The 265,340-nt window shown below is 45.5% G+C and overlaps 4 protein-coding genes across 5 annotated transcripts; 3 read left to right on the top strand and 1 right to left on the bottom strand.

The window, feature by feature from the left end:
• Nucleotides 1–897: 897 nt before the first annotated feature.
• On the top strand, nucleotides 898–6,876 carry TMEM37 (transmembrane protein 37). The gene is made up of 2 exons (XM_068969157.1): nucleotides 898–1,005; nucleotides 5,961–6,876. Exons 1-2 carry the CDS (start codon nucleotides 985–987, stop codon nucleotides 6,549–6,551), a joined length of 612 nt encoding a protein of 203 aa, XP_068825258.1. The 5' UTR covers nucleotides 898–984; the 3' UTR covers nucleotides 6,552–6,876.
• Nucleotides 6,877–9,357: 2,481 nt separating this feature from the next.
• SCTR (secretin receptor) lies at nucleotides 9,358–79,439 on the bottom strand. Of its 2 annotated transcripts, XM_068967620.1 has the most exons (13): nucleotides 79,358–79,439; nucleotides 65,092–65,197; nucleotides 47,410–47,517; nucleotides 42,736–42,839; nucleotides 36,572–36,669; nucleotides 35,228–35,360; nucleotides 33,030–33,183; nucleotides 23,691–23,751; nucleotides 22,438–22,507; nucleotides 18,053–18,144; nucleotides 16,167–16,293; nucleotides 10,807–10,848; nucleotides 9,358–9,703 (listed from the first exon to the last, which is right to left on the bottom strand). In XM_068967620.1, the coding sequence occupies exons 1-13, from the start codon at nucleotides 79,415–79,417 to the stop codon at nucleotides 9,554–9,556; spliced, it is 1,305 nt and encodes a 434-aa protein (XP_068823721.1). In that variant the 5' UTR covers nucleotides 79,418–79,439; the 3' UTR covers nucleotides 9,358–9,553. The 2 variants fall into 2 exon arrangements, with proteins under 2 accessions (XP_068823721.1, XP_068823722.1); XM_068967621.1 differs by lacking the exons at nucleotides 65,092–65,197; nucleotides 79,358–79,439 and adding an exon at nucleotides 53,979–54,058.
• Nucleotides 79,440–98,141: 18,702 nt separating this feature from the next.
• Nucleotides 98,142–220,223, top strand: CFAP221 (cilia and flagella associated protein 221). Its single transcript, XM_068969195.1, has 24 exons — nucleotides 98,142–98,280; nucleotides 101,525–101,625; nucleotides 115,200–115,286; nucleotides 115,445–115,543; nucleotides 117,515–117,615; nucleotides 142,467–142,570; nucleotides 148,203–148,362; nucleotides 153,994–154,114; nucleotides 154,198–154,309; nucleotides 154,506–154,614; nucleotides 159,413–159,500; nucleotides 164,623–164,712; nucleotides 167,674–167,772; nucleotides 174,191–174,296; nucleotides 176,177–176,186; nucleotides 180,053–180,170; nucleotides 182,315–182,395; nucleotides 186,529–186,636; nucleotides 186,731–186,865; nucleotides 200,841–200,999; nucleotides 202,388–202,479; nucleotides 210,656–210,748; nucleotides 215,775–215,870; nucleotides 220,115–220,223. Exons 1-24 carry the CDS (start codon nucleotides 98,142–98,144, stop codon nucleotides 220,221–220,223), a joined length of 2,517 nt encoding a protein of 838 aa, XP_068825296.1.
• An 11,046-nt stretch (nucleotides 220,224–231,269) lies between these two features.
• Nucleotides 231,270–232,377, top strand: TMEM177 (transmembrane protein 177). Its single transcript, XM_068969296.1, has one exon. It carries the CDS (start codon nucleotides 231,280–231,282, stop codon nucleotides 232,213–232,215), a length of 936 nt encoding a protein of 311 aa, XP_068825397.1. The 5' UTR covers nucleotides 231,270–231,279; the 3' UTR covers nucleotides 232,216–232,377.
• Nucleotides 232,378–265,340: the final 32,963 nt, after the last annotated feature.

Below are 265,340 nucleotides of genomic sequence, written 5' to 3' on the forward strand. Positions count from 1 at the left end.
GCTTTGACCATCTGATGAGAAAAGCCGACTCACTGGAAAAGACCCTGATGCTAAGAAAGACTGAAGGTAGAAGGAGGCGGCGACAGAGGATGAGATGGTTGGATGGTGTCATCGACTCAATGGACATGAGTTTGAGCAAACTCTGGGAGGTGGTGATGGACAAGGAAGCCTGCCGTGCTGCAGTCCGTCCAGTCGCAAAGAATCAAACACGACTCAACGACTGAACAACAGAAAAAGAGCCCGGGATCACACAGTACAAGATGCTGGAAGCCGCGGAGCCCAGGCGGGCGCTGCGCTCTAGACGCCTCTGCCTCCCCTGACGCTCAGGCGGACACGCTGGGGCGGGATCAGGTCCTGGGTCGCTGGCCTTCCGCCTGCGCGGTCCTGGCCGTTGGGAAATCGGTGCCGGGCGCACAGCAATCCTCAGAGCGAGGGAATAACTCCAGGCCTGGATTTCGCGGGTCCGCCGACCAAGCCTACACTTCTTGGCCTTGTCCTGGCTTCCCACCCCTCCCCAGTGGCTCCTTCCCGCGGCCCCGCTGATTCTGCGTCCACCCAGGTGCCCGGGGCGGGGAACAGCCCCGCCGGCACCGCCGCCGGCAGCCAGCCCGGCAGCACCAAGTTTGCTGATACCCAGGGCCCCTCCCCGCCCCTCCCGCTCGCCCCCGTCCCTCCCGCCCCTCCCCTCCCCTCCCCTCCCGCCCCTTCCCTCCCCTCCCCTCCCGCCCCTCCCCTCCCCTCCCCTCCCCTCCCCTCCCGCCCCTCCCCTCCCCTCCCCTCCCCTCCCGCCCCTCCCCTCCCCTCCCCTCCCCTCCCCTCCCTTCCCCGCTCCGCCCTTCGCTCGCCCCGCCCTCCGACCCACCCTGCGCCCCCGGCCCCGCCCCCTGAGAAGAGATTCCTAAGCCGCGAGGGTCTGCCTCGGCAGATCGGCGCTAGGGATCGTGGAGGCAGCTGGTGGGAGTTCGCGAAGAGCCCGGGTGCAGGATGACAGCCCTCGGCGTTCAGGTGAGCGAGCGGCCGCGGTGAGAGCGGTAGGAGTGCCCTGCCAGGGTCCAGGAGGCAGTCAGGAAGCCACCTGGGACCCCTCTTCCACCCTAGCACTGTTCTGTGGCTCGGTCTTGTCGCTCGGGTCCTTCGCACACACGAGGCTCCCAAAAGTCTCGGGGTCAGGGGGTTGTCTTACTTCTTTTTGGGGTCCTCTGTTTCCATCGGTTAGGTTTAACAGAAGGGTCCCTCTTAAAAGGGGGCGCTTTGGGGGCGGAGGATGGACGGAATCCACTTATAGAGTGAGGTTCGCTCCTCAGAGGAGGAGACATGTCTCCGGAAGCCAGAACTTCCCTGAACCCGAGCAAGGAGTACCATCTCCCCTCCGCAAAACTGAGTTTTGTGGGGACGGGGACGGGGGTGGATTCGCTGGGACGCGCGGAAACCTGGGAACACTGTAGTGAGGTGAGGGGCCGGCATTGCAGAGATGAGGTTTCTCAGTGATGCGAGGCGTTTGCTGGGGAACCTGCCCGTCTCCCTCCGCCCCTCGGGCGTGTAGTTCTACCCCGCGGCCGAGCTTCCATAGCGGACGCGTCCCACCGGCCCGTGTCCCGACCTGATGGTCCTGGCGGGCCGCACACTCAGCCCGCGAGCGCTCAGAGCGCCACAGCACTGACCCCGGAGCTCCGCCCAGTTTACAGATGCGGAGGCTGAGGCTCAGGTGAAGTGACCTGCCGGTGGCGGCCAGCTCAGCCCCAGAATCGAGTGAGAGCCAGACTAGACCCGAACAGGAGAAACTCCACCCACAAGCCTCCCGCAAACCTCCTGCTGCCGGGATTCAGCAGCTCGAGAGCGGGATGCAGCGAGTTACTCCCTACTGTTCTGGGCATAATCTGAAGTCCCGACCGGTCTGCCTCCGGACCTTATGCGTGGGGGGTGGGATCGGGTGTGGTCGCGCCTCGAGGGGCCCGCGGCCCAGCTGGGGAGAGACTTGCAAGCACGATTCAGATGGGTCCGCTAGATCAGAAACTGCGACAGGACTAAGGGGTAGGGGAGAGCTTCTTACCGGGCTGGGAGGGGCAGGAAGACTGGTAGCCGGGTTGAAGGACTTGATTTTTAGCGAAGGATGGAGAAGGGGGTTGGGGGGGGTGGGCGGAAAAGATGAAGTTAAAACCCTGGAGCGCTACTGGCTGGGTGGGAGGCTGTGCTTGAAGATAGTCGCTGACCCTTAGGAGCACTTAACCACAGGCCTGGGACTGTTCTATGCAGTTGCGGTGTTCAGAACTCGGTTCAGCTCCACCAAGAGGGCAGGAGGCAAGACTAGTTATCTCCAGGGATAAACTTGTCAAAGAGCTAAAAACCAAGCAGACTGGCTCCTGTACCTCTCTGATCAGTGTCCTGGGGTCATGCTGGCGAGAATGGGCTTACTGTTTAGGAAGCTGTAGAAGGGGTTTTGTGTGAGGCTCAGTGGTTAAAAAAAAAAAAATCCGCCTGCCCATGCAGGAGACCCAGGTTGATCCCTGGGTGGGGGAAACTCCTCTGGAGGAGGAAATAGAAAACCCATTCCAGAACTCTTGCCTAGAGAATCACAGGGACAGAGGAGCCTGGCTAGAGTGAGGTCCCAAAGAGTGGGACACGGACTCAGCGGCTGAGCACAGACGGGATTTCCAGCTGATGAGGAGAAGGGCCTGACCTGGCCTTGGGCTGAGTGGGCAATGGGGGGTTGGGGCAAATAAGGAGGGAGGGGTGATGTGCAGAATGAGTAGTGAGCAGCCCAGAGTGTCTACTTAGGGGCTGATGGAATCAGATGGGGTCTTGGGTTGTAGAGGAAGACAGGATCTTGGCAGTGGACTTAGCGGCCCAAGAGTATCGAGTGACACTGTTCTACAGGTCACTGGAAATCATTCAGGAAATGCCTCTTCCATTTTTTTTTTCTTTTTTAGTGGAGAAAGTCCAGGCCCTAAGACTAAAGTGACTTGCCCAAGGTCAAGGAGCTGGGCTGGGCAGTATCAGGGACAGGGCTCAACTGCCCTCATCCTGGGTGGTCCACAAACCTTCCACTTACCATGCTGAGGCTCAACTGACCTCCAGGAGAGGTTCAGGCCTTGGATGGCTCAAAGCTCAGGTGGGGGGGGGGGGGGGGGGAGGGGGAGTGGTGAGGAATGAGGACTCAAGATGCCTTATTGTTCCTAATGTTAGGACTAGCTGTAGTAAATCAGGACTGCTCATGTGCCAAGCATCTTTATATACATAATCTCATTTAATCCTTGGGAGTTTTATTGGTGTCAGAGTTTGAATGATGCCCTACTTTGGGATGGGAGGGGGAAAATGACCTGATGTCAGCTGTCTTTCTGAATGTCCGAGGGCCTGGAGATTAAAGTCCAGTCAGTGCCCAGGACAGGTGGGGCTGAGCGCAGGACGGCATGTGCTTTTTCTCCAGACAGCGTGATGTCCAAGGTCAAAAGGCCTCTGGGTGCTGTATTCTTGTGACTTGTTGCCTGCGTCTGGGGTTTTCCCATCCTAGAAACTTAACGACCTCTAGGGGTGTTAAAACCTCATGAGGTGCCTACATGGCTATGCTTTCCTGCAGCAGTCACTAACTCCTACAGAATGTAGATGAGAAACCAGAGTCAAGGGGGTTAAGAAACCTTGTTGCAAAGACAAGCACCTTTATGGTTTGTAATCAGAGGTTTCAAAGCTCCCTTGGTTTTCCTAGCAGTAGAGCCAAATTTTCTATTGAAATCCAGTACAGACTCAGATTCCCAGTGGCTCTGGCAGGAAAAAGGGATCTGATGGGTTGAAGTGAGGGGCCCCCCTCCCCCTGCTAAGAGACAAGGAAACTCCCACCTGAATGCTCTTTACAGCACACCAGGCTGCCTTTATGTCTGGATCTGCATCGGTGTCCTTGGGTGTCCCTCAGTCCCCTCCACTCCTTTTCCTCACCACTATACTGAGCCCCTCACAGGATGGCCCAAGTCAGTATTTATTGGCAGCGTGCATCCCCACCCCCACCTCCCCACATGATACAGCTGTTGAGCCGCTGTGTCAGACTTTACTGTGCTGTAGGTCAATGCTCTTGGGCAGGTCCCTTGGCCTCTGTGACAGTTGCTGTCTTTGCATACCCCCCATGAAGTTTCCTACTCCACCAGACTAGTTTGTTCTTTTTTTTTTTAATGAAAAAGCAGCTATTTCTTTTCTTTTTTTTAAAGTGGTGGTGAGCCTAGAGGTTACTCTTGATCACAGTGCCCAGGCATCTCACTGCAGTAACTTCTCTTGTTGTGGAGCACGGGCTCTAGGCTTAATTGTGGCACACGGGCTTAGTTCTTCTGGCATGTGGAACTGTCCAAGACCAGGGATTGAATGCTTGTCCCTTGCGTTGGCAAGCAGATTCTTATCCACTGTACCACCAGGGAAGTCCAGACTCGGGTTTAAGGGTGAAATGGGATCCTAACTTAGGCAGCAGTGCTGAAAGCAAATAGGATTCTTTCCTGTATCCCTGGGGCTGCTAAGGTGGGCAGGTTAGCAGGCAGCCTGATGTTCCTGCTGGGGCTCTGACCACAGGGTCTCCCAGGAGCGAGGCCTTGTTTTCTGCCCCTCACTGAGGGGGTGGCCCAGGCCTGCCTCTGGAAGCCTCTGTTTGCACGTGGGTAGGGCTGACCCTAGAGTCCCCTTTTGGTTGGTTTCCCTAGCAGTGATTGTCACGCTTGAGTTTTCTGCTTTGCTTACTTCCCAAACCAAGGTGTAACCTGGGCTGCCTCCACACTCACTATAAAGGACATAATTTAGGACTGGGCAGGAGATGGTTTAAAGGGAGCTTCAGGTGAAAGCGGCAGTGGTTGCAAGCTTGACGTTCGTTTATCTCATGGCTCTTGAGCACAGTGCCAGGTGCTAGGGAAAGGCCCTGGCCTCCTGGAGACCTCAGTCTCCGAGTGAGACAGACGATAACATACAACCACTATTCAGACAGAAATAGGTAACTTATCAGAACGGTTCCTCTGAGAGTGACCAGAGTCCCTTCTGGGTTGGGTGGTTACAGAGGTGGTGTTTTAGTCGAGACATGAAGAATGGAGAAAGGGGGGCAGCCAGAAGAGTCTTCCAAGTGGAGGAGCCAGTAGGTGAGGAAGAAAGTTCTAGGCTTGTCCTCAGCATGGGAAGAGGGCTGTATGCCTGAGCGGGGTGGTGGGGAGGATGCTCTGGGAGCTCTTGTGGGCCATCTAAGGCGTGCCACTCTTTGAAGCATTCTTTTTGCTTCTGGGTTGAGGGACTGTGACTGGAGGGTACCCCAGAGTTGTAACAAGAGACACCTCACTGGGCGCTTGGCCCAGGTTGCCAGGAGAGAGGACAGTGCACTTTTCCAGGGCTGAAACCAGAGACTGAAGGGGAGCCCCAGGGACTCCCCTTCCAACCCCAGAAGCTGCTGGAACACCTAGTGGTGGCATGTTCTGGGTGGGGTACAGGCTAAGCCAGACTGAAGGGTGAAGTGCAAACATCACTGAGCACCTGGGTCCTGGCAAGTTCAGAAGGTTCAGATTAGGATGAAACTGAGGGAGACCAGGAGCCAGGGGAGGAAACTATCACTGATGTGCTAATAACTCTGTGAAACTCTGTGTCGTGTTCTTGTTTCGCATATAAAGAAACCAAGGCTGTCTGCTGGCCCAAGGTCACAACAGCCAGGTCAAACAGGTTTTCTGACTTCAGAATGGGCTAAAGAGTATAGACAGGCAAATGGAATTTGGGCTTTTTATTCATTATAAAATCATTAAAGAAAGGGCAGGGAACTCTTTGCCTGATAAATAACTGGATCCACAGACAGTGCTTATAGGTCTTGAATGGAGGGTGGGCCGGGAACAGGCAGGATGGGAGAAGGGTTCCAGTGGCAGTGGGAATCTGAACCGCATGTTGTGGGTCCTCCCTGAAGAGGCTGGTGGGGTGTGAGGGGGGCCCTCCCTGACATGCTGCCCCATGCTGTCTTCCAGGCACAGAGGCTGCTGGGCCAAAGGAGGCCCCACCGGTCCTTCCTTGAGTGCTTTACCCGAGCCCTCATCATCCTGTGCACCTCCCTGGCTGTGGTCCTCTCCTCCATATCAATCTGCGATGGCGAATGGCTCCTGGCAGATGACCGCCTCTTCGGACTGTGGCGCTTCTGCACTGCCTCCAACCAGACGGAGCTGCACTGCCTCCGAGACCTGAGTCAGGCCCAGGTGCCCTGGCTGGCCTCGGGCATGGCTGTGGCCCGCGTCGTGGCCACCCTGGCCGTGGTGGTCGCCATCTTTGGCCTGGAGTTTCTCATAGTGTCCCAAGTGTGCGAGGACTCCCTCGCTTGGCGGAAGTGGGCTCTGGGCTCCACCCTCCTACTCATCTCATTCATCCTCTCCTTTGGGGGCCTCCTGAGCTTCCTGGTCCTTCTCAGGAGCCAGGTTACGCTCTTGGGCCTCACCCTGATGTTCTGGAGTGACTTCACAGCTTCCTTCCTTCTCTTCCTGAATGCTATCAGTGGCCTGCACATCAACAGCATCACCCACATCAACAACAACATGCATCCCTGGGGCCTGCCTACAAAAGTTTAGGACCCTCCTCCAAGGACATCAAGTTACCGGAAAGCCTGCCTATGAAGGGACTTTTCCAGACTTCCATGGTGATCCAGTGGTTAAGACTCTCTGGGCTTCCAATGCAGGGGACATGGGTTAGATCCCTGGTTGGGAAACTGAGTCCCACATGCCGTGCAGTGAGAGGGGTCGGAAAAGATGACTTTTCTAATTCCAACATGTGACATTCAAATTGATGCCTCTTGGCCTTGGTGTGTTTGGGCCAGTGGCCCAGGGGTCTTTGCAGCTGGTCTGCAGCCCAGAGGTCAGGTGGGAGCCTCCATGCCACCAGCTGCACCAGTTTACCCGCAGCCATGTTATATAGGATGTTGATTTTACATGAATAAACATATTTTAAAACCTTTACTTGAACACTTCCTGGGATGGGAATAGACCTGGAAGCAGCTTGGGTCACTGGTGCCCAGGCTGGCTGCACAGGGAAGCACAGTTCACACCTGTTTTATTGACCCTGCTGGGATGTGGGCTGTAGGGCCCCTGGGCCTCCTGGGAGACTAAGAGTGAATCATCCTTCCAGCAAAGGGTGTCCAATTAGTGCCTCAGACTTTTCTTCCACCAGCTCAAAGGGCCTTTGCATTTTCCCTGCTTTAGCTTTGGTCATGCCAGGGAAGCAGAGTTCAGGATTGCTTGCATATGGTAGGCTTTCAAACCATTTGACTTTATTTGAACCCTGCCCTTTGTGGGTACCTCAAAATCCCAGGATAACCCCTGCTTCCAGCAGCTGGCTGTCCCTCTGAGTACTCTCCTAGTGAGTACTGCCTGAAGCCCTTCCAGGAGAGCTGCCTAACTTATAATACTGTCCTCTTGATGTAGGGACCTCCCCGATGGCTCAAGCAATAAAGAATCCACCTGCCAATGCAGGAGACTCGATCCCTGGGTTGGGAAGATCTCCGGAAGGAGGAAATGGTAAACCACTCCAGTATTCTTGCCTGGAAAATCCTCATGGACAGAGGAGCCTGGCGGGCTACAGTCCATGGTGTTGCAAAGAGTTGGACACAATTGAACATGTGATGAATGGATCTCTGACATAGCATGTGTGTCCATCTTTGGTCAGGGCCAGATAGCCTCAGTACCATTTTTGATCCTAGAACACACTCCAGACAGCACGTATCTGGACTCCACGGGGTACAGGGAACTGGCCAAACCTTGGATAATGATTAACAACCAGCCTAGATACAGAGGCCTGCGGGTGAAGGAGACAGGAATCAGTGGAGATTTCCACCCTTTCCGGCCACTTTATATTTTTGTGCATTAAATTGCCCCCTTTTCAGTCCCTTTTCTGCCCAGTAGATGGGGTTTTTTTCTGCCCTCAGCCTATTTCATTCCATACTAGCCCCGTGCCCCTCCCTGACCTGATGAGCTCAGGCCTTCCCTGGTTCATTCTGGCCTCATGAGGTTTGGGTTTCTGCCTGCCAGGTCCTCTTTCTGGGTGCCTATACCTCATGATTTTTTTTTTTTAACTTGATTCGAATATGTACAGAGTTCATTGGGGTCTCTGGAGAAAGTTATATCAACCATACAGGCTGACATGTATTCTTAGCCCTGGAAAATGGGCAAGCTGGCCTTTTCACCCCAGGGGCGGTCTATGAGGTGAGAGAGGGTGACCTTCTTGTCTGCAGGGGTGAGATGCAGAAGTTGGGGGCCAGAGCCACTTGTCCAGGTCACCCAAAGCCAGGACTAGAGCTGGGCCCACCCACCAGCAAGATGCCCTTCCCTCTACTCTGGGGAGAGGGGTTGCCTCTGCTCCTGTCCTAAATGCTTTCTCTGAGCACATAGGCAGTGTTTTGTAAAAAGGTTCAAATATTCAGTCCTTTAATCTTCACATGTCCAGCAGAGAAGGAATGCTGATATGCGAGGGAACTGAGATCCAGACAGTTAAGGATAAGATGAAAATTCCCAGTGGGACAGGGAGACAGGCCCCCATTCATCCCAGCCTGGGAGCAGGGAAGACAGACAGCCTTGGAGCGAGCCTGGGGATTTAAAATCAAAAGTCCTGCACTGAGCTGCCACTTCCAGCTGGGTATCTTGGTCAAGTCACAGGACATTGGTGAACCAGTTTCTCTTCTGTCAAATGGATTCTGCCCCATTTTCTGCAGTACTACAGATAACTGAGGGCTTCCCTCGTAGCTAAGTCAGTAAAGAATCTGCCTGCAATGCAGGAGACCCAGGTATGATCCCTGGGTCGGGAAGATCCTCAAAAAGGAAATGGCAACCCACTTCAGTATTCTTGCCTGGAGAATCCCATGGACAGAGGAGCCTGGCAAGCTACCGTCCATGGGGTCTCATGAGTTGGACATGACTTAGTGTCTAAACCACCACCACCACCACCACAGATAACTGAAAGCAGGAATAACAGGGTGCCTCATCCCTTGTTAGGGTCATTAAAAGGTTCCCTGTAACTTGATCGAGTTGTCTTGAAGGCTCCGGGGTAAGAGCTGGATGGATGAGTTGCAATGAGGGCTGGGGAGGGTTCACCCAAGGCCAAGGGGAATTTCTCTGGTTCACTGGTTATTGTTCAGTTGCTAAGTCATGTCTGATTCTTTGTGACCCCATGGACTGCAGCACGCCAGGCTTCATTATTCCTCACAATCTTCCGGATCACTGGGCTTCTAAGCTTATTCCTGAAAACTGCAGCAGGGAGGTCAGGGAAGCCCCCTCCTCCAGAAAGTAGTGGGGGACAGCATCCTCCACCTTGTGTCTCAAGGACAAGAAGACCAACAAATACCAACCAAGTCTCATCCCAGTTACCATTTATTCCCCTGCCCTCTCCTGGAAACTCAACAGATCTGAATCTCAGGCCCTTTTGCTATCCCAGGCCCCATCATTTCTGAGGAATCATGACCACAACCCCACCCCAAGGCCAGGAGGAGGGGTGTAATAGTCACTGGAGAGACCACACAGCATCTGGCAGGAAGGCAGGCTCTCCTACTGCAACAGTCAGCCCTCAGGACCTGGGGTGACCAGCCTCAGATGACACTGGTCCTATGGGTGGCCCGACTCTGCTCCGAGGGACTGGCCTTGATGCCGTTGCTGAAGGAGGAGCTGGGGGCCACGGGCTGCAACGGGAGCTCACGGAGGTGCCACTGCCGCCACTTCTTCTGAACTTCCAGCTGCACCTGCCCCGGAGACCAGGAGTCAGTCAAGAAGGAAGGGTGATCTTTGCCCAAGTCCTGCTTTTTCCACTGGGGCCTCAGCACAGGCTCTGCCACTCCTGCCCAGAGGGCATGCCTTCCCCTCCACTCAGATTTACCATTTTCAGCCCTGACATCCATAGGTACTGAGGGGCCCCTCTTCCTTAGGACCTTTCACCAGAAACCTCAGCAAACCTATCCTGAAGAAGGGCCCTGTGATCGTTCCACAATCTCCAGATGGTCACCTGGGACAATTGGACACGTCCCCATGAAGCCACTCTAGCTCAGAACTCATCTAGGGACCAAGGGGCTACTCTTTGGAATTTCCTTCACAACCCCCAGCTGCAGCAGCAAAGCATTTGGGGCTAGGTTTGATGCTTGACTTTTGGGAAAATATCAGAGGCTACTCCCATTCAAGTGGGGTGAACCAGATGATTGACAGCCCCAGGAAGGGTTTATTTGCATGCAGTACTGTGTTCAACTAATGTCAACTGCATGGCCTCTGTGCCAGGAGCCTCCTGATCTGATCCAGATGCTCTGGGCAAGCACAGAGACTGAAAGTTAAGTGTGCAGCTCCCACAGCCCTGCTCAGCAGTCACACTCTTTGGAGGTCTCTGAGGATGGAGGGGCAGACGTTTCACCTGAGTCACTCTCTTTACAGATGGGAAGCCCGAGGCCCAGATCAGGGCAGTGACCGAGGTCACTCATCAGGCAACCAGCAGTCAGCAGCCTCTGTTAGGGTTGGGGTTCCTCCACTTTCCATTTCCTGAATTTGCCTAAGGGTTAGAATCACCTGGAGTGCTTGTTAAAACATTCTCAGCCTCCAGTCCAGACCTAAAGGATGCCTTTTTGCCTGTTTAGAAACAAGATGGGACCCAGCAGTTGTTTTAACGAGGCCTCCGGGTGATTCTGTTGATCCCATTAAGTGAGCTCAGACTCCTGGAAGACAGATTTTGAGCCAGGAGGCCCTGGTCTCCCCCACCCACACCATACCCTGCTCCCTACCACCCTTTCCAGGTGGCCCTTCTGAACCACAATCCAATGACAAGGGAGCTCCCCAGGCAGCAGAGCAACCCCAGAACACTCACCTCCCCGTTGAGGAAGCAGTAGAGGATGGCCACCACCAGGCCCTGCGGAGGAAGCAGGGGCAACGGGATTGGCGAGGGGCTCTGGCATTAGGCCTCCTAGGCCCTTGGGGTCCTTTCATCACCAACCCCAGGCTCACTTCTCCCCATGACTATTCCAGAGCCTTCCCACATCTCTGCTACCCCAGAGGGAATAGGGGCTTCCTCTTCTGGCCCTGCAGTGCACCCAGCTGTGCTGGCATCACCCACACAGACTGAGACTCTTGGGGGCAACAATGACCCCGGGTCCAGGGAGGTGCCCTGCGCCAGGGTGGTGTCAGTTACATTAAACAGAGGCTGCTAACTCAACCTCGGTGACCAGGCAGGTCATGGGAATTAGTAAGGTGGGGCATCCAGGACAAGCAGGGAGCAGTAGCACTTGAGACTTGTCCATCCCGCCCAGAGCTCTGCTCTGACCACACAGTCACAGATTTGTCTTTCTATCTGAGTAGCTATCCCTGTTTAAACCTCTCCAGATTTCTAGCTGGTCCTGCAAACAAGCCCACCCAGGCCCAGGGGTTCACATGGCTGCTCCACCTGCTCAGCTCCAGGCAGGATGGGAATGCCTCAGGTGCCACCAAGCCCTGCTTCTCCTGAATGGCCTCCCTTATTAATTCCAGTGACCTGCCTGGTCCCTGTGGCTGAGTTAGCAGCTTCTGCTTAATGCAACTAAAGTCTGAGCAGAGCTCAAGTGCAGGTCTCAGCCAGCGAACAGGGGGCCTGACTCCCCACTCACATCTCCAAGGTCAGAGGCCTCAGGGCTACGTTTGCTTTTAAGTTCCCTGGTGGGGTGGGCATTGTAACTATCAGGACCCTCCCTCTCCAGCACCTGGACTCCTCTTTTCCCAATGGAATACCCAGAATTCTGGCATGGAGCCCACCAGGCAGGGACTCCAGGCTGAGATGCGGGATTTGAGGCCTAAGGCTTGTAGGGAACCATGAGCTTTGAACAGGGTCTAGCAGTCTAGATGTCCAGCTCACCTAAGGACCCTCGAAGGCCAGCCTGCCCTTCCTAACAGGCCCTGCCCTCAGACCTCCTAGGCTGGTGAGCACCCTGCCCCACAGAGGCCTGGGTGCCACAGCCCTGACTACAGGTAGCCCAACCCCTCCTCCCAGTGCCAACCAGGCCTGCTCCTGGCTACTTAAGACATGGACAGGATTCCAAAGAGGGATGAACCAGCCCGTTTACAGTGGGTTTCATACACGTAACTGCTCTGGGATCCTGACATTCTAACAAGAGTTTTAGAGACAAACTAGAAGGATCTGCTCTGGAGTCTCAGACATGGATGATGTCACACAAAACGGGGACTATGTGGGTGGGGCAGGAACATGTACTCAGGGCAGCGGTTTCCAAGTTTGGCCGCACATGAGGATCACTTGGGAGCTCTGGCCTAAGTGCATTCTGTGCCCCGGATCCGAATGTCTGGGGTGGGACCAGCAGCAGCTCTGAAAGAGCCCCAGATGGTTCAAATGTGCATCATTGACCAGGAGCTGCTGTCAGAGAGTGTGAAAGGCAGGCTTTGCAATAAACAAGAGCTGGATTTGGGCCACAGCTTAGCCTATGTAATCGTGGCTTCTGGGTTCCAGGTGCTTCACTTAATCCTTGCCAGAGCTCTGGAAGGTAAGCAGGGAGGATCCCTGCTTCCAGGTGAGGGACCTGAGTTACGGGTTTTGGTGAGCCTGGAGCTGGAGGTCAGGCTGTTGCCCCTCTCCGGACCAGGGTTGCCCGGCCTCAGAGATGTTGAGACACAGTCTCTCTGTTCAAGTGAGGGCAGGAGCCCTGGGTGAGGGCAGGTTAGATGTGCCCCAGGTAAGTAAAGGGTGGCCTCCCATAGCCAACAAGTTTAGGAAATGCCAGTTTTATACAGTCATTAAAAATGCAGTCTCTGCAGCTTTAGTGAGCTGGGAAAATGTTCATGATGGAATGATAGAGAATTAAATATAACAAGGAGGATTAAAAAACCACACATCATGATCTCAATTACATGTGTGTAAGTGTGTGTACATGTGTATGTCTTCTTGGCTAGAAAGGAGACTTAGAAGTAAACACACCATTTTAACAGAGGTTATTACATTGGGTTATGAGAGTTTGGATGAATTTGCCTTTCTATTTTAACTTCTCCTTACTTCCAAATTTTCCTCAGTAAGCAAGTATTTCTATAATTAGGAGGAGCTGACTCTGCAACCCGTGGACTGTCGGGCTCCTCTGTCCATGGGATTCTCCAGGCAACACTGTTAGAGTGGGTAGCCATTCCCTTCTCCAGGAGATCATCCCAACTCAGGTAAGGAACCCAGATCTGTACTACAGGTGGATTTTTTACTGTCAGCCACCAGGGAAGCCCCTAATAAACTTCAGTCTTTAGAAATATATGACAGTGATAATGGTATTGTGGTTCTGCGTGTGTCCTTTAAGTTCTTGTCTTTCAGAAAGTATATACTAAAATGTTTACATTTGAAATAACATGATGGCTTGAGTTTACTTAAAATGATGAGAGATGGGGAGTAGATGGAGGTGAAATAGGACAGGTCACAGAAGGGTAAGGGCTATACGCAGGTTCATTATATTGCTCGTTTGGCTTTTGTATATGGAAAAAATTTCCATAATACAGAATTTTAAAAATATTTATTATATCACTATATGTATGTATAAAATATAATAAATGATATATATGTTTGTATTTGAACAATGGTTCTTTTTTTAAAAAAAACCCTTAAAGATCTTTTTTTTTCTTCGTAAACATTCCTATGGGCTGGAATAAAGCACAAGTTGGAATCAAGATTTCCAGGAAAAACATCAATAACCTCAGATACGCAGATGACACCACCCTTTTGGCAGAAAGCGAAGAAGAACTAAACAGCCTCTTGATGAAAGTGAAAGCAGAGAGTTTAAAAGTTGGCTTAAAACTCAATATTCAGAAAACTGAAATCATGGCATCCTGTCCCATCATTTCATGGCAAATAGGTGGGGAAACAATGAAAACAGTGACAGACTTTATTTTGGGGGGCTCCAAAATCACTGCAGCTGGTGACCGCAGCCATGAAATTAAAAGGCGCTTGCTCCTTGGAAAAAAAGCTATGACCAACCTAGACAGCATATTAAAAAGCAGAGACATTACTTTTCCAACAAAGGTCCATCTAGTCAGAGCTATGGTTTTTCCAGTAGTCATGTATGGCTGTGAGAGTTGGACTATAAAGAAAGCTGAGCGCCGAAGAATTGATGCTTTTGAACTGTGGTGTTGGAGAAGACTCTTGAGAGTCCCTTGGACTGCAAGGAGATCCAACCAGTCAATCCTAAAGGAAATCAGTCCTGAATTTTCATTGGAAGGACTGATGCTGAAGCTGAAATTCTAAGACATTGGCCACCCAATGTGAAGAACTGACTCATTGGTAAAGACCCTGATGCTGGAAAAGGTTGAAGCAGGAGGAGAAGGGGATGACAGAGGATGAGATGTTTGGATGGTATCACCGACTCAATAGACATGAGTTTGAGTAAGCTCTGGGAGTTGGTGATAGACAGGGAAGCCTGGCATGCTGCAGTCCATGGGGTCACAAATAGTCGGACATGACTGAGCGACTGAACTGAATTGAACTAAAACATTCCTATGGGAACATTTAGGAAAGTGCTTTCAGTTTTCTCTTAATAAGCACGTCCCCAGAGAGGAGCTAAATGGCCTTCCATTGGGTGTAGTCTGCAGCCCTAGCCACAAGCCTAGTTCCAGAGACAGGAAGTCCTCATCTATGCTGTCCTGGGTCTCATCGGGGTCACTACCCACTTCTGTCAGCTGGGTCAAGACCTTCCACCCATCTTTGGACAGCCCCGCCCACCTGATAAAAGGGCCATGGTGAGCCCAACTTTCCCCCATGTTACACGGAAACTTCCTAATCCAGAGAAAAAGCTCATGATTATACACAGAGACTGAGTCTCCAGGGGTCTGGGGTGCTGGCGAGAGTCTTTGGGCAGAGAACAGGCTCAGAAGAGTGCATCAGGGACAGCCCTGGGGTGGGGTCTGCAGGCATGGGTTAGGGCCAGACCCCACTCAGGAATGCGTTCTTGATGTGTCTTCCCTGGAACCTGAGCAGGACAGGGGGAGATGACTCTGGGCACACCCTGTTCCGAACAGAACTCCAGGAATGAGGGAGGCACCCAGCCTCACCCTGAGGCCAAGGCCTGCCCAGGTGAGGAAGTCTCTGTGGATGGGCTGTGTGTTGATGACAAGCTGGCTTCCTCACAAAAGCCCACAGGGAGAGATTTCTCTCAGGCCCCAAAACTATAATCCTAGGCTTTCCCTGGGAACCAGGCTGCTTACATCTAAGTCTTGAAACAGTGTTCCTGTCTTTGCTTTGGCTACTGGGAAGCTCCAGACCAAAATATATGACACACTTCTCCCCTCTTTACAGAACTGCATCAAACTTGTTTCTGTGTATGAACTCAGTTTTGGCTTTATTTTCTTTATTCACTGATCCCTCATCTGCTTATTTTTTGTCCTTTGTTATGTTTTCTCTGAAAGCTACATCATTATTTTTGGAAGGAGATAGTTATGAGTAAATAAACAAATAACATTGTGAAGTTTGGGATTCATGTTAAAAGTTTCTTCTGGCCAGATAGGTTTACTATTCTTTTTAACTACAACATCTTGTTGAATTAGTAGGTAGGTCGTTTCTCCTCTCCCCCTTTCCCCCTTTTTTTAAAGTTGGTTTTTATTTTTAGTAAATTGTGTATGTAATTTGTTTCAAAGAGTCAAATGTCTCTTGTCACCAAAACGAAAAGAAAGAAAAGAAAAAAACAGTAGCCTCCTGACCTCCTTGCCTGTGTTTCCTGTTCCTCAGACTTGGAACTCTCCTGACTGATTCTGCATAATGTGCTGATGCGGTTACTTCTGGATTTTTCAGCTCAGGGCGTTTTTATGGACTTCCCAGTGTGTAGATGAGGATATTCTTCTAAACAGCCTTCCACCCCACCCTCCTCTCCCGCTTGGCTCATCTTGCCCCCCTCCACCCCTCGATGGCTCAGCTCAAGCCCTCACTGCTCGCGTTGTTTCTAACTGCTGAGGGCTGTGTGGTCTAGTGCACCAGAGCTACATTCCCTTCTGTCTTCCCGGGAGTCAGTCTCTCTCTCCTGAGTTGCATCTCCCACCCCATATGACACGTGACTGGTGGGGAACTTGGGACCCTCTGAGGGTCACACAGCACAGTGAGGCCCTGCCCCTGCCTCTCTTGGGTCTCTGCCAGATGAGGCACTCCTCTACCTTCGGGAAGATCTGGGTTTTGGCCTAAGGAGAAAGAATGCCTCCTTTCACCTTAAAGTTGCTGCCCCTGGAGCTTACCTGGAATGAGCCAAGGGCCAGTTCAAAAAACAGCTGGATCTCCATGGCATCCTCTGGGGAGAAGGCGAAGATGATGTAGTGGATTCCGAAGAGGGGGATCAGCAGGAGGGTGGACTTGGCCAGACGCCTGGGGGCAAACAGGCACTGCAGTCTCGGGCAACCCCACACCCACAAGCACCCCCATCTTGCCTGACTACAGGAGGCTCTGCCACGGTGTCCCCACTGCTTGTTTATTTAGCTTTCATTTTGGAAAATCTCCAGCTCCCACATACCCAGTACCTGGATTCACTCTCCAAACTCTTGGATTATGCAACCTTATCAGTAAAATGCGTTGAACCTATAGCCACAGGAATTACGCTATAACATACGTGCATATGTTACTATTAAGATATCACACACTGTCTAACATATTATTAGCAAAGCCACCATTCTCATTTGTTGGTTAATGAATATCTGTAAGGAGAAGCTCTTTTGTTTTCTTCCCAGGGTAGGTTGCCAAATTTAGCAAACAAAAATACAGGATGCCCAGTTCAATTTGAATTTCAGATAAACAGCAGATAGTTTTGTGGGGGGTTTTTTGGTGTAGGTACCAAAAAAACTATTAGCTATTTATACAAGTCTCGGATTAAACTGGGCATCCTGTATTTTATCTGGCAACTTTATTCTTGACCCCAGCATGACCCTACTTCAGAGCCACTGCTCTAAAGATACCCTAGGAAAATCTGTCACCAAGTCATCCAGGCCTCTGCCAGATTCTGAGAACCCAGAACATCACAGAGAAAGCCCCTGGTGGATACTGATTTGCCTTTAACAGTCGTCATGGGCTGAAATGTATCCCCCTCCCCACAAAATATAATTTTAAGTAGAAGCTCTAACTAACCCCTACTACCTCAGAATGTGACTGTATATGCAGATAGGGACTATGAAGAGGTGATTAAGTTTAAATGAGGCCATCAGGGTGGGACTGTAGTCTAATCAACTGGTGTCCTTTTAAGAAGAGATATGGGGATTGCACATGTATAGAGAAAAGGTCATGTGAGGACCCATCAAGAAAGTGGCTGTATACAAGCCAAGGAGTGAGGCCTCCAGAGAATTCAAATCTGCCAACACCTTATTCCTAGGCTTCTAGCCTCCAGAATAGTGAGAAATTAAGTTTCTCTTTCTTAAGTCAACCATTTAAGTCACCACTTTAGTGGTGTCTTGCTATGCAGCCTGAGCAGACTAATATAGCATCTTTCTTGACCATCTCAACGATTTTAAAGTATTTTTGAATCACATTATCTTGAAAATCTGGTGAAAGTCTAGTGAAAGCTGGAAAATACACAGTCGACCCTTAGCACCCATGGGGATTGGCTCCAGACCCTCTGCAGACAATGAAATCCTTGGATGCTCAAGTCGCTTATATGAAATGGGGTATTTGCTTAAATCTATGCACATGTCCCCATATATTTAAATAATCTCTAGATTACTTATAATACCTCACACAATGAAAATGTTTTGATTTGGATTTTTTTCCCCCAAATATTTGCAATCTGCAATCCAAGGTTGGTTGAATCCTTGGTTGCAAAACCCACATATAAGGAGGGCCACTGTCCCCATAAAAACTTGAATTTGGGCCCCTGACTCCCTAGCCTCATCCCAAGGGTGAGATATCTGCCTACAGGGGTCCTGCTTAGATTTCTTTTCTCCCCACCTCCAGGGCAGTTCTATGGAGAGGGAAGGACCCACTCCTCCTTCCCTCCACCCCACTGTAAACTCCCTGGGATGAGGTCCCAGTTCTTCCTCCTCCTCTACCTCTAACAGTATCGAGCACCAGCTGGGTAAACAGTAGGTGTTCTGTAAATGCCTGCTGACTGGCTGAGTGCCTGTCTTTGCCTTCCACTTACTTATAATGGTTCACTTCATTTCCTCCTGTTTCTTGAGTTCTAAGTTTTCTCATCAGGATTCTTAGAATGTTTATAAAAAGGATGAAATTAATCTGTAAAACACAAGACAGAGGTGAGGCTAAAGATGATCTGCTTTCCAGCTACCTCTCCTGGCTCCAGCTCCAGGCAGGGAAGGCAGTTCAGCCACAGCAAGACGGCACGTCACGCCCTCCAGCACACCCAGTCCTGGAGAAACACACAGTCTTCCATGGCTCAGCCTCCACTCCTGGGCTGCAGGAGCTCTGAGGTCTGCTTAGTTGCAGGGTGGATCACTCACAATTGGAATGTTTTGGAATCTTATTAAAATGCAGGCCTGAGATTCAGCATTTCTAGCAAGCTCTAGGGGCTTCCCTGGTGGCTGAGAGGTTAAAGTGTCTACCTGCAATGCGGGAAACCCGGAAACCCGGGTTCAATCCCTGGATCGCTGGATCGGGAAGATGCCCCCTGGAGAAGGAAATGGCAACCCACTTCAGTATTCTTGCCTGGAAAATCCCATGGACGGAGGAGCCTGGTAGGCTACAGTCCACGGGGTCGCAAAGAGTCGGACATGACTGAGCGACTTCATTTTCACTTTCCAGAGAATGAATGCCAAAGCTGGGCCTTGGACTACGCCCAAGTAGCAAAGGCTTTATAAGCAGAGGTTCTCAAAGTTTAAGGTGCAGATTGCTAGGCTCCGCCCCCAACATTTATGGTTTAATTTGCTGCTTCTTCCTTTCTTTCTTTTAGCTGCAGCTTGCAGAATCTTAGTTCCCCCACCAGGGACCAGGCCCTCGGCAATGAAGGCCCGGAGTCCTAACCACCAGACCACAGGGGAATTTGCATTCTTAACAAGCTCCCTGGTGAAACTGCCAGGTTAGGGACCACATTTTGAGAATCACTGCTTCAGAGACTTACAGTCGCTCTGCAGCTCAATCACCAGCTCCAGGAAGCCTTCTGAACACCTCCTTTTCCTGATTTATTGTAGTTAGGGATGATGCTACTTGTAAGGGCACTTGAAATACTTCAAGGGGCCAAGTGCAAGCATCCACGTGTGTCCATTAACTGCCAATTCAATCCTGCCTTTCTAAAGGACAGGGACCACATCCTTTCCCCCATTCCAGTGCCCAGTGCCAGCCACACTACGAGGTTGCCCATATAGCACCCTCTCTCCTCCCCTCACCCACCAGCTCCAGAATCATTTTGCAGAAGCAGGGATCAGTGGAACTGACTGGGCGGGCAGCCTCATTTTCAGACGAGTAGCCTGGAGGCCTAGAGCCGCTTGCCAGAAGACACAGGATTAGAGGCGTGTCTAGGACCCCAGCTCAGCACCCCTGGTCAGAACACTTCTCAGCTCACTCTTTGTGCATCTTGCTCTAAGCATGGTATAAACTAACAAAGGCTCTTTGAGTTGTATTTAATAGGAAGCATTTGAAAGCGAAAGGGAAAAATTTAACTATCTCAAGAATAAATCTTAAATAGAGGAATTCTGGGCCCCGTGACAGGCTGAGAGAGAGATACTTGGCATCAGGAGTGCCCCCTCGCCCACCAATATCCTCCATCACTAGAGAGACCACAGTCTCATGAAATCAGCCTGGGCCCTGGGGCTTTCCTGGACTGGCCTGTCAAAGTCCCAGAATTATACAAGGAAACTGGCTCAGTATTTAGCAGCTATAGCACAGCAGTTGATCAAATAATTTCAAGTGACACTGGAAAGCTTACATCTACTGCTAAGGAAAAAAAAACAAACTAGGACACAAAACTGTAATAAGCATTTTGAAAAAGTACCTGCACTCAAAGAAAATTGCAGGACAGAAAAGCACAGCATCATAATGTCCATCTCGGTGCTACAAATATGGGTGATTTTAGTCCCTTTTTAAAAATACATTTTGTATTTTTCCATTTTTATATAAATTGTATTACTACTATTGTAGAAGTGAGAATGTTTTGATTTAACATAAAACAAGTACATTCTTTGTATAACATAATTAGTGATAGAATAGTCAATATTTTTCTGGCATATTATTATGCTAATAAAAAATGTTCAGAAATTATTTAAATGTGACAAGCTAGCAAAAAACAACTTTTGATAAATAATAGCAGATTTCAGTATACAGTTTTCAGTGTATTAAGACTATAATAGGAAATGAAAGCTTAATATCCTTCATTATCCCTTAAATTTTAATTTAGTCAGATTAGAAAACACTATGCTAAAGTTGGCCTAATCAAAATTATAATCAAATTATTTATTTATTAACATGAAGTAACTTTGGGTAGCAATGTCTCAGGGCAGCAAAAATAAAGTTGTGTTTAAAGCACTAGACACCCTCTGTACTGGTGATAACTGTGCATTCCGACCATATCAGTCACAGCGTTTCTAACCCTAACTCCTACCCTGAGTGGTTCCAAATTAATGAATGACCTTCACACCCTCTAAGAGAAGCAGAAATAGGGAGAAGTCATCATGCTCTCCTGAGCGAAAAAGTTGGCCTAAAGCTCAACATTCAGAAAACGAAGATCATGGCATCTGGCCCCATCACTTCATGGGAAATAGATGGGGAAACAGTGGAAACAGTGTCAGACTTTATTTTTTGGGGCTCCAGAATCACTGCAGATGGTGACTGCAGCCATGAAATTAAAAGACACTTACTCCGTGGAAGAAAAGTTATGACCAACCTAGATAGTATATTCAAAAGCAGAGACATTACTTTGCCGACTAAAGTCTGTCTAGTCAAGGCTATGGTTTTTCCTGTGGTCATGTATGGATGTGAGAGTTGGACTGTGAAGAAGGCTGAGTGCTGAAGAATTGATGCTTTTGAACTGTAGTGTTGGAGAAGACTCTTGAGAGTCCCTTGGACTGCAAGGAGATCCAACCAGTCCATTCGGAAGGAGATCAGCCCTGGGATTTCTTTGGAAGGAATGATGCTAAAGCTGAAACTCCAATACTTTGGCCACCTCATGCGAAGAGTTGACTCATTGGAAAAGACTCTGATGCTGGGAGGGATTGGGGGCAGGAGGAGAAGGGGACGACCGAGGATGAGATGGCTGGATGGCATCACGGACTCGATGGATGTGAGTCTGAGTGAACTCCAGGAGATGGTAATGAACAGGGAGGCCTGGCGTGCTGCGATTCATGGGGTCGCAAAGAGTCGGACACGACTGAGCGACTGAACTGAACTGAACTGTGGCTGCTACTCAGATTTCTCTACAATTTCTAGCTCTCCTGTTGTGAGTTGAGATAATAGGGAGGATGGTGTAAAATTCTACTCTTTTCTGTTTGTTTGTTTTTTGGCCACACCATGCAGCATGCAGGATATTCAATTCCTCGACCAGGGATTGACCCCTGCATTTGGAGCACCAAGTCTTAACCACTGGACCACGAGGGAAGTCCCAAATTTTACTATTCCCCCCCCAATTCTACTATTTTTGAAAAAAGAAAAAAAAGGAAAATGGGTTATGGGATAGCCCCTTCAACCAGACACGCAAGGCAAGCCAGCCAGCTAGTGGAAGAGGGGGTTGCTGCCCAGTCTGACCCTCCTGTGAGCCTAGGAAGGGCACTTCCTGTCACCTGGTTCTGTAGTCTTGGCATCCTTCTGAGACTGTGCATATTACTTAGGAAAAGGGCTGCCCCAGGGCACCCTCCCCACCCCATGGATCTTCCTTATCCTTAGCCACACCCACAGGCTTAGCTACAGGGCTCTGGACTGTAGAGCAGAATCACCTGGGAACTTAAAACCAAGCTGAGTGCCCAGGCCCCTCCCCAGGACAAGGAGAGCCTGAATCTCTGCTATTGGTATTCTTTTTAAAGGCTCCCAGGTGACAGGAGAGCAAAGGTTGAGACACCCTGAACTGCCCTAAGAGTCACTCCTCAATCTCGCCCCTGAGGCCACCCCTTCAGGCCTGCCCTCCTGCCCCAGCACATCACCACAGAGGACAAGACCACAGCAGCCTTGGCTTTCCCCAGGTGCTAGCCCCTCCATGATTCTGGCTCAGTGAGTCTTCCCAGTTCAACCAGAGTATGCTTAGAAAAATGATCAAGATCCAACCATCTGAACCAGTGGAGGCAGAATCTCAAGTGACCTGAGCCAGCCACTCCGGGTAAGGAGCTCTGCTTGGTACACTGAAGCTGCTCCCAGTGGACAAGGCCAAGGCAAACTTTTGCTCTGGCCTCGCTCCCCTCCCCTCTGGCAGTCTCTGGAGGCAGGGCTCCCAGACCCTCCTGCTGCTGCCCAGCCTCTGGAAACTCTGGTTTATTCCTCCACACACCTGGAGGCAGCAATGCTGGCCTTGCCAAGGCCCTCCACCCCACAAGCCTGTCACTGTTCTGGTCTCTCCCATTGGAGCCCAGATCAGGGGGGCTAGCTACTTACCAGGATGGAGAGGATCACAGGCCCTCGGATGACCCACCAGATGGATGCATTGGCATTGATGTCCCAGCACCTAGGGAAGGACAGCCAGGCATCACTAGTAGTGGGGAACTGGGCTGACTAGAAGAGATCTGTTCTCAGAGGTGCCCTTTGCAGGAAGGACTACATTGTGGTCCTGCCCCCTGGAGACTGTGGGCTTAACACCCTTAGGACTGACTGTCTTCTGCTGCCAAGAGCACCGCCAGGGCTGGGGAGCATCCAGGCTCCAGGCAAGCCCAGTGAGTGTCTAGGGAGCAAAGGCACACAGATCTGAGATGGAAGATTCTGGACCCCAGAGCCAAGTGCATGGTCAAGATCATTGGGGAGCATGGTGGCAACAGCAGCCAGGCAGGTGAAGTGTCAGGGAATGAAGTGTCTGGGTGAGTGTCATGTGACCTCAGCTCTGGGGACATCATGCCCTGGGGGCATGGGGGGACTTAGCAAATAGACAGACTGCGCTTGGTCTAAGGTGGCCACAACTCTGCCCAGCTCATTTTGCCACAGGGGACCTAGGGAATGTTGACAGAACTTTCCATTTGTTCTAGAGAAATTAAAAATCCAGATTTTTTTTTAAAGGGAATTAATTCAATTAAAAGGATTATTTTAGACTGAATTTGGACAGCAAGACACTTCTACACCTCGTCCGCCATGGCCTGGCTGTGTCATTACGTGGATGAAACATGGCCTCCCACGGGGCCATGCTGCCTCACCACCTCCCCAGCTTCTTTCAAGCTTTCCATCCATGAGCCCACTCGCAGTAGCCCCCAGGCTCACCCTGTCCCTAAGCCAAATCTGTAGAGAATGAGACTAGATCTCTTTGCACCCATCGGGGATTTGAAAGCTGCTTCTCCCCTCCTGCTCTCCTGAGTCTGTAGGACTCACACATCCCATGTCGGGAGGAGCAGAGGAGGGAGCTGCCAGGAAGAGAAAAGCTAGGTTGGTCCTTAGAGCTTCCTCCCTGAGCAGCACAGCTCTCGTCAGGCACCTGACCCAAGCACAGAGCTGATCGGGCAGCAGGAGGGTGGCTCAGCATGTCTGCAAACACACATCCAGGAGAGCTGGGCACTCAGCGGCCTGCATGGCAGAGAACCCACCTGTGGCTCCGGGTCTGAGAAATAGGCCTCTCCTAGATAACAGCTTCAGAGAAGGGTCCATCCTATTGAAAGAACTGAACCATATAAAATATACTCTTGTTACCTCTCCATCCAACAGCTTACCCGACATCTTCCAGAAAGTACCTGGTGACAGCCCACGAAGCAACAAAGATGGCTGGGGAACCTGAGGGTTAAAAATAAAGGGGGAGGGTGGGCAGAAGGGAGATGACTCAGTTTTCCACACCCTTGACTCTAGGCCAGACAGTGAGCAGATGCTGAGGTCTAGTTGCCATGGAAACCCCCTTGCCATCCTGTGTAAATGTGCAGCCTCACGCTTCAACGGTGCCAAGGAATCCTTGGGAACTGACGCAGGATCAGACATATCCTGAAGGCCACTTCAGGGCAGGGGTCTCCTTGGGCCAGACTTGGGCCAGACTCTGAAGGACTGCTGCAGGGGAGAAGGGAGGGGACCCTGACCTTGTGGAGGCCACTGGTGCAGGCCCTTTATCAAACTGGGATATTTGGGGAGGGGATTCAAGACCACAGGAGAACAATCAGTTCTATTCAAATATTGATTTGTAAGAACTTTAGCCATTTGACTGATAATGTAACCTGTCGACATCATTTAAACAAAAATAGATTTTAGACTAGAGACTTGTAATACACAAGAACTTTAAAGACAAAATACAAGAACATTTCCTGACTTCTAGTTGAACACATTAAGTTGAAGTTACACATTTATCTGTTTCTCACTGACACCCCTTCAAAATGATAGTAAAAAATTAAAATGCTACAAGCCTATAAGCCCAAAGAATGGAAAAGGAGGGTAGCGCAGATGAGAGATGTCAACACGCTTAGGAGGCTGGTAGCTGGCAGAGGAGCAGTAACTGGCTGGTGTCCCGGAGCAGAGAAAGCTGAAGCAAGAGTGCTGCACAGGGGGTGCCTCTGAGAAGGCACTTGTTCTGTGCCTGGGGGTGGGCAGCAGGATGGTTTGGAAGTCTGGACAGGAGTCAGGTAACCACTCCAGGTGGTCAGAACCACCCTCCCACAGCCAAATAGTCAGCTGCTCATCTCTGACAGAAATGAATTCTTGGGGGCAACTGAGCAGAGGGTGGGAGGGGCTCTCAGCTGAGCTATGCCTGTGCTGCCCAGTACTGCCGTCTCTCACCACGTGTGGCTTCCGAGCCCTTGCTACGTGGCTGCTCTCAAATGAGATGTGCCAGAAGCACAAGATAGCAGATGTGGAAGATCTGGCATGAATAAAAGAATGTAAAATATGTTATTAACAATTTTTTAAATCATACATTAAAAGGTTGATATTTTGGTTATATTGGGTTACATAACACATACTATTGAATTTCACTAATTAGTGAAACTAGTTTCTTTTCACTGTGTTTACTGTGGTTACTGAAAAACTTTAAGTTATATAAAATATAACTCAGATTCTATTTCTAATGGACATGCCTATCTATCCCCTAACTGAGAAGAGCCCCACCCCTAGGCTGCTCAGTTTTCAGACTTCCAGCAGCCAGGATTCTACGCTGCTCCAGCCCTCCAACCTCCACCCCAGGTGGGAGATGAAAGGGTTCCTCCCTGGAGGAAGCAAACAGCCTTAGAAAAAGGGTCTGTAGATAGCCATGCTGAGGACCCCAATACAGTGGCCATTTCCAGCCCAGTCTCCCATGAGAGATGTGACCCAACCCCCAAGCACCACCACCACCCCACACAGACACACACACAGACAGGCTTCAGTCAACACTGAAGTGACTCATTCTTAATTATGAATGGTCAAGGTCACCAACATCTGAGGAAGGCTGATTACATAAAAGACAAAGACCAAAACAAGCAGAGAAAAGGAACTCAGAGGAAATAGACCATACAGGCTACAGGAGGAACTTGAGCAAAACAGTTCTAAGGAATATCATCAGAGAGATCAGAGGGAAGATTACCTCTACAAGACACAAACAGGATGCTGAAAACAGGGAGCATTCAGAGAACGAGGAAGAGGGCTTGGAAACTAAATATATGATGATCAAGACTTTAAAAAATTCCATAGATTGCCTAGAAGATAAAGACCAGGAACTGCCCAGAACACAAAGTGTGGAATGAAAAGTATTAATAGGAGGAAAGAAAGGAGAAAATTAGAAGTCAATTCCAGGATGTGAACCATCTGATTAAAAGTTTCAGAAAGAGAGGATTAAAACCAGAGGGGGAAAAAAGATCAAAGGGACAGTGTAGGAAGACTGTCCAAGAAATGACATATGTGAGTCTCCAGATGAAAGGACCGCCACTCAGCAGCAAAAAGGATGAAAACAAACTTGCATGGGGGCACATTCCTATGACATTTCAAAACGCAAGGGACCAGGACTTCCCTGACAGTCCAGCGATTAAGACTCCATGCTTCCAGACTTTCCTGGTGGTGCAGTGGATAAGAATCGCCTGCCAATGCAGGGGACCTGGGTTTGATTCCCTGGTCCAGAAAGATTCCACATGCTGAGGAGCAACTAAGCCTGAGAGCTGCAAACTGAGCATGTGCTCTAGACCCTGAGAGCCACAACTACTGAAGCCTGCACACTCGAGGGCCCTCAAGCCCAGAGCTAATGAAGCTACTGAAGCTCGTGTGCCTAGAACCTGTGCTCCACAACAAGAGACACCACCACGACGAGAAGCCTGCGGATGGCAGCTAGAGAGTAGCTCCAGTTCTCCACAACTAGAGAAAGCCTGTGTGCAACAAAGACCCAGCACAGCCAAAGCTACATAAATAAGGCAGCGTGTGCATCTCAGGCAAGGGTTTTAAAAAAAGACTCTGCACTTACACTGCAAGGGGTACAGGTGCCATTCCTGGTTGAGGAACTAAGATCCCACATGCTGCATGGCACAGTCAAAAAGCAAGAAAAAAAGAAAAAATCACAGGGGACAGAGAGAAGATTCTGCAGCTTATACAGAGAGGTGAGTAAAAGCTTGGGAAACAGAATGACATGGCAAGTCCCATAACACCAGATGCCAAAATAGAAGACCTTCAAAATTCTGGGGAAACAATTTTCAACCTAATTTCTATGCCCAGGAAAACTATAACTTAGGTGTGAAAGCTGAACGAAGATATGTTTAGGGACTTCCCTGGTGGTCCAGGGGCTAAGACTCTCACTCCCAATCCAGGGGCCAGGCTTCAATCCCTGGTCAGGGAACTGGATCCCACATGCCACAACTAAGAAGTGGTACAGCCAAATAAATAAATATACTTAAAACAAAAAATATATGTTTAGATATGGAGTGCAAAAGAATGTACCTTCCATGCATTCTCTGTTAGACAGATACTAGAGGATGAACTCCAACACAACCAAACAGTAAACCAAAGATAGGGAAACAAGAAGTCAAGGTATAGGATTTGTGGAGGAAATGAAGAAAAACTCAGCGTGAAGGTTAAGGGAGTGAGTGAGTCTACAGAACGACCAGAGGACAGAGCAAGAGGGCAGAAAGCTCCTTTAGAAAGAACACAGGTTAGTAGATTATGTTAAATGGCATATCCTCCTCCACCCCAGAGGTTCATATCCTTAGAACCTGAGGTGTGACCTTTCCCTTTCCTGGAAACAAGGTATTTTAAGGTGTCATTAGTTAAGATGAGGTCATATTTATAGGGGCCTTAATCCAATATGACTGTTATTTTTTTAAGAAGGCACTGAGACCCACACAAAGAGAGACACAAGGGAAGAAGACCATGTCGAGATGGAGGCAGAAATTGGAGTGACGCTCCTACCCGGCAAAGAAGACCAAGGACCGCCAGAAACTGGGACAGAGGCATGGAGCATATTGTCCCTCGGAGACCTTAGAAGGAACTGGCCCTGCCAAAGCCTGACTTTGAACTTCTGGTCCCCACGGTGGGAAAGAATAAATTTCTGTTGTTTTAAGCCAGTGGCAACTTGTTACAGCAGCCCTAGGACACTAATAGAGCAGGACTAAACCAAACAAATAGGACTGATAGATTACATTCTGTTGCCTTTGATGATAGGAAACCTGGCACTGGATGGTTTTCCAGTTCTGTTGAGAATTTGGGAAAATTAATGACAGCAACATAAAACGAGCCAATTAAAATTGACTCCATAATTGGGGGATTAACATATACATACCACTATATATTGTCAGCCTACTTGTTTAACTTATTTGCAGAGTATATCATGCAAATACTCGGTTGGATGAAGCTCTAGCTGGAATCAAGATTGCAGGAAGAAATCAATAACCTGATATGCAGATGATACCACCCTTATGGCAGAAAACAAAGAGGAATTAAAGAGCCTCTTAACGAAGATGAAAGACGAGAGTGAAAAAGCTGGCTTAAAACTCAACATTTAGAAAACTAAGATTGTGGCATCCAGTCCCATCACTTCATGGCAAATAGATGGGGAAACAATGAAAACAGTGACAGACTTTATTTTCCAAAATCACTGCAGATGGTGTCTGCAGCTATGAAATTAAAAAATGCTTGCTCCTGGGAAGAAAAGCTATGACCAACCTAGACAGCATATTAAAAAGCAGAGACATTACTTTGCTGACTGTCTGTCTTTCCAGTAGTCATGTATGGATGTGAGAATTGGATCATAAAGATGGCTGAGCGCCACACAATTGATGCTTTCAAACTGTGGTGTTGGAGAAGACTCTTGAGAGTTCCTTAGACTGCAAGGAGATCCAACCAGTTCATCCTAAAGGAAATCAATCCTGAATATTCATTGGGAGGACTGATGCTGAAGCTGAAACTCCAATACTTTGGCCACCTAATGCAAAGAGCTGACTCATTTGAAAAGACCCTGATGCTGGAAAAGATAGAAGACAGGAGGAGAAAGGGGTGACAGAGGACCAGATGCTTGGATGGCATCACCGACTCAATGGACATGAGTTTGAGAAAGCTCTTGGAGATGCTGAAGGACAGGGAAGCCTGGCGTGCTACAGTCCATGGGGTTGCAAAAAGTCAGACATGACTGAGCAACTGAACAATGACATTATATAAAACAATCAACAAGGACCTGCTGTACAGCACAGGGAACTCTATTCAATACTGTGTAATAACCTATATGGGAAAAGAATCTGAAAAAAAGTAGATACATGTATATGCACAGCTGATCCACTTTGCTGTACACCTGAAACTAACACAACACTGTAAATCAACTATACTCCAATATAAAATAAAAATTAAATTTAAAAATGACTCCATAAAACATAACAAGTCAAATATTGGAAGTAAAATGATTCTATACCACTTGGCTTGGTAGTGAACAATATTTATATAGACATAATGATGTATACCAGTCCATACTAAAGGAAATAAGTCCTGAATAGTCATTGGAGGGACTGATGCTGAAGCTGAAATTCTAATACTTTGGCCACCTGATGCAAAGAACTGACTCATTTGAAAAGACCCCGATGCTAGGGAAGATTGAAGCAGGAGGAGAAGGGGACGACAGAGCATGAGATGGCTGGATGGCATCACTGACTCAATGGACATGAGTTTGAGTTAACACCAGGAGTTGGTGATGGACAGGGAGGCCTGGCGTGCTGTAGTCTATGGGGTCCCAAAGAGTCAGACATGACTGAGCAACTGAACTGAACTGAATGATGTATACATTGAATATGATTTGTGTATGTGTTAGTCGCTCAGTCGTGTTTGACTCTTTGCAACCCCATGGACTGTAGCCCACCAGGCTCCTCTGTCCATGGGATTTCCCAGGCAAGAATACTGGAGTGGGTTGCCATTTCCTTCTCCAGGGGGTCTTCCCGACCCAGGGACTGAACCCAGGTCTCCTACATTACGGGCAGTTTCTCTACCATCTGAGCTATGAGGAAAATTTATATAGACATAATGATGTATACACTGAATATGATTCAGCCCCAAATGTGAACAACTCTAATGGGAAGATGAGGTGGTAGATGAAGAATTTCATGTCCTTCCCTTCCATCACAAGGAGTCAACCAGTAATATCTCAGATGGACAAATCACGAAATAGTAGAATATCGTTTAGAAATATGAGAGTAAATATCAGGAGGAAGAACTGAAAAATGGGAAGGTATTACCTCTGAGAGGCAGAAGTGTGAGCCTTTTCAGGGCACTTTTTTCTTTTTTTTTGTTTTAGGCTGACATTTTATTTTTTAAGGAAGTTTATCCTCTTTTTAAAAATTCTAATTTATTCTTAAATTTTTGGTTGTGCTGGGTCTTTGTTGCTTGGTGCAGACTGTCTCGAGTTGCAGAGAGCTGGGGCTACTCTTTGCAGTGGTGCAAGGGCTTCGCACGGCGGTGCCTTCTCTTGTTCTAGGCGCATGGGCTTCCGTAGTTGCAGCACACACGCTCCGTAGTTGCAGCTTGGGGGCTCCAGAGCTCGGACTTAGAGGTTGTGGCACACAGGCTTAACTGCTCTGTGGCCTGTGACATCTTCCCAGACCAGGGGTCAAACCCATGTCCCCTACATTGGCAGGCAGATTCTTATCCCTGTGCCACCAGGGAAGTCCTAGACTTGTACTTCTATTTAATTCTTTAAACCAAGTGCACGTATGACATTGATAAAAAACTTCTTTACCTAAATTCTGGGTACTTTGGGCAAATATGGACTCTGAGGGCCACTTGTTTATTATTATTTGTTTTACATCTTTAACAGTGAGTCAGTGGAAAAGTTAGAAAACCTGATAACTGCTTAAATTATGGTTTTAAGTGTGGCCCTTGGGACAAGGGTGTCAGCATCACCTGGGGCCCAGTGAGAAATGCAGAGTCTCAGGCTCCACCCCTGCCCACCAGACCAAGACTCTGGCCGGGGGAGGGGCCCAGGGCCAGGTGGGTGGACATGCCCTCTGCATGATTCCAATGCAGCTCCAGCTGGAGGAGCACTGGTTTGAGTTCCCTCTGTGAGTGGGAGGGAGCTTGATTCATCTTCTACAAAAGCCTGAGGTGTCACACTTTTCTGGGCACAGACTGACATTCCAGCCACCTTGAAAAAGTAAAAGCTCTGGATAAGTATTAAAAATTTTAGATGCCTGTGCCTTCTGACTCAGGGGTCCCAGTTCCAGGATTCTCTATTACGTATGTGCTTTGCCCACAAAAGCACTCCTCACTGTGTTATTTGTCCCAGTGAAAAATGAGAAACAATCTTAACATCAAAAAAAAATAGGTATTTGGTTATATACATCCACAGAGTATTAAAAATGTTTATTGAAGATTTGAAAGAATACAGAGCATGCTTCTGTGTTCAAGGAAAGAGGCAAGATTGAAAATTCTACTTACAGGATGATTGTAACCAAGTGGGAAAAACTAGGAGTATAAAAAAGTCTGAAAAGAAACCCCAGCAAATGTTCAATAGATGAGACTATGGTAATTTTTTTTTTTTCTAATTTGAAAAAAAAGAAAGTTTTTGCAAAGTTTTATGGTTGATCACATACTCATTTAAGCAACTTATCTCAGGGCCTGCAGCAGGAAATAAGGACAAACTGAGGCAGGGGCTACTGCTTTTGCAAGAGAAAAGGTTTCACAGTTGGAAAAGTTTAGGCCTTCCTGAGTCCTTTCATGTCCCCTTGGGGCTGTGCAGGCAAAGAGGCCTGGAGAGAAGGAACCGGTGCTGTTTTATGTGAGGCTCTAACCCCAGGGCCTGGCATATGGTAGATGCTCAACAAATATTTGAGGGAGAAAAGAAGGTTCTCATCTCATTAAACCTGCTAAGAATCTGTGATGGAGATATTATCACAGTGCAATTTTGTCTCCTTGCTAGACTACAAACCCCTTCAGTGATGGAATCAGTTTTATTTTTGGAACCTCTGTAAGCCCTTCTGAGCACAAAGAAGTGCTCAAAGAAAGCTGAATAAATTACGATCCTGATACTATAGATGATGAAACTGCCCATGTTCATTCAGGAAAATCCTGCCAGATCTGGGAGTCAAGGCTCAGGGAGCTGGCTCCATATTGGGGATGTTTGGGGCAGAGTTGGCTGTATAAGGTAAGTCCCTTGTCCCAGGCCCTCTGGGACTACTGGCCAGTGTGGAAATCCAGATTAACAAGGCCCTACAGCTTCCGCTGGCCAAGGGTCATGTATTAATCAGACTGTCAAGAGTTCAGAAGCAGGAGGGCTTGGCAAACTCTGGCAGTTCAGGCAACCTCCCTGATGGTCTGATAGAGGCAGAACCCTTGCACATGATTTAGACAAGCAGAAAAGACAGTGGAGGGCATTCCTGGCAGGGACACTTCTTAATTAAAGGCACCAAGAAGAGAGTAAATGAAGCTAATGGCTGGTACACATGACTACCTCTGTAAGCCTGTGAGTCACTCACAGAAATCTGACTCTGTCTAGAATCCAGTGGGTAGCTTACATATGTTTATCAAATGAACAGTTGAAGGATGGATGGATGGGTGGCAGGTGGACAGATTGATGGACGTGTGTATGACTGGAAGGATGGATGGATGGATGTTTGTTTGTGGCAGAGTAAGAGTTAAGGGTATTTGCAAAGAGACAGGCCTTGGTTTGAATCTTGACTCTGTTCTTGTCCACAGTGTGAGCTGAGCATGTTATGTCACGTCTCTGAGCCAAGGTTCCTACGAGGCCTCTGGAGGTTGTTGTGATGATTAAAGTGCTCAGCTCAATGCCTTGCATACAGTAGGTGCGCAAGAAATCGGAATTGTTATCACCTTCACTGACCAGAAAGGAAAAGGGGGAAGAGAAGCAATGGAACCTACAGTTGGCTGTCTTAATACCATTTCTTCTCCTGCCTGGACTGAATCCTGAATTTCCTTTGAGAAGCTCTATGGTCTGAGTAGCTTAAGCCAATCAGAGGATTCCACTCCCTCAGGCCCCTGTGAGTGGTTCAAGGATGTGTATGACACAATCAGAGTGAATCTGAGTATTTGCTGGAATGCTGGGACACAGCCTCTTTCTTTCATTAGATGTAGCAATGAAGCCAGGAGAAAGCCCAGAAGCTGCTGACAGTTACACGGGGAACACCAGCCTAATGATAACACTGATGTTACAGGAGGTGAAGTAGAAAAACAAAAAGAAATAATGTTGTGCTGCTGGATTCAGCCTCACCTGAATGGTGATCCCTGGACTTGTCAGTTATATGAACCAATTAATTCCTTTTAAGTTTAAAGCCTATCTAAGTCAGGTTTTCTGATAGCTACAGTTAAAAGCACCCTACCCGAATCAGAAAGGAGGTGAGAATGAGGACATATGAATGGAATGTCTAGAGAAGATAAGGCAACAGGTGTTGGGGGTATCAAATCGTAAAAGGCTTTGGATGCCAGAAATCGGACCTAGGTTTTAGCTATTACTTCCCATTTGACAGACAAACCGAGGCCAGAGAGTTAACCATCAAGAAACTTGTCTAACAGCACACAAGTTCACTAACTTAACTAAGTGTGGAGCTGAAACTGGAACCCAAGCCCTTATTGCCTCAGTGCCCTTTCCCACCTGTCACACAGTCACCATACCCTGGAGAACATACCCCATCCGAGGGCCACAAATCCCTGGAGCCACTTCCGTTCTGAGAAGAAGGAGATGACAAGGAGCGTGTGAAGATAGAGGCCTTCCACCAGCAGCCAGGAGTAGTTGGCCATGATGCAGTACTGGAAGAAGACCATGACCAGCTTACAGCCCACCTACAAAGAGAGGCAGCTGAGTCACAGGCCAGCCATCCTGGGCTTCCCCCCAGGAGACGAGGGGTGCAGTAGGAGTCAGCAGCCAGGCCACAGAGAGCATCTCTCGGGCTCACGGCCATGCCCCCTGGCCTTCCACTATCAGAAGACCAGGCTCATAGTGTCTCTAGAGTGCAAGTCCAGAGGCCGGCAGGCTCTGTCAGCACAGCCAATGGGCTGCTGCAGCAGCAGGAGCAGCTCTCAAATTCTGGAACTGGCCGCCAGTTGTCAAACTGCGTCAGATATTGCCCAATTCCCAACAGCAAATGAGGGCATTTTTTAGAGGAGGAACCTGAGGCCTAAAGAGGGAAATGGATTGCTGAGCAAAAGGTTGATAAAATTCTTTCCTGGTTAAGTTTCCTAGAAACAGATGGAGAAGGGACAAGCCAGTACTGATGAGAGAACACAGGACCCCTGCCTGTACTACATCTGGAATGCAGACCTTGAAACATTCAAGGGGGTGCCATAGGGTGGCCTTGCCTGCCGCCGTGACTTAGGTGACAGCCGTGTCCCCCGTCAGGATCCTGGGAAGCCATGCCTGCAGGGCTGTGGGGCACGAAGCTTCCACGCCCTCACGGCTCCCACTTGCACCCTATGAGGGTCTCCCTTCCCTTCATCCTCTCTTCCTAGTCTTTCCCTGAGGACAGCTCAGGGATGACAGCTCCTGGGATGGCCAGAGGGCTGCTGACAAAGTGCAGGAGGGTCACGGCCACAGGGGAGCGCCCAGAGCCACCCTGCTGGCCAGGTGTGCTTCCTGCCTGTGGTCTCCTATCTTATTCCAGGCATGGCCCATGGCTGGATGGTGAGTCTACAGTTTAGAAGAACCTGAAAAGGTTCCCTGCTGGGCATTGCTGGACTTCACTGGTCAGTGATGAGGTGGGGTCAGAATCTTCTAACTCCAAGCTGGTACTCTTCTTTCATCCTAGAAATCTCCCTGACACACAGGAGCACAGCTTGAGGGACCTCTCAGTTTGAGTCAGAAAATACACGCACATACACATGCGTGTGAAAAACTACAAGCAATATACAAACTTAACAGAACTATAAGCAATTACAGATGTGAGTGGTGGGAAGCGACAGGCGGGCTGATTAAACCAATCTCAATCTCCAGTCCCTTCACCCTTGCTTGCCTCCACTATGGAGACTATGATAGTAAAACACTGAACTTCCCAGCTTCCTCTGCAGTTAGATGTAGTCACATGACACAGTTCTAGCCAGTGAGATGTGAACACAGTCTTGAGAAGCACATTCTTTTCCAAATGAAAAGCTAAAGTCTCCCAAAGAGAAAAATGTTTAACCTTGACTTCCCTCCTTTTTGCCTGAAACATAGATGTGAGGTGTGGGGTTGCAGCAGTCAAGTTGCTAACATGCAGTATAAAGCATGGGATCAAAACTAGCAGAGCAGAAAGGTAAAAGGACTGTGTTCATTGCCCATCTGTGGACTGCTTCTGTGGGGCACAACCCCCAGCTGTTTAAGCCACTGATGTATATACAGCAGAAGAGATTATGTTATGTACAGCGGAAGAGATTCTCAACTGATACACAGAGTGATATTGCAATGAATGAAGACTCCTCTGCTTGTTCAGAAGGAGGAAGAGGGTGAGATTATGTTCCACTGCACATCTGGGCATGCAGATGCAGACCTGTCCAGGGTGCACTCACCTTTTTCTTTCTACAATCCCAACCATCTCTAGACTTGGCCATCTGTCTACATTTGGGACTCGGCAGGAGTAGAGGAAGGAGGAGCCTTGCTATGTGCTTAATTCCCAGAGAGGCTGATGCACTCCAGGACACTGGGAGTTGAACAGTAGCCCCTCTGGCTTCTCAGCAAACTGCCTTCATAGGAGTCCCAGGCTGCACGTGTGGGGACATGGGACTCCTTGAACCTCCTATTCCAGCCCCAGTGCTGGCCCCTTTGATTCTAGGCATTAAATCCAGCCTCAATGAATGGGGTTGGGGGGAAAAGCAGGCAGGCCTGGCCACACCATGGACCATGTGGGCAAGTTACCCTGTGGGCATCACAGTGGGTGGCATCGTCGGAGGAGAAGAGCACGGCATCCTTGATGAAGTTGGACAGGGCGCGCAGGATGAAGGACACGAAGAGGTGCACGTGGATGTAGTTGCGGGTGCAGTGGAGCCTCCTGGAGAGAAAGCGCGCAGGGCCATAGGTGGCAGAGCCGAAGGGCTCAGCTCAGCACCCCCACCCCCTACCCCATGTACCAGGGAAACCCAGGGACTGGACGTGACATCTCTATGAATCTCCGAATGAGAGCCCAGGCCCCCAGTGGCCAGCCTACTCTGTTTCATGCTGCAATTGAAAAAAAAAAAAAAAAGCTGAGATTATAAGAGTGAGATTCGATTCTGCCTCGACCACCTCCTGCAGCTCCCAGAATTGTTAGAAGGGAGGGTGGGGAAGGGGGCATGTGGCACAGAAAGTACACAGGCTGTGGGGAGAAATCAGATCCAGGCTCCGCCTCTTTTCAGCTACATGACCTAGCTGAGCAAGCCTTTCAACCAGAGCCTAGGTGTCCCCCTTGCGGTAGGGGCAGAAGTCTGTCACCTGTTCCCCTCCTTCCCTACAGGGACCAGGCTTTCATATGGGGGGACCCATTCCAGCTCTGGGTACAGACAACGCCACTCCCACCCTCATGAGAGACCGGACTAATCGGAGCACTCCACAGCTGGCTGTGGTGATTGGCTCAGGGCTGGGCACGTGACCCAAGCCTGCTCGCCCATAAGAATTCCCCCAGGACTTTCATTGCAGCCAATGGAGAAAGGGGTCTCCCTGCCCCGGTGTTTCTGAGCTAGTAGAATGTGCCTCTGCAGCTGCTGGTGGTTGTCTCTACTGTCCCTGCATAAAGCCTGCCTGAAGCCAATGCAGGGCAAAGCAATGGTAGGAGACAGCCTAGTTCTGCACATACCTTTGAGTACCTAGATTCAGCCACACCTGAAGCCAGATGCCCCTGAAATTGTCAGTTAAATGCTTCAGGTCACCTTTGCTTTTCTTAAGATGTTTTAAGATGGATTTCTGTTTCTTGCAAACATGAGTCTGGCTAGTATATCTGTAAAATGAGGGTGATACCTATCTCTTAATATTGTGTGAACATCAGAAATAATACATTTAAAGCAACCAGCACAGTAAGTTCTTAGTGATGTTCAGTAAATGTCAAATGAATGAAGGGATGAAGGAGGTCACAGAAACTTCAGTGTTTTGCCACAGGTAAGCTTTAGATCTAGAGAAGACAAAGTGGCCCACCAGACCTTCCCTTCTCTGGTCTGAGCAGATAAAAGAGACCCAAAGTGCTGTGCCTGGGGAAGGCTACGGAGATGGAGAGCTGGTACCTGTTCTTACCGAAAGGCACAAAGGATGCTGAGGGCAACCAGGAGCATCACCAGGGAGGAGCTGTAGCCCACAGTGTACATGATCTTCAGCTTCAGCAGGTACTCGTACTGCAGAGAGAGAGACCTGTGTCAGCTCACCTGCCCACCGACTGAATCTGCCCTTTTACCTGCTCCAGGTGGCTTGAACCCCTTCAGCTCCAACTGCTATTCTGTTCATACCCCCAAGGACACAAATTCATAGACTCATGATATCTTGGCTTGGGAAAAGACTTTGGGCATTATCTGATGCCAGTTCAAACTTCTACCCCATATACAAGGCCCCTGATTGCCACCCTGAATTCAAGCCTTTGCTTGAATACCTCCAGGGATGGTATCTTCACTGGTTTTTGAGGAACTCACTGGGTAGACAACAGTGCAAAGTATTAGATATTTTTTTCTCAAATGAATCTAAAATCTATTACTTTAAAATTGTACCTATTGGTCTCTTTTCTGCTTCTGGAGTCACTGCAAATAAAGTGAATCTGTCTTATACCTAAAGCCTATCATTATTTTATTTTTTTCATCATTTTTTAAAGTATTTTTATTTATTTAGATTGTACTGTGCAGCATGTGGGATCTTTAGTTCCCAGATCAGGATCGAACCTGGGCCCCTGCAGTGGAAGCACAGAGTCTTAACCACTGAGCCACCAGGGAAATCCCATTTTCTTCATCATTATTTTAAAAATAACTTTTTCATGGTAGAATAGCTTTAGACTTACAGGAGAGTGACAAAAATGCCACAGAGAGGTTTGTCCTTTCTGAATACAGCTCTTCTGCCCAACTGTTCCCCGCTTACTCAGCATTCAGTATTCCCTATGTCTTTAATCTCTTTCCATTACCCATCACCATTTTCCTCAATTAATATGCTACAGTTTGTGAATGTCCTTCTTAAACAAGACACCCTGAACCGGACACTTGAAAAGCTACAGATGTACTCTCTGACCAGGGAGAAGTAGAGGGGGACCTGGTTTATACATGGCAATCCCTGTTCTACACACTGTACTCCTGTTAACGCAGCCAGGCAGTCATTGACTTATTCAGCAGCCACTACACACCACTGGCTCAGCTTTGACTCAACATCTCAATGGAGTGGAATAAAGTATATAGAAATAAATGTAAAGACCTGTATTTTTTAGGTTCAAAAAATAAATTGTACAACAGTCTCTAAAAGAACCAAAAAATAAAGAGTAAAGCAATAATGCCATACCATTTTTTTTTTTACCAACCAAATTAACTAATATTTAAAAGTACTAATATTCTATGTAGGTGAGGTCATGTGGTGGTGGTGGTTTAGTTGCTAAGTCATGTCTGACTCTTGCGACCCCATGGACTGCAGCTCACCAGGCTCCTCTGCCCATTGGGTTTCCCAGGCAGGAATACTGGAGCGGATTGCTATTTCCTCCTCCAGGGGCTCTTCCTGATCCAGGGATCGAACCCACGTCTTCTGCATTACAGTTGGTCTCCTGCATTGCAGGCAGATTCTTTACTACTGAGCCACCAGGGAAGCCTCAGGTGAGGGTACAGTGGGAGTGAAAACTGGCTCAGTCTCTCTGGAAAGTAGCACAGAGCAAAAACCACACGCGTTCCTTCTGACTTCCCTTCTACCTCTAGGAATTACTTCTAAGAATTATCAGAAATATAAAAGCATATTATATATAAAGATGTTTATCACAGAACTGTTTTTAATGAAAGACATGCAAATGCCAAACACAGAATAGTTAACTAAATTCTTTTAAATTCAAATTATTTCAAAATTAGGCTATATTAAAATGCTACTTATCAAGAGTTTCAAAAGATGTCAGGACATAACATAATGCTAAGTGAAAAGGCAGAATACACATTTTACATGTGATTTCTGATTTATGCAAAGAAAAGTGTTGTTGAATTGTATGACTCTTCCCTTTTTTGAAGATCAAAAAAGATTGAATATTGGTCATCTCAGGCAGTTCAATCTCACACATTCATAGAAACAAGATTGTAAGGAGCTGTGTTAGATACTATTAGTGATTAACTTTGGATTACAAACTGGTGGATACAGTCATTATTTCCATTTGTATTTTTTTCTGTATCTTTCACTTTTCTTCAGTGGTAAGTATTGTCTTGTAACCAGAAGAAAAGGGTAACAAGAAAACACCAGCACACAGATACTATTGAGGAAATCTGACAGGCGTTTATACAAAAACGACCTTGAGGTTTGAGTGGTCCACGCTCCATGGTGTTAAAGAAGTGTATGCCGAGGGAACACAGAAAGGCTTCATAGTCAAGAGACAAGGGTTCCAAACCAGGACCACTACTACTCACCAGCCCTGGGCAAATCGCTTAACTTCTGGGTGACCCTAGGCAAATCTCTAAACTTCTCTGGGAGCCTCAGATTCCTCATCTGTAAAATGCAGATAATATCCACCGTGCAGGCTTTTTGGAAGAACAGAAATGGTGTCAGGTAGAGTATCTAGACAATGCCTGGCCCTTAGAAGACACTCAGTCCTTGTTAATTTTCTCCATCTTCACCTTCTACCCTACTATCCACTGTTCAGTCTGAGTCAGCAGTCTAAGACTGTGGTATGAAGTATGAGGCATGAGGTAGCTGCTAGAACAATTAGGCCTCTTCTCAGTTTCCTTAATGGAGTGCTGTGGAGCAGCAAGCCACCCTGGAATGTCTGGAGTGTTCCAGGCCTGGGTATGTTATTTTAAGAGGAACATTAATGAACTGGAGCATTTCCGGAGAGGGGTGACCATGTCATCTGAAGAGTGCATTAAAATACTTGAGTGCACCACATCCTGAAGGAAACAAACTTAGGGAAGAAGGGTATTAAAATGATTGATGTATAAAAGAGTAAGACTGAATTGTAAGCTCCAGACAGGGCAGAAGTTATCAGAAAGTAGATTTGACTTAGAAGGACCAAAATTCTTCTGACAGCAGAGGGGACTTTTCACAGGTTAGCTGCCATATGACACTGCCCTTCCCCACTGCTGCTGCTGCTGCTGCTAAGTCGATTCAGTCGTGTCCGACTCTGTGCGACCCCATAGATGGCAGCCTACCAGGCTCTGCCGTCCCTGGGATTCTCCAGGCAAGAACACTGGAGTGGGTTGCCATTTCCTGCTCCAATGCATGAAAGTGAAAAGTGAAAGTGAAGTCGCTCAGTCGCGCCCGACTCTAGCGACCCTATGGACTGCAGCCCACCAGGCTCCTCCGTCCATGGGATTTTCCAGCCAAAGGTACTGGAGTGGGGTGTCATTGCCTTCCCCACTGAGGTGACTGCAATTCCAGAATCCAGGAGCCACCTCTCAGGAATGAGTGGGGGGAACCAAGAGGGCAGCAGGTTGCATTGGGTTAATGGTTTCTAGCCTTTAGGATTTCAAAGAGCAGTGATTTGTCAAAAATCTGGAGACTGATGTGCCATCCCTAGAATCTTGCCATGTGTGGGATGCACCCCAGAGCTGAGGGTATCAGCTCACTCAGGAGACACCTGGTTTTGCAGCCCTGGGTCAGGAGCAGTGGGTCAGCCTGTGGCAGCACGAGGAGGCATGAATGACAAGTGTGGAGGGTCCAGGCTGAGGATCCCATGCTGTCCTATGGCTGGGTTACTGTCTGCCAGGTGACCCTCAGGACATCCCCGCCAGCTCTGCCTTTGTCTTCGAGCTCTGACCCCAAAAGACCCCTGTTCCCCCGAAGCCAGATGTGACCTCAGTGCCCTCAACCTCTACGACACCTGCCCCCAGAGGGCTAGGGGTCCAGAAGGAAGCCTCGCTGCCATCGGTCCTAGATGAGGCTACCTGTCTCTTTGCTGTGTGTCCTGACTGGGTCCCTTCCTTCTCCATCCTCTACATTAGGAGACAGCAGACATTTTCCATAAAGGGACACACAGCAAACATGTAAGTGTAAACATTCTGTCTCTTTTGCAACTATTCAATTCAGCCCCTGCAATGCAAATAGATGTGGCTGTGTTTCAATAAAACTTCATTTGTAAAAGCAGGTGATAGGCTGGATTTGGCCCAAGGGCACTAGTTTTCTAACCTCTGCTCCGGGTAAACAAAGTCAGCTTTATGTACCCATGTGGCAGCTTTGCCTGGTCTTTCTGGTAATCTCAGTCCACTGTTGGCAACTGGTGCATGCCAAGTCAGGAAGGTGCAAAAAGACAATCAGTAAATACATACTTTCACAATCATTTGATTAAAAGATAAAAAGACATTTTAACACTCAGAAAGGATGATTCAATTCTCAGCATAAAAGACTAAGTTTGTGGGGAACTCCTTGGCAGGGCAGTGGTTAGGTAGGACTCCACACTTTCACTGCCAAGTGCCCAGGTTCAATTCCTGGTTGACGAACTAAGATCCCACAAGCCACACAGCCAAAAGGAAAAAAGACAAAGCCTGTTCTTGCCTGGAGAATCCCAGGGACGGGGCAGCCTGCTGGGCTGTCATCTCTGGGGTCGCAGAGTCGGACACGACTGAAGCAACTTAGCAGCAGCAGCAGCAGTGCTTGTCTGTGGTCTGGCATCAGGGACCAGCATATCCCATGGTCTGGAAAAACTTACACCAATCTTAGGGATTCTAATATTTTTTTACATGAGCTGAAGTTATAGTAGGTCTTCTTCTTTTTTTTTTTTTCTTTTTTTACTATTTTTGGGCAATTAATTTTCTCAGTTAAGTCCAGAACTTTGCATTTATCTTTGTTAAATCTCTGTGCCTTCTCTGGCATTTTAGAGTTTCAACCCAGCCATGAATATCATGGTTCAGGCCCTGGCCTTTGTTCTTATCCAGCTGACTAGTGTTAGCCAACAGTTCTTAAGTGTGGCTTCAACAGAGATAACTCACAAAACCAAAAGCTCTTTAGGGTCCTCAGTAATTCCTAAGGGTATAAAAGGGTTCTGAGGCCAAAAAGTTTGAGAACTGCTGGTCCAAGCCATGCATGTGTCCCATCCCTTTGCCTGGAAACGTGCAGAGGTGGACAGGCTCAAGTCACATTGGGTCAGTAAGATGTGAGGACAGGCTTACTGGCTGTTTGCATATGAAGCTTTCTTGTGGTTAGCAAGAGGTCAGGCTGTCCCTCCTCCTGGACAAGCAGGTCTGGGAGTCTGAGGCTGCTGTCACCAATGGCACACATGTGACAACAGGATCCCAGCCCCTGGATAAGTCACTAGGCTAGCAGGAAGAGAGAAGAAACCTCGTCCTGAGTGGCTTTGGGGTGCTGCTTCATTACAAGAGCCGGACGCCCGTCCACTGTATCATAGTTACATGAGCCACATTAACTTGTGAAGCCCCTTGGAAGTTTCTGTCACTTGCAGCCTACGCATCCTTCTGAACCTCCATCCTGCCATCCGTTATACATGTGATCCTTCTGAATCTTACGGACTTTACAAATGTGATCCATATAAGCCTCCTGTCTTCACATAGGTCAGAGACGGAAACGGAAATCTACAGAGGTCTGGGCCCATCCACTGGCCCTCTAAGACCATGCGTAATCCCTATTAAATTATTCCACCTGTATCTGAAGACCTCATGTATCTTCCCTAACTGAATGATAAGCTCTGGGAGAGAAGGAACTCCATCCTCCACTACCATCCCTCACCCAATCTCCTTTAGGAAGGACTCTGAACCGAATGGCCTCTTCAGGGCACCCACACACCAGCATCCTCTCTTAAACCAGGCCTGCCTGCAGCTGGCTGCTCCTGCCTCCTGGAGCCTGAATCTCCTCTGAGAAGGGACCTTTGTGAGCAGGTGCTGTGGCCCCTCACCCTTCCCAGCACTTCCAGGGCTCACTCTGCTCCTCCTGACGAGCTCAAGACTATTACCCCATTTCCCAGATGGAGAAACTGAGGCACAGAGGTTATCTTCTCCTCACCTCCACCAAGGCCACAGGGCAGGTTCAGACTCACCACTGGCCCAAGCAGTTAGCCCCAGTCACTGAGCTTTGGGTTTCATGCCAACCTGGCCACAGTGTCCCCAAGGCACGTGGCAGTTCTCACTCCGCCACGGTCCTCAAGGCCAACCCCTCCAGGCTGGTGGGCCAGGACAGAGAGCTGGGAGGGTGCGGGGCTGAGGAGGGCAGCCCCGGGTCACCTGACCTAGCCCTGGGCCGGCTTCACTGTACCTCCCCAGGCCCCTCCACCCCACAGGGAGGTGTGGCAGGCTTACCCGCTTCTCGTTGGAGGAGTCATTCACATTGACCCCACAGGCCAGGTCAGGTCTGGGGAAGGTTTCTGACCAGCCACCCTGTGTGCAGTTCCGGAACATGGAACCTGTGGGGACCAAGCATGCTGTGGTGAGTGGAGGGATGGACTGATGGCTGGGTTTCTGGGTGCCTTGCTCCCCTTAGTTGCAGGTGGAGGGAGCTTCCTTCTGTCACTCTGTCCCTTTCTCCGAACCACACAGGGCAGCTCCAATTGCTCAGTTGACCCTTGAAGGCTTTGTAACAAAGAGTCAGTCTGGAAAAGTGGCAGGAAAGGTGTGGGCAGACAGCCCGAGTGGGGATGCGCGTGTATATGCGAGACACAGAGCCGCGGTTCTAGATCCCTTGACCTGCAAACCTGGTGGGCCCTGAACTGTTAGACCCCCCTAGCCTCTGAGCACTGCTCATCTTCCCCTGGGCCCCCACTGCCTCACCCACACCCCGTGCCCCGCACGCCCTGTGCCAGGCACCAGGCTCCACAACGAGGGAGGTGACTGACACATGCCCCAGGCCCCAGGCCCAGCACAACTTCCAGGGTCACTGCTCAGCTACCTGGGTGCCCCTCAGAGAATAATAAAACCTTCCTCTGGCAGGCATGGCAATGCCTCCAATGATGAGAGAGGCCATATGCAGTGCTTAAGAACAGAAGGTTACACACCCCAAACCAAACAACACTGACCTCCCACTAATGACAGTGTGTTTATTCAACTATAAAACCACATCCTCTACTATAATGATACACAGTGATTGCTATATGCCAGGCACTGCTCTAAGCATGTGAGAGGTATTAGCTCATTCAATCCTAACAAGACTATGAGGTCGGCACTGTTACTTTTATAGTAAAATGTATTGTAACATGAAAATACTACACCCATTTTATAGCTAGGGGAACTGAGGCACACAGTGGTTAAAGAACTTGCTCAAGACCACACTCCAGTCAATGTAGAACGTGGGATTTGAACCCCAGGGCTCAGGCCTATGTTCTTAGCTGCAGGCTTTGTACTAATCCCTTTCTTACTCTGCTCTTCCTGCTCCCAGGCCCTGAAAAGTGAAAGTCACTCAGTCTTTGCAACTGATCCTGCAACCCCATGGGCTGGAATTCTCCAGGACAGAATACCGGAGTGAGTAGCCTTTCCCTTCTCCAGGGGATCTTCCCAACCCAGCGATCAAACCCAAGTCTCCTGCATTGCAGGCAGATTCTTTACCCACTGAGCTATCAGGGACAGCCATCTAATGGGTGAGTGCCCCAGAGAAATCTGCCTGCTTGGTGAGGACCTGGCCACGCCCATAATTAACTTTTTACAGGCTCCTGTTCTACTCCTGCGCTAAGAAGTTCTATTTATTTATTTATTTGGCTGTGCAGCATGCAGGATCTTAGTTCCCTGACCAGGGATCAAATGTTCCTCCCACACTGGGAGTGTGGAGTCTTAGCCATAGGACCACCAGGGAAGTCCCAGAAGTTCTACTTTATATATAACTTCACACCCTGCTCCTCAGTGTCTGAAAATCAGCAGAGCTAACACACATAACCTCCCAGGGAGCCTCTCTTCGGTGCTTCTCTGTGCTATAAACCACAAGATCACTGCAGCCCTCTCTGTCTCTCAAGCCTGCAGTGTGTACCTCTCACACGGAAGTGACCGTGGCTCCCCTGCCTCCCCTCCCAGAGATTCTCAGGGGCTCCCTAGGGCCTGCCTCCCCAGAGCCCTTGCTCATCAAACATCTGTAGGCTGGCTGGCTAGGAAAACAAATGAGGGAGGAGGAAGGGCCCGTTCTAAACGTTTTCATAAGGGAAGAGGGAAGAGCTTACCCAGGCGGAGCTTTTTAGAGCAAGAGCCCGAAGACTGGGGTAGAGGAGCTGCCAAGCCAAGACAGAAGTCTGGGAAAGCCATGCGGGGAGCTTCCCTGCCTGCAGAGACTCGCTCGGATGCATCCTCCACTCTGGGCTGCCAAGGGGGGGCCGAGTTCCAGTCCCAGGTCTGGCTGCTGTCGAGGCTGCAGGGGGCTGACCCCAGCTCTGACCAAAGGAGCCCTGCTGCTCCTTTTGCTCCAATCAGTATCCTGTCTGGGCTCCCCAGCCACCCGAGCTGGGCTTGGTGTGTTTCTCTCTGACTGGCCCCATGGTCTAGGCCACCGTCTCTCAGGGTTTATGACCAAACAGATTCCACTCAGCTGGAGAAACATGGTGGCCATTTCTAGAACCAGCCACTATGTTAACATGCTGATCCTAATGGCACTCCTCTGAAGGAGGTTTTGCGGCCTACCTCACAGATAAGAAAACCAAGGCCCAGAACTGGGCAACAGAGCCCAGCCTCAATGTGGCCCGTCATTGTCCCACCCTCCTGCCTGCCCCCTCCCTGAGATCCCAGAGGCAACTCTAGAAGGAGACCATGGCCTTTGGGCTCTAGGCATGCCAGGTCTATGACAGCTCAGGAGACCTGGAGCACAGGTCAAGAATCTGAGTTCGAAACCCAGCACTGGCTCTCAGTTGCTGCGTGCCCTTAGGTGCATCACTTTTCTGTACCAAATAGGAATAATCACCTACACTGCAGGACGGGGCAGGAAACCCAGGCTGGTGCTGGACACAGAGAGGAAGCCATAAGGCTACTTCCCTTCTGCCTCTGGCCTTTCTAAATTAGACCAGAAATGGTGGGGCCTGGAGTCTTGGAATTCAGGAGATGAGTGGAAGCTTTCTGTTATTAAATCAAGCAAGCTAGGTTGTCAGAGAGGAAAGAATGGTGGTCAAAGGGTGGCTGGTTGGACAAGAAACTGAAATAAAAGCACTCTTACTCCCTGGAATCCAGAAATGGTTATCAGACAGTGTATCCCTGGAGGCTGGGCTGTCTGTCTGGACGCCTCTCCTCACCGACACAGCAGGATTCCCATGACAACACTGCATGAGATGCAGGCCAGGTGCCCTCTGCTGACACGGCTCTTAGTAGAACCGCAGAGGACACAAGGGGTGGGCTCCCGTGGGCTCCTATCCACTCCCCCTGGGTTTAATTCCTAATATGTCAGGGGTTCTAACCGAGGTTCAGGTCAGTAAACACTTCAAGGGTCCCCAAAAGTACAGTCAGTATTTTTGTGCAAATGTGTGTTTGTGTGTGCATGCGCAGGCAAGCAGTCCAGGGAAGAGCCAGGTCAAAGCTTTTATCTGACTCTCAAAAACCTCATCAGGTTAGGACTCTCTGCTGCTGTAAGGCTCCCATCCCCCATCAAGACAGAAGGGAAAGAAAGCCAAGGCCTGACCCCACTCAGGAAGTGTGCTTTTAAAGAAGAAATACTGGAAGACCAGGGCCCTCTTAAGAATCAAAGGAATGCATCCTTTGATGCATATATAGACAGAATATTCTAGGCTCCAGCACAGACACACAAGTATCTGGGTACATAATCTAGCCTGTGGTTTTCCAGCCACACAGATACTCATTCTGCCTAGGCCCATGTAGTGGGTACCCTGAGAAACAGTTAGTTTATTCTACTTTTTTTCTTCCTTCAAAAGAAAGAGTCTGGAGCACCAGCTTGTTCTCACTGGACACACTTTCCTTTCTTGGGGTGGGGAGCCCTGGAACCCTTGAGACACTATTGTAGAGCCTTTCTTCAGACTCCAGACCCAAGGTAGATTTATGGGCAGAGAGCAGATAGAGGACAGATGGTTCTAGGTGACTTGAGGCTGGACTGCTCCTGACTTATGCTCCTGGGCTGGCCAATCCCTTGGGCCCGCAGCTGGGTACGAGCACAGTAGGCCCTAGGCTGAGATGATCCCCGCTGACCCTCATCCCCCAATCGTGCCCTGGACCCCTAGCATGGAACCCAGGGGGCAGCGCCTCTGTGAGACCGTGCAGGTGGGTGGATCCTGCAGCCCCACAGCGACACTGGGTGGCCGAGAGAAGAAACTGCAGTCCCTGCCTCTTCATCTCCCAGCTGTGAACCTGAAGCCAAGGCTAAACGCCTCCCAGACCTTGTTATTTTCACTGTTTAACTAAGCCAAGTGGAGAGAAAAGGTCTGTGGTTTGCAGGGGTTTTGTGACAACTAAAGTTTAAATCTGTAAAAATGCCTAGTACATGACAGGGTTTTGTCCATCATTAGTCCCTGTTAGTCCCTAAGTGTTCCCTGTCGGAGACAACTTCCTCACTTCCTCATCTGAAATTAAGGAAATCCTTATAAACTGAAGCTTTGCTTGGGTGAGAGATCCCCCAGGAGACCAGAAGCTTCCATAAAGGACAGAGTTCATCTGCAGGGCCTAGTAGAGAGGGCACAGAGGAAGTGAGCATCCTGGAAAGCCACCCAGGGCTAAGTGGGACCCAGACACGAGGGCTGGAGCAAGGGCCCTGGGTGCTAAGGGGCCAGAAATGTGCAAGGAAGGAGGGGAGCCCCTCAATGGGAACACAGGGCAGAGAGGAGCAAGCCTGGCCTCCTTTACCCCTTCCCTGGTACTTGGCCCTCTGGCCCCTTGCTTGGCACCGACAACTCAGCCCACCCCACATACCCCCAAGCAAGGCTTCCAGTCACCAGCAAGGACCACTCCCATCCTTCCATTCACTTCCTGTCCGCAGAGAAGTCTTGGCCTCATGTTTCCAGGCCAAGGCCCACCCAGAGGGCTGCCCCACAGCTGCCCAGTTGGGCCCCCGGGCTGAGTTGTTACCATTCCTGCCCACGAGCATCCAGAGGAACCGTGGGCATGCCACTTCCACCGTCTGTCCCAGTGCAGAGGACGGCCAGCAGCTGGTGTTGTCCCATAGCCCCCGGCAACCTGCCGAGAAGAGCAGCAGCATCAGACAGCGTCTCAACGTGGACACGGCCCCCCCACCCCACCCCCACAGCCTAGCACATCCCCAGCACCTGTGCCTGGTGTTGCCCCCCACATCCCTTCCACGGATAATCTGGTCTCAATGCAACACAAAGCTGAACTTATGGTGAACAGCTAGTATATATCTGTCCTTATAGACACTGAATTTGAGGTTGTTTCCTCTTTGTTTTGTTTGGCTGCTAGGAAGCTCAGAGCCAGATCAGTGGCCCACTTCCAGTAACTGAAAGACTTTGACATGAAAAAAATTACCGGATGTCTATAATGCAAAACTAGATGCTGTCTTAAGCACGGCCTTCTGGTTTACCTGATTCTGCAGTTCTCTGGCCTGTTGTGTCTTTGAGCTATTTCACAGCTCAATAAATTCTAGATAACTGATGGCCATGCTAACGATTCCTGTCCAGAGGCATTTGGGACCACATTTCTGTCACTTTCTTTGCATTTGCATGACTATGAATTATCTAAAACTTATGTGAAATTGTTTCCAGCCAGTTTTGCATCTATTTGCCTTATATATGCAGTACTTTGAATTCTCCTGTGAACCAGTGGTTAATGTATCACTGGTTCTCTCATTACTTAAGCACAATGTTTGGCAGGCATACTCTGTTAGAAACTATCATTTAACACAACCAGCCACCAATTCTCCCACAGTAGATCCCAGGGGAAGAAAATCAGAGAAACTGCTCCTGTGACAGACTTCTGGGGGCCCATGCCACCTGGGAGGACATCACCAGGAAGGTCTGGAGCACACTGGAAATGGAGGTGATACCATGAGGTCCGTAGTTACCTTGCATCCAGTTTGGGGAACACAAAGCAGAACACACCACCCTGGAGCCCACAGCCCTCAGAAAGAACTCAAGATTCTTGAGTCCCAGAGACCTGGGTTCCAGTCCTCTTCACCACACCTCGCTGCCCAAGCCCTCAGCTCTTTTAGGGAAACAGATGGCTTCCTCCTGAGATTGTCCAGGGGAAGAGATCATCTCCACGTGGGAAGCCTGGCACTCACAGGGTGCCAGGGAATGGCAGCTCCCTCCTGCCGTCCTCCCCAGTCCTCTTCCTCACCAAGTCCTCCGTTTCATCCTGGCATTGGGCGGGGGGACCCAGCTGGGTCCTCCGAACTGCAAGGCAATTTTTAGCTCCAGGGACTAATGGATAGGGGTCTGAAGGGGTCCCTGGATTACCCAGCTGGCTAATTCCCAGTTTTTATAAAGAGCAAGAGTCTCTTTTCAGGCATGAATAAAACCAGGCTCAAAGTTTCAGCATCATCCTGGACACTTTTGTTCCCTCCACGTGAAGTCCACCTGGCGATCTGTCCCACTTTAGAGGTATTGATCCTGCAGTAGACATCTGTGTCACTGGGGAGGTTCTGATTCAGTCGTCCTGAGTCCTAGGAATCTGCAGGCTAAGACCTCCCTACGGGTGTTCTGTATGTGGTCATTAGGCTTTGCTTTGAGAATCTTCATACTGCATCCCTCCCTTCCCACTGCAGAGGCCTCTTCTTCTGGGCTCACACCAGCCTTGGGCTCCAGGAGCCCATCCAAGATGATTGTGAGAGGCCAAGGGAGGTCATAGCTGGAGGGGGCAGGGCTCCTCCTGGTGCCTGGGTGCAAATGGCTCCCTGCCCTGGGCAGTCGATATAAAGAGCAGGAACCAGTCTGATTCATGACCGCTGGAGGCCTGTGCCCACAAGGACTGGGCAAGGCACAGGCACTCAACAACCGTCTAAGGAAAGGATGAATGCCCGAGTCTCTGGCCCCTGTTCCCCTCCTCATCACCCATTCCTTGTAAATGGGCATTCGCCGTGATACCACACATGATTTCTGAATCCCACGTCCTCTGCTTGCCAGCTCTGCTTGATGCCAGCAGGAGTCACTCTGTGCTTTACACACAGGAGAGCATTCAACCCACAGCAGCGCTGCAAGGCACCCAACTCTGCCCTCATTTACAAATGAAGCAATAAAGCAAGGAGGTGGGTACCTGGAGTCACCCAGCCAGGAAACGGAAGGGCTGTGAGGTAACTGTCCAGCCAGGCTCCTGGGTGCCACCTCATGGGCTCTGCCCACCTGCTTGTCTCCAGAGGCACCAGCCCCAGTTTCTTAGGGAAAGATGCCTGGCTGGGGCAGAGCAGCCCTGGGAGGCTGTGGCCCTGAGCAAAGTGGGGAGAGAACAGAGGAGGAGAATGCAACGAGAACTCAGAGTGGGGCCTAATGGAGCTCCCACAGTGAGAGTGGAAGCTTCCAGGGGACCAAGGACCAGTGTCTGAGTTCTTTGAGGAAAGTGGGTCATAAGAAACCCCCCTGGATGTTCCAGAGCCTTCACCCCCACTCTCACAGTGTGCACTGAAAGAGGGCAGGCTGGGCCTTCTTTCTTCTTGAACCTCCCCAGGGCACACAGGAAGGTTCTGCACTGTCTGGGCACCGGTCCTCCAGGTTCCCACCATAGACGTGGCTCACCAGGCCCCTGAGTGACTCTCGCCTCCCCAGATGCCCCTGGGACAGTGACATGGTCCTGAGAGGCCCTGGACAGAGGGGCACGGTGTGACTTCACCTGGCACGGCACCTGGAGGCTGGAGGGTGAGGCCCACCCCACATCCCGACTCCTTCTGCAGAAGCCCCGTTTACAACACGGCCACCCTTCCTCCTAGAAGCACTGGGGCTGATGGGAACACGAAGGAGCCTCTCCCTTTGGGAGAAGCGGCTTCAGGACTGAGGCTGATCAGGTCAGCCAGGGCACTGGCCCGAGTCCCTGAGGCCGGACAACCCAACCCACGTCCGGCTAGCCAGACAGATGGGAAGGGTGCCAGGGCATCTGGCAGGCTTCCTGAGCTGGGTCATGTCAGGTCTGGCCCATAGGGACAATGGCCTGGTGCTGCGGAAAACAAGGGAGGAGCAGCTGGTGGTGGGTGAGAGCGAGAGGGACACAGGTTCCCCCACAGCTGGCTTATGCCCATATCCTTCCTATTGGCCAGGGGGAAAGAAAGGCTGGGAAGGGGCTGTCCAGGCTGGCGCTGTACAATGCAGGGGTCAAGTAGGGTCTCTGCCCCAAAGCAGAGATGAGGAACCTAGGCCCCAAGAGGCAAAGTGACATACAGGGCGCTAGCAGCTAGGATCCCACCTCCAGGCTGACCGTTGGTGGCAACAGCCCTGGACGCTAACTCCACACGGTACTGCTCATGTCCCGAGCCCTGTGACACGGCCATCCTCTCCCAGCCTTGGCCTCGCTGTCAGGACAGGTTCAGCACTGGAACAGACCTGGCCCAGCATGTGAGGAGCACGTCTCACTGGTAGGCTCTGGTGGCTGGTACATGGTTGAACACTTTTAATTTTAATAGTTACACCTTTTTTAAAACAATTTAATATGCATAAAAGGTTATACAACAAGTATATCACAGCTGGGATTTTGTAGTTACTGCTGTTTAGGATGAGGCTAAGTTCAGTCCTGGGTGCTCATTGGAAGGACTAATGCTGAAGCTTAAACTCCAATACTTTGGCCACCTCATGCAAAGACTTGACTCATTGGAAAAGACCCTGATGCTGGGAGGGATTAGGGGCAGGAGGAGAAGGGGACGACAGAGGATATGGCTGGATGGCATCACTGACTCGACACACATGAGTTTGAGTGAACTCTGGGAGTTGGTGATGGACAGGGAGGCCTGGTGTGCTGCAATTCATGGGGTCACAAAGAGTCGGACACGACTGAGCGACTGAACTGAACTGACTTAAGTTAAAAAAAAAAGTCAGTTTAAAAAAGAAAACCTTCATGCACTGTTTGTGGGAATGTAAGTTGGTATAGCCACTGGGGAAAACAGTGGAGCTTCCTCAAAAAAATTAAAATAGAGCCACCAAATGATCCAGCAATCTCACTACTGGATACACATCTGAAGGAAATGAAATCACTGTCTCAAGAGCTATCTGCAGCCCCATGTTCACTACAACATTACTGCCACAGCCAAAGTATGGAAGCAACCTTAGTGTCCACTAAAGGAAGAATCGGATAAAGAAAATCACGATGAAACATCATTCAGCCTAAAAATTTTTTAATTTTTTAAAAAGGAAATCCTGCCATGTGTGAAAACATGGATGAACTTAGAAAACATTGTGCTCAGTGAAAAAAGCTAGACACAGAAAGACAAATACTGTTATCATCTCACTGGTATGCGGAATCCAAAAATGTTAACCTCATAGAAGCAGAGAATAGAACCGGTGGTTACCAGAGGTGGGTGTTGGGGGGAAGACAGAGAGGTTGGTCAAAGATTACAGAGTTGGAGTTATATATGATGGTGGTGGTTTAGTTGCTAAGTCGTGTCTGACTCTTGCGACCCCATGGACCGTAGCCTACCAGGCTCTTCTATCCATGGAGTTCTCCAAGCAAGAACACTGGAGTGGGTTGCCATTTCCTTCTCCGGGGATCTTCCTGACCCAGGGATTGAACTCGGGTTTCCTGCATTGCAGGCAGATTCTTTTCTGACTGAGACACCAGGGAAGCAGTATACGATGAGTAAGTCTAAGATCTCATGTACAGCATGATGAAAAAAAGAGTCACCCCATTGATATAAAGGAGACCACAGTACAGATGGTGCCTGGTGCAGGTGGGCTGGAAGGCCTATGGCCAGGGGAGCAGGCAGCAGAGTGGCCTCCTGGCTGCTTGCAGGGACCCCATTTGCACTGCTCCAGGGTGTGAACGGAGGGCCTTGGACCCCACTCCCTACAGGCTCCTGCTGAGCGAGGGATGGCTGCGCAGGTGGAGCACGAAAGAGAGGTGGCATGGCGTCCTGGTCTGGCCTCCCCTGGGGCTCTGGCACAGCACTCGGGTCAGTGGGTTGGGGGAGGGTTAGGAGTTTTAGACCCAGAGCTGCAAAGCTCAGTGCCTGAGTTGGGGTTGAGGGGGACCCAGGAGGTAAGAGATGGAGGAGTTTTGTAAGCAGATCTGCTGTCACTGAGCCACTAGGGAGGGCAGGGCCCAGGGAATCCCCTGACTCTCTACCATCTCTGAGGTCACCTGTCAACACTGACCACCTGGCTGGAGGGGACAGGAGGGGAAGACTGGGGAAAGTTCAAGTAGGGAAACAGGAAAAGACACCATCAGCCACTAATGCCATGTGGGCAGCAGGGGGTGCCTGCCCAACGCCGGCGGCAGAGCGTGGGGTCCTGGGCTGAGGTGAAGTGTGGTGGGGACGGAGTGAACTCTGAACACACTGCTTCCATGTATGAGCCCCACCTTCGTCATCTATAAAATTGGTCTCATCTATAAAATAATGCCCCCAAATTTTGGTGGGAAGGAAATGATGTGTGTGTGCAGTGGATCTTTTTTCCCTCCTGGCATTTTTTTTCCCTTTTTTCTCTCCTTCCTTCTCAGATTACTGGTTCACAGCCTCCTAGAAGGGCAGGAAAACTTACAATCTCCCTGACCTGTTTCCAAAGGGCCCCCAAGGCAGGAGGATAAAGAGGAATTCTGGTGCAATCACAATTCTTGAGAAAATCATAATTTTGATTTTCTTGATTGCAACGTTGCAATCATAATTCTGAAAAAACAGGAACAGAGCAAGACTTCACTCAGACTAGGGAGACAAGAGTGATGTGGTGAGCAGGGAACAGAAGGTTCCCGAGAGAGGCTCAAGGGCCCTGCTGCCCATTTGCCCCAGACAGTGGGAAAACCCAGAGGGGAAATGGCTATGGGGACACATTAGACAGGCACAGCCAGCAGCCGGCTTCCGGGCTCCATCAAGCCCCCTCTGCCTTCCTGAGCCCACCCCAAGGGCACCCTAAGGAGGTCTCCTCGGCCGGCTGTGCGAATGACCTGACCGACAGTATTTAGGTCGGGAACCGTGTTGCCCTACTTGTGATGGCTGGACCACACACAGAGGTGGTCAGGGTGGGGTCAGGGGAACTGGAGGCCCAGGCAGCAAAGGCATTAAAAAGCATAGCACAGGAGGCAGGCACAACAGAAAGCCTGGGGTGCTTCTCTTTAAACCGAGAAGCACAAGCTAGTCCTTGGGATGAACTATCCTGGGGAGAAGTGAGCTCTCCACTACTGAAAGAATCCAAGCAGAGAGGGTCATGCAGCTAGGAGGCTGCACTGAATGAGATACAGAGCCTCTGAGTGGGAGGCTGGGTGCCACTTCCCTGGGGCAGGTTGGTTCTTCTCCCTCCAAGAGACTTGCCCAAGGCAAGTGCTTCTGAGCTTGTGAGCACTGATCCTGAGCCTCCTCCTCCCCAGACTGTACAAACTGCACTGGCCCCACAGAGTCCTCCTCAACCACCCACGAGCTCTTCCTCCTCCAGCTGAAACGCTTCCTTTCATGCTCTCACTCTAATTAGACATTAATTGGCACCAACAGTCTCTCTCTTCCTCTATTTTTTTTTCAAATGCAAATCTTCTTGGGGAGAGTGAGAGTATCAGTCACTCACAGTTCAGTCTGGATTGCAAAATAAACAGTCCTCAGGATTTGCAGTCAAAAGATGTGGGCTGAGAGTCCTCTTTCAGCACTGGGTGATCCTGTGCCTCTACGAGCCTCAACTTCCTCATCTGTGAAGTGGGATGGTAACAGTACTTAACTGCATGGGTTGCTTTAAGAACTAAAATAAAATAAAATAAAATGTCTAAAGTGCTACATAAACATAAGTTTCTTGTTTCTGAAAAATGAGCCAAGGTCAGTTGTGGCAAGGAAAGGAGAGGTGAGCTCTGGGTAGGGTGAGGGTTGTCCCAGAGTGTTTGTCTGCCAGAGGCCATCAGGGGCCAGGGGAATCCAGAAAAGGACCTGGAATGTTTGTTAGAGAAACCGCATCAAAGGCCAGCATGTAAGACACACTGATACGTGCCACTACATAGATGAACCTTGGAAACATTAGTGGAAGGAGATGGACTCAAAGGTCACGGATTGTGACTCCATTCATACAAAATGAACAGAGTCAGAGAATGCACAGAGACAGGGAGTGGAGGTATGGTTGCCAGGGGTAGGGCAGAGGAAGGAGGGAGATGAGGAGCGATGGGTACAGGTTTTATTTTGGGATGATGAGATGAGAATGCTCTGGAGCTATATAGAGGTGGTGGTTGCCCTGTGAATGCACCAAATGCTATTGAACTGTTCAATAAGATGGTTAATATCATGTGAATTTCACCTCAATAAAAAGGCACACTGACCCCCCAACCCTTTAGAAGGCAGCCCATGTTCTTTGGGAGTGGGGAGCCCACTGTCAAAGAGAAGAGGGAAAGGGGATGGTGAGTTCCCCCTCTGAAGGCAAGGACATGAAGAACCAGAGAGGTCTTGCCCAAGGTCACACAGCCCCTAAGTGACAGAGCAGTGCCCCTGCCCAGATCTGTCCGACCACTAAGCCCACACCTTTCCTGCCTCCACTCTGTCTCTGGAACATTCCTCCCTAGGGTGAGGCAGAGCCCTTCCACCAGCCAGCTCTGAGGGGGTATCAGCTTCTGAAAACAAAGTAATAAATAGCCCAGTAAGGCAGGCCATGAAGCTATTAGGGTGACCCTGAAATGCTCCCAGGAAATGCTGGGAAGGCCTTACCTAGCCCAGAATAGCTGAGGAGTTAATTTTTTATCTGTGATAAGTGTGCCGAGTTTGGTGACAGCTTGGTGAGTGGCATTTCCTGTCTCTCTCTTAGCATTCAAACATTAACCTCCTCCCCAGGGAAGACCAGGCAGCTTAACCATTAACCCTGTACCCTCAACAGAGAGTCTGCCAGCCCCTCCTGGCCTCGGGCACCAGACAGATCCTTCCTGGGGATGGAAGGGCCTTCAAGAGTCATGCTCCTGAGCAGAGTTACGGGGTTGGACCCACATCCAGGCAGCCTCAGCCCAGCCCCTCCACCCACCAGGTTCTGATGGGGATGCTGGGACTGAGCCTGCCCAAGGGCTCCATGGCTTTGCTGTTTCTCCTGTTTTCTTTCTTGGAGGGACTCTTCCCCTGCAGCCACCACATCCGTTCTAAGTTCCATTATGGCTTTTCTGGCTCAGCTTTCTCAACCTCTGGGCAGAAAAGGCCTGAAGACTTTCCCAGGAGGCAGGGTCCTCACACATCTTCTGCCCCAGGGGCTTTTAAACCAGGTTTTCAGAGCAACAGACACTTTTTCCTAAATAAAAGTTGCAGAAGGCCAAAATGCAAAAGAGATCGAAGAGGTCTGAGCCTTTGTGCTAGGGTGGGGTCAACCTGAGCCCCTTTGCTCACTGGCCTGGCAGGACATAGTGGCAAACACTGTGAGTAAAGGACGGCCTCACTGCATGCAGAGAGCAAGGTCTCCCCATGAGCTCACAGCAGAACCTGGCGGGAGTCCCTAATGAGCCCTCTCAGCCCTGGATGCACAAGTAGCATTCTGGGGACAGAAGACAGTCAGACCTGCTGCAAGTCAGTCAACCTGGGTATATTCACAGCCTCCCTGGTCCTGCAATCTGAGGTCAGCGCCCACAGGATGATGGGCCAGGTCAGGCTATGGGAAGCACCTGCCATGGGCAACGTGGCCACACCACTCACCTCGGCTGGTCTGTGATGAGCTGGGCAAGCTGGGAGCACCCACATCCTCTACCACAAAGGCTCTGCCTCATCTCCCTCCGTCTCCTTCCCATCTCCTCTCTCTGTTCTCAGTTGAGGGTCTGCACTCATTCACCTTGTAAGTCAGTCAACAAACACACACCAAGTGCTCAGTCTTAGAGGAAAGGGATGCAGTCTGTCCCAGTCCAGCAAACACATGCCCACGATGCAGTGCAGACGTGCCAGGAGGGGAAGAGACGTGGGGGGTGGAGGTGGGGTGGTCCTGCAGAAGTCAGGGTGGCCAGCTATGCCAGCAGAAATCATTTCCTGGAGGAGTGGCTGACAGGACTGGAGAAGAGGAAATGGAGCTGAAGCAGAGGGATCAGAATGTGCAAATGCCCAGAAGCATGAGAGAACTGACATGGTCAGAAAGTTGTAAGCAATCTGGTTGAGCCAAGCGGAAACATTTGGAGTGGATGCATGAACAAGGGCCAAGTCAGGAGCTGACCCTCATCCTGGAGCCCTGGGGAACAATTGGCACATTTAAACACTCCAGATGCTAATTTTTAAAATAATCATCTATAACTTCTTGGTGTGAGCTGAAGTTTACCATCATCTCTCCCAGGGGCCTGACATTCTGGGCTTTATCCCTAAGGCCTGAATACAAGTCCCACTGTCACTGGAATTTTAGACATTTTCCTTGGGGACATGAGGGCAGCTGCTGTTCCTGGGGTGGCAGAGGGTGCCCAGGAATTCAGGAGCTGTGACTCAATGGTGGGCCCCCTCTGAGCCATAAGGTCCCAGTTTGGTTCCCCCGCAGCACCTTCCACAGCCAGCATAGGGGAAGGAATTTCTCATCCTGCCCACCCCTCATGCAGAGGCTAGTAACTTGGCCAGAGCACATCACAGCATCCACACTGCTTGACCTCTGCTTCCCAGGGCACCACCTTCCTCCTGTCTCTGGGTGCATCTGGAGCGTAAGTGCAGGGATCTCAAGGCCACTCCTCCTACAAGCTCAGTCTCAGTTGCCACCCAAAGAAAAGCATTCCCCAGCCCAATCCTCCTCTGAAGTCTCCATTATGTGTGTCTTGATCCGAACTCATGATTTTCATTTTTCTTCACCCAAAATACTCTCCCCTCCTCCCAAGGTGCTGCAGCCACCTTACAACCTGGCAGTGCATGTCACACATTGAGCAGAAAGAGAGGAGGAATATGGGAGCTGATGATGCCCAGGAACTCTGCATGAGCTCTGGATCTTTTGTGATGTGTGAAAAAGCAACCCCTATATCATGAAGCTTGCATATCAAGTCTCTGCCACGTGTACAAAAACATATTCCTAAGCCAGAAGAGAGGAGTCTATGTGCCAACAATCTTACCATTTTCATCTCAAAACAAGAAGTGTGAAATATTTTTGAATGAATGCTTTTATTTTCACACCAATCCCATAAAACAGATGTGGAGATTGAGGTCAAGAGACATTAAGGACTTGTTCAAGATCACACTGTCTAATTTAAAAGCCTGGGCCTCTCCTTTCCCCTCTCCTCACCTCCACTCCTCTTCCTTTTTCTTTCCTTTAAAAATTGAAATGAAATTAACATACAGAGATGGGATTGCCTCCACCTTACAGCCACCATCACTAGACTAGAGGTCAAACAGTTGTCTTCCCTGGAGCAAGGAAGCAGACAGGAAGGGAGAAGAGAGGAGAGCCTCGCAGACACAGCTTAGAGGACAAGGAGGCTGCAACACAGCAGAACAGCAGCTTGGGTGGTGGCTGGTTCCTGGGGGTGTGTGGGGTGGGGTGGGAAAGGGGTCACGGGCCTGGCCATGGGGGACAATAAGAAAGCAGATAACCAACAGCTCAAGAATTTCATGAACAAAGGCCATGACCTGGGGAGAAGAATATTGCAAAAGAATACACCTGGTGAATAAGTTAGATGAAAAGGATCATTTTCCAGAAACACTCAAACTACTAAGACGGAGGCAGGAGCAAACAAAAGTCAGAACAGACCTCTAACTAGTCAGGAGATTTAATCTGTAACAAAAAATCTCCCAACAAAGGAAAGGCCAGATGGCCACACTCATACAGTCTACCAAACATTTAAAGAATAACTAACACCAAGCCTCATCAAACACTCCCAAGACACTGTAAAGGAGGAAATACTTGTAAAATCATTCTATGAGGCCAGCATTATCCGATATCAAACACACATAAAGACTCTACAAGAAAACTACAGACAAATATCCCTGATGAACAATGATATAAAAATTCTCAACAAAATACTAGCAACTGAATTGAACAGCACTTTAAAAGAATTATACACGATAACCAAGTGGGATCTATCTTTGGGATGCAAGGATGGTTCAACATGTGAAGATTGCTTTATGTGAGGCACCACATTAACAGAAGAACAAAAAACACATTATCATCTCAACTGGTGCAGATAAAGTATTCGACAAGAACCAACATCCTTTCATGATAGAAACACTTAAACTAGAAATAGGAGGAAACTATCTTAATAAAATAAAGGTCATATATGCAAAGGCCACAGTGAACATCACATTCAGTGATGAAGCCCGAAAGCTTTTTCTGTAAGATCAGGAATGAGACAAGGATGCCCACTTTTGCCACTTATATTCAGCCTAGTACTGGAAGCCCTGTACTGTGCTGTGCTTAATTGCTCAGTCATGTCCGACTCTTTGCAACCCCATGGACTGTAGCCCGCCAGGATCTTCTGTCCATGGGGATTCTCCAGGCAAGAATACTGGAGTGGGTTGCCATGCCCTCCTCCAAGAGATCTTCCAAACCCAGGGATTGAACCCAGGTCTCCCACATTGCAGTTGGATTCTTTACCATCTGAGCCACCAGGGAAGCCCAAGAGTCTGGAGTGGGAAGTCTATCCCTTCTCCAGGGGATCTTCTCGAACCCAGGAATCGAACCAGGGTCTCCTGTATTGCAGGTGGATTTTTTACCAGCTAAGCTACCAGGGAAGCCCACTGGAAGTGCTAGTCTACAGCAATTAGGCAAGAAAAATAAATAAAAGTTGTCTAAATTGGAGGAAATAAGTAAAATTATCTGTTTTTAGACAATGTGATCTTACGTGTAGAAAGCCCCAGTGATTTCTGAAGTGGATTCAGCTAAGTGACAGGGCAGATATAAAAGCAATACACAAACATTACTAATTATCAGAGAAATGCAAATCAAAACTATAATGAGGCATTATCTCACACCAGTCAGAATGGCCATCATCAAAAAATCTACAAACAATAAATGCTGGAGAGGGTGTGAGGAAAAGGGGACCGTCCTACACTATGAGTAGGAATATAAACTGATATAGCCATTATGGAGAACAGTACGGAGAGTCCTTTAAAAACTAGGAATAAATCTACTATATGATCCAGCAAACCCACTACTGGGCATATACCCTGAGAAAACCACAATTCTAAAACACACATGTACCCCAGTGTTTACTGCAGCACTATTTACAATAGCCAAGACATGGAAGCACCTAGATGTCCATCAGCAGATGAATGGATAAAGAAGATGTGGTACATACATATAGTGGGATATTGCTCAGCCATAGAAAGAGTGAATTTAAGTCAGTTCTAATGAGGTGGATGAACCTAGAGCCTGTTATATAGAATGAAGTGAAACAAATATTGTATATTATACAATATTTGAAGAGAAAACAAATGTTGTATATTAATACACACATATGGAACCTAGAAAAATGGTACTGATGAACCTATTTGCAGAAAAGGAATGGAGATGCAGATGTAGCGAATGAACTTGTGGACACAGTGGGGAAAGAAGAGAGGGGGGTGAATGCAGAAACTAGCATCAACATATGTACACTATCATGTGTAAAATGGCTAGCTGGTGAGAAGTTCCTGTATAACACAGGGAGTCCAGTCCAGAGCTGTGGGATGATCTAGAGAGGCAGGGTGGGGTTGGAGGCTCAGGAGAGAGGGGATATGTGTGTAGTTGTAGCTGATTGCATTGTTGTGCAGTGGAAGAGAACATAAGATTGTAAAAAAATTTTTTTAAATCAACACACAAAAATTAGTTGCATTCCTATACACTAATGAGAAACAACCTACAAAGGAAATTAAGAAACAAACCCATTTATAATAGCATTAAAAAGAATAAAATACTTAGGAATAAACCTAACCAACAAGATGAAAGCCTTGCACACTGAAAACTACCAAATGTTGCTCAAAGAAATCAAAAACACAAATAAATGGAAAGACATTCTGTGTTAACGTATTGGATGAGTTAATATTTTTAAGATCTCAATACTACCCAAAGTGATCTACAGATTTAATGCCATCTGTATTAAAATTCCAATGATAAGGAGTTCCCTGGTGGCCCAGTAGTAAGGACCCAGCGCTTTCACTTCAGGGGCCCAGGTTCAATCCCTGGTCAGGGAACTGAGATCCTACAAGCCATGTGGCATAGCCGTTTTTTAAAAATCCAAAAGACAGAAATATTTCAATATTTATTTATTTAGAATTTATTTAATATAATCAGTCTTCCCTGGTGGCTCAGACAGTAAAGAATCTGCCTGTAATGCAGGAGTCTGGGTTCCATCCCTGCATCGGGACGATCCCCTGGAGAAGGGAATGGCTACCCACTGCAGTATTCTTGCCTGGAGAATTCCATGGACAGAGAAGCCTGGCAGGCTACAGTCCATGAGGTTGCAAAGAACTGGACATGACTGAGTGACTAACACTTTTCTTTCATTTTCAGAAATAGAAATATTCATCCTAAAATTCCTAATGGAATATCCAAGGATCTTGGAATAGTTAAAACCATCTTGAGAAACAACAAAGGTGAGGATGTCATAGTTCCTGACTTCAAAACCTATTTGAAAGCTACAGTAAATCAAAACAGTGTGGTACCGGCATAAAGACGGACATATACACCAATGGAATAGAATAAACATCCCACAGATAAACCTTCACATGTATGGTCAAGTGATGTTTTTTACCAGGATGCCAAGACCATTCAATGAGAAAAAGACTATCCTTCCACAAATCCTGCTGGGAAAACTGAATGTCCAAATGCAAAAGAAAGATTAACTTATACCATTTAACAATTAATTCAAAATGGACCAAGAACCTAAACGTAAGAGCTAAAATTTTAAAATTCTTAGGAGAAAGTTCTATGAGATTGGATTTGGCAATGCTTTCTTGGATATGATACCAAAAGATACGATAACAAAAGTAAAATTAGATAGATTATAATAAGTCAAACTTTAAAACTTCTGTGCATCAAAGGATACAATCAAGAGAATGAAAAGGCAAACTACAGAATGACAGAAATTATTTTCAAATCACACACTGATAAGGGGCTAATATCCCGAATATATAAAGAACTCCTGTAACTCAATAACTAAAAACTAAACAACCCTACTTAAAAATGGTCAAAGGACTTGAGAGAACATTTCTTTAAACAAGACATACAAATATAGCCAAGAAACACAGGAAAACATGCTCAGTATCACTGATCATCATGTAACTGAAGGTCAAAACCCCAGTGAGATACCATAAGGTGATCACAACAAGGCAGAAACTGTAGGAGTCCAGTTATTTGAGGTTCCTAGAACCATTTCATTCATAGAAATATAAAGTGGAATGATGGTTCCCAGTGGATAATGGAAGAAGGAAGAGCAGTTGCTGTTCAATGGGTACAGAGCTCCAGTTCTGCAATATAAAAGGTTTTTAGAGATTGGGTGCTCAGTAATGTGAACTTAACACAACTGCACATTGAGAAATGGTTAAGATGATGAAATTTATGTATTTTTTTAGATTACATTTCTTTAGAGTAAACATACAGATGGCCAACAGGCACATGAAAAGATGCTCAGCATCACCAATCATCAGGGAAATGCAAATCAAAACCACAATGAGATGTAACCTCACACCTCTCAGAATGACTATTATCAAAAAGACAAGAAATAACAAGTGTTGACAAAGATGTGGAGAAACAGGAACCTTCATGCACTGTTGGTGGGAATGTAGAGTGGTACAGCCACTCTGGAAAAACTATGAGAGTCCTCAAAAAGTTAAAAATATAATTATCATGTGATCCAGCAGTTCCACTCCTGGGTATTTATCCAAAGAAAACAAAAACACTAATTAGAAAAGATATGTTCATTGCAGCATTATTTACAATAGTCAGGATATGGAAGCAACCCAAGTACCCATCAGTAGATGAATGGATAAAGAAGATGGATATGGTGTATATATACACAACGGAATATCACTCAGTCATAAAAAGAATGAAATCTTGACAGTCGTGGCAACATGCATGGACCTAGAGGGTATTATGATAAGTGAAATAAGTCAGATAAAGACAAATGCTGTATGACTTCACTTATATGTGAAATCTCTAAAACAAAACAAATGAACAGACAAAACTAAACAGAAACAGAGTTACAGATACAGGGAACAAACAGGGAGTTGCCAGAGGGAAGCTGGGTGGAGGAAGAAAGAAATAGATGAGGGATATTAAGAGATACAAATGTCCCAGGTGCAAAGCATATGAGCTAGGGGAATGAAATGTACAGAGAGGGGAATACAGTTAACAACTATGTAGTATCTTTGTATGGTCACATATCATAACTAGATTCATCAGCGGTGATCATTCTGAAATGTATAGAATATTAAATTACTAATTATGTAACAGAAATTACATAGTTTTATAGGTCAGTTATCAGAGAAGGCAATGGCACCCCACTCCAGTACTCTTGCCTGGAAAATCCCATGGACGGAGGAGCCTGGTAGGCTGCAGTCCATGGGGTCGCGAAGAGTCAGACATGACTGAGTGACTTCACTTTCACTTTTCACTTTCATGCATTGGAGAGGAAAATGGCAACCCACTCCAGTGTTCTTGCCTGGAGAATCCCAGGGACGGGGGAGCCTGGTGGGGTGCCGTCTCTGGGGTCGCACAGGGTCGGACACGACCGAAGCGACTTAGCAGCAGCAGCAGTAGTAGCATAGGTCAATTATACATCAAAAACAATTCAGATTTGTGGTTACCAGAGGCGGGGTTAGGGGAAATTGGATGAAAGTAGTCAAAAGGTACAAACTTTCAGTTATAAGTACTAGGGATGTAATGTATATCATGATAAAGACAATTAACATTGCTGTATGGTATGCATGAAAGTTGTTAAGAGAATAATCCTAAGAGTTCGCATCACACAACTTTTTTCTACTTAACTTTGTACCTATATGAGATGACAGATGTTCACTTAACTTATTGTGATAATACTTTAATTATGTATGTAAGTCAAATCATTATGCTATATACCTTAAACTTATGCAACGCTGTATGTCAACTATATCTCAATAAAACTGGAAGAAAAATAAATAGATGAAAATTGTTAAGATAATAAAATTTGTTGTAGGTATTTTACTACAATTAAAAAAACAAAGCACAACATCAAATGCTGGCGAGGATATAGAACAACAGGAATGATCACTCATCGCTGGTAGAAATTCAAACGGTGCAGCCACTTGGAAGAGACTTTTCAATAAAGTCTATTAAAAAGAAATTCATAGAACATAAAATTAATCACTGCTGCTGCTGCTGCTGCTGCTAAGTCGCTTCAGTCGTGTCCGACTCTGTGCGACCCTACAGACGGCAGCCCACCAGGCTCCCCCGTCCCTGGGATTCTCCAGGCAAGAACACTGGAGTGGGTTGCCATTGCCTTCTCCAATGCATGAAAGTGAAAGCATTTAAAAGTGTACAGTCAGTGGCATTTAGGACAGAGTCTTGTGTGGCCAGCACCTCTACCTAGTTCTACACATTTCACCGCCACTAAGAGGCAGTGCCTATGCAAGTGCTCCACATGCCGTTTCCCCTGGGCCCCCGACAGCCACTAATCTAACTTTTGTCTCTGTGAATTTGTCGAATCTAGACGTTTCCTATAAGTAGAGTCATATCACGTGCACCTGTAGTTGGTCACTCGGTTGCGTCTGACTCTTTGGAGCCCCATGAACTGTAGCCCACCAGGTTCCTCTGTACATGGAATTTCCCAGGCAAGGATACTGGAGTTGGTTGCCATTTCCTACTCCAAGGGGTCTTCCAACTCAGGGATCAAACCCCTTGTCTCCTGCATCTCCTGTATTGGCAGGCAGATTCTTTACCAACAGCACCACCTAAGATCTATCCACATTGTGGCATGTACCAGTACTTCACTCCTTTTTAAGGCTGAACACTATTCTATTGTAGGTACAGACCACATCTTCATCTTTCATCAGCTGACAGACACTTGGGTTGTTTCTACCTGTTGGCTACTGTAACCAGTACAGTGAAGACCTTGTCTGTACAAGTCTTTGTTTGACTATTTGTGAAGGATTCTTTTCTTAATGCCACAGCCTCCACTGCCTTTAGATGAATAAAAGCTAGGAAGATAAGTGAAGGAAGGGAATAGAAATAAAATTAATATGTAAAGAGCAAATTAATAATATTGACTGTCTTGACTAATAATAATAAATATTTAAATTAATAATCTTTAAGAAGCACCTATATTTAACATCTTTATTTACATATATTTATAATTCTAACATACTTTATCACCTCTGATTTATAGATCAGGAAAGTGAGGCTCAGAACATTAAATAATTTGTTCACATTCACACAGCCAGTGAGGGTCAGCCAGCAATGGACCCTGAGTTTTCCAGACCCCACACTGCCTTTCTGTTACCTCTCCCATCAAACTATCAATGGAGGTGAGAGAACAGATAAGAGGTACACCACCATGAGAAGTAACTCTCATCAAAACACTCACCTGGGTGAAGTCATCATGCAGAAGCTAATGGTTCAAAAACCCTGGTTGTACCCATAAACTCAGAGAAACAAAGAGGGGTGATGATGCGATTTTCAGCACATGTAGACAGCTCACCAGGGTTGCTCCAGGCCCTTCCCCTCTGCTTATTCTCTGAAAGAATACAGTTGGTCCACCCCTACCTCCCACAAACCCAATGGACCTGGACACGAGCACATCCCAGAGTGGATGCAGGTAGGCACGTACCTGGGGCTGGATGCTCCGCGCTCTCCCGGGAGAGCTCCTGCAGGCACTGGTCCCTCTCCACCCGCAGTACCTGCAGCACATCACACAGTCGAGGTGGGGTACCAACCTGAAAACCCAAAACCAAGAGCACCAGTCAGCACCACAAAGCTGATTCTAGCACATAAGGCCTCTCTGTGAGCAAGACTGGGGCCAGACAGCAGAGATTCCAAAGGAGGAAGACAGAATAGCGAATGTAACAAAAAAGAAGCAGACTTCTATCCCTTCTCCAGGGGATCTTCCCGACCCAGGAATCGAACCAGGGTGTCTTGCATTGCAGGTGGGTTCTTTACCAACTGAGCTGTCAAGGAAGAAAAACAAACCAGTAGTTACCAGTGGGAAAAGGGAATGGGAGAAGGGCAAAATGGGGCAGAGGAGTAAGAGGCATAAACTGTTAGGCGTAAAATAAGCCACAAGGATACACTGTGCAACACAGGGAACATAGCCCACAGTTTACAATAACTATGAGTGGAGCATAGCCTTCAGAAATGTGAACCACTAGCCGTATACATCTGTAACCTGTGTGATATTATACGTCAACTATACTTCAACAATAGACTTGCAAGAAAAAGTAACTTAAGCTAGAGACTTTAGTTAATGTGTCAATATTAGTACACCAACCATAACCGACGCACCACTTTAATGCAAAACATTAATAACAAGAGACACTGGGGAGGAGGGATTGAGAGGGGTATATGGTCATCCTTTGCACTTTCTGCACAATTTTTCTGTAAACTTAAGTCCTCTCAACAAAATAAGTTCTATTAATTAAAAAAAAAATAACTGGGAGAAATCAGTCCACCTAATTTAAAGACTTGCTGCAGAGCTATGCTGGATCATCGAAAAAGCAAGAGAGTTCCAGAAAAATATCTATTTCTGCTTTATTGACTATGCCAAAGCCTTTGACTGTGTGGATCACAACAGATTGTGGAAAATTCTGAAAGAGATGGGCATACCACACCACCTGACCTGCCTCTTGAGAAACCTATATGCAGGTCAGGAAGCAAGTTAGAACTGGACATGGAACAACAGACTGAATCCAAATAGGAAAAGGAGTATGTCAAGGCTGTATGTTGTCACCCTGCTCATTTAACTTATATGCAGAGTACATCATGAGAAACGCTGCACTGGAAGAAGCACAAGCTGGAATCAAGATTGCCGGGAGAAATATCAATAACCTCAGATATGCAGATGACACCACCCTTATGGCAGAAAGTGAAGAGGAACTCAAAGCCTCTTGATGAAAGTGAAAGAGGAGAGTGAAAAAGTTGGCTTAAAGCTCAACATTCAAAAAACTAAGATCATGGCATCAGGTCCCATCACTTCATGGGAAATAGATGGGGAAACAGTGGAAATAGTGTCAGACTTTATTTTTGGGGCTCCAAAATCACTGCAGATGGTGACTGCAGCCATGAAATTAAAAAGCACTTAGTCCTTGGAAGGAAAATTATGACCAACCTAGATAGCATATTCAAAAGCAGAGACATTACTTTGCCAACAAAGGTCCATCTAATCAAGGCTATGGTTTTTCCAGTAGTCACGTATGGATGTGAGAGTTGGACTGTGAAGAAAGCTGAGCACCGAGAAGAATTGATGCTTTTGAACTGTGGTGTTGGAGAAGACTCTTGAGAGTCCCTTGGACTCCAAGGAGATCCAACCAGTTCATTCTAAAACAGATCAGTCCTGGGTGTGCTTTGGAAAAAATGATGCTAAAGCTGAAACTCCAGTACTTTGGCCATCTCATGCAAAGAGTTGACTCACTGGAAAAGACCCTGATGCTGGGAGGGATTGGGGGCAGGAGGAGAAGGGGACGACAGAGGATGAGATGGCTGGATGGCATCACCGACTCGATGGACGTGAGTTTGAGTGAACTCCAGGAGTTGGTGATGAAAAGGGAGGCCTGGCGTGCTGCGATTCATGCGGTCAAAAAGAGTCGGACACAACTGAGCAACTGAGCTGAACTGAACTGATAGTAGTCAAAAGAACTTGGTATTAACAGAAGAATAGGCAACAGTGTTATAGTCGCTGGACAGCTATAGATAACAAAACAAACCTAAGACTCATACCTATGATAAAAATTACCTCAAAATAATGATGGACTTGAGTACAAAAAATTCAACTAAAACTTTTAGAAAAAGGCACAGGAGAACAACTTCAAAATGCAGAGCAAGACGAAGATTCTTTATACTTGACATCAAAAGCAAGATCCATAAAAAGAAAAACTGATAAACTGGACTTTATCAAAACTAAAAACTTTTGTTCCAAGAAAAACCTTGTTAAGAGGATGAAAAGACAAGCTATAGACTAGGAGAAAATATCTGCAATTAACAAATTAGGATTAATATCTAGAATATATAAAAAACATTCAAAACCCAATAGTAAGCAAATTTTAAAAATCTAACTAGAAGATAGGCAAAATGCATGAAGAGACATTTCACAGAAGAAGATATACAGATGGCAAACAAGAACATGAAAAGATGTTCAACATTATTAGCTATTAGGTAAACGCAAATTGAAATTGCAATGTGATATCACTACATGCTTATTAGAAGATCTGAAATAAAAAAATCACAACAACGTTGGCAAGGCTGTGGTGAAACTAGTTCCCTCGCATTTTGCTGGTGGGATTGTAACATGAGACAACCACTCTGGAAAAAAAGTTGGCAAGGTCTTAAGAAAAGCTAAACATGCAACTATTAACATTACGTGATCCAACCATTGCACTCCTGGGCATTTATCCTGGAGAAGTGTAAGCTTATGTTCACACACACACACACACACAAATACTTGTATACTAATATTTACAGCAGCTTTATTCCTAATACCTCAAAACTGAAACAATCCAGATGCCTTTCAATGTGTAAGGGGTGAACTATGGAACATCCATACTATAAAATTCTGTGCTTAGTCTCTCAGTCAGGTCCAACTCTTTGTGACCCCACGGACTGTAGCCTGCCAGGTTCCTCTGTCCCTGAGGATTCTCTAAGCAAGAACACTGGAGCAGGTTGCCATGCCCTCCTCCAAGGGAACCCAGGGGTCAAACCCAGGTCTCCCACATTGCAGGAGGATTCTTTTACCATCTGAGCCAGCAGGGAAGCCCTCAGCAATAAAAAGGAACAAAGTGGTGATACATGGACCAACCTATATGAATCTCCAGAGAAGTATGTTCAGTGAAAAAAGCCAGTCCCAGAGAGTTACAGTATGATTTCATTTATATAATGTTCTTTTTAAATTTAATTTTTATTTTAGATTGGAGTATAGCTGATTTACAATGTTGTGTTAGTTTCAGGCACACAGCAAAGTGATTCCGTTATCCATATCCATATATCCATTATTTTTCTGATTCTTTTCCCATATGGTTACTACAGCACAGTATTAAGTACAGTTCCCTGTGCTACATAGTAGGTCCTTATTGATTATCTGTTTTAGACACAGTAGTGTGTATATTTTAATCCCAAACTCTTAATTATCACCCCCACCGCCACTGGCATTTCCCCTTTGGTAACTGTAAGTTCGTTTTCTATGTCTGTGAGTCTGTTTCTGTCCTGTAAATACATTCATTTGCATCACTTTTTAGATTCCACATCATTTCCATAACATTCTTGCGGTGGTAAAATTGTAGAGATTGAGACATTAATGTGTCCGCTGAGAAGGAAAGCTGAGGGTAGGAGGGAGACAGGTATGACTGTACCAGTGCACCATGATGGGTCTTCAGGGTCGCAGACTTGCTCTGCACAGTGCCTGGATCAATGTCAGTATCATAGTTGGTCAGTCAAGCCCTAGCTCACTCGCAAACACTAAGAAAGAGAGAAACATGCATTGCTACAAGCCACTGAGTGTTTGTGATTGTTACACAGCATAGATGACTGGGTGGGGGTGGCATCTCCTGAAAGTGGGTGGTGATGTACATTCTTGGAGGTTGAAGAAAGCAGCACTGTAGCACAGAGGGCTCTTGTAAGTGATGGAGCAAGATGAGGAATGGGGGAACACCTACAGTGGGAATCCTCTCCAAGAAAGGTTCAACTTCTTCATGTTTTTCCCTAGGACTATGGGAAAATATGCACTTATTCACATGCTAGCAAAGTTGTTATGCTCAAAATCCTTCAAGCTAGGCTTCAGCAATACATGAACCAAGAACTTCCAGATGAACAAGCTGGATTTGGAAAAGGCAGAGGAACCAGAGATCAAACTGCCAACATTCACTGGATCATCGAAAAAGCAATGGAATTCCAGAGAAACATCTATTTCTGTTTCGCTGACTACAATAAAGCCTTTGACTGTGTGGATCACAACAAACTGGAAAATTCTTAGAGATGGGAATACCAGACCACCTTACCTGTTTCCTGAGAAACCTATATGCAGGTCAAGAAGCAACTGTTAGAACTGGACATTTGGGAACAATAGACTGGTTCCAAATTGGGAAAGGAGTACATCAAGGCTGTATATTGTCACCCTGCTTATTTTTAACTTCTATGCAGAGTATATCACTCACAATGCTGGGCTGAATGAATCACAAGCTGGAATCAAGACTGCAGGGAGAAATATCAACAATCTCAGATAAGCAGATGATACCACTCTAATAACAGAAAGTGAAGAGGAACTAACGAGCTTCTTGATGAGGGTGAAAGAGGAGAGTGAAAACACTGGCTTAAAACTTAACATTCAAAAAACTAAGATTATGGCATACAGTTCCATCACTTCATGGCAAATAGATGGGAAAAAAGCAGAAGCGGTGACAGATTTTGTTTTTTTCTTGGGCTCCAAAATCTTTGTAGAAGGTAACTGCAGCCATGAAGTTAAAAGATGCTTGCCCTTAAAAGGAAAGCTATGGCAAACCTAGACAGTATATTAAAAAGCAGAGACATCACTTTGCCAACAAAGGTCTAGTCAAAGCTATGGTTTTTGACTAGATGTGAGATGTGAGAATTGGACCATAAAGAATGCTGAGTGCCAAAGGCTGGTGCCTCAAACTGTGGTGCTGGAGAAGATTCTTGAGAGTCCCTTGGACAACAAAGAGATCAAACCAGTCAACTCTAAAGGAAATCAACCCTGAATATTCATCAGAAGGACTGATGATGAAGCTCCAATCCTTTGGCCATCTGATTGGAAGAGCCGACTCACTGGAAAAGATCCTGAGGCTGTGAAAGATTGAGGGAAGGAGGAGAAGGGGGTGACAGAAAGTGAGATGGTTGAATAGCATCATTGACTCAATGGATATAAGCTTGAGCAAACTCCAGGAGATAGTGAAGGACAGGGAAGCCTGGCACGCTGCAGTCCACGGGGTCACAAAGAGTCAGACGGACTTAGCAACTAAACAACAACAATGGAAAAATAAACATTAGAGGATAGTTTAGCTTCTTTTAATTCTAAATTTCTTAAGTTGTAGCAAAATATACATACCATTTGCCATTGCAATCATGTTTAAGTGTATAATTCAGTGGAATTAAATGAAAAGTTGTACAGTGATCACTCCTATCCATTTCCAGGACTTCTACAGCCCAATAGAAACTCTGTACCAATTAAACAGCAACCTCTATTCTACTTTCTGACTCTGTGAATATGTCTGTTCATGTAAGTGGCATCATACAATATTTGCTCTTCTGTATCTCATTTCACATCCATCTTGTAGCATCTATTGGAATTTCATTCCTTTATATGGATGAATACTATTCCACTCTATGGACAGACCACACTTGGTTCATCTACTCATCACTTGGGTGTTTCCACCTCTTGGCTATTGTGAATAATGCAGCCAAGAGCAGAGGTGTACAAGTATCTCTTCGAGTCCCTGCTGTCAGTTCTTCTAGGTACATATCCAGAAGTGAAATGGCAACCCACTCCAGTGTTCTTGTCTGGAGAATCCCAGGGATGGGGGAGCCTGGTGGGCTGCCGTCTCTGGGGTCGCACAGAGTCGTACATGACTGAAGCGACTTAGCAGCAGCAGCAGCAGCAGCAGCAGCACGCACATATCCAGAAGCGAAATGGCTGGATCATATGGTAATTCCAATTACTTTTTTAAGGGACCACCACACCATTTTCCACATCAGCTGTACCATTTTACCTTCCTGCCAACAATGCACAGAGTTCTAGTTTCTCTACATCCTCATCCTCAACCCTTATTTTTCTGTTTTAATAATATCTATTGTGCTGTATTTTAGTCATGTCTGACTCTCTGTGACCCTATGGACTGTAGCCTGCCAGGCTCCTCGGTCCATGGGATTTTCCAGGCAAGAATACTGGACTGGGTTACCTTTTCCTCCTCCGGGGGATCTTACCATCCCAGGGATCAAGCCTGCGTCTTCTCCGTCTCCTGCATTGGCAGGCAGGTTCTTTACCAGTAGCGTAACCTGGCAAGCTCCAATATCTACCTTAGTGGGTGTGAAGTAGATCATACCACAGTTCGTTTACCCTTAATCCTTTCATTAAAACTGAATAAAGCAAGATTATTTTGTGTGGTGGCATGTCAATTGCAGAAATGTATGCATCCACTGTTTGTATGACAGCAACAGTATTCTGTTGAAAGGGCTGAGTCTGTGGATGAGTCTTCAGCCTGCAGACAGTGGCCTCAGTGACAGAGTGGGCCCATCAGCGTAGCTGGGAGTGGCTGGGAAGATTGTGTTCATGGAGCAACAGTTTGTTAGATGCCTCAGAGGGAGAATGAAGGGGAAAAAAGGCCCCATATCATCTAGGTTTTCCAAGAGGAAAGAAGAGGCTGATATTTAGAAGTTAAATGTATGTATGCTTGTGCATGTTTCTATATAATCAATAAATTTCAAAATATTGGGAATTTCCTGGCAATCCAGTGCTTAGGACTCTGTGTTTTCACTGCCGAGGGCATGGGCAGGTTCAATCCCTAGTCAGAGACTGAACAAGCTGGACAGCACAGCCAAAAAAATCTTTTTAAGACAAAAACGGACTATGCTCTATAGTGCACCCCTTTAAAATTTTCCTCTAAATTCACAGGAGAAACAAGTGACGGTGAAAGTATTGCTAAAATTTATATAAAATACTCCTCAAAGCAAGAGCTATTAGTCTTGAAAAGGTCCCTTTTAATAGTTTTTAAAAATCAAGTTTGGATAGGCACTTTTTTTTCTTTTACTTGTCCTAGTACTAAAGTGCTTATAGCGAAAAACAGCAGTTCCCTTGCCTAACCTTTTCGTGCTCTCCAGAGAAAACCACTTTCCTTTTCTTTAGATGTATATTTTCATTTTATCTCTGTATTTCAAAATTATCTCATATTGTTATTTCTTGGTTTATCAGTTTGAGACATTATCCAAAACTCTATTATGGAAGAGAAAGATTTAGATGTTTTTAAACCTCCCTACATATACTTCCCTCCCCCATATAATATATTGACATAGCCTTCTCTTGATTTTTAGTTAAATGAATGGTCTGTATTTACAATGACTTACTTTGACTATGAAATATTGTTCACTGCTGAGTCTAGCCATGTAAAACGATTATGTCTCTTCTTGTACATTTTGTTTTTCCTGTGGTCAACAATTGACTTTGCGTTTTCATTTGATTAGATAATCTAGGTAGATAGGATTAATTTATCCAGTGCTCCAACAGCCTTGATAGACATTTATCAAGAGGTCTATTCTTTCAGTCCCTGGAGCCCTCTCTCCCACAGACCTCTGCCAATGGGGCCTGGCACCTGGCTGTGCTTTTAGGGGGCCTCTCCCCGGCTCCCCCAGGCACAGTTCCATTTCCTATATTCTCTGTCTTTTTCTTGGCTTTGCTTCCTTGTTCTTCAGAAACACATTCTACAGTAACTTCCTGAGAAAGCACAATAAGGAGGTCAACTTTTGAATCTTTTCAGGAGTGAAAAAGCTTTTATTCACCTGCTGCTGCTGCTAAGTTGCTTCAGTCGTGGCCAACTTTGTGCAACCCTGTAGACAGCAGCCCACCAGGCTCCCCCATCCCTGGGATTCTCCAGGCAAGAACATTGGACTGGGTTACCATTTCCTTCCCCAATGCATGAAAGTGAAAAGTGAAAGTGAAGTCACTCAGTCGTGTCCAACTCTTAGCGACCCCATGGACTGCAGCATACCAGACTCCTCCATCCACAGGATTTTCCAGGCAAGAGTACTGGAGTGGGTTGCCATTACCTTCTCCAATGAAAAACTACTAAGTTCCAAAGGATGGGAGGAAACTCAACACACTTTGCTGCCAACCTGAGACTGGAAAGGAATAGTTTCACAGGGGAAAAAAGAGAGATATTAGTCTAGTTTATACAGTGACAAATAAAGAGGGAACTCGATCCTACAACTAATTCCAAACCCAAAATGTCATCTAACACTTACTGGGTCCCTAGGATGCTCTGCAATCGAAGGTGAGCGGACGCAGATCTTATTGCCGTAGCTCACAGGCTCCAAGGGGTCCAGAGGCACCTGTGGCGGGAGCATGCGGGAAGGTAGTGGCCAGGCCACCATGGACCACAAGCAGTGGCAGGAAACCCCTGGGAGGCACTGTACCACGTAGGCGAGAAGTCACCCCCATAGTGGAGGGCATGTGCACAGATGTGACAGGGGCCAGCAGGGGCTGAGGGCCAGCTGAGGACAGGGGCCAGCATCATTCCTATGTGTCTGCTTTGGGTACCTCAGTAACTCCAACAACAGGGAAAACAAGGACAAGAGATGTGAGTTTGGCAGCAGCTGAAGGGAGATAAGCATGGTTAAGGTTGGATTTATATCACCTTAAGATGGGCAAGGAAACTCACATAGTAAGAGAGAGCAGCAAGCATAAGCAGAGCAAGCGCCAGAGACAGTGCCTGAGACAGTGACCCTCACCGGCTGGGAAGATGAGCAAAAGGAGGGACCACGCGGGAGGAGGGATCACACAAGAGGAAGGAACCATGTGACACGGGGAAACCTCGAAAGAGGGAAAACCTCATTTGGGGCGCAGTGGGAACCACAAGCCTGTGAAAGGCAGGCACCAAGGTGAGGAAGAGGGGGAGGGACAGAGTGTCCCAGCACCAAATGTCTCTAAGAGGCTGGAATCCCATGGGTGCCCTGCCCATCTTGCCCAGAACAGTCAGGGAGTGTGCTCGCTGCCTTGATGTCATTAGTCATAGCGTCCAAACTCTCATCAACCATGTGTTCCCCTTGGGTGGGACACAGACCACGCCATGTCTAGGGAAAGTGGGATAATGCAGGGCCTGGTGAGACTGATGCGAGTAGGGAACGGGTGGGAGCCAGGGTGCTGCAGGCTGAGGAACGGACAGAGGTGGAGGCAGGGATCATAGATGCATCTTCCAAAATGCTGGCCATGAGCGGTAGCAGAGGAACCATGGCCAGAGCTGTGAAGTTCCTTTGCCACTTGGCTGGATGGGCTTGGGCAGGTTGACTAGCTGATGGAAAATCCAGTCAAGAGGAGCAGGATGAAGGCTACCTCTGTGTCATCTCAGGACAAAAGTCACTGAGCATGGTGGGGGGAAGAGGTCAGGAGCATGGGGCTGGAGCAAAGCCTCTATTCCATTCAGGTGTGATGCAGGCTGAACGTCTGTGTCCCTCAAAGAATATATTGACTCCCTATCCCCAGGTGCGGCTCTGTTAGGAGACAGGGCCCAGAAGGAGTTCATTAAGGTCAAATAAGGTCATAGGGGGCCCAAATCTGATAGGATTAACATCCTTACAAGAGATATCAGTGAACTCACTCTCTCAAAAGTCAGAGGAAAGGTTACATGAGGACCAGGCAGCCAACTACAAGCCAGGGAGGGAGGTCTTCCCAGAATCCAACCATGATCTGGGATATCCAGCCTCCAGGCCTATGAGAAGATAAATTTCCACTGTTCAAGCCCCTCAGTCTGTGCTGCTCTGGCACGGCATGACGTTGGGTGCAGGAGGACAGGAACAGGAGGGTCCAACTTAGATTCATCTGTGAGGGCAAGATGCTGCTCAGGGGAAGTGCATTCTCTGACTCTCGGGATACGGGAGGTACACCCATCTATTGAAAATGAAAGGAGGTAGTAAGGTCAGAAATCTCAGAAGACACCAAAGGGAGCCTTGGGGAGCCGAGAGAGAGGGAAGTGATGCGGGGCATGCGGTGATTCTGGAGAAGTCTGGAAAACTCAGGAATCCTGGCAGCACAACCACCAGGAGATGACCCATCAGGGAGGTCCCTTCCCCAGACGCCCCTCAGACTCTTTCAGACATGGAATATTGAAGCTGGGTGGGCCCCAAGAGATCCCTGCTTTCTCATAACCTCATGAATACTTATATACTCTGTTATGTAAGCAAGTAGATAGAATCTGAGTGTTGTGGGTCTTATCTGGGGCTGCAGGTTGTTCCAGAGCCTGAGCAAAGGTCAGTGGTGACCTCAGCTGGCTAAGGTCAGGGATGCAGGGGCCAAACCAGAGGCCACTCTGGGGGCAGAGCTCTAATCCTGGTTGTGGAATCTGGGCTTTCAACAAGGGGTGCCAGGAAGAGACCTGTGCCCTCCAGTGTCAAGGGAGGGGATTTGGGGGACAGGACAAGAGGGGAGCTCTGTAGCAACTCCTAAAGGGGGTGCCAAAGTCTAAAGGACTCCCCTAAACAGTGTGGGAAGCATCTCTCCTGTTTTTTTGAATTTGTGGCCCCAACCTCATGTCTGGCAACCCTCAATAAAATGCTGTGTGTAATTCTGTATTTGATTTGCCTTTTATAAAGTGATTAGATTAAACTGTAGTTATTGTCATTTTGTGGTTTGAGAAAGATTTCATGACAGTGCCTTGGAAGCCAAAAACCAGAGCGGCCTCTCTTTGGAAACAGATGCACGTGCTGGCTAAGCACAGTTGGCTTTGAGTCCTTACACCATCATGTCAGCTGGGTGACTTGACCATTGGTTTCACCTCTTTCTACATCTCAGTTTCTTCACATGCACAGTGAGGATGATGACTGTTGGTGAGAGAAGTCAAGTAGTGCCAGGCACAGCTTAGCAGAGTATCTGGTGTGAAGTAGGCACTGAGGGAAGCCTTCACCATCATCATCATCATGGTCATCAGTCACATGAATTTTAGGAAGAGCAAAAACTCAAAAAGAAATCCACAATACTACCTCGGAATATTGTTCAGGGATACAAAGCTCCCAGTGACTTTTCTCTACGAGGCATCAGTAGTCAGATCCTCTGGTGACCTTGTAGGCCTTCCTAAAATTCTGCTCACCCAGCTTGTCAACCTCTGGGTCCAGATGCAGTCCAGGAAGTGGTGGGGACCACCACATGCCAGACCCCGCCTTAGAGTTTTTGTGTTTCTGAGCCATCAACCGAGAAGAAATGAAGAGGGACATGGCGGAGTGGGAAGGGAGGGTGGAGAAGCCAAAGGAACCCATGCCCTATAGAGGTCTTCTCATCTGGAGATGGGTTTTCACTGGTACACCTGCTTCTGTCTCCAGCTCAGATTCCCTGTCACCAACCCCACTACCCTGAATCCAACATCCAGTGACACCTATTGCAAATCTTGTTCACACATTTCCCCTGAGACATAATAACTTTTAAGGCAGTAGTTCTCAACCAGGGCAGTTTTGCCCTGCCTGCTCCCAGAGGACAGTTGGCAATGTCTGGAGACAATTTCTGTTGGCACAACTTGGAGAGAAGATACTAGCTTCTGGTAGGCAGAGTACAGGGACGCTGCTGGACAGCACACAATGTACAGGGCACCCCCACCCCCTGCTCCCCTCTCTCTAACCACTATCTCCACCCTCTCATTCCCTCCCATGCCAGGGGAGGGCATAGCTCTTGTCCCAGCATCCCATGTGGAAAGCTCAGATTTAATATCCAGAATTACAGTGTCAAAGTTAAGAAACCCTGCTTGAAGGAAAAAGTAGCCCCTTGTACCCCACTTAACACACTCAGGTTCTCAGGTGGGCAGTTGGCAAGATGCCCTGGATTTAAAAGCCCTCCCTTGAGAGACTGCACCTTTGCCTGGCAGATTTATGTACAATTTTGTAAGCAATGATTGCTTGTAAGATGTCGTTCTTCACTACCTGTTGTTACATGAGTCATTGACTCTTTCTTCTGATATGACAGGTTCTAAGGATAAAGGATGAGTGCGACTGAGTCTCAAGGTTCAAGCTCTAAGTGAACGTATTGGGGAGGACGGGAAGGACAGGTGCGCTGGTAAATAATGACAATACTGTTCCAGGTAAAAATTCTCATGAGAGACATGGGTGGGGACAGTAAGGGGAGGTGAAGCCAGAGTTTCTTATGGAGGTCTCAAAAAACTGCCCCACCAGCCACCAGCACTTTTCAATCCACTTGCAAGGGACCCTCCCTACATCTCTGTGTGAAAAGGTAGGGAGTTGGGGGGAGTACTAATAAGCAATTTGGCCTTAGTGATCCCCCACCACCACCAATTGGGAAGATGTCTATGATTTCCCACAAGACGAAGCATGAAATGATAAGGAATTGTTTGAATGTCCTTCAGTTTCAAAATTAAATGTCTGACCACTCAAACAGGAAAAAAGCAGGGTTCCATAGGCTGGGAAATCCTCCAACCAAAGCCGAGCAATTCCATCCCTATTTGTTGACGGAGTTCTCTGCCAAGAAGTGTGAACCTCAGATCTGGATAAGCCCATAAAATCACCAGAGAGCCAAGACTTACACACAGGAAACCACCTGGCAGGAACATAAAGTGGTGCGTGAGCAGAGGAAGATGTGAGCAAAGACAAGCGACAACCCAGACATAGCCCTGGGCTGTTGAGAAAGGCGAGATCTGGGCTCCAGTCCCAGAGCTGCCACAAACTTACTGATAAGGAGCAGGTCCCTGCTCTCTGTGGGTATCAGTTTGCTCCCCTGTAAAAGGAGGAAAGTGGACCAGAGCATAATAAAGCATCCTTCCAAGGCACACGGAAGACCTGAACCAAGGGATCTCATTTTCCCCTGGGCTTATTCCTAAAATGACGCTGGAGATTAAAATGTACATTGAACCTTAGTCCTGAAGACCCAGCCACTTGTTGATTTCTTCTGACAACCGCAGTGTTACTGCAGATACTTAAAAAGGAGGCTGGCGGTGGGCAGGAGGTGGGGTGAGGTCACCAAAAGGGCTGCCTCCCAGCTCTGGGCACCAAATAACACACTCAGAGGCTGAATTTGGCTTTGAACTGTCCCCATGTCTCAGATGGCATTTCCCCAAAGTGGGAGCTCAGACTTGCAAGCAGGTGCTGTTGTCCTAGCACCTTACAACTGCAGCGCTAAGGACAGGAGGCTCCAAGTTATTAACACAAGGCAGCTGCACAGGAGAGCCGAAAACCCCACTCTGGACACCACAGGAGCTGTGCCTCCTGCGTGTCAACACTCCCACCAGCTCCAGAAGCAGGTCTTTCTTATAGCCAACCAGGAGAGGACCACAGGAGGGCCACTGATGTGTTTGCAGGAAGGGTTTGCCCAGGACAGAGATTTCAGGCTCGGAATTGAGTTCCTAAGTGCTTTTCCTGGGGAGTTTCTTGGGACTGAGGCGGTGGGGGGCCTGTTTGGAATGCTGGTGGAAAGGGGAAGTTCTGGAATCTGTGCGCCCCTTCCTCACCGCTCCTTCTCCCCACTGGCCGCAGCCACCCTCTTTCACAAACCCCACAGGCAGAGGCCAGGACTCCTGGAGTTTGTGAGAAAGCAACATAAGCCACTCACTCTGCTGCCTTCCCTTTTCTCTGCCAGTTCCTCCCTGGACCTGGTTTGGGGAGACCAGCTGCTCCCAGAAGTCCCCAGACCCATCGACATTGCGGAGCCAAACCCACAAGACCAAGGAGGAAGCGGCAAACGCTGGCAGTTACGGCCAAGCTTTCAAGTCTCCCCGTCCGCAGCCGCTGTCCATGCAAATGGCAAGGCTCTGGGGCAGACAGACTGGGTTCCAGCTGTCTTTTCTCGGGGCAAGTTTTTTTTGGTTTTTCCAAGTCTCGCTTTCCTTGTCCGCAAAGTGAGGGTGAAAATAGCAACATCGAAAGTCGATGATGAGGTTTCAAGGAAATACTGCAGGCAAAGTGCCCGGACACAAAAGGCACGGCCGGGGCGGCTTCCGAATTTCCGCCCAGGAGCGCCGGGGTGGGGTGAAGGGCAAGGTAAGTTATCTCAGCGCTGCCTGCGCCCGGGCACATACAGATTTTATTTCGGAGGAGAGGACCCTCCGGAGAGGAGCAGACAAAAATCATAGCTGCGGGGAAAGGATGGGGAGAAACGCCTCCCGCTGCCCAGCAGAAGATCTGGTGGGGCCCCTCCACCCCTCACCCCTAGAGGGACCCGCGGAAGGGCGCGTACTCACCGCGTGCATGGCGCAGGCTAGCAGCAGCAGCCCGGGCAGTGGCGGCAGGCGGGGGCGCATGGTGCCGCGTGCGCTCCCCTGGCGCCCCGACGGCCGCCTGCCCGCGCGCACCGCCGCTCAGCACTCAGCGCTCCCTGCCGCCTCTCGGACCCCGGCTGGCCGCCGCGCCCAGGGGAGCCATGGCCCCACCCGCGGCGGGCCCGGGACTGCGCCTCCCCTGACGGGGTGGCCCCGCACCACGCCGCCCCGCCGGTTGATAAGGACGCGGCGCGGCGTGGCGTGCGCTCCTCCACCCACCCCTGCTGGCTGGCCGGCTGGCGGGGGCCAGCGCGAAGGCCCGCTGCGGAGGAGGTGGAGGGAGGACGCGAGGCTAGAGCGGCTCCCGCAGGCTATGGTCGGCAGGCCCCGCTGCCACACCCCCACGGACTAAAAGAGCCCTCCCCAAGGTCCGAGTCAGCGCCGCCACCGCTGCGCTGCAGGTGGCCACCTTTTGGAGCCTCAGCGTTCTCATCCGAGCAGTACCTCTAATAATACCCGCCTTCTGGGTGAAAAGTTTGTACTAGCGCCCTGTGACACAGCCGGTGCTCGTTAAATCCCTATGGCACTATTCCGGGGGGCAGCTACTCCATTTCCGATTTTCACTTTTTTTTTCTTTCTTATTAGATATTTACGCTTCTTCCAGAAAGTTGCACACATATGAGCTCCATCACACTGAGAAGCCTTTGATGATCAGGTGAGACCAAGGAGGACCATTGGTGCACCCCAGCGTTTGGGGCTGTGCTGGAGCTTTTGTGCTTTCTGGTTTCCCCGGGAGCTATTTCAGTATTAGGCAGGTGTGCCCAGCAGCTGCTCATCCTGAGTCTGAGGGCTTAGATCTCCTTGTTGCTTAGTCACTCAGTCGTGTACAACTTCTTGCGAAGCCATGGACTGTAGCCCGCCAGGCTCCTCAGTTCATGGGATTCTCCAGGCAAGAATACTGGCGAGGGTTGCCATTTCCTTCTTCATCGGATCTCCTGAAGGTTGGCTTTGGCCTCTCAGTACAGTACAAGGCACCCTCAGAGGGTTTTTGTAGACCCAGTTGTTTGTTTTTTCTGCTCTGGTGCACATCCCCTTTCCTTTTGTGTCTCCTTCTATCTAGACCTTTTTCTCAGGCACTTGAAGGCCATCAGCTCATTGACTTCTCTCCCTCACCCTCTTCCCCACACATGGAAGGGAGGTGAGCCCTACCTGGTGTAAGGACTGGCATGAGATTCTGGGCACGTGTGCATCCTCATGCACACACGAGTGCACTCACACACACACACACACACACACACACACACACACACACACACACACACACACCCTTTCCTTTCATAGCGTCCCCACCAGCAGAGAGCCAGTAACTGGATTGCCCTGGCCCAGGCTGTCCTTGAAAGTCAAGGTTCTGACTGCCTTGATCAAGTGTGGCCAGTGGCAGGTGGTGGTTTCTCCCCTCTGGTCCACAAGTATAAACCACATTCTTTGAGACCATTATCACCAACAAAAGTGATATTGGGTCCCATTGTCTTCCTCGTATTTCTCAATTGATTCAAGATTCAGGCTGGAAAAATGTTATGAACTAGTTTCTCTCACATCATAAATGTGCATTAGAAAAAGTGCATGCGGTAAGGATATGCCATTTTTACTTATAGACTTTCATGTTGCTGAATAGTTTCTGTAATGACTGGATGTATTGCTTTTTTGATGGAAAGACAAAAAAAAAGAAAATAATGCAAAATGCAATCTGTGCTCTATACCAGAGCCTTGTGATCACCAGTGAAAAAGCAAAACAACATTTTTTCTGGGCAATTCAATCAATTTCTGGCCTGTGGAAAGACATTGTTCCTTAAATAGGAGGCTCTGTCTCTCAGAATATTGAGGAAAGGATCTGAAATGCTCTGTGGGAAGCCATGGATGCCGTCAGTGGCTTTGTAGAACCTGCCTGAGAACACAGTTTCAGAATAGGGTGGAAGGGAGCATGTGGGGAACTAATCATGTATTTAATACCCCCCATGTGCTGGGGGAGTTTTTTTAATAATTGGGTGTATCATCATAGACAATCCTCCAAGACTGTCTGAGAGACACTGACTTTCCTTGATGAATCAGATGGGAACTTGAGGCTTGGGAAAGGTAACCATTTGCCTCAACAATGCAGCCAGCAAGGGGCAGGGCCTGGATTGAACCCAGGACTGAGTCCGAAGCCCGGGCCCACATCCTTTGCATGGCACTAGAACTTCTCTCAATCCTGAAGATGACTTTCTTACTCTCAGTCTTTCCAAAGCTCTTTTGCATGCAGCATTTCATTTGATCCTTGAAACAGCTCTGTGGGGTCTGTAGGACCGGCGATCAGGGGCTGCAGAAGAGGGAGACTCCATTGCTTACATGGTTTCATTGAAAGTTTAATGAGAAGATGCCATGCAGAGGTGTGGGTGGGGCTCAGGGAACCAGCAGGGGACATGCAGGTGCCCGGGTCAGCAGCGATAGGCCTGGTCAGACTCCTCTGCGCCTCTTCTGCTTTGACCTTGGCCCCACCTGTCTTTGGCCTGCCTCAGCAAGACTCCTGCCATGGGTTAGTGAGAATCTTCCCCCTTGATATCTCGTCAAGTTCCTTGTCTCTCCCACCTTTGATGGATAATCCTGTCCTGCCTTCAGCAGGAAGGGTGTTAAGTCAGTTTTGCAGAAATCTCCCTGTCTTGATGTCTCCTCTTAGTAATCGTCCATCCGCGGCTGCCCTCACCCTGCTCCATAGCTACGAATCCCCTTTGTTTCTTGTTATATTCTGAGTTGAGCCCTGGTTCTCTCCTCTGTTGCAACACGCCTGTTGTAACAGACTTGAATGAAGGCTTCTTTACCATTTTAATAAGTGTCAGGATAATTTTCCTTTAACAAGGAGCAAAGAGAGAAAGCAGTGTCTCCCCAAGCAGGCAAGAGCTATCCTTGGGAGTGGAGCCACCCACAGGATCTTAACCAGAGGGGAATGCAGCCTCTGTCAAAACCACAGTCTGGGACTTCCTGGTGGTCCAGTGGGTAAGACTCTGTGAGGGGGGAGGTGCAGGTTCCATCCCTGGTTTAGGAACCAAGATCCCACATGCTGCATAATACAAACAAAAGAAACAAATGGAAAAACTGTCAGGTGTTGGGATAAATACCCTGACCTCTCTTCTGCCCTCTGAATCTCCTGGCTATGTCTTCCATTGGCTGAACCCAACCCAAAGCCAGAGACAAGACAGACAGATTGGGGAGAAACTGTCCATAGCATTTCTCTATGTCCATAGAGTTTAACCTCCCTCCTGGGTGGAGAAGGCAGAAAAGAGATTTGAGAGGGATGAGGCTAAGGAGAATAACCCCACTAGGATATATCAGTCTAGCCATTTAACAGATGAAGAAACCCGAACAGATGAAGATGGGTGGGGCCTGAACTGCAGATCACACAGGATTGTTTGCACTGAAACTCTGTTTTTTTTATTTCCAGCCTGAGTTCTCCACCACGCTTATGTCTGTTACACCTGAAACTAGTGCTGGAAAATCAGAGCAGTGATTTACTATCACTTCACAGTCCTGGGGGCTGGCTGGGCTCGGCCGACAGTTCCCTGGTTTAGCACATCTCACACGGTGGCAGTCAGAGTCCCCCGGAGACATGCTCTCTTGGATGACTGGGGCTGGGCTTGCTCCACGTGGCCCTAGCTCCAGGCAGCTTCAGGGTGTCTAGGCTTCTTAAACCGTGATCCCAAAGGTGCTTGTCCTGAGAGAGAGCAGGTCGAAGGTGCACCGTGATTTATGACCCAGCCTCGTCTGCTTCTACTGTTTTTTGTTGTCCAGATAATCATAAAAGCCAGTCCTGGTTCTAGGGGAGGCAACACAGACTCTGCCTCTTGATGGAAAGTAGGAAGATCCTGGAGGAGCACGTGAGACCCCTAGTACTAGTAGTACTAGTACTAATACCAGTACTGTTAGTGGGGCTGTGGGGAAATACTTTATGTCCACCCTCTAAATCCATTATAACTCCCAGGAGCAACAGAGAGGGGTGTCTCTTTGATTCTGATGCTTTTGCAGGTCTGGAGCCTCATTCCTTTCTCCAAATTACACTGGAGAGGTAGGTGTAGTGGGGCATAGGAAACTAAGTCACAACCATCCCCAAACACTCTAAGTCACGTTCTCACAACAGTAACTTAAAAGTTTCCGTGAAACTTCAATTCAAAAAGATAATGCACCCTAATGCTCACAGCAACACTATTCACAATAGCTAAGACTTGAAAACATCCTAAAATGTCCATCCACAAAGGACTGGATAAAGAAGGTATGGTACATATACACAATGGAATATTACTCAACCATAAAAAGAATGAAATAATGCCATTTGCAGCAACATAGATGGACCTAGAGATTACCATGCTAAGCGAAATAAGTCAAACAGAGAAAGACAAATATCATATGATATCACTATATGTGGAATCCAAAAAAGTGAAACAAATGAACTTATTTACAAAACAGAAACAAACACAGACACAGAGAATGAATTTAAGATTACTAAAAGGGAAGAGGGGTAGGGGAGGGATAAATTAGGAGTTTGGGGTTATTACAAACTACTATATATATACATATATATATATATGCAACTGAATCACCTTGTATACACTTGCAACTGTTTAATAACACAACATTGTAAATCAACTGTCAGTTCAGTTCAGTCGCTCAGTCATGTCCAACTCTTTGAGACCTCATGGACTGCAGCATGCCAGGCTTCCCTGTCCATCACCAACTCCCAGAGCTTGCTCAAGCTCATGTTCATTGAGTTGGTGATGCCATCCAACCATCTCATCCTCTGCCCTCAATCTTTCCCAGCATTAGGGTCTTTCCCTATGAGTCAGTTCTTCGCATCAGGTGGCCAAAGTATTGGAGCTTCAGCTTCAGCATCAGCCCTTCCAATGAATACTCAGGACTATACTTCAACAAAAATTTTTAAGTTACCCTGAGGATGGGAGATCATGTATTTGGTTCCAGGGTGACTTGCTCTCTACTGCTTCATACAGATAGTCTTTATCACCCCAGGGAGGCAGAATATATGAATGTTATATTCAGAAATATAGTCAGAAATACTGCATGTTAGCCAAAAGATGCCCCTTTGGCATAAGTATTGTTTTGAGCCAAAGGCAACTGAGAACCAGCAGGTACAGGAAAAGCTCTTCACCTCCCCAGAGATGCCGAAGTGTAAAGTACAAAAGTGCCCCTTTGTAAAGGAGACTTTTAAGAAGTGGAAATTTCCTTTACAAAGGGACTCATTTGTACAGGAGAGGAGAGGAAGAGAACTGGTCTTTTTACCTGCGAGAGTCTAACCTGCACAGGAGGACACAAGGGGAGCCCTTTTACCGTCCAGCTTCCCCGTCTCCTTCCCACATTCCCAGCTCGCCTCCCCCACCCAGAAGCCCCCAAACCACTTCTGCTTTGTTAGCCTAAAACAGTGTAGAAACCTCAGTCATTTGCTGCCTCCTGGGCTCTGTGAAATCTCGTGAAATCCTGTGCCTATCTGGGCAATTAAAACTTTTTGTCTTATTAATCTGTCTTGTCAGATTGATTTCAGGCTTCAGCCATTGAACCTGAGAGAGGAGAAAGAATAAGATTTCTCCCCCCCACACACACACCAAAATATAAAAATTTCCCTAATGTCAAAAGAGAAAGAAAGCTTTTCTTCTCTCCCTTTTCCTTCAGTATTTCCCTTAGAAAACTTGTAAATCCCCTCTGTCTCTGCTGCTGCTGCTGCTGCTGCTGCTGCTGCTGCTGCTGCTAAGTCGCTTCAGTCATGTGCAACTCTGTGTGACCCCAGAGATGGCAGCCCACCAGGCTCCCCCGTCCCTGGGATTCTCCAGGCAAGAACACTGGAGTGGGTTGCCATTTCCTGCTCCAATGCATGAAAGTGAAAAGTGAGAGGGAATTCACTTAGTCATGTCCGACTCTTCACGACCGCATGGACTGCAACCTACCAGGCTCCTCTGTCCATGGGATTTGCCAGGCAAGAGTACTGGAGTGGGGTGCCATCACCTTCTCCGCCTCTGTCTCTGAGATGTATGTAAATCTTTATAAAAGCTAAGTAAGCCTGTTGCCAGTTTTGCATCCCAGGACCGTCTTTCTTGAAGATCTTAAAACCTTCTCTTTGAAACATGATTGTCCAGGAGAATGGTGCCCTGTCTTCCTAATACTGTGGGAGTTCAGCCTACATGCTTGACTCCAAGTTGTAATTTTCCAGCTTGTCAAAAAGATCAGAGTTTTGTTTTTCCTTTGCTAAAGACAGTTAAGCATGTGTGTGATGGATTGTGTGTGTCTGGCTGAAAGGGTAAGATTTCTACTTGTCTTTGCCATCAGAAGCCAGTGATGTGCATCAGAGTCTGATTTCATACGCACTCAATAAAAACACTGAATTATTAGTTTCTTCATTTTGTGGAGAGGGGTTACCTGGTTGGCTGGAGACATTGTTTACTACTTCAATAAGAAATTAGTGTGTATATATATATATGTGTATATATGTATATATATATAATCTCCTGCCTGTTTCCAATAGCAATAAACACTTGTTGGAGAAAGTAATTAAGCACATCCATTCAGTGCTTATTTATTGAGCACCTGCTCTGTTTCAGGTGCCATGCCGGATCCATGCAGGCCTGTGGAAACTGCTTGCATGAAGCCCTGTGACTGCACCCCTCCCAGGAGGCCCAGAAAGATGACTGAGGTGGTCAAGACTTTAGAAGTTCACCCAAGCACACATTTAACAAACCTAGTGGTTGACTGAAGTAAGCGACCATAGTGTGCATGGTTGTTGCTACCCAGTCACTTAGTTGTGTCCGTATGTATGGTGGGTATGGTCTGTTGGGATAAATTCTATGGGAGCCTACATTCAGGGACCAGAGTAAGCCTTGAGGGTTAAGGTATTAGGCCGAGTCCTTCAGTCATCATTTTTGTAGGTAAATTATCAATACATTTGGGTATTGATGATTTTACAAGGTTCAACCTGTGGTTATATATGGTCAGCCACCATCAGCTCTTCTTCTGAGACAAAGAGCTCCCTTATCCATCCCCACCCTCAGACCGTGTGGTTTGGGTGGGGCTTTCACCACCAACAGCTCAGGTGTGAGCACATAACCCAGACCCAGGCAAGGAGAGTCACCCCCACCAATTAACCACAGGGAATAGTTGGCAGATGGGCACACAACTGAAGAGGGGCCGCTAGGAGTGGTGCCAACAAAGCCTACATGATGCAGACAATGCCGAAGCTCATGGCATGAAGGCAGACTTTCAGATGTTGTGAAGAGATCCAAGGACAAAGAAGCCATCCTGTTGTGCATGCATGCAGCCAGGATGGGAGCCTTGATGGACAGACAGACATGCAGACAGATAAACAGATACATAGATAGATAGGCAGACAGATAAACATTGTAGATAGATAGGTAACGAGAGAGAGACGAACAGATCGGCAGACAGAGAGCTACATAGATAATTTTCATTAATTTTTAAAATTTTATTGAAATATGGCTGACTTACATTGTGTTCATCTCTGCTATACAACAAAGTGACTCAGTTTCTTTTTCATATTCTTTTCCATCTTGGTTTGTCACAGGATATTGAGTGTAGTTCTCTTAGATGGATAATTTTTCAAAATCTTTCTTTAACCTTTGAATTCTTTTCTGTCACTTGTAACAAAAAGAGCCCTGCATGGACTTATGGAAGCTTCCCAGGGATGTGATGCATGAGTTGCAAGGACTGCTTTGGGGGTGGGGGTGAGGGTGGGATGAGAGGGTGAGGAGATGACTATGCCTGGGGGTCCAGGTTTAAGCCTTCCCTAATGACTACACCAATGAAACGAACTTGCTCTGCCCCTTCAGCTGCTCAATAAACCAAACAAAAAGGTCTGTTCTCTTCTGCGTGTGAGCTCTTCTGAGAGTCAAGCTAATGCATTATTGATGAGCCATAAATAATGGGGCCAGCATGATTTCCTATTCAGTGCTGAAGTACAAAGGTATAACACTGACTTTTTAATGAGGTTTTTATGACTCAGGTTCACTGTTTACTCTGGAAATGGGGGCTGGCTTTTTCAAGAAAGCTGTTTTTACTTTACTTTTGTTTTCCTCCTCCATTTGTCAGCATCCTTTTAAATATTTGTAAGAAATATTAGCATTAAAACAGATCAAATAAAAGAGAGCAAATAGAACCGCATCTGAAGGACAGTGTTGCTAGTGCTCTTCAAGCCTTATCTTCACTGGATGAAATAAAGAAAGGTCAGGTACACCCTGGCCTCGCAGAGGCTTCCCCATTTTTCTGCCTACTAAGGCAGTTTGGCTTGGCACACAGAAAAAAAAATGTTGGCAACAGACAAACTTGGATTCAAATCCTGACTTAGTCTTCAATCACCTGACTTAGCTGGGTGACCTTGGGCAAGTTACTTGAGCACTTTAAGCCTCAATTTCCTCTTTTGTATCAGGGAAAAAATAATACCAATCTTTCAGCATTGCCATGAGGTTGAAAATAGTTCAGCACAATTAAATTGTCTAGATGTACCAACCAATTAAGATGCATGTGGCTGCAGGTAATAGTCAAACCAGGTCAAAGGAGCTAAAGCAGCAATAAGGCTGGGTATTGGCTCCCATGACTGAATTCAGAGACAGAGCCTGCTTCAGGGTGGACTAAATCTAGCTCAGGTTCTGTTTGCCTGTGGTTTTCTTGGCTTTGCCCTCTTCTAATCTGGAGAACCTCAAGCTGGTAGCAAGCCAGCTGCAGTAGTTCGATAGGCTAATATTCACAGTTTAGGCCAGAGGAACAGAGAATGATCTTAAGATGCTGGCCCATCTCCATGGAAAGGTGGGACCTATGTTCCCGCTTCTTACACCTGAATGCACCTTGGTAATGGACTCAACAGAATAAGGAGGTGATGCTGAACAACTTTCAAGGCTGGGTCATAAAAGGAAATAAAATGTGGCTAATTGTTGGAGAAATGCAAATCAAAACTACAGTGAAGTACCACCTCATACCAGTCAGAATAGCCATCATTAAAATATCTATTAATAAAAAATGTTGGAGAGAATATGGAGAAAAGGAAACCCTCCTACATGGTTGATGGGAATGTAAATTGATGCAGCTACTGTGGAGAACAGCATGAAGATTCCTTTAAAATCTAAAAATAGAGTTGCCATATGATGCAGAAATTCCACTCCTGGGCATACATCTGGACAACATTAAAATGAAAATATACGCACTCCCCTATGTTCATAGCAGTACTGTTTATGACAGCCAAGACATGAAAGCAATCTAAATATCCACTGACAGGTGAATGAAGAAAGAAGATGTGAACACATATACACATACAGGAATATTATTTAGCCATAAAAAGAATGAAATAATGCCATTTACAGCAATATGGATAGACCTAGAGATATAGGCTGCAGTCCATGGGATCGCGAAGAGTCGGAAAGGACTGAGCGACTTCCCTTTCACTTTTCACTTTCATGCATTGGAGAAGGAAATGGCAGTCCACTCCAGTGTTCTTGCCTGGAGAATCCCAGGGACAGGGGAACCTGGTGGGCTGCCGTCTACGGGGTCGTACAGAGTCGGACACAACTGAAGCAACTTAGCAGCAGCAGCAGCAGCAGAGATAATCATGCTAAATGATGTAAGTCAGAGAAAAACAAATATCATGTGATATCACTTACATGCAGAACCTGAAAAAAATGATACAAATGAACATATTTACAAAAGAGAAACAAACCCACATAGAAAACAAACATAGTAACCAAGAAGGCTAGTGAGTGGGGGATAGATAAATGAGGAGTTTGAGATTAAAGTAAATATAATACTAAATATAAAACAGATAACTAACAAGAACCTACTGTTAGTTCAATATCTTATAATAACCTATAAGGAAAAAAATCTGAAAAAGTATATATATATGTATATTCTTTATATATGTGTGCTAAGTCGCTTCAGTCATGTCTGACTCTTTGCAACGCTATGGACCATAGCCTTCCAGGTTCCTCTGTCCATGGGATTCTCCAAAAAAGAATACTGGAGTGGGCTGTCATGCCCTCCTCCAGGGATCTTACTGACCCAGGGATCGAAACTGTGTCTCTTACATCTCCTGCACTGGCAGGTGGGTTCTTTACCACTAGCGCCACCTGGGAAGCCTATACTGTGCTGTGCTTAGTTGCTCAGTCGTGTCCAACTCTTTGCAACCCCGTGGACTGTAGCCCCTCAGGCTCCTCTGTCCATGGGGATACTCCAGGCAAGAATACTAGAGTGAGTTGCCCTCCTCCAGGGGATCTTCCCAACCCAGGGATTGAATCCAGGTCTCTTGCATTGCAGGTGGATTTTTTACTGTCTGAGCCACCAAGGAAGCCCAAGAATACTGGAGTGGGTAGCCTTTCCCTTCTCCTGGGGATCTTCCCAATCCAGGAATTGAACTGGGGTCTCCTGCATTGCAAGTGGATTCTTTACCAGCTGAGCTACCAGGGAAACCTGGGAAGCCTGTATGTATATAATATATACATATCTAAGTCACTCTGCTGTACACTTGAACTAACACATTTTAAATTAACTATACTTCAATTTAAAAAGTTTTTAAAAGGAAATACAGCTTAAACCTGGCTTTCTCTTGGGATACTTGCCCTTGGAATCCAGAGACTATATCATGAGGAAGTTAAGGCCACTTGTGGGTATACTGGCCAAGATCCTCATCTACACTTGCAGCTGGCAGCTTTAGCATCAACTGCCAGCTGATGCTTTCCAACTGCTCCACCTCCCCAATTTTGGGGTCTTCCAACTGAAGTCCCAAACTTTATGAAGCAGAAAACAAGCCATCTCTGCTATGCCCTGTCTGAACTCCTATCCCACAGAAATCATGAGAGATAGTAAGTGATTATAGTTATTTTAAGTCACTAAGTTTGGGGGTAATTTGTTATGGAGCAATACCTAATGGCGGGCTTCCCAGGTGGCGCTAGTGGTAAAAACCCTCCAGCCAACACAGGTTCACTCCCTGAGTTGGGAAGATCCCCTGGAGGAGGGCATGCCAACCCACTCCAGTATTCTTACCTGGAAAATCCCATGGACAGAGGAACCTGGCAGGCTACAGTCCATGGGGCCGCAAAGAGTTGGACGCAACTAAGTGACTAACACTTCTAACACTTCTGAGGTGACTTAGCACTCATGCACAATACATAATGAATACAAGATTTTAAAAAATGGTTTTTAATTCTTCAAGCCAAAAACCATTAACAGCAAAGTCAAATGACAAGTGGCTGAAAATTTTTTGCAACACTTATCAAAAAACAAAAGGCCACTCATAGGACATCTGCACAGGCCCAGTTTTAGGATCAGTGGTCCCAAGCAGCCCCAGCTGGCTCACACAGGACAGGAGCTGACTCCAAGGTCTTGTAAAGTAACTGCAGCAGTGACACTGAGAATGCATATGATTAAAGAGAGGAAGGAAGGAAGCGGAAGCAAGGGAGGGAAGAAGGGAAGGAAGGAAGAAAGAGGAGGAGGAAGAAAAAAAGAAACTAAAGCAAACAGAATCAATGAAGGCTGATTACAATGAAGGCAGAAGCAAAGTGTTTTAACAGACTGTTCCCTTATCTGTTGTTCTGTAAGACAAGTTCAAGGATTTCTGTTACTTATCAACTTCTGTGAACTCTGTGGCATACAGTTTCATGATCATTCAGATTTATTTTTAAATGGGGAAAAAAGGAAACAGATGAATGAGTAATTTGGCTTCTCAGTCGGGGATGAACTGCTTACAAATACAAGCATACATATAACTGCTTGTGTATGCACAGCATGGGCTTCAGGTGGCTCAGTAGAAAAGAATCTGCCTGCTAATGCAGGAGACTCGGGCAACGTGTGTTCGATCCCTGGGTCAAGAAGATCCCCTGGAGTAGGAAATGGCAACCTGCGCAAGTATTCTTGCCTGGAAAATTCCATGGATGGAGGAGCCTGGCAGATTACAGTCCACAGGGTAGCAAAAGGTCAGACACAACTGAGTGACTGAGCATGCACACGTGCATAGCATATGCCTTGTCAGATAAATAAGAATCTGGCAATATGGATTACCTCTAGAAAAGGGAAACTGGTGGCTTAAGGACAGGAGAAAGAGGGACATATTTTACTTTTTGAATTTTAAACCATAAGGATATATTGCCTATATTCCAAACATATATGTATGCTCTAAATGGATATTACATATAAATTTAGAACTCTCTTGGCATAATTCATTAATTACTTAATTCTCTGAATATTTTGGAGGTCTCACCATGTACCAGGTAGTGTGCAAAGTGATGAGTATATAGTCGTGAACAAGTCAAACTTCATTGAACTTATGGTCTAGGAAGACAGATGTCAGAAATGGAAAGCCATCAGTCTAGAATCACGCACTATGAAAAATGCACTGAAGGGAGAGAACCCTGGGCTGGAAGACAGGATGGTGGGGTGGGACCTGATTAAGTGAGGGAAGCCAGGAAAAGGTGGCTTAGCTCCTGTCTGAGGAAGGGATTCTCAGGCTGAGCAGGACTGAGCGAGTTTTCGATTATTTATTGTTGCAGCAAGATCTGTTCCAGAGCTTGCAGGCTTGAAACAACAACCATTTTATTCTATTTTTACGAACTTTGAGGTCAGAAATTCAGGCAGGACTGGACTGGGCAGTTAGGGCCTGCAGAACCTTGAAGTTTGTGTTAAGGATTTTGAGTTTTATTTTCTGTACGATGTGAAGCCACCAAGGAGTTTCAGGAAGGGAAATTCATGGCTCCCCTGTGCAAAATTGCATGAGCTTGAGCAAGCTCCAGGAGATTGTGAAGGACAGGGAGGCCTGGTGCGTTGCAGTCCATGGGGTCGCAGAGTCAGACACAGCTAAATGACTGAACGACTGAACAACAAGTTTGGCAGAGGCTGAGATACCTTTGTATTCTGCTCATTGCAAATGCTAAGTGAAATAAATGTGAAATACATAAATAAATTGACTATATAATTGATGATCTAGAAAAGCTAGAATTGTAGGGCATTGGTTCAGTGATTCCCAGACTTGAATATGTCCATGAATCTCTTGGCATGGGGTGGGTGGAGGGGTCTTATTAAAATGCAGATTCTGATTTGGAAGGTCTGAGGTGACCTGAAATTCTGCATTTCTAATAAGTTTCTGTGCTACTGCTTACACTTTTGAATAGTGAGTGTTTAGAAATCATTGTGTCAGAATGTTTTTAGCTGAAAGAGGTAATGGGGACCTCCCTGGTGGTCCAGTGGTTATCTGCCTGCCTGGTTATATGCAGGAAACGCTGGTTTGATCCCCAGTCCAGGAAGATTCAACATGCTGCAAGGCAACTAAGCCCGTGCCTCACAACTGCTGAGCCCAACTGCGCCTCAAAAGAAGCTACCACCATGAGAAGCGTGCGCAACTACGACTGAAGAATAGCCCCTGCTCGCCACAACTAGAGGAAGCCTGCGCGCAGCAAGAAAGATCCAGCATGGCCAAAAATAAATGAATTAATGAACTTTTTTAAAAAAAGGAAAGAAAGCAGTGTGATTTGGTTGCCAAACGGTCAAGAGATGAGATGATGTCCTCCAGATGGGGCCTCACTCTCTTCTTCCGATTCTGCTATCCTCCTCGCCACCTTCACTGTCCTCACGTGAGGGTTCCATATGGTCCTAAAGCAGCTGCTCTTCCAAGGAATCACTTCTGGACACCACACTGTCTAGAAAGAGAAATGTGCTGTATGTCTCTTTTCTTAGAAGAAGGGAAGTCTTTTTCCAAGGTCCTCTAGAAGCCCTCCCCTGATGTCTCTGTGGCCAGAATTGAGATATATTCTCAACCATAAATCAATCGTGGGCAAGAAGACTGGGAATTCCATGATTGGTGTAGACTAATCAGAATCTAAGTGGGATCTAGGGAAGTAGGGATTAGGGAGAAACCTTAGCAAAGCTGGGGTTCTGATTTTAAGACCGTGGAGGCAGATGACCAATAGTAAATACCACACAACAATATGTAGTTTGGCTAGTTGACTGTAGAGAAAATATATGTTATATCTATATCCATATCTAGCTATCTTAACATATAAAATAGAGAATTTGGCAAATTTATTTAAAAACAAGGGGAAATTTAAAAAATGTTATCCAATATCCATTAAAAAGTGTATAGAGGGAGTTCCCTGGTGGCTCAGTGGTTAAGAATCTGCCTTCCAATGCAAGGGATGAAGGTACAATCCCTGGTAAGGGAACTACAATCCCACATACCACAGGGCAACTACGCCTGTGCGCCACAACAGGAGAGAAGCCCGCCTGCTAAAATGAAAGGTGCTGCGTGCCACAACGAAAGCCCGACACAGCCGAATAAATCAGGATATATTTTTTAAAGTGTATGAAGATAAGTCTTTGATGAGCTCAGGTGGAAAAAGGATATGAGAAACAATACTTGTTCTGAAACCGACAACCTTTCTGGGGCAACAAAACAGAAAGAACTAAAGCAATCTACAACATAAGCAAGTGAATTTTGTTTTAGCCACTTAGCCAGCAGTGACTGGGTAATCACTATAAACAAAGGCCTGCTCTAAGGGCTGTAGGAGATGCAAAGATAAGGCATAGTCTTCTCCTCTTAAGGATTTTGGAGCTTAAAACACACATATAATGATGAGTTTAGCTTATAAAAAATGTGACAAGGATGACAGAACAAACTGAATGGGAACCCAGAAAAGGGAAACAGCCCTTCTGGTCTGGAAGGTTAAGGGACCAATAGCTGATACACCATCTCTAGTGAGAGCCTTGAAAGATGGGTAGATTTTTCATTTTTAAGCAGGGATGATGGAAGGTAGAAGGGAGGAGCTGGAGAACGGGAAGATTGGAAAGGTGAATATTGGAGGTCGGAACAAAAGCACATCAGCACAGGTGATGAAGGTGTGGGAGAGGTATCCTTATTGGATTCGTATGACAATCTCTTATCAACATGAAGCAACAGATAACATCGAGCAAGTGACACCTCATACATGGAGGGAGCAAGACAAGGACAGATCCTAAGAAGAGAAACCTGAGCTATCAGTGTAAGGAATAATGTCCATGGGTGAGCAGAGTGAAGTAAACAGAGCAGGAGGTCTGGTCCAGTTTCATGGTTTAGCATCCCTAAATATCATTATCAGGGCAGAAACAGTTTCTTCAGTGAACAAACTGCAACAACAATAAAAAGATATGGCGGGAGAATCTACTGACAAAAAGAGACCTAAAGGACATATCAGTTTATTATAATGTGTGGATTTTATTTGAACTGTGATTCAAACTCAAAAAAAAAAAAAAGACGTTTATGAAAACTGAGTACCAAGTATTTGAAGTTGCTAAGAAATTATGTAATGTTTTAGGTACTGATTGCGGTTATATTTTTTAAAGGGCTCCTTATCTTTTGGAGGTATATTCTGAAATATTTATGACTGATATTGGGATTGGTGTCTGGGATGACATTATAATGTCTGGGATTTCCTTCAAAAAAAAATACAGGGAGTAGAGGAAAGGTAGAGATAAGTTGATAATTGTGGGTTGGTGTTGAAGATTCACCATACTATTCTGCTTGGCTTTGTATATGTTTGAAATTTGAAACTTATCATAATATTAAGGGTAAAATGAACTGTATCACAGTACGGAATCGAGGATTGAATTGCCCTCGGGGAAGCTCCACCCACTGAGCGTGGTAAGCCCCACCCCTTCAGCCCTGCTCGGCCACCAACTCCTCTCAAGATGCCCAGATGTTTGTGTCTCCCTTTGGTAATTCCTTGGGAATTCGCACGCTTATAAGTCGCTCTCTCTGTTCTTACTGACTCCAGAGACTGCTCTAAGCCCCCAGAACTGAGCCACCACTTTCAGACGTCGATCCGCTGCTGCCCGGGTTCCTCCCCCACGTCCCAGGGGAGTTTGGTCGCGTCCGACCGCGACCCCGGGAGCGTCCGCGTCGTCATGGCGACGCTAGGGGAAGGTGGCTGCGGCCGCGGATTCCCGCCCGGGAGCCCGCTCTGGGGTGAGCGGCCGGAGACCTAAGGCTGGAGCGGGGCGGGGTCGGGGGGGAGCGAATTGAACTCCGGGAGGGTGTCCAGCCTCAAGTCAACTTGGGCGGGGACGGCGGAGAGGTAGGGCCCAAAGGGTGAAATAAGGATAAGGGTGGCGCCTGGGTCAGGGGTAGACCGTGCTCCGGGCAGGGGCTGGAGTAAAGGGGCGCTGAGGGGAGCAGGCCTTTGGCAGCGGTGAAAGGGTCTGCTCCGCAGAGCTTGGGGCCCGAAACCAAGGTTGCCTAGGGAGGGGGTGGGGAGGAGGGACAAAGGGGGACAGTTCACCTTGGAGGTGAGTGACCTGGAATAGGAGTCGGGTGACAACCGTTTGGCTATTGTGCCGCCCTGAAGTAGAGGCAGGGAATTTGAAGGAAGACGGCTGGAGAGTTAACCGGGGTAGATGTTGAGCGGCTGGAAGGGTAGGAAGGCTGGAGGAAGGTTGGAGGAGGGAAGTCTGAAGGAATGGCTGGAGGGAGAGATGGAGGCTGTTCTGAGGAGTGGGCACCCTCAGCCATGCCAGTGAAGGGGGATGGGCCGTGAGGGGAAAGGAGAAACTTGTTTCAGAAAGTGATTATTAAGCATTTCTTCGGTATGGTCAGTGTATTTTGCTTGATATTGTAGTCTTTAAGGAATCTAAAACTATGGGCCTTCTCACACACACAAAAAGGCACATAAAAATCCACATATGATTTTACATCCAATTTCAGGGGCTTCACTGAGCAGCCTCCAAGTTTAGAGACTTAGCTGTGGAAGATATAGACATGTGGGATTTGTAAAGTGTCATCACAAGGCAATACGTGATTAAGGCCAGAGGAGCAGTGAAGGCAGCAATTGCTAAAGAATGTCAGAGGGCAGGATCAGACTCCCGAGACAAGTCTGCCCAAAGGTGTGACATGAGCTGGGACCCGGTGTCCTAGAACAGAGCTCCTAGGAGGGCGCCCAGTGGCGGGGGAGGAGGTCTGTGGCTTTCCACATCCTGTCCCCACAGAGGGGCCCAGGAAGATGACTCATTATGCCAGTATCTCCCAGTGTTAAAGGGTTTCATGGTCGCATTCATCTAAGAAACGGATTCGGAGAAATCTCATAAAGAAGAGTCCTGTTTTGGACTTCCCTGGTGTTCCAGGGCTTAAGAGTCTCCTTTCCAATGCAGGGGATTTGGGTTTGATCTCTCATCAGGGAACTAAGACCCCATATGCCGCAGGGCAACCTAGCCCAGGTGCGGTACCTGGAGAAGCCTTCGAGCCACAGTGAAGACCCAGCACAAGCAAATTTGGAAAAAAAAAAAAAAAAGAGAGAGAGAGAGAGAGAGTCCTGTTTAACTGCTGACTTCAACATTTTGCAAACTTCACCGGCCACGAGAGCCTCAGAAAGCATCAGGACTACATTTTGAGAAAAGCTTTTAAGGAGATTTAAGGACCATGGGAGAGTTTTGAGCTGTGACACAGACAGAGCAGGACCCTATATCCTTCCTTCCATGTCCTCAGCCTGCCTTTTGTCTATGGGAAAACTTAGCCAAAGAATAAGTTCAATCAGAGAAGTGAGAAAACGCAAAAGTAGAGAAAAGCAGTTAAATAGGACAAAATAATAATCGTTTAATCCATAAGCAAAGTCAAGGACCTTTGGTTCCTTCTCAAGGGCTATAGGTAATCTGAGCCATCGGAACTGTGTTATAGAGACTGAAACCACCACCGGGTAGAAGAAATTAACTACATGATGACCAGGCTGTAGCTATGACATTTGTTGCTCAGTTGCTAAGTCATGTCCAGCTCTTTGTGACCCCGTGGACTGTAGCACACCAGGCTTCCCTGTCTTTCACTATCTCCCAGAGTTTGCTCAAACTCATATCCATTGAGTTAATGATGCCATCCAACCATCTCATCCTCTATCACCCTCTTCTCTTCCTGCCCTCAATCTTTCCCAGCATCAGGATCTTTTCCGATGAGTCAGCTCTTTGCATCATGTGGCTTCAGCTTCGGCATCAGTCCTTCCAATGAATATTCAGGCTTGATTTCCTTCGAGATTCATTGGTTTGATCTCTTTGCTGTCCAAGGGACTCTCAAGAGCCTTCTCCAGCACCACAATTCAAAAGCATCAGTTCTTCAGTACTCAGCCTTCTTTATGGTTCAACTTTCACATTCATACATGACTATGACATAAGCTGCCACCTCCAGAGAATTGGCCTCAAAGAAAGGGAACAAGTTGACTAGAACTGAAGATTAACTGTTACTTAAAACAATCAAGATGACACTGGTCAAATCACTTCATGACCAATTTGAAGATGACTGTTAGAGCTGGCTGTGTTGTTTCTGTATGTAGCCCCCTTCCTTTGTCTATAAAAGCTCTTGTCCATTGGTTGTCAGTTGGGGGGGCTGGTAAGTCATCCTTTCAACAGAAGTCCACTGCCCCGTGCTGGCTGGCATCCAAAATAAAGCAAACTTTCCTTTCCACCAGCCTTGCCTCTTTATTGGCTTTTGAATAGTGAACAGCTGGACCCGACTTTTGGGGTTGATGTGTGACGCAAGATGAACAGGACAACCTGTGTGGGCAGAGTGGCCAGGAGTGAGCTGAGAGGTGGGGAAGACTGAGCCACAGCAAGCCACACAGTGACAAGAGGTACATTTGTCAATGGTGTGTGGTTTTCCGTGGCTGACTATACTACTACTGTTTTCTTCCCAGGAAATGACCTTTGGCTTTAAAAAGAAGACTCCATTTTTCATGATAAAATGGCAGCGGTGAAAACCCCCAGCAGAGATGTAAAGAATGCTGAAGAACCATTTCAAAATGTGTCGCCCCTCCTGTTAAGGAGCCTAGTGGAGGAACCCATGAGACCAAAAGAAGTACCCAATCATCTCCTGGAGTCAAGTAAGTGGTTAGAAAACAGGTTTGCTTTACAACTCAAGTCTTCCCAGAGGATCCAAAGTCCAGAAAGCATAATGGAATTTTGGGTGCTGATTTATCTATATTGTTTTACAGGCTTGTCATAGTTTTTATTATTATGAACAATGATTCTATTTAGATCCATTCATTGGATCTGGTAGACTTTTGTGGTGCAAATTAATCGCCAAGTTCTGTTCCTTCCACATCCTCAAGCGTCTTTGCCCTCTGTCCATACTTTGTCCTCAGGAGGTCACCAGGACTACTGTAGGCCTGGCTCTCCTCCCTAGCCACACTCTCCTCCCATCCACCCTTCACCCCCCCGGCATTTTCTGTCCTAGAATCCAGGCTGGCTCCTATCCCCACCCTATTTGAATGTTCTCAAGGGATCCTCTCGTGTAAAGAATAAAGTTTCGGTTCCTTTGCTTGTCGTTTGACCCCCTTTGCCCTCCTCTGAAACTGTCCACTCTCACTCCTCCCATCCCTCACTTCCAGCCACACCCGTTACTCCTGTTCCTTCAAGACCACTTGCGTTTATACCTTCTTGCCTTTTTCTGTGGACATCCTTAGCCTAGAAAGCCTGGTAAATCCTATAGCTATTGTGTAGAAGGCTAATCATTTTGCCTATATTCTCACTGAATCCATCTTAACATCTCACAATACTGTCTATTTCCACTTTACTCTTGGGGAAGCTGAGACTCCAAAAACTCAAGTGAAGTCAGCAGGGTGACTCAGCTGAGTGGGGAGTTGGTGCTCAGCTGTAGCCACCCGGTGTCCAGCTCTCTGTGTCTCAGGCAGCTTGTTTCCTGCTCACCACTCAAGGCCCATCGCAAATGAGGGGCATGCAGCATCTGGTGTGGCTCTGTTGTTACTTTAGCACACAGTGACTTCAAGTCAGTGTACTTGACTGTTTCTGGGTATTAACAGGGCAATGCCCATTTTACATCTGTATTGTGGCCCTAAAAACAAAACTCTCAGCATTAAAAAAGTTACCAAGTATGTTCATTTTAATACTTAAAAATTGGACTTTCCTGGTGGTCCAGTTGCTAAGACGCAAAGCTGTCAGTGCAGGTAGCCCAGGTTTGATCCCTGGTCAAGGAGCTGGTGGAGAAGGCAGTGGCGCCTGCCTGGAGAATCCCAGGGATGGGGGAGCCTGGTGGGCTGCAGTCCATGGGGTCGCTAAGAGTCGGGCACAACTGGGCGACTTCCCTTTCACTTTTCACTTTCATGCATTGGAGAAGGCAATGGCACCCCACTCCAGTACTCTTGCCTGGAAAATCCCATGGACGGAGGAGCCTGGAAGGCTGCAGTCCATGGGTTCACTAAGAGTCAGGCATGACTGAGCGACTTCCCTTTCACTTTTCATTTTCATGCATTGGAGAAGGCAACAGCACCCCACTCCAGTGCTCCTGCCTGGAAAATCCCATGGAGGGAAGAGCCTGGAAGGCTGCAGTCCATGGGGTCGCACAGAGTCGGGCATGACTGAGCGACTTCCCTTTCACTTTTCATTTTCATGCATTGGAGAAGGCAACAGCACCCCACTCCAGTGCTCCTGCCTGGAGAATCCCATGGACAGAGGAGCCTGGAAGGCTGCAGTCCATGGGTTCACTAAGAGTCAGGCATGACTGAGCGACTTCCCTTTCACTTTTCACTTTCATGCATTGGAGAAGGCAATGGCACCCCACTCCAGTACTTTGCCTGGAAAAATCCCATGGACAGAGGAGCCTGGAAGGCTGCAGTCCATGGGTTCACTAAGAGTCTGGCACGACTGAGCTACTTCCCTTTCACTTTTCATTTTCATGCACTGGAGAAGGAAATGGCAACCCACTCCAGTGTTCTTGCCTGGAGAATCCCAGGGACGGGGGAGCCTGGTGAGCTGCCGTCTATGCGGTGGCACAGAGTCGGACACAACTGAAGTGACTTAGCAACAGCAGCAGCAGCAGCAAGGAGCTAAATCCCACATGCTGCAACTAAGCCCTGGCACAGCCAAATATATCAAAATACATATTTTAAAAATACTTAAAAATTTACCAGACAACCCCCCTGAGACACCATCCTTACCCTAGTCTAGCCCTTCAGTTTGGCCCCAAAGCTGACGACAGTGACTGCTCATCGCTGGAGGAACAAAAACACCAAATATTTCACACCCGCTTTAGTGGAATACAAAGTCACAGAGGGTGGAGGCTGGGGTCAGGGTGTCTGTGACTCACAAGGTTTGGGTACAGCCGAAGGGGAAAGTCTGTCATTTGTAAGAAACTAGACAGTGCCTTCACTTCAAAGGAGGCAGTTTGCTAGTCAGAATCAGGCCTGGGCTTGATTTTTACAAAAATGGAAACAATGGAGGATTATAAACAAATGCCAGGCATGAAGCACATCAGAGCTTGGGGCATGAAGCACGGCAGAGCTTGGGGCATGAAACACAGCAGAGCTGGGGCATGAATCACGGCAGAGCTGGGGCAAGTTTTGAAGACACTCACATGTCAAGAGCAAATTGAGACATTACCATCCAGAGTGATAATTATTCAGAGCCTTAGGATTACTCTGTATCACACTATAATTCAGTTCAGAGGAAAGCAAATAGTAACAGTTAAATACACAGCAATAAAATGAAACACTTGGTGTTTGCATTCTTTGAAGTGGATGTTCATTACATAACAAACACAGTATTATACAGTGTGTGTCCTTTACAGGCTTGTTTTATTATGAAGACTTGTACAAAATGTGTACAGAGCAAGTTATTTTAATAGATAATAAAAGACAAATGTGAGTTTATCTCGTGATGGTAATATCTCCCAAGCAAAATGTTAAAATAGTGGGAGAAGCAGTCCAATTCATGTGGAACATCATTAATTGTTGACAGCTGTATCCTCTGTCTGAAACTTTCATCAGTTCAGTTCAGTTCAGTCGCTCAGTCGTGTCCAGCTCTTTGCAACCCCATGAATTGCAGCACACCAGGCCTCCCTGTCCATCACCAACTCCCGGAGTTCACTCAGACTCACGTCCATCGAGTCTGTGATGCCATCCAGCCATCTCATCCTCTGTCGTCCCCTTCTCCTCCTGCCCCCAATCCCTCCCAGCGTCAGAGTCTTTTCCAGTGAGTCAACTCTTCGCATGAGGTGGCAATACCCTAAATTACAGGGATTCCTTGTTAATAGGATCTTCTTTCACTTAACATTTTTTTTTTTTTTTTTGGTCTCATCTCGTGGTATACTTATATGCATTGTTTTTACAGAGGTTTATGTGAATCTTCTGAATAATAAGGTCATACAGGCAAAACCCGGCATATTACATTTTGGAGGCTATCAAGTAGAGAAACAACACCAGCAGATATTGGTAGGTGCTTTTTTTTAATTAAAAATTTTACTGAAGTATAGTTGATTAACAATGTTGTGTTAGTTTTAAGTGTACAGCAAAGTGTTTCCGTTATACCTATATATGTGTGTGCTTAGTCACTCAGTCATGTCTGACTCTTTACAACCCCGTGGACTGAAGCCTGCCAGGCTTCTCTGGTCAGGGGATACTCCAGGCAAGAATACTGGAATGGGTAGGCATTTCCTTCTCCAGGGGACCTTCCTGACCCAGGGATCAAATACAGATCGCCTACACTGCAGGTGGTTTCTTTATCATCTGAGCCATACATTCTTTTTTATATTTTTTTCCATTATGGTTTGTCACAGAATATTGAATATAGTTCTTTGTGTTCTATAGTAGGACCTTGTTGTGTATCCATTTTATGTGTAATAGTTTGCATCTGCTAATCCCAAATTCCTAATCCTTCCCTCCCCAACCCTTGTGTAGATAGTGGGATAATTAGCCCTCTTTAAGTAAGATAATTATAATAATGAAATGACATGAATGTTCTCATTTATATTACTCATTCATCTAAAGAGCAGCATAATCAACAGAAGGGAAGATATAAATTTGACCAGGAAAGGCAGTAGTTCTAGGATGAGAAATTTTAAAGTTGCATCAGTTTCCTTGGACAGGTTTCCTCCCTCTGCCAAAGGCACCTCCCAACACTCTTTCCAAACTGGTGCTGTTTCTGAGGGATCCTTGAGGGCCAGAAACTATGCTTTGTGTCTCACATGTTTCCGATTAGTTCTTAGGCCAGCTTTGTGGTGGTTGTATTGTGACTCTGTAGAGATGGGGAAACCGTGAGTCAGTAAGGTGAAAGACTCACCTCGAGAACACAGTGATGAGACAGACTCACTCTCAGGCTGCCTTCCTCCCAACCAGTGCACTCTTGCTCCAGCCAACAGCACCAGCGGGAGAGATGTCCCTTTCTTAGGAGGGTCCAGCAAGGGTTCCATTCCACCTGCTTGGGTCAGATGGCCAGGCCTAAATCAGTCATTGTGGCCGAGCCTCCAGCTAGAGCTGGGACGGCAGTTCCACCGACCTCCACAGAAGGGACAGGTGAAGGCTGCCCTGCAGAGTGGCTGCAGCTGTGGGGACAGCAGTCCTGGGTCCTCTTTTTTGATTAAGATATCCCAACTGGGGAGGGCTCGGTTGACCACAGGACTCCTAACCCACCACTAAAAGGAACCTGACCATTTGCAGCTGTGGGGACAGCAGTCCTGGGTCCCCTTTTTTGACTGAGATATCCCAACTGGGGAGGGCTCGGTTGACCGCAGGACCCCTAACCCACCACTAACAGGGACCTGACCATTTAAACCTGCTCCATAATCTCAGTGACCCCCACTGTGATCCCCCAAAGTCACACTGAATAGGACGTTAGAACTACTCCAGCTGGTCGAGGGACTGAGCCAGGCCAGCCTCTGGGCATGTGTTGGAGTGGGGCTGATGGATGTGGGGTGTCTCACACAGGCCCTGAGACTCCGGCTTGTGTGTGACATACCCTCCCACTATAAGACTCTGCATTTAGACACAGTGCATTCTTTTTCAGATGCTTTTCCTATATGGTTATTACAGAATATTGAGTACAGCTCCCTGTGCTATTCAGGAGGTCTTTTTGATTATCTGTTTCATGTATAGTAATGAGTATATGTTAATCCCAAACACCTTATTTATCCCAGCCCCGAAACTGTGTCTTAAAGTGGATCATTTCAAGACAGAATTCCAACTATCATATTAGACTCATTCTCTGAGTGGGGAGACTCGCTGCAGGAAACTGACAAGTGGTAAAACTGTCAGAAAGCAAGGCCCTGGCCAAGAGACAATGCAGCTTCCTTGAGTCCTTACACACTGAAGAGGAGGAGAGAGAAGGGATCAGCAGAGGAAGCTATTAGGGGCCTAGGACTTCCTCTTAGGAAAAGGGTCAGGACTTAAAACTTTGATTAGGAACTTTACCCCTCAGTCTGCAAGGACACATTTCTTAGAACACAGCATCAAAGACCAAGGTTAATCATTCATTTTGGAACTTGCATTTCCTGGTAATGAGGTTTGCTATCTAGTTGCTGGTGGTTGTTTAGTCATGTTCAACTCTTGGGACCCCATGGACAGTAGCCCACCAGGTTCCTCCACAGGAGTCCACGGAATTTCCAGGCAAGAATACTGGAGTGGGTAGCCATTTCTTTCTCCAGGGGAAATACTCGACCCAGGGATCAAACCCACATCTCCTGCATTGGCAGGCAGGTTCTTTACCACTGAGCCACAGGAAAGCCCCTACCTAGATGATGACAGAATGGATCTAAAATAACTATTGTTTGCAATGAGTGAACAATTAACTGCCTATTCCCAACCCTCTTCACTCTCCTCATGCCTTTACTCACCCCGCCTCCACCCTAAGCAGCCAGATCCTCATTCTATTGTTATAGATTTGCCTGTTCTGAGCATTTCACATAAATAGAATCACACAACATGTGGTCTTTCGCAACTGGCTTCTTTCATTCAGCATGTTTCCCAGGCTCGTTGAATTTGTAGCATGAATAGGTACTTCATTCCTTTTTATGGGCAAATAATGTTCTGTTGTATGGTTATATCACTTAAATTTTTTTTTTAATTTTTATTGACATATAATTGATTTAAAATGCTATATTATTTTCAAATGTACAGCAAAGTGATTCGACTATATGTGTATATTTTTATATGTTAATATAAAGATGTATATTCTTCATTTACATTCTCTTCCATTATAGGTTATTACAAGATACTGAGTGTACTCCCCTGTGCTATACAGTAGGTCCATGTTGGTTATCTATGTTATACACAGTGGAGTGTATCCTTTAATCCCAAATGTTTAATTTTTCCCTCCCTGCTTTTTCTCTTTGGTGAACATGAGTCTTTTCTGTGTCTGTGAGTCTATTTCTGTTTTGTAAATAAGTTCACTTGTGTCGTATTTTAGATTCCACATTAAAATGATATCATATGATACTGAGTTGGCCAAAAAGTTCGCTTGAATGTTTCAGAATACATTATGGAAGAACTCGGACGAACTTATGACTAACCCAGTATTTGTCTGTCTTTGTCTGGCTTTCTTCTCTCAGTATGATGATTTCTAGGTCCATCCATGTTGCTGCAAATGGCGTTACTTCACAATGCCGTCTTTTACACGGCATTATGCTTTTTACATGGCATTATGCTTCTTTATAACTGAGAAATACTCCCTTGTGTAGATGGACCACATCTTCATCCAGTCCTCTGTCAATAGACAGGTTACTTCCATGTCCTTTGTTGTTGTTCAGTCACTCAGTCATGTCCGACTCTGCGACCCCATGGACGGCAGCACGCAGGCTCCCCTGGCCTTCACCATCTTCTGGGGCTTTGTCAAACTCATGTCCATTGAGTCGGTGATGCCATCCAACCATCTCATCCTCTGTTGTCATTTCCTCCTGCCTTCAGTCTTTCCCAGCATCAGGGTCTTTTCTAGTGAGTCATATCTTTGCATCAGGTGGACGAAGTATTGGAGCTTCAGCTTCAGCATCAGTCCTTCCAATGAATATTCAGGACTGATTTCCTTTAGGATTGACTGGTTTGATTTCCTTGCATTCTAAGGGACCCTCAAGAGTCTTCTCCAACACCACAGTTCAAAAGCATCAATTCTTTGGCACCCAGCCTTCTTTAATGGTCCACCTCTCATATCCATACATGACTACTGGAAAATCCATAGTTTTGGCTAGATGGACCTTTGTTGGCAAAGTAATGTCTCTGCTTTTTAATATGCTCTCTAAGAGTCTGACACGACTGAGTGACTTCACTTTCACTTTTCACTTCCATGCATTGGAGAAGGAAATGGCAACCCACTCCAGTATTTTTGCCTGGAGAATCCCAGGGACAAGGGACCCTGGTGGGCTGCCATCTATGGGGCCACACAGAATTGGACACGACTGAAGTGACTTAGCAGCTAGATTGGTCATAGCTTTTCTTCCAAGGAGCAAGCGTCTTTTAATTTCATGGCTGCAGTCACCATCTGCAGTGATTTTTGAGCTCAAGAAAATAAAGTCTCTCAATGTTTCCAATGTTTCCCCATCTATTTGCCATGAAGTGATGGGATCAGATGCCATGATCTTCGTTGTTTGAATGTTGAGTTTTAAGCCAGCTTTTTCACTCTCCTCTTTCACTGTCATCAAGAGGTTCTCTAGTTCCTCTTTGCTTTCTGCCATAACGGTGGTGTCATCTGCATATCTGAGGTTATTGGTACTTCTCCCAGCAATCTTGATTCCAGCTTGTGCTTCATCCAGCCTGGCATTTCACATGATGTAATCTGCATATAAGTTAAATAAGCAGGGTGATAAGCAGCCTTGATATACTCCTTTCCCAGTTTGGAACCAGTCCATTGTTCCATGTCCAGTTCTAACTGATGCTTCTTGACCTGCATACAGATTTCTCAGGGGACAGGTAAGATGGTCTGGTATTCTCATCTCTCGAAGGATATTCCAGTTTGTTGTAATCCGCATAGTCGAAGGCTTTAGCGTAGTCAGTGAAGCAGAAGTAGATGTTTTTCTGGAATTCTCTTTCTTTGATCCACATTTCTTGCTATGATCTAAATTTCTATGCTCCAACAGATGTTGGCAATTTGATCTCTGGTTCCTCTGCCTTTTCTAAATCCAGCTTGAACATCTGGAATTTCTTGGTTCATGTACTGTTGAAGCCTGGCTTAGAGAATTTTGAGCATTATTTTGCTAGCACGTGCTGCTGCTGCTGCTAAGTCGCTTCAGCAGTGGCCAACTCTGTGTGACCCTATAGACAGCAGCCCACCAGGCTCCCCCGTCCCTGGGATTCTCCAGGCAAGAACACTGGAGTGGGTTGCCATTTCCTTCTCCAATGCATGAAAGTGAAAAGTGAAAGTGAAGTCACTCAGTCGTGTCCGACTTAGTGACCCCATGGACTGCAGCCTACCAGGCTCCTCCATCCATGGGATTTTCCAGGCAAGAGTACTGGAGTGGGTTGCCATTGCCTTCTCTGTGCTACATGTGAGATGAGTCCAGTTGTGTGGTGGTTTGAACATTCTTTGGCATTGCCTTTCTTTGGGATTGGAATGAAAACTGACTTCTTTCAGTCCTCTGGCAACTGCTGAGTTTTCCAAATTTGCTGGTATATTGAGTGCAGCACTTTAACAGCGTCATCTTTTAGGATTTGAAACAGCTCAGCTGAGATTCCATCACCTCACGAGTGGGCCATGATGCTTTCTAAGGCCCACTTGACTTTGCATTCTAAGATGTCTCGCTCTGAGATAGGAGAGTGATCACACCATCATGGTTATCTGGGTCATTAAGATCTTTTTTGTATAGTTCTTCTTGTATTTTTGCCACCTCTTCTTAATATCTTCTGCTTCTGTTAGATCCATAGCATTTCTCTCCTTTATTGTCCCAGTCTTTGCATGACGTGTTCCCTTGGTACCTCTAATTTTTTTGAAGAGATCTCTGGTCTTTCCCAGTCTGTTGTTTTCCTCTATTTCTTTGCATTGATCACTTAGGAAGGCTATCTTACCTCTCCTTGCTATTCTTTGAAACTCTGCATTCAGGTGAGTATATCTTTCCTTTTCTCCTTTGCCTTTCACTTCTCTTCTTTTCTCAGCTATTTGTAAGGCCTCCTCAGGCACCCATTTTGCCTTTTTTCATTTCTTTTTCTTGGGGATAGTTTTGATCACCACCTTCTATACAGTGTCATGAACCTCCATCCATAGTTCTTCAGGCACTCTGTGTATCAGATGAAATCCCTTGACTCTGTTTGTTACTTCCACTGTATAATTGTAAGGGATTTGATTTAGGTCATATCTGAATGGCCTAGAGGTTTTCCCTACTTTCTTCAATTTAAGTCTGAATGTGGCAATAAGGAATTCACGATCTGAGCCATGGTCAGCTCCCAGTCTTGTTTTTGCTGACTGTACAGAGCTTCTCTATTGTAGATAGTGCTGCTGTGAACATTGGGTACATGTATCTTTTGAATTATGGTTTTCTCTGGGTATATTCACAGGAATGGGATTGCAGGATCATATGGTAGCTCTATTTTTAGTTTTTTTAAGGAACCTTCACACCATTCAGATTTTCCCTGTTCCATAAGTTGATGGACACTTGGATTTGATCTTTGGGGCTATTAGGAATAATGTCGTCATGGACCTTTGTGTACATGTTTTTGAATGGATATATTTTCATTTCTCTTGGATATGTATTAAGAAGTGGAATTAGGTTGTATGGTATGTTAATTTTCTGTGGCTGCCTTACAAATTACCACAAATTTAGGAGCTTAGAAAACCAGAAACGCATTCTGGAGGCTAGAGTCCAAAATCAAGGTGTCAGCCGGGCCCCGCTCCTTTCACAGGCTCTAGGGGGCCTCTTTCCTCGCTTCTCCCCGGATGTGATGGCGCCAGGCGCTCTTTGCCTTGAGGCTTGCTGACCCTAAACCCTGGCCTCCGTCTTCGCCTGGCTCTCCTCCGACTCCTCTTGTCTTCTCTTCTCTCTCTAAAAGGAAACTTGTCATTGGACTGAAGGACCAACCAGGTAATCCAGGACGATCTCGTCTCAAGGTCCTTAACTTAATAGCACCTGCACTCACTGTTTTCCCAAATAAAGTCACATTCACATGTTCCAGGATTGGGGTCTGGCTAGGTCTTTCTGAGTTCACCACTCACTGTTGTTCTGTTTGCATTTCCTTAATGACTGATGACGTTAAGCATCTTTTCATGAGCTCACTGGTCACATTGCATCAGAGATTTATGTTGGAGAAGCCATCTGGGATAGCCCAAGCCAAGTGAGAAGTGGGAAGCGGGCACTCGGGGATAGAGGGAGACACAGAGGCTCGGGGGGCAAGCATGCGGCATGTTTGGTGTCCAGCGTACAGTCTGCTTTACCTGGATTTGGGGAGGGGGTAAAAGCTTCATTCTGCTGAAGAGTATCCATCTCTGTCTTATGTACAACACAATACCTATCACACAGAACATACTCAGTAAACACTTGTCAAGATGCTGAACTCACATTATTGGAAGAGAGTGACTTGGCAGAGTCTCACTAGTTCCCAAGTAAATACAAGGTAAAGTCTGAATAATCAGGCTACTTCTATCAGACATTAAAACAAACAGATAAAAGTACAAAATTATTTCATCTTAATAACATTTTGGGAGACCCAGCCTCCTATTTCTATCAGCAAAGTTAAGCAGAAGCCTAAGGCAGTTACCTTGAGATTCTTGTCAAACAAGGGGGTAAATTCAACCCTGCACATTATCTTGGTTTTGTTACAGGAAACGGTACAAATTGCCCAAGAATGGAATGATTGAATGTGTGTTTAAAACCACAATAAATTGTTCATTAACATTTGAGATTGATCCAGATCTGGTTAAAGGCTTTAAAACCTTCTACTTAGATTCATATCGAAATCAATGTTTTGATTTACTTTAAAAGTTGAAATAATAGTTCCCAGTTTTCTCCAAACCAAGACCTCTTAAGTTCTCTTTCCCTCTGAGGAAAGATTTTTTCTGGGAAACTATGTTTATTAAGTAAATAATTAATCAATTTTCCCATGAGACAATCGGTGTTACTGTGGCCAGCCCAAAACAAAGTTGTCAGCGTACACAGCCTTATCTTATGTAGAGTAACAGTCCTTTCCAGCTTTCTGAAATAATTGTATTAGTTTTCAACTCCCTGTTGCAGCCTTCAGAGACCTCTCTGCCCCAGGATCTTGCTTCTCAAACTAGGGCCACATATCTCAATGGCTTCAAGTCAGTGTGTGAGGGTCAGGACCTGAAGCTACAGAGTAAACATAGTATATCTTTCTGGAGCATCAATTTTACTCTCCCATTTTGGAGAAATGCATTAATGAGCAAAATTTTAGAGTAAAATGCATTATCAATCTGAGGCCACGGGCAAGGCTTTACTGGGGCTCCTCCTGCATCCAGGGTTCCATCCCTTGATCGGGAAGATCCCCTACAGAAGAGAATGGCTACCCCCTCCAGTATTCTTGCCTGGAAAATCCCATGGACAGAGGAGCCTGGTGGGCTACAGTCCATGGGGTCACAAAAGAGTTAGACACAACTGAGCATGCAAGCATGCATGCTGCAGCAGCGGGGAGCGAAGACAAACAGCTGGTTCCCCTGCTCGCTCTTCCCTTCAGAGGGGCATGCTGGTTCCTTATATGGGGGTGAGGGTAGGGGAGAATCTAGGGGGTCGGCCTGAAGGACGGCTTGGGTGGTCTGCTCACCCTCTTGGTGGGATGTGTGCAGGGATGTGCTCAGAGCCTGCTTTTGCTCTTGACTCTTCAAAAGTGGTCAGGGGCTTCCCAGGTGGCACTAGTGGTAAAGAACCCGCCTGCCAATGCGAGAGACATAAAGTGATGTGAATTCGATCCCCTGGAGAAAGGCATGGCAACCCACTCCAGTATTCTTGCCTGGAGAATCCCATGGACAGAAGAGCCTGGTGGGCTACAGTCCATAGGGTCCCAGGGAGTCGGACACAACTGAAGTGACTTAGCACATAGGACTGTACTTCAGAAGTGGCAGTTGGGTTTGGGTTTTTTTTTTTTTTTTATCGTTTTGTATTTTATTGTACATAGTTTGCCCCAGCTACACATTCTCACAAGCTTCACATGCTCGCAAGCTTCGGGAGTTGGTGATGGACAGAGAAGCCTGGCATTCTGCAGTCCATGGGGTGGCAAAGAGTCAAACACAACTGAGCGACTGAACTGAACTGAACTGAACACATGCTCACAGTTATTTTTTGTTCCTTATAGTTTCTTTGTATTTTGTTGCTCAAGGAGACATTTGTCCAGGTTCAAGCACTAGAGCAAAGAGTCCCAAGTCCCAGATCCCAGCCTGTCTCAAACACTTTAAAGAACTTACAGAGCTGCTTGTGTTTTGCCCCCACATGCCTGTGGTTAGGTATTTACCTCTGAGAAGCTGTGTCCCTGAGGGGAAGGATTAAAAAGACCCCAACTTAGGAGGCTGAAATGTGTTTAGAAAAGACTGTAAGTGCTTGGGGCTGAAGATTATAGACGCTACCCACCAAAGCCAGCACTTCACTGGAGGCTGGGTTTGCTCTGCCCTGTGGAGGGAATGGAAGGGAGACTGTGAGGAGCAGTGTGTGCATACGGGAGCTGTGAGCAGTCCTTGCAAAGTCCCTCTGACCCTGGAGTAAAAGCTCTTCAACCTGTGACTCCTGGCATCTGGTTGCTGGTTCCATGTTTGTTTGTCATGGGGGCCCATTCTGAAACACTGAAGCAAGGACTGAGTTTCACCTTAGAGTCAATACGGGCCTAAGAAGACACCGTTATTTCCCTTTTCTTATTTGAGAGCTTTATTTATTTGTTTTATTTTTGGTTGTGCTGGATCACTGTTGCTATGTATGGGCTTTCTCTAGTTATGGCGAGCGGGTGCTACTCTGTAGTTGCTTTGCTCAGGCTTCTCATCGCGGTGGCTTCTCCTGTTGTGGAGCACAGGCTCTAGGCACCAGGACTCAGCAGTTGCAGCACACAGGCTCAGCAGTCGCGGCTTGCAGGCTCTAGGTGCAGGGCTCAGCAGTTGCAGCACACAGGCTCAGCAGTCGCGGCTTGTGGGCTCTAGGTGCAGGGCTCAGCAATTGCAGCGCACAGGCTCAGCAGTCGCGGCTTGCGGGCTCTAGGTGCATGGGCTCTGCAGTTGCAGCGCACAGGCTCAGCAGTCGTGGCTTGCAGGCTCTAGGTGCGTGGGCTCAGCAGTTGCAGCACACAGGCTCAGCAGTTGCGGCTTGCGGGCTCTAGGCACCAGGGCTCAGCAGTTGCAGCACACAGGCTCAGCAGTCGCAGCCTGCGGGCTCTAGGTGCAGGGCTCAGCAATTGCAGCGCACAGGCTCAGCAGTCGTGGCCTGCGGGCTTTAGGTGCAGGGCTCAGCAGTTGCAGCACACAGGCTCAGCAGTCGCGGCCTGTGGGCTCTAGGTGCAGGGCTCAGCAGTTGCAGCACACAGGCTCAGCAGTCATGGCTTGCGGACTCCAGGTGCATGGGCTCAGCAGTTGCAGCACACAGGCTCAGCAGTCGCACCTTACGGGCTCTAGGTGCAGGGCTCAGCAATTGCAGCGCACAGGCTCAGCAGTTGTGGCCTGCGGGCTTTAGGTGCAGGGCTCAGCAGTTGCAGCACACAGGCTCAGCAGTCGCGGCCTGTGGGCTCTAGGTGCAGGGCTCAGCAGTTGCAGCACACAGGCTCAGCAGTCGCAGCTTGAAGGCTCTAGGTGCAGGGCTCAGCAGTGGCAGCACAGAGGCTCAGCAGTCGCGGCTTGTGGGCTCCAGGTGCGTGGGCTCAGCAGTGGCAGCACAGAGGCTCAGCAGTCGCGGCTTGTGGGCTCTAGGTGCAGGGCTCAGCAGTTGCAGTGCACAGGCTCAGCAGTCACGGCTTGCGGACTCCAGGTGCATGGGCTCAGCAGTTGCAGCACACAGGCTCAGCAGTCGCACCTTACGGGCTCTAGGTGCAGGGCTCAGCAGTTGCAGCACACAGGCTCAGCAGTCGCGGCTTGCAGGCTCTAGGTGCATGGGCTCTGCAGTTGCAGCACACAGGCTCAGCAGTCGCGGCTTGCGGGCTCTAGGTGCATGGTCTCCGCAGTTGCAGCACACAGGCTCAGCAGTCGCGGCTTGAAGGCTCTAGGTGCAGGGCTCAGCAGTTGCAGCACACAGGCTCAGCAATCGCAGCCTGCAGGCTCTAGGTGCAGGGCTCAGCAGTTGCAGCACACAGGCTCAGCAGTCTTGGCTTGAAGGCTCCAGGCACCAGGGCTCAGCAGTTGCAGCACACAGGCTCAGCAGTCGTGGCTTGTGGGTTCTAGGTGCATGGGCTCAGCAGTTTCAGCACACAGGCTTAGTTGCTCCACAGCATGGAGGATCTTCCTGGACCAGGAAATTGGACTCCATCCCCTGCGCTGACAGGCAGATTCTTATTCACTATACCACAGAGGAAGTCCTTTTTTTCACCTTTCAGTGATGATTATTTTCCCCTCAGTTTTAGTTATAAATGAAAAGGCAAGAATGCCATTTTAGCCCTGAAAGCATATATTTTTTTGACAAGAAATCAAACTGACCTGCTGACAAACTATAAAATAAAAAAAAGGTAGGAAATGAAGTTTGGGCATTGAAATGTCCCTGTATATACCTAGAGTCTCCTGGAAGGACCACTCTTGGGATCAGGAGACTCCAGAGCCCACACCTTCACCAAGACTCCTGTGTGCCAGGCTCCTTGGAGGTCAAGAGAGATCTTGGCAGCCTTTTTTTTTTCCCCCCGGCTTCTCCTGTATTAAAAAGATATGCTATGTTGCTACACATGGCAATACATCATTCTTTTTATGGCTAAGTAATATTCCATTGTATATACCACACTTTATTTATCCAGTCATCTATTGATGGACACTTAGGTTTGCTGCAACATAGATGGACCAGAGATTGTCATACTAAGTGAAGTAAGTCAGACAGAGAAAAACATATTATATGATATCACTTATATGTGGAATCAAAAAAAATACTACAAATGAGCTTATTTACAAAACAGAAACAGATTCACAGACCAAGAAAACAAACTTATACTTACCAAAGGGGAAAGAGGCGAGGGATAAATTAGGAGTTTGGGATTAACAGACAGACACTATTATATATAAAACAGATAAACAACAGCACTTACTGTATAGCATAGGGAACTGTATTTAGTATCTTGTAATAACCTTAACTGGGAAAGAATCTGAAACTTGAATTTGACACTTGAAACTAACACAGTATTGTAAACCAAGTATAGTCCAAAAAAATATGCCAAAGGAGTCACTTTAAGAATATTCACAGATGACCAATGAGAACTTTTAACTGATGCAAGCCTTGATGTCATCTCATCCAGAGATTATATCTTAAGTCTAACTTAGAGACTCAATGAATCTGAGGCCTTGGACAGTGAGCCATGTGGCATACCCAGCCTCTGGTCTGGACATTGAAAACCAAGGGCCTCTTAACTGTCCTGTTGCCCAGGTGAAGGCCAGATCCCAGAACCCAGAGTCCTTGCTCCCCTTTCATGTAGAGAAAGGAAAAACATCTCTACTCAGACACCCACTTAACTTACCAAGTAGATTGTTCTGTCTCAAAGGAGGGCCTGCTCCTGACTCCAGGAGAGTACTCCTGACTTTGTGTTCTGTTTTATTGGCCCCAGGGATGAATTGAGGGCTGTCCTCTCCACACTCCTTTTCCTGATTTTTTGCCCGCCTAAGTGTCACCAGGTCCCCAGGACAAGTGGCATGTAGTTAGAGAAACTGAGGGTGAGCAGGTGACTGGCGGCTTAGCTTAGCTGAATCACAGGAGTAAGTTGAGTTCAACAAAAAGGTACACAAGTGACTGGTCAGGATGGGAAGAGGGGAGTGTGCCAGGTCACACAGAAGGGCACCTGGGGTTGCAGCTCTGGAAAAGTCTTAGGCTGGGCTGATTCACATGGGCATGTTTCATTATTCTTTCAATGGTATTTGTTGTATCTATTTCATGATTCTTTAAGTGGTATATGACAGATTTGGAATCACTTAAAAAGTTTAAAAGTGCACCATAGCCAAAACAATCTTGAGAAAGGAAAAACAGAATGGGAAAAATCAGGTTTCCTGACTTCAGACTAAACTACAAAGCTACAGGAATCCAAGCAGTAGAGTACTGACACTAGAACAGACACACAAATCAGTGAAACAGGAGAGAAAGCCCAGAAATAAACCTACACACTTACGGCCAATTAATCTATGACAGAAGAGGCAAGAATACACAATGGAGGAAAAGACAGTCTCCTCAATAAGTGGTGCTAGGAAAACTGGAGAGCTACACCGAAAAGAATGAAAGTAGAACATATACCATATCCAAAAAATACACTCAAAATGGATTAAAGATCTAAATGTAAGACTGGATAGTATAAAAACTCTTAGAGGAAAACACAGGCAGAACATTCTTTCACATAAGTCCCAGCAAGATCTTTTTGGACTCACCTCCTAGAGTAATAATGAAATAATGCCATTTGCGGCACCATGGATGAACTTAGAGAGTATCATACTAAGTGAAGTAAGACGGATAGAGAGACAAATACCATATGATATCATTTATATATGGAATCTTAAAAAATGATACAAATGAACTTATTGACAAAACAGAAACAGACTCTGAAAACAAATTTGTATGGTTATCAAAGGGGAAAGGCTGAGGGGAAGGGATAAATTAGGAGTTTGAGATTGACATATATACACTCCTATAAAATATATAATCAACAGAGACTTACTGTAGAACACAGGATATGCTTCTCAATGTTCTGTAATAACTTAAATGGAAAAGAAGTCTGAAAAAGAATGGGTATATGTGTAACTCAATAACTTTGTTGTACATGTGAAACTGATAGAACATTATAAATCAACTATTTCAATGTAAATTTTTAAAAAATTTAAACAATAAAAATAAAAGCACACCATATCTCCACCTCCCTTTAGGAACAAGGTGAGGCATAAATATCTATGCAGATAGATAAAGCAATGTGTTCATGTGAATGCTTCTTTTTCTCTCCAGCATCTGGTCAATATTTGCAATGAAGACATACATGTTCATATTTTACCCCCGCAAACAAAATACTTTCAGATCAAGTATGTGAAAAAGGTACGTGTCACTGGGTGGCCTGTTCTCCCTCGAAGTTCGTTGTTGGATGTGGCTTTCCATGTGGTGGGTCTGTCTGGCACGGTACGTAGTGTGTTGTCCCTGTGGTCCTGCTCCTGTGGTCTCTGGGGTCTCCCGACAAGAGCCCCCTTGTCTTCCAGGAGCACCGCCTTGTCCCTGGCTTGTCTCTCAGGATCACCATTACATTTTCTCCAGATGAGTGGCGATACTATTATGATTGCATCCGCGTTCACTGTAAGGTAAGCTCCTTAAAATTAAATTTTTGGGGAGTGGGATGGTATCAAAACTTCTATCTTCAAGAGCAGAAGAAAGAGATGGAATTACAAATACAAAGTTTCTCAGCCCAATGACTTAGGCAGCGACCTGAGTGGCTGGAGAGTCCTTGTCCAGCGATGTGGGTCCCAGCTGGGGAAGCCTCAGGTTGCTGAGCGCTGGGCCTGAGCCAGAGACACTGCTTGTTCTCACCTTTCCTGGCCTAAAAACCTAATTTTTCTTGTGGTCCTGGGAGTTACTGAACGCTTTTCAAATAATTTAAACATCCTCTTTTAAGTGCTAGGTGAGAAAATCAGCAACCCTGAGCTGCGATTATGAACACTTAGGACTAATGGCTCGGATAAGGCAATGGCACCCCACTCCAGTACTTTGCCTGGAAAATCCCATGGATGGAGGAGCCTGGTGGGCTGCAGTCCATGGGGTCACTAAGAGTCAGACATGACTGAGCAACTTCACTTTCACTTTTCACTTTCATGCGTTGGAGAAGGAAATAGCAACCCACTCCAGTGTTCTTGCCTAGATAATCCCAGGGACGGGGGAGCCTGGTGGCTGCTGTCTGTGGGGTCACACAGAGTCGGACACGACTGAAGCGACTTAGCAGCAGCAGCAGCAGCAGCAGCAGGACTAATGGCTAATGTCCTCCGAGGCAGCCCTGGGGGTCTGCAGGGAGAAGAGGGCCTGTGTGGCCTGACCCCAAAGGCTGTGCCCTGTGAGCCTCTTCCAAGTCACCTAGTTCATCCTTGGCCCTCAGACCCTAGATCCACATGCTGTCAGCCCCTCCCTCAAAACTGGCACTCCCCCACCTCCTGCCCCCTGCTCTGACTGTCATGCCTGGCCCTTACAAGTTGAGAAGCCGCAAGGGTAACAAAATTTAACTTTGCAAAACTAAAGTGGAAGAGTATGCTTTAGCAATAAACAAATTTCAACTTTTAAAAGGGGAGTGGGAACTAAAGATGAGACCAGAATATCGCTTTCAGAAAGAATATTCTGTACCAAGAACAAAAGTCCCTAGTAACGGCATTATATAGCACACCAGGGCAGGTGTCCTGCGACTAGGCAGCAATGGTAGCAGTGCCTCCTATTTCTATGGCTCTTTAAACTTTTTAAGGCCATCATCTGCTTTCATTCTCAAAAATACCTTTGAAGAAAGGTGGAATTATCCCCAGTTGAAAGCAAAGGAAGACATGAGCTGTGGGGAGGTCAGAAGTCTTACTTGAGGTCATGCGCTGGGCAGGCCTAGAAGCAGGGCTCTGTGCTTCTGGCTGGTCCCGCGTTGGCTGTTCAGTGCTGTCTGGATCAGCTGATTCTGTGCTGGTTTTTCTTTATCTCAGGCCGTGCAAGACTGTTTTCTCTATAATATTCTGAAATAGAAACAGATTAATGTCTTCGTCTCTACATGAAGTCATTATATGATTATCTTTAGCTTTCCTGAATAATATTGAATGTAATTTCAATGAAATATACTTAAAATTTTCTCTACTTTGTTTATAACTAAGAAAAGTCAGTATTTCAAATGTTATATTTAAGCACTCAGGTTTTTTTTTAAGGCAATGTTTTCCTTTTTTTTCTGGAAATATTTTTTAATGGTAGAAAACAGGACAAGAAATAAAGGATCTACAAATTCATCTTTGAAAATTATAGTCTCGTATAATATCATATAAGAAACGAATCGCCAGTCCAGGTTCGAGGCAGGATACAGGATGCTTGGGGCTGGTGCCCTGGGATGACCCAGAGGGATGATATGGGGAGGGAGGTGGGAGGGGGGTTCAGGATTGGGAACACGTGTACACCCGTGGCAGACTCATGTTGATGTATGGCAAAACCAATACAATATTGTAAAGTAATTAGCCTCCAATTAAAATAAATAAATTTAAATTAAAAAAAGAAAATTATAGTCTCAAGCATGGTTAACTTGACTTTTTTCTCGTTAATTTTAGGGAGATGAGACTTTGCTTATTCCCATTCATGCCTATCCTGTTGTGAACACACTGGACTTTCCCTCATTTATAAATCTATCAAATGTTCTACTTGGTGAAAGGTAAGTTATCAAAATGAATTACCAAAGTGTCATGGGATGTGAAAAGAGAGACTCGCATATGTAAAAACTTAGATTTCTAGTTTACCTAATGGAAAGTTTTCCTCCTAACTGAATTAGACTGGACTTGTAGTTGCAAAGACAAAAAACAAACCTCAAAAACCAAAAAACCAAAATTAAAAAAAGGAAACAAACCCAGTCAAGTCAAAATATCGTAAGCAGGAAAGGAGTGTATTAGGTCATCAACCTGAAAGGAACAAGGTGGATCTTCAGGCATGGCTGGGTCTAGAGTTTTGACAAAGGCTGGAGAAACCTGACCCTTTCCATGGCTTGGTTTTGCTGCCCTGTGCAGGCTTTTTTCTCAACAGGCTCCCCTGCACGGGGCAAGACAGCTGCCAGAAGGTCCAAACAGGGGTGGTTGGAGGGGCTGTGAGGCTGGGAGTATTCACATAGAAGTCTCAGGATTGGATTGAATGCTATTGGACCAGCGTGGATCTCATGCCCAGACATTTAACCTGTTTTTAGATAGATTGGCAGCAGAGAAGGCTAAGACAGTAGACGGTCACAATGGAAGCCAAATCTCAAGTCCTTTCTCCTTGCTGGGAAAATAGTTGATGACTCAGGTGTACTTTAAGATGTTTCTTGTTTTTCCAGTAAATATTTATTGAATACCTACTACCAGGCACAGTGCCATGTGTTTCTAGGGACATAAAGAAGATGAATGTTGAGCAGTTAGACATTGAGATATAATGGCCACACCAGTTGTTAAAGTTTGTTAAATGTCGAAATATTTCTGTACTGGTTGAGAAATACACACTGTCCTGTCCCTGTCCCTCCAGCTCATCTGCCTGGCCCCCCTTCTGCCACCCCGCACCTCCAATGATGTTGTTAGTACCTAGCAGTCTGGGCACGGGGGGACCTGCAGGACCTGGCTCCAGCTTTGTATCCATGCTGGCTGTGTACTGCCGGTGAAGTCCTGCTTGGGTGATGTTTTGAGTATCACCTATGTAAAAAGACCAATAGACAAAAGCTCTCATTCTGAAGATCTTAAAGTCTAATGGGGACAGAACCATGTCATCAAGAAATTACACCACTTGCTAAGTGTTGCCATCAAGGCACGCAAGGGTTTCTGTGTGGGTCCAGAAGAGGGAGTACAGAACTGACTAGGGGGATGGGAAAAGTCCTCCCGCATAAAGGGGGGCATCCAGTTATCCTCAGAGGACACCGTGGGGTAGGCTATGAGGATGGCGTCCAGGCAGGGGAACAGGGTGTACAAAAGCATGGTGGCAGCAGAGCGTGGATCATGCCTTGCAGATGATGAATCCAGCCCGTAGCCAGCAGATGCTAGACGCCTCTTTCTCTTTTGGCTGCACCTGGTCTTAGCTGTGGCACGTGGGATCTTCGGTCTTTGCTGAAGCACGCAGGATCTTTAGATGAGACCTGTGAACTCCTAGTAGCAGCATGCATGTGGAATCTAGTTCCCCTACCAAGGATTGAACCTGGACTCCCTGCATTGGGAGTGACGAGTCCCAGCCACTGGACCACCAGGGAAGTCCCTAGAGGCCTCTTGATCTAAGGACAGAGAGTAAGCAAAGACTGTGGACTTCAGCCTGTGTCGGGGGGGTCAGAGCATGTTCAAGGGCCTATAGGTGGCACTGAGCAGGGGGATACAAGTTGCTAAAGACCCAGTAGCAGAGGAAGAGAGGCGGCGACTGAGGCTTCTTGGTGGTGGGAGGAGGTGACCAGAGTGTATGAGCTTCAGGGCCTTTGAGTGAAACTCACCATTTAGATCTGTAACAGTTGCCTTGGTTCAGCTGATGTGAGACCCTGCCCCCTGCCCAGAGGCTTCCCATGGGCTTCTGACTCACCATCTCTCTTTACTTATTTTTTGAAAACAACTCTTTAAGAGGTATCAATAAATAGCACATACAGAAGAATATATAATAATATGCACAGTTTAAAGAATGATAATACATTGAAAATTGATTTTAAGACATTAAGACATAAAGCACTACCAGTAACTTTATAACCACTGTTCTGAATTTTGTGGCAATCATTTTTTTCGTTATTTTAATAGTTTTGACACATACATGGGCACCCCTAAATAACACATGGTCTAGCTCTGCCAGTGTTTGATCTTTTTCTTTTTGGCTGTGCTGCTGCTAAGTCGCTTCAGTCGTGTCCGACTCTGTGCAACCCCATAGACAGCAGCCCACCAGGCTCCTCCGTCCCTGGGATTCTCCAGGCAAGAACACTGGAGTGGGTTGCCATTTCCTTCTCCAGTGCATGAAAGTGAAGAGTGAAAGTGAAGTCACTCAGTCGTGTCCGACTCTTCGCGACCCCATGGACTGCAGCCTACCAGCCTCCTCCACCCATGGGATTTTCCAGGCAAGAATACTGGAGTGGGTTGCCATGCTGGGTCTTTATTGTGGCATACAGGATCTTTGATCTTCCTTACGGCATATGGGATCTAGTTCCCTGACTGGGGATCAAACCCGGGCCCCCTGCAATGGGAGCACAGAGTCTTAGCCACTGGACCACCAGGGAAGTCCCTGATCTTAATATACGTGAAATCATACTCTGCATCAGTTCTTTTGTAACTTGCTTCTTTGATCCAACATTGTGTTCTCTTGGTCTAACCATGTTAACCCAGAGCCGTCGTAGTTCACTGCTGTGTGTATGTACGGCAGTGTTAAAAATCTTCTCACTGCTAACAGACCTATGGATTATGGCCACTACTTTTTTTTTTTTTTTGCTGTGACTCACACTGCTGTTGGATATCCTTGTGCATGGCCTGGGGTGTGTGTTCCAGAGCTTTCTACATTGTGCACCTAGAGGTGTAATTGCCAGTCCACATAGCTTCAGTGTCACCTTTTAATGCCAAATTGTTCTCCCATATGGGTGTGCCCATCGCCCACACTCCCTTTTCTCCTGCGCCATTGCCCATGGTGGGTGTTATCAGACCTTTACATTTTGGGTGATGTATATTCTTGGCCCCTGGCTCTTCTTGTCTCTCTTTTCCCCCAAAATGCTCAGCCAGAACTCTTTCCCGGCACTTCTTCCTTCCCCTCATCCACCTTGTCTTCACTGACCCTCCTCAGCACTAAGTGGTCTATGCAGGGACCCTAAGGGGCTAACAGAGGTGAATCCCTCCTGGCAAGACTACTCACCCCCGCTCACTCTATGCATTTTGATGCCAAACATAGCTATTTACTTTAAATGGGTGAATAGCAATTTTCAACCCAAACCAAAGTGGTGGAAACAGTTGACTTCCTAGTTCATCTGCTTTCCTCCCTCTCCCTCCACACATCACTCCTTGTTTGGACCATAAGCCAGGCTGTCCAGGTTGAGAGCTCTGGTGCACAGACAGAAGGAAAGGATGCAGACGTCAGCCTTGGTTCCTTTTTTTTGACCACACTGCACTGCATGTGGAACTTCCTGGACCAGGGATCGAACCCATATGCCCTGCTGTGGAAGTGTAGAGTCTTAACCCCTGGACCACCAAGGAAGCCCAGCCTTGGTTCTAAACACACAAATCTGCTTACTTCCCTGGAGGCTTCTCTCAAGGTGTTTTAAACATCATGCCCTTCATTTGTAATCAGAATGAAAATTTCAGCTAAACAGTTTATAAAACTTGAGTTACTGTGTGTAACATCTTGATAATTTCACAAATATTTCAAAACTTAAGAGTGCTATTTTGTTTCTAGCCAACAACACCTTTCCCAGACTTGATGCTTTTGACTTAATGGCTTTTCCCCAACTTTTAATGACACAAGCTGCCCACACTGCGTTCAATCCATAATGTCTGGTAGCAGCCCAGGGTAGGATAGGGTGAGTATTTGAAAGGACTTTCTCCTGAAATGTCCTCTGTTAATTTTAGGCTCTCCTAGGGGTTGAAGGTATTATTTGCATAGGTTCTTTATTCAACATTCATTCATTCATTCAACAAACTTTTATAGAATGCCTACTATGTGCCAGGCGCAATGGTATTTCTGAGGATACATGAATCTCATCTCACGAATAGACTATTCTTTATTTTATTGAAGTATAGTTGTGTTATAATGCTGCGTTAACTTCTGCTGCATAGCAAAGTGATTCAGATATATATATACACATACATGGAGGAGGGCACGGCAACCCACTTCAGTGTTCTTGCCTAGAGAATTCCATGGACAGAGGAGCCTGGCAGGCTACAGTCTGGTGGGTAGCAAAGAGTCAGACATGGCTGAGCAACTTAGCACGCACTCTTGCATACATATACACACATACTTTTCCATATTCTTTTCCACTATGGTTTATCACAGGGTATTTAATATAATTCCCTGTGCTATACAGTAGGACCTTTTTGTTTATCCATTCTGTATACAACAGTTTGCATCTGCTAATCCCAAACTCCCAATTCATCCCTCCCTCAAGCCCCTCCCCCTCGGCAGCCACAAGCTGTTCTTTACGTTTGTGAATCTGTTTCTGCTTTGCAGATAAGTTCATGTGTGTCATGTTTTACATATGTGTGTGCATGCTAAGTCACTTCAGTCTCGTTCACCTCTGCCAGGCTTCTCTGTCCATCGGATTCTCCAGGTAAGAATACTGGAGTGGGTTGCCGTACCCTCCTCCAAAGGGTCTTCCCAACCCAGGGATCAGATCTGTGTCTCTTGGTCTCCTGCATTGGCAGGCAGTTTTTTTACCATTAGCACCACCTGGGAAGCCCCAGATTACACAAAGAAATGAAATATGAGACTTGTCTCTCTCTTTCTGACTTACTTCGTTTAGTATGATAGTCTCTAGGTCAATCCATGTTGCTGCAAATGGCATTATTTCATTCTTTTAAGGCTGAGTAATATTCCATTGTGTTTATGCACCACATCTTCTATAGTCCTTTCTCTGTTGATGGATGTTTAGGTTGTTTCCATGTTTTGGCTACTGCTGCTATGAACATAGGGGTGCATGTATCTTTTTGAATTATAATTTTGTCTGGATGTATGTCCAGAAGTAGGATTGCTGGGTCATACGACAGCTCTGGAGAAGGCAATGGCACCCCACTCCAGTACTCTTGCCTGGAAAATCCCATGGACAGAGGAGCCTGGAAGGCTGCAGTCCATGGGGTCGCTGAGGGTCAGACACGACTGAGCGACTTCAATTTCACTTTCATGCATTGGAGAAGGAAATGGCAACCCACTCCAGTGTTCTTGCCTGGAGAATCCCAGGGACGAGGGAGCCTAGTGGGCTGCCGTCTCTGGGCTCGCAGAGTCGGACACAACTGAAGTGACACAGCAGCAGCAGCAGCACGACAGCTCCATTTTTAGTTTTTTAAGGAATCTCCATACTGTTTTCCACAATGGCTACACCCACTTACATTCCCACCAACAGTGCAGGAAGATTCCCTTTTCTTCACACTCTCTCCAGTACTTATTGTTTGTAGATATTTTAATGATGGCCTTTCTGACAATGAGGTGGTACTTCACTGTAGTTTTAATTTGCATTTCTCTAATAATTAGCAATGATGAGCATCTTTTCATGTGCCTATTGGCCATCCGTATGTCTTCTTTGCAGAAATATCTGTTTAGGTCTTCTCCCTGTTTTTGAATTTGTTTGTTTTAAAGGCGTGGGGTATTCCAATCCTTGGGGTATTGATCTTTTTTAATACAAATTTTTGACTGCGCCGGGTCTTTGTTGCTGTGTGCGGGCTTTCTCTAGTTATGGTGCACAGGCTTAGTTGCTCTGAGGTATGTGGGATCATCCTGGACCAGGGATCTAACCTGTGTCCCTTGGCATTGGCGGGCAGATTCTCAATTACTAGACCACCAGGGAAGTCCTGGGTTGTTTGTTTTGTTGTTGTTGAGTTGTATGAGCTGTTTCTTAAATGGATGATTCTAATTTCTAACTCAGTGTGTTCTGAGGTAGCACGCCTAACCCAGCTCAGTGTGAAGTGAGTTGGTGGCAGGGTGACAATATATAACCTTGACGTACTCCTTTTCCAGTTTTGAGCCCGTCCCTTCTTCCATGTCCAGTTCTAACTGTTGCTCCTTGACCTGCATACAGGTTTCTCAGGAAACGCATAAGTTGGTCTGGTATTCCCATCTCTTTAAGAGTTTTCCATAGTTTCTTGTATTCCATCAAAGGTTTTGCATAGTCAGTGAAACAGAGGTAGATGTTTCTCTGGGATTCCCTTGCTCTTTCTATGATCCAACGGATGTTGGCAATTTGGTCCCTGGTTCCTCTGCCTTTTCTAAACCCACCTTGTACCTCTGAAAGGTCTTGGTTCACATACTGCTGAAGTCTAGCTTGAAGAATTTTGAGCATTACCTTGCTAGCATGTGAAATTAACAGAATATTACAGTAGTTTGAACATTCTTTGGCATTGCCCTTATTTAGGACTGGAATGAAAACTGACCTTTTCCAGTCTTGTGGCCACTGCTGAATTTTCCAACATACTGAGTGCAACACTTTCACAGGCACTGATTGCAAATATTTAAATGTAGCAGTGGGGCCTTAGGTTCCTTAGAAGCGGAAATAAGGATTCATTGCCCACGATTTATTAAGGCAGAACCCACAAAGGAGTGCAGGGCAGGGGTGAGGGTGCCTAGCCCTCAGCTGAAGGTACTTCTCTGGAGAAGGTCATGGGAAGAGTCCTCAGCCACAGCACCCCCAGGAGTCTGGCACTGGGAGCTCCAGCTGGTGAAGGAGAGGGGCTGTAGCATCGCCCCTCAAGGCCTACAAGGCACAGCAAGCAGACACCCTTGCGTCACACACCCGCTTGTCAGCTCTGTCCGGCTTTATCTGGCTCTGGAATTGCCCTTCTCTGGAGTGACGATGTGGATTCCGTGTGAGGTTGAGGTGATGTTATCTGCTGCCTGGCGGGGTGATTATCTCCTGATGGGTGGTGTCACGATGGAGAGTATAGGGCTGGCTACTCCTGGTGCTCCCTCCTGGGGACAGAGGGGCTCTTCAGTGTGACCTTGCACTGTTCATGGTTCACTTATTGTTCTAGTTGCTGTTAGACTTGGATAGTTGGTGGCATTAATTACACAGATTTTTCTTTTTTTACATTACATGGCTATGTACACTATTCTGATAAATATAGTTCATAAATTAAGGTTCTTTAGAAAAGTTATGTGCAAGACATGCAATACTGGATTTATGTTAATACAGTGGATCCCAGGATGTGATTAGTTGGAGAAAAAAAAGTTGGACTAGGCATTTTGGCTAAAGGAAGGAGAAGTTATAACACAGAGTACACACACTTCTGGTTTGAAAGGCAGCTGCAGCATGGGCGCTTGGCTCAACATGATCTGTGATAAACTGTTAATACTTGCTCCAGCCACTGCTCGGTGAGTAAGAAGCAGTGATCCCTCACCTGTGACCTCCAGTCTTACCTCTCACCTGGGAGCCCACCAGGCCACCGCCTGCCCTCGAGGCCGATTTGCAGTCACGTGTTCTCGGTCACTCAGTGGTGTCTGACTCTGTGACCCCATGGACTGTAATGCACCAGGCTCCTCTGTCCATGGGATTCTCCAGGCGAGAATACTGAAGTGGGTTGCCAGTTCCTCCTCCAGGGGATCTTCCCAACCCAGGGATTGAACCCATGTCCCGTGGCTCCTGCATTGGGAGGTGAATTTCCTATCACCAAGCCACCTGGGAAGCCCCAATTTGCAGCTCAGCTCCTCCTATTTCCCTGCCTCAGCCCCCAGCCCCCAGCCCCCAGCCCTGAGTGAATACAAATTCCCCCAGCTCCGCTCCATCGCTTCTCTGGGGACTGCTTGTGAGGCCCCACTCTGGGGCCAGAAATGATGCCCATGCAGATACTGCCTCTGCAGCCAACCTCACCCAGTAGCCCTGCTCCGCACCCAGAGAGCCAGCACCTCCTCCGGCCGTACCGACCACCTGTTAACGTGTCTCACAGGATGGGCAAGGGCTTCTGGCACGTATACCTCCAGCTCCTTCTTAGCCCTCTCCCTTCTCAGCCCCTCAAACTCAGTCTCTCCCTTCTTAGCTCCTTGTGAAGAGCTAAAGCCCAGGATGGTTTTCTGAGGATCAGCTTGCTGCAGATAGTGGGATGTGTCCCTCCAACAATCCTATCTTGTCTGGCACAAATGGTTTATCCCTCAGCATGTCATCCATCTGCCCGTTCCGAATTTGTGCTTCTGATTTTATTAAACTGCTGACCTGCTCCATTTAGTCCACATAGTGGGGGTTCACATGATTTATTTTTTTGTAAACATTTCAGGCTTATGGTTGCCAAGGGGGAGGAGGATGGGAGAGGGATGGACTAGGAGTTTGGGGTTAGCAGATGCAAACTATTTATAGGGAATGGATAAGCAACAAGGTCCTACTGTAGAGCACAGGGAGCTATATTCAATATCTTGTGATAAACCATAGTAGAAAAGAAAATGAAAAAAATGTGTGTGCATAACACGTTTATATATATATGTATAACTGGGGGGTTTCCCTGGTGGCTCAGATGGTAAAGAATCCGCCGGCAATGCAGGACACCTGGGTTCTATCCCTGGGTCCGGAAGATCCCCTGAAGAAGAGAACAGCAACTCACTGTAGTATTCTTGCCTGGAGAATTCTGTGGACAGAGGAGCCTGGCAGGCTACAGTCCACGGGGTCACAAAGGGTCAGACACAACTGAGTGACTTTCACTTTCATGTTTAACTGAGTCACTTTGCTGTAGAGCAGAAATTAGCACAACATAGTAAATCAACTATACTTCTTTAAAATAAATTTTAAAAATTTCAGTTAGTTGCCAGCATTGAAAAATCAGATTTCACATGAAATTTAGATTTCCACGTTTTTTTGTGGTTGTTGTTTTTGAAAAAAGAAAGCTCCAGAAGTACCAGGCACAGATTCCTATCTGATCGCAATCAGCTCAGCAGGGACGGCATGGACACTGCCCCTTCAGAGGGCCGTGCCTCTGCCAGGCACCACAGGCCCCACCTCTCCCTGCTGCCTCACAGGCCACCCTCTCCGCTCAGTGTTACCTGCCTGGCCGGTGAGGATCCTCAGTAAAGAAACTGAAAAAGAGACAACACCGTGCAGGGTCTAGATTCCCATCCAGGCTCTGCTTGGTGATAGCTGCGTGGCCCTGAAAGTTGACAGCCATCGTCATTGTTGTCACCAAGGAGATTTTTGCCTGAATGATGCGCAGATGAGACCAGACAGTTTGACTCACACTTCAACAAAGGTAGACAACTTACAGAGAAATTGCTATGAGAGGCTCGGGGTGGGGAGGCTGGCGGCCAAGCTGAAGGTGGGTTTCCAAGGCTCGGGGACTGGGCTGATGTCAGAGGGGTTGTGTGAAGCCCCTGAAACAACCTGTGAGGAACTCTGCACGAGCTGGGGAGAGAGGCCAGGGTGGGGCAGGCAGGGAGGAGTCAGGGTGTAGTGTAGGTTCTAGGGCTAAGAGCTTCTTTCTCTTGGCATGTTTATATCTGTGTGTGTGTGTGTGTGTGTGTGTGTGTGTGTGTGTATTTTAAATTGGTTTCTTTTTTATTGGATTATAGTTGATTTACATTGTTATGTTAGTTTCAGGTGTATAGGAAAGTGATTCAATTATACATATATATATATATTTATGTATTTTTTCCCCATATGGGTTATTATAAAATACTGAGTATAGTTCCTTGTGCTATATGGTAGATCTTTGTCATTTATCTATTTTATATGTAGTAGTGTATTTCTCTTACCCCCAAATTCCTAATGTATCCTCCCCACCCTCTCTTGGTATATATATATTTTTTAAAGTTTTATTGAGATAGAATTTGCATATCATAAAATGTACTAATTTACAACATACAATTCAGTGGTTTTTAGTATGTATCAACCGTCACCACAATTCTAGGCTATTTTTATTGCCCAGAAAGAACCTTCCACCTTCTCATTTCTCCCTCAAACTTCACAGCCTTTCGTCAACTCTAATTTACTTTGTGTCTCCATACATGTGCTTTTCCTGGACATTCCCTAAAAATGGAATCGTATGTCTATGGTCCTTGGTGACTGATTTCTTTACTTAGCCTGATGTTTTCAGTTTGCATCCAGCTTGTAGCACACATCAGTACTTCATTCCTTTTTAGTGCCAAATGATATTCCACTATATGGATAAACCATGTGTTATTATCGGTTCATCAGTTGATGGACATTGAGTTGTTTCCGCTTTTTGGCTACTTTGAATAGTGCTGCTATAAACATGTATTTGTTTTTATGCCGATAAGTGTTTTCGTTTCTGTTGGCTACATACCTGGGAACAGAATTGCTAGGCCATAATAGTAACTCTGTGTTTAACATTTTGAGAAGCTGCCACACTGTTTTTCAAGTGACCGCACCATTTTTCATTCTTACCAGCAATGTCTGAGGGTCCCAATGTCATTGACATGTTTATTTATTCACTTTTATTTAAAATATATTGGAGTGTAGTTGATTTGCCTTATTGTGCTAGTCTCAGGTGTGCAGTGAAGTGAGTCGGTCATATGTATACGTATACCCTCTCTTAGGTTCTTTTCCCATGTGGGCCATTACAGAGTATTAAGTAGTTTCCTGTGCTCTATGGTAGGTCCGTATTAGTTGTCTATTTTATATATAGGGCTCCCGTGGCTCACATAGTGGAGAATCTGCCTGCAGTGTGGGGTACCTGGGTTCAATTCGTGGGTCAGGAAGATTTCCTAGAGAAAGGAATGGCTACCCACTCCAGTATTCTTGCCTGGAGAATTCCATGGACAGAGGAGCCTGTATTCCAATGACGTTTATGTGTTTAAATGTCAGAGTAAAGCAATTCTTTCTATAGCTGAAGAAAAAAAAAATACTGCACATTATGGGGAAGGACAAAGGTGATGGGAAAACATAAATTTAGCAGAGGGTAGATTCAGAAGAATATATGTTCTCTTTATATATGTATATAACCAATTTAGACCAAATTGCCAGAAGTTGTAGAATTTTCATTTAATATCCTACGTTTGCTCTCTTTGAGGTTGCTTCTGGGGAGCAGCAGGTGTGGTCTGGGTCTAGCCTTTCTGAGGATTGGGTGGCACCTCAGTCACTTTCCAAAAGGTCAGGAGGCAGACTTGTATCTATTCATCAACTATGTTCTCATGGGCTGGATTTGATAGTTGTAAATTTTCCTCGCTGAGATAAAATCCCACATGGACATTTGCCAACTACCTATAAACAGCTGTGGTGGTTTAAAATTTGGTGAACTGTGTTTTGACAGCTTCTGTAAATAACAAAAAGTAGCATTACAGTTTCTATCCAACATCTATCCAACATCCAACCATGGGATGCAGAGGCCTTTCAGCTGTCTTTCGCCTGCAGATGTTGAAACTGCTCTATAACTGGGTAACCCCAGCCATCACTTCGTTTCTAATCTTAGACAGCATTATGGATCAGATACAGTGCTATTCTTCCTGCACACATAAGTAAATGAAAGCATGCTAATGAGAGGTACTGAAATGTTACCTCTTCCTGTTCCCATGACTCTAGAAAGGTTCATCTTAAATCATCTTACTCTGCAATTTCCCTGGCAGTGTCTATCTCATACTGAACAACTGGCTGAAATCTGGCAAAAATCCAGTCGATTAGCTAGTTGTCCTCTCCATGTGGCATCACCTGACCCTCCTAGCATCAAGCTGATTCAGTTGACCAGTTGGTTGGAGCGCTATAGACAAGCTCACCTGAAGTCTCCTGGGGTCCCCTCTAGTTGTGATATGCAGAGTACCACCCTAATGGGAGAAACCCATCAGGTTTCGGTTGACCCACCGATTCGGTTGACCAGTTGGTTGGCACGCTATAGACAGGCTCACCTGGAAGTCTCCTGGGGCCCCCTCTAGTGGCGCATGGGTTTCTCTCAGTGCAGAGCACAGGCTGCAGGCTCTCAGGCTTCAGCAGTCTTGGTGCATGGGCTTAGATGCCCTGAGGTATGTGTGGTCTTAGTTCCTGGACCAGGGATTGAACCCATGTCCCCTGCATTGGAAGGTGGATTCTTAACCACTGGATCACCAGGGAAGTCCCAAAGAGAGCTTTCAATGGAAGGCCTAAATTTGTTTTGTTTTGTTTTCAAGTTTTTCTCACAAAATGTTGAATCCCAGACTTTTGACTCCTGGAGAAAGTCATTGAAAGGCTGAAAAACAAAATTTAGGAAAGCAGTATTGACCTTACTAGAGCTTAGCTTGAAAACTGTTTTACTCTGCTTTTCTCCCTTGGATTTTGTGCAAATTTGATTTGGAAAATTGCCCTTGGTTTGCATGGTACTAAGGATTGGAGCAACACCAACGGATGGTCAGTTTAGGAATGTGTGTATCAGGGCCCATGGTAAAAGGTGGAGTACTTTTTTTTATTTAGGGCTTTCTAGTTTTTGTATAAATTCTTGGAATAATACATTAAATTTAATAGATACATTATATGGCTTATATGAAACTACCAACCTAGTATCATGGACTAAACAGTAAGAAACTTTAAAATATTGTTATGAAAACTATTCATAGATTAGCTCCCAGCTCTAGCATTTAAGAATACAGCATAAGGAGTTTCAGTGTCTACTCCTGGAAGAAGCAAAGGTAAATATTGCGGATGGCATGGTTTCTAGAGTGTGATTTTTTTTTTTTTTTGGTCATGCCATGTGTCTTATGAGAGCACAGAGTCATAAGCACTGGACCACCAGAGAATTCCCTAGAATGTGATTATTTAATGCTTGTCAAAATATTTAGAGTAGCTAGCAACCAGGGACCTGCCCTAAGATGAGCAGCCCTGAATTTCGTTCCTTACCCCACATTATCTGTACCTCTAGTGAGTTGTAGATGCTATTTTCTATATGATGTATTAATTCTATTACTGTTTTCATGTTTAAGTGAAGTTATCCTTTAGTTTTTAGAAGGTCTTTTGTGCTGTGTGATTCCACTCAGAGCAGGTACTCAGACTCATCATGTTTAGAGACAGAGAGCAGAAGGGTGGGTACCAGAGGCTAGGGGATGGGATTGCAGTTTAATGGGGACAGAGTTCCAATTTTGCAAGTGATAGAAGTTTTGGAGAAGGACAGTGGCAATGGTTGCACAACAGTGTGAATGTCCCCAGTCCCACTCAACTGTGCCGCTGCCGCTGCTGCTCAGTCACGGCCAACTCTGTGCGGCCCCGTGGACCGTAGCCCAGCGTGCCCCTCTGTCCATGGGATTCTCCAGGCAAGAGTACTGGAGGGGGTTGCCATGCCCTCCTTGGGAACTTCCCAACCGAAGGATCAAACCTGAGTCTTCTACATTGCAGGCAGATTCTTTACCACTGAGCCACTAGGGGAAGCCCAAACTGTACCCTTAGGAACGGGTAAATTTTATGGTATATACATTTTCTAAAAAAGGTATTTAGAAATGTGAATGGGGTACATATTATCTCTGTGAATGACAGGTAACATGTCACCAGGTCACCTCTAACTTCTTCGAGATTCAGTTCCCTTCCCCACCCCACCCCCAAAGAAATATCTTAACTTCCTTAACCAAGTATACAAGGGGACCTCATATAATAATACTTCTGGTTGTTCCCTAGTGTTTTCAGAATTCCATCTTTTCCTAAACTAATGGGATGTGTGTAAAATTTTACCAATGGGGAGAACTAAGTAGGGTTGGGGAAGAAATTGAATTAGGGGCAAAAAAGGAACTTGACAGTCACACCAGCAAGAGAAAAAGCATCAAACCTCCCTGACTTCTTGCCTCCTTCTTGGTCTATGTGTGTGTGTGCTTAAGTCATCTCCAACTCTTTGCAACCCCATGGACTGTAGTCCACCAGCCTCCTCTGTCCATGGGATTCTCCAGGCAAGAATACTGGAGTGGGTTGTCATTCCCTCCTCCAAGGGATCTTCCCCACCCAAGGTCTGAACCCATGTCTCTTATGTCTCCTGCATTGGCAAGTGGATTCTTTACCACCAGCACCACCTGGGAAGCCCAATATTGGTCTAAGCTGAGTCTAAAGTAAGGATGGTGTGTAATTCTGTAAAGGCAAAAAAAAAAAAAAAAAAAGATGCCTGTTAAGTGACCATTTCCTTATGTAAATTTGTGTTTGTCTTTATTTGACTATGTCATTAAAGATCCTGGGTCCACTGTGCTTCTGGTTTGAGGCCCCAGTCCCAGTCAGTTGTGACTTTGAAAGTGAGATAAGCGGCATATGGAAGTTCACAGGAACATAAATTATCTGAGATTGCAAGGGCATACTTTGAAATCGGAGACATAATTTACTCTGCATTCTTCATATCTTTTCAAGTTGTGGCACATTCATCTGGGGATCTGGCTTATTGAGAAGCTAATCATTTTGTCTGATTTCTTACTATTTTTGTTGGTCATCTTCTGAATACAGCAGTTTACACCTCAGGCTCGAAGGAAACTAAATGGCCAGTCTCCAGACACCCCCACTCCTTTCTCTCTACATGCATGCCAGGACTTGAGGGGAGGTTGGTAACATTTGAGACAAAGTCCTGGGACTTTATAAGCCTTTCTTGATGATGGACTAATTGAAGAACTTGCCTTTCAAAAAGCTCAGCAAATAAAGCCCAGAGGGATCAGTTTTGAAGAGAAAATCAATGGGGAAGAAGCTGTAGGTGTGAACAGTGAGATGGCTTAGTTTTTTGAGGTTGTTAGAGACCGAGGAGAGGGACATAGCATGGCAATTAAGAGCTTGGGTCCTTGGGTCCTGGCTTTCATTCCCATCTCAGTCAGTCCAGTTAGTCAGTCATGACCCCATGGACTGCAGCATGCCAGGCTTCTCTGTCCAGGCTTCTGTCCAACTCCAGGAGCTTGCTGAAACTCATGTCCACTGTGTCAGTGATGCCATCCAAATATCTCATCCTCTGTCATCCCGTTCTCCTCCTGCCTTCAATCTTTCCCAGCATCAGAGTCTCCCGATGAGTCAGTTATTCACATCAGGTGGCCAAAGTATTGGAGTTTCAGCATCAGCATCAGTCCTCCCAATGAATATTCAGGACTGATTTCTTTTGGGATGGACTGGTTGGATCTCCTTGCAGTCCAAGAGACACTCTAGAGTCTTCTCCAACACCACAGTTTAGAAGCATCAATTCTTCGGCCCTCAGCTTTCTTTGTAGTCCAACTCACATCCATACATAGCTACTGGAAAAACCATAGCTTTGACTAGATGGACCTTTTTTGGCAAAGTGATGTCTATGCTTTTGAATATGCTATCTAGGTTGGTCATAGTTTTTCTTCCAAGGAGCAAGTGTCTTTTCATTTCATGGCTGCAGTCACCATCTACAGTGATTTTGGAGCCCCCCAAAATAGTCTGTCACTGTTTCTATTGTTTCCCCATCTATTTGCCATGAAGTGATGGGACTGGATTCCATGATCTTAGTTTTCTGAATGTTGAGTTTTAATCCGATTTTTTCACTCTCCTCACTCACTTTCATCAAGAGGCTCTTTAGTTCGTCTTCATTTTCTGCCACTGGTGGTGTTATCTGCGTATCTGAGGTTATTGCTGTTTCTTCCAGCAGTCTTGATTCCAGCTTCTGCTCCATCCAGCCTGGCATTTTGCATAATGTACTCTGCATGTAAGTTAAATAAGCAGGGTGACAATATACAGCCCTGAGGTACTCCTTTCCCAATTTGGAACCAGTCTGTTGTTCTATGTCCCATTCTAACTGATGCTTCTTGACCTACATACAGATTTCTCAGGAGGCAGGTAAGGTGGTCTAGTATTCTGATCTCTTTAAGAATTGTCCACAGTTTGTTGTGATCCACACAGCGAAAGGCTTTGGCATAGTAAATAAAGCAGAAGTAGATGGTTTTTTTTGGAACTCTTTTGCTTTTTCGATGATCCAACAGATGTTGGCAGTTTGATCTCTGGTTCCTCTGCCTTTTCTAAATCTAGCTTGAAATCTGGAAGTACATGGTTCACATACTGTTGAAGCCTGGCTTAGAGAATTTTGAGCATTACTTTGCTAGCATGTGAGATGAGTGCAATTGTGTGGTAGTTTGAAGATTCTTTGGGACTGGAATGAAAACTGACCTCTTCCAGTCCTGTGGCCACTGCTGAATTTTCCAAATTTGCCGGTATATTGTGTGCAGCACTTTAATAGCATCATCTTTTAGGATTTGAAAGAGCTCAGATGAAATTCCATCACCTCCACCAGCTTTGTTCACCATGATGCTTTCTAAGGCCCACTTGACTTCTCATTCCAGAATGTCTGGCTCTAGGTGAGTGATCACACCATCATGGTTATCTGGGTCATGAAGATCTCTTTTGTACAGTTCTTCTGTGCATTCTTGCCACCTCTTCTTAATATCTTCTGCTACTGTTAGGTCCATACCATTTCTGTCCTTTATTATCCCCAACTTTGCATGAAATATTCCCTTGGTATCTCTAATTTTCTTGAAGAGATCTCTAGTCTTTCCCATTCTATTGTTTTCCTCTATTTCTTTGCATTGATCACTGAGGAAGGCTTTCTTGCTATTCTTTGGAACTCTGCATTCAAATGGGTATATCTTTACTTTTCTCCCCTGCTTTTTGCTTCTCTTCTTTTCACAGCTATTTGTAAGGCCTCCTCAGACAGCCATTTTGCTTTTTTGCATTTCTTTTTCTTGGGGATGGTCTTGATCACTGCCTCCTATACAGTGTTACAAACCTCTGTCCATAGTTCTTCAGGCACTCTATCTATCAGATCTAATCCCTTGAATCTATTTCTCACTTCCACTGTATAATTGTAAGGGATTTGATTTAGGTCATATCTGAATGGTCTAGTGGTTTTCTCTACTTTCTTCAATTTAAGTCTGAATTAGGCAATAAGGAGTTCATGATCTTAGCCCTAGTCAGCTCCTGGTCTTGTTTTTGCTGACTGCATAGAGCTTCTCCATCTTTGGCTGCAAAGAATATAATGAATCTGATTTCGGTGTTGGCCATCTGATGATGTCCATTTGTTGAGTCTTCTCTTGTGTTGTTGGAAGAGGGTGTTTGCTATGACCAGTGCATTCTCTTGGCAAAACTCTATTAGCCTTTGCCCTGCTTCATTCCACATTCCAAGGTCAAATTTGCCTGTTACTCCAGGTATCTCTTGACTTCCTACTTTTGCATTCCAGTCCCCTATAATGAAAAGGACATCTTTTTGGGGTGTTAATTCTAGAAGGTCTTGTAGGTCTTCATAGAACCGTTCAACTTTCACTTCTTCAGCATTAGTGGTTGGGGCATAGACTTGGATTACTGTGATACTGAATGGTTTGCCTTGGAAATAAACAGAGATCATTCTGTTGTTTTTGAGACTGCACCCAAGTACTGCATTTCAGACTGTTTGGTTGACTATGAAGGCTACTCCATTTCTTCTAAGGGATTCTTGCCCACGGTAGTAGATATAATGGTCATCTGAGTTAAATTCATCCATTCCAGTCCATTTTAATTCACTGATTCCTAAAATATTGATGTTCACTTTTGCCATCTCCTGTTTGCCCACTTCCAATTTGCCTTGATTCATGGACCTGACATTCCAGGTTCCTATGCAATATTGTTCTTTACAGCATTGGACTTTTACTTCCATCACCAGTCACATCCACAACTGGGCATTGTTTTTGCTTTGGCTCCATCTCTTCATTCTCTCTGGAGTTGTTTCTCCACTCTTCTCCCGTAGCATATTGGGCACCTATGACCTGGGGAGTTCATCTTTCAATGTCATATCTTTTTGGCTTTTCATACTGCTCACGGGGTTCTCAAGGCAAGAGTGCTAAAATGGTTTGCCATTCCTTTCTCCAGTGGACCACATTTTGTCAGAACTCTCCACCATGACCCATCTGTCTTGGGTGGCCCTACACTGCAAGGAGATCCAACCAGTCCATCCTAAAGGAGATCAGTCCTGGATGTTCATTGGAAGGACTGATGTTGATGCTGAAACTCCAATACTTTGACCACCTGATGCGAAGAGCTGACTCATTCGAAGACCTCAATGCTGGGAAAGATTGAGGGCGGGAGGAGAAGGGGACGACAGAGGATAAGATGGTTGGATGGCATCACCAACTCAAAGGACATGGATTTGGGTGGACTCCAGGAGTTGGTGATGGACAAGGAGGCCTGGCGTGCTGTGGTTCATGGGGTGGCAAATAGTCGGACACGACAGAGTGACTGAACTAAACTGAACTGACACAGCATGGCTTATAATTTTCTTCAGTTAGACAAGGCTGTGGTCTGTGTGATCAGTTATCTGTGATTGTGATTTTCATTCTGTCTGCCCTCTGAGGTATAAGGATAAGAGGCTTATGGAAGCTTCCTGATGGGAGAGACTGACTGTGGGGGAAACTGGTTCTTGGTTCTGATGGGCAGAGCCATGCTCAGTAAATTTTAATCCAGTTTTCTGTTGATGGGCGGGACTATGTTTCTTCCCGGTTGTTTGACCTGAGATCAAACTATGGCGGAAGTAATGCAGATAATGGCGACCTCCTTGAAAAGGTCCTGTGCATTGCTGCACTCGGTCCCTCTGACCCTGCAGCAGGCCACTGCCGATCCATGCCTCTGCTGGAGACTTCTGGACACTCAACAGGCAAGTCTGGGTCAGTCTCCTGTGGGGTCCCTGCTCCTTTTCCTGGGTCCTGGTGCACATAAGGTTTTGTTTCGGCCCTCCAAAAGTCTGTTTCCCTAGTCCTGGGTAAGTTCTGGCGGCTCTATGGTGGGGTTAATAGTGACCTCCTCTAAGAGGGCTTATGGCACAATCGGGTCTGCTGTACCAGAGCCCCTGCCCCTGTGACAGGCCACTGCTGACCCATACCTCTGCAGGGGACACTCAAACACTCAAAGGCAGGTCTGGCTCAGTCTCTGTGGGGTCTCCTGGTGTGCACAAGGTTTTGTTTGAGCCCTCCAAGTGTCTCTGGAAGGTATGGGGTTTGATTCTAAATGCAATTTTGCCCCTCCTACTGTCTTTCTGGGGCTTCTCCTTTGCCCTTGGACATGGGGTATTATTATTATTATTTTTTTTTTTTTGGTGTGATCCAACATCCTCCTGTCCGATGGTTGTTCAGCAGCAAGTTGTAATTTTGGAGTTCTCACAGGAGAAGATGAGCGCATGTCCTTCTATTCTGCCATCTTGTGACCCTCACCATTCCAACCTCAGCTCTTATTAATTGTAAGTCCTTGGATAGCCCCACACTGGTCAGTTTATTTTTCTATGAAATGGTCTGAATAATAGTGCTTACCTCCCAGGTTGGCTGAGGCACAAGCACATGGCTGGAACATGTGAAGAGCTACTACTGAAAAGAGAAAAAGACTTTAAAATGTCCAAGTTAAGATTCCCACCAGAAATGGGGTAAAGGCAGTCATTCACTAAAGGAGAAATGAGGTGAGGAAGAGAGAATGCTGCCTGGGTCTGGTTTTTCCTTACTGCTGTGTAACAAACCACCCTGGAAGCAGTGGCTTAAAGTAACAGCAGTCATTTGTTTTGCTCCTGGATCTACATTTTGAAGGCTCCTTGATGGAGAAAGTTGCCCTGCTTTGTGCAGAGTCAGCTGAGGCCGCTTAGCCAAGCCAAGGGATCCACTTCCCAGGATGGTCCACTCGCATGCTGGCTGTTTCCTGGGCTGAGCTGGGTGCAGGGCTGGTAGCCTCTGTTCTCTCCACATGGGTCTCTCCAAAGGCTGCTTGTGCTTCCTGCCAACCTGGCAACAAGGTGAGCACCCAGGAGGATCAAGAGATGCCAGTCTCCTGGGTATGGCCTTAGGAAAGCAATGCAGCATCATTATTTCTGCTGCTCTCCAGGAGCTGAGTGGCCAGAGAGCCCAGATCCCAGGGAAGGAGACTGGGGATCCACCTCTCAATGAAAAAAAATGGGTTTGTTTTCGTATTTATGTATTTATTTTTGCCTGCTTCGGCTCTTGGTTGAGATACTCAGGCTCTCAGTTGCACAGAGTCTTCTCTCTAGTTATGGTACAGGGACCCCAGAGTGTGTGGGCTCTGTAGTTGAGGCCCACAGGCTCAGTTGCAGCATATGGGCTTAGCTGTCCCCCAGCATGTGGGATCTTAGTTCCCCAACCAGGGATCAAACCCATGTCTACTGCATTGTAAGGCAGATTCTTAACCACTGGACCGCCAGGGAAGTCCCAATATCGATGAGCTCACTCAGATTCAATTTTCTCATGAGTCTTCTGTACATTTGAAAAGGAGTGGGTCTCATGCAAATACAACATTGCTGTCCACAGCTTTGGATCTCTAAGTGATTCCTGTATCAGTGAGTAATTGACAAGGGAAAAGTCCTGCTAAATTGACATGACTACATAGTCTACATTATGGTTTAAATTTTATATATGTCTCTGTGAAGAGGCTTCCCTTTATCTTGATGGTTACAAGTAGTATGTAATAGCTGATGATTAATTTATTGTGCCCTCTGAATCCACCATCTTGTAATAAGTTAGCATTTGTCATGCTTTTTACTGTTACTGAATCATGCTTGGGTCTGCTTGCCTGTGTGCAGCAAAGCCATCCTAATGACAGCAGATCACGGTGAAGGAAAGTGCAGTGTTAATTATAAGCACCCAGGAAGCAGTCTAGACACCTAGTGCTTAAAAGGCCTGAATTCCTTGAAAGATTTCAAGGAAAGGTTTTTAAAGACAGAGTGAGGAAAGAGGGTAGTGGGGTGTGTGGTCAGCTCATGGACATTCTTCTGATTCGATTATGGTGAGGTTATCAGGAGTCAGCATCATCAACTTTCTGATTCCAACCAGTCTGGAGTCTGCATGCTTGTGGGTAGCATACCGGTAACTTCTCCCACCTGGTGGGAATCTCAGTATCTACAAGACAGCTCAAAGGATGTGGCCCAGAACATTGTCTATAGCCCTTGAGGAGGAACTGAAGGTCCTTGACTTTGTCTAATGGCTAAAGTATTAGAATTTTTTCTTGCCTGATGGTTTTCTTTTCTTTCTCCATTTTCTCATTCTCTGATTAAATTGACTCTTTGGAACTCAGGAAAGGTCTAGGAGGCCACAGTTTTTCCACAGTAAAGAGGCAGGTAGAGGACATGGGGGTCAGGGCGGGGAGTCCGTTCCAGGAAGGCCCCATACAGTCCCTCTTGGTGACATGATCAGTCAACTTTCATTCTCCGAAAAGGAGTCCAGTACTATTTATGTCAAGATGGCTCACTCAGCCCACTCTCTAAACATGGAGGTTTTTTAATTAGAGAGGAAATTTGCTTTTATGTTATCCCCAATAAGTTCACAAGATTATACATTCTCTCAAGAAATCGTTGATTACTCCTAACTAACACAATGTTAGATTTCAGGGTAAATGATGAAAATAACATCAGAGTAAAGTAGAAACAAATGTTATATAATTTACTGGAAATTAATGCAGTGTCTGGCCCTCTTCTAGCATTTATTTAGAAAAAGGACAAGAAAGAAATTTGCGTTTATATTATTTTAAAATATTTACTTTCTGTGAGGGAAATTGGTACTCTCTTCTTCTAATAGGCACAGAGTTTGTACCTGATCATAAGACTGGTATTTAAAAAGTTTGAGTTGGATTTTATTAAAAATAAGTCATAAGTCTTTTTAAGTGCTTAATATATTTTTATACATAGCCTTAATGTATTTGATTAAATGTTTAAATAATAAAGTAGCAAGGATAAAAGTTGTCATTACTTGAAGAGTATTAACTTCTATATGCTTTAATTTTTTTAATATTATTTTTATTTTGGCTGTGCTGGGCCCTCGCCACTGCATGCAGGCCCCCTGCTAATTGCAGAGAGCAGGGATGGGTGATGAGGATGGGGAGGGCGGTCTCTTTTGTGGTACACGAGCTCTTGGACACGAGGGACTCAGCACTCACAGCATACAGACCCAGCTGCCCCGTGACATATGGAATCCTCCTGGACCAGGGATCAAACCTATGTCCCCTGCAGTGGCAGGCAAACTCCCAACCACTGGTCCAGCAGGAAAGTTCTGCTTTAATATTTTAATTTGCTACTTTCTATAAATCATAGAAGAACTCTAATTCAGGCTCCTATTTGCATCTGAGGATTAATAGGCATAGGATATGTATATTTATTCATGTTTCTTCACTGCCAGTCACTTTTTATTGTATTTTAGCAATGGAATTTAGCTGAGAATTTTTAAGGCCCCCAGAATCTAATGGGATTCTGTTTCTTCACATATGGAAAACTTCTAAATAACCTAAGCTTCCTATCTGCCAGAATTTCTCTTGACCCACATTAAAGTAGATCGCCCTTGATTTATGATGAAGGAAATCAGTCACATAATTTGATATTCGTAGTGTGAATAGCAACGATGAAAACCAAGTTCAGTTTTTCTACTGCCTATGTATTCCTGGCACTGCTGTGTCTCCTGAATCAAACCACTTGGAATTTTGTGCCCTTAAGGAATTGTTTGTTTTTCCAACTGATTAATGCATCAGGAACTTGGCTTCATGTAATCATCATTAAACAAATACTCTGACACCTTTTCTATGGGAATTATCAGAGCTTTGAAGTTAGCTACAGATTGGGTAAATATAAAAAGCACTACCAGTTTTTGTTTGTTTTAGTTCAGGAAAATGTAAACATTCAACTTTTAGCAGAGGATCCCTGAGCAGCTGCTGGGGTAGCTCTGAGCAGACCCCTGGGGATACTGACTGGAGGCCCATATGGCCCAGGTGGCTTGTAAGTCACTGACCTAATCTTCAGGGACCAGGTTCGGGCAGTGTCATTCATCATCTTGAGAGACATGTAATTCGTAATGTTAGTTTTATCTACCCAGTGCTGTAAAATACCTGATGCTCAGTGGGGCCTAAGTGTCTGTTAGGTTGAATTGCCCCAAAAAACGTAATGACTTTTAGGTACCCTGTATTTCAGAATTAGAAAACATCTCATACAGTTAAGACAGATGAACTGATACTTCTAGTAGAGCCTGATTTAGAACAGAATTTAGAACAGAATTTTGGTTAAAAAAATAAAAAAGCTATGAAGTAGTCATCTCACTGTTGGCTGAAGTGATTACTCTGTATAATGACCCTTATCTCGAATTTATATCAATGGATGTAATTGAAAACATTCATATCTAAAATTTACAAGTTAATAAGAGAATAGAATAATCCAGTAGAAAAATGAGCAAAGAATACACACAGGCAATTCATAGAAGAGGAAATCCAATGGGTAAAATGAGTAGGGTCAACCTCAAAGAAATAAAAATAAAGTGACATACTATTTCACCCTCATCAAGTTGGGAGAAGTTACAATGTCTGAGAATTCTGTGTTGGTAATCAGATGCTGCTCATGGGAGGATAAATTAGTTCGAGTGCTTCAGGGGGCACTTAGGCCATAGCTAGCAAAGCTGATAATTTCACTTTACTGCTCACCAGTAATTCCATTTCTCAGTCCCAGCTAAAGCAGCTCTGATCCACATGCATAAGGAGTCGCCCAAAGACTGTCGTCACCACACTAAAGCAGTGAAAAGGCACAGACAACCGATACACCTTTCAGCACGAGAGCAGAGAGAGAGATGATGTCGACAGACAGCGAACTACTTATCGCTGGTTAAAACAAATGAACAGAACTTCATGTGTCATCATGGATCAATTTCAGAAGCATAATGCTGGGCAAAACCAGCATGTTTTAGAATAGTATCAGTTCAGCTCAGTTGCTGAGTCATGTCCAACTCTTTGCGACCCCATGAATCGCAGCACGCCAGGCCTCCCTGTCCATCACCAACTCCCGGAGTTCACTCAGACTCAACGTCCATCGAGTCAGTATGCCATCCAGCCATCTCAACCTCTGTCGTCCCCTTCTCCTCCTGCCCCCAATCCCTCCCAGCATCAAAGTCTTTTCTAATGAGTCAACTCTTCGCCTGAGGTGGCCAAAGTACTGGAGTTTCAGCTTTAGCATCATTCCTTCGAAAGAAATCCTAGGGCTGATCTCCTTCAGAATGGACTGGTTGGATCTCCTTGCAGTTCAAGGGACTCTCAAGAGTCTTCTCCAACACCACAGTTCAAAAGCATCAATTCTTTGGCCTTCAGCCTTCTTCACAGTCCAACTCTCACATCCATACATGACTACTGGGAAAACCATAGCCTTGACTAGACGGACCTTAGTTGGCAAAGTAATGTCTCTGCTTTTGAATATGCTATCTAGGTTGGTCATAACTTTTCTTCCAAGGAGTAAGCGTCTTTTAATTTCATGGCTGCAGTCACCATCTGCAGTGATTTTGGAGCCCCCCAAAATAAAGTCTGACACTGTTTCCACTGTTTCCCCATCTATTTCCCATGGAGTGATGGGACCTGATGCCATGATCTTCGTGTTCTGAATGTTGAGCTTTAAGCCAACTTTTTCACTCTCCACTTTATGGGTACATACATATGTGGTGATATTTCTAAAATCCGTGGGAATGATGGTGAATACAGGTAGAGGTCACCCCTGGGGAAGCAAGAAGGAGCAGAGGACCAGGGAGAGGTAGCCAGGGAGCTTCAGCTGTTCTGCATGTTTCATATCTGTTAAAATAAGACATTGGTTTACCCCAAGCAGAAGATTTTATAGAGCTTGGTAGTGGATAAACGGATCTTTCTTTTATTATTTTCAATATTTTATTTATATTTGGAGTATTTCCAAATAATGAATTTAAGGCCAAGTAAAAATACTCCTGGCATCATTTTTCAAACCGTATTTGAAATCTACTGTATCCCCAAAACTACTACTGCAAAAGGGTCATTCCACTTTGCCATCAGGATAGGCTCAGGGCTCTCTGAGATGTCCCCCTGCCACAGCACCCAGAAGGTGCTGTCAGCTAGCTGTCACGCGGGAATGAGAGTGTGAGGGTTGGCTCTCCTCATGGTTGTGGTTGTTTATTACATAACCTGAGTATTCTTTGATACCAAAAGAGGTGGTTATAAAGAAAAATAGTATTTTACAGTTTTCTTCTTTTTTGCAGCAAAAGCCACGTGATTCCTTTGTGGTGCAGTTGTCCTGTGGATTTCGAGTTTCATGTCACTGTGGTTCACCCTCATCAGGCCTTTACTGTGGAGCCAACATCAGGTAAGGAGAATTAATTCTCAAGTTGCCAATTTCCTGACAGTTCTCAGATTGAAGATGACTTGGAAAGTAGTTCTCAAGTTATGAAAGAGAATAAGCCACATTTGAATGTGTTATTTTCAAATGTGTAACAGTAACCGATTTTACATATCTGATCATGTAAATCAGAACCGGAAACGTGGGAGTAAACACAGTTTGGGATAATCTATATCATGCAGATAATTTATAATTTATATTCAGGTCAATTGCACCCTCGAGTCAAAACTTGAAATCAGGAGTTAATCCATTCTCGTTTTAACTCCTGGTACTGACATGGTTCATAGTCACCTTTAGTACAGGTTCGAATAAAATGGGAATATTATATCTACTCAAGCCCTCAGAATCTTAGTGAAGGGTCTAAGGAATTTGTCCCACATGTGGCACGGACCATCTGTCTTTGCATGCCCCAAAGGATGTAGATCCCAAAGATGCTCAGGACCTCTGAGAATGAAATCTCCACCTGAACTGACTTCTGCTTCCCAGTTTCTCTCCTGATGTTTAGGTTTGGGATTTAAATATCCACCCTTTGTGGCCTGCTGTGAATTCTAAAATAGTTTTGTTTTTGTTTTGTGTTTTTTCAGATTTATTGAGGTATAACTGACATGTATATGATATGGATATAATTTTATACATAAAATTATAAGCTTTTTAAGCATATAATGTGATGATTTGACATGTGTACACATCGTGAAAGGATTCTGTCACTGAGTTAATTAATATCCATCACCTCATAGAGCTGCCTTTTTTATTGGTGAAACATTTAAGTTCTGCTCTCTCAGCAAATTTCAAGTATAGTCACCTAGTTTTATGTTAAAGCCTCAGACCTTATTCATTCTATAATTGAAAGTTTGTACCCTTTTACCAATTCTCCTTACCACCACCACCCCCCACCCCCAGCCCCTGGTAACCATTTTTCAACTCTCTGTTTCTCAGAATTGGACTTTTTTTCTTCTGAATGTGTATGTAAATGATACTTTGTAGTATCTGTCTTTGGCTTATTTTACTTAGCATAATGGCACCCAAGTTCATACATGTTGTCTTCTTTAACACTGAGTAATATTGCATTATATATATATATATATATATATATATATATATGTATATGTATATGCCACTTCTTTATCCTCTCATCTGTCAATGGACACAGAGTATTTTCATTCCCTTGGATATTGTGAATAATGCTGCAGTGAACGTGGGAGTACATATATCTCTTCAAAATAATGATTTCATTCCCCTTGCATATATTCCCAGATGTGAGGTTGCTGGATCTTATGATAATTGGCCAGGGTTCAGCCCCGGTGGATCCAGGAAATTCGAACCATGGACGGCGTTGGAGAGGAAAAAACTTATTTATTTATTAATATAAGATTAGATTAGGAAGAAATAGTGTAGTAGGAAAATTAAGTGGAGAAAGAAGGCTGAATAGCTTGGATTACCTGGAAGACCAATAAAATTCCAGACAAGGAACTTGCACCATCTACGTTGGGCCACCAGCGCTCGCTTGAACATCTAACGGTGCCTCGCCTTAGGCTCCCTTTAGCGCCGGTCTTAACAGCCAGGGCAAGTAAGTAGACTTGCCGAGCCTCTGCGCCTCAGATGGGAATTCAGCCTGAAATTAAAGTAAAGAGGAGAGGGAGGGAAAGGGAGAAAAGGAGAGAGAGAGAGACACGGGGGAAACCAGTCCAGCGATTGGCTCCAGCCTCTATTGTTCAGAAGGCCTTTTATACTTTTGATAAAACATGGAGATCAATGGGTAACACAAAGTTATGCAGCGTTAGCAGTCCAGACTCTTATCAAAACCAGGCTTTTCTCTCTGCATACCTACTTGTATACACAAGTCTTAGGTAATTTACATCATCTTCCGGCCAAAAGGGCCAATCAACATTTTACAGCCTTTTTTTCTGATAAGGGTTTGTCGACCAGAAGACTTATTTGTGTTGATCTTGCCAAAGTCTGGTGCCATTCTCAGAAAGCACTAAATAAAGTTACATTCTTACATAGCAAGGACACAAGAGGAGTGCAGTGATATATAACAAAGAAAAGTAATTAACTCAAAAGTCTAATGTTGCTAACATCAAAACTATTATATATCTTTTTCCATATCCCGTTTACATTGATTAACATCCTCCCAGGTGCCTAAAAGATAGAGAATACAGAGGCCTGGCGGCAATCGAGTCAACAGTGAAAACCCGTCACCAATATGATTTTTAACTCTTTAGAAAAGGCTCTGTATCTTTAAGATGGTTTAAGCTTTGTGCCTCTCGCGTTTGGGGGGCTGTAAGCAATTCGCAAGTTGTAAGAGGTCGGGGGAACCTGTTAGGCAAGCTAGAGAGTTATCAGAGGGGGTTTAACTGAAACATCCCTTTCAAATGCAGAAGACTAAAGCCCTGAGTTGACTTTTTTTCCAGAGAATATCAGAAGAGTGGAAAAGCAGAGTACAAAGGCCGGCAGATTTTTGGTTTTGAGGGTACATGCTCAGGAAATGCCAGGGGGATCTCCTGAAGTCTGATCACGTCCTTGCGTATGTCAGCTTCCTCCCTCATGACCTTGTCACGGGTGGGATTCCTCATGCTGGCTCCCGGCAATAATTCCTTAGGTTCTGAGGAAACCTCCACACTGTTTTCCATAGTGACTGCACCAGTTTGCATTTCCAGCACTGCACAAGTGTTCCCTTTTTTCTACCTTCTTGCCAGGATTTGTTATCTCTTTGATAACAGCCATTCTAACAGGTGTGAGATGATAATCTCATTTTATTTGCATTTTCCTGATGATTAGTGATGTTGAACATGTACCTGTTGGACATTTGTATATCTTCTTTGGAAAAGCGTCTGTTTGGGTCCTTTGCTCATTTGAAAAAGTTGGGTTATCTTGGCGTTTTGTTACTGAGTTATATGATATCCTTGTGTATCTTAGGTATTCATGCTTTATTGGATATGTGGTTTACAAATATTTCCTTCCATTCCATAGATTGTCTTTTCATTTTGTTGATGTCTTCTTTTGTTGTGCAGAAGCTTTTGAACTTGGTGTAGTTTCATTTGTTTTTGCTTTTGTTGACTTTGCTTTTGGTATCAAATTCCCAAAATCATTGTCAAGACCAATGTCAAGGAGCTTTTTTCTTTGTTTTCTTCTAGGAATTATATTGTCAGTTCTTACATTCAAGTCTTTAATCCATTTTGAAATCATTTTTTTAATCTTTAAATTTTTTATTGTAATATAGTTGACTTACAGTGTTGTGTTAGTTTTAGGTGTACAGCAAAGTGACTCAGTTATACATATACAAAATATAGTCACTTTTTAGATTATTTTCCCTTATAGATTGTTATTACAAGATATTGAGTAAAGTTCCCTGTGCTATACAGTAGGTCTTTGTTGCTTATCCGTTTTATGTAGAGTATATCTGTTAATCTCAAACTCCAAATTAACCCTCCCTCCTGAATTTTACTTCTGTATGTGGTGTAAGATAGTGGTTCAGTTTTATTCTTAATTATGTGGCTGTTCAGTTCTCCCAACACTTTATTGAAGAGATTGTCCTTGCCCTTTTGTATATTCTAGGATTCTTTGTTGCCAATTGACCATATATGCATGAGTTTATTCCTGGGCTTTCTTTTTATTGTGTCTATTTAGAATGATGGATGTTAATTAAACCTATTGTGATTATTTCACAAATACGAAAGTCAAACCATCATGCTTCATACCTTAAATTTATACAGAGAGGTATGTTGATTATTTCTCAATAAAACTGGAAAAAATTTATTTTGAGGCATTTTATTCTTTTTGTTGCTGTTGTAAATGGAATTGTTTTTTCGTTTCACTTTCTCATGGTTTGTTATTGGTGTATATAAACACAACTGATTTTTCTATATTGATTTTGTATCCTGCAACTTTACTTTCATTAATTCTATTAATAGTAGGTGTTTAGGTGGAGTCTTTAGGGTTTTATGTATTTTTCTGAAGCACGGCGCTTAGGATCTGAGAAGATAAAAGAGCTCTGGGACTGGGTATCTGCCTTAGGGGCTTGCAGACTAGTTGGGAGACTGGTAAACTTTTCAGAGTGACAGTTCGGGTGATACCTGAGGACTGCAGGGTATCGGTGAGGGAGGGTGGTGGAGGCTTCTGCAGATGGAGCATCAGGAGGAGTTTCCTGTAACTTGTGGGCTGACATAGGCTTTGACATTTTGTTTATTGAGCTGGGAACACAGTAACAAGCAGGTATCTGCTTTTGTGAGACTTAACTAGGGGAGGCAGATGACAGAGGTGATTCCAGAAGATTGGAAGCTAAAGGAAGATCTGGAGGAAGGGCTTCTAGTCTGGGGAACAGCAAGTGCCAAGGCATGGGGTCCAGAGTGCCAGTGTCTGGGGACTGGAGCAGCAGCCCCACGCCTCATCCAAGCCTCTGCTTCAGCATCTCCTCACCTGAGACCTGATGTTCACCATGTCTCAAATAGCTCCTTGGGTGTCACTTGCTTCCCCATGGCCTACCCTGTGTTCATGACATGACTTGAGAGTTTGTATTCACTTGTTTATTTCTTTTTATTTGCCATCCTGGCCAGCACATAAACTCCATGAGCTCTGGGGCTGTGTGTGTGTGTGTGTGTGTGTGTGTGTGTGTGTGTTTGGGCTGTGCCATATGGCTTGTGTGGTCTTCATTCCCTGGCTAGGGATAGATCCTGCACCCCTTGCATTGGCAGGCAGAGCCTTAATCACTGGATCACCAGGGAAGTCCCCTGGGACTTTGCTTTGTTTACTATTGTGTCTCAAGTGCCTAAAACAGTGCCTGGCACCTAGTAGGTGCTCGGTGAATGTCTGGATGGCTAAATGAAAGGGCTGTGGGGTTGGCATAGAGAGCAAGGCAGAGGGTGGTCCAAGATTCAGAGGGACCCTAGATGGGAAGGAGGGGGGTTTCCGGGCAAGGCCTCTGCGGGAACCAGAGGAGTCCACCTCACCTAGAGAGCAAACCAGAAAGCCTTCAGTGGAAGTCAGAAATGGTAGCCCTTCTCACACCTAGCATATTGATCCTTCTTTCCTCCTTGCCTTTTATTTTCCTTTCCATGTTTGTTGAGCACTTAATTGCGTTCCAAGCCCTCTTGGCACCAGAGACACAAAGGAGAAATAAGCATCATGTGACATTTGCCTTTGGAGAGAACTGTTGTCTATCCTGAAGAAATAAAATGAGAGAATCAAATTACACAAAAATATAGGGAACCAAATTATTTGGACACAAACTTTTACGTGTGTTCCTGCATTTTCCTTGTGGCTCACAGCATGAACATTGATATCCGGGAATTATTAATAATGGCTTAAAGGTTATGGTTCTCAGAATTCACTTCTGTCTCAGTAATGCTGACTCATAGTATATGTTTATATAACTGGCACAATCAAGTTATGAGTATAAAGGATTAGGGTAGTAGTTGGTAAATAAGATCAGTGTGAACATGCAGAAGTTGATTCACGTGTATTTAATGAAAAGACCATACAATGAGACTAGAAATACTTGTGCTTCCCATGGGAAGAATACATATGTGTGTGAGAGTCAGCCTCTTTGCTTGGACTTAGCAGGAAGAAAAAGCATCACGTTTTCTCATGTCTTTCCTCCCAGGAATAATCCCGGCGAATGGGAAGATGAATGTGACAGTGAAGTTTACCCCGTTTCAGTATGGGATGGCACAGATAAAAATGCAGCTGTGGGTTTCACAGTTCAACTCTCAACCGTACGAGTGTGTCTTCACCGGGACATGCTACCCCAACGTGGCTTTAAAGTACGGCTGCCTGGGGAGACTTCTGTTTATCCTCCAAACCCCAATTCTTCCGTTCATCCATTCCGTTGTTTCTTTCTTGTAGCGGAATGCCATCAAAGCCTTACTTAATATGCCTGGAACTAATATACAGTTACATGTCAATTCTGTCTCAATTTTGAAACTTACTTAAATGGTGAACCTTCATAAAATACCCTTTAAAATATGACAGTGATACAGAGAATATCTCTGTGCTGGTAGCAATAGTTGCTTCTGCCAAGAGAGAGAAGAGTTGACTGAGAAAAGAGATTTTGGAGAGGATACTTTCTTTCACTGATTACTATCACTGCACTGTTTGAATTGTTGGCCACATGTGTATTAGTGTCTATTCAAAAATTCAAGTCATAATGCCAGAACCACATAGCTATATTCTAAGTTTCAATATAATATTATAATGAGTGGAGTGCCTGCCCTGTGCAGTGTCCACTGCAAAGCCCCACGGGAAATGGTCCACACTCTAAAGATGCTGAAGACAGGAGCCGAAATAAGTCAAGTATAACAAATGCCTTTAACATAAGGCAGAAATGGAAACATCCTGGGTGGGAGATTTTCTTAAAGCACCCTCAGCATTCGAGTCAGAGTAAAAATGTGAAATGGGTTTAAGTTTTAAACCCATTTTTAAGTTTTAAACCCATGGGTTTAACTATAACAGTTAGCCCTGAACTTCCATTTCCAGTGAATGTGAGCTTGTATTTTTATATCCAAGTATATCTAGTTAATAAGGTGTTTTCTAACTTGCATTATGTTTATAGAAGTGAAAAGGAAAAAATTTCACAGTATAAATCCTAATCTTGAAAAATCCTTATAAATATTTTGAAAATGATGAAGGCAAAGGTTGATTTTCCTCCTCTCCCCTTCACACATACATTCACATCACAGATTAACATCATTAGACATATTAAAAGTGGAATAACAACCTACTATCAAAATAAGAACTCCATGATTTATTATATATTTATATTATTATTTTCTTTCTCAGAAGCCAAAGCAGCTTGAATCAACTATAGAATATTAGTGTGACCTGCTCCAAATCTTGCAAGTTCCTGTAGTAAAACTAAAGTAGTTCAGCCAATAAAGAGGTAGCATTGGACATAAAAGAAAAACAGTCCTCACTTTCCTGGTGTCAGTTAACTGACTGAGAAGAATGCTGTTTGCAGCTCACAACATGCACCACAACACAGAGATGACCTCCTCAGAGGCGTCGCTTGAGTGGGACTTTGACATGTCTACCCCTCCATGACACATTCTTAAACACAGTGGCGCATCGCATGGCAGGAGCTCCAAGCAGGAACAGATGCACACCTTCTTTAAACTATGTTTTGCTTTCCCATCTGGAGTTTAATATCTGATCTAGAACACTCTTGACGTTTTCAAGGACCATGTCTCAAGACCTGCCTGTCTCCCCGGGCTTCAGATAGTGCTGGAACATGTTCCAGCTAGATGTTCCACCAGGAAGGGGAAAAATGATCCAGCTGCAGTGTTCTCTGAAGATTTCACAGGTGCTTTTTTTTGTTTCAGAGTTGGATATGTGATGAATTCACATCCAATTGGCACTGCCAAGTCCATATAACTCTTGGTTTCTCGCTTTCTCATATCCCTTCATTTCCATCATCAACACTAGCAGTTAGACTTCTTAAAGAGACTGGTGTTTTTTTTTCTGATTGAAGTGCAATTGACTTAACACTGTTGTGTTAACTTCTGCTGTTCAGCAATGTGACTGTTATACGCATATATACATATACACACATGTATATATATTCTTATTCATATTCTTTTCCATATGGTTTATCACAGGTTGTTGAATACAGTTCCCTGTGCTCTACAGTAGGACCTTGTTGTTCACCCATCCTGTGTATAATAGTTTGCGTCTGTGAATCCCAGACTGCTAATACTTCCCTCCCCCATCCTTCTCCTCCTTGGCAACCAGAAGTCTGTCCTCTTTGCCTGTGAGTCTATTTTGTAGATAAGTTCGTTTGTGTCATATTTTAGATTCCACACATATAAGTGATATCTTATGGTATTTGTCTTTCTCTTTCTGACTTACTTCACGTAGTATGGTAACCTCTAGGTCCATGCATGTTGTTGGGCATTATTCTGCTCATTTTGTGGCTGAATAGTATTCCATTGTATATATGCACCGCATCTTCTTTGTCCATTCATCTGCTGATGGACATTTAGGTTGTCTCTGGCTATAGTAAATGTGTTGCTATGAACATAGGGGTGCGTGTATCTTTAGAATTATGGTTTTCTCTGGATACATGCCCAGGAGAGGACTTGCAGGATCATATGGTAGCTCTAGTTTTAGTTTTTTAAGGAACCTCCATGCTGTTCTCCATAATAACTGCACCAACTTACATTCCCGTTAACAGTGTAGAAGGTTCCATCTCAAGGAGACTGGGTTTTTTTTGTCATCCTCAAATATTCTAGGTTGTTTCCCAAATGTTTATGGCAGAGGTGGTGTCAGAGCTCTGCTCTGTTGAGATGCGAACACCAGGCCACAGCTCATCCCTAACCAAGCATCTCACCCTTGTACCTCACAGTGCATCCATCAGTATGCATCGCTCCCACCCAGGGACAGGTTCTCCTATGCCTGGGACCTTTCAGAACTCTTACACTGGCCTTATTGAATTTGGGGTTGCAGGCATATAGCCTGTGTTATACAAGACAGCCGGATCAGTAGGTGCTCAACCAAAGCAAACAGAGTGTCAGAATGCCTAAATGGCAGCAATTTCTCATCTTCTCTCCCAAGTGTCACCGACAGGTGTCATCCCACCAAACTTGTGCTTGAGGAAATGCTTTCACGGGCAGCATTTATGAACATAGCGTGGTTCTACTACCCCTCATGACTAATAAACAGCTTCCGCAGACATGGAAGCAGCCCTGTCTACACCTATCCATGTTCAAAGCAGTTTTCATTTATAGAAAAGATCTCAAACATTAGCCTGAGTCACTTTTTTTAATTGGAGGATAATGGCTTTACAGTGCTGCGTTGCTTTCTGCTGTACAACAGCATGAATCAACCGTAAGTATACATATGTCCTCTCCCTCTTGAACCTCCCTGCCACCCCAACATCCCATCCCACCCCTTTAGGTTGTCACAGAGCACTGTGTTGAGCTCCCTGTGTTATACAGCAACTTCACACTATTTTACATATGGTATCTATTTTACATATGGTAATCTATTTTACATATGGTAATCTGTTTTACATATGGTATCTATTTTACATATGGTAATCTGTTTTACATATGGTATCTATTTTACATATGGTAAATATGTTTCAGTAGTACTCTTTCAATTCATCCCACCCTCTCCTTCGCCCACTGTAGCCGCAAGTCTCTTCTCTATATCTGCATCTCTATTCCTGCCCTGCAAATAGGTTCATCAGTACCATTTTTCTAGGTTTCATATATATGCGTTCATATTCCATATTTGTTTTTCTCTTCCTGACTGACTTCACTCTGTATCCACCTCCCTAAAATGGACTCAAATTTGCTCCTTCTTATGGCTGAGTAATATTCCATTGTATATAGTACCACAACTTATTTATCCATCCATCTGTTGGTGGACATCTAGGTTGCTGCCATGTCCTGGCTATTGTAAATAGTGCTACAATGAACACTGGGGTACATGTGTTTTTTGAATTATGGTTTTCTCAGGGTATATGCCCAGTAGTGGGATTGCTGGGTCATATGGTAGATTTATTTCTAGTTTTTTTTTTTAAGGAATCTCCATACTGTTCTTCAAAGTGGCTGTATCAATTTATATCCCTACCAACAGTGCAAGAGGGTTCCCTTTTCTCCACACCCACTCCAGCGTTTATTGTTTGTCGATTTTTTGGTGATGGCCATTCTGACTAGTGTGAGATAATACCTCACTGTAGTTCTGATCCACATTTCTCTAATAATGAGTGATATTGATAATTTTTTTCATCTGTTTATTGGCCATCTGTATGTCTTCTTTGGAGCAAAGTCTGTTTAAGTCTTCTGCCCCTTTTTTTAGAGAGAGAGAGAGGTGCATGAGCTGCAACAGGTTGTGTATTTTGGAGACTAATTCTTTGTCAGTTGCTTCATTTGCAATTATTTTCTCCCATTGTGAGTGTCATCTTTTCATCTTGTTTGTAGTTTCCTTTTAATTAGGACCCATTTGTTTATTTTTCTTCTTATTTCCATTACCCTAGGAGGTGGGTCAAAGAGGATCTTGCTGTGATATATGTCAAAAAATGTTCTGCCTATATTTTCCTCTAAGAAGTTTATAGTTGCTGGCTTTACCTTTATGTCTTTCATCCATTTTGAGTTTATTTTTGTTATGGTGTAAGGAAGTGTTCTAACTTCAATCTTTTACATGTAGCTGTCCAGTTTTCCCAGCACCACTTATTGAAGAGACTCTTTTCTTCATTGTATACTCTTGCCTCCTTTGTCAAAGACAAGTTGCTTATAGGTGTGTGGGTTTATCTCTGGGCTTTCTATCTTATTCCATTGTTCTGTATTTCTGTTTTAATGTCAGTACCATACTGTTTTGATGACTGTAGCTTTGTAGTATAGTCTGAAGTCAGGGAGTTTGATTCCTCCAACTCCATTTTTCTTTCTTAAGATTGCTTTGGCTATTTAGGATCTTTTGTGTTTCCATAAAAACTGTGAAATTTTTTGTTTTAGTTCTGTGAAAAATGCCATTGGTAATTTGATAGGCATTGTACTGAATCTGTAGATTGCTTTGCGTAGTATAGTCATTTTTACAATATTATGAATCACTTTTTTAAAACATTTTGTTACAAACAACATAATTATTCTTTTATAATCAATGTAAGAGTTTTTTAAGTGTGGTAAATAAATTTAGCCATGAAAAACCAATAGCCTAGGAATGAGTTATGCTGGATGCCAGGAGCATTTTTCAGCATGTCCTATTTTCCACTTACTATGTTCTTTGAGAATGTAAGGACAATAGCCATTGCCCCACTGTTTATTTATGATTATGCTCTGCCACCCTGACCTTGTGTTTATTTTCATAAACCACTGTTTTAGCACCCAAGTTGATTTTGAGTTTTGTTGTCATTTTTCAGTCGCTAAGTTGTCTCCAACTCTTTGTGACCCTATGAGCTATAGCAAGCCAGGTTCTTCTGTCCTCCACTATCTCCCAGAGTTTGCTCAAATTCATGTCTATTGAATCAGTGATGCTATCTAACCATCTCATCCTCTGATGCCCCCTTCCCTTGAAGTTTTCATCTTTCCCAGCATCAGGGTCTTTTCCAATGAGCTGGCTCTTCACATCAGGTGTGTCCAAAGCATTGGAGCTTCAACTTCAGCATCAGTCCTTCCAGTGAATATTCAGGGTTTATTTCCTTTAGGATTGGCTGGTTTGATCTTGCTGTCCAAAGGACTCTCAAGAGTCTTCTCCAACACCACAGATCAAAAGCATCAGTTCTTTGGCAATCAGCCTTCTTTGGTCCAACTCTCACATCCGTACATGACAGCTAAAATATCATAGTTTAGATATAGTATTTAATGGACTATAAGTCTTGATATTATTGGAAAGAACTAAAATTCGGAGCCTTGTGTTGTTGCATTAAATACTAATTTAATATCTGTTCTCAACTCTAGGTTGGAAGAATTTGAAAGAGTAAACACTCTTTCTAAGAAAGTAGTTGTTCCTCCAGAAAAGGCAATGACACGTGTACCTTTTCCCCAATTGCCAGCAAAGGCAAAGCCTCCGAAGATTAAGGTAAAGTGGGCATTATGGTAACCACAACAGAAGGAACAACAGAGAGGCCAAAGAGTGACTTTTCTCTCCTGATTTGGTCTCAGGAAATCGAATATCACAACTTGAGATTTCCAGTAGATTTATTGAATCCGTTTGCTGTGGCAACTGTTTTAAACCAAGAACCAGGAAAATTAAAGATTAAAGAATTGAGAGAAGGTAAGCAATGAATCCATCATAAATCAGCTCTGGGCAGAATCTAAAGGAGTTATTGCTTCTCATATTTACTGCTTATGAGCAGCAGCAACAAAACTCAATTAGAGCCGTGTTACATTTTGCCGTTAGAAATGTTTTTCTCCCAGCCAGTGATTCTGATTTGATTATTGGTATAATCATTGTTTGCTCCTGCCCTCAGTTTTGGACCAAGGCACTGAGATTTCAAAAACAAGACAAATGAAAGAAGCACTCTTTGAACAGAAAGTCAGACAGGACACTTGTGAAGAGATTGAAAATCACCTGAAGTGGTAAGTGTCCCATGATTATTTGCATCAAGTGATGGTGTTTTTGGTAAATGGCTTTTTATCCATGAAACACAATGAACGAATGAATGTAATAACTTTTTATGCCCTTTGAAACATTTGGTTATTTTCTCCCCTTTAATGGACTTTGTTTCAGAGTGAAGTTTCTATCAGGAGTAAATCAATGTGACCACACCATGCTCTTTCCCAAGTGTGACCAGCACAGAACCAAAGTGCACCCCCCTCACGCCAGGACACCCCCTCCCTGGGGTGACTCGGGCCCTGAATCTTGCCCGACTATCTCTCACCCCACCCAAGCCCCCTGTGCCCTGGGCTGTGAGCTGCAAGGGCCATCTGGGGAGCCTGGCAGTGCAGGTGGGGTGGGAGAGGCTCCTAGTGAAGGTTTTCAAATTCAGATGCAGGTTTTTACCAGACCACACAAGACATAACTACATGTACAGACTCAGCTGAAGTAACTGGAAACTCTAAAACTGAGTTCAGAAGGAGACTCCTGGAAAGTTTGGTTAGGTGGCCACCCTGTCACGGCCCTGCTTCCTCACTGCCCAGACAGAGAACTCACTGCGTGCTCTGGGGCCAGCCCAGGTGTTCGCACCCTGCCACCTCTCATGAGAAACAACCCCTTCTGTGAATTCACAGAATCTTGTGTGAGTCTGTACTCAGGGTCTGGCCTTAGTTGAATGGAGAGTATGCCAGGTTACCCAGCACCATTTGAGAAAAAACTCTTTCCCTATTGTAAAAAATAAAAGGACATGTTGTCATTGTAAAAAAACTTGAAAACATTTTTTAAGTGTAGAAAATGAAAAAGAATCACTATAATGCAGTGACCACTGTTAACCCTGGTGTTTTTCCTTCCTCCTGTGCTGCTTTGTAACAGGCTTGAAATCATATCCTAAATTCAGTTTTGATCATGTATTATTCACTTAATATTTTCTCCCAACTTTTTGCTGAAAGATTTTAAACCATCCAGTGAGACCCACACACACTGATGTATGGTCATCAGTAGTTAGTACTGTGCCTCGCACACAAGTGCAAACGCACACTCACACACACTCCTTTCATCTCCCTGAGCCATTTGGAAGTGAGTGCAGGTACCAGTAACCATGAGGCCTCACCTCTAAAGGCTTTAGCTCCTAAGAACAAGGACATTCTCCAGTATCACCATAATTACTTCTGAGAACTTTAACATTGATATAACATTAAATCATCAGCCTATATGCAAATTTACCCAGTTGTTCCCATAATGCTTCTATACCAGGGATGTCCCCATAATGCTTCTATACCAGGGATGTTTTGGTTTTTGAAAAGGGGAAGCCAAGATCCAATCAAAGATCATATGGTTTGTATCTCTTTCAGTTCAGTTCAGTTCAGTCGCTCAGTCGCTCAGTCGTGTCCAACTCTTTGCAACCCAATGAATTGCAGCACGCCAGGCCTCCCTGTCCATCACCAACTCCCAGAGTTCACTCAAACTCACATCCATCGAGTTGGTGATGCCATCCAGCCATCTCATCCTCTGTCGTCCCCTTCTCCTCCTGCCCCCAATCCCTCCCAGCATCAGAGTCTTTTCCAATGAGTCAACTCTTCGCATGAGGTGGCCAAAGTACTGGAGTTTCAGCTTTAACATCATTCCTTCCAAAGAAATCCTAGGGCTGATCTCCTTTAGAATGGACTGGTTGGATCTCCCTGCAGTCCAAGGGACTCTGAAGAGTCTGCTCCAACACCACAGTTCAAAAGCACCAATTCTTTGGCGCTCAGCTTTCTTCACAGTCCAACTCTCACATCCATACATGACCACTGGAAAAACCATAGCCTTGACTAGACAGACCTTAGTCGGCAAAGTAATGTCTCTGCTTTTGAATATGCTATCTAGGTTGGTCATAACTTTCCTTCCAAGGAGTAAGCGTCTTTTAATTTCATGGCTGCAATCACCAGCTGCAGTGATTCTGGAGCCCCAGAAAATAAAGTCTGACACTGTTTCCACTGTTTCCCCATCTATTTCCCATGAAGTGATGGGACCTGATGCCATGATCTTCGTTTTCTGAATGTTGAGCTTTAAGCCAACTTTTTCACTCTCCTCTTCCACTTTCCTCAAGAGGCTTTTTAGCTCCTCTTCACTTTCTGCCATAAGGGTGGTGTCATCTGCATATCTGAGGTTATTGATATTTCTCCTGGCAATCTTGATTCCAGCTTGTGTTTCTTCCAGTCCAGCGTTTCTCATGATGTACTCTGCATAGAAGTTAAGTAAGCAGGGTGACAATATAGTCTTGACGTACTCCTTTTCCTATTTGGAACCAGTCTGTTGTTCCATGTTCAGTTCTAACTGTTGCTTCCTGACCTGTATACAGGTTTCTGAAGAGGCAGGTTAGGTGGTCTGGTATTCCCATCTCCTTCAGAATTTTCCACAGTTTATTGTGATCCACACAGTCAAAGGCTTTGCCATTGTCTCTTTAGTCTCCTTTAAAAAAATTCTCCAGAACTTTTACTATATACTTTTTTTGGCACTCAGCCTGTGAGATCTTATTTCCCTGACCAGGGATTGAACTTGGGCCCTTGGCAGTGAAAGTGCCGGGACCTAACCACCACCAGGGAATTCCACTACTATATACTTTGAACGTGTGTCAGACTCCACAATGGGTACCTTACATACAAGAGGTTGTGTTTTTTTTTTTCAATTAATTGGTTTTTAAATTATTATTATTTATTTTATTTTTTAATTTTTGGTCATTGCTGCCTGCGGGTTTTCTCTAGTTGTGAAGAGTTGTGGTGCACTGGCTTCTCACTGCAGTGGCTTCTCCGGTTGTGGAGCACAGGCTCCAGGTCCATGGGCTTCAGTGGTTGTTGTGCATGGGCTCAGTAGTCGTGGTTCACGGGCTCTAGAGTGCTGGCTCAGTGGTTGTGGCGCACGAGCTTTGTTGCTCCACAGCATGTGGAATCCTCCCAGACCAGGGATTGAACTCACGTCCCCCCCTATTGGCAAGTGGACTACTATCCACTGTTAACACCAGGGAAGTCCCCCAGAGTATTTTTTAAAGTGGGATGAAATTCACATCACCTGAAATGAACCATTTTCATCATTTTAATGTGTACAACCCCAGAAGTTCTTAGTATGTTCACAGTGTTATACAACCATCAGTACTTAGTTCCAGAACTTTTACATCCCTGCCAAAAAGAATCCTGTAAGCATGAAGAACTCATGCCCCCATCCTCCTGTTTCCCCTACCCCTGGCAACCACTCAACCAGTGTTTGTCTCTGATATTGCCCCTTCTGGACATTTCATATGAATGTAGTCATATAATATGTGACCTTTAGTAACTGGCTTCTTCACTGGGCTTCCCTGGTGGCTTAAGCAGTAAGGAATCTGCCTGTAATGCAGGAGACCCAGATTCGAGGCCTGGATCAGAAAGATTCCCTGGAGGAGAGAATGGCTACCCACTCCAGTCTTCTTTCCTGGAGAATTCCATGGACAGAGGAGCCTGGCAAGCTATAGTCCAAAGGGCCACAAAGAGTTGGACATGACTGGGCCACTAACACTTTCACTTTGTTCACTAAACACGTTTTCAATGTTCATCCATGTCACAGCATCTATCACTACTTCGTTTATCTTTACGGGGAATAAGGTTTTGTTTTATCAACATTCTACACTGTGTTTATTCATCAGTTGGTGGACATTTGGGAGGTTTCCAGTTTGGAGCTATTTGAAATAATGCTGCTGTGAACGTTTATATACAAGTGTTTGTGTGAACTTACCTTTTCAGTGCTCTTGGGTATATACATAGGAGAGGAATTACTGGGTCTCAAGATAATTCACGTGTAACTTTTTGAGAATAGCCAAGCTGTGTTCTACATGACTACACCATTTTACATTCCAGTTTCTCCACATCCTTGGCAATTCCTGTTATTTTCCTTTGTTATGATTGCTATCATCATCTTTGTCAATTATCATAGCCATCCAAGTAGGTATGACATAGTCCATCACTGTGGCTCTGATTTGCATTTTGACGCTTACTCCTTGGAAGGAAAGTTATGACCAACCTAGACAGTATATTCAAAAGCAGAGACATTACTTTGCCAACAAAGGTCCATCTAGTCTAGGCTATGGTTTTTCCAGTGGTCATGAATGGATATGAGAGTTGGACTGTGAAGAAAGCTGAGCGCCAAAGAATTGATGGTTTTGAACTGTGGTGTTGGAGAAGATTCTTGCAAGTCCCTTGGACTGCAGGGAGATCCAACCAGTCCATCCTAAAGGAGATCAGTCCTGGGTGTTCATTGGAAGGACTGATGTTGAAGCTGAAACCCCAATATTTTGGCCACCTCATCCAAAGAGTTGACTCATTGGAAAAGACCCTGATGCTGGGAAGGATTGGGGACAGGAAGGGAAGGGGACGACAGAGGATGAGATGGCTGGATGGCATCACTGACTCAATGGACATGAATTTGGGTAGGCTCCGGGAGTTGGTGATGGACAGGGAGGCCTGGTGTGCTGCAATTCATGGGGTCACAAAGAGTCGGACACGACTGAGCGACTGAACTGAACTGAATGATGAATGAGATTGAGTGTTCGGGTCTCTTTATTCATAAATATTTTAGCATGTGTCACTGGAAGACAAGCTTCCCTGTGGGGAACATGTTGTTCACCCTACTTGTGTTGCTGGCATCTGCAACTTCTCTCTTCTTTGGTGTGCTCTCCTGCATCAGCTCTGCAGTTCAGCTGAGATGCTCCATCCTGAAATAGATTGTAGTATTCTGATGGGTTCTGGAAGTTGTTTTTTTTTTTTTCCTCCCCAGGCAGGTGCACCTCGGTAAGGATCATATGTCCTTTAAATTAAAAAAAGACATTTATGAGGAGCGGCAAAGAGTAAACAACAAATACAAGGTCAGAATTACTGCTAATCTGATATCGTTTATTTCACTAAATATTTTTAATTCCTGCTATATGCAAGATGTCACAGCTGGAGGGAAAAAAAAAATCTTACAGTTAAGTTGAAAGGGGAGGCTGATAACATGCCCACCGTTAGCAATGAATTGAGGCTAGCCATACCTGTCACTGGAAACATCCGGTAAGTAGTGTAGAGATTCAAGGGACAGTGAGAGAGGACTCATCTAACTAGAAAGCTTCCTAGGAGACACAGTACAGTTTTGAAAGGTAGTAAATAAGAAACAAGCATCCAACTCAGAAGCAGGGAATGGCTCCAATTCGGGCTGGAATGCTGGGCGTGATCTGCAGTGCATGGAGATAAGAGACACCCAGAGACAGCAGCCAGGAGCCACACCAGAGCCAGGTCCAAACTAACGCTGGAGGCCCAGGCCCACAGCAGAAAGATGAGCAAAAGCAAGAGGGATGGACGATTCAGATCGAGTGGTCATGAGAGCCCAATGGCACAGACACTCAAGGATGGAGACTTCCTGCTCAAGGGAGATGGTCAGTAATGTTCACTTCTGAGATGTTCATCATAAATAAGTAGAGTCTGAATAAAGATACAAGAAGTCTCTCTCTTTCTTCTAACAACACCTTTGCCAATCCCTTTTTAAAATTGCCTATTTTATTTGACTTGTGGTGGAGGAGATTTAGGTCTCTCCCTACAAAATCTGTGTTTTGAACCTGAGATCCACAGTCTCAAACTCCACATGTTTGAGATCAGCTGTGTTCATGTAAGAGCTCACCACCTGCTGACAACCATAGATGTCTCTCACTTCTGTTTTGTTTTTTTATTTTACTGAAGTATAGTTGATTTTGTTGAGGTTCAGTCACTCAGTATGGTCTGACTCTTTGTGACCCCATGGACTGCAGCATGCCAGCAGGCTTCCCTATCCTTCACTGTCTCCCGGAGTTTGCTCAAGCTCATGTCCATTGAATTGGTGATGCCATCCAACCGTCTCAGTCTCTGTCACCCCTTCTTCTCCTGCCTTCAGTCTTTCCCAGCATCAGGGTCTTTTCTAATGAGTCAGCTCTTCATATCTGGTGGCCAAAGTTTTGGAGCTTCAGCTTCAGCATTAGTCCTTCCAGTGGGATATGCATACTCCAGTGGAGTATGCAGGATTGATTTCCTTTAAGATTCACTGGCTTTATCTCCTTGCTGTCCAAGGGACTGTCAAGAGTATTCTCCAACCCCACAGTTCAAAAACATTCATTCTTAAGCACTCAGCCTTTATGGGCCGCCAACTCTCACATTTGTATATGACTACTGGAAAGACTATACCTTTGAGTATACAAACCTTTTTGGCCAAGTGATGGTTCTGCTTTTTAATACACTGTCTAGGTTTGTATAGCTTCTTTCCAAGGAGCAAGCATCTTTTAGTTTCATTGTCCACAGTCATTTTGGAACCCAAGAAAATAAAGTCTGTCACTGTTTCCACTGTTTTGCCATCTATTTGCCATGAAGTGATGGGACTGGATGCCATGATCTTTGTTTTCTGAATGTTGGGTTCTAAGCCAGCTTTCTCACTCTCCTCTTTTAGCTTCATCAAGAGGCTCCTCTTTGCTTTCTTGCATTAGGGTAGTGTTATCTGCATATTTGAGATTATTGATATTTCTACCTGCAGTCTTAATTCCAGCTTGTGCTTTATCCAGCCTGGCATTTCACATGATGTACTCTGCATATAAGCTAAATAATCAGGGTGACAATATACAGCCTTGACGTACTGCCTTCCCAGTTTTGAACCAGTCCCTTGTTTCATGTCTGGTTCTAACTGTTGCTTCTTGACCTGCATAGAGGTTTCTCAGGAGGCAGCTAAGGTGTTCTGGTATTCCCATCTTTTTAAGAATTATTCAGTTTTGTGATCCACACAGTCAAAGGCTTTAGCATAGTCAATGAAGCAGAAGTAGATGTTTTTCTGGAATTCTCTTGCTTTTTCTGTGACCCAGTGGATGGTGCAATTTGATCTCTGGCTCCTCTGCCTTTTCTAAATCCAGCTTGTACATCTGGAAGTTCTCGGTTCACATGTTGTTGAAGCCTCACTAGCATGTGAAATGAGTGCAATTGTGCAGTAGTTTGAACATTCTTTGGCATTTCCCTTCTTTGAGATTGGATTGAGAACCAACACTGAGTGGCCTCAGTCCTGTGGCCACTGCTGAGTTTTCCAAATTTGCTGGCTGGCATATTGAGTGCAGCACTTTAACAGCATCATCTTTTAGGATTTGAAATAGCTCAGCTGAAATTCCATCACCTTCACTAGCTTTGTCTGTAGTAATGGTTCCCAAGGCCCACTTAGGAACCAGGTTTCAGGATATCTTACTCCAGGTTTCAGGATATCTGCTTCTAGATGAGTGACCACACCATCATGGCTATCCAGGTCATTAAGACCTTTTTTGTACAGTTCTTCTGTGTATTCCTGCCACCTCTTCTTAATATCTTTTGCTTCGGTTAGGTCCATGTGTTTCTGTCCTTTATTGTGCCCATCCTAGCATGAAATATTCCCTTGGTAGCTCTAATTTTCTTGAAGAGATCTCGTCTTTCTTATTCTGTTGTTTTCCTCTATTTCTTTGCATTGTTCACTTCAGAAAGCTTTCTCATCTCTCCTTGCTATTCTTTGGAACTCTGCATTCAGATGGATATATCTTTCCTTTTCTCCTTTGCCTTCACTTCTCTTCTTTTCTCAGCTATTTGTAAGGCTCATATTAGTTTCAGGTATACAGTACAGTAATTCAGTTATACACACACACACGTATATATATGTATATTCTTCTTCAGATTCTTTTCCCTTATACGTTATGACAAAATACTCTATAGCTCAAAATACAGTATAGCTCCCTGTGCCATACAGTAGGTCTTCTTATTTCTAAATAAGGTGTTTATGTGATGGTTGGAATAGACTTCTTGAAGTTCAATCTTTATTTATTCATTTTTAATTTTTATTTTATATTGGACTAGTGCTTCTCTGGTGGCTCAGTGGTAAAGAATCTCCCAGCCAATGCAGGAGATGCAGGTTCCGTCCCTGGGACGGGAAGATCCTCTGGTAAAGGAAATGGCAACCCACTCCAGTATTCTTGCCTGGGAAATTCCATGGACAGAAGAGCTTGGCAGGCTATAGTCCGCTGGGGTTGCAAAAGAGTCAGACATAACTTATCGACTAAACAACAACAACATAGTTGATTAACAATGTTGTGTTAGTTTCAGGTGTGTGACACAGTGATTCAGTTATCGTTGTTGTTCAGTTGCTAAGTTGTTGTTCAGCCACTAAGTTGTGTCCAACTCTTTCGAACTCCATAGACTGCAGCACGTCAGACTCCCTTGTCCTTCACTAGCTCCCAGAGTTTGCTCAGATTCATGTCCATTGAATCAGTGATGCCATCCAATCATCATGTTCTCTGCCGCCCCCTTCTCCTCCTGCCCTCAGTCTTTCCTAGCATCAGAATCTTTTCCAATGAGTCAGCTCTTCACAGCAGGTGTCCAAAGTATTTGAGCTTCAGCTTCAGCAGCAGTCTTTCCAGTTAATATTCAGGGTTGATTTCCTTTACAATTGACTGGTTTGGTCTCCTTGAAGTCTTAAAGTATTCTTAAGAGTCTTCTCCAGCACCACAGTTCAAAAGCATCAATTCTTTAGTGCTCATCCTTCTTAATGGTCCAACTCTCACATCTGTACATGACTGCTGGAAAAACCATAGCTTTGACTATATGGACCTTTGTCAGAAAAATATTGTCTCTAGTTTTTAATATGCTGTCTAGGTTTGTAATACCTTTTCTTCCAAGGAGCAAGCATCTTTTAATTTCATGACTGCAGTCACCATCTGCAGTGATTTTGGAGCCCAGGAAAATAAAGTTTGTCACTGTTTCCACTTTTTTCCCTTCTATTTGCCATCAAGTGATGGGATAAGATGCCATGATTTTCATTTTTTCAGTGTTGAGCTTTAAGCCAGCTTTTTCGCTCTCCTCTTTCACCTTCATCAAAAGGCTCTTTAGTTCCTCTTCACTTTCTGCCATTAGAGTGGTATCATCTACATCAGTTATACATATATGTATATCTATTTTTATCAAATTATTTTCCCATTTAAGCTATTACAGAATATTGAGCAGAGTTCCCTGATCTATACAGTAGGTCCTTGTTGGTTATCCATTTTAAATATAGTAGTATGTATGCCAATCAGTTTAGTCTTAAAAATGACTGTGGATAGTGTAGCTGAGAACCAAGCTAATTTTAGAAATTAATTAGCAAATAGTAAAACCCACAGAGAAGCAAAAACTAACACATTTTTGCAGTGTGTATGGTCCTTTTTACTGCGGAGACAGGTATGTGCAGACACTGACCAAGCCAAGCCAGCCTTCCTGAGAACAACCTGGAAGTGCCTAGTGTGGAACAGGGGAGATTACTCAGGGGCCAGGAGGACACAAGCAGTAAGGGGAAGGGGAGCAATCTGGGGGACTCTTAATCCAGGGACGAGACAAACCCCCAACCTCCACCACCCAGGAAGAGGGGAGAGATCACATGCCTGTGTTAAACCTGATCCTTGGTTAATTAGCTCTAAGGAGCTTAAAACTTTACTGGGATGTTAAATTTCTTTTAAATGAAATCTCTACACCCCCATGGAGACACAGTTTCCTAGAATCCTTTCTGTGAATTTTAAATGCTTCGGATAATTTCCAGAAACTATCGTTAAGATCCCTTGGAGGAGGAAACGGCAACTCACTCCAGTATTCTTGTCTGGAAGATTCCATGGAGAGAGGAGCCTTGCAGGCTACAGCCAGTGGGGTCCCAAAAAGTCAGACATGACCGAGTGGTCGCATGCGTGTACACGCGCGTGCACGCGTACACCCACAGACACACACACTCTCTCTAATTTTAATAAGAAGGTGTTGGGTTTGTGCTTCTAATAAAACTTTCCATATTTAAACAGTAGGTGTACTTGCAATGATCATTTTAACCACCACTCTCAGCAGGAACATCATGGATGGATTAGACCAACTGCTTAATGTGTTTCTACCCGTTTTAAAGAGAAATAACAGTTGTAGTTGTGTGCATCTGTATTCAATTTTAATATTTTCAATGATTGAAAACTCCAGCTAGATAGAGGAGATCCTATTTTGTATGAGGAATTCCAGCGATGCAAGACAGAAGTTCACCCCAAACGGATTTTACACGACCTGGAAGAAGTGAGTAACTTTTCGTTATTTGGAATAAAGAAAAGCAGCTCTTTAATATGCTTATTTTTATTTATTTTTATTTTATTTATATGCTTATGTCAGCAGCTCTTTATATGCTTATTTTTTAAGCATATAAGCAATTATCTAGAAATCCTCTTACCAAGAGATTTTTTTAATAATTTTTAACTTGTTTACCTTTTCACAGAGTGTTTTTTTTTTTTTTTTTTTGACATGTCCACAAGTCAGGCATCAATTTGAGATTAACGGCACTCTATACAGGCACCTCCTTCCCACACTCTGCTTTCTCCTCTTGGTCTCCGTTTTTCTTCCCCTTTGCTGGCTCAGATGGTAAAGTGTCTGCCAGCAATGCGGGAGGCCCAGGTTCGATCCCTAGGTTGGGAAGATCCCCTAGAGAAGGAAATGGCAACCCACTCCAGTACTCTTGCCTGGAAAATCGCATGAATGGAGGAGCCTGGTAGGCTACAGTCCATGAGGTCGCAAAGAGTCAGACAGGCCTGAGCGACTCCACTTTGCTGTCCACGCCCCTGTCTGCGTGCTGATCCTCAGGGTGGGTCCCTGGGTAGGTTCCTTGCCCCCTCCTTCCTCTTGTCAAACAAGACAGGAAGTCAGACACCGGAGCGCTGGCTCCAGCTCCACCACGGATGTGATCCAGGAGGAGCTCTTTCAGCCTTGCTGCCGCAGTGTCTCACCTGCAAAGTGGGGGCAGCAGCCCCACCAGAGTTTCTTCTGTCGTGTGATAGTTTCTGGTTAAAAACCCCAATTTTTAATTTTTGTTTTTTCTTTAAACTTTATTTTATTGAAGTATAATTGATTTAAAAGGTTGTGTGAGTTTCTGCTGTACAGCACAGTGATTCAGTATGTGTGTGTGTATATATATAATGTATATATATATATATATACACATTCTTTTCCCATTGTGTTTTATCAGAGGATATTGAATGTAGTTCCCGTTGCTATACAGTGGGACCTGTTGTCTATCCCAATTTTTAATTTTAACAATGGAAAGATTCTTCTCCATCTCCCACCTCCATCATTCTCACTTTTCTCTTCTGGATCTGTCAAATCTGAACTATTTTCACCTTTTTCCTTCACCCCACATGTCATCTGGCCCCAAAGTCTTGCCAGTCACTCTTCCAAGAGGCCACCCCCAGGTCCACTGTCACACCCCATCACACCTTAGCCTTGGCTTATTCCTCAGATCCGCCTTCTCTTCCGTGGCGCACTGCCCGGGCCAATGTGGGGCTGATCCATTTCCGATGACTGTCTTCACATTGTTTCTCTGTTTAAGAACCTGCAGTGCCAGAGGCTCTGGTGGCCTCTCGACACCCCAGGCACCCTTTCCTTCCCAGCCAATTACTGGTTTTCGTGCATGTGTGCACATGGTGTGCAGGCCTCGTGAGGACCACACAGTCTGACCCCCCATTCCAAGGCATCCTATCCCCCATCACAAGGGACTGATTTCCATGTGACTTCATTCTTTCCCAGGGCCACATGTGTTTGTTCGATCTTGCCTATCTAGACTGTACGTTTCTTTCTTTCTCTCTCTCTTTTTTGATGTAATATTCACAATTTTCTAAAAAGAAAACTCACCAAATGAGAAAAACAGCAACTTTTGTAAACTGATAAATTGCTTTAAAAAAAAATAGCAGTAAAATTCTTTCCAATTGGTGAAAAGTTAGAAGTATTATATGTACAAGGAAATATAAGCTCTTTCACTCAGTATTGTGTTAGAGATTCTAGATAGTGTATAGCATGATAAGAAAAAGATATAGTAAAAGTCATAAATATTGGAGAGAAAGATCTTTAATTTCATATGATATGATTGACTATGATCATAGAAAATCTAAAAGAATCTATTGCCAGAATAATTCATCTTACTGAATTTGTGAGAGAGCCTGGCAATTGCATATAAAATCATTGTACAATATGTATGTATTTTCACATAAAACAAATAAAATGTTAACATATAATTTAATAGGCATGTAATTTATAAGAGCAAGCAAGTGCCTAGAAGCAAATCTAACAGTTACAAAGCTTTACACTAGAACAGCAACAAAGATCTAAATAAGTTGAAAGATTTTTACAGAAGTTTCATGAAAGAGGATAAACATTGCAAAGATGTCACTTCTTTCTAAGTTGATCTATAGATTTAATGCAATCCTAGCTAATATCTCAATAGACTTTCTCATGGAATTTTATAAACTCTTTCAGTACATATATATGTATATATGCACAACATGAACATGAATATTATTGTGTAGATATGTGTGTGTGTATATTTGTAAGCCACCAGCTTACCTGGTGGCTCAATGGTAAAGAATCGCCTACAGTGCAGGAGACGCAGATGTGGGTTTGATCCCTGGGTTGGGAAGATCCCCTGAAGAAGTAAATGTCAACCCACTCAAGTACTCTTGCCTGGAAAACCCCATGGACAGAGGAGCCTGGTGGACTACAGTCATAGGGTTGCAAAGAGTTGGACACGACTGAGTGACTGAGCACGCGTGTACACATAGGAAAGAGAAAAGGCTTGAGATTTGTTTTAACTTAAAGTGACTAAACTGGGGGAGAGGACTGCCTCTGAAGGAGACAAAGTCTTATGAAAAAGTCAGATCATTAAGGCAGTGTGGTGCTGGCATATGGATGGACAAAAGATAAATGAAACCAAAGAGAAAGCCAGAAACAGATCTGCATTATATATATGTGACATTGAGCCACTAGAAAAATGAGAATAGACTACATTTCTTAAAACTCAAATCTTATCTTTCTTTTGGTTCCTAACCCAAGAAGTAGTCCCTATAATGCTGTGTGCACCAAAGTGCTTAATAAATGCTCATTAAATGGAAGAACAAATAACTTGATTTGAGATCAAACTCTGAAGCATTTTTATTAAATGATTATGCCTGGAGTTAAAATTTAAATCTAAGAGAGACCAATATTTTGTGTTCACAGAAAATCCAGGAATTTCATCCTAATTTTGATCCACTCGTTAATAATACTTGGGTCGACAGATTCCGAGCACAGAGACGGTTTCAACAAGCAGCTCGCAAGGTAAGTCTCAGCACCACGTTGAAGTTTCCTTGTGTTCAACAGTGGGAAATTGAGCAATGAGTTTTTTTAAAACAACTTTATTGAAATGCAATTCACATGCCATAAAATTCACTCCTGTACAGTATACAATTCTCTAGATTTTGTATAGTGCAGAGTGGTACAGAGACCTTCCCTAGTCATTCAGTGGTAAAGAATCTGCCTGCAATGCAGGAGCCACAGAAGATGTAGGTTCGATCCCTGGGTCAGGAAGATCCCTTGGAGAAGGAAATGGCAACTCATGCCAGTATTCTTGCCTGGGAAATCCAATGGACAGAAGAGCCTGGTGGGATCTAGTCCATAGGATCATAAAGAGTTGAACACAGCTGAAGTGACTTAGCACACAGAGTGGTGCAGCCTTCACCACTATCCAATTTTCATTTCAGTTCAGTTCAGTCACTCAGTCATATCCGACTCTGCGACCCCATGGACTGCAACACAGCAGGCCTCACTGTCCATCACCAACTCCTGGAGTTTACTCAAACTCATGTCCATTGAGTTGGTGATGCCATCCAGCCATCTCATCCTCTGCCATCCCCTTCTCCTCCTGCCTTCTATCTTTCCCAGCATCAGGGTCTTTTCTTAGTCAGTTATTCACATCAGGTGGCCAAAGTATTGGAGTTTTAGCTTCAGCATCAGTCCTTTCAATGAATAATCAGGACTGATCTCCTTTAGAATGGACTGGTTGCATCTCCTTGCAGTCCAAGGGACTCTCAAGAGTCTTCTCCAACACCACAGTTCAAAAGCATCAGTTCTTTGGCCTTCAGCTTTCTTTATAGTCCAACTCTCACAGCCATATGTGACTACTGGAAAAACCATAGCTTTGACTAGATTGACCTTTGTTGGCAAATTAACGTCTAAGCTTTTTAATATGCTGTCTAGGTTGGTCATAACTTTTCTTCCAAGGAGCAAGTGTCTTTTAATTTCATGGCTGCAGTCACCATCTGCAGTGATTTTGGAGCCCCCAAAAGTAAAGTCTGTCACTGTTTCCATTGTTTCCCCATCTATTTGCCATTAAGGGATGGGCTGGATGCCATGATCTTAGCTTTCTGAATGTCGAGTTTTAAGCCAACTTTTTCACTCTCCTCTTTCACTTTCATCAAGAGGCTCTTTAGTTCTTCTTTGCTTTCTGCCATAAAGGTGGTGTCATCTGCATATCTGAAGCTATTGATATTTCTCCTGGCAATCTTGATTGCAACTTGTGATTCATCCTGTCCAGCATTTCTCATGATGTACTTTGCATATAAGTTAAATAACCTGGGTGACAATATACAGCCTTGATGTACTCCTTTCCTGATTTGAAACCAGTCTATTGTTCCATGTCCAGTTCTAACTGCTGCTGCTTAACCTGCATACAGATTTCTCAGGAGGCAGGTAAGATGGTCTAGTGTTCCCATCTCTTTAAGAATTTTCCACAGTTTGTTGTGATCCACACAGTCAAAGGCTTTGGCATAGTCAATAAAGCAGAAGGAAATGTTTTTCTGGAACTCTCTTGCTTTTTGGATGATCCAACAGATGTTGGCAATTTGATCTCTGGTTCCTCTGCCTTTTCTATAACCAGCTTGAACATCTGGAATTTCATGGTTCTTATACTGTTGAAGCCTGGCTTGGAGAATTTTGAGCATTACTTTGCTAGCGTGTGAGATGAGTGCAATTGTGCAGTAGTTTGAATATTCTTTTGACATGACCTTTCTTTGGGATTGGAATGAAAATGGATCTTTTCCAGTCCTGTGGCTGCTGCTGAGTTTTCCAAATTTGCTGGCAGATTGAGTGAAGTACTTTCATAGCATCATCTTTCAGGATTTGAAATAGCTGAACTGGAATTCCATCACCTCCACTAGCTTTGTTCGTAGTGACGCTTTCTAAGGCCCACTTGACTTCACATTCCAGGATGTCTGGCTCTAGGTGAGTGATCACACCATCATGATTATCTGGGTCATGAAGATCTTTTTTGTATAGTTCTTCCGTGTATTCTTGCCACCTCTTGTTATTATCTTCTGCTTCTGTTAGGTCCATACCATTTCTTTCCTTTTTTTGTGCCCTTCTTTGCATGAAAAGTTCCCTTGGTATCTCTAATTTTCTTGAGATCTCTAGTCTTTTCCATCCTATTATTTTCCTCTATTTCTTTGTATTGATCACTGAGGAAGGCTTTATTATCTCTCCTTGCTATTCTTTGGAACTCTGCATTCAAAGGTGTATATCTTTCCTTTTCTCCTTTGCCTTTCTCTTCTCTTCTTTTCATAGCTATTTGTAAGGCCTCCTCAGACAACCATTTTGCCTTTTTGCATTTCTTTTTCTTGGGGATGGTCTTGATCACTGCTTCCTATACAATGTCACGAACCTCTGTCTGTAGTTCTTCAGGCACTCTGTCTATCAGATCTAATCCCTTGAATCTATTTGTCACTTCTACTGTTAATCGTAAGGGATTTGATTTAGGTCCGATTTTAGGACATTTTTATCACTGGCTAAAGAAACCCTGTTCCCCTCAGTAGTCACTCTAGCCCTCCAGTCACTGTCCTCTTTTTGTCTATGTGGATTTTCATATTCTAGACATTTCATATGTGTAAAATCATATAGTACACAGCCTTTTATAACTAGCTTCTCTCACTTAACATCTTTTCAAGATTCATCCGTGGTACAGCAGGTTTCAGTACCTCATTCCTTTTTCAGGATGAATTGTGTTCAGTCATATGGAAATACCACACTCTGTTTTTCTAGTTATTGGTTGAAACATTTCAGCTGTACCTGTTTTTGGCTATTGTGATAGGAATAAGGATGTCACAAACATTTATGTACAAGTTTGTGGACATATCTTCAGTTCCTACGGTGTGTCCATCTAGGAGTTGCATTACTGGGCCATATGGAAACTCTAGAACCACAGGATGCTGGGTAGTTATTCCTAGAGAGCACCATGCGGTGTTCTGGTGGGCTATGGGCTCTGGCATCCAGGCTGCAGCTCTGCTTTCAAGGTGTGTTCTCTTACCACCTGGCTTCTTCACCCTTACACTGGTCTGCACCCAGCACCTTTCCTGTGATCAGGAACAAATGAAGATCTGTTAGCCTCTAAGGTCAGTAGAGGGTGTGAGTGACCCCTGGTCTGGCTACCTACTCCCCTCCTCAGCTGCCCCATCCTCTGTGTGGTCCTAGACCTCATCTGCTTCCTAAACATCAGCTCATTACCTGCTCCTCCTCACTGTTGACTCAGAATGCCAGTCCATCTCACCTCCCTCTGTTCACAGCTGGCCTCAGGCAGCTCAGCCTACCCCTCCTCCAACAAACTGTCCTGTAAGCCTCAGCACTTAGCCATCTTGGGGGACCCTCTTGCATCTTATGCTGCCTGTCGGTCTCTGGGGTGTGGCTGCCTGGGGAGCAGAATCCCCCTCCAGGAGGGAAGCAGTGATTAAGACTTGGGCTCTGGCCTGGGCTACTTGCCCTCCATTGCTGGTGCTACTTCTTTTTCTGCATGCATGCCTAGTTGCTTCAGTCTTGTCCAATTCTTTTCAACCCTATGGACTGTAGCCCGCCAAGCTCCTCTGTCCATGGGATTCTCCAGGCAAGAATACTGGAGTGGGTTGCCATGCCCTCCTCCACGGGATCTTCCTGACCCAGGGATTGAACCCACCTCTCTTACATCTCCTGCATTGACAGGCGGTTTCTTTACCACTAGCACCACCTTTACTCCAGCATAGCTTTTTTAATTTTTTATTTTGCAAACTTTACTTACTTATTTATTTATTATTAATTTTTGAAATTTATTTTTGGCTGGGCTGGGTCTTTGTTGCTTTGTGAGGGTTTTCTCTAGTTGTGGTGAGCAGGGGCTACTCTCTTTTGGAGTACACGAGCTTCTCATTGTGCTGGCTTCTTTTGTTGTAGAGCACAAGCTCTAGATCTGGGATTCACTAGTTGCAGTGTAAGGGCTCTCGGGTATTCAGGCTTCAGTAGTTGCAGCACAGGGGCCCAGCAGTTGTGGCTCGTGGGCTCTCTAGCACGGGCTCCGTAGTTGTGGTGCACGGGCTTAGGTGCTCTGTGGCATGTGGAATCTTTCTGAACAAGGGATCGAAGCCATGTCTCCTGCACTGACAGGTAGATTCTTATCTACTGCACCACTGGGAAGTCCAGGTCCAATTGATTTACAATGTCATGTTGATTTCTGCTGTATAGGAAAGTGATTCAGTTACACATACATGTGTATTCTTGCTCATATTCTTTTCCATATGGTTTTTCACAGACTATTGAATATAGTTCCCTGTACTATACACTAGGACCTTGTTGTTTCTCCATTCTGTATATAATAGTTTGCATCTGCTAATCCCAAACTCCCAATCACCCCTCCCCCAACTCCCTCCCCCTTGGCAACCACCAGTCTGTTCTCTGAGTCTGTTTCTGTTTCATAGATAAGCTCACTTGTGTCATATTTCAGATTCTACATATAAGTGGCATCATATGATATTTGTCTTTCTGTGTCAGACTTACTTATCACTTAGTATGATAATCTCCAAGTCCACCTGTATTGCTGCAAATGACATTGTTTTACTCTTTTTTCTAGCTGAGTAGTTTTCCACTGTATATATGTACCACATCTTCTTTACCCATTAATCTTTCTAAGGCCTTTTAGGTTGCTTCTGTTCAGCTCTCGTAAATAGTGCTGCTGTGAACAGAGGGATGCATGTGTCTTTTCAAACTGGAGTTTTCTCCAGATATCTGCCCAGGAGTGGGATTGCTGGATCACATGATACCTCTATTTATAGTTTTTTGAGGATTTCCATACTGTTCTCCACAGTGGCTGCACCAGTTTCCATTCCCATCTTGGTGCTACTTCTCATGAGCTTTTCAGTCTTGGAAAAGTTCCATGACCTCTGTCCTCTGTCTCCTCATCTGTCACTGAGGACACCAGTGAGAGCTGTCTCAGGGCTGTCAGGAAAGTTAAGTGAGTCAACACATAGAAGAGACTCCCATGGTTTACACTGTGGGTATCTTTCAGGCAGCGCTTGCAGCCTGGGCTGAAACTAGTCCTGGTGGATAGAGCAGAGCTTATTGCATCAGTGACCTGCCCCCCGACCTCCCAGGCCCTGGAACCGGTGTCCCTCCTAGGGCTTTGTCTAGGTGGCTCTGTGCCCATAGAGAACAGACGTGGCCACAAGACACTACCTGCTAGCAGGACTCCCACCACCACCCCCAGCCACTTGCTCTGGACCAGCCCTCCTGGCTCAGCAGTTGTGTATCTGGCTTTGAGTGGCATTTCTGTCTTTTCTGCACACTTCCCAGCAGGTATTGTCACTTAGATATGCAAACCTGTCCCCAGCCTCATGGCTCTGCCATCTCCTCGGCTCAGCCACACCCCGTCATCTCTCACCTGGACCACCTCAGTCCAGGCCTCCCTAAGCCTGAACAAGATTGGACCTTTCCCCAGGGAAACCCTCCAAAAGCCCCCACTGCAACTGGAATAAAATGCATAACTTCTATCACAATGACAAGGCCATCCTGGGTTTCTCTCTGTCCTTTAAGCTTGTCTCCTTTGTTTCCAAGTCAGGATCTTTGTATCTGCTACTTCCCCTGCTTAGAGCTTTCTTTCCAGGACCACTGTCTCCTCATTGTTCAAGTCTTAGATCAAACTTAACCTTGGAGAGGCCATCCTTACATCCCTCACAAGAGGCCAGACACCCCATCCCGGCCCCTCAGTCATGCCCTCCTGTGGTCACTCTTTTTTATTTTATTTATGGTATTTATCTTGTCTATTGTCGTCCTGTTACACATACAGACACACGCACAGAACATCAGCTCTGTGTAGGCAAGGCATCCATTTCTCCACACTATGTCTGCAGTTCCTTGAGCAGGAATGTCCACAGAGTAACTGTGTCATAATATTCCATAAATGACAAAGTCTGTCCCCAGATGGAAAGGAGCATGATCTGTGACATGAGCAGGCCCCCGACTTCATGTGCAGGGAGCACAGCTCCAGCAGCATCTGCTCTGGATACAAAGCCTGGGAACGTACAGCCAGCATTGCCCCAACCCACTGCCAGGCTTCTACAGAATCCTCCACTCAGTTTGTCCTTCAATTCTGATAATAACACAACAGCGGCGTCACTACTCAGATTCACCCTGGAACTTGTCACTCTTTCTGCTCTGGAAATTTGAGAAAAACTGAAGCTTGTAAACTGGGCGGGTCAAGGCCCGGTAACAGCCTGGTCTCTCTTTGTATCCAGGCGGGTCTGCACTGCCCGAACCTTGGCACCTGCAGCCTTGTCTAAGGCAGCGTGTAACCTCCTGGGAATTCCCAGGTGGGCTCAGCTCCTGGTTTCGGTTGTGGAAAGTGAGCTGAATTGAATGCCAAAATGAGCACTGATTAATAATGTGAAATCATTATTCTTTCTAATTCCAGGTCCTGATTCATCACCGCTTGCTTACTATGCTGAATGCCGTCCGTAACATACAGAAAGACATCGTCATGAAAAGGTTCTCTCAGGAAAGACAGTCCATGGCACAAGGTAGACCAGCTGCCAACAGCTGTGTTTCATCAGCATACACCCCAAGCAGGGGGCTTCTCTGTGATGAAGTTAGCTTTCATAAATCACATATACTGGATTTTTTTAAATTATTGAAGTATAATTGATTTACAATGCTGTGTTAATTCTGCTATACAGCAAAGTGATTCTGTTATACATAAATATACATTTTTTAGAAAATTGTTTTCCAGTGGTTTATCACAGGATAGTGAATATAGTGCCCTGTGCTATATAATAGGACCTTGTTGTTTATCCATTCTGCACACAATTGTTTGCTTCTGCTAACTCCAAACTCCCATTTCATCTCTCCCCACACCTGCAAGGTCCCCTGCACCTTGACAACCACACGCCTTCCCTCTTTCTGTTTTGTTGATAAGTTCATGTGTCATATTTTAGATTCAACATATAAGTATATATATGGTATTTGTCTTTCTCTTTCTGACTGATATAATCCCCAAGTATATCCATGTTGCTGCAAGTGGCATTATTTCGTTCTTTTTTGTGGCTGAGTAATATTCCATTATATATATATATATATATATATATATATATATGCCATATTTTCTTTATCCATTCATGTGTCAATGGACATTTAGGTTGCATCCATATCTTAACTGTTGTAAATGGTGCTGCTATGAACATAGCACATTTTATTACATTTTAATTATTCTTTTTTCCTCCTATATTATTTTATCTCTGATACTGACATTTCTAATAAACTCTTTAAAAAACATCATAAAATTTACCTGTGAGTTAAATGTGAACACCTGTAAAATGACTTTATATGTTTCTTTAATTTAATCTTTTTCTTTGCTGATAAGGACAAAGAATATTCATCAGAGATGCTTTCATTAAGAATTACAGTTTTAGGGGAACTTCTGATTCAAGATGGCAGAGTAGAATGACGTGTGCTCATCTCCTTTTGCGAGAACACCAAAATCACAACTAGCTGTTGAACAACCATTGAGAGGAGAACACTGGAACCCACTTAAAAAAGATAACTTGTGTCCAGAGACAAAGAAGAAGCTGCAGCGAGATGGTAGGAGGGACACAATCATACTAAAATCAAATTCCATACCCACTGGGTGGGCAACCCACAGACTGGAGAAAAATAATACCAAAGAGGCTCCCTCTCTCTCTTATGAAGTTTCTGAACCCCATGTCAAGCTTCCAGCCTGGGGATCCTACAAAGGGACTGGGAATCCCCAGGGAATCTGACCCTGAAGGCCAGTGGGATTTTATTATAGGACTTCCACAAGACTTCAGGAAACAGACTCCAGTCTTGGAGAGCACAAACAAAATTTTGCACACACCAAGACCCAGAGGAGAGGAGCAGTGACCCCACAGGAGACTGAACCAAAACTACTTTGTTAGTGTTGGAGGATCTCCTGTGGAGGTGTGAGTAGGCAGGGGCTCACCACAGGGATGGGAGCACTGGCAGCAGCAGTCTGGGAAGGCCCCCTGTGGCATAAACCCTCTTGGAGTTCACTACTAACCCTACCACATAACTCAGCTGGTAAAGAATCCACCTGCAATGCAGGAGACCTGGGTTCAATCCCTGGGTTGGGAAGATCCTCTGGAGAAGGAAATGGCTACCCACTCTAGTATTCTGGCCTGAAGAATTCCATGGACTGTATAGATTGAGTATAGACTGTATAGACTGTATACAGACTGAGTACCTTTCATTTTCACTTTCAAAAAAAAAGCCTCTAGACCCCAGGGCTAGGTTGCCTCATGCCAAACAACTAGCAGGGAGGGACTGTTAGTTGGATTAAAGTTTTAAAGTTTTATGAGCAAGGGCCTGCCCACCAGAGCAACACCTGGCTTTTCCTGCCCTCTCCTTCCCATCAAGAAGCTTACAGAAGCCTCTTAGCCTCCTTCATCAAAGGACAGATAGAAGAATCAAGAAGAACCACAATCCCATAGCAGCTAGTACAAAAATCACTTTACAGAAAGTAATCAGGATGAAAAAGCAGAGAGTTATGTCCCAGATGAAGGGACAAAATAGAACTCCAGAAAAACAACTAAATGGAGATAGCAACCTTTCAGAAAAAGAATTCAGAATAATGATAGTAAAGATGATCCACGATTTTGGAAACAGAATGGAGAAGATGCAAGAAATCTTTACCAAAAACCTACAAGAACTAAACAAGTAAACAGAGACGAGCACTGCTGCTGCTGCTGCTGCTGCTGCTGCTGCTGCTGCTGTTGCTTCAGTCGTGTCCAACTTTGTGCAACCCCATAGACGGCAGCCCACAAGGCTCCCCTGTCCCTGGGATTCTCCAGGCAAGAACACTGGAGTGGGGTGCCATTTCCTTCTCCAATGCATGGAAGTGAAAAGTGAAAGTGAAGTCGCTCAGTCGTATCCGACTCTTAGCGACCCCATGGACTACAAGAGATGAACACTGGAAGGAATCAATGGCAGAATAACTGAGACAGAAGAACAGATAAGTGACCTGGAGGACAGAATGGTGGAAATCACTGACAGAGCAGAATATAGAAAAAAAGAATGAAAATAAACAAAGACAGTCTAAGAGACCTCTGGGGAAACATTAAATGCACAAACATTCACATTATAGGGGAGAAGAGAGAAAGAAAGGACCCAAGAAAATATTTGAAGAGATGATAAATAAAAAGTTCCCTAACTTAGGAAATAGTCAACCAAGTCCAGGAAGCACAGAGTTCCAGGCAGGATGAACACAAGGAGGAAAAAGATACATAGTAATCAAACTGACAAAAATTAAAGACAAAGACAAAAGACTAAAAGCAACAAGGGAAAAAGGACAAATAACATACATATAAGGGAACCCCCATCAGGTTATCAGCTGATTTCTCAACAGAGATGCTATGAGCCAGAAGGGAATGGCATGATATACTTAAAGTGATAAAAGGGCAGAATCTACAACCAAGAATACTCTACCCAGCAAGACTTTCGTTCAGACTTGATGGAGAAGTCAAAAACTTTCCAGACAAGCAAAAGTTACGAGAACTCAGCACCACCAAACCAGCTTTACAACAAAAGCTAAAGGAACTTCTCTAGGCAGAAACACAAGAGAAGGAAAAGACCTACAGAAAATAAACCCAAAACAATTAAGAAAATGGTAATAGGATCATTATCTATTGAGAAATATCAGTAACCTCAGATATGCAGAAAGCAAAGAGGGATTAAAGGGCCTCTTGATGAAGGTAAAAAACTGGCTTAAAACTCAACGTTCAAAAAACGAAGATCATGGCATCCAGTCCCATCACTTCATGGCAAATAGATGGGGAAACAACTAGAAACAGTGGTGGATTTTATTTTCTTGGGCTCCAAAATCACTGCAAATGGTGATTGCAGCCATGAAATTAAAAGACACTTTCTCCTTGGAAGAAAAGCAATGACAAACCTATACAGCATATTAAAAAGCAGAGACATTGCTTTGCCTACAATTGCCCGTATAGTCAAAGCTATGGTTTTTTCCATTAGTCATATACAGATGTGAAAGTTGGACCGTAAAGACGACTGAGCACTGAAGAACTCATGCCTTCAAACTGTGGTGCTGGAGAAGACTCTGAAGAGTCCCTTGGACAACAAGGAGACCAAACCAGTCAATCCTGAAGGAAATCAACTCTGAATGTTGATTAGAAGGACTGATGCTGAAGCTGAAGCTCCAGTACTTGGGCCACATGATGTGAAGAGCTAACTCATTGGAAAAGACCCTGATGCTGGGAAAGATGGAAAGCAGGAGGATATAGGAACAACAGAGGATGAGATGGCTGGATGGGATCTCCAAGTTTGGCATGTCCAAACTCAGTGCACATGAGTTTGAGCAAACTCTGGGAGATGGTGAAGGACAGGGAGCCCGGCATGCTACAGTCCATGGGGTTGCAAGAAGTTGAACACAACTGAGAGACTCAACAACAACAACAATAGGATCATATGTATCCATAATTACCTTCAATGTAAATAGATTAAATTCACCAACCGAAAGACATAGACTGGCTGGGCATATCAAAACATGTGCATGTATGCGCTTCTATTTACCACATGACCTGCTTGACCCCCCATACTTTATGTAATTATTTTATATTGTTAGGTTAATCATGTTCCCATTATGGCTTGCAATTGTTTATCTTTTATTTTTGGTCTGGCTATTGATTGTGAAAACTGATAAACATCTATTACCATTATGATTATGTAACTATTACTTAATGCCATTGTATTAGGATTAGTCAACAGAAAAATAGAGTTGTATATCACCAAAGCTACCAGCTACCATTTAATAGAAAAACCAGTAATCACTTTTTTAAATTGTCTCGGAATTTTTTGAAAAATACAAATGCCTAGCTATTGCTTTTGTTCTCCAAAGCTCCAGATACGTTTCTAATGAGCAGCCATGTTTAAAAACAACTCGCCTATATGATGATCTTTTATCTAGTTTGTTTCACTTTTTCTGTTTCATATTCAGCACTCCCATTTCATTTAGTTTATGTGTCCCAATTTCTCCGTCACTTTTTTTTATATTGTTTCTCAGCCTTTATCAAGATAGTAGACAAGCTTTTATATACATATATATAATAGTATAATATATATTTTAGAAATCTTATGAGTTTTTGCCTAACTTAAAAATTTATGGCATTTTGATTCCAGTTATTTGACTTAGTGTGAATAGAATGCTAGATTTCTAATTTTTAAAAAATATATATGCAACAAGCAGCAAAGGTTTATTATATAGCACAGGGAACTAGTCAATATCTTGTAATAACCTATAATGGAAAATAATCTCAAAGATAATATATGTGCATATGTATAACTGGATCACCTTGCTGTGCACCTGAAATGTAAGTCAATTATACTTCAATATAATATACATATTAAGAAAAAGTTCTATGTAAAATAGCCTCAGAATGCAAAATAACCCATTAAATACATATCAACAGTAGTATTAAAAGAAAGAATTATGGTGTTTTGGAATTAAAAATAAAATTTTTTTAAAAATTGGAGGAGTTGAGGTAAAGAACAAATGAGAAACTAAGAACAAGACTACACACATACATATGTATGCACGTTCAGTTTAGTGCAGTTCAGTCGCTCAGTCGTGTCCGACTCTTTGCAACACCGTGAATCATAGCACGCCAGGTCTCCCTGTCCATCACCAACTCCCGGAGCCTACCCAAACTCATGTCCATCGAGTCAGTGATGCCATCCAGCCATCTCAGCCTCTGTCGTCCCCTTCTCCTCCTGCCCTCAATCCCTCCCAGCATCAGGGTCTTTTCCAATGAGTCAACTCTTCGCATCAGGTAGCCAAAGTATTGGAGTTTCATCTTCAGCGTCAGTCCTTCCAATGAACACCTAGGACTGATCTCCTTCAGAATGGACTGGTTGGATCTCCTTGCAGTCCAAGGGACTCTCAAGAGTCTTCTCCAACACCACAGTTCAAAAGCATCAATTCTTCGGCGCTCAGCCTTCTTCACAGTCCAACTCTCACATCCATACATGACCACTGGAAAAACCATAGCCTTGACTAGACGGACCTTTATTGGCAAAGTAATGTCTCTGCTTTTCAATATACTATCTAGGTTAGTCATAACTTTCCCTTACAAGGGGTAAGCGTCTTACATGTTGTTTTTTAAATGGCCTATGGCCAGGCCCCAGTAACTGGTATGTAGCAAATACACAGCTAAAGAGATGGTGGTTTCACAAAAGTGCCTTGAGACTCTCCAGAAGTGCCGTTCTGTTTTTCACCCGCAGACAAGAGCTTCAAATACCAGCTGGGGCGAGTCAGTAAGGACGCCAGCCGGTTCTCTGTGTCTCCCCAGGAAGTACTGCCCTTTGCCTTTCCGTCCTACAGCCCTCCTCAGGACTCCAATGAACTGGTGGGTGCATGGAGGCTGCAGGTGGGGCTGAACGCAGTCAGGGGGCGACAGGCCAGTGCCGAGAGGAGCCCCACCTGGTCTCTGTCCCTCTGCCTCCTCCCAGGAGGCTCCTAAGGGAGACCTGTGCCCAGGTGATTGTGATGAATGGGAAACCAGGAAGCACCTGCTGCCACCTACCTAGCCCTGAGACACCTGTGCAGAGCTTGCTGGCCCCAATCTGCCCAGGAGACCACTGAGCCCCCCGGACTGCTGGGAAATGGGGTCTGAGGGCTGAATAGCATACAGAGGACCAGGAGGACCTAGCCTGGACCTGGGCGGCAGGCCCAGCTCAGCCATGCCCCCTGCTGTGTGAAAACTGCAGAGGTTGGGGGTGGGTGGCCCCATCATCTAACAGTCCAACCTCAGACTCACAAGTCCATCCCTCCTTCCCTCTTGGCAAGAAGTTTGACAGTTTATCAAATGATGCATTGTAATTCAGGTGGTGGCTAAACCACGAGGCAGGCAGGACTTTCTCAAGTTCTATCAATTTAATTAATCTTCAAATTTAATAGGTAGGTTTATTCTCTTGCAGCTGAGAAGGAAACTGAGACACAAGTGCACAGAGCCTGTAATATAATGCAGCCTGAGTTTCCCAAGTTCACAGGTTTAGCAATAAAAAGTGTGTTTAAATCAATGTTGAAAAGGCACAAGCAAAACGATTTTTTAGTTTCAAAGAATGAAGTTGCCATGCACATCCTGTAAAGTGGGTTAAGCATTGCAGGTCAACCTAGTCAACAGGTACAGGACTGACTTTAGAAATTCCATGTGTTTTCTGGATTAGATAATTCAATGACTTAAAAGCTCAGAATATTCGGTTCCTGCACATATGCATGCTAAGTCACTTCAGTTGTGTCTGACTCTTTGCAACCCCATGGACTGCAGCCCACCAGGCTTCTCAGTCCATGGGATTCTCCAGGCAAGAATACTGGAGTGGGTTGCCATTCCCTTCTCCAGGGGATCTTCCTGACCCAGGGATCGAACCTTCATCTCTTAGGTCTCCTGCATTGGCAGGTGGATTCTTTATCACTAGCACCACCTGTGAAGCCCTATTTAGTTTCTAGAAAATGATAAATCTGTGATTTTCAAACAATAAGAATTATCTGACAGTCAATAATTAATGGGTGGAGAGTGTTAGGGATGAAAAGAGATTATCACTGTGCTGTAGAACCTATTTTAGTTTTTTAATAATGCAAAGCTTTTTACTTCATTTGGTACCTGAGTTAGTTCTACAGCAACTTCTCTGATGCTCAGGGTTGATGAAAAACAGAATGCTTGGCATCCCTGTTCATAAAGATTTTTGTAATTCATTCCATACATACGGTATTTCATCTATTCTAAGAACAGTATTTTAAATACAGCATCTCTGAAATTGGAAAATGCCTATAATTATTGGTGTCATATTTACACTGCATCATACCAGTTTAATGACGGTGTCTTAGATTAGGTGAGATATAGTATTTATTGAGTGCCTGGCACAGGCTGGACACTGCTCTGGGTTCTGTGGGTGATGCTGCACATCCACCTGCAGGACATGTATTAGGTGATGCTTTGGGGATTAGCATCCTTGGAAGGGAAGGGAATGGAATGGGCAGAGGAGAAATAAGGCTACAGTACTTTGATGAAGTCCTCGCTGACGTCACAAGGGGCTCTGGGCCTGGCACAGGGCAAGGACCACCTTTGTATCTTTGCTTCACCCTGTCTTTGGAGGCAGCTGTCCCAGTGAGCACACGGCCTCGAGTGAGATAGCACCCTTCAGCCACTGCTGCCCCTGAGGGCTGACCCCTGAGGGTTGTTTCTGTCAATAGGACTCAGGACTCACTCCTCAGGTCTGAAGGGGATTCTGGGCAACAGGTGCAGCCTCCACAACAGGGGAAAATAAAAGACACACCCTGAGAGACAAGGATTTGGGGGTGGGCAGTGGCCACACTGCCTCCATTCCCTGCATATCAAGTATCAAATGTAGTCAGATATCAGCCTTGGTTGCAGGAAGAGTTATTTAGGGAGAAGAGCTGTTCACTTAATGTTCAGAATGTAGAGAAACAGAAGTATAGCTGCCTTTGCTCAATGTTGATCATGTGTCACCTTTTTGAATTTTCACATTTTAGGCTCCTGGTGGCCTTGGACCTGTCCCAATTAAATCTTCAGAAATTCAAGTCAAGCAGCCCCATTCCTTCTTCAATCTGCAGGTCAGACCTGTCATATGGTTTCGTTAACTGGGTTTCTTATGTCCTAAACAAAGTGTTTTTGACTCTGAATTGCTCTAATTCATTAGTTTTGTTCTATTACAGATTATAATGAATAACAAACACTGTTTATTTCCCTGCTGTTATCTAATGTGATGTGTGAGGTGTAACAGATTCTCTTTTCCTGATGTGGTTTGTGGAAACCAGGATCTTTATTCTGTGGATATACCATATAGTATGCAAACCTGAACTCAGTGAAGCTCTGAGCCATGCCATGCTGGGCCACCCAAGACAGATGGGTCATAGTGGAGAGTTCTGACAAAATGTGGTCCACTGGAGGAAGAAATGGCAAACTGCACCAGTATTCTTGCTGCAAGAACCCCATGAACGGTATGAAAAGGCAAAACGATATGACACCAGAAGATCAGTCCCCCAGGTTGGAAGATGTCCAGTATGCTACTGGGGAAGAGTGGAGGGCAATCACTAGTAGCTACAGAAAGGGCAAAGTGACTGGGCCAAAGCAGAAACAATGCTCAGTTGTGGATGTGTCTGGTGGTGAAAGTAAAGTCCAAAGCTGTAAAGAACAATACTTCCTAGGAACCTGGAATGTTAGGTCCATGAATCAAGGTAAATTGGATGTGGTCAAGCAGGAGGTGGCAAGAGTGAACATTGACATCTTAGAAATCAGTGAACTAAAATGGACAGGAATGGGTGAATTTAATTCAGATGACAATTATATCTACTACTGTGGGTGAGAATCCCTTAGAAGAAATGGAGTAACCCTCAGAGTCAACAAAAGAGTCCAAAATGTGATACTTGGGTGCAATCTTGAAAATGACAGAATGATCTCAGTTCATTTCCAAGGCAAACCATTCAATATCACAGTAATCCAAGTCTGTGCCCCAACCACTGATGCCAAAGAAGCTGAAGGTGAATGGTTCTATGAAGACCTACAAGAACCTTCTAGAACTAACACCAAAAACAGATGTCCCTTTCATCCTAGAGGGTAAGAATGCCAAAGTAGGAAATCAAGAGATACCTGGAGTAACAGGCAAGTTTGGCCTTGGAGTACAAAATGAAGCAGAGCAAAGGTAACAGAGTTTTGTCAAGAGAACACATTGGTCATTGCAAGCACCCTTTTCCAATAGCACAAGAGATGACTCTACACATGGACATCACCAGATGGTCAATACTGAATTCAGAATGATTACATTCTTTTCAATAGAAGATGGAGCAGCTTCATACAATCAGCAGAAAAAAAGACCTGGAGCTCACTGTGGCTCAGATCATAAACTCTTTATTGCAGAATTCACAGGCTTAAATTGAAGAAAGCAGGGGAAACCACTAGGCCACTAGTTACACTAGTATAACTTAAATCAAATCCCTTGTGATTATACAGTGGAAGTAATGAATAGATTCAAATGATTAGATGTGGTAGACAGAATGCCTAAAGAACTATGGACAGAGGTTGATAACATTGTACAGGAGGCAGTGACCAAACCATCCGATAGAAATAGAAATGCAAGAAGGCAAAGTGATTGTCTGAGGAGGCTTTACAAATAGCTGAGAAAAGAAGAGGAATGAAAAAACAAGGGAGAAAAGGAAAGATATACCCAACTGAATGCAGAGTTCCAGAGAATAGTAAGGAGAGATAAGAAAGCCTTCCTAAGTGAACAATGCAAAGAAACAGGAAAACTATAGCATGGGAAAGACTAGAGATCTCTTCAGGAAAATTGGAGATATCAAGGAAAGAGTTCATGCAAAGATGGGCACAATAAAGGACAGAAATGGCAAGGAATTAACAGAAACAGAAGATATTAGGAAGAAGCGGCAGGAATACACAGAAGAACTGTACAAAAAACATCTTAATGACCTGGATAATCACAAGGATATGGTCACTCACCTAGAGTCAGACATCCTGGAGTGTGAAGTCAAATGGGCTTTAGGAAGCATTACTACAAACAAAGCTAATTGAGGTGACGGAATTCCAGCTGAGCTATTTCAAATCCTTAAAAATGATGCTGTTGAAGTGCTGCACTCAATATGCCAGCAAATTTGGAAAACTCAGCAGTGCCCACAGGGCTGGAAAAGGTCAGTTTTCATTCCAATCCCAAAAAGGGCAATGCCAAAGGATGCTCAAACTACTGTACAATTGTGCTCATTTTGCATGCTAGTAAGGTTATGCTCAAAATCCTTCAGGCTCGGCTTCAGCAGTACGTGAACTGAGAACTTCCAGATGTTACCGGCTGGGTTTAGAAAAGGCAGAGGAGCCAGAGATCAAATTGTCAACATTCACTGGATCCTAGAGAAAGCAAGGAAATTCCAGAAAAACATCTACCTCCATTTCATCGACCACACTTAAGTCTTTGACTGTGTGGATCATAACAAACCATGGAAAGCTCTTAAAGAGCTTACCTGTCTCCTGAGAAATTGTATGTGGGTCAAGAAGCAACAGTTACCAGACAATCTTACCTGTCTCCTGAGAAATTGCATGTGGGTCAAGAAGCAACGGTTAGAGTCCTGTATGGAGCAACTGATTGAAAAAGGAGTATGACAGGGCTGTCTGCTGTCACCCTGTTTGTTTAACCTATTTTCTGAGCACATCATGAGAAATGCCAGGCTGGATGAGTTATAAGCTGGAATCAAGATAGGCGGGAGAAACATCAACAACCTTAGAAATGCAGATGATACCACTCTAATGACAGTGAAGAGAAACTAAAGAGCCTCTTGATGAAGGTGAAAAAGGAGAGTGGAAAAAGCTGGCTTAAAACTCAGTATTCAAAAAATGAAGATCATGGCATCTGGTCCCATCACTTGATGGCAAATAGATGGGGGGAAAATGGAGACAGTGATGAACTTTATTTTCTTGGCCTCTAAAATCACTGCAGGCAGTAACTGCAGCCATGAAATTAAAAGATTCTTGCACCTCAGAAGAAAAGCTGTGACAAACCTAGACAGTGTGTTAAAAATCAGAGACATCATTTTGCTGACAAAGGTGCATATAGTCAAAGCTGTTATTTTTCCAGTAGCCATGTATGGATGTGAGAGTTGGACCATAAAGAAGACTGAGTGCCAAAAAATGGATGCCTTTGAACTGTGGTGCTGGAGAAGACTCTGGAGAGTCCCTTGGACAGCAAGGAGGTCAAACCAGTCAATCCTGAAGGAAATCAACTCTGAATGTTCATTGGAAGGACTGATGCTGAAGCTGAAGCTCCAATACTTTGGCCACCTGATGGGAAGACCTGACTCATTGGAAAAGACCCTGATGCTGGGGAAGATTGAGGCAGGAGGAGAAGACGGTGACAGAGGATGAGATGGTTAAATAGAATTATCGACTAAATGGCCATGAATTAGCTAGTGAAGGAGAGGGAAGCCTGGTGTGCTGCAGTCGCAAAGAGTCAGACACGATTTAGCAACTCAACAACCACCACCACGTGCATACCTGAAGCTACTTGAAATGCATATGTTAGAAATTTGAAGAAAAGGTGTAAGTAAACAAAAGTCAGTTAGTTTTCGTTGAGTTGTATGACCACTTTTGTTTTTGAAAATATGCATATTTATTTGTCTCATTTTTTAAGTTAAGTATAATTGATTTACAATATCGTGTTAGTTTCAGGTGTACAGCACAGTTATTCAGTTACACACATATATATACTTATATTATTTTTGAGACTCTTCCCTTATGGTAGTGGTGGTTTAGTTGATAAGTCATGTCTGACTCTTGTGATCCCATGGACTATAGCTCACCAGGCTCCTCCATCCATGGGAATTCCCAGGCAAGAATACTGGCATGGGTTGCTGTTGCCTTCTCCAGGGGATCTTCCTGATCCAGGTGTTGCATTGCAGGCAGATTCTTTATTGACGGAGCCAGCAAGGAAGCCCATTTTCTCTTAGATGTTCTTAACAAAATATTGAGTATCATTCTGTGTGCTGTACCATAGGTCCTTGTAAAATATGCAAGTTTTAAATTGACAAACCAGTGTTCAGTGTATCTATAGGTAACTATGAACCCTTCTGTGTGTTGGGACCCAGAACAGGGCCAGGACTGTGTTGACAGGGCTGGGCCAAACCGACCAGGGTCCCGGGGCTGGGAAATGCCTCTCAAGGGCCATGAGCTCCTGCCTTCCCTCCCCCAGGTTCCTCAGCTATACAAGATCAAGAGGTACCAGCCGGTCTCTGTGCAGGGGTCTTCAGCCAGCTACAGACCTCAAAAGCTTGCTCGGGCCCTGAGGCAAGGAGCTGAGGTAACGCATCCCACCTTGGGGAGAGGAACCGCCCCCACCTTTTCCTCGCTGCCCAGGCCTCGAGACTAACATGCTGCCCTTGGTCCTGGCCCAGGATGAAGCCACCACGGTCATCACCCTGCCCAAGCAGGATTCCTCGCCCCAGCTGCCCGGTGAGACCTCAGTCCTGAGCATAAAACTCCCCGAGGCCATGGCCCAAGCTCCAGATTACGACCCGCTTTATATTTTTGTAAGTGCCATCAGCAGAAGTCATGGTTCCCTGTCTCTTTGTTTTAGCAGTTACCTTATAAGAAAACAGAAACAAATAGAAAACAAGCTTGTTTATGGTTGCCAAAGGGGAAAGGGAGGTAGGGTGAACTAGGAGTGTGAGATTAGCAAGTACTCCTAACTGCGCATGAAACAGATAAACAATAAGGTCCTACTGTATCAGGGAACTGTATCCCCTATAACAGAAAAGAATCTGGCATATATATATATACACATATATATATATAAAACGATCACTTTGCTGAACACCTAAAACTGACACAATATTGTAAATCAACTATACTTCTTTTTTTTTAAAAAAGGCATTGAAAAAAAGAAGACAGAAGCACCAATTGGGAATATTTTTCTCTCTTTGGAATTTCAGGGGTTAAACAACATCTCACTTTTGAAATTGCTGGCCAGACTTTATTGCTTGGAGAATATCAACGTTTCTTTTAACAACTCCGGCATTTATTTTTTAAGACAATAGTTTTATGGCCGTATCTGTAACATGCACGTATGTATTTTTGTGTTTATTTTAAGCATAGTTTCCATATAGCATTATACAAGTTTATGTACTGGTATATAATACAGTGATTCACAAGTTTTAAAGGTAAAATATATGTATATATTTTTAAAGAAGAAAACACAACAGAAAAAAGTAAAGTCACCCCAAACTCCATCCTGAAGTTCTAGTTGATCCCTTATCCCATCTTTGGGCACCATGTCCCTGCCACACCGATCCCTGACTCCCTTTTTTTTAATGCTTCATTGGCCCAAAGTATACATTTTATTTTTTTTAATTTATTTTAATTGGAGGCTAATTACAATATTGTGGTGGTTTTTGCCATACATTCACATGAATCAGCCATGGGTATACATGTGTTCCTCATCCTGAACCTCTCTCCCACCTCCCTCCCCATCCCATCCCTCAGGGTCATCCCAGTGCACCAGCCCTGAGTGCCCTGTTTCCATCAAACCTGGACCAGCAATCTATTTCACATATAGTAATATACATGATTCAATGCTATTCTCTCAAATCATCCCACCCTCGCCTTCTCCCACAGAGTCCAAAACTCTGTTCCTTACATCTGTGTCTCTTTTGCTGTCTCACATATAGGGTCATTGTTACCATCTTTCTAAATTCCATATATATGTGTTACTATACTGTATTGGTGTTTTTCTTTCTGACTTACTTCATTCTGTATAATAGGCTCCAGTTTCATCCACCTCATTAGAACTGATTCAGATGCATTCTTTTTAATACCTGAGTAATATTGCATTGTGTATATGTACCACAACTTTCTTATCCATTCATCTGCTGATGGACATCTAGGTTGCTTCCATGTCCTGGCTATTGTAAACAGTGCTGCAATGAATATTGGGGTACACGTGTCTCTTTCAGTTCTGGTTTCCTCGGTGCATATTCCCAGCAGTAGGATTGCTGGGTCGTATGGCAGTTCAATTTCCAGTTTTTTAAGGACTCTCCACACTGTTCTCCATAGTGGCTATACTAGTTTGCATTCCCACCAACAGTGTAAAAGGGTTCCTTTTTCTCCACACCTTCTCCAGCATTTATTGTTTGTGGACTTTTTGATAGCAGCCATTCTGACCAGCATGGCTGGTACTATGGTTTTGATTTGCATTTCTCTGATAATGAGTGATGTTGAGCATCTTTTCATGTTTTGTTAGCCATCTGTATGTCTTCTTTGGAGAAATGTCTGTTTAGTTCTTTGGCCCATTTTTTTATTGGGTTGCTTATTTTTCTGGAATTGAGCTGCAGGAGTTGCTTATATATTTTTGAGATTAATTCTTTGTCAGCTGCTTCATTTGCTATTGTTTTCTCCCATTCTGAAGGCTGTCTTTTCACCTTGTTTATAGTTTCCTTTGTTATGCAAAAGCTTTTAAGTTTAGTTAGGTCCCATTTGTTTATTTTTGCTTTTATTTCCAATATTCTGGGAGGTGGGTCATAGAGGATCCTGCCATGATTTACGTCAGAGAGTGTTTTGTCTATGTTTTCCTCTAGGAGTTTTATAGTTTCTGATCTTACATTTAGAGCTTTAATCCATTTTGAGTTTATTTTTGTGTATGGTGTTAGAAAGTGTTCTAGTTTCATTCTTTTACAAGTGGTTGACCAGTTTTCCCAGCACCACTTGTTAAAGAGATTGTCTTTTCTCCATTGTATATCCTTGCCTCCTTTGTCAAAGATAAGGTGTCCATAGGTGCGTGGATTTATCTCTGGGCTTTCTGTTTTGTTCCATTAATCTATGTTTCTGTCTTTGTGCCAGTACCACATTGTCTTGATGACTGTAGCTTTGTAGTAGAGCCTGAAGTCAGGCTGGTTGATTCCTCCAGTTCCATTCTTCTTTCTCAAGATTGCTTTGGCTATTCAAGGTTTTTTGTATTTTCATACAAATTGTGAAATTATTTGCTCTAGTTTGAAAAATACCATTGGTAGCTTGATAGGGATTGCATTGAATCTATAGATTGCTTTGAATAATATACTCATTTTCACTATATTGATTCTTCCAATCCATGAACATGGTATATTTCTCCATCTATTTGTGTCATCTTTGATTTCTTTCATCAGTGTTTTATAATCTTCTATATATAGGTGTTTTGTTTCTTTAGGTAGATTTATTCCTAAGTATTTTATTTTTTTCATTGCAATGATGAATGGAATTGTTTCCTTAATTTCTCTTTCTGTTTTCATTGTTAGTGTATAGGAATGCAAGGGATTTCTGTGTGTTAATTTTATATCCTGCAACTTTACTATATTCATTGATTAGCTCTAGTAATTTTCTGGTGGAGTCTTTAGGGTTTTCTATATAGAGGGTCATGTTATCTGCAGACAGTAAGAGTTTTACTTCTTCTTTTCCAATCTGGATTCCTTTCATTTCTTTTTCTTCTCTCATTGCTGTGGCTAAAATTTCCAAAACTATGTTGAATAGTGATGGTGAGAGTGGGCATCCTTGTCTCATTCCTGACTTTAGGGGAAATGCTTTCAGTTTTTCACCATTGAGGATAATATTTGCTGTTGGTTTGTCATATATAGCTTTTATTATATGTTATGTTCCTATATTATATGTATGTTCCTTTTATTACAGGTATGTTCCTTCTATGCCTGCTTTCTGCAGGGTTTTTATCATAAATGGATGTTGAATTTTGTCAAAGCCTTTCTCTGCATCTATTGAGATAATCATATAGTTTTTATCTTTCAATTTGTTAATGTGGTGTATCACATTGATTGATTTGTGAATATTGAAGAATCCTTGCATCCCTGCAATAAAACCCACTTGGTCATGATGTATGATCTTTTTAATATGCTGTTGGGTTCTGTTTACTAAAATTTTGTTAAGGATTTTTGCATCTATGTTCATCAGTGATGTTAACCTGTAGTTTTCTTTTTTTGTGGCATCTTTGTCTGGTTTTGGTGTTAGGGTGATGGTGGCCTCATAGAATGAGTTTGGAAGTTTACCTTCCTCTGCAATTTTCTGGAAGAGTTTGAGTAGGATAGGTGTTAGCTCTTCTTTAAATTTTTGGTAGAATTCAGCTGTGAAGCCATCTGATCCTGGTGGAAGATTTCTGATTATGGTTTCGATTTCTGTGCTTGTGATGGGTCTGTTAAGGTTTTCTATTTCTTCCTGGTTCAGTTTTGGAAAGTCACACTTTTCTAAGAATTTGTCCACTTCTTCCAAGCTATCCATTGTATTGGCATATAGTTGCTGCTAGTAGTCTTTACGATCCTTTGTATTTCTGTGTTGTCTGATTTCTCCATTCATTTCTAATTTTGTTGACTTGATTCTTCTCCCTTTGTTTCTTGATGAGTCTGGCTAATGGTTTGTCTATTTTATTTATCTTCTCAAAGAACCAGCTTTTGGTTTTGTTGATGTTGGCTATGGTCACCTTTGTTTCTTTTGCATTTATTTCTGCTCTAAATTTTAGGATTTCTTTCCTTCTACTAACCCTGGGGTGCTTCATTTATTCTTTTTCTAGTTGCTTTAGGTGTTCAGTTCAGTTCAGTTCAGTTCAGTTCATTCGCTCAGTCGTGTCCGACTCTTTGCAACCCCATGAATCGCAGCACGCCAGGCCTCCCTGTCCATCACCAACTCCTGGAGTTCACTCAGACTCATGTCCATCGAGTCCGTGATGCCATCCAGCCATCTCATCCTCTGTCATCCCCTTTTCCTCCTGCCCCCAGTCCCTCCCAGCATCAGAGTCTTTTCCAATGAGTCAACTCTTCGCATGAGGTGGCCAGAGTACTGGAGTTTCAGCTTTAGCATCATTCCTTCCAAAGAAATCCTAGGGCTGATCTCCTTCAGAATGGACTGGTTGGATCTCCTTGCAGTCCAAGGGACTCTCAAGAGTCTTCTCCAACACCACAGTTCAAAAGCATCAATTCTTCGGCACTCAGCCTTCTTCACAGTCCAACTCTCACATCCATACATGACCACAGGAAAAACCATAGCCTTGACTAGACGGACCTTAGTCGGCAAAGTAATGTCTCTGCTTTTGAATATACTATCTAGGTTGGTCATAACTTTTCTTCCAAGGAGTATGCGCCTCTTAATTTCATGGCTGCAATCACCATCTGCAGTGATTTTGGAGCCCCCAAAAATAAAGTCCAACACTGTTTCCACTGTTTCCCCATCTATTTCCCATGAAGTGATGGGACCGGATGCCATGATCTTCATTTTCTGAATGTTGAGCTTTAAGCCAACTTTTTCACTCTCCTCTTTCACTTTCATCAAGAGGCTTTTTAGCTCCTCTTCACTTTCTGCCATAAGGGTGGTGTCATCTGCATATCTGAGGTGATTGATATTTCTCCCGGCAATCTTGATTCCAGCTTGTGTTTCTTCCAGTCCAGTGTTTCTCATGATGTACTCTGTATATAAGTTAAATAAGCAGGGTGACAATATACAGCCTGGACATACTCCTTTTCCTATTTGGAACCAGTCTGTTGTTCCATGTCCAGTTCTAACTGTTGCTTCCTGACCTGCATACGGATTTCTCAAGAGGCAGGTTAGGTGGTCTGGTATTCCCATCTCTTTCAGAGTTTTCCACAGTTTATTGTGATCCACACAGTCAAAGGCTTTGGCATAGTCAATAAAGTGGAAATAGATGTTTTTCTGGAACTGTTTCCTCATTACCAAATTCAGACTTAAATTGAAGAAGGTAGGGAAAACCGCTAGACCATTCAGGTATGACCTAAATCAAATCCCTTATGATTATACAGTGGAAGTGAGAAATAGATTTAAGGGCCTAGATCTGATAGACAGAGTGCCTGATGAACTATGGAATGAAGTTTGTGACATTGTACAGCAGACAGGGATCAAGACCATCCCCATGGAAAAGAAATGCAAAAAAAGCAAAATGGCTGTCTGGGGAGGCCTTACAAATAGCTGTGAAAAGAAGAGAGGTGAAAAGCAAAGGAGAAAAGGAAAGATATAAGCATCTGGATGCAGAGTTCCAAAGAATAGCAAGAAGAGATAAAAAGCCTTCTTCAGCAATCAATGCAAAGAAATAGAGGAAAAGAACAGAATGGGAAAGACTAGAGATCTCTTCAAGAAAATTAGAGATACCAAGGGAACATTTCATGCAAAGATGGGCTCGATAAAGGACAGAAATGGTCTGGACCTAACAGAAGCAGAAGATATTAAGAAGAGGTGGCAAGAATACATGGAAGAACTGTACAAAAAAGATCTTCATGACCCAGATAATCATGATGATGTGATCACTAATCTAGAGCCAGACATCTTGGAAAGTGAAGTCAAGTGGGCCTTAGAAAGCATCACTATGAACAAAGCTAGTGGAGGTGATGGAATTCCAGTTGAGCTGTTTCAAATCCTGAAAGATGATGCTGTGAAAGTGCTGCACTCAATATGCCAGCAAATTTGGAAAACTCAGCAGTGGCCACAAGACTGGAAAAGGTCAGTTTTCATTCCAATCCCAAAGAAAGGCAATGCCAAAGAATGCACAAACTACCACACAATTGCACTCATCTCACATGCTAGTAAAGTAATGCTCAAAATTCTCCAAGCCAGGCTTCAGCAATACATGAACCGTGAACTCCCTGATGCTTTAGGTGTAGAGTTAGGTTATTTATTTTGATTTTTCTCCTGTTTCTTGAGGTAGGCTTGTATTGCTATGAACCTTCCCCTTAGCATTGCTTTTACTGAATCCCATAGGTTTTGGGTTGTTGTGTTTTCATTTTCATTGGTTTATGCTCATATTTTGATTTCTTCTGTGATTTGTTGGTTATTCAGAATTGTGTTGTTTAGCCTCCATATGTTTGTATTTTTAATAGTTTTTTTCCTGTCTAATCTTACTGCATTGTGATCAGAAAAGATACTTGAGATGGTTTCCATTTTTTTGAATTTACCAAGGCTAGATTTATGGCCCAGAGTGTGATCTGGAGAAGGTTCTGTGTGCACTTGAGAAAAAGGTGAAATTCATTGTTTTAGGGTGAAATGTCCTATAGATATCAATTAGGTCTAACTGGTCCATTGTATCATTTAAAGTTTGTGTTTCCTTGCTAATTTTTTTCTGTTTAATTGATCTATCCATAGGTGTGAGTGGGGTGTTAAAGTCTCCCACTATTACTGTGTTATTGTTAATTTCCCCTTTCATACTTGTTAGCATTTGCCTTACATATTGTGGTGCTCCTATGTTGGGTGCATATATATTTATAATTGTTATATCTTCTTCTTGGATTGATCCTTTGATCATTATGTAGTGCCCTTCTTTGTCTCTTTTCACGGCCCTTATTTCAAAGTCTATTTTATCTGATATGAGTATTGCTACTCCTGCTTTCTTTTGGTCTCCATTTGAGTGAAATATAGTTTTCCAGCCCTTCACTTTCAGTCTGTTTGTGTCCCTTGTTTTGAGGTGGGTCTCTTGTAGACAGCATATATAGGGGTCTTGTTTTTGTATCCATTCAGCCAGTCTTTGTCTTTTGGTTGGGGCAGTCAACCCATTTACATTTAAGATAATTAAATATAAATAAAAAATAATCCCATTGCCATTTACTTTGTTGTTTTGGATTCGAGTTTATAAACCTTTTCTGTGTTTCCTGTCTAGAGAAGATCCTTTAGCATTTGTTGAAGAGCTGGTTTGGTGGTGCTGAATTCTCTGAGCTTTTGCTTGTCTGTAAAGCTTTTGATTTCTCCTTCATATCTGAATGAGATCCTTGCTGGGTACAGTAATCTGGGTTGTTATATTTTCCTCTTTCATCACTTTAAGTATGTCCTGCCATTCCCTTCTGGCTTGAAGAGTTTCTATTGAAAGGTCAGCTGTTATCCTTATGGGGATCCCCTTGTGAGTTATTTGTTGTTTATCCATTGCTGCTTTCGATATTTGTTCTTTGTGTTTGATCTTCATTAATTTGATTAATATATGTCTTGGGGTGTTTCGCCTTAGGTTTATCCTGTTTGGGTCTCTGGCTTTCTTGGACTTGGGTGATGATTTCCTTCCCTGTTTTAGGGACGTTTTCAACTATTATCTCCTCGAGTATTTTCTCATGGCCTTTCTTTTTGTCTTCTTCCAGGACTCCTATGATTTGAATGTTGGGGCGTTTAACATTGTCCCAGAGGTCTCTGAGGTTGTCTTCACTTCTTTTAATTCTTTTTTCTGTTTTCCTCTCTGCGTCATCTATTTCCACCATTCTATCTTCCACCTCTCTTATTCTATCTTCTGCCTCAGTTATTCTACTGTTGGTTCCCTCCAGAGTGCTATTGATCTCAGTTATTGCATTATTCATTATTGATTGACTCTTTTTTATTCCTTCTAGGTCCTTGTTAAACTTGTCTTGCATCTTCTGAATCTTTGTCTCCAGATTATTTATCTGTAACTCCATTTTGTTTTCAGGACTTTAGATCATTTTTACTATCATTACTCTGAATTCTTTTTCAGGTGGACTCCTTATCTCCTCCTCTTTTGTTTGGTTTGGTGGGCTTTTATCATATTTGATTACCTGCTGAATATTTCTCTGCCTTTTCATCTTGTTTAGGTTGCTGTGTTTGGGGTGGTCTTTCTGTATGCTGGAAGTTTGTGGTTCCTCCTTATTGTAGAGGTTCTTCCCTGTGGGTGGGATTGGACAAGTGGTTTGTCAAGATTTCCTGGTTAGGGAAGCTTGCATCGGTGTTCTGGTGGGTGGAGCTGGATCTCTTCTCTCTGGAGTGCAATGAGGTGTCCAGTAGTGAGTTCTGAGGTGTCTGTCGGTTTGATGTGACGTTTGGCTGCCTGTATTTTTGTGCTCAGGGTTATGTTCCTGCATTGTTGGAGAATTAGCTTGGTATGTCTTGCTCTGAAACTTGTTGGCTCTTGGGTGGAGCTTGGTTTCAGTGTAGGTATCGAGGCTTTTGGATGAGCTCTTGTTGATTAATGTTCCCTGGAGCCTGACTCCCTTTTTAATACCGAATTAAGTCCAAGCTCCTGACAATGTGAGGCTGAGCCGATTCTCCCCACTCCACTGCATGTGTCCCCGCCAGCCTGTGTGTTCCCCCATTACCTGCCCTCAGGGGCATCCCCCTTCCTCCTTATGCTTGTAGATACATAAACAGTTGGAATGACTGAAGCGACTGAAGTGGCATGCAAACCCTAAGTATAACGAGCAGAGCCTTACGGTGGAATGTTGGAGTGATGTCTGTGCATTGTCTCCAGGGGCAGAGGAGGCATCCAGGGCAGCGTGGACTCCATGTGCCGACAGTACAGGTTTCATAAAGGCACATCATTAAAGCAAAATAAAAGGCCATGATGAACTCTGACTAAAAGTCAGACAGGAAATCTGAGGAGGTTCTATGTAAGTGCAGAATCATCGATAAAATGTCACCGTAGTTGCCCTGATTATGGTCTGTCTTGTAAGAACACACACACGCATGCAGAATGAAGAAGGACCTTAGATACTGCTGAGCAAGTCTCCCCTGGGAGAATCTGTGTCTCTGATGGGGCAGAGGTGCTGATGGTCACACCAAGGGCAGATGGGATGCAAACCTGCCTGGTTCCTGACTGTTGGCCTCAGTGCTCCTCTCACTAGCTCTGCTGCTTTCCTCCAAAGAGCTGTAATACCTGTGTTTTGGCCACTGGGGGGCATGTTCCGGTAGTCTTATGGCAGGATGGAGGGGCAGTTCCTCAAAGAGGAACTCAGAGGTATAACCAGTAATGCTGAAGAAGCTGGAGTTGAAAGGTCCTATGAAGACCTACAAGACCTTCTAGAACTAACACCAAAAAAAGACATCCCTTTCATCCTAGAGGGTAGGAATGCAAAAGTAGGAAATCAAGAGATACCTGGAGTAACAGGCAAGTTTGGCCTTGGAGTACAAAATGAAGCAGAGCAAAGACTAATAGAGTTTTGCCAAGAGAATGCACTGGTCATACAAACACCCTCTTCCAACAACGCAAGAGAAGATTCTACACATGGACATCACCAAATGGTCAATACCAAAATCATATTGATTATATCTTTGCAGCTGAAGATGGAAAAGCTCTATACAGTCAGCAAAAACAAGACCAGGAGCTGACTGTGGCTCAGATCATAAATTCCTTATTGCAAAATTCAGACTTAGAATGAAGAAAGTAGGGAAAACCACTAGACCATTCAGATATGACCTAAATAAAATCTCTTACGATTATACAGTGGAAGTGACAAATAGATTCAAGGGATTAGATTTTATAGACAGAGTGCCTGAAGAACTATGGATGGAGGTTCGTGACATTCTACAGGAGGCAATGATCAAGAACATCCCCAAGAAAAAGAAATGCAAAAAGGCAAAATGGTTGTCTGAGGAGGCCTTACAAATAGCTGTGAAAAGAAGAGAAGCTAAAGGCAAAGGAGAAAAGGAAAGATATACCCATTTGAATGCAGAGTTCCAAAGAATAGAAAGGAGAGATAAGAAAGCCTTCCTCAGTGATCAATGCAAAGAAATAGAGGAAAACAATAGAATGGGAAAAACTAGAGATCTCATCAAGAAAATTAGAGATACCAAGGGAATATTTCATGCAAAGATATGCACAAGAAAGGGCAGAAACAGTATGGACCTAACAGAAACAGAAGGTAATAAAAAGAGGTGGCAAGAATACACAGGAGAACTACACAAAAAAGATCTTCATGACCCAGATAATCACGATGGTGTGATCTCTCACCTAGAGCCAGAAATCTTAGAATGCAAAGTCAAATGGGCCTTAGAAAGTATCACTACAAACAAAGCTAGTGGGGATGATGGAATTCCAGCTGAGCTATTTCAAATCCTAAAAGATGATTCTGTTAAAGTGCTGCACTCAATATGCCAGCGAATTTGGAAAACCCAGTGGTGGCCATAGGACTCAAAAAGATCAGTTTTCATTCCAATCCCAAAGAAAGGCAATGACAATGAATCTTAAAACTATGACACAACTGTGCTTATCTCACATGCTTTGAGCAAAGTAATGCTCAAAATTCTCCAAGCCAGGCTTCAGCAATATGTGAACTGTGAACTTCCAGATGTTCAAGCTGGAATTAGAAAAGGCAGAGGAACCAGAGATCAAATTGCCAACATCTGTTGGATCATCAAAAAAGCAAGAGAGTTCCAGAAAAACATCTATTTCTGCTTTATTGACTATGCCAAAGCCTTTGACTGTGTGGATCACAACAAACTATGTAAAATTCTTAAAGAGATGGGAACATCAGACCATCTTACCTGCATCCTGAGAAATCTGTATGCAGGTCAAGAAGCAGCAGTTAGAACCAGGCATGGAATAATAGACTGGAAAATCAGGAAAGGAGTACATCAAGGCTGTATGTCACCCAGGTTATTTAACTTACATGCAGAGTACATCATGCGAAATGTTGGGCTGAATGAAGCACAAGCTGGAATCAAGATTGTAGGGAGAAATATCAATAGCCTCAGGTATGCAGATGATTCCACCCTTATGGCAGAGAGCGAAGAAGAACTAAAGAACCTCTTGATGAAAGTGAGTGAGGAGAGTGAAAAAGTTGGCTTAAAACTCAGCATTCAGAAACTAAGATCATGGCATCTGGTCCCATCACTTCATGGCAAGTAGATGGGGAAACAGTGGAAACAGTGACAGACTATTTTCTTTGGCTCCAAAATCACTGCAGATGGTGACTGCAGCCATGAAATTAAAAGACACTTGCTCCTTGGAAGAAAAGCTATGACCAATCTATAGAGCATATTAAAAAGCAGAGACATTACTTTACTGACAAAGGTCTGTCTAGTTAAAGCTATGGTTTATCCAGTAGTCATGTATGAATGTGAGAGTTGGACTGTAAAGAAAGCTGAGTGCTGAAGAATTGCTACTTTTGAGCTGTGGTGTTGGGGAAAACTCTTGAGAGTTCCTTGGACAGCAAGGAGATCCAACCAGTCCATCCTAAAGGAAATCAGTCCTGAATATTCGTTAGAAGGACTGATGCTAACGCTGAAACTCCAATACTTTGGCCACCTCATGCGAGGAAGTGACTCACTGGGAAAGACCCTGATACTGGAAAAGATTGAAGGCAGGAGGAAAAGGGGACAACAGAGGATGAGATGGTTGGATGGCATCACCAACTGAATGGACATGAGTCTGAGTAAGCTCTGGGAGTTGGTGATGGACAGGGAAGCCTGGCATGCTGTGGTCCATGGGGTCACAAAGAGTAGGACACAACTGAGAGACTGAACTGAACTGAACTGAACATCATAGGACATTTAGCTCAGTGATTTCCAGACTTCATTTGGCACCAGAACCCTCTCATCGGCTGAAGTTCTACATAGAAAGGCTGGGCTGGCAGTAGGAGAGGGGCTTTCCTGAGAAGGGTATCCCAGCAAAACCCCAGGATTTCCATGGTAAGGTTTGGACACCACTCTCTTGTCCCCCAGACCCACCCACTACCACCTCCCTCACCACTCTGCAAGTGAGAAAGAGACCAGTTTTGCAGACATAACATATATCAACATATACCAAGTTCTATACTTTAAGTGCATGCAGTTTATTGTATATCAATTATACCTCAGTATGGCTATAAAAGAAAGAATTTGGAAACCCTAAGAAACAAACATAAAAGGCAATGTTGTTGTTCAGTCGCTCAGTCGTGTCCAATTTTGCGACCCCATGGACTGCAGCACACCAGGCTTCCTTGTCCTTCTCCATCTCCTGAAGTTTGCTCAAACTCATATCCATTAAGTTGATGATGCCATCCAACCATCTCATCCTCTGTTGCCCACTTCCCTTCCTGTCTTCAGTCTTTCTCAGCATTAGGATCTTTTCCAGTGAATTGGCTCTTCACATTGGGTGGCCAAAGTATTGGAGCTTCAGCTTCAGCATCAGTCCTTCCAATGAACATTCAGAGTTTATTTCCTTTAGGATTGACTGGTTTGATCTCCTTGTTGTCCAAGAGACTCTCAAGAGTCTTCTCCAGTACCACAATTCGAAACCATTAATTCTTTGGTGCTCAACCTTCTTAATCGTCTAACTCTCACATCCATACACAACTACTGGAGAAACCATAGCTTTGACTGGATGGACCTTTGTCAGCAATAAATAGTGGTTATAACAAGGAAAGGTCTACAGTAAGTCTTGGGATGATATCTGTGCATTATCTACAGGGGCCAGAGGAGGCATCTAGGACAGGAGCAGTCACTCTCTGGGTCAGATTTGGGAGCCAGTGTTTGCATTTGCGATTGCAGGGCCGGAAACAAACAAGGTGAAAGATGGGGGCCCTGGCAAGAGAAAGCCAGGGAGGTCGAGGATGCAGAGGAAAGCAGGTGGGGATGGGGAGATGGGGGATGTTTCCTATTCCTGTGCAGGTTCCCTTAAGTACACCTGGGTGCACGGACATAACATATGACACATTGAAGAACAGAAAAAGATCTGCTCTGGACACATGGGTATCTCCTGCCTCTTCCCTCAGCTGCAGAGCTCATTGAGATGTGGTTGCTGGGGCCCTGCCAACTCCCTCAGGGGGCATCATTGCCTCCCTGCCTTCCTGCTGCCTTTACAGTCATGAGTTCAGGCAAGAGCCCACTTGCTCGGCATCTTTCTCCTCGGTCCTGGCTGTAGATCAGCCTCCCGGAACTAACAGAGGACTGTCTTCCCAGCATTTGTGGCTGGAACACATTCGTCACATCCACCACAACCAAGCTCTGCTGTCACACCTCCCTGGCCTGGCTGCATCATCTTTAAGTTGTGGGGAACGTTTATATCTTGACAGTGGAGATTTGTGTGTGTGTTTTAAATTTTTATTTTTAATTACTCAGACAAAAAGAACAGAATCTCAGTGGTTCTTAAACATCTGAATTAACCACGAGGGAGCTGAAAGCTATGTTGTTTGGGACAAAAGCAGGGTTTTTATTGGATAAGCCCCAGAAGGAACATTAAAAGGCTCCATGTTTTTGTATATTTTGATATAGTTGCTCTGTACCTCCATTAGTCTCACTGGAAAATTAGTAAAAAACAGGATCTCCCTTAAAGCCAGATACTACATCCAAATGGAGCCTTCCTGAATTAAAGACATCACCAAAACAATGTTAAACGTTGTCGTTTCCTGATGTATCAAATGCCACCCTCTCCTTTATCTTCTCTTTAAACTAGTTTTAAAAAAGCTGTTTTTCCTTCCCAAAACCAGAAGCTCATTTGCTTTTTAAAACCAGTTTGCTTATTTACAGTTAGGACTGATCAAATTTAGAAACAAATACTTTAAGCTGTGGTTTCATTTGTGCTGGTTTCCACGGGAGCCTAGTAAATCCATGTGATACGTGATGAAGCTCTTCAGCCAGCAAAGTGACATCTGTGAGTGACCCTGACCACAGCCCATCTGAAACCACCTCTACTCTCCTGCTTGTCTTTCTCAGACAAGCTGATGCAGAGTCAGAGTGTCCGTACTGGTGGGAGCCGTGGGGAACCTCAGCTGATGTCTGTCCTGTGCCTGAGGTGAAAGCTGGTCAGCAAAAGATATTCCTTTTTTTTTCTCTCTCCTTCTTCTGCAGAATCCCAGCCCGGGACTGTTTGCTGTGAAGCACCCTCTGACTTACGTGGAAACCTTGATCGATTACCACCTGTGCTCCCACCCCAAGTACAAGTTCACCAAGGAGTGCCACTGCGGCTCCAGCATCCCCCTCACCCAAAAGCAATTTCTCCATCACACGGTAAAGCCATCCCAGGCTCAGCAGCAGAACTGGCCCTGGGCTGCAGGGACCAGGGGGTGGGAGACAAGGAAGTGAGGGGCCGCAGCTGGAACTGGGAATAAGAGAGTTGGTGGCCGCAGTTGCAGAGCAAGGACAGTAACCATGGCACAGGGGCACCGGCATGCCCCAGCCCTGGAGCAGGGCAGGCGGGCTCGCCGCACCACCCCGTCTGCCTGTGCCCACTTCCCGGCTTCACGTTGCCCCCTTTCAGCATTCTTACTCTCTTTTCCTTTGAAGGCTATGCCTAATATTCATTTTATTCCCACTGTGACCATGTAAGAGAAGTCTCATGGTGGTCACAGCCCTGGGGTCTGACACTGTCTCTCTCTGGTCCCTAACAAGGAGAGAAAGATCAGAAGGGACAAGGTGGTGACGTGGCAGACACACAGTGAGAAGGAGGCTCCCCGGAGTCCCTTCTTCCCTGGATAAGCAGCCTGAGCTCAGTTTCCAGCAACGTCTCCTGCGGGTGACCCTCAGCCCTTCCACACTCGACAAAACCCCACCTTAGGTCATCATCTTAGCCCTACTCCTGCCAGCCCCACTTCACACCTCTTCCCACATCACTTTCCTGGCTTGGGTGTACAGTTCAAGCAATGACCCGTGTGGTCCTCACTCCCTTCTTCTTCATCACCCCCGAGTCCAGCTACCCTGGGTCCCACCAGTCTGCCTTACACACCACGTGACTCCCTCTCTTCCCCCTGGGTGCCAGCACCACACCACTACCACCCCTCACCCCCTCGCCGAAGCCTTCCTTCCATTTGAGTCGCATCCAGTCCTTCTCCACTTTGGAAGCCCTCCATGGTCCCCGCTGCCCATGGGAACAGCTCCAAGCTCATGAGCTTGGCCCACGAGACCCTTCACAACCAGCCTGCCTTCCTGGGCATTTTCTGTCAACCCCCATCACGTGCCCTGCACTCAGTGACCCCTGATCACACCCCTCCTGGGCATCTCAGTGCAGTTGCACAAGCTCACCGCCCCCCACCCCCATCCCCACTGCCTGGAAGAGCCTTTGATGAACTGACCCATGCTCTCTAAATGTTGCATTAGCATCACATTCACAGGAATCGAAACAGATCGAGAGGCCTGACCTGCCCCTCCACACCAGGACCCTTGCTTCTCTGCCTCATAAGTCAGGGCACAAACCTCTCCTTCCTCCTGCTTTAATTCCTGCTGCTTCATTGAATACTATTTGCTGAAATGGTTGTCTTTTTTAGCCTCAGAAAAATTCTATTAAGCTTAAATGATAAATTTTGCAGTTCAACTCTTAAGACTGAAAATTAGCCAGCTGAGTGAAATTGAAGTGCTTCCTGGACTTTACCCATGGTCCCCCTGTTCTGGCTCTATTACAGGACATAATACCTGGAGTGATGACCTGGAAGAGGTTCCACAGCCTGGTGTTCTCATCCCTGCCCGAAACTTATAAGACAGAGGTGTTGCCGAGGTAAGCCCAGCTCACGTTGCCTCAGAGGGGTATGTGTGCCCCTCAGATTACAGAGACTGTGATCCTGAAAGTTGCCTGCCAGGAAAATACCAAATCATACTTTTGGTGCATGAGGGAAGTTCAGTACTCAGAGGGATATGATGATGTGTAACTGATTTTCATCTCTTTATCTTGAGATAAACTTTATTTTTTTAACTTTTATTGCCATCTAGTTGATTTACAATGTTATGTTAGTTTCAGATTTACAGCCAAATGACTCAGATATGCATATATAGGTATGTGTATCTATGTATATATATATAGGTAAGTTCTTTTTTTACATTATTTTCCATTATTGATTATTACAAGATACTGAGTATAGTTCCCTGTGCTACATAGAAGGTCCTTGTTGGTTATTTATTTTATATATAGTAGTGTGTATATGTTAATCCTAATCTTCTAATTTATCCCTACCCCCTACTTTTCTCCTTTGGTAACCATAAGTTTGTTTTCTATGTCTGTGAGTCTATTTTTGTTTGATAAATAATTTCATTTATATCATTTTTAGATTTCACATACAGGTAATATCATATGATATTTGTCTTGCACTTAGTATGATCATCTCAAGGTCCATTCATGTTGCTACAGATGGCGTTATTTCATTCTTTTTTATGGCTGAGTAATATTCCATGGTATATATATATCTACAATATCTTCTTTATCCATTTCTCTGTTGATGGACACTTAGGTGGCTGCCATGTCTTGGCTATTGTAAACAGTGCTACTATGAGCTTTGAAGTACATATATCTTTTCTAACTGTGTTTTTTTCTAGATATATGCCCAGGAGTAGGATTATAGGATCATATCAAAGCTCTTGAGATAAACTTTAAAAAAATTAATGTCACAGGGCTTCCCTGATATTCCAGGGATTAGGAATCCTCCTGCCAGTGCAGGGACACAGGTGTGACCCCTGATCTGGGACGGTTGCACATGCTGAGGGACAGCTGAATCCACATGCCGCAGCTACGGAGCCTGAACCCTGGAGGCCGTGCTCTGTCTACAACAAGAGAAACCACTGCAGTGAAAAGCCCATGCACTGCAACTGGAGAATAACCCACTCACCACAGCCAGAGAAAGCCCATGTGCAGCAAGACCTGGCACAGCCAAAAACAAGTAATAAATAAATAGATAATTGCAGTTTTTTTAGAAAAAAATTAATGTCACGGTGGATCGTTGACCATACTTCAATAAAAGTAGACAACCAGTCCACATAATTCAACTGAAAGAATCATGGTTCATTTTCAGCATTTTAGAATTGCCATGATTAGCTGTCTACACCCTCCATATCCACACCAAAGGATCCAGGTCTCTCCATGCTCCAGCCTGGCCATCCACCGGGAGGCCCCACAGCTGTCATCAGAGACAGAGCAGGTAGATGAGAATAGTGTTAGACCAAAGAAGGAGGAAATTTAGAGTAAGCACATTCTTGCTAATTTGCTTAGCTAGCACCTCTTCAAAGCCCTAAGATCAAACAACTAGCTGATGCCTTTTCCTTTAAACGCAGCCTGGTCAGTGACCTGCTCCTGAGACCTGGAATTTACTTATTTGGTCCATTGTCCTTACAAACATAGTGAAATGAGTTGCTGGTGAGCAAACGTGAATAGTGTCCCAGTACGATGACCATCACAGTGACCTTTTGCTCAAATCCTTTGATCTGGAGTGAGGCCCACCCCAAGGGGGCAAAACCCTACCATGGCCCCAGGAGTAGTCAGCTCTGCCTGGGCCTAAGCACTGCCACCAACCAGGGTCAGTGGGTACTTATACCCTGACTTCTGCCAGCGTGTCCTGGTTCCTCGCCATCATCAGAGTTCCCCTAGGTCCTCAGCCACACTCTCTGATCAGCTCTTTGGGCCAGCGTGTCCTGGTTCCTCGCCATCATCAGAGTTCCCCTAGGACCTCAGCCACACTCTCTGGTCAGCTCTTTGGGCCAGCGTGTCCTGGTTCCTCGCCATCATCAGAGTTCCCCTAGGACCTCAGCCACACTCTCTGGTCAGCTCTTTGGGCCAAGTCCTCTCATCCAGAACCCAGGCTGATGAGACCTGCTCAGCCTTGACGTTTTCGTTTTAGTAGAAGTAGGAGGAGACTTCCCTGTTGGTCCAGTGGTTAAGAATCTGCCTTCCAGTGCAGGGGACATGGGTTCGATCCCTGGTCTGGGAGCTTGGATCCCACCTGCCATGGGGCAACTATGCCGGTGACCAGGCAACTATGCCGGTGCGCTGCAGCTCTTGAGCCCATGCCCCACAGGTGGAGGGTCTGTGCACCACAAGGAAAGATCCCGCATAATACAACTAAGACGCAATACAGCCAAATAACAAATAAATACTTTTTTTAAGTAGGAAAGCTCACCCTAATGTGCACCAACTCCATATGCACTGTCACCCACATACCCCCAGGGATTCAAGAAGGCAATTGAAATCCAGTTTGTAACCCTGGAACCCTTACCTTTACTTCTTCCTCCACTGCCAGCAGAAAAGCTCTTCCTGAATTAATCGAAATCCAGGCTTTTCCTCATGCTGTTCCTTTTGGGTCGTTTTTTTCAGTGTGTCTCTACCGCCCTCCTTTGCCTGGAGATGAGCATGAGAGCAAGCAGAGGGTGTGGGCCATGGCAGGGGCTCAGAAATGTTAGTTCCTTTTCTGTGAATTCATATTACTGAACCAAACTTGGGTCCGCTCACCCGTGCACAGCAAAGCCAGTCTACTGACACAAGGTTGTGATGGAAGTGAAAGTTGCTCAGTTGTGTCCCCATGGACTGTAGCCCGCCAGGCTCCTCTGTCTATGGGATTCTCCAGGCAAGAATACTGGAGTGGGTTACCATTCCCTTCTCCAGGGGATCTTCCCAGCCCAGAGATCAAACCCAGGTCTCCTGCATTCCAGGTGGATTCTTTACTATCTGTGCCACCAGGGAAGCCCTGAGAAAGTGTTTATTGCAGGCACCAAGCAAGGAGAACAAGGCAGCTAAAGCTCAAAAAGCCCAACTCCCCTTGGCTTTCAGGAAGCATTTTTAAAGACCAGGTGAGGGAGGGGGATTGCAGGGTGTGTGATCAGCTCACCATACACAGATCTCTGATTAGGTGATGGTGAGGTTACAGATGATGTCATGTTGTCAGTTCTCAGGTTACCATAGGTCTGGGGGCTCAGTGGTCACAGTCATCAAATAGTTAACTTCTTGCATTTGGTGGGGGTTTGGCATCTGTGACTCAGGAATGTGCATCAGATACTGTTATCTGGGCATTTCTGAGTGGGGCTATAGCAGAGGACCTAGAGAGGGGTCTGTAGCTCACCACTAGCCAGTCAGAAGAAAGTCACACACTCTGCAGCCCTCACCCCTAATTTTGCCTTTAAAAACTTCCCCCTGCAAACCTCCGGGCAGTTCTGAAGGTCTGGGCACAAGCCACCGCCTTCTCCTTACTGGTCCCTGCAGTCGATCGACCTTCCTCTGCTTCAGACTCTGGCATTTTGGGTTGCTTGGCCTCACTGTGCGTTGGGTATGTGAACGTGTGTTTGGTGACATTAGCATATTTCTAAGACCTGAAATCTCCGGAACCCAGGGCTGGAGGGAACAACCTTACAGAGAGGACACTCTGGTGTCTGAGAGACCCGATAGCCCTGTCACCCGCTCTGCGTCCTTGGGCGAGTCACCCATCCCTGAAGCCCTTGAGCAATGATTTCCTTGTCTGTGGAGTGGGGACCTGAGGGAGTCCCTACGGAGCACTCATCAGGACTCACATGGTGCCTCCAGCACTGTCTTTAATAACTCTTCCCACTCCTGCCGTCCCCCACTCACTAAACCTTGCGGTCACTCTGCTGCCACCAGATGGCGATGACCCTCCGTCATCTGGACTCAGATCCTCATTTTGCTGAGGAGTGAAGGCACTTCAGAACAGACCCCAGTCATCAGGGAACCAAGCACAGCTGCGTGTGGCACCCTCCCCTAGACAGAACATGTAAAGTGAGAGATGGTGGGGAGTGCAGAGGGCCAGGGTCCACCCGCTGTCAGCAAGCACGGGTCTCAAGAATTAAGACAAAAACATCTTGGTTTTTTTGGTTTGTTTTTTTTTCCAAAGCTGTGTCCTTGGAAAAATCTCCTGAGGCTATTCTTTCAAAAGGCACTCAGAGTGCAGTTACTTTGGGCTTGAATTAACCATGAATTAAACATGAATTCCACATGAATTAAAGAAAACTCTCCAACTAGGAGTTGTTACCTCCAGCTTCTGTGCCTGAGTGCTCTGTTGGGCCAATTTGTTTCAAAATGAAGCATAATTGCATGACAGATTATAAAATCAAGAGAGGATTCTTTATTTCTTCATCATGTATTTCCATGATGTAAGACTCTAGGTCATGTTTTTGTTTCTAAAAGTTACAGAATAATAATGGCATTCCTTTTTAACTTCCCACAGACCCACTAATGATACTTCAACTTGCAGTCATTGTGGTTGAATAGATTACCTGTTTCTTAGCTGGTATTTCCCCTTTTTTTTGCCGACGAGAGTTATCTGTTTTTTGTTAAACCATGCAATGTTATTTAATGTTTATTTATTCCAAGTCATTTTTGCATTCATAATAATCAAAACAGTTCACATGGGTTCTTTGCTCCTTAATAAATTCAGAGAGAATTTATTGAGTCTCTGTGACTCCCATGAAATCTGAGTCAGCATCAATGAAGAAATTACCTATTAATAATCCAGCGGTGCCAGACTTTGGGATTTCATAGATGGGTGAAGTGTCCAGAAGAATCTTAGGAACTGACTCAGGGTTGTCAGAGTTTTACTTTTCCAAGAAAGGCATGAAACAAAACAAAGCAAAATATAACAGCCAAACACCATCCACTGTCACCACCCTTTCAATTCCAGAGGAACCCATTAACACATAGAAAAGTAAGAATTTAAAAAGTAGATGAGTTTGGTCTCTTGAAAAACCTTTAGTTGTTGCCATTCTGTCTTCCAGACCAGCCTGGCCTTGAAAGAGTGGTCCAGGCTCCCACCTTCTTCCACCCCTTCCTCAGCTACATACACTTGGAGATCTCAGTGGGACTGTCCATTAGAACCTGCATTCTTTGTCATAAAGTCAGTAGATAAGGTTAATCTCTGGGTGGTGGAGGCCAGGTCCCTTTTGGTGAGGAATGGTATTAGAGACCAAAATCTGGGTTCCTGGTGCACACATTGCCCCTGGGGGTGGAGGGGGTTGTTTCTTGGCCCCCTCAGCAGGCAATCCAGAGTGTGGGGAAGTGCATGTATATGCATATACTTTCACACATATGTACACAGCCATACAAAAATGCATGACCACATACATCTATACACATATGCACATATACATGTGCACATACACACACTTGTACACACCTATCCCCATTTTGGAAATCATGAATCTACGCTGGTGCTTCTAATCCCAGCCCACACTCATGGAGTTGCTTAGTTATCTGTCTCTTCTTCCTCTGTGAGAACCCTGGCTTCCTAAGACATTTACTCACTCAGTTTTATAGAATGTTAAAAATAGTTTCAGAATGACTTCAGCTATAATCACTTTAATAAACAAGTATAGTAAATAGAGCTCAAGATTTATTTGCAGTCTTCTCCTACCCCCATTCTATCCAGGATGTGGATATATAGTCAAATACTATATTTATGAGTTATTTGGATTACTCCTTTTCACTTTTTTTTAAGTATTTTTTTATTGAAGTATAATTGATTGACAAAGTTTTAGGTGTACAGCAAAGTGATATAACCATATATATATGTATATATATGTATTATTTTCCAGATTCTTTTTTCTATTATAGGTTATTACAGGATATTGAATATAAGTCCTTCCTTTTCTTCTTTGTTTTTTCTTTCTTTCCCTTCCTCTTTCTCTCTTTTTTCCCCTCCACTGTGCTTATGGAATTCATATGAAATTTTATGTGTTTCAGTTTGCTTTCAGTTTAGGGGGATTTCCTCCCTTTCCTTAGAGAAGGAAATGGCAACCCACTCCAGTATTCTTGCCTGGAGAATTCCATGGACAGAGGAGCCTGGCAGGCTACAGCCCCTGGGGTCAGAAAGAGTCAGACACAGCTGAGCAACTATCACTCACTCACTCCTCCCTTTCATATTGATTTAATTTTATTTTTTGAATATGTAGAACATTAACACACTAACAAATTCAAAGCTACATGGAAAGTCAAACTCAGACACGTGTCACTCCATCCCCCTCCCTTCTGCCCTTGTTGGTAGCTGCTCTGTCTTCTAACACCATTCCCATGTTTCCCTTCACAATGCTAAACAGAATATATGTATTTTTCATGTTCCCCTCTTCCTTACTCAAAAAGTGGCACACTGGATAAGCTCTTCTGTATTTTCCTGTTTTCACTTATAACATCCCCTGAAAATCACTCCATATTAGTTGATAAAGATCCTCTTCACTCTTTGTTACAGCTGTAGAAACCATGGGCCGTAGTTGCATTCAACCAAGCCCTATGCTTGGTGGGCCAGGCACATTTTTGCTTATTAAACAAGAAGAAACTTATCTCCAAGACATATCTGCACACACCAAGGAGGCTTCAATTAATCTCCCTGGTGTCCCATCCTGCCACCTGCAGGGTCGGTAAGAAGGTCAGTTTCCTGCCATGGGTCATTTTTTACTCTTTTTTTATGAGACAGCACTCCTCCCAGCTTTTCAAAGCTTATTCCAGAAAATTATTAAAAATATATATCCATTTGTGACTTTTTCTGTATTCCCTTTGCTATTGTGTGTTCAGTTTTTATTCCTCTAATAGCATTTGAGAGGTTTGTGAGAAGGAGTTGAGACCAAAAAAAGGAAAAATTTTTTAAAGGTGTTTATTCCACAAACTTGAAACAGAAATATACTGTCAAATTTAAAACTGAACTGAACTTAAAATTAACAAACTGTTTTTTCCTCCCCATCTCAGTGCTTTTAATGTCCTCAATACCCAGTAATTGTTATGTAAAAGTCTAACATTATAATACTGAACAATATATAAGGAGGTGAGGAGGAGGTCTGAAATTGAATAAACAACTAAGAAGAGTATCAGTTCAGTTCAGTTCAGTCGCTCAGTCGTGTCCGACTCTTTGTGACCCCATGAATCGCAGCACGCCAGGCCTCCCTGTCCATCACCAACTCCTGGAGTTCACTCAGACTCACGTCCATCGAGTCAGTGATGCCATCCAGCCACCTCATCCTCTGTCGTCCCCTTCTCCTCCTGCCCCCAATCCCTCCCAGCATCAGAGTCTTTTCCAATGAGTCAACTCTTCACATGAGGTGGTCAAAGTACTGGAGTTTCAGCTTTAGCATCATTCCTTCCAAAGAAATCCCAGGGCTGATCTCCTTCAGAATGGACTGGTTGGATCTCCTTGCAGTCCAAGGGACTCTCAAGAGTCTCCTCCAACACCACAGTTCAAAAGCACCAATTCTTCAGCGACCCCATGGACTGTAGCCCACCAGGCTCCTCCATCCATGGGATTCTCCAGGCAAGAATACTGGAGTGAGTTGCCATTTCCTTCTCCAGGGGATCTTCCGGATGCAGGGATCGAACCCAGGTCTCCTGCGTTAGAGGCAGATGCTTTAACCTCTAAGCCACCAGGGAAGCCTATAAGAAGAGTATAAATGTGGGAAAAAATATTAAGAAGAAAAAGTAAACCATCTAGCTGCCCCACCCCACCTCCACCCCCAGGAAATAAAGTAAGTTTAGATACTACACTTTTGAAAATTATTTTTCTAAGCTCTCCGAAATATCTTATTTAGCACCATTCTCTTGGATTTGACTGGTACCCATCACAGCCTGCAATGCAGGAGACCCAGTTTCAATCTCTGGGTCAGGAAGATCCCTTGGAGTAGAAAATGGCAACCCACTCCAGTATTCTTGCCTGGAGAACTCCATGGACAGAGGAGCCTGGCAGGCTACAGGCCATGGGGTCACAAAGAGTCGGACTCAACTGAGCGACTAATACTTTCACTTTTTACTTTCATCACCCCCCGCCTTTACCTCTAGGGAGACATGGGTGGGTTTCCAGGGGTGAAGAGGACAGGATGGTAGCATAAAATACCAAAGGTAAAATTAAAGTGCTTTAGAAGATTATATAAAGACCCTGAGACTACTAATGTGGTCACATATTCTCGGCTGCTCTGTGATTTTTCCACAGCTGTGATTCCTTCAACTTAGAAATGCTGCCTGTTGACGTCCCTGCCGTTCTTGACGCCTTGCCGGAAGAAGACAGGATAGAGACAGTCGAACGGTACTTTTTCACCTGTGGTCTCACTGTCGTCTATGTTCCAGAAACATGCCAGGCGCTCTGAGAGATTTCCAAGGAGCACACAGCGCCTGAGCTTGCAGCCCCACCAAGACACGGCTGACACCCAGCCACACCCTCAGCAGATAAGATGCTGGATTCGTGGTGGAGAATAATAGTCTCAGGTCTCAGACTGGCTGACCTTTCAGTGCTGCAGGTGCTCAGGGAGGGGCGAGCAGAGTGGGTGCTAAGTGGGCTTCCAAGGCTGCAGAATTGCATGCCCTTGGGTTAGTATTCAGAAGGCAGGTAGGATTTGGAGGGGCAAAAGAAATATAGCCCCCACCGCAAACAAATAAAATATTTTTAAAAGAAAAGTCAAAAACAAAAATTTTAAGAAAAGGGAAAAAAGAAAACCTAGGACCCCCCCCCAAAGTAAATTAAAAAAACAAACAAAAAAATTAAGGAAAAAGAAAAATAGCCTCCAAACGAAGGCACTTAAATTTGATTTTACTGATGAGCATACAACATCCAGTGAAAATGTGTCCTTGAATCTGCTGTGGCCACGCCCGCTTTGGCTCTTCCCAGGTGGCGCTAGGGATAAAGAACACATCTGCCAATGCAGGAAACTTGATCCCTGGGTCGGGATGATCCCCTGGAGAAGGAAATGGCAACCCACTCCAGTATTCTTACCTGGGGAATTCCATGGACAGAGGAACCTGACAGGCTACAATTCACGGGGTTGCAAGGGTCAGACACAACTGAAGCGACTTAGCACAGCACGCCCACTTTAATATTTCTTCCTGTAAATAACCAGTGAGTGAAGTACTAAATATTGGTTTTTGTGAGACCTGCCCACAAGCAATGGTACTTGGCAATACTTGGACGTCTGAAGCTTAGAACCCAGGTCTGAACAGGGAAGTTGAGTGTCTGCTACTTGAACCCCAGAGCATGAGGGCATTTCCTGAGGATGCTGCAGCCAGGTGGGTGGCCGGGGTGCCACACGGTTACTTGACGTTCAGTTTGGGGAGGCAGGTAGGGAGATGCTCTGCAGCACTTCCCCATTCAGCACTGATGTTCCGACTCATGAGTCAATTTCCTCACTAATCTGCAGACTCATGAGTCAGTCTCCTCATTTTTGAAATGAGAATAGTAGTACCTACTTCACAGGGGTTGTCAATTAAGGAAGATGAGGAGGAGGAGGGTAGTTGTAACAGTAACATTTACAGAGCATTGAATGTGAACTCAGGCCCAGCGCTTGACAAGAATTTCATTCACTCCAACAATGAGGTCTTCTTATTTTCCATACTTTGGAGATGAGGAAACTGCTAACGGGAAGCAGTCTTGTAAATCACCAGCATCGAGATTGGCACAGAGCTTGGCACAGAGCAGCTGCTTAGCGAAGATTAGGTGATCGGAGTGATTTTGTGCAGTTTTCAAGGGTGTTTTCCCAAACAGAATATGGCTCTGCCCACCTCTGTTTATGTTTCGTTGCGAGGAGAGGGTTCCTGTTTGTAATTCTAGATTTTGAAGCCTCTGTTGATCTTGGAGGCATTTCTCTTTGAGTGTAGCAGAGACAGCCACTCAAAATAATCGTCTCCTCTTCTACAGAAATAGAAATGTTGAAGCTGGAGGCTCAGTGTCACCTGAGTTAGGTCATCCATGTGACTCGGCCTTTACCAAGAGGGCAGGAGAAGACATGAGATGTCCTCCTGGGGGCAGGACCAGGATGGAGTGGGTTTACCTCCTGCAGACTCTCTTCCTGCTTCCTGGAGCTGGAACTCACACTTGCAGTGACCCAGCTGTAACTGTTAAGCAACCAAGCGCCTGGCCAGGGGGTCCACAAACAGCCAAATCTGGCCTACCACCCATTTTTGCAAAACACCCGTTTTATTGAAACACAGCCACACTCATTCATTTGAATGTTTTCCATGACTCCTTTCATGCCGCAACAGTGTGTGTGGGTGCTAAGTCGCTTCAGTCCTGTCTGACTCTCTGTGACCCCATGGACTGCAGCCCACCAGGCTCCTCTGTCCGTGGGATTCTCCAGGCAAGAACACTGGGGTGGGGTGCCATTCTCTCCTCCAGGGGATTTTCCTGACCCAGGGATCAAACCAGTGTCTCTTATGGCTCCTGCATGGGCAGATGGATTATTTATCACTAGTGCCACCTGGGAAGCTAACTGTAAAAGAGACCCATTGAGGCCTTTACTCGAAAAGTTTCCTGACCCCTGCTGTAAGGGGTAGCAGACCTCAAGATAAAAATAACCTCAATCCCTGTAATTTCTTCTCTCACCTGTAGACTATTTTAAAGTATATTGTTTTCTTTTTAAAGCAGTTGTGGAGTTTTTGGTTGTCTTCTTTGCTATTGATTTCTAATTGAATTCCATTGTGGTCACAGAACATTCTCAGAATGATTTCAACCTTTTGAAATATTCATGCTTTCCTTATGGTCCAAGATACGGTCAATATTGGTAAATGTTGCATGTACACCTGCAAACAATATGCATTCTGTAACCCCATTTTTCCTTTTCTTGGGGATGGTTTTGATCACCTCCTCCTGTACAATGTTATGAACTTACGTCCATAGTTCTTCAGGCTGTCTACCAGATCTAATCCTTTGAATCTATTCATCACCTCCACTGTATAATCAAAGGGATTTGATTGAGGTCTTACCTGAAGGGTCTAGTGGTTTTCCCTACTTTCTTCACTTTAAGCCTGAATTTTGCAATAAGGAGCTCATGATCTGAGTCTCACAGTCAGCTCCAGGTCTAGTTTTTACTGACCGTATAGAGCTTCTACATCTTCCACTGCAAAGAACGTAATCAATCTGATTTCAGTGTTGACCGTGTGCAGTCATCTCTTGTGCTGTTGGAAAAGGGTGTTTGCTGTGACCAGCTGAGGAAGAAGAAAAGAGGGAGGCAGGGGAGAAAGGGAAAGATTACTCAACTGAATGCAGAGTTCCAGAGGATATCAAGGAAAGAGAAGAGGGCCTTCTTAAATGAACAGTGCACAGAAATAGAGGAAAACAATAGAATGAGAAAGACTAGCGATCTCTTCAAGAAAATTGGAGATATCAGGGAATACTTCATGCAAGGACGGGCACAATAAAGTACAGAAACAGTAAGGACCTAACAAAAGCAGAAGAGATTAAGAAGAGGTGGCAAGAATATACAGAAGAACTATACAAAAAAGTCTTAAAGACCCAGATAACCACGATGGTGTGGTCACTCACCTAGGACCAGACATTCTGGAGTGTGAAGTCAAGCGGGCTTTAGAAAGCATTATTACGAACAAAGCTAGTGAAGGTGATGGAATTCCAGCTGAGTTATTTAAAATCCTAAAAGACGATGCTGTTAATGTATTGCACCCAATATTCCAGCAAATTTGGAAAACTCAGCAGTGGCCACAGGGCTGGAAAAGGTCAGTTTTCATTCCAATCTCAAAGACAGGCAATGTCAAAGAATGTTCAAACTACCAGACAATTGTGCTCATTTCATATACTAGCAAGGTTATGCTCAAAATCCTTCAAGCTAGGGTTCAACAGCAGAACCGAGAACTTGTAGATGTACAAGCCAGGTTTAGAAAAGGCAGAGGAACCAGAAATCAAATTGCCAACATTCGTTGGAGAAAGCAAGAGAATTCCAGAAAAATACCTGCTTCACTGACTATGCTAAAGCCTTTGACTTTGTGCACCATGGCAGACTGTGGAAAATTCTTAAAGAGATGGGAATACTAGACCACCTTCCCTGTCTCCTGAGAAACCTGTATGTGGGTCAAGAAACAGCAATTAGAACCAGACATGAAACAACTAGTTCAAAATTGGGAAAGGAGTATTATGACAAGGCTGTATATTGTCACCCTGCTTATTTAACTCCTATGCAGAGAACATCATGCAAAATGCTGGGCTGGATAAATCACAAGCTGGAATCAAGATTACCAGGAGAAATATCAACAACCTCAGATATGCAGATGATACCACTCTGATGGCAGAAAGTGAAGAGGAATAAAAGAGCCTCTTGATGAGGGTGAAAGAGGAGAATGAAAAAGTCTGGTTTGAAACTCAGTGTTTAAAAAATTAAGATCATGGCATCTGATCCCATCACTTCATGGTAAATAGAAGGGGAAAAACTGGAAGCAGTGACAGGTTTTATTTTCTTGAGCTCCAAAATCACTGTGGACGGTGACTGTAACTGTGAAATTAAAAGACACTTGCTTCTTGGAAGGAAAGCTATGACAAACCTAGACTGTGTATTGAAAAGCAGAGACATCACTTTGCCAACAAAGGTCTGTATAATCAAAGCTGTGGTTTTTCCCAGTAGTCATGTATGGCTGTGAGAGTTGGACCATACAGAAGGCTGAGCACCAAAGAATTGATGCTTTCAAACTGTGGTGCTAGAAAAGACTCTTCAGAGTTCCTTGGACAGCAAGGAAATCAGACCAGTCAATCCTAAAGAAAAGCAACCCTGAGTATCCATTGGAAGGACTGATCCTGAAGCTGAATCTCCAGTACTTTGGCGACCTGATGCAAAGAGCCAACTCATTGGAAAAGACGCTGATGCTGGGAAAGATTGAAGACAGGAGGAGAAGAGGGTGACAGAGGATGAGATGGTTGGATGGCATCGTCACCTCAATGGATATGAGTTTGAGCAAACTCCAGAAGATGGTGAAGGTCAGGGAAGCCTGTTCGGCTGCAGTCCATGGGGTCACAAAGAGTCAGACATGACTTGGCCACTGAACAACAACATCAGGAGATAGTGGAGGACAGAGGAACCTAGCGTGCTACAGTCCATGAGGTCGCAAAGCATCAGACATGACTTAGCCACTGAACAACTATAATAACAAACCCCATTTTTAAGCTGCTTGTTATTCTCTGGTTATAAAGAATCATTCCTACTGTTGTCGGTTGATAGACAGCTATTTATCAGTCTTACACTTTCTTTAACATAGATCCAAGAAGTATAGGTGTGAGTAATGTTGAAGAAATCATGTAACTCTTAAACGATTGCAGTACTTTTCTATTTTGTTCCTTTCAGTGAGCTCTGTGAACAGAGTATGGACATTATGCTGACCCCAGAAATGATCGAAGCAGAATTCCCAATGCTGGACTACAGGGACACCAAGAAGGAGAAGTAAGTGGATGCTTTATGCCTTAGGAAGAGGTAGCCCAGGATAAAATTTGTCCTACACGACATACAGAACTGTTTGAATCTAAAAACATCTCCAAAGAGACACATTTCCAGTGCTTTAGGTGTTTAGACATGTATCCTATTTACCACCCATGCCACCTCCCGCCTCGTTGCTTATCTTCAGTCACTGGGCCTCAGTCTCCCCATTCATAACGTGCAGAAAACAAAACCTCTCTCCCAGGACGCTGTGAGGATTCCATGAGATGCTGGTGTGAGAACACCTCTCCAGGTGCTTGCTCTGCACATGTGAACCCTTTCCTGCATCTCTGCATCAGGGACAGCTAGCTAGGCAGACATTACCCTCACCCAGTGTAAATGATTTTTAAATAATTTTCAGCATGCAGCAAATTCAGGCTTTGCTTTTTGGAACTTTCTCATATTTTTTTCCACCTGGGGGTTGGTTGAGTCTGAAAATGCTGGACCGATGGACACAAAGGGCCAACTGTATGTGTTTACGTGAATTCTATCATATTGTTCATATTGTTTTATCTTCTAGACTTTCATTTAGCATATTGTTATCATATGTTTATAAATATAGATACCCACCTTTATATCTTACTAGTAGATATACCATCATGTGCTAGCTGATCTTTCTACTGATGATCACGTCAACTCTAATATTTCGCTCTTGCCAATAGGGGTTCAGCAAATTTCCTTGTGCCATAATTCCTTGCAAACTTATCAAACTGTCTCCTTAGGATAAACTTTGAAACATAAACACTAAATCCATGTTCATTTTAAGGTTTTATTACATAGTGCTTTGCGCCATCCAGGAAAATAACAAACGTCCTACCAGCAGAGGTCAGGATGCCCACAATCAAATGCCCTGAACAACGTGGAATATTATCAGACGTTTTTTTTCTTCTTTTCCAATATGATGGGCTGTTAATGACCACATTATTGTTTTAATCTTAACTTCTTAATTTATGAGTGATGGTAAAAATTTTCCTACCCTTATCAAATATTTTTCTTCTTTTATGGGGGCTTTTTTGCCTATATTGCAGAAAGTCTTTATCTTATTCTTATTTATAAGAGTGCCTCATATATTAAGGATAATTACCCTTCCTTGTGTATGCTGTAAATTTTTTTGTTTGTCTTCTTTGTTCAGGGTGTTTGGAGGAGGCCCTGCCTTTTCAGAAGGGAATACCCACATATCTTAGAGGAGCAAGGGGTTCCTTTGGTTCATTTGTAATAGTAACAGAAACCTATAGCAAACCAGCACTTCTCAGAAAGTAGATTACCAGCTTCTAAAACAAAATTTAGGGGAAAAAAATTTTAATAGAATTTCAGTGAGCATCTGTTTTAATCAGCTATTTAGCAACAAAATATGTTATACTACGTAGTACGTCTGACACCTCAACAAAGAGATGCACTTTGCATTTTGTTTCAGGTTTCAAATATGTGGCTAAGAGTTTTAAATAGAACCTTTTTTTTCAGTTTGAAAAATTGCCCCTAGACTTAGAACAGTTTGACCCATGAGCAGGGTAATATCCAATATCTCATTGTTTATTTGCTGTTTTTTCACCATTTTGACTACAGAAAGTGATATCAAATCCCATTTAATTATCAAATGAATATTAAATGAAATAGAACTTATTACTTTATATATCTTCACCCAAAGAAAACACTTCTCTTTTTTTCTTTTTTAATGTATTTCAGCTACTTTACCAAAAGAAAAAAACAAAAAACAGAAACAACAACAATAACTCTAAGCATTTTCTGCACACCAAGTTATTTTTTTTTCAAAATACACATACATTTCACACATTTTCAATAAATAGATCCATGGCATTTTGAATTCACCTATTTTGCAGTTTAAATTATTTTTGTACATTTTTTCATGTGCCAAAATTATCAATATAATTATCAGTTTATTGGCTGTATAGTATTCCAATGATATCTCACAGATGATTTTTTTCAAAATTTTATTGGAGTATAGTTGATTTACAATGTTGTATTAGTTTAAGGTATACAGCACAGTGATGTGTGTATATGTATATATACATGAAATATGGGCAAGGAAATGGCAGCCCACTGCAGTATTTTTACCTGGAAAATCCCATGAACAGAGAAGCCTGGTGAGCTACAGGTCATGGGGTCCAAAGAGTCAGATACAACTTATCAACTAAACCACTATGTGTGTGTGTGTGCTAATCGCTCCAGTCATGTCCAACTCTGCGGGACCCTATGGACTGGAGCCCATCAGGCTCCTCTGTCCATGGGATTCTCACATATGTGTGTGTGTATCTTTTTTTTCAGATTCTTTTCCCTTATAGGTTATTACAAGATATTGAGTAGGGTTCCCTGTGCTATACAGCAGAGATTCAGTTCTGAAATTCTCTCCATGTATACCAAGCATGACCTGATGCCCAGTCCTGTCTTTTCAGTCCTTACTTGTGCTTTTTTTCGCCTCCTTCAGCTTCAGCTGGATGCAGACAGAGTGTCAGACAGACACACATGAGAGCTTGGTCAGACAGGGATAGAAATAAAAAACACATCAGTAATACTTAATGTCCCCATGAAGACTGCTGTCAATTTGGTTTCTGGCAAATACTTATTTTCATGGAAGAATCATCTGCTCTTTCTTGAAGGCTGTAATCAACCCAAGAGCTTCCTTGCTATCTTGATGGTGATCTCACCCTCTCAAGACCTACTAAGGAGAATTATATTGCAAAATATCCAAGAAACTGTGTGAGTGACTTTAGTTGCTGACACATTATTCAGCTCCCCTTAGATTATCACAGTATCACGCAACCATTAATATATTTAAGGGTGACATGAACTATATATTTTTAGACTGATTTCATAAAGTGGTACCAATTAATTTTTTTAATTATATGCATTAGAGAAGTTTTAATTTTTTCATTTTGAGATACTTCTCCTTTTTCAAAACTTTCAGGCGTTTGCCAAAACTTTAGGAAGTTTCACTCTCCTTAGGATATATTTCACAAGCACTTAATTTTGTTTTTTTGAAGTATAGTTGATTTACAATGTTGTGTTAATTTCTGCTGTACAGCAAAGTGATTCAGTTACACATATATTCTTTTTCATATTCTTTTCTATTATGGCTTATCACAGGACATTGAGTATAGTTCCCTGTGCTGCGCAGTAGGACCTTGTTTGTCCATTCTCCACATAAAGTTTGCATCTGCTAACCCCAAATTCCCAGTCCATCCCCCCCACCCCTCCCCCTTGGCAACCACACATCTGTTCTCTATGTCTGTGAGTCTGTTTCTATTTTGTAAATAAGTTCATTTGTATTAACTTTTTGTGTTCCACATGTGATATCATATGGTATTTGTCTTTCTCTCCTGACTGACTTCACTTAGAATAATAGTCTCAAGGTCCATCCATGTTGCTGCAAATGGCATTATTTCATACTTTTTTATGGCTGAGTAATGTTCCAGTGCGTGTATGCACCACATCTTCTTTATCCATTCCTCTGTTCATGGACACTTAAGTGGCTTCCATGCCTTCGCTGTTGTCAGTAGTGCTGCTGTGAACACAGAGGAGAAGCACTTAATTTTGTCTTGAATTCTTCTAACTGGACAGATCATATAGCTGAGCTCACCATCCTTAGACATCTGTGCTTTCAACCAAATACACTAATCCTGTCCTCCCAGGGATTTGGAAAGTTCTACCCTTCACCATGCCAGCAACATCCAGGCTCCACATCAGCCACTCCTCGACCCAGGTGCAGAACCCTCCTTCCTGAGTCCCAGCTTCCAGAGCCATTGTCAGAGTCAGAGATACTGGGTGTCCACTTTACTCATAAACATAAAGAATCAGCTCCTGCCCACTGAGCATTTAGAAGCCATCATGCCGTGATGTCCATGCATAAGTTCTCATTTCCCTTTGCAATAATCCTCATTGATGGGAATTCCCACCACGTGTACCTCTGGAAGCAGAGGCTGAGAGTTTAGGTCACTTGGCTCTGCTAAGAACCTAGTGCAACTGAGACTGGAAATCATATTTGAATCACTTCCAGCCAGGTGTTTTCACTGGTAACTAAATGATCACTAAGTATGGTTTATATTGTGTTTGTGTATAAACAGCTCCTCCCATCTTCATGCGGCATCACCGGTGACACTGGGCCCAGAAGCAGGGTGGTGGTGGGTGAAGAATGTTTTAAGAGGTGCCCTGATGTGTCCTCATTGGGTTTGTGTTTTATATATATTTATATTTAGAGAGGTAAAAGACCAAGCACAGCCAACGGAGAAGGCAGGACAGAAGGTGCTCGAGGAGATGAAGAACCTGCGGAGCAAAGCGCTCAGCTCCTACCTGATCCTCGAATGAAAACCACCAGATCAGTGCCTCTCACTTCCTTTCTGCAGGTCACCATGGTCCTCTGTGTCTGCTTATGTTCTGGCCATTTGGGGAATTAAAGTTTTAGAGAAAAAGACTGAAATATAGATGATGTACATATTTTAAACTTATAGTTTTTTCTTTTAAAAAATAAAATGTTGTTAGTATGATGGCAGTGTTTGGAGCTTCTTGCTGCAAGATTTAGTGTGGGCACAAAGGCTTCCAAGTGCTGAGAGGTCGGGAGCCCTTTGAAGGGGCCAGAGGCCGGAAGAGTTGGGGAGGGGTTGCTCCCCCGCCAGCTGCCACAGCCACTGAGCACCTCTGACTCTGACTTTGGGAACTGCTCCCAGAAAGAGCAGTGCTGGTGAGAACACCGGCTCCTAAGCAGCCGTGCAGCAGCAGACACAGGCGAGGAGGCTAGAAATGGAGGGGACACTGTGGGGCAGCTAGAACTTGCTGACTTGCCTGGGAGGAATGGATAACACCTCTATGAGGACTCTCAGAAGCAGCTGGGGTGGCAGGGCTTTGCCTTGGGGTCAAGAGTCCTGGTGAATAGTCAGTAAAAAGCAGGCCTTTTGACTGTGTGTATTAACATGACTCTATTCTCATGCATGAGCTGGCTGCAGGTCAGAATCACATGGAGAGCTTCATAGAAACCAGCTGAATCACTGCTGTATTTAAAATAGGTAACCAACAAGATTCTACTAGGTAGTACAGGGAACTCTGCTCAATATTCTGTAATAACCTACATGGAAAAAGAATTTGAAAAAGAATAGATACATGTACATGTATAACTGAATCACTTTGCTGTGCACCTGAAACTAACACAACATTGTTAATCAATTATACTCCAATAATAAAAAAAAAAAAGCTGAATCAGGTTGTCTGGGGTAGGACCCAGGCAGTAATAATCTTTAAAGCTCTCCAGGGGGACCTAATGTGCAGCCAGGTGTGAGAACCACCGGCCTCCAGGATAAAGTCTAAATTCCTCTTCCGCGGGCTCCAAGCCCTCGCTTCTCTGGGTTCTGCTTCTAGCTTTCCTCTGCCCCCGCTCTCGGCTTTCTCTATGGGGCGGTGGCGACTGGGGGGTTGTGGGTGGATGCTGGTCCTCCTCTTACCACGTGGCTCCCTTAACATCTCTGAACTTGTAAGACTGGGCTCCAGTGCTCACTGCCCGCAGGGCTGTGAGAATGACTTTAGGAAACTTGAAAAGGGTGCCTATTATTAAACAGTAGTTGAAAAATCTGAGCTCCTGCAACTTGCAGGGCAGGACTGAAGCAGCAGTAATTTAAATTTTTTTTTTCATTTTGAAATAATTTTAGACTTAAGGAAAACTTGCAAAACGAGAACAGTGAGCTCACATATATAGTACCTAGCTTCCCCTGATGTTGACATCTACTGCGGGACAATCATCAAAAACAGGAAATTAAAACTGGCTGGGGACTTCCCTGGCAGTCAGTGGTTAAGACTGTACTACCACTGCAGGGGGGTGCAAGTTCAATTCCTGCTCAGGGAACTAACAGCACATATGCCTCGTGGCCAAAAAATAAATAAAAGAAAATTTCTTGAACTGAATAAAAAAATGAAAATACAACATATCAACTTTTTAATATTACAAAAAAAAAAAAAAAAAAACTGGCTCAGCGTTGTTGACCAGTGTCTCCTTACTTTCTTCTCACCTGTGACAGCCCTTCTGTAGTCCCTGAGCGGGAAGATTCCCAGCAAGCCCGGTACCAGGGCCCTGCCTCACAACAGCCCTTCCTTTCCTTAAAGAAATTCGAGGATGTCTGTGTTTTACCACCAAAGAGATGAATCAGATCACAGGACTCAGCCAAGGCATCTTCTCCAACAGCAGGGTCTTCAGCAAAAGTTTCTTTTCAGATACTCTTTGCAGGAAGTTTGTTAAAGCTGTTGTGAAAAGACTTGAGAGGAAGCAAGACATGGGAAAGAGCCTGAAGACTGACAGACCATACTTTCGCCCCCGGTAATGAACAGTGCAAGCCCTTGTGCACACAAACATACACACATAGGTACACACATGCAGTGCACACACTTGTGCACACACACATACACACATGGGCACACACACTTGTGCACACACACTTGTGCACACACACACATATGCACACGCATGCACACACATGCCCTTCCCAGGTCCAGTGCAGTATCTCACCCACTAGAGGCCGTAAGAAGTGGGCCCTCTTTCATGCAATCACTCTCCCCCATGGTAGAGTTGACCTGAACCTAAGGACAGGCTACTTTTCAGGTCCCCACTGCCTGGAGCTCGATTGGCCACCCTTAGGGCACCAGTGGTTCTGTTGCTCCCCCAAACCCTGGCCTTCCAAAGCTCCCCACTCAGTGTCAGGCTGAAGCATCTGAACTGCAAGCCTAAACAGGATACCCAGGGCCTCTCCTGTAACTTCCAGCCAATAACTCTGGACCTTTAATTAAACCGGTTTCCCACCTTTCCCTGGATGCTAAGTCTAGAGGACTTACCAAGACTAATCTACTCCACCACGCGGTTTACCTCAGCCAGCACCAGAAGTCAAGCTGGATTAACTGAAAGGTGAAAAGAGGCAGGAAGCTGGTTACTACCATCCTCAGTTGTTCACATCAAATGAACTACAGGAAGGAGGGCCACCAGTGAACCGTTGTAGACGGAAACATCGTTCTTCCTCTTCCTGTGCTTCCTAACAGATGGGGAATCCCCAGGAGAAGAGCTATGAACCAGACTGCAGGCTCCCACCTGCCACCCCAGCCAGAGGAGCCACACAGCTAGTCTCTACTGGGGGAGGGTGCTGATGTGGTCAGGGCAGTTCTGGGTGAGAGAGGAGACTGAAGTTTCAAAACAATGAAACTGAGTCTTAACCAAAGTGATATTGTCTAAGTTACCAACATTGACTGACAAATTATAGACTCAGACTGTGCATCCTTAGGGGGGCCTACTAATAAGCAGGAAATCAGATGGTTTGAAGAGTACAGCTGGTAGCAATTATTGGAAAAAATAAAATCTTTCATTTATTTGTAAATGAGCTGTTACTACTCACTGTTCACACTATAGTCATCACCAGCTTCTGATGTCAAAAAAGATATCAAGGAATGAGAAAAATTATTATTATTGGTGGAAATATAGGATCTGGGAAGCGAGAAGGGGCTGTGCAGAGCAGCCAAGGCAAGGGACCCAGGGTCTAATTTGGTATTATATTATACCAAATTATAATACCAGTATTATAATAGATGGCATGCTCATTAAAGTTAGTATTTGTGGCAATAGGGAAACTAGTATAAAAGAAAAGACAAAAAATATTTTATATTAGAACAAGGTCTGTTTAAGTAGTCAAACTGCAGTTAAATTTAAAATGGTATAATTCCAGGGATTTCCCTGGTGGTGGTGGGGTCCAGTGGGTAAGACTCCATGCTTCCAATGCAGGGGACAAGCGTTCCCATCCCTGGCTCGGGAGAATCCCAGATGCTGTGGGGCCAAAAAGAAAAAAACTGATATGACTCAATGACATTTTAAAAATACATCTTTTGGGGGTCTGCCTCTGAAATGGCCACTGAGCCACTGTCCACTCCCAGGGCCAAGTAGCGTGGTCTGACATATGCCCAAAGCTCTTAGAGTTTGGTCTCAAGTACCATTCCTGAAAAGGAAACAAGGAACCTCGGAAAGTATCTGATTCTATATCTCAGCACAAGGATAATTAGGATGTTCCTGGAGCATGCGTTTGTTGCCGGAAAGAAAGTGTGCTTTCAAAGTGATCCAGGACAATTTGAAAGGATAAAGGAGCCAGTTGAAAGGAGCTCCCACTGAGCAAGCTGTGACAGTTTTGGCACTAGAAAGAAAGCAGTAGCTCTCTGCAGAGCCATATGAGACATGCTAGGGGAAAGAAAGAGGGAAGGGGAAAAGGCACGTACAAGATTTTAATGATGTTTACAGTATGTTGATGAAGCCAAACAATGAGTATACTGCACTGAAGTTTTGGTCAACATCAAAATTTCATCATTACAAATCAAATAGCTAAAATATTCATTGCACTCCTGGTAGGAGATGCAGAATCGTATCAGCTCTACTCAAGCAATGAAAAATTGTGGAGGATTTTACTATGAAAAAAAAGACATAGGCTTGAGAAGTCCAGTTATCTCTGTAAATGAATGACAAATCAACCTGGACCCTTGTTGTTCTGGACTCCCGTCCTGGGCAAGAATATCCCACCAAGGGTTCAGTCCACAGCACCTCAGGGTAAAGTGGCCCATGAGGGTGGTTCTGTGCTCCAGGATTAGGGGAATACATTTGAGATGTCAAGATGAATAAAAGAATCTACCTAAGTTGATACTTGTGTGCTGGGTAGGTTATCTGTAATAAGTTTTATTCCTCTGTTTTATATGTACTTCATTTAAGATGTTTAAAACAGGTAAGAAGATCTGTTAACATTTCTGTGTCTGTTTTATTAGATTTATAAGAGTTGCTTAGTGGTTAAGAATATTTTGCTTATAAGATTTGATTTGGGAATGAGACTACTTGGCAGGGGTTGGATATTGTTATATTTAAGAGAACCAACTAAATTAAAGTTGAAAGTATAGTTTGAGATGTCCAAGAGAATTTGACCACTTAAGTACAGAAGTGCTATGGTAGGATTAAGGAAGATTTCATTATAAAGCTCATGGTTAATTGACAGTTAACCAAAGAACAGGTAGAAACAAAATCTTATTTTTATACAAAGATCACTGAATTTATTAATAAGAGAAACTGGAGCTGATTATACAGAGTGAAGTAAGCCAGAAAGAAAAACACCAATACAGTATACTAACACATATACATGGAATTTAGAAAGATGGTAACAACCCTGTATGCAAGACAGTAAAAGAGACACAGATGTATAGAACAGTCTTTTGGACTCTGTAGGAGAGGGAGAGGGTGGGATGATTTGGAAGAATGGCATTGAAACATGTATAATATCATATAAGAAACAAATCGCCAGTCTAGGTTCGATGCAGGATACAGGATGCTTGGGGCTGGTGCACTGGGATGACCCAGAGAGATGGTATGGGGAGGCAGGTGGGAGGGGGGTTCAGGATTGGAAACACGTGTACACCTGTGGCAGATTCATGTTGATGTATGGCAAAACCAATACAGTATTGTAAAGTAAAATAAAGTAAAAAAAAAAATAACATTTGTAAATTGAGGTTTTAGGCTTAAGAGACATGAGATATTTAAACTTGATCTTTAATCAATAGTAATTAAATAGAATTGATAGTAATTAAAGCATAAGTAACTCTTAAGTATTCCTTTCATGCCCAAAAGCCTCCTCAGAAAACATTTTAGGAAGAAATAGAAAATCTGAAAGCCCTATGACAAGTGACATAGAATCAGTAATCAAAAGTCTCCCAACAAGGAGAAGTCCTAAAGCCAATGGCTTTACTGGTGAAGATTACTAAATATTTAAATAAGAACTAATGCCAATCCTTCTCAAACTTTTCCAAAAAAATTGAAGAGGAAGGAATTCCTCCGGATTCATTCTATAGCCAGCGTGACTCTGATACCAAAGTCAGATAAAGACACTGCTGCTGCTGCTGCTGCTGCTGCTGCTGCTAAGTCACTTCAGTAGTGTCCGACTCTGCACCCCAAAGACGGCAGCCTACCAGGCTCCCCTATCCCTGGGATTCTCCAGGCAAGAACACTGGAGTAGGTTGCCATTTCCTTCTCCAATGCATGATAGTGAAAAGTGAACTCTTCGCGACCCCATGGGCTGCAGCCTACCAGGCTCCTCCGTCCATGGGATTTTCCAGGCAAGAGTACTGGAGTGGGGTGCCATTGCCTTCTCTGGATAAAGACACTACAAGAAAAGAAAACTTCAGGCCAATAGCCCTTATGAACATTAATGCAAACATCTCAACAAAATAGGAATTCAGCAGCATATTGAAGAGATTATACATCATGACAAAGTGGGATTCATTCCTACAATACAAGGATGGTTCAACATATGAAAATCAATCAATATAATATACCACATCAACAGAATAAAGAACAGAAACCACATGATCAACTCAACAGATGCAGGGAAAGCATTTGAAAAGTTCAACACCTTTTCATGAATAAACACTCCACAAATTAGGAATGTATGGAAACTGCCTCAACATAATAAAAGCTGTATATGAAAAATCCACAACAAACATCCTAGTCAATGGTGAAAGGCTGAAAGCTTTTTCTCTAAGATCAGGAACAAGACAAGAACGCCTACTTTCACCAGTTATATTCAACATAGTCCTAGAAGATCTAGCCAGATTAGGCAAGAAAAAGAAATAAAAGGCATCCAAATTGGAAAGGAAGAAGTAAAATTATCTCTGTCATAGATGATACAAAATTACGTTTAAAAAGCCCTAAACATTGCACAAAAACTTGTTAGAGCTAATAAATGAATTCAGCAAACTAGCAGGATACAAAGTCAACACACAAAAGTCAGTTGCTATACACTAACAAAAAACAATCTGAAAAGGAAATGGTGAGAGCAATTCCATTTACAATGGCAACAAAAAGGATAAAATGCTTAGGAATGACCTTAACCAAAGAGGTGAAAGACTTATACACTGAAAACTACAAAACATTGCTGAAAGAAATCAAAGAAGACATAAATAAATGGAAATACATCCCATGTTCATGAAGTATAAGACTTAATATTGTTAAGATGGCGGTACTACCCAAAGCAGTCTAAAGATTCAAAGCAATCCCTATCAAAGTCCCAATTACATCTTTTGTAGAAATAGAAAAATCCATCCTAAAATTCATATGAAATTTCAAGGGACCCTGAATACACAAAATGATCTTGAAAAAAGAACTAAGCTGAAGGATTCCTCCTCCCTGATTTCAAAACTTACTAAAAAGATACAGTGTCAAAACGGTGTGAGTGCAGGCATAAAGACATACACAGAAAGAATCTGCCTGTGATGCAGGAGACCTGGCTTCGATATCTGGGTTGGGAAGATCGCCTGGGGAAAGGAATGGCTACCCACTCCAGTATTTTTGCCTGGAGAGTTCCAAGGGCAGAGGAGCCTGGCAGGCTACAGTCCATGGGGTTGCAAAGAGTCAGACATGACTGAAGTGACTTAGCACATATAATAATGGAACATAATAAAGAGTCCAGAAATAAACCCTGGCACATATGATCAAATCATTTTTGATAAAATGATTTTTGATAAAGGTGTGAAGACTACTCAATGGGGAAAAAAGTCTTTTCAGCAAGTGTTGCTGAGAAAACTGTCTATCCACATGGATCCTTACCTAACAGCATATTCAAAAATTAACTTAAAATGGATCAGAGACCAAAATTATACAACTCTTAGAAGGAAACATAGGGCAAAAACTTCATGGCACTAGCTCTGGCAATAATCTTTTGGATATAACACGAAAGGCATGGGCAACAAAATAGAAGTAGGAGATATGGAATTTATGAAAATTTAAAATGTTGTGCATCAAAAGACAATATCCTCAGATTTAAAAGGCAACCCACAGAATGGGTGAAAATATTTGCATCGCATATCTGATAAGGGATTAACATCTAGAGTGTACTGACAACTCCTAAAACTCAACCACACACACAAAACCCAACCCAATTTAAAAATGGACAAAGGTTTTGAATAGACATTTCTCCAAAGAAAACATACAGATGTCCAAGGAGCGTATGAAAAGGTGCTCAAAATCGCTAATCACTAGGGAAAAGCATATCAAAACTACAAGATACCACCACATACATATACTAGAATGACTATTATTTTAAGAAAACAGAAAATAACACACATTGATAAAGACGTAAAGAAATTGGAACGCTTGAGCACTGTTGGCAGGAATGTAAAACGGTACAGCCTCTGTGGAAAACAGGATGCCAGACCCTCAAAAACTTTAAAAATGAAATGAACATATTATGCAACAGTTCTACTTCTGTGTATATACCCAAAAGAATTGAAAGCAGGGTCTTGAAGGGATATTTGTACACTCATGTTCACAGTAGCAAGATCATAATAGCAAAAATGCAGAAGCAATCCAAGTTCCCATCAACAGGTGAATGGATAAGCAAAACCTGCCGTAATCATATGGTGCAACATTATTTAGCCTTACAAAGAAGGAAGTTCTGATTCCACTTACAGGAGATACTTAGTGGTCGAAATATAGAGACAGAATGTAGAATGGTGGATGCCAGAGAGCAGAGGGAAGAGGAAGTTATTGTCTGATGGATACAGAGCTTCAGCTTTACAAGATGAAGAGCTATGGAGGTGGACAGTGGTGACGGTTGTACTACCACTGTACTATATGCTATAAAATGGTCAAGATGGTAAATATCATGTGTACCTCACCACAATGGAAAAAAAAAAAAAGCAACCATCAGATGCCCTTTTATCCATCATGGATGCTTATCCCTATATTCATACCCTGTTCATCCTCTAATCTAGTCCCAATCACCCACCCCTTGCAGGCCTCTCAGACTTCACTGTGACTTTACAAAACTTGGTCCATCACCGGCAAATTCCCCACAACTTCACCTGTACTTCAGGGTCTACAGACCTCTTCTGCAAGTGGCCAGATAGTGTTTTAGGCTCTGGACAGACTGTCTCTGTCCTGGCTACTCCCCTCTGCCCTTCTAAGGGAAAGCAGCCACAGACAGCGCGTAGAGGAATGGCCTGGGCCCAGGCAGGCTGACCCCCGACCCTCGCACAGCAGCTGGAAAGTGAGCTGACAGGTGTGACGCAGCCCCGCGGACTGTACAGTGTGGATCACTTGGGAGGAGCTGGGGCAGAGGCCCCGCCAGCACAGAGCGCTTCCCTACGGGAAAGGATGGGACCTGGCGGTAGGACGGGGCGTGGGCTCCGACAGAAGGTCCGCCAGAGGCCTCCTGACCCACGCCCTGACGCTGGTCTCTCCAGGGCTACACAGGGACGGCCCAGACAGCCTTGGTAGAAAGAAACAGCCCGCGGCCAGATGCCCCCAAGGGCGTTCACTAGCTGAGTCTCAGCTTGAGCTGAGCAGCCAGGGTCCCGCCCTGCGCTCCGCCCCCGAGGTTCCCGCCCCTTTTGTCTCCGCCCCCGGAGCCCCGCCCCCGAAGCCGGCTGGCGTGCATTGCTACTTCAGCCCCGCCCCCTAGGGTCCCGCCCCTTTGTCTCCGCCCCTATAGCCGGCCGGCGTGCTTTGCGCCTGGCCTACGTGCTCGGCGTACCTGGCTGCGGCGGAGGAGGAGGTGAGCGTGGGAAATCGGGCGGGTAGATAAGCGGACCCCGGCGGGCTCCTTTCACAGTGTGTTCCAGCCGTGGGCGTAGCCAGAGGATGCCGCGTGGAGCGAGGGTTCTTCTTCGCCCGGCCGCCTGGGAGATGCGCGGCACCCCCTCCCACGCCTCCCTGGGGCGCGCGGCCTTGGTGCTAGGGGTCCTGGGGGAGTTAGGACCCACGTTTGGACCCTTCCTGTCCTGGCTTTGGTTGCCTCCTTAGCGAAAAGGCACAGTGACGTGACTCTTAAGGAATATGCTGCTTCTTGTTTGCAGCAGTTTGTTTGCTAATTAAACACTTTAGAGACAGGAAGACAGCTTCACCTGAAGTTAAATAATTGTGAATTTTACTGAAATATTTTCGGATGAAATAATAGTATGGCCCTACTGTGTTTGGAAATAAACTAGCTGGAGGAGATAATGCGTTTGGGTAGAGATGAAACAAAGTTAGCCATGACTTGACAGATTGAAGTTAGTTTATAATATACTATTTTTTCCACTTTCATGCGTGTTTATAATTTATCATAAAAAATAATCTATAGTGAAAAATTTGCTGTGGACAATTGTGTTCAAATACTGGGCCTGTATTTGTCTGCTAGAGCTGTAGGGACAAGAGCTGGGTGGCACAAATGTGTTTTCTTGGAATTCTGGAGGCCCGAGGTCCAAGATCAAGGTGTTGGCAGGGCTGGTTTCTCTTCTGAGGCCTCTCCCACTGGCTTGTAGATGGCCACCTTCTTTCTGGCTTGCGTCCTCGCAGTCCTTCTGTGTCTGTGTCCTAATGTCCCACTCTGGATTGGATTAGGGACTATCCTAATGACCTCGCTTTAACTTAATTACCTCTTTAAAGATGCTATTTCTAAGTACAGTCATGTTCCTCCTCCTGGAAGTTAGGACTTCACCATAGGAATTTTGAGGGACGTAGTTCTGCCCATCAGAGAAGGCAATGGCATCCCACTCCAGTACTCTTGCCTGGAACATCCCGTGGACGGGGGAGCCTGGTGGGCTGCCATCTATGGGGTCACACAGAGTCGGACACGACTGAAGTGACTTAGCAGCAGCAGCAGTTCTGCCCATAGCTCTGCCACGTTACTAGTTGAGGCCTATCTGTGCTTCAATGTTCACTGCTTTAAAATAGGGACATCATAATGATAAGGTCACAGAGTTGTAAGGATTCAGTTGTTAAATAATATGGGTACAGCTCTCGGAACTGTGTCGGGCATATAGTAAGGATGGAATAAGCCGAGCATGTGTTTCAGGTATAAATCAGTGCTCATGTTCAGTATGGCAGTGGAGTGAGAGGTGGGCTGCTTGGGGCCATGCCTAGCCGTGGGAATCAAAGTTGTAATTACAGCCATTCCACGGCTTCCCGAGACTCCCTGGTGGGGCCATCGTGATCATCCCCCCCAGCTTCCTGGGTTGCCCAATGACCAACACTGACAGGCCCGTGGTTGTCTATGGGCAGTGAGTGAACTGGCAGAGCTCAGCAGGCTCCCAGCTGAGAGATGCCCTGACCCCTGTCTCACGATGCCCAGAGGTTCGCCTTGGCCAAGAGGTGTCTGCTCTTTGCCAGACACTGATTGTTTCATGTGTATTTATTTACTCAGCACAGACTCCATCCTGGTGGGCCCTTGTCATGTGCGCATTTGGTAAGTGGTGACGCAGAGACAGAGCTGGGGCCAGTTCTTGGCTACTGTGCGTATTGCATCAGTTTAAGAGGAGGTGGCCCCGGGGTGTTTGGTCTGCAGTTGTTGGCTTACTTCTCTTTCTCTTGGCCCAGGTTACAGCAGTGGCAGCCCTCATGGCAGGTCCCCTGTGGCGGGCCACAGTGTTTGTGCAGAGACACAGGACAGGCCTGTTGGTGGGCTCCTGTGCAGGCCTGTTTGGAGCCCAGATCTCGTACCACCTCTTCCCGGATCCTGTGGTCCAGTGGCTGTACCAGTACTGGCCTCAGGGCCAGCCGGCGCCTCTGTCCCCAGAACTGGAGAGGCTCTTCCAGGAGGTGCGGCAGGACATTGGCATCCCCTCGGGCCACCACTTCGAGGCCTTTACCACCTTCACCTTCCAGCCTGTGAGCTCCGGCTTCCCGAGACTCCCTGGTGGGGCCGTTGTAGGCATCCCTGCCAGCTTCCTCCGTGGCCCAGTGAGCAACACTGACCGGCCTGTGGTTGTCCATGGGCAGCGAGTGGACTGGCGGAGCCCAGCAGGCGCCCGGCTGAGAGATGCCCTCACCCTGTCTCACGATGCCCAGAAGTTCGCTTTGGCCAAGGAGGTGGTGTACCTGGAGAGTGGGGCAGCTGCCTTGCAGGCCCTGCCTGCCCCAGCCTGCCTGGCGGGCACCTGGGCGCTGGGTGTGGGGGCCAAGCACGCCTTGGGGCTCTATGGAGGCCCCATGAGCTTGCGGGCCGCCTTCAACTTGGTGGCAGCAGTGGCGGGCTTCGTGGCCTATGCCTTCTCGACGGACTCTCTCACTCACGCCCTGGAAGCCTGGCTGGACCGCCGCACGGCCTCCCTGTCTGCAGCCTATGCCCGGGGTGGGGTGGAATTCTATGAGAAGGTTCTGTCAGGCAACCTGGCCCTTCGCAGTCTGCTGGGCCAGCGGGGGGAGAAACTCTACACCCCCAGCGGGAATGTCATTCCCAGACACTGGTTCCGCATCAAACACCTGCCCTACACGGCCCGCCGGGACTCAGTGCTGCAGATGTGGCGGGCAGCGCTTGGCCCTGGCGGCTCCTGAGGGCCTCGTGGCCCAGACGGTTCCGGCTCAGGCAGGTGCCACTCGCCGTGGACTCAGGCAAGCCCACAGCCCAGTGTCAGCAGACTTGCAGGCTTTGGGGTTTAACAGCCCAGTTCCTACCCCAGCCCACCACTCATGACCTAAGTCACCTCGGACACGTCCCTTTATGAATCTGAGCCTTGGTTCCTCTACTGTAAATCGGGGCTGATGTAAACTCCCTGACAGGCCTGTGGGGTTGTGTGAGGTCATTACAGGAGGGCCTAGGTGCCAGCGCCTAAATAAACAGAAGTCTGTCTTCCTTGCTATTTGATTACAGGGGGCTAAAGGGGTCAGACTGCATCTCACCACCAGAGGTGTTTGTGGGATGCAGCCACTTTCTTATAGTGAGGAATCACCACATACTTTGCCTGGTGGTCAAATCCCAATCTCCTCCTCCTGTGGTAGAAATGAAAGGTTCTGAGAGACCGAGATGAGAAGCCCGTATGGGCCCAAGAGCTGGAAGACAGAGCTCCCCGTGGGGCTTTAAGAGAGGTGTATGCAATGCAGATGGCAGCTCAGAGAGGGCTCGGTGCCCAACAGCCTTGCAGGGCCCCAGGAGAGACCCTGGGCCTGAAGGAGAGAGAAGGTGTTGCTGGAACCTGGCGGGACCTCCTGCTAGGAATTCTGGCCGAGGGAGAGGAAGGAGCAGGCCTGCAAAGCTGAGGCCCTGCATTCCGGATAGAGCAGGTGAGTGCTTGGGGAGGAAAGGGAGGGTAGGGACCACGAAGGGAGATGGGAATGGGGCCAAGGGGTGGTGCGGAGAGCAGAGGGGTGCCGCTGGGCAATGGGCCAGGCCTGGTGTCCCACTCGGGACCATGGGGAGCTGCAGCCTTGCCAGCCTTCTCTCCAGACCTCAGCTGGATAGACAGACCCCCCCCCCCCACTTTTGATGCTTGGACAGGAGACCCCAGCAGGGAAGATGAGAAGAATTGTGATGAGTAAGCTAGGTTCCCTTGGTCATTCCTGTATTCTTTTAGTTTTGTTTTAATTTATTTTATTGAAGTATAGTTGATTTACAATGTATTATTTTCTGCTGTACAGCAAAGTGACTCAGTTATACAAATATGTATCTTTTTCATATTCTTTTTCCATTATGGTTTGTTATAGGATATTGAATATAGTGTTCTGTGTTACACAGTAGGACCTTGTTTGTCTGTTCTCTGTGTACTAGTTTGCATCTGCTAATCTCAAACTCCCACTCCATCCATGTCCCACGCACTCCCCCTTGACAACTGCAAGTCTGTACTCTCTGTTTCTGTTTTGTAGGTAAGTTAATTTGCATCATATCTTAGATTCCACATATAAGTGATGATATCATTTGGTGTTTGTCTTTCTCTTTCTGACTTACTTCACTTACTGTGATAATCTCTAGTTGCATCCATGTTGCTGCAAATAGCATTATTTCATTCTTTTTTATGGCTGAGAAATATTCTACTGTATATATGTACCACATCTTTTATCCATTCATCTGTCGATGAACATTTGGGTTGTTTAAAGTCTTTATTCAGTTCATTATAACATTAACTCTGTTTTGGTTTCCCAGCCACAAGACATGTGGGATCCCAACTCCCCAGCCAGGGATCAGACCCTCACCATTCCTGCACCAGAAGGTGAAGTCCAACCACTAAACGCCCCATATAGGTTTTCATGGTAGCTGCACCTACAGTGTAGAAGGGTTCCCTACAAAGGGTTCCCTTTGCTCCACATCCTCTCCAGCATTTGTTACTTGTACTTTTTAATGATGGCCATTCTGGCTGATGTGATATCTCATTATAGTGTTGATTTGCACTTGTCTAATAATTAGTGATGTTGAGCATCTTTTCAGGCCATTCATGTATCTTTTTTTTTTTTTTTAATTTGACTGCACCAGGTCTTAATTGCACATGCAGGATCTAGTTACCTGACCAGGAATTGAGCCCAGACCCCCTGCAGTGGGAGCGTGGAGTCTTAGCCACTGGACCACCAGAGAAGTCTCCATATATTCCTTTTGTTGGTGATTATGTTTTCCCTGGAACAGGTGAAAAATTCAGGCCTGGTATCAGTGTAACTCAGAGCAGAGGGTATAATTAGGCCCCATGCAGAAGGGACACACCAGCCCAGCAGGCCCACTCAGGGGTGGCTGGTGGTCCCTGCCAGAAGACCATGGATGGAGTGAGCAGGCAGGGCTGGCCTGTCTTCCTGCTGGGTCCTTGATGGTGAGCTGGGCTCAGTGCTCTGTCCCCATTCTGGGCAATCCTGAGGGTCTCTGCCCTGGGGCCCAGCAGATGGTTCTGAGGGCACAGCACTGCCTCTCCCAGGTCCCTGGGCAGCATTGGACACAGGCTTGACCAGGCGGACAGATGGTCCCACCCCCCACCCCCACCCCCCGTCAATTGCTTTCAGTGCTGCAAGAGCTGAGAGGAGGCCAGGCGTTCCTGCTGCTCCATCCGGATGGGAGGGGAAGAGAGCCCTGGCGCCGCTGGGGATGGGGAGGTGACCTCCTGAGATGCCACTTACTCCTTCTAATCCAAATCGCAAACTTTGTCTCCACTCAAGGGCTGTTCTCAGGCCCCATACACACTCCCCATGGCCCACTTCAAGCCTGGGCTGACTGTGATCCCCTGATTCCCGCATCCTGCATATCCTTGCCGTTTGCTACCATCCAGAGCTCTCCTGCGGCAGTACCGGCAGGCACACAGCAGCTCTGACTGAGAATGTGCCTGGACTGAGCCGTCCTCCCCATCACCCCTTCTTCCCACCTTGTGGCTAAACCAGGGCCCAGCCTGGTGATCTCCCTGCCCAGCAACTCCAGCTCCATCCAACTCCCACCCTGGCTCCAGCCCTGGCCTCCCCAGCTGGTTCCTCATATGGGCTTCCTGGCCATTCTCCCCACCTCTCCCAGCTCTCAGAGCACAGGTCTGACAGGGTTCTCTTCTGCTTAAAACCATTTGTAGGCGTTCCTGTGTGGTGGTCAGTTGCTCAGTTGTGTCCAACTCTTTGAGACCCCATGGACTGTAGCCCTCCAGGTTCCTCTGTCCATGGGCTTTTTTTCAGGCAAGAATACTAGAGTAGGTTGCCATTGCCTTCTCCAGGGGATCTTCGTGACCCAGGGATGGAACCTGTGTCTCTTGGATCTCCTGCATTGGCAGGTGGATTCTTTACCATTAGCGCCATCTGGGAAGACCCTTTGCACCTTAGTGCTCTTCCTAGCCTTTGCTGCCAACTGTGATTAAGTAATTAAGTGACCATGGCTGAGCATCTCCTCTGCTGAAATGTACTTTCTGCACAGGCAGGGTTGTGTGTCCCATTTACAACTCTTGACTGAGATTCTCCCCATTTGGGAATAAATGAACAAGACTCTGAATCTCCCACAGACAGAGGCTTGGCTCCTTAAGGTCTCTGAGCAGTTACAGTATGGCTTACTGGGTGCCCTGGGCATGGCCATTGTGAATCATATGTGACCCTGTCCTTCCTTCCCATCTTGGGACTTTCCAAGGGCATGGCCTGGCCATGATTGCTGACTTCATGGGGGAAACCAGGACGCTGTGCGTCACTTCCCTTCCTATAGGGCACAGGTTACTTCTCAGGGCTCTAGGGACCCCCTTCTCAGAGGCTTCTCAGACCCCAAATTCTGTGATATTTTGTGCCCCTAAAAGCAGTTCAGGGGTTGATCCCCCAAAGATTAAAACCATGTTCTGTGGTCTTCTATAGCCTTTCTCCCCTGCCACTTAGAGGTGACTTTCCAGCCTCACCTCTTTTATCAGGAAATAAAAGGCCACTGAGCCGAGGCTTTGGGAACTTCTAGGAGAGACCTTCCAGCTAACTGAAGGGAAAGGGCCCACCCTATCTGTAATGTTTAGTGCTGCGGTGGGGATGGGGAGGAGGGGAGGGGTGTTATGGAGGCCCCAGCTGAGGACCAGGGTACCTTAGGAGGTAGAGAACAAAGATGGGGCAGCTGTTCCTTGGTGGCTCAGACGATAAAGAGTCCCCTTGCAAAGCAGGAGGCCAGGGTTCGATCCCTGGGTCGGGGAGATCCGCTAGAGAAGGCAATGGCAACCCACTCGTGTTCTTGTCTGGAGAATCCCATGGACAGAGGAGCCTGGAGGGCCACAGTCCATCGGGTTGCAAAGAATTGGACATGACTGAGTAACACTTTCACTTTCTTTCCTGCCGCTTTATCAGAGTGACCTTGAGCAAGTGACTTCACATTTGTGACCCTTCCTGTCTGTAAAATGGGGACATTAATATGTATCCTACAGGATTGTCCTGACAGTGAAAGCAAAATTTGCAAAATGCGAATCGGTTTGTAGTAAGCTTTAAGAGATCGGTTCCTAAATGTTAGGGGTGCAGATAGTAGGGTGTTCAGGTCTTGGGGTTGCTGTTCAAATACCAGAAGTTTCTTGAGGCTGGAACCCCTTCAGGGACGCTGCCTCACACAGGGCTTCACTCACAGCTCTCTCAGTTGATACTTTTTGGGAAATTAATTGGCAGCAGCTGAAAGCAAAGGACCCAGGTGGCCCTGGGGGAAACACCACACTAGAGAAGTCATTAAAATAGGAGATGGTCTTTTACCCCTGCTGTACAGGTAATTTCTAAATCCTAGAACGTTCTGGGTGGTTGAGGTTGGGGTGAAGTTGGAGCAATGTGTCCTCTTGGTGACATTCTGGGGCAGCCTCCAGGATGGCCCCCAGTAGTCCCTGCTCCTGCTCCTTCGGCCTGTGTCATCTTCTCCCCTCACTTCTCTTGGTTCGGCACGACAGAATACGTCAATTGTGATTGTTACAAAAGACTGACTTTTTCTTACCAGCAGACTGCTATCTTCTCAGATGCATGCTTCGATGAAGCATCCTACCTTGTTGGAGAGGCCGACAAGGCAGGGAACTAAGTGCAGCCTCTGACTCACAGCCAGCTGAGCACCAAGGCCCCTAGCCCCACAGCCCGCAGGGAACTGAGTCTTGATAGCACATGCGAACTTGGAAGAACATCCCTCCCCAGTCAGGTCTCAGATGAGACCCCAGCCTCAGCCGACACTTTCACTGCAGCCTGTGACACCCTGAAGTAGAGGACACAGCTAAACCATGCTGGATCACCAACCCACAGACACAGTGAGACAGTGATTGTAGGTTATTTTAAGCCACTTCATTTTGTGATAATTGATAACATACACATAATGTAACTGACAGAATATTTTTAGAAAGCAATGGAGCAAAATTTGACACAATTACAAAACTATATCTTTTGATCCAGTAATTTCAAACCTAGAAATTTATCCTAGAGCTATAATCCAACAGAAATTAAATCATGTATGTCCAAAGATACACATGCAAGTGTTACCTATAATACAGAAGAAAATAAGGATAATGGAAATACTGGAAAACAGTGAGTTAGGAAATTTTGGTATATCCATTATGAATATTGTTCAGTTACTGAAAAGCATAATTATGAAAGCTGTGGTAGAAACAAGAGGAAATATTCTAAATATCAAATATTTTAAAACATATGAAGTATAACATGCATGAGAATTGCAATAATGTAGTTATGATAAGACCTGGAAGGAAATTTGCAAATTTTCTGAAATTCAAAATTTCATAACAGAAAATAATCCTATAATGGTGAAATTTTAAATAACTTTATTCATTCAGTATATATAAGGACTTACCACTATATTTATATATATTAATATGGATGTGTATGCAGTCTCACTCACAGGGGTCCATGGGCCCACCCCCCTCTCCCTGCATCAAGGTGACAGATCCTGGCATCCCTGCTTTTGGCCTATATCCTCAGGGTGTGGCCTGCCTTCTGCCTGTCAGTTACTGTGGCAACCATGATGCTCAGATCTGCTTTGGAAGCAAAACTGACTGACAGTCCCAGCTGCTGTTTGTCTAGATCCACCACCATGCTTTCACTGAAGCCAGGCCTCTTGTAGGCTCCCTTCAGGAAGAGATTGATCATCGTGCAGTGCTCGCACAGGCCCATTCTGGTGAACTGTGGGACTCCTCCAGTCAAGGACTGGCTCAAGGATGCCCCAGCAGCCTGGGCATATCTATCTTAGGGCAGATCTATCTTAGGACAGCTCTGAGGCCTGAGATGCCAAAGAATGCTCAAACTACTGCACAATTGCACTCATTTCACACACTAGTAAAGTAATGCTCAAAATTCTCCAAGCCAGGCTTTAGTACGTGAACCATGAACTTCCAGATGTTCAAGCTGGATTTAGAAAAGGCAGAGGAACCAGAGATCAAATTGCCAACATTCGTTGGATCATCCAAAAAGCAAGAAAGTTCCAGAAAAACATCTGCTTTATTGACTATGCCAAAGCCTTTTACTGTGTAGATCACAACAAACTATGTAAAATTCTTAAAGAGATGGGAATACCAACCACTTGACCTGCCTCTTGAGAAATCTGTATGCAGGTCAGGAAGCAACAGACTGGTTTCAAATAGGGAAAGGAGTTCGGCAAGGCTGTATATTGTCACCCTCCTTATTTAACTTATATGCAGAGTACATCATGAGAAACGCTGAGCTGGATGAAGCACAAGCTGGAATCAAGATTGCCAGGAGAAATTTCAATAACCTCAGATATGCAGATGATACCACCCTTATGGCAGAAAGTGAAGAAGAACTAAAGAGCCTCTTGATGAAAGTGAAAGAGGAGCATGACGAAGTTGGCTTAGAACTCAATATTCAGAAAACGAAGATCATGGCATCTGGTCCCATCACTTCATGGGAAATAGATGGGGAAACAGTGTAAACAGTGACAGACTTTATTTGGGGAGGGTTCCAAAATCACTGCAGATGGTGAGTGCAGCCATGAAATTAAAAGACACCTGCTCCTTAGAAGAAAACCTATGACCAACCTAGACAGCATATTACAAAGCAGGGACATTACTTTGCCAACAAAGGTCCATCTAGTCAAAGCTATGTTTTTACCAGTAGTCATGTATGGATGTGAGAGTTGGACTATAAAGAAAGCTGAGCACTGAAGAATTGATGCTTTTGAACTGTGGTGTTGGAGAAGACTCTTGAGAGTCCATTGGACTGCACGGAGATCCAACCAGTCAATCCTAAAGGAAATCAGTCCTGAATATTCATTGGAAGGACTGATCCCGGAGCTGAAACTCCAGTACTTTGGCCACCTGATGCAAAGAGCTGACTCATTGGAAAAGCCCCTGATACTGAGAAAGATTGAAGGTGGGAGGAGAAGGGGATGACAGACGATGAGGTGGTTGGATGGCATCACCGATTCAATGAACATGAGTTTGAGTAAACTCCGGGAGTTGGTGATGGACAGGGAGGCCTGGTGTGCTGTGGTTCATGGGGTCACAAAAGTCAGACACGACTGAGCGGCTGAACTGAACTGAGGTCTGAGATCCTTCTACCCAGACCTCCTTCCTTGCCCACCTCCTTCACACATGTCAGACCTACCTTACCTTGTGGTTTGAAGGCTCTCCCTACATTCTTCTGTTCCCGCCCGCTTTGACCTCACAGGCATGTCCTTTAGCACACCTCAAGTAATCCTGTCTATTTCCAGAGCATCTTAACTCACTTACCCCTCCCTCACTAAGGTGCTGTGTGAGGCTCTGGGGACACGCCCTGCCCTCATCAAGATCTGCAGAAATAAACCTGCAGTGACAACAGGGTGACATCAGTACAGTGAGGATGTGAGGGCCGGATCAGTGTGGAAGCACAGGGGAGGGAGCCTAACTCAGCCTGGGCTGGGAAGTGGCCAGAGAGACCTTCTCAAAGAGGGGCTCCTGGTGCTGAAACCCTCAGTGTGAGTCAAAAGAACCTAATCCTGATAATATAAAATACTTACATAACACTGATGTTCCAAACCCTTTACATATGTTAATTCACATAATTCCGCCCACAGTCCCATTGTCCGCATTTTACAAATGGTTAGATCCAGGCATAGAGAGTGAAGTGGTTTCCACCAGCCAATGCTAGACCTGCTGTCTGAACACAGGCAGTCTGGCCCTAGAGTTTGTGCTCTTAGCCACTGAACCCTGTTAGCCAGATGAGACAGGCTGTGGGACTGGCTTATACAAAAGCCAGAAACGGGACAATTTGTGTGGTTTTCATGTCATTCATGGCCCAACTGGGAGTCTGAAACCACATAGTGATTTAACAGGGAAAGCTTATTCTACAAGGAATTATTACAGTCATAATGGGTTTGGCGTGATGAGGGAATTGCTTATAGGAAGTCAGGAGAACTCAGATAATAGTTGAAGGCAGCTATGAGGAGCAGCCAACACCCCTGCCCATGTGAGACCTGGTCTCGCTACAGAAGGTGTCAGCATGGCTACCTGGTGCAGAGAAGTGGCTCCGTTAGGTGCCACATGGCAGGACTGCCTGGAAATGCACCCCCTGGGGTAACAGGGAAGCCATGCACGTTAGGTTCCCCACGTCAAAATTTGATGCACACCCACCTGAGATGCTGAGAAAGTGGTCTGTGAGCAGGGGGCCTCCCTGGCAGCCTCTGTGACAAAACAACCAGAGGGAAGGCGGGCTGCAGAAGCCCGACACTAGGGGATCACCCTGGAGGAGCCCGTCTCAGAGAATCTGCCCTGCAAGAGCCTCTTCTCCTCCAGTGTCCTTCCAGGGCCTCACCCAATGAGATTCAACACTGTGATGGCTGCAGAGAAGTGTTGCCAGGGTGATGTCTGTTCTCTCAGAATAGTGTCTGATTGTGCCACCTTGGAAAGGCAGATTTGTTGTTATTACTGATGGTGGTGGTGGTGGTGGTGTGATGGTGATATTGATGGTGATGATATTGGCGGTGGTGGTGATTGAAGCCTATCAATGCACTGGAACTTGAGAGTTCCCAGATTGGGGCGGAATGAATAGGAAGAACTGGAACATGATCCTTAAGCACCCACAGATTGTTCAGAGCAAAGGCCAATGGGGTGAGTAGCTCTGCCCACAGGCTTGATCTTGCCAACTCCTTCCTCAGCTATGCCCCTCCCTCTGCCCCCTGCTCCTCACACCCCTGACTCAGCCACACTGAACTCCAACAGGCTAGGGAACACAACTTTATCTTTTGCAGTGCCTGGAGCCTGCCTGGACTCCAGGCTGTCCTGGTTCTGGGCTTCTTCCAGTCCCAGCCGCCTAGAGCCTTTATTCTCCAGAAGACCTTACTCCCTGCTGCAAGTCAGAGGTAAACTGCATCATTGGGCTAGACTCATGCCATCACCCTCCTCCATGTACCTGTCCACCTGCTGCAGTGGTGGAAGGCGCTCAGCTGATGCCAGAACCCACATTGAGGGAGGGCTAGGGCCGGGCATCCGTACACGGAAGCGATGTTGTTACTTTACAGTCAGACCCTCTATATTGATAGACTTTACTGCTGTCCCCAAACAAGACCTGCCAAGTCTGATACCATAGCACTGAGCCACTGACCACTTGGTTCAATGGCCATAACTGCTTTCTCTGTGTGTGTGTGTGTGTTAGTCACTCAGTTGTGTCCAACTCTGCAACCCCATGGACTGCAGCCTGCCAGGCTCCTCTGTCCATAGGATTCTCCAGGCATGAATTCTAGAGTGGGTTGCCATTTCCCTCTCCAGGGGATCTTCCTGACCCAGGGATCAAACCCAGGTCTGCTGCGTTGCAGGTGGATTCTTTACCACTGAACCACCAGGGAAGTCATTCTTGCTCTCATACAGCACAATTCTGTGGACACTGGTGCTCTCTGGCTCGGTTTTCCAAGAGCTAAAATCAGTATCAGCAGTGAATTTTCCCTAACATTATCCACACGTGAAAAGACCCAGATCCTGAGACTTTTCCTTGATAGAGGGTCTCCCTCACTTTCCTGGGTCGCTGAGATTCTGTGCCCTGAGCTGGCCCCCTTCAGAACTAAACACGCTGATCGGAGGTCCCTTCTGGTTCCCACTGCTTGTGTGCAGCCCTGCAGTCTGAGGTATGTTTGTCTTTGTGGATGTGCTAAGGTAAGGGAAGAAAAAAATGGGATTCAGGGTCCTGGGAGACGGGTCCACTGGGGGCCCTCAGCCAGGAGCTGACTGCAGGTGAGCTTTGGCCTCAGAACCAGACAGGATCCTGGTTGTGCAGCTTACCACCCCAGGCAGAGGACTCACCTTGTCTGTACTTCAGCTTCGTGTCTGTAAATAATAGTGCCCATCTCCTGGAGGTGATTTAAAGGGTTAATAAGTTGATATTTGTAAAACACTTAGAACAGTGTTAAAGCCTGTGGAAGTTGATAACCTGTTTTCACCAAAGCGTGGTTGTGGGGCGGTGATGCTGTGCAGACACCTCTCGGGCAGTTGTGATGAGAAGCAGGACTGCGGTACTGCTCTGTGCAGACTCCTTAACCCCCTGCCCCTGCCTCATTCCTTTATCTGACTCCTCCTCCAGCCTGGGGCCTCCTGGGGCAGCCACAGGGCCAGCCCTATCCTCTTATTCCCAGGACATGATGCCATTGGGGTTCAGGAAGTTTGACTGAATCCATGATGAAGCCGTGATGTGAGCGGCCTGTGACATGTGGGCAGACCACAGAGGTGCTGGCCTGTGAAGGTCTGCTCACCTCATGTTTTTTAGGGATTTGCATGGGGGAGAGGCTGCCGTAGCAAGGCCTCTGAATCCCAGTCTTGTCCCCTCTGGATAAAACACCTCAAAAGGGGCCCCTAGCACCTCTGATATTGCTCCCAGCAGCAGCTGGAGACCGCCTGGGCATCAGTCCACAGGTCTGGACCAGTCTACTGGCACACTGGCTGTCCCTGGGGAGGAAAGGTGTCCCAGCCTTGAGACCTGGACTTGGCCCCCATGGAGGAGGAAGCATGCACAGACGCCCCAGGCAGCAGAGGGGCACAGCATTTCAGGGCCCCAGTGGTCATCAGGCCATGGCTGCCCCCCACCCCACCCCACCACACCCCACCCCACCCTCCTGGCCTGCTGGTGCCGCCTTCTCCCTGTCATGCTGACTGCAGATCCAGAGCTTCCTGCCTCTATCTCCTGTTCGACCCGCTTTGGATCCAGGCCCTGAGGCTCTCCCTGCCAGCCAAGTGAGTGTCAGGAGCCATCTGCTGCCTAAGCCAGCGGCAGCTGCTGAGAAAATGCTTGCATACATATGAATTGATTTTGTTGTGCCTCGTGATGAGATCTTCAGTTGAACAAGGGGGAATTTGCCAAATTATTCAGAGGTTACATTAACCTAGGGAAGGCAGAACTGACAGCCCATGCGAAGGTCAGGGGTGAGAAGCCCAGAGACAGCTGAGGAGGCCCAGCAGGCAGGAAAAGACTCTGATGCTGGGAAAGACTGAGGGCAGGAGGAGAAGGGGGCGACAGGGTGAGATGGTTGGACGGCATCACCAACTCAATGGATGTGAGTTTGAGCAAACTCCAGGAGATGGTGAAGGACAGGGAAGCCTGCCGTGCTATAGTCCATGGGATCGCAAAGAGTCGGACACAGACACAGCTGAGTGACAGAACAAGAAAGCCGGAGGGAGGTCCTATGAGCCAGGGAGGAGGCTTCAGGGGGGTTGTGGCCCCAGGCAGGAGGCTTGCGAGGCCCGTGGCGCCCTGCCTGACTGACCTTGGGCTGTCCCTCCACAGAGCTGGTAGGGATGGCTGTTATGCTCATGGGCTGGGCCAGGCAGAGCCCTCACACTCCCTCAGGCCCTGGTGGGGAGTCACCCCCTTGGCCTTCCTTGCTTGGTCCCAGGTGGACCTCCCTCCACTCAACAGTAGGGAGCAGTGCAGGCAATTTCCTTATATTATTTTCTTAAATTACAGCAAGTCTCTGTCAATTAAAAAAAGTGAGAGTTGCAAATTAAGTTTTATTTGGGGGAAAATAAGGGCTATAGCCCAGGCTTCCCCGGTGGCTCTGCAGTAAAGAATCTGCCTGTAGTGCAGGAGACACTAGTTTAACCCTTGGGTCAGAAAGGTCCCCAGAGAGGGCATGACTACCCACTCCAGTATTCTTGCCTGGAGAATCCCATGGACAGAGGAGCCTGATGGGCTGCAGTCCATGGGGTCACAAAGAGTCGGACACGACTGAAGCAACTGAGCATGCAGGCACTCAAGGACTAGAGCCCAGGATACAGCACCTCACATAGCTCTGAGAAATGGCTCCAAAGAAGTGGGGGAAAGGGTTCCTTTATATCTGATTTTGGTGGAGGGGGAATACATGCAATCAAGCACATTTAATTTTTCATTTGCCCCAATATTTGTTAAGTAACTGCTACTATCTGAGAAACACATATATTTTTCCAGAAGGCTTCTGTTGGTCATGGGGAGCGGACGTCACCATGGAGAATTTTAATGCTTTTCTAAATGTGAAGAAATACCAGAATTGAGCTCATAAAATTGGTTCCTGAAAATACTTATTTTGCCAGTTCCCTTCTCCCCCACACAGAGCACCTCATTTCTGCTCTCCATCCTGAGCTCCTTTCAGGGGGTATTGAAAGTCAATTAAATCAGCAGCACGTGATTTAATTCTTGTAGAGGCAGAGAGCCAGTGCCCATGGCAAGGGCCAGTTTGTAGCTGACAGCCCTTAAAGAGAAGCAGGATTATGCCCGTGGTCCAGATAGGAAGCAGCAGCTCCAGAGAGGTTAAGTAACTTGCCCACGGACACACAACTGTTGCAGATGGGGCCCTGAAAGCCCCAAGGTGAGACCTGTGCTGTTTCCTCTGGCGAGGCTGCAGCCTCACTGGGAGGCAGGGAGCACCCCGGTTTCCACTGCTGGGACAGCGGCAGAGCCTCCTGCAGACCCCAGGGAGCCCCGACCACTTCTGGCATGTCCTTGGTGAACAGACTTGAAGCAACAGCATGGGGAGCGCCCAGGAGCCCCACCTGGAGCATTTCAGTCACCAGGTCACTGTTTTGTCCTCTGAGGATGGGATGATGGCCTGAGGTCTCACTTTGAGACCAAGTCCCCCCAAAAGTGAGTTCCTCTGCCGAGCTTATGAGTAATCTCTCTGTCCAGAACCTTTCTCGTCCCCTCTGACCTCAGTCCTGTGCTCACTGAACACTAATCAACCAGAGTCAGCTGGTGTCAGTTGCTGTTGTCCGTAGTGTGGTAACAAATGTAGTGAACTCATGTCCCTGGTGTAGATGTCATTCATGCCTGATGTACACACAGGTGGTTTCTCCAGGTGGGCTCGTGTAGCGTGCCCTGTAATGCTGTGGCCGAGGCTCTGCCCCTGCCTGCTCCCTCCCGCTTGGAGGGCAGGTGTGCACTCGGACCTCCTCACTTCCCCGGGAAAGCATCTGACAGCCCGGGGTCTCCATCCCCCCTTCCTCTAAAGGGACACATACAAGAGCGAAAAATAAACCCATGTGGTTTTATAACACAGATTTGGGGCTTACTTGTTACCATTGAATTAGCTCCTTCCTGCCACTGGACCACATGCCGGAGCGAAACTGCAAGAGTCAGACTCCCTCAGCTTAGACAGTTCATGTCATTCGGGTGTGAGGGACTCATTCAAAGGAGTGAGACTTCATAAATATATATATACATGTATGTGTGTGTGTGTATATATAATTACAAGTTTAATGTTTCATACGGTGAGTTCATGGAGTAACAACTCCTTATGTTGAATTAATAACAAGCTTGTATATAAAATTATCTAGTAAACTTTGTTTTCACTTTTAAAAAAATTTATTTCTCATTGGAGGACAATTGCTGTACAGAGTTGTGTTGGTTTCTGCCATACATCAACATGAATCCGCCATAGGTAGACACACATGCCCTTCCTCTTGAACCTCCCTCCCACCTCCCACCCCATCCTACCGCTCTAGGTTGTCACGGAGCACCAGGCTGAGCTTCCTGAGCTATACGGCAACTTCCCATTAGCCATCTGTGGTACACATGGTGATACACACATTACCAGGAGTGAAGCTTCTGCTCCCCGAGGCAGCCCTGCAAATTCTTACTGCTCAGCCCTCCGCAGCATGGTGTCAGCTGACCCCGCAAAGCCATTCTGAAAACAAACATCAAGAAGTGATTGTGCAAGACACCGCTGCTAGAAATGCCTCTTGTATGGGTGTGTAAGAATGTCTTTGTGTCTTTTTCCCCCCTGCTGAGAGAGATTAAGCTCAACTAAGCTGACAGCCCTGGAATGCCAACAAAACGGGCATGGAAAACACCATCCCTTGATTTTCTGTCCCCCACCCCACCCCCGCCCTTCACACCACCTCTGAAAAGCTGAAAGCAACACGCAGATGTAAGGGGCTGTTTTCCTGCACGCAGCTCGACCCCCCTGTTCCCATGACAGCCTGGCGCACTCCGTGCGCTGTTCACACCACATCTCGTCTGGTCTCTCGTCAGCCTCTCCCAACTGGGCTGTGAATGCCGGGCGGATGGGGTGGGCCTTCTCTCCTCCTGGCCACCTGGCTGAGCACCTGGCCGCCTCTAGGTGAGGGGGTGGGGCAGGGCAAAAGTGGAGAGGCTGGGAGAAGCCCCCAAGGGGAGAGGTGAGGGCCACGCGACCCAAAAGCGTTTACTGAGCACCTCCTGGGCACAGTTGCATGCATGGCTCTAGGGAGAAGACCAGATTTGTAAGATGCACTTTCTTATCCATTATTTTCTCTTTAACGTCCATTTTTTAAAAGTTCACACACTGTAATAAGTAACTTGTACACACTCAACCTTTTACCTGAGAAGAGGGTGGGTCTACAGGGTTCGCGTGAGATATAACAGAGGGACAGTGGCCTCGGTCACACATGCAATGTGTTTTGAGTCCTCAACCAGCTAGCGACCTTGGGGAGCTTCATCTCCTGGTTTAGAATGGGGAGCAGGCTCTGCAACTACACCTTCTTACAATACCCCAGCCTGGCCTGAAACCTCTGACTGCAGCATTGTTGTTTTGGCAAACAAGATGTGTGTGCAGGTGCCTTGAGTCTGAGGGCAGGCTCGGGCCTCGACCACCTCATCCCCAGGTCCATAGAGCATCCTACAGGGACTAGCCAGAGTCAGGTGGTGGAGAAATGCAGGAGCAGGACAGCCTGGATGGGGACAGTGTCCTGGGAGCGTGTGGCCGGGTGGACAGTGGTTGAGGTCAAAACAGGGAACCACAGCCTTGAAGGGACTGAGGTCACAGAGGGGCTCTGCCCTGGCTGCATCCCCTGACCTGGCTTTGGCCTGCCAGCTCTATGGAACCCCAGCCTGGGCTTCATCTCCAGGGGTTTTTGCTCTGCCTGGAGCCCCACAACCCAGCATCCACTTCTTTGGGCCTGCTCTCTTGTCCCCTGCCACACGCTGCAATTCCCTTCTCTCCCCTGCCATCCTGGAGGGCTCCTCTAAAGGCAATCTCCTGGTTCTCTCCTCCTGGTATGTCTGTTTCATTCCCCATACGCAAGCACCCAGCATTGCTACACTGCAGGAGAGAATCTGGAAATTCTGAAAGAACAGCAGTGGGGAAAAGAAGCTGCTGGTGGCTCTATGTTTTTGCTGACCTGACCTCAGGAGATGGGGACACAGGCCATGGAAGTGATGCAGGAGGGAGATGGACACCCACTCCCACCCCAGGGAAAGCTATTTGAGTTCCTTCCCTGTGGACAGAAACTCCAAAATATCAACAGTCAGGAAAATCAAGAGAGGATTTTCTCTAGATTTTTTTACCTGGGCCCAGTCTAGGTAAAAGATAAGAAACCACATATTTCTCATTTTCAAAGTCAAGGAAACTGTCCCAAACAAAAAGTTTCTTGGAAGTCAAAAAGGGAGAGGGCACCACCCCATAGTAAGTGATGTCAACTACCCATAGGCCTCTTCAGTGAAATCCATCTTGACAGAGATGTGCACGCACACATGGGAGGATCCTGAGATAAACTAAATACTGATTCAGAACCAGGAAAATCAAAATGATTGGCCAAAGGAAACCCAGAAGAAATGCTGCATATAAGTGATCCAAACTACCATGAGGGCGCAACTCTCTCTGAGCTCAATCATATATGTGTCTCTCAACAAGTACTGTCTTCTTTTTCCTCCTAATAAACACTTTACTTGCGTCACTACTTTCTGTCCTTGTGGGAATTCTTTCCTGCAAAGTCAAAGAGCCAGGCCCTTGTCACTGACCACTGGTACTCATGCCATGACCTGACCGCAATCTCTGGCTGAGAACCAAAGCTCTGCTTTCCAGCCACTGCAGGCTGAGGCCACCTGAGATGAGAAAGAGGGAGGGGACGGGAGGGGTCAGGAGGGGCCTGGCCATGCGGGAGTCTGCCGGCTTCCAAAGTGACACATCCCAGGGTCCAGTGTTTCCCTGCACTGGCCCGGGCATCCCCAGACATCTAAACCATAGCTTGTCCACCTGGCAGGGTGCACATCTCCATTTGCCAGCAGGTAGCTTGTGGTCCCTGATCATCTGTCCTACTTAATCCTCTCAACCACACTCACTGCGGAGATTCTGATCTTTGCTTTGCAGACGAAGAAATGAGACTTCTAGCAAGGTTCAGTGCTTGCTTACATCACACTACCACTGAGCCAAGTCTCATGGGACAAGGTCAGCTGCAAAGACAAGAACTTCTTCTGTCTCTGGCCTCCTGGACTCAGTCGTCAGACCTGGCCCCGAGTATGGCTGAAGCACTATGTTCAAGGTCTCACTGAACGCAGGTCCCCAGCTCCTGGCAGCTTTTTCTCTCTGCCCTTCACTCTCACTCCTTGCTTCTTCTGGCTGTCTGATCATTCCTGGTGGCATGCACTGCCCCCACCCCTCAGTGCCTCCTCTGCCCTCTGGGAGGGAAAGTTCCGACTGCCCCCTCCATCCCAGCGCCCGACAGGAGGGGTGGGGGTGGGTGAGGAGGGCAGGAATGTGGGTGCTGTTTTGGAAACAAAGGCTTTCTCTTCCACCCCCTCCTTTTCTCTCCTTCCTTTCTTCTCCTCATTTAGCTGCTGCGCACCCACCCCTCCACCCCCAGGCTCTAGGAAGATGCTCAGAGCAGAAAGCAGAATAAAAGCAGGCGTTCTCCCTGACCGGTAGGGGAAGAGAGTCACTGGCTGTGGTCAAAAGATCTGGGAGGAAACCGCCAGGGAATGGGAGATGATTCCCTGGGCCGGGCCAGGCCCAGGTAGGAGGGGGAGGGGGGGGTGCAAGGTGGACCCTGGGCCTGGCTTCCAAGCTGAGCCCTGGGGTGTGGCAGGACCAGGTGGGCCCTCATAACCTGGGAGGTACTGAATGTGGGGAGGGAAGGAGTGGGAAAGAGCTGAGCTTTCTCTTTCCTTAGCCATCCTTGCAGAAAACCTGGTGCCCCTGGAAAGTGTTGGGGCCACCGACAGAATCCAAATGTAACCAGGGAAGAAGTCAGCCAGCGGGAATGTGGGGCCTCTTGGTGGGGACTCCCTGGGTGCTCTCTGCAAGGACAGACTGAGGCAGGAGGTAGAAGCTATTGGAGATTCTCGACCAATACTTAAAGGCAAGAATAGCAGGACAATTGAGAGAGGAGGCTTGGCCCTGCCCAGATATAAGATGAGACTACATATTCCTTCTTCTCGAAGTCTGGAGACCTCCGCGACTACACACGCTCAGAAAGACTCCTTAGCAGTCAAAGGGGAATGATGCTAAGTGATGCCAAGCTACCCACAGGCCTCTTCAGTAGAATTCATCGTGGCTAAGAGATGTTTGTGCACACATGGGAAGATCCTGAGCTATACCAAATACAGACTCTTAACCAGGCAAATAAAAATGGTTGGCCAAAGGAAATCCAGAAGAAATGGCCCATAAAAGTAATTCAAGCTACCACCAGGGCGTGACTCAGGGTTTCTCCCTCTGATTCTGCCCATGTGTCTATCCACACCTGCTGTACTCTTTTTCTTTTTCTCCTAATAAATAATTTACTTGTTTCACTACTTTCCATCTTCATGAAAATTCTTTTTCTGCAAAGCCAAGGGGCCAGGGCCTTGTCACTGTCCCCTGGTCTAAAGGCTAGATTGGGTGCTTTTACTGCCATGACCCCACCTCAATTTCTGGCTGGGAGCCGAAGCCCCACTTCAAGCTGAGGACCCCCTGAGATCAAGGTCTTAATCAAGGCAGATCCCTGAGATCAAGGTCAAGATCTTAATCGAGGCAGCCTGGTAGTTGTGCATTGCCTGTCTTGGCTTCATAAGCATTCCTTCTTCCCTCCACCTGCCTCCAGGATGTAATCCCAAAGACAGGGCACAGAGAAACCCTGAAATAATTAAAATCAAGTTACTACAAATAGTTGGTGAAGTTGGAATTCAAAATGAAGATGTAAACAATTAGAGCAAAATAAAGTTACTTTTCTTATTCAGCTGAGTCAGAGACAAGCAAAAATGCTACATGGAAAAGAGAATACAGATTACACTGGGATGTTGAGAGGTGTGGTCATGGAAGTCTTCCTGGAGGAGGTGAGGCTTAATCAAAAACTTGAAGGTTCTTGATACATATGCATATTTACATTTCCACCAATGTCCAGGAGATCCTATTCCAACCAATTCAGTTGTATACCCCAGGGAGGTGAATCCAAGCATCCCTCAGATGCTCAGAGTCCTGTGAGAACTCTTCAGGGGGCTAGTTCCAGAGCTGGTGACTGTGCTCAGGATGGCTGATGCTGACACTGTTTTTTGCAGATGCTTCACTGACCGGCAGGGGGCGCAAGCTTGCCACATCCTGGGGCCCGGAAGCCCCAGGGAGGAAACCCCTGGGTGGAAGCCAGGATGCTGAGTCTCCCTGCGGCGTTTAATAGTCTTCGAGGGAGTGAGCACTTTGGGGAGCGTCAGCCCCTCCCGCGCCGCCCCACCGCGACCCCAGGCTTCCACCCGCCCTGAATCCAGCCCTTCTTTTATGAACAGTTCTTCCAAGTGCCACCCAGGCCTCATCCTGACTCATAACTGCGCTAAGAAAGGTAGGAGGTGATGGCCCAGCATGATTTCCAGGGATCCCAGGATGGCTGGGGAGTGGGCCGAGCCAGTGGTGTTCCCACCTGGACTCCTCAAGCCTGAGGACTGTGGAGAGACCTCCATTAGCTAAGTTCCTTAACATGGCAAGTGTAGAAAAATAATTATGGGCAAAGATGTCCATTGTAGTAATTGAACAGAGTATTGGTTAATGTTACTGCTGCTGCTGCTACCAATGCTGCTACTACTAAATAATAATAACAAATAATACACCTGCCAAATGATGAAATAACTCTTAGCCATTGAGAACACTGTCTTCCATGGAAGCAACCTTAAAGTCCAACAGAGAAATGCATAAAGAAGTGGTACATACACACAATGGAATACTAGTCAGTTGTGAACAAGAGAGAAATAGTGCCATTTGCAGCAATATGAATGGACCTAGAGATTATCACACTAAGTGAAATAAGTCAAAGACAAATAACATGATATCACTTATATGTGGAATCTTAAATATGACTAAAACATATTTACAAAACAACAACAGACTCACAGAAGGCAATGGCACCCCACTCCAGTACTCTTGCCTGGAAAATCCCATGGACGGAGGAGCCTGGTAGGCTACAGTCCATGGGGTCGCAAAGAGTTGAACACGATTGAGCGACTTTACTTTTACTTTCAACAGACTCAGACATGGAAAACAAGCTTATGATTACCAAAGGGGAGAGGGAATGGAGGATGGATAAGTCAGGAGTTTGGGATTAGCTGATGCAAACTACTATATATAAAATAAACAAGTTCCTACTGTATAGCACAGGGAAATACATTCAATATCCTGTGATAAACCATAATGGGAAAAGAGTATGAAAAAGAATATATATATATATATATATGTAACTGAATAACTTTGCTGTACACCTGAAACTAACATGGCATTGTAAATCAGCTGTACTTTAAGAACACTGTCTTCAAGAACTCTCTGATAACATGGGATAATTCTCATAATATAATGCACTAATTCTCCCTTTGTCCTTCAAGAATCACTCTCTGCCCTGCTCTGCGCCCCAGGATATCAACCCCAGGGCAAGACTTCATCCCAAGTCCTTTTGCTTCTGGCCGCAAGTTGGAGATGCCAGTGGGAGATGGCAGCAGGAGGTGGAAGATGGGTAGGAGAAAAGCTAAGATGCGTCTTCTCTACCCTCTCTTGCCTCGGTGCCTCTAGACAAGCGATCTCCCAGTGGGCAGCCCCCCTCTCCATCTGCACCCTCTCTGGGCTCTGTTACCACCATTTCCTCCCCTTGCCCTTTTGGCCCTGAAAGTAGTAAGAGCTTCCTGCTCTGGGCAGCTCCTGGGTGCCTGGGCATCCTTCGCTGGTTCCCTTAGACTTGTCCACATCTCTGTGTTGGCATTCACTAAGTGGCTCTTCCTTAGAACCATCAGAGTGAATGCTTTTCCTGTCAGGTCTCTGGGTGACACACATGTGAAGTGAAGAGAGACAAATACAAAGATTCGTGCAGAAAAAGAGGTCCAATGCTCTGTCTGTGTCATGCCATTGAACCCTCACAGCGGCACGGCAGAATGCAGTCAAAAGGAGTGTTGATACCAGATTCAAATTTAGAAAGCATTGGAAGGAACATTCTAATCGTGTCTTTATGGAAAGGAAGAAGATGCTGACAAGGAAAAAGTGAAAAAGGCACACTGGATACTTATTTCGTTTTTAAATTGACGTAAGTGTCTTCTAGATTGTAATTTTTCCTGCTTAATACTTACCTCGTTTAAGAATGTGCTTCTGAGAGGAGGAGGAGGAAGAGGCCAATGGAGCTCAGATGACCTTATTTTTCCTGACGCCAAATTCTAAGCCAGCTTGGAACAGGAGGAGCTGACTTAATTTCTTAGAATCCCAGAATCTTCCACTGTGTGACGTTAGTCTTTTAAATGTATACGGTGATTAATACCTACCTCCAGGGTCATTGTGATGGCTGATGAGTCAGTGATGTGAAGCGTCTGGCCCCAGGCCAAGTCACTGTGGGCACTCGGCCACCTTGTCTAGAGTGGACGTACTGCTGCAGCCGGGTGGTGACGAAGAAACGGGGTGTCGGAGACGAAAACTTCAAGCTGTGAGCTATGCCTGGCACATGGCAGTGGCCCTTAATAAGCAGCTGACAAGTCCATGAATGAACAAATGGACGCTCTGCCCAGATCTGCCCTCCCCAGGCTGACACTGTGCAGCCTCCTATCTTTCTTTCTTTTTTTTTGGCTATGCAGGCCCTTTGTTGAGGCACTCAGGCTTCTCTAGTTGCAGCGAGCCGGCGTAGTTCCCTAACCACGGTTTGAACCTGCATCCTCCTGCATTAGAAGACAAATTCATAACCACTGGACCACCAGGGAAGTCCCGCTCCGCTCTTTCACAGAAGGTCATTCTCTATCCTACTCTGTTTGTTTTAATTACTGTGTGTGCAGGCAGGTTCCTCACCACTAGTGCCACCTGGGAAGCCCAAGGCATCTCCACAAACAGTGGCTTGAAACAGCACACATTTATTATCTGAGGTTTCTGGGGGCAGTCTCACTGGGTCTGCTACTCAGGGACTCGCAGGCTGTGTTCAAGGAGCAGGCAGGGGTGTGTTCTTATCTGGAGCCTTGACTGAGGCTAGCCTCAGAGCCTTGGCCCATGGTGTCAACTGGCCTCAGGGTCTCACAGACTCATTCTGGTTGCTGGCAAGGCTCAGCTACTTAGCTGTGGGACTAAGGTCCTTGTTTTCATGCTGGCTGGCTGAAAGCATTCCTCTAGGCTCCTCAAGGTTGCCCCCACTTCCTTGCCAGTGACCCCCTCACCACATGGCAGCTTCCTTTCTCAGAGTCGGCATTAATCACCATGCCATAGAATGTAATTTATCAAAGGAGTGACAGCCTGTCACCATTGCCATAGCCTATTGGTTGAAGGCAAGCCCCAGGTTCTGTCCACACCCAGTGGATGAATGGGTGAGTGGGTGGGTGGGATTATACAGTCTGTGACTCACTGGGGGTCACCTTAGGGTGTCTGTGCCACATCTGTCCCCTCACAGTTCTGCTATCTGTTGGGTGATAAGCAAATTTATATCTTTTCCTCTTATGCATGCTATTTGCCTTTTCCCCTGGACGCTCAGGAAGTATTTGCTTATCACCAGATAATTCCATAATATTATGGCAATGTTTGCAGCTGGTTTCCTTTCAGGCAGTGGAAGAGATGGACTCACTACCAGAAGCCTTTAAACTCTTCAGATTCACTGCTCAGGTGGTCATGCACTTGCCATATCAATTCACCCATTTATTGGCTTGTATTTCTTGAGCACTTGCTGTGTGCTTAGCATTGTTCATAAAGATAATGCTAGTCTCTATCTAGGGAACCAATTTCTTTACTTCCTTCTTTTCCTTCTGTTGAGTAAAAGCCAATTTCTTCATTTTCAGTCGAAATATCTCTTTAACCGCAGACCACAGAAAACCCAAAAAACAGTGACTTAAATATGTAAGGGGTATATTTTAATCATCCAACAAAAAGCCCAGGGCTAGAAAGTCTAAGGGTAATGCAGTTGTGCAAAGCAACTCCTTGCTCCAGCATTTGACTTCAGTCCTCATGGTCACAAGACTGCTGCCACAGCACCAGCCATAGCACCATATTTCACACAGGAAGAAGCAGGTGAGAGGAGGAGACATGCCTTTTTATTCTGGAAGGACCACCCGTCCTCAGCATTTCCACTCCCACCACGTTGCCCAGAATTTGCCCATGTGGTCACCACTAACTCTGAGAGATCTGGGGGAGGTGAAATTTTTTAGCTGGGCACATTGTTATCAGGAACAAAATTAAAGTTCCACTAGTAGAAAGATGGGAAATGGATTGGGGGTTGGTCATCTGCAGAACCACTTGGGGCCCCAGACCAAATCTCCATGGCCTCTCAAAGCTCAGGAAACACATGTACAGTTTCCTGCAATGACAGAGGCCAGTTCCTCCTGGGTCTTCATCAACAGCCCATGCTGACCCAAGGGTTCCTGCTTTACTTGCCAGGATAGCATTATCCGAGCAACAATTGTTGTTCAGTCGCTAAGTCATGTCTGACTCTTTGAAACCCCATGAACTGCAGCATGCCAGTCTTCTCTGTCCTTCACTGTCTCCCTGAGTTTTCTCAGACTCATGTCCATTGAGTCAGCGATGCCATCCGACTCTCTCATCCTCTGTCGCTTCCTTCTCCTCCTGCCGTCAATCTTTCCCAGCATCAGGGGCTTTTCCAATGAGTAGGCTCTTCCCATCAGATGGCCAAAGTATTGGAGCTTCAGCTTCAGCATCAGTCCTTCCAATGGATATTCAGGGTTAATTTCCTTTAGGATGGATTGGTTTGATCTCCTTGCTGTCCAAGGAACTCTGAAGAATCTTCTCCAACATCGCTGTTGAAAAGCATCAATTCTTCAGCCCTCAGCCTTCTTTATGGCCCAACTCTCACATCCATAGATGACCACTGGAAAAACCATATCTTTAACTATATGGACCTTTGTTGGCAAAATGGTGTCTCTGCTTTTTAATACACTGTCTAGACTTATCATAGCTCTTCTTCCAAGGAGCAAGTGTCTTTTAATTTCATGGCTGCAGTCAGCAGCCACATTGATTTTAGAGACCAAGAAAATTAAATTTGACACTGTTTCCACATTTTTCCCATCTATTTGCCATGAAGTGATAGGACCAGTGCCATGATCCTCTTTTTTTGAATGTTGAGTTTTAAGCCAGCTTTTTCACTTTCCTCTTTCATCTTCATCAATAGGCTCTTTACTTCCTCTTCACTTTCTGCCATTAAATTGGTTATCCTCTGCATATCTGAGGTTGTTGATCCTTGCCAATCTTGATTCCAACAACAGCTGCCATAAAATGGAGCTCATGGCTCTTCTGCCCCAGGAGTCCTGCCATCCATGCTCTCTGGAGGCAGGAGAGGTCTCTGTGTCAGCAGTGCTTAGAGGGGAGGTCTCTTTTCCTTCTCTTTTGAAAAACATGCAGAAGGTAAGGGAATTCCATGCAGGCCCAATCTGCCCCCAGAGCAAACCTGCCCACCTCCCTCTGCCCTGTGTCCCCGAGGGTGACCCCAGTGGCTTCATTGTGATTGCAGCTTGGGCAGCAGGGTGATGGGTAGCAGGAAGGGTCTTTCTTTTCCCTTTCTACCTCAGGTCCTGTCCCCACCATAGCTCCACCGCCCACCCAAAGGCCTGCTGATTTTCTACTTTGCTAAATGATCCCAGCCTCTGGGCCCAGTGACACCGCCTTCTTGTGTCACTCTCTAGCCCAGGCTGGCAGCTGTCCACACTGATTTTGGTTCTCTGCCGGCTTCCTCAGGCTTCCATCGCCTGTGTGACCAATACTCAGCCTCAAAGTCCCACTGCTTTAAATATTCAAGTGGTTCTCGCCTCCTGGCTAGATCTTGACTCAGATAACCAGTATAGTAAACACCCAAATAACCATCACTTAGGTTTGACGAAGATTGCAGTTCTGCTGTACTTGTTTCATCTATTTTTGGTTTTGTGGGAAAAAAAATCCCAGCCCTGCTGATGTTGCTTAAATGAGTTTAGTATATATCTCTAAAGAATAAGGATGTTTTCTTGCATAACAAGTATATTTAAATGGCCCCTCCCTGTGTTCACATGTTAATGTGCTCAGTCGCTCAGTCATGTCTGACTCTCTGCAACCCATGGACTATAGTCTGCCAGGCTCCTCTGTCCATGGGATTTCCCAGGCAAGAATACTGGAGCAGTTGCCATTTCCTTCTCCAAGGGATTTTCCAGACCCAGAGATCAAACTCGAATCTCCTGCATCAGCAGGCAGATTCTTTACCACTGATCCGCCTGGGAAGTCCAACATACCTAACAAAACGAGCAAAAGTTCCTTGTGGTCATGTACCACCCAATCCACAGTCATATTCTCCCAGTTCTGAAGTTGACTATTTTACCATTGGGCTTGTTTGAATTAATGTTTAAACAAGGCCCACACATTGCATTTGGTACATGTGTTTCCCGAGTGTCTTTTTTTCTGAGTGTCTTTTAATCTGATCAGTCCTCCCATCACAAGATGCACACACAGAGACTTTCCTGGTGGTCCAGTGGTTAGGACTTGGGGCTTCCATTGACAGGGTCCTGTTTTAATCCCTAGTTGGAGAACTAAGATCCCACATGCCATGCAACATGGTCAAAACCAAAAACCTGTCATACACCCTCAGGGTGGGGGGCACTGCCATACTTAGCCCCCAGCTCACCCTAGTTGTACCCTCTCTCCCTCATAGAGTCCCTTACACAGATGCTTTCTTTCCCAGGACATCTCTGGATGCCACAGCTAGGTTTTGAACTCTGCCCCCACCCTGCCAACCTGCTGCAGACAGTAAGGAGTGCATTGACTGTAAAGGATTTAGAAACAAATAGTAAAACCATTTGCTATGGACTGAATTGTGTCCCTCCCCACCAGATTCCTAAATTGAAGCCCTAATCTCCAATATGATGGTACTTGGAAGTGAGGCCTTTGGGTGATTAGGTTTTGATGAGGTCACGAGGGTGGAGAACCCAAATGGGATGAGTGTCTTCCTAAGAAGAGGTGGCAGAGAGCTTGTTTCCCTCTCTCTGTCTCTGTCTCTCCCCTTCCCCTGCAGTCATCTGCAAGCCAGAAAAGGAACTGAATCTGACGGCTCCTCGACCTTGGACTTCCAGCCTCCAGCACTATGAGAAGTAAATGTCTTTACTTAAGCCTCCCAACCTGTGGTATTTTGGTGCAGTAGCCCGAGCTAAGACACCACTAAAAGTCAGTCAACTCTGTTACCAGCATGCACCAGCAGTTCTAAAGAACGTCAGTGATAAAATGCTCCTTCCTGCAGCCTAGAGCACTCCCATCAACCACTCCAAGTCTTGTCATTATGACAAAAAGATGTTACTGGGATCACCAAGGAAGTAGGGGTTACTGTGTTGAATAAGTGACTAAAATGTCCGTAGGTAGATCTGATGAGGATATGTACCACAAATTGGGCTTCCCTGGTAACTCAGCTGGTAATGACTCAGCCTGCAATGCAGGAGACCCCGGTTAGATTCCTGGGTGGGGAAGATCCCCTGGAGAAGGGAAAGGCTACCACTCCAGTATTCTGACCTGGAGAATTCCATGGACTGTATAGTCCATGGGGTCCCAAAGAGTCGGACACGATTGAGCAACTTCCACTTTCGCTTTCTTTCACCACACGTTAGTGTTTATGTAAAGCCTAAAACACAAAATAATACTACATATTATTAATATTACATGTTAATAATACATACGTAACCAAAGTGTAAAGACTTTCCTAGAAATACCAGACACCAAATTTAAGACGGTGGTTTTCTCTGGGAGAGATCGTAGGAGACAGAAACGAGGTCCACAGACATAAAGGTAGGTTGGGCTTCCCTGGCTGCCAGATTGTGAAGACCGTGCCTGCAACGCAGGAGACCCGGATCCGATCCCTGGGTCAGGACGATGCCCTGGAGAAGGGAATGGCAACCCACTCCAGTATTCTTGCCTGTAGATTTCCATGGACAGAGGGGCCTGGTGGGCTCTAGTCCGTGGGGTCACAGAGTGGGACATGACTGTGTGACTGACACATTCACTTTCATAGTTGATATATATATACACATGTATCTGTTCTTTTTCAGATTCTTTTCCCTTATAGTTTATAAGATATTGAATATAGTTCCCTATGCTATGCAGTAGGTCCTTATTTATCTATTTTTCACATAGTGGTATGCATATGTTAATCCCAGTCTCCTAATTTATCCCTCCCTCTGCCCCTTTTTCTGCTTTGGTAACCATACGTTTGTTTTCTGTGTATGTGAGTCTTTTTCCATTTTAGATAAAAGCTCATTTGTATCTTTTTTTCTTTTTTTAATTCCACATGTAAGCGGTATCATATATTTGTCTCCCCATACACTTTTTGTATGATTTAAATTTTTTATTCCAAAAATGCCCATTGATCATGCTGGGCAGGCCCACCAGCAGACTGAGTTTCCATTTTCTATGACCCACCTTCTCTCCTGGCCTGGAGGTGTGACCGAGCCTGGGGCTTCTGAGTTCAGAGTTGGACACCAGGCAGGGGTGTGGCTGAGCAGGTGAGCAGCTGCCAGAGCTGGAGGGCACTGGGCACCATGCTGGAGAAGCTGGGAGTCACTGGCTGGGCATCAAGGAGACGGCTGACCCTGGGAGCACACAGGGGATGGTAAGGGTGGGTCTGAGGTAGAGGAAAGGGTGTGAGAAGAAGGGCAAGAGGGCAGATCCAGCTCCTCGCCCAGTCTGCTGTAGGAGGGTAGCCACGGTAAAAATGGAAGCAGCCAGCGATCACTGTTTATAAAAATAGCTACAAAGTCTTGACAACCCAGAGAGAGTTCTGGGAAAGTTAAATAGAGGGCTGTGGGGAATGCTCAGGGCTTCTCATCTTCAAAGCATTTCTGAGACATGAGCTCATGAATCCTCCTTCCAGAGCCCTGAGTGAAATATAGGGACAAGGGAAGGTGGGGACGACGTGTGGATGACCTCCTCAAAGAGGAGAAGCCGGCAGCCAGAGGGTTCCTCGTGGGATGCCACTTGAATGTGCCCTCCTCCAGTCTGCTTCTCCGCCCGGTCCCTCAGACCCAGCCTGGGGAGGGGCCTGGCTTTGCAGCCACACAGGGTGGGGCAGCCACAAGACAGGCCATGCGGGACACTGGGCTGCGTCACTCCAAGCTGCTAAGATCGAGGTCCCGTTGATAAAGACCAGCCTGTGATGCTGGCTGGGGGTCGTGCTGGGCAGGGGTCCAGGTAGAGCCCTGGTTGAGACCCATGGGATTCAACACAGGCAAGTTCTGATGCGCAGACCCTAGGCAGGCAGAGGGTTTGGAGCAGATGAAGCAATAGGGAGGGAACGAGGACAGAGGGAAGCCGGGATGGGTGTGCCCCCTACGCTTGGAATAGGGGTACCTAGGACTGAAAGCCAGGAGCCAGGTCCTTTGACTCCACTGCTGGGGATTCTAGGAGCCTAAACTATGGAGGCTATGATTACACTCCATAGACGGAGAAACCAAGAGTATGAGAGTGTCACACAGTGGCAGTGATGGGATTTGAACCCAAGTCCCTTGGCACAAATCACCTTGCTCCTGGCCATCTCCTGCTCATTCCTCAAGTTTCCACTCAAGAACCTCTCCTCTAGAGGCCTTCCCGGCTGCCCCAGGGTGTCTCAAGCACTTATAGCTGGCTCTCCGAGAACACCCACCACGCTGATCTGGAGGCGGCTCTTTGCATGTCATCTTCCACCAGATGAGGGGTTCTCCCTCGCTGACTCCCAGCCCTGGCAGCACCAGCCCTCTCTGCTCCCCTGTGACCTGGCTTGCCCCAGGTTCTTGCAGGGTGACCTCCAACTGGCAAAGCCTTTCCCTGGGTCTTAGGTCAAGAGGAGAAGATGGGGGTCAGAAGTCACTGTCCTGCAGCTGAGGGGCTGGGCGGCCTGACAGGCAGGAGCTCTAAGTGATAGTCCAGACTTAAGACGTGTGGTCCCCGCAGTCAGGCCTGTCCCAGTGTGGATGAAGCATCCAGGTCCTAGATGCCGGGGTGCTTCCACGAACAAAACAGCAATGTTAATAAGAACCTTTACTCCAGGAAAAACTGTACCCAGACCCAAAAGCATTACTTCAATTTCATGGTTCAGCACACTCTCCTCCAGTCTCCGTGGTGAACGATGATTTCATTGCCTTCAACAGAAGGCGTATTTGTGTGTGTACATATGCTTGAGAGAAATTTACTGAAAAGATATGGGTACGAGACCAGCTGGCAACAGTTTCCAAGCCAGGATCCTCTTTGAGCAATCTGCTCAAAGTTCTTGTTTGCAATGCTCAAAACCCAGGGTGGGGAGAAGGCAGTGTGAGGAATATAGAGGGGCAAATTTACACTTACCCCCCTCAAAGAACGGAGGTCCTGACCTTGGAGGCAGGAATGGAATGGAGACTTTCCAGGGAACTTTAAGAGTCTTGGGTAATTCATTTGGTCCAGACCATAGACTTCACAATCAGAAGAAAAAGACAGAAATGCAGTTATTCACAAGGACCTACTGTGTAGCACAATAAACTATACTCAATATTTTGTAATAACCTATATGGGATAAGAATCTGAAAAAGAATATATATGACAAATATCATATGGTATTACTCATGTGGAATCTAATTTTTTTAAAAGATGAAACAAATGAGCTTGTTTGCCAAACAAACAGACTTATAGATATTGAAAACAAACTTATGGTTACTAAAAAGGAAACGTGGAGGGGAGGGATAAATCAGGAGCTTGAGATGAACATACACACAGTTCTTTACATAAGACAGATAACCAACCAGGACCTACTGTATAATACAGGGAACTCTACTCAATTTTCTTTGATACCCTATATGAGAAAAGGATCTGAAAAAGAATAAAAATATGTATATGTATAATTGCATCACTGTGCTATATTCCTGAAACTAACACAACATTGTAAATCAACTATACTCCAGTAAAATTAAAATTTTTTGAAAAGAATACATTTATGGTTCATCCCTGGAGAAGGCGATGGCACCCTACTCCAGTACTCTTGCCTGGAAAATCCCATGGACGGAGGACCCTGGTAGGCTGCAGTCCATGGGGTCTCCAAGAGTCGGACACGACTGAGCGACTTCACTTTCACTTTTCACTTTCATGCATTGGAGAAGGAAATGGCAACCCACTCCAGTATTCTTGCCTGGAGAATCCCAGGGACGGGGGAGCCTGGTGGGCTGCCGTCTATGGGGTTGCACAGAGTTGGACACGACTGAAGTGACTTAGCAGCAGCAGCAGCAGCAGCATGGTTCGTCCCAGGTTGTGCAGAGGTAAAGAATCCACCACTGGAGAAGACGCAAGAGACACGTGTTCGATCCCTGGGTCAGAAAGATACCTTAGAGGAGGAAATGGCACCCTACTCCAGTGTTCTTGCCTGGAAAATCCCATGGACGGGGGAACCTAGCAGGCTCCAGTCTATGGGTTTGCAAAGAGTCAGACACAAGTGAGCACACACACACATACATAACTGAATCACGTTCTATATTTCTGAAATTAACACAATGTTATGAATCAACTAAACTTCAATTTAAAAATTGTCACATTAAAGAAGAAAAGAACTGCAGTTATTCAAGGATCTTTCTTACATTCTCTTTCTAAAAGGCTTTTTCTAGGGCCTTGGCTCTTTGGCCGGCTCAGTGGCTATAATTCCTATCGCCTTCTCATAAGTAATTTTTTTAACTTTAAAATGTTGTTGATCTTAGAATATGTCAGAAACAGTAGTGCTGAAGAGAAATGGAGGTGGTAAAGGGAGTATGAAAATGTAAAATCATAAATTGAGAGGCTATCAAAATGTTTAGCTCTTCCTTCCCCTCCCTCCCCTAGTTTTTTTTTTTTAATTGCTATTTAACCACAGTTGATTCACAATGTTGTGTTCGTTTCTGGTATAAGCTAAATGATTCAGTTATATATATATATATATATATAACTGAATGTATACATATGTGTGTATATATATTAATATATATATTCTTTTTCATATTCTTTCCCAATATAGATTATTACAAGACACTGAGTATAGTTTCTGTGCTATACAGTAGGTCCTTGTTGTTTATCTATTTTATATGGTACTCTGTATATGTTCCCTTTATTTCTCTCCTTCCATTTTGCATCAGTTTCTCCTTAAGGTTCATATGAAGGAGATTTATGAAGGAAAAAAAAAAAGCCCTGAGCAAAAACATGCCAAGGGACAAGATAAACTGGGGCCTCAGGTTGAAGAAAGAAGGATAAAGATACAGTCACATTGCAGAACAGTAACACCCCCAGCCCCCCACCACTGCCAAAGATGTCTATGTCCCAATCCCCAAAAGTGCTAATGTGTTAGGCTACACAAAGGGGAGTTACGGTCATTCATCAGTTGATCTTAAGTAGGGAGGTTATGCAGGAGAGCTGGGCATAATCCTAGTGGTCCTTAAAAGTGGAAGAGGGAGGCCTGTGAGAAAGGCTCCCACCACCCCAACTTTGAAGATGAAGGAAGGGGCTGGAAACCCAGGTGTATATGGCTGATCTCTCAAGCTGGAAAAGGCAAAGATGGAAATTCTCCCCTCAGAGCCTCTAGAAGACTCTTTGATTTTAACCCAGTGAGACCTATGTGCTGTGCTGTGCTTAGTCGATCAGTCGTGACTCTTTGTGACCCCCATAGACTGTAGCCTACCAGGCCCCTCTGTCCACGGGGATTCTCCAGGCACGAATACTGAAGTGGATTGCCTATCCCTTTTCCAGGGGATCTTCCCAACCCAGGGATCAAACCCAGGTCTCCCGCATTGCAGGCAGATTCTTTACCATCTGAACCACCAGGGGAGCCCAGCAAGACCCATATGGGGTTTCTGACGTAAGGAAGGCCTGAAGCAGGGAGCTGGGGAACCTAAAGGCAGTTCTAGGGGCAGGAAGACACAGGACCAATTGGACTGAATTCTTTATGGGCCAGTAGGTTCTCAGGGCAGGGAGGAGGCATAAGGTACCTCCCCCTGCTGGCCCTTCTCATTCCCAGGACTGGCTGCTAAGAGTGCGGCTGCTACTGCTGCTAAGTAGCTTCAGTCGTGTCCGTGTCCGACTCTGTGCGACCCCAGAGACGGCAGCCCACCAGGTCCCCTGTTCCTGGGATTCTCCAGGCAAGAATACTGGAGTGGGTTGCCATTTCCTTCTCCAATGCATGAAAGTGAAAAGTGAAAGTGAAGTCGCTTAGTCGTGTCCGACTTTTCGCGACCCCATGGACTGCAGCCTTCCAGGCTCCTCTATCCATGGGATTTGCCAGGCAAGAGTACTGGAGTGGGTTGCCATTAAAGTGAAAATGCAGGGCCCCTGTTCAAAGTTATGAAGAATTTTGAGAGAGTGGCAGGGCTGTTCTGAGCCTGGGGCCCCGTGTGCCTGCACACATCATGTGCCCACGAAGCCAGCTCTGCTTGTAATTATTGGGAACCACACTGTCACCTGGCTGATGGAGTCCAGTTATTCAGGAGCTCTTTCTTGGGCCTCTGGCTGCTGACAAGCTGTGTGCTGGTCACAAGCCACAGCTTCCTGAATCTCTCCTAGTTCTCCCATGGTTGGCCTTTGCCCCTGACCAGAGACGTTAAAAGGGGGATGTGCCTGATAGATTCATATTAACAGAAGGTCCTCTCTGTGCTTCTGCCTGCCTGGCCACCGCTGAGCTGTTTCCTTCTGCTGTTGCTAAGGATGCTTCAGCACCCACAGGCTGGAGCCCACCTAGTCTGAGAGAGCTCAGGTTGGCAGCAGGAATCATTGGCAGAATTTGTACCTGAGATTAGAGCAAAAGGAACAAATGCCCATGCTTCTGGAGTTTAGGACCCCTGTTTATGTTCCTTCCATAAAAACCTATATTGTTGCCAAACTCACATAAGCTATAGCCATGTGTGACCCCATACACCCACCTGCCCAGTCTCCCCTGTTTTTGCCCACCCAGCGACTGGGGCTCTGTGTTCAGTCTGCTGGCCTAGCTGAAGTGGGCCCAAGAAAATCTTGATTTTCTTTTTTTTTTCTTCTTTATTTATTTAGCTTTCCCAGGTCTTAGATGTGACATGCGGGATCTTCAGGCCTCGTTGTGGCGGGCGGGATCTTTAGTTGTAGCACATGAACTCGTAATTGCAGCATATGGGATCTAGTTCCCTGACCAGGGATTGAACCCAGGCCCCCTACATTGGCAGCATGGAGTCTTAGCCACTTGTCCACCAGGGAAGTCTCTTATTTTGATTTTCTATTGCTGTTTTCCTTGTGCCTATATTTCTACTTATGTTTTTTTGTTCTTCCCAGGAGCAGTTTGCTGTGTCCCTGATATAAGCCATTTTTTTGTTGTTGTTGAAAGACGTAGGGTAAAAACAAACAGACAAACCAAATTATAGCTTTTTTTTTTTTTTTTTAAGCCACTGAAGACATATCAAGGCCTCCCTGCCACTATTGAGCAAATTCTTTCCCAGGCTGGTCTGAGTTGCACCCAGACTTTACATTAGGCTTTGTTCCAAGGGGGTGGAGGTGCCAGAGGGGAGACTGCAGCCTGAAAGACATCCAAGGAAAAAGGCTTCATTTACAAGCGTCCGCATCACACGGTTGGCAGTGCTGAGCTGAGCTGTCTCCCAGCTTCCAGGGGAAAATGAGAGACATTCCCCCAGAGCTTCCCTTTCAAGCTCTCACAGCTGGAAGGGTCGCACAGCCAAGTTCCACCCTTTTCAATGCAGGT

This window comes from Capricornis sumatraensis, chromosome 3, assembly GCF_032405125.1.
Source record: "Capricornis sumatraensis isolate serow.1 chromosome 3, serow.2, whole genome shotgun sequence".
Taxonomy (NCBI): Eukaryota; Metazoa; Chordata; class Mammalia; order Artiodactyla; family Bovidae; genus Capricornis; species Capricornis sumatraensis.

Excerpts from the sequence above, each read along its gene's own strand:
- TMEM37 (XM_068969157.1), top strand. The coding sequence starts at position 985 with ATGACAGCCCTCGGCGTTCAG. Across the intron at positions 1,006-5,960 it reads TGACAGCCCTCGGCGTTCAG|GCACAGAGGCTGCTGGGCCA; the intron begins GTGAGCGAGCGG and ends GCTGTCTTCCAG.
- SCTR (XM_068967620.1), bottom strand. The coding sequence starts at position 79,417 with ATGCGCCCCCGCCTGCCGCCACTGCCCGGGCTGCTGCTGCTAGCCTGC. Across the intron at positions 65,198-79,357 it reads TAGCCTGCGCCATGCACGCG|GTTGGTACCCCACCTCGACT; the intron begins GTGAGTACGCGC and ends TTGGGTTTTCAG. Across the intron at positions 9,704-10,806 it reads ACTGCTTCCTCAACGGGGAG|GTGCAGCTGGAAGTTCAGAA; the intron begins GTGAGTGTTCTG and ends TCTCCGGGGCAG.
- CFAP221 (XM_068969195.1), top strand. The coding sequence starts at position 98,142 with ATGGCAGCGGTGAAAACCCCCAGCAGAGATGTAAAGAATGCTGAAGAA. Across the intron at positions 164,713-167,673 it reads TTTTACACGACCTGGAAGAA|AAAATCCAGGAATTTCATCC; the intron begins GTGAGTAACTTT and ends TTGTGTTCACAG. Across the intron at positions 201,000-202,387 it reads AGCAATTTCTCCATCACACG|GACATAATACCTGGAGTGAT; the intron begins GTAAAGCCATCC and ends GCTCTATTACAG.
- TMEM177 (XM_068969296.1), top strand. The coding sequence starts at position 231,280 with ATGGCAGGTCCCCTGTGGCGGGCCACAGTGTTTGTGCAGAGACACAGG.